This window comes from Ammodytes marinus (genome assembly GCF_949987685.1).
Source record: "Ammodytes marinus genome assembly, chromosome: 12".
Classification (NCBI taxonomy): Eukaryota; Metazoa; Chordata; class Actinopteri; order Uranoscopiformes; family Ammodytidae; genus Ammodytes; species Ammodytes marinus.
This window is the reverse complement of record NC_137216.1, coordinates 4,913,926-5,155,760: the sequence shown is the minus strand read 5'-3', so window position 1 is coordinate 5,155,760 and position 241,835 is coordinate 4,913,926. Positions and strand designations below refer to the sequence as shown.

The 241,835-nt window shown below is 41.0% G+C and overlaps 4 protein-coding genes across 5 annotated transcripts; 3 read left to right on the top strand and 1 right to left on the bottom strand.

Moving 5' to 3' along the window:
- Window positions 1-53,386: 53,386 nt before the first annotated feature.
- On the bottom strand, window positions 53,387-77,810 carry mrasa (muscle RAS oncogene homolog a). Its single transcript, XM_080038651.1, has 6 exons — window positions 77,671-77,810; window positions 62,356-62,630; window positions 60,860-61,013; window positions 60,319-60,418; window positions 58,413-58,492; window positions 53,387-57,577 (listed from the first exon to the last, which is right to left on the bottom strand). Exons 2-6 carry the CDS (start codon window positions 62,546-62,548, stop codon window positions 57,478-57,480), a joined length of 627 nt encoding a protein of 208 aa, XP_079894777.1. The 5' UTR covers window positions 62,549-62,630; window positions 77,671-77,810; the 3' UTR covers window positions 53,387-57,477.
- Window positions 77,811-91,635: 13,825 nt separating this feature from the next.
- Window positions 91,636-94,328, top strand: tmem177 (transmembrane protein 177). Its single transcript, XM_080038656.1, has 3 exons — window positions 91,636-91,711; window positions 92,420-92,689; window positions 93,113-94,328. The coding sequence occupies exons 2-3, from the start codon at window positions 92,489-92,491 to the stop codon at window positions 93,842-93,844; spliced, it is 933 nt and encodes a 310-aa protein (XP_079894782.1). The 5' UTR covers window positions 91,636-91,711; window positions 92,420-92,488; the 3' UTR covers window positions 93,845-94,328.
- A 3,443-nt stretch (window positions 94,329-97,771) lies between these two features.
- On the top strand, window positions 97,772-186,460 carry ptpn4a (protein tyrosine phosphatase non-receptor type 4a). Its single transcript, XM_080038221.1, has 27 exons — window positions 97,772-98,265; window positions 130,703-130,857; window positions 140,094-140,201; window positions 140,948-140,990; window positions 142,906-142,984; window positions 143,999-144,043; window positions 144,660-144,712; window positions 148,156-148,276; window positions 148,879-148,966; window positions 150,217-150,305; window positions 153,869-153,932; window positions 155,920-156,092; window positions 156,670-156,738; window positions 156,858-156,995; window positions 157,778-157,939; window positions 168,172-168,331; window positions 171,123-171,206; window positions 171,412-171,468; window positions 171,685-171,841; window positions 173,204-173,370; window positions 174,140-174,230; window positions 174,378-174,439; window positions 176,051-176,197; window positions 176,886-177,014; window positions 178,457-178,605; window positions 179,995-180,130; window positions 182,076-186,460. Exons 2-27 carry the CDS (start codon window positions 130,720-130,722, stop codon window positions 182,484-182,486), a joined length of 3,120 nt encoding a protein of 1,039 aa, XP_079894347.1. The 5' UTR covers window positions 97,772-98,265; window positions 130,703-130,719; the 3' UTR covers window positions 182,487-186,460.
- A 1,408-nt stretch (window positions 186,461-187,868) lies between these two features.
- On the top strand, window positions 187,869-233,186 carry epb41l5 (erythrocyte membrane protein band 4.1 like 5). 2 transcript variants are annotated; one of them, XM_080037673.1, is made up of 26 exons: window positions 187,869-187,998; window positions 189,567-189,788; window positions 201,548-201,652; window positions 202,705-202,747; window positions 204,692-204,770; window positions 205,090-205,134; window positions 205,730-205,782; window positions 207,973-208,093; window positions 208,407-208,494; window positions 208,661-208,749; window positions 208,892-208,961; window positions 210,548-210,732; window positions 212,875-212,981; window positions 213,171-213,189; window positions 214,075-214,117; window positions 214,315-214,433; window positions 225,343-225,494; window positions 225,774-225,871; window positions 225,984-226,118; window positions 226,386-226,453; window positions 227,011-227,133; window positions 228,574-228,655; window positions 228,766-228,846; window positions 230,301-230,363; window positions 230,465-230,586; window positions 231,339-233,186. In XM_080037673.1, the coding sequence occupies exons 2-26, from the start codon at window positions 189,609-189,611 to the stop codon at window positions 231,406-231,408; spliced, it is 2,340 nt and encodes a 779-aa protein (XP_079893799.1). In that variant the 5' UTR covers window positions 187,869-187,998; window positions 189,567-189,608; the 3' UTR covers window positions 231,409-233,186. The 2 variants fall into 2 exon arrangements, with proteins under 2 accessions (XP_079893799.1, XP_079893800.1); XM_080037674.1 differs by having other exon boundaries at window positions 187,920-187,998; window positions 189,582-189,788.
- The last annotated feature ends 8,649 nt before the right edge of the window (window positions 233,187-241,835 follow it).

Sequence of the window (241,835 nt, the reverse complement as noted above, 5' to 3'; positions counted from 1 at the left end):
ATACCAAAATGTAGTTTTTTTTACACATACATTAATCAGGCTTACCTAGAAGCCAGCCATCACACACAGCCCCCGCTTCAAGTCTCTGTCCAACACTGCTATGTCGCAGAATGAATGAATCATGGGTTGACCCAGGCCACCGAGCCACTACATTTGTAATCATCATGTCCGCATCACAAATGATTTGGACATTCATTGAATGAAAATGCTTTCTATTGACAAAAACATTTTCATCCACACTTGGCGCCCTTATAGCAACATGCGTGCAGTCAATAGCACCGATTACATTTGGGAAACCGGACATTGCTGCAAATTGCGCTTTTTTATTTGCCTGTTCACCCACCGTGTAAGGAAATTGAATATACAGATGTGTCAAACCTATAATTCCTCCTAACACGTCTGGCATAACACGGCTGAGGGTTGGCTGCGAAATACCCGACCTGTCGGCCAGTTCCCTCTGAAAAGTGCCGGTTGCCAGAAATCCTAAGGTCGAGAGCACTTGAAGCGGGACTGGCACGGCGTTGCTCCGGCGCGTGCTCCTCTGTAGAGCCGGGCCCAACGCCGCACAGAGGTTCAGGAGGACTGCTCTTGGCAGTCGGTAGCGGCTCATGAGCCATTGATCGTTTCTGGAAAACGGGTCGTCATGGTCGTGGAAGACCCTCTCCCTCCGGATCCTTCTTTGTGCCAGATCTTCCAGTAATGCTAAATAAGCCATTTCGCGTAATTGCGCATTGGAATTGCATGCCTTTATACCCATCCAGCTAATTGCATCAAAACAGATACAGGTGTGGACCTAATGATGGACTTAATTGTTGACAAATATTTCCGAGCAACACACGCGGCGATGATGATTATAACAAAAATAATACTTTGCGTTGTCAAAACATTTCATTTATTTATTTTTATTTCAGCAAGTACTTGCCACGCGTTGGACCTGCTTAAAAACAAAACCATTAAAAAACAGGCTTCGGCCGTAAAAAAGAAATGTGTAAAACATCATATTAAAACTCTGCGCTCCTATTTCAGAAGGAGTCAAAAACAGCATCACACATTGTTTGCCCTGTTCACGTTTTTTATTCATGAGAAAAACATCCATAAAGTGAAAATAGTTGAATGAACGAAAAATACAAATACATAGATTTTACACTATTTTACAATTTGGAAAATAATATTCTTCTGGGGATATGGCGACAGGAAAACGTTTAGTTTGGTGCCTCAGTTCGATCTTCAGAAACGCTAAAAGGCAGGTTATTCTTTAATTATTTCTGAATATAGGTTTTAAAGTAGATCTGTTTTAAATGTGCACTCATATATGTCCGTTTGTAGGCTATTAAATATTAGAATCAGTTTTTTTGTATCACTCCATGGAAAAATCGGTCGAGGCATATTAATTGTAAGAATGGCTTTATCCGTTTTGCAAAGGAACTCCCGATGTATGACATGCATGCATGGCTTAATACGATTAATTTTACACAGACACATTCGTTCTCGTACTTCATTCATCTGCCGACTGGAGTCGCCAGTTCTCCTTTCTCCACTTTTTGTCCGTACGCATGGGTTATATTGTGCGTGGAACACCGCACTTCTTCCCGTCAAGTATACTTTTGATAAATCGCAAATGTTGCTTAGTGAGCCACGTACGCACTCTATTGTGCGTACGCACCGTTGATAAATGAGGCCCCTGAGCTGTTGTGTGGTTTACTAAGTAAAAAACAAACAGCATGGTTTTATTCCTTCGCCATGCCCCCAAAAATTCCCCTAAATAAGGTCTGTATGACAGCAGGAAGCTCCCGGCTTCCCCTGTGCTATGCATCCAGTGGGAATTTGCAATCGTAAAGAGCCGTTAGGAACGTTGGTACAGTCTAGTCAAGGCATAGCGCTATAATATTAACAAGTACTAGGCCTACTCTACATTCCAGCCCTGAAGGTTACAGGGAAAGATGAGAAGGTGCTCTTTCCGTGTGGTTGCCCCAGGTCGTCTTCCTGGTGTATTTCCTTGGCAAGATGGCTTTTCTACAATGTGTATGACATTAAAATAAAACATATGTTATGCAATATTACATTAAAATATGTTTAAGACTAAACTTAACTTGTGCCTCATGGTGGGGGAAAGTGAGACAGTGGCTCACTTTCCCCCACATCATTTGGCTCACTTTCCCCCACCACCACAATTTGAGAAAAAACTACCTCTCTTATCAGCTATCAGCATCACATGGTTTCATATGTTGGTAGTTCATCAACACGTATGATAGAAGTTTTTCTACGTGAATACATTTGCTTTGGCACAACAGTTGATTAAGTTGACAGCAAGAAAATTTGGCAAAATACCTATTTTGGTGAAAAAAACATGCTTACCACAGCACCATGAGGTCCTCTCTTTCAGGGCCATGGGGAAATGAGAGGGGCTTGAAAACATATATCTCACATGACCACAAATGTTTTCCGTTGCCTAGATACAGAGGGTGGCTCACATTACCCGATGCCTCAGATTCCCACGTTCTCCCCTACTAGTATTTAATACTAGTATTTCCTAGACACACAAGTGCGAGTTGTTCAAAGTGGCGACAAAAGGGCAGAGAGCAGCAAACCCATAATACCTGCACTGGATTTGAGTCTGTTTGAATTCCAAGCCATACTTTTTGCACAATGTGATGAAATGACATGGAAAATAATAGAATAGAAATTCTATAGAAAAATTATAGAGTAGAAAGAAAATTAAACTGAATCGGTTTAGTTTTTACACACTTCCATATTGTGTTGAAATGCAAGCTGCATTGATTATTGCACTGTTCATAGAAAGTCATATTTGTGACAAGAAAAGCTTTTTCTCTAATACAATATTAGAGAAGGCAATTCATCTGTTGATTGTATTTAATGATCATCACAAAAGTAGGAAGTGATTAGCAAACTCTGAGTAGCAAACTCAGTAGTGTATATAAATATATTTTTGAAAATCACACATGGGTATGTACGTAAAAAAAAATCATCGGGATGCATTGAGAATCGATTTTGAATCGAATCGTTGACCTCTGATCGGAATCGAATCGAATCGTGAGGTGCCAAGAGATTCCCACCCCTAATATTAACCCTCCTGTTATGTTACCCGTTATAAAGCTTGAAGATCTAGGAAAAATAGTTAAAAACATTTTTTTCAGTATGAAACTTCTTCTGCTTGCCTTAATTAGTGTAATCAACATATAATATGAAAATTGTTCATCTCACATATTTGCAACCACCCCCTGCATGTTTATATCACATAGATACTGTTCGGGTAAATTTGACCCAGCAGTAAAACTGGAGGGAAAAGGGTGTCAGAAATGTCAGACTATAGGGCGCCCTTAGCTCAGTTGGTAGGGCGTGGGAAATTTATGACAATCCAGGAGGCTCTGGAAGTCATCATTGATCATGACAGTAAAATAGAGGAGGATGTATCTTGAGCTAAATTCTGATTCTAATGATTCTGATTTTGAACCAGATGAGGGAATTGCTATTCTTATTCCTCTAAGCAAGACATTTCATGTAAAAAATGTGTAAAAAAAAAATTTGTGAAATACAGTGGTCTTCATCCTCAAATATGCGTCAGAATATGTGACTGACATCAAGTTAGCTTTTGATGTGGCCATGCCAGATTCAATACAGAAAATAATTCTGTTAATAATTAATCCAGTGTTTTTGAGGAGAAGTAGAAGGAGCTAGACAAAACACATTTAGATGCGTATTTGGGGCTCCTCATCCTGGCTGGCCTGGATGAATCGACAGCCAGTCTGTGGGATGCAGAGACAGGCAGGGCTATATTTCGAGCCACAATGTCTCTGGAGACTTTTCACATTTTCTCCAGAGTAATCAGATTTGATAATCGAGAGACAAGGGCTGGTAGACGGGAGAGAGACAAGCTGGCAGCTGTTAGGACAGTGTGGGACAAGTGGGTAGAGCAATTCCACTACTCTATAACCCAGGCCCTAACATCACAGTGGATGAAAGGCTGGTGGCATTCAGAGGTCGCTGCCCATTTAGGCAATACATGCCTTCCAAACCAGCTAAATATGGAATAAAAAAAAAAGTTTGAACATGTATTGTTTTTAATGAAAAACGAGTGAATTAACCCAATTGAACCATTCCTTGTTAGAGGTAAGGAACACCATTGCACTAGATATTGATAGAATAGTTGGTGATGGAGTTAGTAATGAAATGTTCACACTGCTTGTTAGGATTTTTTGGGTTTCTGACATTTGGATAATTAAACATGCACCAGGTCAAATTGACCCGGGAACACCATTGCTGTTCCTGACAAATGAATAAGGTTAAGGTAACTTTATTTGTACCCGAGGGTAGATTTGGTTGCAGATAAAAATTATTTAACAACAATATAACAGGACATGCAGTGAACATTTGAATAATGACATAATTATGGTTTAATGCTGTCCCTGAACCTGTCAGTCTGTTAAGAAAAATGACATTTCATTCATAGCAACAGTTCTTTGCCCAGCGTAAAATTCTATTTCTGATGAGCTTTGAGCAAAACTGATCAGACATAATGAATGTTGTTTATAGACCATCTCAGGAACACGTACATGCTTAAAGGTGCTGTAAGCGGAATGGTTCTTTTAGCTAACTTCCTGTCAGTTACTGCAGTTAGCAGTCCCCTTGCTCGTCCCTACGTCACCACATTAATGCACTGCGGTCTTCAAGCAGCAAGTTATCTAGCATCATCTCAGATCCATAAGTGTGATAAGAACATGATAAAAACCATCAAAACAGACATTGGGAAGGATTGTTACCTGCTCCGCCATTGTAGGCACATAAACATTTACCCATCTGTCGCTAACACTTATATTAACTTAAATAAACCGCTACTTCCCCTTTAAGAGCATGTTGGCAGTAGACACAGTGGAAGAGGATGTTTACCCAAACCTCTTCCATTACCCAGAGTGTTTGTCCTTAGTGTGTATTAGCTGTTGTGGCAGGAAGCGATTCTGGAGAATGCATGTTGACAAAATCTCCTTTTGTCAAGATCAGTGAATATCTCCTCCTCACAATCTGATACTTGTCTGTACTGTGCTAAAACAACATCTGGTGTTAATACACAGCATGGACTTTGTAAACTAGTAATTAAAAAGGATATGTAAACAAAGGGAGCCCACCAAGTAACATGGCAGACTCACACAGTACATACAGGTAGCAGAATGTGAAGAGATATTCACTGATTTAGAGAAAAAAAAGTCTAACAACAAGCATTCTCCAGAAGCGCTGGCTCCAGTAACGTACCATTAACATTCAATACACAGTATGGTAAACATTATTAAAGAAGTTCCATTGACCAGTTCTAATGAAATGCTTAAAAAGTTTGGGAGAACGCTTGTGGTGTAGTGTTTAGAGCGTCCCCTAGAGGCTCAGTCCTCTTCACAGCATACCCAGTTTGAATCCGACCCAAGGTCAGTTCTCTGCATGTCATTCCCCAACACAGTCTCACTCCCTACTCGTCAAGACTGTGTTGCATTCCCCTCTCTGCCCCATTTCATCTCTGTCGCGCTATAAGTAAAGCATTGAAAATGAATGAATAAAAAATGCTGAAAAAGTCAACTTGGAAGACATAATTTCCTTCTTTACTCAATTAAAACAGATCTTAACAATCTTCAAACTAACCACATGCCACACATTGTGCACACCCCAGTGTCTGGAGCCAAAGTACTGGCTTTGTACACCCTTACTATCCACTCACAGCAGCTCCCTGTGGGCTTCTTGTGCAGCATGAGAAATCCAAGTTAACCTAATTAAGTGGAACATTTTTTTACTGGTGAATATATGCTGCAAATCCTCTGAAAATGTATAAAACCATAGAAACCAAACAGTTAGGAGACAGGGTTTTATAATGAGATAAGGAGCGAGCAGGGGAGTTGGTCGGACTAAGCTTTAATTACAGAGACAAACTATTGTTTCTAAGTAATCTTTGATGTGTAGAAAGAGACATCAATGGCGTGCATCTTTTTAAAGCAGCAATTCTCTTGTCTTGACCATAGACCATAGTGTATAACATCACCTCCTGGAAATATATTCTAAATCCTCCTTGATGATCAGTCTCTGTTTATCAAAGATGGTGAAAGGCAAAAAGCAGTAGTGCACAAAAAGTTTGAAAATGTCAATTTTACAACAAACAATATAAGGAACTAAGACAACTCTATTAAAGATACCAGGCAGATCAAAAAACATAAATCAAAAATACAATGGTACGAGTAATGCAATATGGATTTCTGTCACCAAAAATAATTTGACTGGAAAAAAATTTAAAAGCACGTTTCTTCTCCCATACCGAGGATTCAAGGATCTTTTCATGTGCATATATCAAGATGCTTGCAGGCAAACCCAAGATATAATTTCAGATAGATGGCAACTGTCACATGCATAGTGCATACATTACCCAGTAAGCCTTTGTATCAGTAAAGACATCCAAAGGGGAATGAGAGAGATACAGCCAAATATGTACAGTACAACACTATTTCAATTAGGTATGTAAATAAATGCACTGTCCAATTAAGCAGCCGGCTAAGAACAGTAGCAGCACATACGCTACAAAGCCACTTAGGATGTGAGTTGCATAAACAGCGGCTTGCACAGAGCATGCTTTTGCATTCACAGTCGTAGGATGAGCAGTTATCACAGTGCCATGCTTCCCAATCAGTTTGTTAGCAGTAGCTGCATGTGAAAAGCACAATGTTCCTCGGAAAAACACAAAAGTATTCAGCTCCGTTTTGTATCCTTAAAACGGTTAAATCAGTATTGTTACTCAAAAGGTGTCCCACTCTCCACTCCCCACTAGACAGCACCTGTCACTACACTGAAAAAGACAGCTTAACACAGACTGGCCTGTCACTGTCTGACTGGCCTCATCTGAAAAAAGGATCACAGTCTAACACATTGTACACTAGCGCCAACTCCGATTTATAATGACTAGGCTGGCTGACTTTCCTCAATTTAAAATAGAAAAATAGTAGCACATCATTTTTTCAGGTTCCACTCTGTACAAGTCTGGATCCGTTACAGACTTCTTCTGACTAATGACCCTGGTCTGGTGCCTCCTCTCTGTCACAATGTGTTGCTCAGCCAAGGCTCCTTTTCCCTTCAGCTCATCACTGCCCACATTCAACACAATAAATCATTCAGAGTTTAATGAATAAAGCCCTCTCATCATCTAGAGGAGAGCTGCTAGGTTTAACTCATTTAAGGCCAGGTATATCATCTCATGTATTCATTTCCATACAGGCTTCTACCATCAGATGCTGGGAAGATCAGATAAAAAGTTATCTGTATTTCACTAGCGAATGCTCAAATCAGGAGCAAACCTGATCCCAAAAAGTCAAACTGGCGATAAAGTCAAATGAAATGAAATAAGTTTTATTTCTATAGCCCAATATCACAAATAGACATTTGCCTCAGTGGGCTTTACATTCCATACAGTACGACACCCTGCCTTTAGACCCTCAGTCTAAAAACTCCCAGTAAAAAAAACCTTTATCGGGATTTTTTTTTTAAATTGAGAAACCTCAGGGAGAGTAAGGGGTCCCTCCCTAAAGCCAGACAGACAGCGGAGGAAAAGAGTATGTGAGGATGGACAAAAGGGTAAGAGGGAAAAAAATAGACATTTGGCCAGAAATCAACAGGTTAGGTGTAACAGAGTTGTAGACAAACTATAGTCTACACACTGTACAGACAGACAACAAACTGCAAAATACATGACTACTTTTGTTATTTTTCTCAGGTTATGGCCACCTCGCCTGTCTGTACTTTCTTCTCGTTACAAAGCTGTTCTATTAAAGAAAGAAACTCAGAAGATGAAAGACATGCAACCCCATGGCTGAAAGTGAGCAACATATGTTCATATGGGAATCAATGGCTACTCTAAGTAGTGTAATATATACATATATATATATATATATATATATATAATAATTTTTTAACAACGTTCAGATTGACAAAAAGAAGGAAAAAAATAACAACTTCAGCAGAAAACGATTAGCGACTGTTATCCTGTCAAAACGTCCCCCTGGCTCCCACAAACAAGAGGACACATTACATCTCGGTCCCTTACCTGTGCGTAAACCGAAGTCCAGTACAAGGAAAAGTTTAAGACAAAAATCCATACGAGCAGATTCCCAGTTGGTCGGTCAGCCCTCATCTCAAGCAGTGTAAAAAACAAATATATACACACTACACTATCATTTCAATAATAAAAAAAGCAGCGTACGCTCCAGTTTACCCCCCTCTGTAGAACTGTGCATCGCTGAGTAACACGTTCACATTATTAGAAAGTTTCACCGCATGTCCAAAAACCTGCAGCTGGCTGGCACACGCACTGGGGAGGAAGGATGCGGCAGTAGTGGACTCACACATCCTACCTGCCATTCAGGCACTGCTCCTCCTCACTGACTACAGGGAAAGGTTCGCGACGATAAGCCTTACTACACAGAGACGAGAAGCAATATCATCCCTGCCTCTGCGCAGCGGGAGTCCGGGACGCACGCTGGCATGGTCTGTTGGATTTAGAAAAGAAAATCCCATCAGTTTCAACAATCCTTCCTCAGCCACCTTCCTGACTGGTACTAGTCTGATCGTCACCATGGGATCTGTGATTAAGACATTGTTCCCTCTCGTTCATTCATGGCACGCGCTGGCCAGTGTAAGGGATTGGACACTTACTGATTCCCGTGCGACCCTGCTTCTGACAGCGTTGTTTTTGACGTACACTCAATGTGTTTTCTAAAATATAAGGTGGACTTGATGAACTATGGTATTAATGTACCTATTTAAATATTTAAATCAACCGAGCGACTTGTGACTGATATTTAAAGATTCACATCGCAGATAACCAGTGACAAACGGAGTATCAGACCAGTACCATGCATTTCATCCAACCCCTCCTCTGTGTGCTCATGCAAGTTAAGCCATCTATTATTTAAATCAGGAGAGAAAGATTTACAGATTTAAGAAATGAAATAATAATTCATTAAAACATGTGTGGACAAGATGAACATAAGCTGAAAAACAACAACACTGCCTTTATGAATTTGCACCTTGAACTTGTTGATTTGGTGAACATTAAAGACTTCACTGGTGGAAATATGAAGGTGTATTGAACTCTGAGATCCTATGTAGCATAAATGTGCAAACATTTTAGAAAGCAGTTCATCCTAGCCTGAGAAAAGGCAGAAAGAATGTTTTATGGTCTCACTGTCTCACCCTACATGTGTTTTCCCATGTGTGATGCCACACAAATGTAGGGTTAGGGTTAACAGACAGCTATAGGCCAAGGGATGACTGAGGGATGAAAAATTCTCAACCCATTTGAGTTTTTTTTTTAATTATTATTCTTCCGGACAATTACACATAATACATAATTTTCTCATTGCATATTCATACTTTGTGTTATCGTCCGAAGGGAAGCAGGAGAAGCCAAAGGCTTATCGGGTCCCGCCCCCACTGCCATAAGATTCAGATACACAGATACACAGGCGCAGTTTCCTGCCGCCGTCCACAAGTGATGCCTTTCCCTTACAGACTTATACTTTTTATAACTAAAATTGATTGTAAAACCTTATTCCATATACCTTGTAGAATACTATAGGGTCAATAATGATGTCCTTCGGCTCCGTCTTCTGATTGGTTAACATAGAAAATAGAACATGATCATAGAAAGGTTGTTCACTCTTGATAAATAAATATATCTCAGAGATCTATGTTGGTTCTCTTTCCCATTTGAGCAAGGTCACAGTGACAAGTATCCCTCCACACAGATATGAGATGTTCAATTCATTCTTGTTGAGTCTAATCCTTTGTACCTTGTTGCATTTTCCTTGTATGCCCACGGCAACTTTTTCCCCTCCCCTCCGAGCACAAAACCTTTTATATATCAACTTATTGTTCCTTCTTCCTCCTAGCCTTCAGTGTTTGGACCCAGGTTTGGTATTTTTTTGAAAGAGAAGGATTTTCTGTAAAAGATTGAAACGAAAAACCAAGCATTACAGAGTTCAATTGAAGGACATGGCTGGATGAAGCGACCGTTGTAGAATCAATACACTAATTTGCTTATTTTTTTTAAAGTATGCATACCGTCCCACTTGGCTTGCAATGTACCAGCATCACAATTGATATGTCAAGGAGCTGTCCATGGTGCTGGAGAGTTAGGACCCACACTGTTGTCCACTTACAAACCGTGCATGTGACATGGAGCATTTGGCCTCAATCAGGTTGTGATACAGGGACGCATGAGAGAGGATGGCACCTCATTCAATCAGCGTACAAATTATTCTTCTGCTTTACAATCAATTATGTGTGGAAACAATGTTCAGCATGAATCTCCTCATGTCACCCACACCCCAGCGCTGTGTGGGCAGAGCCGCCTCCATGACTCCAGTAATCAGACCAAAGCATTTGTGTACAGCATCCTGTTCGCTGTTGACCGCATGCAGCTGTCAATTTGAAACATATTGGACAGTATGAATCCAGCTTGTAATGGGTGTAAAATAAATCGCTCTCAGAACACCCTATGATGGTGCTGTAACAATGGAGAGGAGAGACAGAGAACAGGAGAAAAAAATTGTACATTCAAGAGAACTCAAACCCTGGGTGCATTTTGGCAGAAAAAGAAAATCGACCTTAACAGCATGCACTCTCTTTCCCTGAAAGCTGCAGTTTGAAAAGGCTGTAATGATGGTATTATTTTTATTCCCAAAGTGCTTATTTTTCAAAAAGGTCATCCATTTCATATTTTTAGAAATCCCACATTGGGCTTGTCAGTGTGCTGAAGCTATGGCCTGGGCAAGTCCCATCCATCCATCCTAGTGACACCTGAAGGGCTGATAGGAACACTACTATTCATTATATGTAACCCTCCTCTAGTCAAAATGTAAAGCTTCTCTGGAGTCCATTAAGTTTAGACTTTTTTGCTTCCACCAGGCAAATAGATATATGGAAGCGCTTGCTCAGAGTAAAAAAAAAATCCACTTTCTGCATGCAAAGCCAAAGAGAACTTTTATTGTAGTAATATAACTGTTGTGATAGCTCGAGGTTGGACCCAAAAGCAGAACAGATACCAGGTAGTCAGTTTAGAACAATGTTTATTAGGCAGGCAGGCAGGACACTGGACGGCTGAATGGCGTGGCGATCAGAGGCAAGTGGACATCCGGAAACCCGCAGGCAGGCGAGCAGGAAAGGTGAACAGCAGAGGCAACTGGCACGGAAGGAAAAAAGGAGCGGAGTTAGAACTCACTCCAACTGGAGACATGAAGAAAACAATAACCAAAGATATTCCTGATCTCAGGTAAGTTACCGCTCTGGTACATAGTAGACTCTGGCGCTGAATGACTGGAGTCCACAGGTTTAAATAGTGAGCCCTGATTAGCCCAACGATCCACACCTGGAAACAGCTTGCCCTGATTAGCCCAACGATCCACACCTGGAAACAGCCTGCCCTGGAGTGCCACCACGCCCACATGCCAACAGGGAGGCCGACACATGGAACAACAAAACAAAGGAGAGACAGACGAGGGAAAACACACATGAAGGAGAGACTGCCGAGCCGTGAGTCATGACAATAACACTGAAAACCACTCAAGCAATTTTAATGTTGTGGCATGCTAACATCATTTTAGCGCAGAGAAAAGAGGCAATTTTCACATCGCGCCTGTTTTCATACAAATTATAGCCCACGGGTTTTCTATTGCTCACCATCATTCTCAATCGACCATCAGCAGTTGAAACAACATGCCATTAACACAAATAAAAAGGCCTTTAATTTAGCAAAAAGCATTTGTAATCTTTTCCCTGTGACTCTCGTAATAATAATAATAATAATAATAATAATAATAATAATTATTATTATTATTATTATTATTATTATTATTTGTATTGCACTTTTCAAAATATGGTTACAAAGAGCTTTACCGAGCTGATGTTAAAACTGTCTAAATAAAATACAAAGTGAAAACAACAAGACATTAATTAAAAAGTTCTCATGACCAGAACAATACACAATATACACCTGCATGTATACATAATAATAATAATAATACATTTTATTTGGAGGCTCCTTTCAAGGCTCTCAAGGTCGCCGTACATTTAAAAACATATACAGTATAAAAGCAAGGCAAATAGAATTAAAAACTATTTAAAATAAGTAGACAATGGGTGATGTGGTGATGAGGAAGGGAAGATCAGGGGGGGGGGTATGCAGATTTGAAAAGGTGGGTCAGTGTTGCGGATGTCGGGGGTAGTGCATTCCAGAGCATAGGGGGGCAGAGCGGCTGAAGGCTCTTCTCCCCATCGTCTTGAGACAGGCAGAGGGGACAGTGAGGTGAACAGAGGAGGAGGAACGGAGCACACAGGAAGGAGTGGCAATTTGAATGAGGTCTGTTAGATATGTGGGTGCAAGGTTATGGATGCTTTTGAAGGTGTAAAGGAGGATTTTAAATTGAATACGGAAATGAACCGGGAGCCAATGAAACTGGTGAACGACAGGGGTGATGTGGTGAGAGGAGGAGGTTCTGGAGATGATCCTTGCTGCTGAGTTTTGGACCAGTTGTAGTTTGTGGAGGGTTTTTTGGGGGAGACCGAAGAGGAGGGAGTTGCAGTAGTATTGAGGAGTATGGTGTGGGAGATGGTGTCAAAGGCCGCAGTCAGGTCAAGCAGGATGAGGATGGTGAAGAGTCCGGAGTCAGCTGCCATGAGGTGATCTTGATGAGGGCCGTTACAGTACTGTGGAGGGGGTGGAAACCAGTCTGGAATTGTTCATACGGATTGTGTTGGGATAGGTGGGAATGGAGCTGAGAGGCGACTATTTTTTCAAATATTTTGGAAATGATTGGAAGGTTGGAAATGGGACGGAAATTGTTGAGGTCGTTGGGGTTGTAGTACATGTCTTTATGGTTGGTTAATCTGGTTTTATTGTAGAGTCGTTCCAACTGCCATGCTTTGGATTTAAATGTCCTCAGTTCTGGGGTGTACCAGGGTGCAGAGTGAATGAGACAGTTTTTGTTATTTGAGGTGCAACAGTATTGAGAATAGTATGAAGATCGAGGCTGTAGTGTGAGATCAGATCATCAGTGTGTGAGAAGGTGTGTCGGTACAGAAGGTTATTGATGTGCGGGTAAACAGTGTCAGGGTTGACATTCTTAACATTGCGACATATGATGGTGCGTGGATGCTATTAAAATCTCCAAGAGTAATGATGTTGGGTGAAAGAGCAGACAGATGTGAGAGGAAGGCAGCAAAGTCATTCATAAAATCAGGATTAGGCTTGGGGGGGGGGGGGGGTCCATAGATGGTGGCAATGATAGTGGGAATAGGTCCAGAAAGTTTACAGACAGTGGATTCAAATGAGCTGTAGACAGGGGCAGTCACAGGCTGAAGTCTCCAGCTCTCGCAATATATTAGCGCTAGACCACCCCCACGGCCAGTGTCACGTGGTTTCCGATTTGTAAACAAACCCGGGAGGAGTGGATACTATCATCTCATCATCTGCTTTTCATCTCAAAAGCAATGACATTACTCTCAGAACTGTAGACACATTACTCAGCATGTGAGTCAGTTGTAAACAGGGTGTGTGAGTCATGAACCCTGATTGTTTTAGGTCTGTGTTACATAAAGCTCTCATGGTTATCTTACCAGTATCCCTGCTGCATACACACTAATGGTTTCACAAAGGTGCAGCGGTGTTTGGTTATACCAAGGTGCCCATCATTTTCATTGATATTAAGTTATTACAGTTTTTCACAATTGTTTAAACACATTTTTTGGAACATCAGACACAATGTGCACAATCTGAAATTAATTTACCAACTGCTTAACCGATTCTGCTGAACCCTAAACACATTTCCTGCCTTAGACTCATATTCTCATTCCAAAACACACATTTTTCACAACATTACACACAATTCTCTATATCTTGCACACTGTTCCTGAATTCTCTCTCTTGGTCTCTCTCAGAACACACTGTCAATCACATTTCTAGACTCAAAAGGCTTTTGTGCAGTTAGCTATAACTAAGAGTCAGAGATGAGCTCCTGTTTGCTGTGATTTACAGTAGACTCCACATTTTGGTAAAAATACAGTTTTTGCCAAATACTGTAAACACTAAAAGTGACTGCTAAGACCACAGCATCACAACCTATAACTTTTGTAACTATACCCTAAACCAAAGCACCAACCCGTCACGATATATGCTTTGCACTGTGTTTGAAATTCTCCAACGCACTTCTTGAAAAATAATAATATTTTATAAAACTAAACTAAACTAATTGAATACCAATCAGTCTAAACCTTAGAACTACAAAACATTTTTTATTTTTATTTTTTCCTTTATTTAACCTCGAAAGATCAATTGAGGGGTGACCCTCTTATACAATGACGTCGAGTTTGTACAGATACACAATATACAATGAGAATACATAACAAGTTTACACACACACACACACACACACACACACACACACAGACAACAACAATTTAAAACATTCAGATCAATTGAATGAAAGAGACAATAGCCTAATTAAAACAGTTACAAGTGTAGAGGGGCTGATTCAAAATAATAATTTTAAATTGGTTAACAGTTATGAGTGTATTTATTTTAATTGTATGTTGTAGGCTGTTCCAGGAGTCAGGGGCACTATGGCTAAAAGCGGTTTTACCAAGCTCAGACCGGGCATAGGGGACATATAACATGAGCATGTCAGTTGAGCGGGTTTGATAAAGCCTATCTGAAATAAGCAGCATTTCTGTCAAATAGCAAATAGAGTGGTAGCTTTCCAGTCAGAGCTTTATATATAAAAATATTCATATAAAACACAATTTTGTGTATCATAAGCATCTCCTGTAATGAATCTCAAAGCAGAGTGAAATACAGAGTCTAGGAGTTTAAGGCATGAACGAGACGCATGCCGATAAACCACATCACCGTAATCAAGGACAGACATAAAAACTGCCTCAATAATCCTTTTCCTACTGAACAACGGGAAGGTGGCTTTATTCCTATAAAAATGTCCAATCTTTTGTCGCAGACGACAGACAAGATTTTTTATGTGAAATGTAAAAGAGAGTTTTTCATCTATCCAGATGCCAAGATATTTATATTCAGTGACTCTTTCAATATGAGATCCATTATTTGTGTGAATAATAAGATCATTAAAATGTGTAATTCTTGCTCTGGAAAAACACATATTTTTTCTGTATTAAGGACAAGCCTGAGATCCACTAGACAGTTCTGCAGGGTGTTAAAAGAGCTCTGTAGGTTCTGAACAGATTGTACAGTACAGTGTCGTCCGCATACAAATGGGCATGGCAGTTTTGTAGTGATGAAACAATGTTATTGATGTGAATTGTGAATAGGACTGGACCTAAAATTGAGCCCTGCGGAACACCATTTGTAACTGTTAAAAACTCAGTTTGGTAGCTTCCCAGTTTTACTGACTGCTGTCTATCAGAGAGATAGTCCCTAAACCAGCTACATGTAGAATAATCAAAACCAATTTCATGCAGCCTCTCTAAAAGCAAATGGTGATCTAAAGTATCAAAAGCTTTTGACAGATCAACAAAAAGTGCTGCACAGTGCATTTTTTTAACGATAGCTGTAACAATGTTGTCTAAGACCAAAGTGACAGCAGATACGGTACTGTGGCCTGCCCTAAAACCAGATTGAAATGGACTCAAAATGGAAGCACTGGATAAAAAGGTTTTCAACTGAGTATTAATGACTGATTCTAGAATGTTTGCCAGGCATGGGAGTTTGGAAATTGTCCTGTAATTATTGAGATCACTTTTGTCACCCCCTTTATGTAATGGAATGACGAGAGCTTTTTTCCAGACTTTAGGAACAATACCAGAGGAGATGGAAAGATAAAAAATATGGGTTATTTGTTTTAAATAGACCCCAGGTGAGCTCAGCTCCTTTCTGAGACAGTAAGAGTCAGGGGAAGAGGAGGGAGAGAGTGACAGGAGTACGAGGACAAAGAAGGCAGAAGACGGAGACACATGCATACAATAGGGACACTTATAGTAGACCATGTTATAGATCATTGCCTATCAATGGGGGAGCCTGGACAGAGAGTTCAGCCCAACCTGAGTCGCTCCATAAGTAGGAGATTTAGACTGGATTTCCCTGTTGCTTCTCAAAAGATGAGATTGAGTGTGATGTTGATGAGGCGATGTGGTCAGACGCAAACAGGAGGCGGTATCTATAAAAGGGTTCATAATCCAACCACCCAATTCCTTACAACGCTGTTTTTTTTACCATTGTTCCCTAATTTTACTGTAATTTTTTCTTGGTTTATATTGACACACTGAATTGCTTGAACTGCAGTCCTACCTATTCATTGTGTTAGTTTGGAATGGCAAAATAAACTATTCTGCAACATGTGTGTTTGGCAAAAACTGTTAAGTATTTGTTGTTACTGTAGGTGAAAGTGTATGAACATGCAAAGGCATATTGATAAAGCATTCATATAGTGTTTTGCATTTATACTATAGTGTTTTCCATTCTGCACACCAGTGTTCAATGAGTGCTAGAAATGTCTAGTCATATGATGTGTGTGTTTGTCATTTGAAAAGAAAACACCATTTAGTGAAGAGTTAACACTGTTTTGAGGGTAAAGTGTGCTTTTGCAAGAGAAGTGAAGGATTTTGCATTTTGTGTTTGAGTCTATCAGGAAATGTGTTTAAGCAATTGTGAAAAACTGTAATGTGTCATTGATCGCTTAAGCGAGCGATTTATTTCCACCACTAACCGGCACATTTCGACTTGTTTTTCCGATCTGTAGGTGGAGCAGGACGGTGGGCGCTCTCACAGCTGATCGTTGCCGGGTCGGCTTGTGCAGCTGACGGCCGGGCTGACCACTCGTGCCAAGCGCATGCTGTCATACAGTAAAACGCAAAATGTGTTATTTTTAGTTTTTAAAACCCTTTTGAGTAGTGCTATCTAAAAGGGCCAATACATTCTAATCATTCAAATCTCTGCAGACGTGTATTTCTTTCATGGGGACCATTATCGGACAGTTGGTGCATCTTTTTCTCCTCTACCACTTAAGGCCAGGACACACCGGTCCGACTACCCGAAAATGGAGACTGCCGATTCAGGCAGCTCCAGTCTTCCCGTCGCGGCCCAAAAAGTGCCAAGAACACACCGAGCCGACTGCTGACTTTCCGTACACTCTGCGCTTGCGCGGGACGTAATGTCTCCATAACAGCAGGCGGCGCTAATCTGTATTGCGGCCCAAAAAAATACGGAAGCCAGAAATGATGGGAAAGCTCTCTAGACCATAAACATAGATAGGAATACGTATTTATATTTATGGACCATAAAGAGCACCATTTTTAACAGAGAGTGTCGAGCATGGTGTCAAGCAGTCAACAAGGGTTGATGCATGTGAGTACTCACTGAACGAAACAAACAAACACATTAAAACAATGGCTAGCTGTTGTTAGCTGTTTGTGCTACCCGCCTCACTTCCGGGCTTCACTGATTCGCTAGCCCTCCACCAATCAAATTGCTCCCACTGAAAGACTGCCCGCCGAACGAAAAGAAGCCCGATGACATCTACGACGACCGATTTCACGGCACACACCAAACAGATTCGTGTCTCCGCCCCCTCCAGACTCTCCGACGGCGATTATCGGGCCGGTGTGTCCGGGCCTTTAGCCTATATTATGCCCACACCTCCAGTTGGTGTTGCATTTCAGAGCAGCAAAACACTTTTTTAGTGGCAATTTTTTAGTCAGACCACTTTTTCTTCATCTATGTAAAGAAATGGCGACATATAATTGTGTATGCTGTTTTATAGCGATGTAAACCTAAAATGCAAAATCCTCAGCTGGAGATCGTTTGTTGTCAACAACAACACTGTTGACCGCAGCAGTTATTTCCTCGCTAACTGCTGCCTTCTGTCGTTCTTGTAATGCTCCTGAATGAAACTCTTTTTATTTCTACTTTCGCTGTTATTCTGTCAATTTCTACTTCAGAGAAGTTCCTCTTCTTTGCCGTAATGCGCATATGTCGTAAAACCTCTGGGCGAGGCCTCGAAACTGAGAAAATATAGGGGCGTGATACGATCGTTTTCAGCCGCCGCATTTATCAATAATGGCCTGGCGTACACTGAGATTGGCGAGATACGACTGTTTGATAAATACTACGCGATACCTGGCGTAGGGAGGTATTTGCGCCAGAATCTGCACCAGTTTCCACGCAAGTTTGATAAATGAGGGCCAATGAGTCTAAATGAGTAACGTTATTTGATGAGAGAACTGTGTATAATTTGGTATCATCTGCATAATTGTGGTAGGCAATTTTGATCCTTTGCATAATAAGGCCTATAGGAGGATCATATAGAGCAGTGTTACTCGCCAAGCTTTAATTTGTGGCTTAGGCATGGCAGTAAATAATAGGATGAGATGGTCATGCAGTGAGTCAATACAGATATTTCATAAACAAACACTACTAACAAGCAGGGCATGACATACAATCCATTAAAACACACTGTGGCAGCTATATTACAATTAATAATAATAATAAAAAAGCAGTATTACAACATTGAAATATAGACTATAAGATATATTTAAACTGGGCTAGGCCCTATATACAATGCCTTGCACACCCTATATCAAAAGCATGCTTATGAATATGGAATATATTTGGGCCTTTGCTAGAAAAAGAACAATGTATCGCCAAATTGGAGCAATTAAATTGGAGGTCACTAACAACCTGGCACTTAATGCACACATCATAACAAAGCTACATTGGCTATGGTTATTTCAGCATTTCATGCATTTCAAGACAAATGAGGAAACTTAAGATTTAGAAATGCAAGCATGTCTCATCCCACTATTATGTCAATCCTGATTTTAATGAGTGTATTGGCTACATTGCATATTGTATGTTTAGGGATGACAGATGAATGAGCATACATGACGTTCATGACTGGAAGTAATACTTTGCGGTTTAAGTGGCTCTCCTATTGAGCTTGTCCTACTAGTGTGTAAAGAACTAGTGAAGACCACTGATGTAGAGGCTAAATAAAAGTGTTCCTAGGATTGAGCCTTGAGGTACACCACACTTGTTTTTCTATTTCACCTTTATCCATACAGGCTAGGGATGTCCATGGTTAACTGGTTAACCGTTAAGAAGATCTTTAACCGGTTAATACTAAAGGTTAAACGGTTAAAAAAATTAAATAATCTTAATTTCTCTGAAATCCGGACTCTTATTTTGATATCGCTAAACCGGATGTAAGAATGCCAACTGTCGGTAGAGAATGAAACGAGAAGTGTAGGCTACGCTCAACTTTATAATAGGTCCATATGGTACGCTCCCAGTCACGACTTATGGTCACATTACAACACTCCCGTGTCATATGTTTCTATAATTTAATTAACAGCGTGGGCTCCCGCTAGCTTAACATAGCGCTAGCATTAGCCTTCTTGAGGTGGATGCTGTCCTGCATCTATCACCGTCTCAGTGAGGGAGTGACAGACAGCCAGACAGTGAGTGTCCGCCCCCTGCACAAACATAGGTCTGCCATGACTTAATATACTATACATATAAAAAATGTATAGTATCTTAAGTTGTATGTAATTGGCAAATATAGTATCGCCAATAGTACAGAGAATATAGATAAGAGAAGCGAATATAATTGTTGTTTTTGTTTTATTTTATTTTATTTTTATTTTTATTTTATTTATTTTTTATTTAATAAATATTTTGATTTTTAATTTTTTTTTTAAGGAAAGGGGTAGGATTAAATAAGTGTATACTTCTTCCTGCTCCTTTTCAGGCATATTTATTGTATTTCCATGCTTTTCATTTTGTTTTGTATGTGGATGTCTGAAATAAACTAAATCAAATCAAATAAAAAAAAAAAAATCAATTGTGTGCCAGGATCAATAGCGAAAATCTGTCATAAACAAAAGCGTTAAGGATCATTATGCAGTACTGATAACATCGGAGCTTATCAATATTACGGTCTTTCAAAATGTTGCCCCGTGCTCAGCACTACTTAGCACCGGGTTTCGGTGGGCTACCCATCCCCTAAGCCTGTGTGTGTGTGTGTGTGTGTGTGTGTGTAAATGTCCCTTTCAGTCTCTTATTGCACTTTCTGCTCCTACATTCGCATACTAGACCTCTTCTCACAACAGACAAAGGTGCCGTGTGAATGTCAAAATGTAGGCATTTAAATTGGCTACTGGTGCCTGAATTGTTTTTAAATTAATATGCCGGTCCTTGGAACAAAAAAAGGTCGGGAGCACTGCTATAATGCTTCATGTATTTCACTATAAATAGGCTACATTAAATCTTAACGGTTAACCGGTTAATAACCGTTAATTCTGGTGGTTAACCGGTTAAAGAAAAAATTCTAAATGGCCATCCCTAATACAGGCAAATCATTACAACAAGTTATTATTTACAATGGAGGCCTGACACATCAAGTCTGACATTTACATCATTGTAGTTCATGCGGATGTGCAATTGCCTTTGGAAATAAAATAATCACTATCTTGTAGATAGGACCTGAACCAATCTAGGAACGTGCCAGAGTCCAATGAGTTCCAGCCTGTGTAGTATTGAGTGGTTGACCGTATCAAAAGCGGCACTGAGGTCCAGTTGTATAATGATATTAAATTTACCTGAGTCAGTGTCCCTACGAATGTCATTTAGGACCTAAGTGAGAGCAGTTTAGATAATGTATTGTGTCCTTAATGTGTCTCTGAAATGTTACTGCCAGTAACTGCATCTAACTGTGTTGCTTATGTTTCATACGTAGTCACTGCTTGAGCTCAACTAACCTCTCATCCAGGGAAAGTTGTGTCAAGCAACAACTTATTTTTGTAAAGTGAAATGTCATGCTCTACAATATTTGTTTTGTGATGAAATTCACATTAATATACTGTAAGTAAATACTTTGCTTGGGGAAATGACTTGGGCCCAATCTAGATCCACCCCCTACACCAGGGGTGTCCAAACTACGGCCCGCGGCCCGCTTTTTATTGGCCCGCGGCCGATTTTAAAAATATAATGCAATATGGCCCTTTGGAAAAAAAAAAAAAAAAAAAGTTTTTTTTTTTTTTTTTTTTTGCATTTCTTAGTTAACCCACTAGTGCCAAACTGATTGATTGGCCTTTGGCACATTTTAAAAATATAATGTAATATGGCCCTTTTAATTTTTAAATAATCTAAATGCACTCATTATATTACAGAGAAATATGTCCCATAAAAGAAAAAGAGCACCAAGGCCATCCCAGAGGACCCTGCATAACATTTTAATTTAAATTAACATTATTATGGAAAATCCATGTGTCCTTCTCCAATAGCTTCTAATTCATCTGACACAGTTTAAATTTTTTTTTATACAAAATTCTTCAGCTTTAGCCTCTTAGTTTTCCTCTCAAAGTGCACCAGATTCATGCATTTCACTTTAAAAACTTAAAAAAATCTCCCGGGGGGGCATACCCCCGGACCCCCCTTGGAGGGGCGGGATCTCAGCTGGCTACTATTTTCACCAAGCTGGACATTAGACGTAAAAGCAGAAAACACTGGGTGTATCAATGGCATTTAACAAGAGGGGGGATGTATCTTTTTAATGTGCAAGTAAAGTGTTGCCGTGAAGAAGGATTACAATTTACGAAGACACTATGACACTAAACATCAGAGCAGCTACATGTCCTGATAAATGTGTTATTTTTGCAAAGTGGCCCGGCCCTTCGTACATTTTTCTGTATGTGGCCCTCAGTGAAAAAAGTTTGGACACCCCTGCCCTACACCCTAACCCTATCCACTATCCCTCCGTTTGCGCGTTTGCGGGGAGGGCCCGCCATATTGAGTGTTGTCCCAAACCATCGAGCCTCGAGTGTAAGTGGGTGATAAAGCCCTCGATCATCGAGTCTGCATCGACGTTGGCTCAGCCCTACGTTTGACACAGGTGTCCGCCAATCAATTATGTCCGGAATGGAGGAGCTAACTTACAAATGAGAGTTCCAGGGAGTTTGTTTCCCGAATTATAAATGAAACGTAGCTACTCTTACCTCAAACAGACATTTGATTGATTATTTTTATGCATAGCCCTAAATGACGGAACCGGAGGGTAGCCTACAATATCGGAATGAACATGTTGTTTTACACTACAATATCGGAACGAACATGTTGTTTTACACTGGTTGATTTGATTATGCCACTTGTCTACCGTTAGTGTATTTTCAAGGTGTGGAAAAAGATAAAATGAAGCAGATGAAGAAAATGCCCACAAGTTAATAAGGGACAGTGATTATTATTTCCTTAAATTGTTAGTAAGATTTGTGTTTCTGTTACAGCCGATGAGGGGTAGTAATAGCGGCGGTGACGTCAGTCAGCTGGAGCGCATGACTTTTCTTATTTATGACCACCCTTGCAGTGCATTATAATTTATGCACGCTAATTAACTGCCGCGATTCGCCGGTCGTAATGGCAGATCATGACAAGTGGAATACATGATTTAGCAGACTATTGTTCTTTTCCCTGGTTTTGTATGCTGCTGTGCATGTAAACTAAAAGGATAATTAAACAGCGGATCAAACACCCACCCGTTTTCTCCACTACAGACTGAGCTGGTAAAATTAAGAATATGCAGTTAAAAAATGTTTAACAGGAAGAGAATATTCATTCTTTTCACATGATACACCACACTTACACCCGAATTGATTATTTTTTTGTTGATAATTCATTGATGTCAGACCTAAAGTCATGTAGTTACGAAAGTATTGTGATCTCTGATCACGCTCCTCTGCTCCTTCAACTGGCTTTCTCTGACGTTGAGTATACAAGAAGGCAGTGGAGACTGGATCCATTGTTGCTCACAGATGAGAGTTTTCTTTCACACATCTCTACACATATTAAAACTTTTTTGAGTATAAATAAAACACCTGATGTGTCCAATGCAACAATTTGGGAAGCTCTGAAAGCCTATTTGAGAGGTGAAATTATATCATTTGTAGCATACAAAAATAAATGTACAAAACAGAAACAAACTGAAATAGCTGATCAGATTCTGAACATAGACAGACAATACGCTAACTCACCTTCATCTGAACTTTACAAAGAACGTTTAAAACTTCAGACAGAATTCAACCTTCTTTCCTCTCGTCAGGTTGCAGACCAGTTGCTTAGGAGCAGAAGTACTTTTTACGAGCATGGTGACAAGATTGGTAAACTCCTGGCCAATCAATTGCGCGGATTTAGAGCGAAGCAACTCATCCCGGGAATACGGACAGACAGTGGGTGTACAACATCAGATCAGAAACTGATAAACGAAAAGTTTAAAACATTCTATTCAAATTTGTATAGTTCTGATTGTACAGTAGACGCAACGGTGATGGAAACCTTTTTCAGTGGCCTGAACATGCCTTCCCTCTCTCAGGACCTGAGACATAGCCTTGAGGCACCTATTACTCAGAAAGACATTTTTGCAGCAATAACATCTATGCAATCAGGCAAATCTCCTGGCCCAGACGGATTTCCATCTGACTTTTTTAAGAAATTTTCAGCCGAATTATCGCCTTTTTTATGTTCAGTACTCTCAGACTCATTTGACTCAGGTAAACTTCCGCCCTCGTTCTACCAGGCCTGTATTTCCTTGTTGTTAAAAAAGGATAAAGATCCTCTAGATTGTGCATCATACCGACCAATTTCATTATTAAATACGGATGTGAAGATACTTGCTAAAATTCTCGCCCATAGATTGGAGGGTGCTCTCCCCTCTATCATATCTCCTGACCAAACTGGGTTTATAAAGGGACGCCAATTATTTTATAATACCCGCAGGATAATGAACATTTTATATTCCCCCAGAAATACTGAATCAGAATGTCTTGCTTCTATGGATGCTGAAAAAGCATTTGATAGAGTAGAATGGAATTATTTGTTTTTCACCCTGGAAAAATTCGGTTTGGGTCCTGTTTTCACTTCTTGGGTTAAATTATTATATGCATGTCCTTCTGCCTCAGTATTAACAAACAGCCGTTACTCAAGTAGTTTTGATCTGCACCGTGGGACCCGGCAGGGTTGTCCTTTGAGCCCGCTCCTTTTTGCTATTGCAATCGAACCACTTGCTATTGCCATTCGTGGTAACAAACAGATTCAGGGGATATGGAGAGGAGGAATTGAACATAAGGTATCATTGTACGCCGATGACTTACTTTTGTTTGTCGCCAAGCCAGCCTCCTCTTTACCGGAGGCTCTTTCTGTGTTGGAGGTCTTTAGTCAGTTTTCTGGCTATAAACTTAACTTGAGTAAGAGCGAACTCTTTCCGATTAATAAAGAAGCTCTTAAACTTGATTATACAGCTCTCCCACTCAAAGTGGTGACAGACCATCTGAGTTACCTTGGGGTATGTTTTACCAGAAATTTTAAAAACCTACTTAAATATAACTTCCTCAAATTATTGGACCAGGCGAAGCAAATATTATCGAAGTGGTCTCCTCTGGCTTTCTCTCTTATAGGTAGAATAAATTCAATTAAAATGACATTACTCCCAAAATTCCTATATTTATTCCAATGTCTCCCCATCTTTCTTCCCAAATCCTTTTTTCAGGCCCTTGACTCTTTAATGATAAATTATATTTGGAATGGTAAACATCCTCGGTTACGGAAAGCTTTTCTTCAAAGACCCAAACAAACAGGTGGAATGGCTCTCCCTAATTTCCAATACTATTACTGGGCGGCTAATATCCGTTCTCTAATGTATTGGGTGCATTTTCACCTTGACGACTCAGCCCCAGTCTGGGTAACAATGGAGTCCAGCGCTATTAGCCCACTGTCTCTATCTGCCTTCTTAAGCGCCGCACTTCCACTCTCTTCTGCGATTCCCAACAGTAGTCCCGTGATTAAGCACTCCCTTCGAATTTGGACCCAATTTAGGAAGAATTTTGGAATGCAGAATTTTTCACTTTTTAGTCCAATTGCAGCTAATCATTTGTTTACTCCCTCGACTGTGGATGGTGCATTCAAGATCTGGCATAAAAAAGGCTTAAAATGCATCGGTGATTGATTTATTAATGATCTATTTGTTAGTTTTTCTCAATTGACAAAAAATGTTGGTATAGAAAAGACGCATTTTTTCCGATATCTGCAAATCAGGAATTTTACGCAAAAGTTAATTCCCCAATTCCCTCACAAACCCCCAGCCAATCATGCCGATTTGTTTTTATCTGTAAACCCCACATTAATAGGCTCAATTTCTGTGTTTTTCAACCTTATTTCGAAGTTGCATAACCCTTCTTTAGCAGCTATAAGAACCCTGTGGGAGCAGGACCTTGGTTCTGCCTTCACAGATCACATGTGGGATTCAGTCTTGGATCAGATACATTCTACCTCTATGTGCGCACAACATGCTCTAGTGCAATTTAAAGTAGTACATCGTATCCACATGTCTAAAACTAAATTAGCTCGTATGTTCCCCGATGTAGACCCGACCTGTGATAGCTGTAAGAACGCACCGGCATCACTCTTTCACATGTACTGGTTGTGTCCCACCTTGACTGAGTTCTGGACATCAGTTTTTCAAACAATCTCTGAAGTATTGCAGCATCAAATTGAGCCGAACCCTTTCACCGCAATTTTTGGCATTGCTCCAAATCCGGGCTTGCCTAAAGTGAAGCTGAAGGTTCTGGCCTTCACCTCGCTGCTTGCTCGCAGAGCTATTTTACTCAAATGGAAAGATCCTGCTCCTCCTTCCCACTCATACTGGATTAAGGACATTATGTCATGTATGAATTTAGAGAAGATACGTTATACGGCCCAGGGATCGGAGATTAAATTTGACGAGATTTGGCACCCCTTTATGAATTATTTTGATAGACGAACAACAATTTTACAGGATTAGCAACACCCTCCCCTCCTTTTTTTTTTTTTTTTTTTTTCATTGATTGTTTGTTTTTGTTTCTTGTAGTGTGTATTTTGTCTATGTAGTTTTCTAACATTGTGTATGTTTTTTTTTGTTTTTTTAATTATATATATATTTTTTTTTTTATGTGCTGCAGGATTGGTTGTGGGTGGGGGTGGGATGTGGGCGGGGTGTGTTGGGGGGGGAAAAAGGGGGAAAAAAATAATTAATCATTGTATTTGCTTTGCAAATTCTTTTGATGAATAAAAAAACCTTTGAAAGAAAATGTTTAACAACAAATAAATTATGCAGCCAAAAAAGCATGGGAGTGAGTTTGTTTTTATTCAATACTACATTTTACTCTTACATGCGTAGCCTATCTATGAATGTAAAGAGTGTTTCAGGTCAAATATAAATGTGGTGGAATTCTATTTTAGGGTGAGAAATAAAGACTTCAAACTAGTGTCTTCTTCCTGTTTCCGTCAGGCAAAGGCGAGGGCTTGCCAAAGCCGCACCGTTGTTATACCCTCGCCCTTAAAGCAGTTCGGATGGATGTGAGTTTGAGCATTTCAGCACAATCATAATATCCCGCCTTCCTCCAATGCAGCCCCACCCCCTCATTCCTATCCCCGTTTTTTTTGTTTTGTTTTTGAAGAAACTTAATTTAGGCTACACAAGCAGACTTACTTGCTTAATACTGTCTCCGTGCACAAAGTGAGTTATATTGTGGCTGAAGAAACTGGTGGCTGTAGTAGGCTACCGGTACCGCGCTGATCTGCTTGTATCACTGGTTTCACTTCAGATATGTCGGCCAGAACACCACTTATGCTTATAATGACACTAGGAGAGGAGGAGTAGGGTTTTATCCGCTCTTTATTTTCCTTCTTTCACAGGCACAGCCGCATATAGATCGCGGAAAAAGAACAAAGGCTTAAACTCCGCTCGTGAGGAGACGTTTGAACAGCTGTTGCGACTCGCGAATCGCAGCCGCTAATAACATGCACAAACTATAACTTATAACAGCGATCGGGACTACATGTACATACTCACACACGGGTGATTCACATTTACACTCAGATAAACACGAATGATGGCTTACTGTGGCAACTTGCTCACACACATCTCACCGAGGGAGAAGCGAAAGGAAACTTACTGAACTGGCTCTCTGGCCGACTGACGTCACGGCCCAACACTAAACAAAACACAGTTTAACACACTGTAAGAAATAACAAGAAATAACAACACTGTAACCTTTTCTACAATGGTCGCTACTCGCTAGGCTACTGTCTGCCGTGGAATCAAAACAAACCCTTTCGTTGAGGACGCGCGTGCACGAATGCGCGGTACACAAGCAGACGGCAAACAGACAGGTCTGTCGCCCAATTAAATCGTTCGGTCCGAACGATTTGATTGGTTGTAGTTTTCACCTAATATTATGAGACTGAAATAATTGTTTCTTTTTATTCCTGGTGGGTCTACCATGCATTTTAGAGTGTAAAAACCTTATTTATACCATTTTAAAGTCATTTAAAATAAGTGTAAAAACTCTACAAAGGTAAGAATAGCTTTAATGATCGAGTGGCACTTCACAGCCGCGAGTGTGACTCCACAGCGAGTAACACTCGCTCACGGAGTGGGAGTGCCTAGGGAGTCATTTGGGATTGGGCCTTGGTGTCTTTCTTCACCCACCAAAGACTACTGCAGCTGAAAATCAAAAGGGTGCATGTCCTATGGATGTTTTCTTACTGCAGTCATTTTAATGTCAACGCTGAACAGATTCATTTATTGCATTTTATTTGTAAATAATAACTTACAAAAATGGTTTCACAATTATTAGATGGAAAGAAAAGCTCTTGTGAAAATTCATGTTTTCCCTTGGTTGAATTGGTACTCATACTAAGGTGCAGACAGACAGGAAGACAGACAGACAGACAGACAGACAATGTGCCTGCTCTGCAGCTTTACTTCTAAGTGACTGAGATGAGAGAAGAGCTGATGGAGTAATTAGTCCTGTCAGCTTGGTTCCCAGTATGGAGATTGTGTTGTAATGCTGTAAATTAGCTTCTTGTCCATACTTCTTGAATACCCCTCTGTTGGTTCTTACAGTCGTGTGGATTGTCTACATTGTAAACCTCTTTGTCAACCAGCAGGCCATCAGAAGCTGGGAACCGCATTTATTTGGTTAAGAATAAAAGGAAAACGTAGGAAAGAAAACATGGCAGCTCACTATAAAAGGAACATATCAACCAAACACTCCTTTAAGATTACTTTGTATATTTCTGTTTATTCACAGGTGTGTCGCAATGAAAACATGTTGTTTCCCTTTAATTTGATCTGGCACATTACTCCATAATTATGTCGAGCTCTCAACCATATACTTTCCCTTATGATTATGATTTTTTATTTTTTATTTTCTGAAATGTCCAGTTTTCTTCAGTTTTGACCCTTACGTCGACTGCTTGGTATTGCAAACTGTACTTGTGTCATAGTTGAAATTCTGAGAGGGAAAGCAAAGCAAGATGCTGTGGTGTTTTTAACTACTGAGACAAGAACAAGTGACATAAAATAAAGTTACTAAAAACAGGGCTGTAGGCCTCCCTCTCCCATTTGCAGCTGGCTCATGTCTGTTAACTGCTACAAAGAGGCCAGAGTACATTACCCCTGTGCTAGCCTCCCTTCACTGGCTCCCTGTTTATTTTAGGATTGTTTTAAGATATAACTGTTAACCAAATATCTAAGGGGCACTTTACACAACAACACGTAATGGTGCAAACGCGGAAATATTCCCGCGGTTGCACTATATCATGTACATGAAAACAGCAAACACAAGCATGAAACCGCAAGTTTTTGAGATCACCTCCCAGGGAGGATTTTTTGGAAAACACGACAGTTTTGGTTTCTTGTAAACACCGAAACCATTTTCCCTGGTAACGCTGACGTCACGGCTCCACTTCACGTATGCATAGTCTATAACATTTGCTGTCAAAATACCCACACGCGAGTTATAAAGTTAGAAGACAACATAACATGCACGGTGTCTCCGCTGTGATCAGCGGAAAGTGTCGTGCAGGGCTTAAATAGGCCTATAACACTCGCCAATTTAGTCTGTAGTCTATTAGTAAGTTATTGATACAATGCACCCGCCACTTTGTCTGGGGAAAGATTTGTGCTCTGCCGCTTTTTCTAGCAAAATAAACTTGTGTAGCTTCTACATGACAGGGACACGGCTCTCTCTACATTAAAAAACACTATCCATAGTTCAGCGCGCAGCGGTTAAGTTACTGTTCATCAAAAGGAGCATTAAAGCTATTCTTACCTTTGTAGAGTTTTTACACTTATTTTAAATGACTTTAAAATGGTATAAATAAGGTTTTTACACTCTAATATGCATGGTAGACCCACCAGGAATAAAAAGAAACAATTATTTCAGTCTCATAATATTAGGTGAAAACTACAACCAATCAAATCGTTCGGACCGAACGATTTAATTGGCCGACAGACCTGTCTGTTTGCCGTCTGCTTGTGTACCGCGCATTCGTGCACGCGCGTCCTCAACGAAAGGGTTTGTTTTGATTCCACGGCAGACAGTAGCCTAGCGAGTAGCGACCATTGTAGAAAAGGTTACAGTGTTGTTATTTCTTGTTATTTCTTACAGTGTGTTAAGCTGTGTTTTGTTTAGTGTTGGGCCGTGACGTCAGTCGGCCAGAGAGCCAGTTCAGTAAGTTTCCTTTCGCTTCTCCCTCGGTGAGATGTGTGTGAGCAAGTTGCCACAGTAAGCCATCATTCGTGTTTATCTGAGTGTAAATGTGAATCACCCGTGTGTGAGTATGTACATGTAGTCCCGATCGCTGTTATAAGTTATAGTTTGTGCATGTTATTAGCGGCTGCGATTCGCGAGTCGCAACAGCTGTTCAAACGTCTCCTCACGAGCGGAGTTTAAGCCTTTGTTCTTTTTCCGCGATCTATATGCGGCTGTGCCTGTGAAAGAAGGAAAATAAAGAGCGGATAAAACCCTACTCCTCCTCTCCTAGTGTCATTATAAGCATAAGTGGTGTTCTGGCCGACATATCTGAAGTGAAACCAGTGATAGGCTACAAGCAGATCAGCGCGGTACCGGTAGCCTACTACAGCCACCAGTTTCTTCAGCCACAATATAACTCACTTTGTGCACGGAGACAGTATTAAGCAAGTAAGTCTGCTTGTGTAGCCTAAATTAAGTATCTTCAAAAACAAAACAAAAAAAACGGGGATAGGAATGAGGGGGTGGGGCTGCATTGGAGGAAGGCGGGATATTATGATTGTGCTGAAATGCTCAAACTCACATCCATCCGAACTGCTTTAAGGCTCCGGCTTCACAGTAAAAGCATTTCACTGGCTAAACATTAATAGCATTTCACTGGACAAACGTGAGTCGACTTTTATTTTGAAGTACGCCTAACAGGAAAGTAGCTGCTCACAAAGCCCCTTCACTATCAGCAAGTCTTCTGTTTTCACGAGTTCAATGCGGTGAAATAAGAGGACAGAAAGCTTGTCATTTACAATACTTGTAACCCCAAGCTTACACAAACCGCTTTATGAACGTTAGTGGCATTAATTTTCGGTTACAGTAAGGTTTTATGCATCAAATTGTACCGGAAAAGCTATCTACTACTACCTTGTACCGCCAACTGCTGGCCTGGCATGCTTACTACAGCGATTTCGTCCCGTTTCCTCTGAAAACATGTGTACGAGTGAAGATGTCAGATAAATTGTGTCTGAACGGGTTTTTCTTTTAAACCAAAAACCGGAAAACTGTCACGTTTTCACCGTGAGAACAGGGCCTAAATGTGCTAAAACCATAGCATCCACTCAGAAGTTCTGACCAGATGCTTCTCACTGTGCCCTGGTAAAAACTGAAGCAGAGGGGGGACCAAGCCCCCTCAGTGGTCGCCCCCAAACTGTGGAGCCTCTGAATGTAAGGCTGTGCCCCACACTGCCTGTTTTTAGGTTTAATTGTAAGTCTCAATGTCTCTTTTTTAATTATTGTCATATATTTATTTTCAAGAGATTAAGTTGTTGTTTTTTACAATTTTTTTTATTCTTGTTCATCAAATTTAGTTTTATCCTGTAATTATTTGATCATTATCACTTCTATCTTTCCATGTGAAGGATATATGTGTTGTGTTTTATGGTGTATTGTTTTGTATCTCATTGAATGTGTGCAAATGAATCAAATCAAATCAAACCCCAGTCCTGGATGAACACATATTTATATTCCCTGGATTTGAAGGTAGTAAGAGCTGTGTCTTCTCATCTGTTAATATTAACTTTGACTGTACAGCACTTTGGTCAACTGTTGTTGTTTAAAGCCGGGAACACACCGCACTGGCCGCGCGGCGAGTTAACATACAAAGTCAATGTACTAGTGCGTGGCTGCGCGTCCACCCAAGAATCGGCGTCCAGCGGCGGGCGCGCCGCGCCTCATCGAAGCGCGTGAATCGAAGGCGCTGCCATTTGCGGCGCGGCCAACATGTGCGGCGAACGCAGAAGATGAAATTATTTATCTTTTTGGCGTCGCCGCGATAGCCAATCAGCGTTGAGATTGCCCGGTGGTCTGCAAGACGAGGTGGGCGGGTGGAGTGAGGACATTGGGCTTCCAATACATTCTGCAAATATGTGTATTTTGCATCTGTTTAGCTGTTGGTTGTACTTTAGCCAAGGTAGCGCCGGTTAGCATAGTGAAACTCAAAGTTTCTGAATGAAAGAACAATGTTATTTTTAGCAGGAGATTTAATTCAGTCTTATTATGATTATGCGTGTGGCTCATGGTACAGTGGCGTCACGGTGCATTTGAAACATAGGCTTCAGACCTCGCAAAATAAGTTGGTTAGGCTTATTTTTTACCTCCCCATGAGAACTCATCTAGAATCTTCCCACTTTGAGAGGTTGGGTTGGTTGAAAGTAGATGATGGTGTATCTCAGATACAACTGTGTATGGAACATAGGATTGTAAATGGGGATGTTCCCAAATATTTTAGAAACTATTTTAATCGAGTAAGTGAAGTTCACACTCATTCCACTAGGGGTAGCACCTCTGATTTTGTACCACCCAGGGTGAAGACTAACATGGGAAAGTATTCCTTTTTTTATACTGGTGCTGCACTTTGGAACAGGTTACCGGGAGGCGCACTCAAGCTGGTCGGGAGTTTGGGCAATTTTAAAAAGGCCCTAAAAAAATGGCTGAGACGTAATAAGGCTTGTCTTAGTGGTGGTCATTGTTGTGTGTGTGTTTTTTATGTATGTGTACTTTTTGTGTATGTTTTGTGTATAGGGACCACAATGGAAATAAGCCTTCGGGCTTTTTTCCATTGGCTTTTTATGTATTTTAATGTAACAGAGTGCTGTTCTTGTTTTTACATATGAAATGGTTGAATAAACTCAATCAATCAACCAATCAATTGAAGTATATGTTGATGCTGACACTCCTATACATAGAATCTTTCTTAATTAACTGAATTAAAAATGTAAATGTTGCACTTTTTTGCTGGGAAGGAGCTCTGCCTTACTCTGGGTCCTGCTTGATTGTCAGATAGTTATTACATCTCCAGTGTTCAGTTTGATTAAAAATGAAATTAATACCTGCAGCCTTCCTCCTTGAAGCCTTATTTTAATACAAAACTCCAAAATATTCTGTATGGGTGCAGAGGTGAAAGCATGGTAATATCAGGTCAGACAATTAAACCTAGAGTAATGATTTATGATTCTGCAGGTATGATCCCTGGGGAGGTGATGACACCAAAGAAGACCAAAATACATAATGGACATGTTTTAGAAATGGTGTTCTGGTGTCTCAGTTTTCTTAAATAACATATCATCTCATCACTGTTGTTTTCAAACTCTTTTCAATGTACAGACAGACTGGCTTACTCTGGTCTCAGTCGGGGACTTATGAAAGTCTGCACTAATTGCCCTTGTGTGGGCACCGCTGTGGATGGCACAGACACCGTTTTATTTTTTATCATAAGACAGTTTTAAAAAATATGTAATGAAATGATTTTAGCTGCCAATCATTCCCTCTCCCGCCTTTTATATCCACACATCAATTACAAGTCGCCATGGCGTAAAGGGAGGAGAAGCATTTTAAAGAGCTCGGAGTGGACAAAATCACTGGGCATTTATATATTCAGAGATAATCAAAATGCAAAGGTCAGCCTGAAAGACCACAGATTTTTCCACTGACAAAGTCATGCACTTAATTGTATTTTTACCAAGCTCTTTGAATGACATGCTTAGCCTTTTACCCTAAACACATTGGTTAATGGTGTAGGGAATGTAATGGAACATATTGAATGGAAATAACCTTTGAAAAAGGTTTGTTTTTCTTTGTCACGTCAAGTCTGTGATTCTTACAAGCTATTTGATCCTACATTATAATTATACTGATTTACATTTCAAAATAGACATTTTTTGTCATAACTATCTGAAAACAAAAGTTTTAAGTTCCCTCAGCGATTAAGAGTTTGCATACAAAAGCAATTGATCACCTGATCTTAACATGAAAACACTTAGCTATTGTGTCTTTCCAGCGCAGGATTTTGTTAGGGATCTGAATAGAGTTGTTTTTCAGTAAGTCTGGCTCACTGAACATTTTACAAAATACAATTAAGCTTCCAAAATCATCAAAATGAATGCAGGGCAACGGCACTCACTGTTTCCGTGACTACTGGCGTTGTCCAGTCTGACGTATGCCCAACGCGGCCCATAGATATAATATACGTATATATGTCTATGAATGATTTAAGACAGAACGGACGAGACAAAAACAAGCAGGAGGTCATTGCATATGTTTACATTGTTGTTGACAGGCTGTGTGTGTGTGTGTGTGTGTGTGTGTGTGTGTGTGTGTGTGTGTGTGTGTGTGTGTGTGTGTGTGTGTGTGTGTGTTTGTGTGTGTGTGTGTGTATATATACATACATATAAACAACAACATAATAATAAAATAAAAGATAAATCAGTACTAAGAAATGAATAATCATCATAATAAGAATGTAATGATAAGAATGGCATTTTATTGTTTAAATAGTATTAGTTTCCATTATGGTATTTTAGACTTTTGATCCACAGTTTTGAATGTTGTCATAAGGTAATTAGATAATTGGGAGAGAGAAATCAATAAAAAGAAACAAAGAGAAATAAATAAAAAAAAATTGCAAAAACAAGCATAGTAAATGATATGAGCAGTTATAAGGGAGATTATACAGCAGTTGGTTCTGAGCGAGTGATTTGATTGGACGAGAGACCTTCTGAGCGTTCTGAAGGAGTGCTGATATTAGCGAACAACATCACTCGGGACTGTTCACCAAACTGTAGACCAACTGTCAAAATCACTCCGCGGCTCACTGATGAGCCGTAGCTTCACTTGTGTTATCTGTGTGTGTGACTCAGGTTGACTGTGGCTAGTCTCTCCCCTGTGAGAGGGCATCGCTGCCACACACAGACACACAGACAGAGACAGTGTGCGGTAGTCGCTCACACTCACGTTACTGAAGACAGCAATAGTGTGTGGAGGTAAACTCAGGCTGCTGAATAATACGAGCGCAGCATAGCTTTAGCCTAGCCTAGCTTTCCCACCTCATTGTATAACGTTACTTCCCCCGGGCCGAAATACACTCATAAACTCTGGGAAATGAAGCGTGGGGGTTTGGATTGGGCAGCGGACCTTATTACCAACTAGATTAAGATCTGCCGTTCCGTTTCTTTGGTGATTTTTACGGGACATCGGGCCGCCGTGGTTAATGTGACCAGAGTAAACAAAGCAAGACGAGCTCACTCGCGTAAAGTTGTTGCTTAGCAACGCGCTCCGCGCTGACTGCTGTTGTCGAACTATTTGTGTTGGCGGAAGCAAATACATTCTTAAATGATTAAAGATAACATTTTAAAGTTAACTTGTGAATTTCAGTTGTAAAACTGCTGTATAAAAGCAATAGCACACTCGAGGTCGCATGTTGTTGCTCTATATCAGCACTGCTGTGTTTCTCTTCGGCACTCGGCCTGCGGCCTCGTACCTACGTCCGAATCACAGCAGTGCTGATATAGAGCGACAACATGCTCCCTCTCGTGTGCTATTGCTTAACCGTGTTGACAATACTGATAAACAAAAATTATAGAAATAAGAGTCATAATAGATAAATAAGAGCAGAAAAACTAAAAATTAAAAGTTATCTTGTGTTGTTATTGTGTAAAGGGGAAAGGGAGAGAGAAAGGGAATGTTACTGGGTTGATATGTATTTTGTATTGAAGATGTTATTCGTGGTCGGGCGTGTGGTTAGTGAAGACAGAAGAGAAAATATCTAAATATATATGTATACATATAAATATATATATAAATAAAAAAGAAAATATTGAATAATTAATAATAGTAGAAATATTACTTGAGACAAAAATAAATAAATATAGAGTAAATAGTCGACTCTCTAGCCTTCAATTCAGTCCTGCAGAAGACGAGGAGGGCGACGAGATAGAGCGCAAACAACAATTATGTATTTTATTCAAAATTGGTATTATTACTACGGTGGCGCTGAGCATTCACCAAATAAAAAAAAGTTTCACAGCAGGATCTTGTTACGAGAAAAGATCTCGTAATTACGAGATGTTTATCTCGTGTGCGTGTGTGTGTGTGCAGACGAGGTGAACCTAGCCATAGGCATGAGTGTCCTAACATTAGCATTTGGTTAAAATATGCAGTTTGTTCACTATGAGCCACCGGAGCCACCATACTGTGTTGCCTCATCCAATCAGAATGCCCGGTGGGCTAGTTCACTTTTACCTCCTGTTTACTGTATCGAAGCGCAGTTTTATTGAAAGCTTGGATTAAATGCAGTCGTTTTACTCGGTGTGATCCTTGACTCATACAAACACATACGAACTTTCTACAAGGAGGGCATGACAACGAGTATTAGCCATGTCAACTTTGCGCAGATATGCAGTCACTGGGACTATTCAGGAGAAAAGCCCAGTCGGACCAGCAGCTGATCACGGGCGTAAAGCCGAAAGATGTCCCTCAGTACCCGATGCGATCGCTGATTAATGAATGAACAGTAAACAAATATTTAAAATAATTGTATTGATTATGGGGCCCATTGTAGTCCGGAAACCAAGGCTATTGCCTACGTTTTCCTATGGCTAGGTTCACCTCGTCTGCACTCTGCACACAACCACACACACACAGACATCGTTATTGATGAATGAGAGGGTGATCCTTATCTCGTAATTACGAGATATTATCTCGTAATTACGAGATCTTTTCTCGTAATTACGAGATCCTGCTGTGAAACTTTTTTTTATTTGGTGAATGCTCAGCGCCACCGTATATTACCATTATTATTTTCACAATTTTTTTCCTTTTTTTATTTTTTTATTCTTCTTTTTTTAAATCACAAAAAAATGTGTTTAAACAATTGTGAAAAACTGTAAAACCCTTTTGAGTAGTGCTATCTAAAAGGGCCAATACATTATAATCATTCAAATCTCTGCAGACGTGTATTTCTTTTATGGGGACCATTATCGGACACCACTTATATTATGCCCGCACCCCCGGTTGGTTGCATTTCAGAACAGCAACACACTTTGTTTAGTGGTGATTTTTGAGTCAGACCACTTTTTCTTCATCAATGTAAAGAAATGGCGACATGCTGTTATATAGCATTTGAGCGCTAGCCTACTGATGTAAACCTCGAATGCAAAATCCTCAACTGGAGATCGTTTGTTGTCAACACCAACGCTGTTGACCGCTGCAGTTATTTCCTTATGTCGTTCTTTGATGCCGCTTGTAATGCTCCGAAATTAAACTCTTTTTTTTTCTACTTTCGCTGTTATTCTGTCAATTTCTACTTTAGAGAAGTTCCTCTTCTGTGCCGTAATGCGCATATCCATGTCGTAAAACCTCTGGGCGAGGCCTCTAAACTGAGAAAATATAGGGGCGTGATACGATTGTTTTCAGCCGCCACATTTATCAATAATGGCCTGGCGTACGTTGAGATTGCCGAGATACAACTGTTTGATAAATCCCACGCGATACTTGGCGTAGGGAGGTATTTCCGCCAGAATCTGCACCAGTTTCCACGCAAGTTTGATAAATGAGGGCCAGTGTGTGAAGTCACGTTACTGTAGACAGAAATAAATTGTGGAAACACGCTCAGATTTAAGGATTATAATAGCGGCGGCGATTCGGTCGCAGCCTAGCTTAGCATAGCAATAGCTTTCCCACTTCATTGTACAACTTTCCCCGGGCAGAAATACACTCATAAACTCTGTAAAATGAAGCGTGGGGGTTTGGATTGAGCAGCGGACCTTATGACCACCTAGATTTGGTGATTTTTACGGGACATCAGGCTGCCGTGGTTAATGTTAAACACACGTCCTTCAACTGCTAACATGGTCGCATGTTTAGAACGTAGGCTATGGAACGTCAAACTTGCCCCTGTTCCACAACAACAAGCAGACGCATTTATACAGAGAGGCGGAACTGATTGTGTCGAGAATCTTACTACCCCCCGAGGTAGTAAAATTCCCGGAACAATCTGTTGCGCCTCTCGTCCCTCATTCCGCAACGTTAGCTTTTATACAGCAGGGCGGAGGGCTGAAAGGCCGGCATGTTCCCGGCTTTCACTGGCTGTGTAAAAGGGGCTTTAGAGATGGTCAACTCTAGGAAGAGTCCTGGTGGTTCCAAACTTCTTCCATTGACGGATGATGGAGGCCTCTGTGCTCATTGGGACATTTAAAGCAGCAGACATCTTTCTGTACCCTTCCCCAGTTCTGTGCCTCGAGACAATCCTGTCTCGGAGGTCCACATAGATTTCCTTAGACTTCATGGTTGTTTTGTGGTCTGACATGCACTGTTAACTGTGGGACCTTATATAGACAGGTGTGTGCCTTTCCAAATCATGTCCAAACTGAATTAACCACAGGTGGACTCCAATTAAGCTGTAGAAACATATCAAGGAAGATCAGTGGAAACAGAATGGACCTGAGCTCAATTTTGACTTTGACCGCAAAGGCTTTAAATGCTTATGTACAAGTCATTTCTTAGTTTTTTTTATTTTTAATACATTTGCAAAATCTTCAAACAAATTTTAAGTTGTCATTTTGGGGTATTATGTGTAGAATGAATTTTGAGGAAAATAAAAACATTTAATCCAGCTTTATTCCAGGCTGTAACATAACGAAATGTGGAAAAAGTGAAGCGCTGTGAGTACTTTCCGTATGCACTGTATTTCAGCGTAACAAGTGAGTGTTACATCAGCTTACTATTGTGTGTTTGTATGTGTGTGTTTGTGTGTGTGTGTGTGTGTGTGTGTGTGTGCGTCTGTGTAGGTAGGTGTGTGTGTGTGTGTGTGTTTGTATGTTTGTGTGTGTGTGTGTTTGTGTGTTTTTGCGCCCTGACAAATTGTCACGTGATGAAATTTGCCAAAGATACTGTCCTCCTGTCTCTGCTTTCAGGTCCCACAATGCATCCCAGCTCAGCCCATCATCAGGAGTTTGTGAGGTGGTGTGCAAACTCCTGTCTGGAGCTTAATGGGACTACATGTACATGGACTCATGTACTGCTCCTTTATTGAAAGTATAATGACCCTTTCCTTCACCTGCTGGTGTCAGTCAGGCGGACAGGAACCACCTGATGAACACAGCCGAAGTCTGCTCAGAAATCGTTGGACACCCTGTCAGATCTCTTCCCACGCGTTGTGAACAGCACACTGTGGACAGCAGACTCTTAAATCAGCCCGGAGGATTTTAACAGGATCCATCACACACACTGTTCCCTGAAGGAGTTAGGAGGAGGGCAACATTTGTCCCCTAGGGCTGTCCAGTCCTTTAAGCAGCACTAAAGCTCCTTTTCTGATGTTTTTTTAAAGACTTTTTACATTAACTTTTTTTTTAAGAACTTATAATGCACAGCAATAAGCATGCGTGGTTTCTAACATTGTCTTTTTTAATTTATGTCCATGTTTTTATTTTATACTACTCGACAAATAAAGTGATTTAAATTTCATTTAATTCACATCTCACTCACAATACATAAGACAGGAACAACATTTCCATAAGTTCTACATCAGAGAAGTCTGGTAAAAACAGTATTATAATGGATTACATCTTGAAATCGTTGTCATTATAATCAGCTTTTTTGTTTTTTCATCTGCCTGTTTTTTATGTAAATGAATAAAGGCAGATATGGTAACACTTTGCAATAAGGGTACTTTAATCAACTGTTCGTTAATACTAAGTTAATGCTATTAAGAGTAAGAGTAGTAAATGCCTATTACGCATTAAGTAAGTGTTAATGCTTAATTACTTACAGTTAGTTAAGCATAAACTAAGTGTAACAGCTAGTTAATGCTTACTTTATGTTTAATAAGCATTTACTAAGCCTTTATTAACAGTTAGGTAATGCTTAGTAAATGCTTATTAAGCTTTAATTAAGCATTAATTAACAGTTAATTAATGTACCCTTATTGTAAAGTGTTACCACAAATATGTACTGTATATGGATTTCTCACATTTGAATTATGTTCTAGATGGCTTCACACTCTAAAGGTTGACATGTCATATTTGAGGGCTGTTTTGGTTACTGTAATAACCAAAACTACTATCCAATTCAGAACCACTTTTCCAAGTCAAAGGGAATAATTGGTTTATCTCATACACTTGGTGGCCGAGTATGTTAAAACCAACAAATAAATTGGCTTGTGAAGGGTGACATAGACCAAGCAAGAACAAGTGTTTACTTTCATTAGCCTCCAGACTTGTAATTTGTCTGGCTTTAAACTTTCTTTAACCTCCCTATTGATCAAAATAACAATCTAATTCAAAGGAATCCCCCTCAAAGGTTTCCAACACATCCAGATTTGCTCTCATTTCTATTTTTCCTGTTTGCTTGGCCTTCTTTGGATCCGAATATAAAATCTGGGACCTCTGTGCCGTTGAGCTCACACAAGTCTTCAGGGGACAGAATTTCTCATTACACTGCCTGTCTGGTGTTTCTTGAGTCACCAAAAAAAAAAATATATACAGTATATATTTCAAAACATCCGCTATATGACAGACCTTTTTGCCTCATTTCAACTCGACTTTTTCAAAATAGAGCAGAATTCTTTACATGGCTACAGAAGACATTGAGTTACATTGAATGGAAAGCAGATCTGAGAGGCGTGATGTAAAAAGAAGGTTGTGCAGAGACTGGGACATTTCTCAATCCTAAATGAAACCTAACTGCAAAGTGCTATTTTTATTAACCTTCGCTACCCAGGTTTTTTAGCAAATCATGATGTAACTGTCCAAAAAGGAGTACAAATTATGTTCTACCGGCTACAAGGACAGGCTACATGTAACTCTGACAGGATTGTGTCTGAAACATTTATGGAGACATTTTGCATAATACGCTTACCTTGCTGGTACCTTGTTGGAACTCCTTTAGCTTTCTGAACTGCCTTCATTCTTTGTGTCATACTTTCAACAAGGTGGTGGAAACATTCCTCAGAGCTTTTAGTCCATATTGACATGATGGCATCATGAAGTTGCTGCAGATCTGGCAGCTGCACATCCATGATGTGAATCTCTGGTTCCACCACATCCCAAAGGGGCTCTATTGGGTTGAGATCTGGTGACTGTGCAGGCCATTGGAGTACAGTCAACTCATTATCCTCCTGGAAGTATCGATAAGAAGATGGGTACATTGTGGTCATAAAGGGATGGGCTTGGTCAGCAACAATACTCAGGTAGGATGTGGTGTTGAAACAATGCTCATTAATGCTTGCATGTCGTATGCCAAATTATGACCCCTTCCATCTGAATGTCGCAACTGCAAAGGAGACTCATCGGAACAGGAAAGATTTTTCCAATCTTCTATTGTACAATTTTTGTGAGCCTTTGCAAATTGTAGACTCAGTTCCAGTTCTTAGCTGACAGGAGTGGCATCCGGTGGGGTCTTCTGCTGCTGTAGCCCAACTGCTTCCAAACAGATTTGAAAAATGAGGACTGCAGTTGGGTGATGTTGCAAACTTCATCAAACTCCTTTTACTTCCATGTTTAGTGACGCAGAAACAAAGCACAACCTGAAAATGTTTTTGTGAATGATTGAAATCGGGTGGAATAAAGGGAAACAACAATGTCTCCATTTCTTGACATTTTGTTAAAATCAACAGGAGCCGGGGCTCCTGTTGATTTTTCAGATAGACTTGAGTTGTCAGCTGTTCCACCAACGGAACATTTCTATAAATGTAAACAGATATACATAGCAGTACTGTTTTCTTCTTCCCTTGACCATTAATAATCTCACAACCTCACATTTATCTTGTGACCTTTTGGAGCCGACCCCTACCTCCATTTTAAGAAGCTAGGACAGTAACATGCTGTTAGTGTCAGTGCTGGACAGGAGACAGAATACAGGGAACTGATGACTGCTTTGTGGCATGGTGTGGGAGCAACCACCTCCTCTTAAATAGAACCATGACAAGGCAGATGGTTGTTGATTTTTGGACCAGGAGGACTAATCTGGACACTGTTTCCATAATAGAGAAGAGGTTGAGGTGGTGGCATTCACCTGGAAATCAGACTGGACCGGAAATGCTCTATGAAGGATGTCTATATAAGGACAGAGCAGACTGTGTAGTACTTCTTAAGGAAGCTTAGATCCTTCAATCTTCTCCCTCTTGTGGAACGTGCACTTTTCTTTGCAGCCATCTTTTGGGGCAGCAACACCAGAGGCCCTTGAGTTGGTTGAGGAGGGAAGGATGTGTACAAGCTGCTGAAGATAATGGATAACACAACACACACCTAGGGGAGAACGGGGGAATCTGAGGCATCGGGTAATGTGAGCCACCCCCTGTATCTAGGCAACGGAAAACATTTTTGGTCATGTGAGATATATGTTTTCAAGCCCCTCTCATTTCCCCATGGCCCTGAAAGAGAGGACCTCATGGTGCTGTGGTAAGCATGTTTTTTTTTACCAAAATAGGTATTTTGCATGTAAAAGTAAATTTTCTTGCTGTCAACTTAATCAACTGTTGTGCCAAAGCAAATGTGTTAACGTAGAAAAACTTCTATCATACGTGTTGATGAACTATCAACATATAAAAACCATGTGATGATATTAGCTAAAAATTAGCCTGAAATGCTAAGAGAGGTCGTTTTTTCTCAAATTGTCGTGGTGGGGGAAAGTGAGCCAAATGCTGTGGGGGAAAGTGAGACACTGTCTCACTTTCCCCACCCATGAGGCACAAGTTAAGTTTAGTCTTAAACATATTTTAATGTAATATTACATAACATGTGTTTTATTTTAATGTCATACACATTGTAGAAAAGCCATCATGCCAAGGAAATACACCAGGAAGACGACCTGGGGCAACCACACGGAAAGAGCACCTTCTCATCTTTCCCTGTAACCTTCAGGGCTGGAATGTAGAGTAGGCCTAGTTGTAGAGTATGACAGGCTGATGTTATAATCCAGTTGGGTCTTCTCCTGTGTTCTGAGTCCCAGGCTGTTCTCGCTGGTTCTGATTTTCCTATGCTTTGACCCCCAGACACAAGCTGGCTCTAAGGGTCCTGTGTTCTGACCCCCAGACTGTGTTCTTATCTAACTGGTTCTATCTTTCATTTGAATCTTATTAAAACCTTTTGAATTATAATGTGTTGTATTTGATTTTGTTCAGAGTTACTTTCAAGTGTTTAGAAAATTTGCTTTGCTTAATTGACCAAACCCCAAGAAACCCCAAGAAATCATTCTTTTACGAGTCCAACATTAATTCTGGAATGTGTGGCTAGCTTTCAGGATTCTAACTGTTACAATATGTGTTGTTATGGTAGTTTCAGAGTGGAAAAAGTAAGTGGATCAGTTTACCCCCTTGATTTTTCTGGTCTGTCTCAGTTTACCCCACAGCTGGGGTAAAGTGAGCCACATGACAACTTTTTTTAAAACAATCATATTTTCACTGCAATTTGTCTTGAAAAAATTCTGCTAATGCCCATTTCTAGGAAACATCCAGAATTAAAGCGGCTACGAGTAACATTTAAATATCTTTTAAACAGCCTCATGTTTCCTCTGATAATCATAAATTACCTTTAACAGCAAACGAGACCATCAGTGCAAAGAAAGAAGTTTTTAAATAGTTTTTATTACTCCTTTTGGTCTGGTCGCACACCCAGTCCGATTTTCGGTTCGCTCGTGCAAGCTCTATGGTCACATTTCCGTATTGGTCGCAGATTTCAGTGTGGCGCTGCAACGTGAATTGAGAAGCCTATCCCTCCAGGTGAGGGAAGGGGAGCGGGAGCCTTGTTTGATACAGTTATTTGTCGTCATAATGACCGATAACGGGGCTGAACCATCAAAGAAAAAAAAGAGAATGCAATGAAGAAAAGCTAAAAGGGAGAGTGATATAGGCTACGGGGGACGAGGGCGTTGCCAAGCAACGTGTATACAATTTCACGAGAGCGAAACTAGACTGCAGTGTTTACTCCTAAATGAATGAGCGGTTGGTACTAACACAAAGTTTGCTTTGCTTCACCATCATCAGATAACCATTATCTGAAATAGTAATTATTTACAACAACATAAACACATTACCTCATCGTGATCCATACTAACTGCCGTCTATCGTTCATTCGCTTTCTGTGAGGAGTCGGACACGGTCGGACACGTAATCTTTCAGCTCCGTGAGAGAGAGTAGTTAGGTGACACTGCTCAACTCATTGCAATCAGGTGTGTGTGGCAGTGACTGGCATTAGTTGATGCTGTGTCAAAACCACTCTCACGGAGCCGAAAAGAGTCCTCACACTTTCAACACACGGACATGCACCATATTGCTCCCTTCTCAGTTCACACTCACGCGCCTGGCACGCGCTTTGCGACAGCGGGCGTCGTAAAAATACTACCGCTTTTGTCCAAAGGGGACGCCAACGTGCCATGTTACTCGTAGTGGCTTTAATGGGAAATGTGTAAATTTGAGTGATAAATCATTTTAGCTCGCTTAGAGGGGAGCAAATGTAAAAAGTGGCTCAGATTACCCCGTTCTCCCCTACTAGTCATACAGCAGAGTGTTTTTAGTATAAGGCTCGTTTAGTTTCGCTGTATCAAGGACCGGAGAGGGTAATTTCTACCAAAGGCAGTAACCAAGACTCATTTTTAATGAACATTTCATTTAGAATCTGTTATTTATTTATTTATTTTATTTTATTTTTTATTTATTATTATTCTTTCGGACAATTCCACACAATACACAATTATCTCTTTCACATCATACATCTTACTTTGTGTTGTCCGAAGAAGCCTAAGGCTTATCGAGTCCCGCCCCCATTTTCATCAGATTCAGATTCACAGATACACATTTACTGTTACAGAAAAGAAAAGTAAAAGTAAAAAAGAAAGAAAACACACAATGTTGTTGTTGTTTTTTTTGTTTTTTGTTTTTGATGATTTTGCTATTTTTTTTTTGTTAAGCAGCTGCAGTCCAATACACAGTCAATTTTCATTCTCATTATTCATTGACCTTGCACAACTGACATGCTTTCCATTTTCCCGACAAATTTTAATTACTCATCGTTATCCTCTCTTTCCACTGTAGCCATTTTTACGATGTCTCCTTTGATATCAGCGATATCTCCTTTGATGTCAGCAATTCCAGCGACTTCTCCTTTGATAGCTGTGATGTCTCCTTTGATAGATGCAATACCGGATACAATTTTTGCTATCCCCTCCCGAACAGCAGTAATAGCCTGTTTTGTTCCATCCATATCTTTCGACGCTGTACATCTTCCATCTCTCCCTTCCGCTTGTGCAACAATGAGTTTCTTCAGTTTGCGATACAGGACATACAAAGCAAATCCCAAAGCAAGCATCCCCACTGTCATGCCAGCGAAGATGTATACATCTTCAACATCCTCAATGTCCAATGCAGCCAGGCAAACCACTTTCCATTCTTTCCAGCTATCCTGTGCGTAACCGGACAGGAAGGTTATGTTTTGCTTCTACAACAATACAAACATCCCTTCAGGAATGATACAAATATGTATCTACCTATCTTAATTTTAGCAGATTGACATACTAAATTAAGCTGGTGAACCCACTTAGTATCAACATTTTAGAATAGTCATTCATTCGGCATGCTGACATTAGCTCTAAACACTGTGGTGCCTAGGTGCCGCCTCAGAGAGCCCGCCTGTACACGACTGATTAACAAGCACACAAAACACGTTTCATTTAACCCTGAGAAGACAGTTTTTTTTCGACAAACCACGGTTAAATGAACTACACACACCGAAAACAAAGAGAACACACTCGGGAAAGGGGAAGACTAATACAAAGAATGGCAGAGAAAAGGACTTTGATAAGATCTGTAAACATGATAAAATAACCTGAGAGGCAGTGAGGCAAATCACAGGCACTGCCACATATAGCTGAAGTTAGACATTACTGAGAACACCATGGGTTTATGCTCCTTTTTTTATTTGATCTTCTTACGCTACCGTTTTGCTTTGTTTTAACAATTTTCCTTCCGATATTTTGTGTGTTTTGTGAACAAAGATGATTCTATTCATCTGCAATTTAAACATGTCATGTGGTCATCTATCCTATAATCTTTTAACATCAACCAGCTCAAAGACAAGTTGGTCTCGGCATAGGTGGACTCCCTGTGGCATAAAACGTAACCCTCCAGTGATCAAGGAGAAATGATGCCACCTCCAGAAAGTCAGACCCCTTCTTCCATCTGTGCAGCCCTATCCATCTAAGAATACTTTTAAGTATGCACCATACTCAATAACAGCCGGATCTCGCCATATCTCAAAATAAGCAAAATATACTTCTTGCCCACACTGTCTTTACATGTCTGCCCTGCATTTACACCAGTGTTATTTCCCTCTCTCTCATTTCCTGCTTTACTCTTTAGATAGCAATTTTTAATTTAAAATTTCAAGATAAATTCAATGGGGTGCAAATTAAAAGCAATGCAAAAGAAAACTGCTTCATGTAGAACTTAATTAAATCAATCGCTCTGAGCACTGCGCCCCCATTCTATAGTACTTCTTATTTGTCTTCTAATAGGTGCCTTTCCTGTGGACATCCACTATATATAAAGAATGCGTAAGGTCGTTAAGTTTGTCCTTTCTGAGCTACCTATAGAAACATGGTGGTGCAACATTTTAGCACGCCCTGCTCCTATGTGGATATAAAAGGCTCATTCTGAGGTAAAGAAATAAGTAAATAATTTTAAAACATACTTATAAATATTACATTCCATTTCTACCAAGTATACTAGAAAAATGCCAATATATGTTTAGGGTAGTTGTCCTCCTTGAAGGTGAATCTCCACCCAGTCTCAAGTCTTTTGCAGACTCTAACAGGTTTTCTGTCCTGTATTCGGCTCCATCCATCATCGTATCAACTCTGACCAGATTCTCTGTCCCTGCTGAAGAAAAGCATCACCACAGCATGATGCTGCAACCGCCATGTTTCACGGTGGGGATGATACGTTCAGGGTGATGTGCAGTGTTAGTTTTCCGCCACACATAACATTTAGCATTTAAGCCAAAAACTTCAAGTTTGGTCTCATCTGAATATGCTGTCCACCCCCCTCCCCCCCCTTCAGTTTTTGAACGATGGAGGGTTCTTGCCTATTTGCTTAGTAAAATGTTGTCCGGGCAGTGTACATTTCATGTGATGGCATCATGTGAATGTCATATCACGTGGTATCTTTCTTCTGATGCTCTGATGCTTTGTATTTCACTGGTTTAACAATGTCTCTTTGATGATTTCAGATCCATTTTCCTGTCAAAAACTGGATTAATAAGATGTCTTGATTTCCTTCTTCCTGACCTTTCCTTTGTGGTGCCACTTTCTTCTTTTCTCTGCTCCTTATTAATATCTATATCTGTCATGTTCTGCCCTGCTTCCTTCTCTAATCTCTAGCGAAAATTTGAAAAAATTCAGTATTCAACAAGGTTTTTTTTTAAGTCCTATCCAAACACCTCCGCCCTGCCTGTCCCGTCTTGTCTTCCTACTTCCATTCATCCACTTCTGTTATTTTGTTCTTGCTTACAATGTCCTCACATGGCTGCCCTGCCTTTAAACCAGTGTTTTTCCTCTCTTTCTCGCTCTCATATCCTGTGTTACTCCTCAGAAAATGACTACAATCTGTTCCATCACTTGAAGTCCCGTGCTAAATTTACAATTACAAAGACGTTTTTTTTTTTTTTAATAATTGCTCATAAAAGCTTTAATTCAATGTGACTGAGTGCGCAGGCTAAAAGCAATGCAACAAACAGCTGCTTGTGAGAGAATGATGAATATTTGGATGCGAAAGCAGCTGCGACCATATTTTGCATGCTGATTCACAGGGCCTTATCGCACACTCACAAAGGATTTGAATAATTAGCTATTGAGTCGGATTTACCTTTTTTTTTTGCATCAATGCACCCTTATTATATAAAATCACATCTGGACACACACTTTAGCACAGAGGCCGATGAATAGGTTTACAGTTGTATCAACTGGCGAGGTTATGATCTGGGAAATGCTGCCAGGCGGCTTGAGAGAGATTGTGCAATGACAACCAAAATATGCACTGAAAGTAACCCAGTGGCTACATTATCAATAGCCTGGTCCTACCAGACCATCGTACTTCATCTCATTTGTACAGAAGGTCTGGAATCGCTCAATTGACAAACGCTCCCTCACTTGAAGACGGGTGTCTGTTGAAGTTTAAAACTATTGGATCTGCCCAGTGCCACTCTGGATCTGCCAACCAATCGCATAACGTTTGGTCGTGACGTATGTCATGCGCAGGCTTCTGAGCCACTCCTTCTGTTGGTGATTGGACTGGCAGAAATCCGGCTGGATAGAACCCACAAATATGCCGCACAGCCAGACTGACTACTAAAGGGAAAAGAAAATTGAGCGGAAGTATGTAGGCGGGCGGTGCCAGGCTACATTATCAAAGGGATGTCAGTGGTAACACGCAGTTCAGGGTATCAAATCAGGTTTAATAAGAAACCAGGTCTTGATTTGCTATGTAACAAGAAACAAGATCAAAAGGAGTCTACATGGGGTGGGAATTGAATAGAAAGCATGGTGTGAACCGTGTGTGAAATTCATCAAATGTATACACTACAGAACCATCTAAGTGAAATGCATAGCTGCTGTTATAGATTGTGAAAGCCACAATATGCTGGCGGCGGAGGACATACATTTTTCCAGCTATCATGTCACACATAGAGGTAAATGTGTTGTGTGGTGGCAGCGAGGTGGCCAAGCACGGTCAATGACAGCTGGGGAACACCTCTGCTCATATGCTACGTGAGCACCTCTGAGCTGTGTGACATATGTGTAAGTCTATCTGACAGTTTTCTCCCTCAAAAACAGCAGGTGCGTGTCCACTAGTCAACAATTTATTTAGTATTCTATATAGCTCCTTTTCAAATGTCAAAATCATAATCCGCGTTGTGTATTTCCATTTAAATTGGCAATTTGCATGATGATGAAACAGAACAATCACAGAAACACTTACCTTTTGCAATTCCTTTTTTGTTAAACATGGAAAATGATTGTCATTTCAGAATATTGATTCTTTTTTTTGCAGGTTCATGGGCTCTTGAAGTAATATTTGGCATATCTTTCAATCTGAATCAACTTTATTTGCTCTGTGCTCTCGTTACACACAATTCAAATCAAAAACATAGTTCTGATTTTTACACGTGAGGCCATAAAAGCAGTCCGCAGGGGTTCCACTGGGAGCTGACCCATCTTTACTTTTATGATAGACTTCTGAAAGCACTTTCATGTCAACTACAGCCCTTATCTATATAGAACTGGAAGGCAACATGGCCATCAGAGCAGTTTTCTTTTCTGTCAGTATGTTCCGGAGATAACACTTACACAAATTGGATTATGTGAACTGCTAGCGTGCAGGATTGCTTCCGTCACCTGTGGAGAAATAACACATTGATGCATGCCACAGGAACAGTCAGACAACATTTTTTTAATGAAGGATGTGTAGCTTACAGACAGGCGGATTGACAGGAACTGAAGAAAACATGTGAAATGATGGAAAGAACTAGGGACAAGCAGGGCCGACGGACTGGGGGGAAAAGTGATACAGTCGTGGGGGGGCCCAAGGCAGAGGGGGGCCCATAAAAAAATATATATATATTTTATTTGATGTCTTTTACTGTGACATCACAGTAATATTTACAAAGTACGTTTTTTTTTAACCCTATATTTCTCTTTCTGTGATGTCACGAGAAAGAGAAATATAGGGTTAAAAAAAACACTCTTTCTGCCTTTTCTCAGGCTAGGATGAACCGATTTGATTTTTTTTTGCACATTTATACTACATAGGATCTCAGAATTCAATACACCTTCATATTCAAACCGGTGAAGTAGGCCTTTAAGAAAGGGTATAGAAAGCTGACATTGAGCTCAAGTCCAGGGCTCATGGACATTTTTGGAACTTACTCACAGGGGGAAAGTACCCCAACATGAGGAAATGTGCTACCTCCTTGACTACATTTTTCCGGCTCCACTAATGTCTGTGAGTCAGCCTTTTCCCAAATGAAGTTCATTAAGTCCAATAACCGTTCCCATGGCTGATGCTCATTTGGAAGTGTGCTTGAGACTGGCTATCAGTAGCTACTGTCCGGACTATGCATCCCTGGCTGATTCCATTCAGTGCATCAGAGTGAGGTAATGACATAAAATGTACTGAGTTTTATTGTGCAATACTCATGCAGTTTTGCAAGGTACACCAACAATTGTACATACACTCAACAAAAATATAAACGCAACACTTTTGTTTTTGCTCCCATTTTTCATGAGATGGACTTAAAGATCTAAAATTCATTCCAGATAAACAATTGTACCATTTCTCTCAAATATTGTTCACAAATCTGTCTAAATGTGTGATAGTGAACACTTCTGCTTTGCTGAGATAATCCATCCCACCTCACAGGTGTGCCACATCAAGATGCTGATCTGACATCATGATTAGTCCACAGGTGTGCCTTAGACTGTCCACAATAAAAGGCCACCCTGAAATGTGCAGTTTTGTCTCACAGCAAAATGCCACAGATGCCACAAGCATTGAGGGAGCGTGCAATTGGCATGCTGACAGCAGGAATGTCAACCAGATCTGTTGCTCGTGCATTGAATGTTCATTTCTCCACCATAAGCCGTCTCCAGCAACTTCGCACAGCCATTGAAGAGGAGTGGACCAACATTCCACAGGCCACAATTGACAATCTGATAAACTCTATGCGAAGAAGATGTGTTGCACTGCATGAGGCAAATGGTGGTCACACCAGATACTGACTGGTTCTGAGTCCCCAGACCCCCAATAAAGCAAAAAAATGCACATTTCAGAGTGGCCTTTTATTGTGGACAGTCTAAGGCACACCTGTGCACTAATCATGATGTCAGATCAGCATCTTGATGTGGCACACCTGTGAGGTGGGATGGATTATCTCAGCAAAGTAGAAGTGCTCACTATCACACATTTAGACAGATTTGTGAACAATGTTTGAGAGAAATGGTACAATTGTGTATCTGGAATTAATTTTAGATTAAGTCCATCTCATGAAAAATGGGAGCAAAAACAAAAGTGTTGCGTTTATATTTTTGTTGAGTGTATAATGAATGATCAATATATGTATAAATAAATATATGTTTTGCATTTTTTATAGTAAGTAGACATTCTTGACTTGGTCATTTTAAAAGTAGCTCACAAGCTGAAAAAGTGTGGTCACCCCTGACGTACACAATCCATGCACGATCACTGAAGGCCTCATGTAGATGCACCATCAGTGTTGTTTTAATTACACAGAATGCCTCATTAGGGGCAACAGAAGTTACGCACTATAGCTTTAAATCAGGAAGAAATAAAAGTTTAACTGAATAAGAAGATACAGAGTTACTGTTTTCCTCTGTTCCTTATTGTAGTCACAGCCTGAGGAAAGAAGCTGCGGTGTTATGTGCTGATACATTAGTGAGTACTTCTGTATTGCTTTGGCTTTTGAAGGTACCTTACCTGGGTGATAGAAGTGATGCTGGGTTTATGGATGGGCTAACCAATGATGGCCGAGCACATTCCAGGCCAGTGAGTGATGCTTACAGTCAGTACGCGAGGAGGACACGATTGGGTAGAAGAAAGGGGAGAATAAAGGAAGCAACAATGAAAATCCATAAACTAGACAAGTGTATCTGTAAATTGTTAACTAGACGCATAATGCAAAGAGGTTAATGGGTGTCAACCTACAGTCTATGGTGTTAATACACACTATGTATTTATTTTAATTTCTTTTTTTCACTGGTGCTTTGTGTTCTGTGTTTTAACTTAGTGAGTCAGTTCTGTTTGTTCTGTGATGCCCTGTTTTGTCTGTAGGGTTCCGTCATGTTGTTGTTGTTGTTTTCTTTATCTTGTTTAATTGTATTTTCTTTTAACATCGATGTCAGGGGACTACAGATGAAAAATAGCCTCTTCACTAATTCTGGCATTTTTAACCCATGTATGATCATGTGTTTTATTAAATTGCACTGTTCCCTTTTTAAATAAACTGAATTTAATTGAACATTAGTGTTTGGAAGACAAAAAATACTACCAAAGTAATAACAGAGGATCGGTAAAGTGCTGACCCCCAGTGGTATCACTCTGGAATAGCACAGACGCATTTAAAAAAGGTACAGTCAAAATGTGTTGCCATTCTTCCTACATGTACGTTTTGATGGAAAATGGATGGATTTTGTGGAAAGGACTCTCAGATAAGCATCGGAAATATGACATTGTCATTGCTAATTCTACAAATGTTTACATTGAAGCACTGCCTATTCTTTCAAAGCGACTCAACTCCCTTGATTGACGGAGGTAGGGTATTAAATCCCTCTCTAAATAACCCTGAACACCATTTAGTAGCTCTCTCTTTCTTCCTTCTGGTCTCATGTGAGCACCTCTCCGTTCACTCTGAACAGAACATGAATGTAAACCCAAAGCATAGACGTAGCACCTGTTCAGTGTGCCAGCAGGCCTCACTGTCCCCACCAGCCCTAGGGCGTGAAATCAATGAGGCAAAATGACACCATCTGCACTCTTAGGGTTGAACTCAATGGACCTTGACGACGCTGACGATTAATGAGGTGTTTCTGCTGAACAAGAAGGTCCATTCACAAAACATGTGTAGCCATGTTCACCGTACACCACTCTGATCTCAGGTCATTCATCAGAGAGTAAGCGTGTGGCAGGGCATTTTACAATTTTTTCTCGATCGCTAAACCACAGTGGGCACAACTGTAGCTCAATGTGCAAAACTCTTAAGTACAGTCTGCACTACCAACAGTCACTGGAGCTGAACAGTTCACTTCACCTGCAAAATAGGTTGAGTGCAGCAAACACTATGAACCAGCCTCATTGAGATAACACACACTGTCACTCAACACAACACACACTGTCACTCAACACAGACTCAGAGTATAAACATCAAGCATCAAACCCCAATACACAAATTACAAACTTTTAATCTTTAACGTTTAAATAATCTGAGTTACTTCACACAAATTACGTAATGTTTTCTTGAGAAAGAGTGGATTTTTTTACATGAAATTGTTCATTTTGTAACATACCAGTTTTTTAGGTAAACAAAAATAAATTTAAATCAAAGGTTTCCTTCAATAGATAAATGTTGTATATTTTATTGATAACATTTTCAAATGTAGTATTTATCTGTATGTGTAAATATTCTATAATTGTAATACAGAAATCAATTCCTGTAATGTTGACATATACTGTAAGGATGCAACCCGCACCTGTTTGTTTGCTGGAAAATTCGAATTACAGATGCAACTTTAGATCTTTGCAGATTAGGTTGCACTCTCAACCCTGCCTCTCTCAATGAGAGACCAAGATTCACAACATGGTCTATCAGTGTAGCCCTTACTGTATTTCATCAGATATTACAGCTCTATATCTTCTAGGTCTCCACACATTCACACTCTCACTGCCACTCTTCTCCCTCAAACAACCTGTCTTCATTAAAAAAAAATGTTTTGAGCTTTCCCTATATACTGTATATATGTTTACTACCAAGTCTAAAACAAGACAACTTCTTAGTGTTTCAGTTGAAATTGCAATCCGCAGTGTTTGGAATGCAATAGGCTGAAATCCATGCTGTTGTGAATGTGTGGTTTACAGCTGACAGCAGTGTGTTAGCATTTGAACAAAGTGCTGGAAATCAACAATGTTGTGCAGGTTGTGGTTAAGCCATGAGATGAGTGTGCAGAGTTGCAGAAAATGTAGTTAAAGCAATGAAAAGCGATCTAGAGTTTGGTCCACATGAACTGCTGCTGTGCATGGTGTTGTTAGGTGATGTGGATGTCCAGTTGTGCCCACTGTGGTTTAGCGATCTAAAAAAATGTAATAACACAGATACCCACCTATCATCCCACTAAAAATGGTAAAAGAGGTAAAACATGCTAAGTCACAATACTTGTATTTCTTTATTGAAATAAAATGGACCCCTGAGGCTAGATTTAAAGGCCACAGCTTGTTTGTGCCTCGTCTAGCTCCTCAGTCTGACACAGCCAGTTAGAACACAACAGACCTGTCCAAAAAAACACATCACGTAACCAGAAATGTTGCTTTTTGTAACCCAAACTTAAAGTTTATACGTTCCTTTTTCAGGACATACAACACAACTCAATTCCAAAACTCAAAACTTAACAAATACTTGATGTCCATTTGAAAAAGAATGCTACCTCTCAAATTACTGAAAACAAAAGTGCTCAATATGGCTCACATATAATCCAGGGTCAGATAGGCCCACGTCATATTCACTTTTTTCACTTTCGGCATTTGTATTTGGTCTGCCTAAAAATGTGAAGGTAATAAAAACAGCAGGTTTCTTTGTACCAGCCATTAGGATTAATTCAAGAAAGGTAACTTTTTCTGATTTCAAACTGTATTCTGGACCCCAAACCAAAAAGTTATATTATCAAATAGAAGACACCTGGCTGGTACAAGAGTTCAGTCTGCTTAAAGGAATGGTGCACCATTTCTGGAAATATAGCCTACTGATTTGCCTTCTTGCAGGGAGATAGTACAGTACTCTCATGTCTGTACACTAAATATGAAGCTAGCCAGCATTCTGGTTAGCTTAGCCTAAAGACTGGAATCATGGGTAAAGAGCTACCCTGGTCCCCTCTAAAGACATTCTGGCACATAAACATAAACCCCCAAATTGTAAAGAAGCAAATATAACCTGCATTCCAAACCCCATACTTCCATACTGTTTAGTATGCCAGAAAAAGATTTAGGATGTCCCAAGACATGTACGTCAATTGTAGTATGCTGAAAATACATAAATGCCCCACTAACTCCAACAGCATTTTGGATTATTCATCTTCAATCTTGACATTTCTCAACATAATGAAAAAAAAATCTTTCTTATCTGATTTTATTTTCTCTCGTGTGGACCTAAACCTCTTCTGTACTTTAGTATGTAGTGTAGTAAAAAGAAAGAGTATGTGATTTGGAACACAGGGATAGTATGCAGCTGGGGAGCTTCAGAGGTGCTGGTTGGCGGATTGTGTCACCGTCGTACAGAGCCATGCTAGCAGTTTGCCTCTCTCTCTCTACACCAGTCTTTACGTTACGCTAAGCTAAGTTTCTATCACCGACTGCTGGCTGTAGCTAAATATTTACGGGGAAGACTTGAGTGTTAATACCCCCCAGGCCCAGACATAGCGTAGTCAGTGTATTTCCCAAATGTCAAACTACTCTTTTAAGAAATTTCACATTGAACAAAGAAACATTTAAAATGACAAATCGGACCTCAAACTGTCCTTGTTTTTGAACCTTGTGTGATTACATTTTCACTTGTGAGGCCATCCACATGAGCTTCAATAAAGCAGAGGTCCTCGTGCTTTTTTTCTAGTTCAGGACTGAATTTCTTCTTCTTGGTCCACAACGCGTTACAAGTCTGTTCATATGGGGGGCTGAAAGGCAAAAGGCCTGTGTCCCAAAGAAAAAAAAAGAGGTTGGGGGTGGAGGCGGGGTTAGCTTTTTGTCCAGGTCTGGGACACGCTGAGGTAACATAGACAGTAATAAATTATTCAGTTGCTGTTTTATAAAAACACTTAGCAAGAATCAAATCAATAATTCATATCAATAATATAAAAATGGTATCAAACATACATGATGCGACATTTTCATCAAACACATTCTCTTTTTTTTCTTCCTCCATGATCCAGAGTCTGTTGTTTCAGTTGGTCAATGATCACCACTTGAAAGTTTTATGTCATTGTGTTGGATCCCGAATCCCTTTGACAGCAGATGTAGATAACCACTGTATTCCTTCTTTTTGCTGAGGTTGGATTTTCCACTTTCATGCCGAGGTGAACTTGTATGCCATTCAATAAATGAGTGTTCTTCACACCCAACCGTCTTCATTAAATACAGAGAAATACAGACCCTGTTTTTTTTAATACCCTTCGAATGATTAAACTCCAACTCATTTATTCCGTTACAATCATTGCCAGGGCAACAGGCATACACAGGCACACAGGGCTACAACATTGATGGCCAAACAATTTGCTTTGTTATTTTATTCTACATTCAAATTGTTTTGACTGTGCCTTTTCATCTCACTAAACGATTTGAACAGAAAGCCCACATGCCAATAGGAAAGTCAGAAATTGTATTAAAAAGTGCAAAAATGTATTCCTTTAAAGACGGTATTCATTCATTCATTCATTCATCCATCCCAAAAAAAGTTGTCCACTGAAAGTTTAGTGCGTTAACAGTACAAGCCATTTCAAAAAGGTTATTAAATTGTACATTCCTATATCCACCCAACACGGCTACAAACATGAATATACTGAATGTCTTGTTGTTTTTCGAGTGTGTGGTTTTCCTACAACTGTTTGTAATCTGTAGCTATAGGTTCCCATTGCTTTAAGTCCTAGGAGCATCCACGTCCAGACAGGCTTTCCTTCTTAACGTATTCCCAGGGCTACAGTATGTATCCCCCCCCCAAACTTTAAGGAGTCTTTATCCTTCACTGAGCATGACTCTTTCTTGTGACATCGTCCTGAATTCGGCGGAGCGGTAAGAAAAAAAAGCCCCAAGATTGAAAAAATAAAGTGACATCACATTATTTTGGTTAGTGGTGAGTGCAAAACAGCTTCTCCAGCCCTGTTTAAGATCTGAAACACCAAACTCTCACTGTCCCTCATCCACTCTATATCTTCTTAAGAACTTCCAACATCTTTTGCAACACAACATTTCATTTGTTTACATTGCCACATATACTTAGATTTCAACTTTTTATATATATAATATAATATAATCACAAATAAGTGTAATTTTCTATTTTATTTTTGTTATAAAAACATGTAAAGTTAATTGTTTTGAAGAGAATCAGTTAAGACTACAAAGAAAAAAAACAGGGCTATTGGTCCTAGAGTACTGATGGAGACTGCACTCATCAGGCCATTGGCAATGGCAGAAGAGGCAACTTAAATTACCCATCTGTTTCTTCTGCATTCAAATAATTGATGTATAGAGGCTCTGATATACTGTATGTCTCTACGATGGGGACAATAATCAATTTTTAAACATGGTCGCTGGCACATCAGTGTTGGTATGAACCCTGTTATGTTTAGATTAAAGTCTAACCACATACGCCGACCCTCTCCATTACAATTACAATATTTAAACACTTATTCCACGAGCTGTCCACCGATGAGACACATCTTCAGCATCATGTCACGTATCTCTCCTTTGCTACAACACGTCCTCCCCATCTTCTCTCAACCGACATTTCAAAAACCAGAACAATCACATGACCACAAGGTACTGGCTGCACTCTCCAGGCTGGCTCACCGACAGCACCGCACAACATCTATTTTCACTACACAATTCACTGTCACCATACTCACATTCATACACCATGCCCTTATCATGTCCACTCTGCAAAAGAGAGAACACAGACAAACATATCAAAAGATCACGCAGGTGCTTTTTTTTCTTCCAGAAATTGTAGGTGTGACTCTGAGGATAGAAATGCCGATGATCAGCTGGTTTGTTGGATGAAGTCAATGAAAAAAGGAGGCGCCATTTTGGAGCCAGTTCCCTCCTGTTTCCTTCCCTTTCTCATGAAGACAAAAGTTCCAATATTAGAGTGATTCCGATCTCTGGCTTACCCCCCCCCCCCCCCACTAAAGTCTAACGTCTGGTGCCACGTTTGCTATCAAATTCAAAGGTCTACCTTGAATGAGAAACAGACACTGTGGTTCCTTGAATCCAGTTGGGAGGAGTCTAAAGAGCTTTGTGAAAGGCCCATACGTTGAGGAGAGAGGGCACAGCACTCATTCCATGGCACTGGGAATGTGAGGGGACATCGGTTCAACATTTCAGGGTTGATTTTCACTTTCCGTCCCTCTGGATCCATCCAGCCATTCATCGACCACCCACTCCATTTTGTGCTCCAGTAGTTAACCACTGCTAGGAAGTTTCCCTGACATCCAAAAAAGGTATGTGGGTGTGCGTGTGGGGTGTGTGTATGTTACAAATGATAAAGAGAACGAGGGAGGTCACAATATGGAGCAGTGGAACCTATGGGAACCCGCCGAACGTTCAGCTCTCCATTTCATCTTCTTCTTCTTCTTTAGGTTTCTCTCTGGGACCTGTTGTCTGTGGAGGAGAAAATACATTGAAGGAACAGTTGAAAAAATGTAATCTGATCTCAATAATCTGGCTAAAGGTATCATTTTAGCTTCGAGATTTTTTATCAATAATATTCTAGGATATTTTTGTACCAGTGTCATGTCTGTTCAGTAGGCTACAATAGGTTGTTAGCCTGGCCCTATCCAAAAGTCTCAACTCCACACTCCAAAAGCCTCCTTTTCTACATTCTGACCACAAGAGGGCAATGTTGATTCATCCATCAACTCTCCTCAGTCTCGCTACATTATGAAAAAAGAGAATTTTTAGTTACAGACCTGGCATGAACTCTCCCCAATCCAGATTTCTCCTTTACTTGTATTCAAAGAGGTAACCAGCTTTGTATTTGGATTGGGGGGGTATGGGGGGGTGGGTCCAAGCCCTAAAACACTGTGACCTGCCTACTTGTTGCTAGCAGTAATACGTGGACTTAAACAGACTATGGCAACACACAAAGCTGACACAGACCAAATTCTTCTGAAATTACACGTGTGTCAAGACAGGAAATAGCTCTGGGATTTTTGCTTGGCTTTTCCACTCTGCCTAAAACACTTTGACTGCCCTCACAATCCAGCAGAACACTATCAGAATAGTCAAGGTGCGAACACACTGCACACTGAAGCGCGTCAAGATCACATACAAAGTCAATGTACGTGTAAATCAAAGCGTGTGCTTTGAGTAGAGATTTAATGCCTGTTTGTAGTCCGTCTTAAGGGCCAATCAATATTGTCCGAATGCAGTTTAACAGTCTTTCCTAGAAAGTGAATCTGTCTCACAATAGTTTTCCAGTCAGGTCTGAAGTTACCTTATAACACGAACCAGCTCATGAAAGGCTTTGTCCACATTCATTGGAGGATCCTTGGCACTGGTTTCAATATAAGTTATCTGAAGAAACAAGCAGAGATAATCAAAATCCAAGAATACAGTATGTGGTATTAGAGTGGTGGGAGTTGCTAATGACACGTCACTGAAAAATCAAATAATGAATATGATAGACTAAATGTTAGTCTATCATATTCATTATTTAAAGGAGCTGTAAGCGGAATGGTTCTTTTAGCTAACTTCCTGTCAGTTACTGCAGTTAGCAGTCCCCTCCCTCGTCCCTACGTCACCACATTAATACACTGCGGTCTTCAAGCAGCAAGTTATCTAGCATCTCAGATCCATAAGTGTGATAAAACATGATAAAAACCATCAAAACAGACATTGTGAAGGATTTTTACCTGCTCCGCCATTGTAGGCGCATAAACATTCACCCATGTGTCGCTCTGGCGTGCACCGGCAGTGAGACCATGAGTGAGACGGGTGCGGACGGGTGTCGGTTTGTAGCGTTCTCTCTTCTGATTGGATAAAATTTCAGGATACTACATAAAGTTTAATTGCTTATTACATGCAGAGCAGCGGAATAAGGGATTGGCTTTATGAAACGCGCACATCGTGTAAGTGATTACTGTATGAATAAAGAGCGATTTAACACTTATATTAATATAAATAAACCGCTTACTTCACCTTTAATTTTTCAGTGAATAAGTATGTAGTGTTTGTTGTTTTAGTCACTAAAACAACAAACACTACATACTTATTGGACAATGTCATTAAAAAGCTTATTTGTCCACTTATTAATTCAATCTCAACACTGATGACATTGATGAATCCATTTTGTCTGATGTTGGTCACTGTAAAACAAACTCAAGTGGTGTACCTATCCCCAAGGCTGGGTCTAGAAAACATTAAATAGAGGCTCTTGGATCCAACAAACAAAAATAAAAATAAAAGTGTGACGTAAAAAGTTCCAATATGTCACATGCCTGGAATTAGAGGATACTGTATGTGTGTGTGTGGCAGAGTGGCCTGTCACTTCCTCTATACCAAAGTAAACTGAGACACTTAGAGAACCTTCTCTCTGCCTGTGAGTTGACTGTATTATTACATTAGTGTTCTATTTCTACTTATTAGCTTTTAAATGTTTTATTTCTATTCATTCGCTTTTCTAATGTGTATTATGTATTTTAATATTGCCCCTGTAAAGCACTTTATCTGAATTGTGCTATATAAATAAACTTGCCTTGCCTTACAGTAACCCTACAGACATAAAGTAAAGTCGCAGACACTTGAATTTTTTTACAAGCTCTCTCACTTTTTAAAAGTTGTGGTTGTTTGATGCTGGCCTTTTTAGAAGATTCAGATTGGTAGCGTTGTGTATGGAAGTGATGCTTTTGTATGGATTACAGTAAGAAGGGAGTTTTGGCTTTATTTGTCTGTTTCATTCATCATGCTTTGATCAAATTAAGCCTGTTCAATTCATAAAGTAACCATTCTTCGGCAATTCAGGCAACTATGCATACTAGAACAGGCTTTTTTCTATTAAAGCTTTACCAGAGCCTCCAGCGTGTACATAGTACGCACAGCAGCTTTAACATGCACTGTTTATAGGCCAACATTACTATTATTTCATCCTTGATCAATTATCTGACTGCAGAAACTAGAAACTATGTAAACAAGAGCAATTCTATGGTGAAGTTGGCTTTTATTAAACCAATTGTAGCTGATGACAGGGAGAAGGGGGAGACGGAATGGAGGGCTGTCACTCCCACTGCTGATCAATGTTGGCTATGATAACTTGTACTGAGTTCTGTTATTTGCCAACTGGAAAGAGGGTGAAGGAGAGATTGAACCGTTCTTTTATTTTGTTAAAGTGCTTCATTGCTTACATTATGTTTTGCAGCCATCTCCTGGCCCTGGTCAGAGGTGATCTTTCTCAGATGGACCAAGTCCACTTTGTTTGCCACCAACACCATGGGGAAGGCCTCCCTGAGTAAAAGAGGACACACACACACACACACACACACACACACACACACACACACACACACACACACACACACACACACACACACACACACACACACACACACACACACACACACACACACACACACACACACACACACACACACACACACACACACACACACACACACACACACACACAAACACAAACACACACACAATTTTAATTGTTCCAAAATTCCTCACCATTTGCAGTGGTTTCAAAGAGTGTTAGGTTATATTAAGATGAGAAAGAGCATCACATGCTTCACACAATTTTTAAGGAGGTTTCACATTTCTGCAACACTCAAATCTTGTAGACAAATGAGCAACAGTAAACACACCACTTTTGTGGTTGGTGCATTAGCAACAGCTGTTATGTATGCTATGTATTGCTGTGCTATAAGCTGTGACCTAATGTACCTGTCTTTGACGCGCAGTATGAGCTGGTGGAATCGGTCCACGTGTTCAAAGCTGGCCTTGTCCGTGACAGAGAAGACTATGAGGAAGCCGTCTCCCGTCCTCATGTACTGCTCCCTCATGGCACTGAACTCTTCCTGGCCAGCTGTGTCCAGCACTGAGACACATAGATGGAGGGACACAATGTTTTGCTTAAAGATTTACTTCACCGGTGGAAGTATGAAGGTGTATTGAACTCTGAGATCATTCGTAGTATAAATGTGCAAACATTTTAGAAATCGGTTCATCCTAGCCCGAGAAAAGGCAGAAAGAGTGTTTTATGGTCTCACTGTCTAACCCTGCATTTCCCCATGTGTGACATCACACATGGGAAAATGTAGGGTTAGGATTAACAGGACAGCTGGGCCAAGGGAAGACTAAGTAAAGACTGAGGGAAGAAAAACCTCATTCATTATATTATAATAGCAATATATAATGATATAGAATGCCTGTTCTGTATGGGTGAAGTATTTCTTTAACAGATATAGGGCTTTTCTTTTACAGACTTTGTACATTCAAAACGAATCCAAAACATGTATATCTGGCATGGGCTTTTAGAGTACAGAATGGTGCATCTCTTTTAAGTAAGCCGGTATTACAATTACTATTATAACAACTTTTTTCTATTATATTATACCGACTGACCCTGTATATTTAAAAAAAAAAAAATCAGTTGCAGTGGCTTGTTGAGAGTACATAACATTTAATTTTCATATTATTCCTTAATGCACCTCCAACACACCTGATTTAGCTTAACAATTAATCGGGTACACACAATAAAGAGCTATTCCCAAAATGTGTTGTTGAACCCCTCCAAACCAAAAGCATTGTTACATTGATCTACTAACAAATGTAATCTGACCCAATTTGTGGTTATTATTAGAAGACAATCAGATTGTGCAACCTTGTTTTTTTTTACCCGTTTCAATTTTTGAGAGTTTGTCACTTCCACCCCAGGCCTTTTCCATAATCCAGAGAGAAAGAAATTTAGAGATGTAGATTTGGGTGAGCCTATTGACCCAGTGATGTTTTTATGGGTTTTTGTCATTGGGCCTTGGCTCCCTTTACATAACAGCACTGTTTTCAAGCCTTGACAGAGGTCATTAGCTGCCCATTATAGTTCATACCAGTATGTTAAAAGTTTACACAACGAAGCATTACCTAAAACTTTGAAACTGCCTGCCATAATGTTGTTCTTTTCTAAATCATTAATACATACTTGATTCAGGGGAGGATAAAATCATGGAAGTATGCATCATTTCTCCCACATGCAACAATCGTAGCAGGGCCTTTTTTTCTGAATGTCATTCAACAGTTAGCTCAGTGTAGGAAACAGCTACCACAGGCATGCAGTTAAAATAACATAGAAACAACATTCATTGACATTGAACACATTGAAAACAGAACGTGAAATAAACATTAGCATGGGTATATAGGATCATTCATGCACTTCTACTCACCATCCAGTATGGCCCACTGTCCGTCTATCTCTGTGTGTTTAAGGTAGGAGTCCTCTATGGTTGGATCGTAGTCTGGCACAAAGATCTTCTGGAAGAATTGGATGGTGAGGGCGCTCTTCCCTACACCACCATCCCCCACCACCACCAGCTTGTACGTTGGCAGGTTGTCACTTGGCAAGGCGCTGGTCGCCATGGCTACCTCAACAGTGGTACAAAAAAGAAAAAAAAGAAGAAGTGGGAAGTAGGCTAGTAGGTGGTTGTCGATAAGCACCTGTCTGTGAGAGAGAGAGAGAGAGAGAGAGAGAGACAGAGAGACAGAGAGAGGGGGGGAGGGAACATAGGAAAGAGGAAGAGAAAACAAGGGAGAGAAGTGTTAAGGTTTTTTGTTGCAGATGACAAACAAGAGGCTTCACTTCAGCCCCCTTTCAGCCAGCTTGTAGATTGGCAACAGTAAATAAGATTCTAATCTGCATACACCAGAGTAAAACAGCTAGCCTACACACGGCTTTATTATATGGAAGAAGATTGGAAAAAGTTCATTTGAACCATTTTGGAACAGCGTACAGATGATTTTCGAGTTCTGTTAATACAGTCAGCTGCGTTGACTTGAGTATTTATGATAAATGGGCAGAAATGAAACCCCAGAACCCTGCAGAGTTCTGTGGTTGATAGAAACAGAGGGCTGCACCAAACAATTTGCCACAATTTTTCCATCGGCCACAGTAAGTCGAACCTTAGCCCAACAGCAGTGTACAAAGCTGTGATCATATGCTTTCCTGCAGAGGCCTCAAAGCAGAGCATATCCACACACTGACCTGCTAAGTAACTTTTTCATATGCATGCCGGTTGTAAACTCCCCGGTCAAAAAAATTAAAAAAGTCACACACTCAAATACTTTGTTTGCCATCTTTAGCTTTGATTACGGCACATAGCACACACATAACACATTTTGATAAGCTTTATTTGGCACAAAAGGTTGCTAAGAATCTAGAATCTAGATTCAACTGAAACAACCCTACTGTACACTGCCACACAGGCTTGTAGAGTAGGCACTAGGCATGATGGGAGCATCACTTCATCCACCTCTCTTCTTACCCTGATGCACCCATCACTCTGGAACAGGGTCAATCTGGTCTCATCAGACCACACAACCTTTTTCCATTGCTCCAGTCTACACTTGTCAGTCACTTTATTAGGTACACCTGTTCAATGGCTTATAAAAACAAAAAGCTAATCAGCCAATCACATGGCAGCAATTTAATGCATTTAGACGTGGTCAAGACAATGTGCTGAAGTCAAACCGAGCATCAGAATGGGGAAGAAAGGGGGTTTAGGTGACTTTGAACATGGCATGGTTGATGGTGCACGGCAGGATGGATCCATACTTTCATGTTGTTTACGCCAAATTCTGAACCTGCCATCTGAATGTCGCAACTGAAATCGAGACTTATCAGACCAGGCATGATTTTTCAATCTTCAATTGTCCAATATTGGTGATGCTGTGACAATTGTAGCCTAATTTCCCTGTTTTTATCTGACAGGAGTGGCACGCGGTGGGGTCTTCTGTTGCTGTACCCAATCTTCTTCAAGATTGGTCGTGTTTTGCGTTCAGATATGGTATTCTGCATACCCTGGTTGTAACGAGTGGTTATTTGAGTTACTGTTGCCTTTCTATCATCTCGAACCAGTCTGCCCATCCTCCACTGACCTCTGACTTCAACAAGGCATTTTACGTCCACACAAATGTCGCTCGCTGCCGGATATTTTTTCTTTTTCGGACCATTCTCTGTAAACCCTAGCGATGGTTTAGAGTGAAAATCCCAGTAGATCAACAGTTTCTGAAATACTCATACCAGCCCTCCTGGCACCCTCAACATTGCCATGTTCAAAGTCACTTAAACCCCCTTTCTTCCCCATTCTGTTGCTCGGTTTCAGCCTCAATAAGTTGTCCTGTCAAGGTCTACATGCCTAAATGCATTGAGTTGCTGACATGTGATTGGCTGGTTAGATATGTGTTCACAAGAAAATTAACCACTGTACCTAAGTGGCCGGTACCTGGCAACGGTAACTTGCTAGAGCCTAACGTTTAGTTATTTGGACGAGAAAGGAGCAGATGCACTGGAACACAGACAGGTCGGAACTCGGAACTACCAAGTCGGAAATCTCCGAGTTCCGAGTATAAAGGAACGCAGCATTCAACTGAAACTGCAGCGCGATTTCGACGTCATCGTTCTTAGCCACTCGCTCTGTTCGCTGATTGGACCTTCCAAAATTTTCCTGAGCTAAACTTGAGAAATTCACCGCAGCCCCAGAATGAAATTTGAGCGGAAGTAGGTAGGCGGGCGGAGCCAGGCTAGGTTTTCTTAAGGCTACACATGCAAATTCCATATCCCTTGTGTTCTTTTCACATTGTGCATGCAGGCCAATAATATATTTTCCAAAACCACAGCATATGTTTTTTGACATGGTTGTTTAAAGAGGACCTATGATGCTTTTTGACTTTTATGACCTATAAACGTTGTTATGATGATTCATAGTCATGCTTAACCATACTAAATGATCAAATAATGACTTACATGCATTTCGACGTATTCCCTGCTGACCGTCTGGGGTGTCTGTGCCGAGCACTAAACACTATTCTAGCCAGTCGAGAAGTCACGTGTTCAAAGCGGTCTACCCTTTGTAACTTTGTGACGTCGCATGTAACTTCGTGAAGTCACCACGCGGATGTTTCCATGTATGGTAATGCTGTCACTTCCCTGTTCGCGTCTGCCTCGCGCCCTTATAGGTCCATGCTCGCGCTTCCTGCCACTGAAAGTGTTCCGGAAGGAAGGTAACCAATCACAACGGAGTGGGGTTTGCAGGAGGGGGGAGGGGGGGAGGGTAGCGGAGATGGCCGATGCACAGGCGGAGGGAGCGGAGATTGCCGAAGCACACACACTCAAGTGTTGACAGGACATGCTGGATCGCCAAAATAAGAGAAAGAGCTTCCCGAAAATCTACATAGTTTTTTGTGATGTGATTCGTGTCAGGTTGCTCTATAGCAGTGTAAAACAAGAAATTAAGACCAGAAAAGTAGTATAATAGGTCCTCTTTAAGAAATAAGAAGCTATTCACTGCATCATTACGGGTTAATAACTCTGCCAACTGAAACATATTCATTACTGCAGTGTCTGACTGATGGAGGGCTCTTACCTATTTGCTTAGTAAACCCGGTGGTGACTTTTTTTTTGTATTGTGTGTATGTATTCAAGGTATCACCAAACAAGTTGACACAAAGTTGATTAAGCCTATAAGCTCAACAAAACTATAGATTTCTCAGTGTGGCAGCGTTTACAAACTGCCGTCGCCCCCTGACACTGGCGCAGGAGCACAGAAAAATCCCAAGAAGTTCCCAAGTAATGTTTCAGTTGTTGATTCTACTGCTAAGACAAAAACCTGGACAAACAGCAGAAGGTATCAAATCCATGTGTGATCACCGAAGGCTTTACCTGATGTAGCCGTGCTAACCGTGTTGTTGTATTTACTCAGAATTACCCATGGGGGGGTTACAGAAGTTATGCTATCCACAGATAAATTACACATTTTGTTGAGAGTAAAACTTTAACAAAACTTTAAGTATTCTTTTGTGTTTTTTTACCAGATACAGTGAGCAGTATATTATGGAACACAGTGAGGAGCAGGCACGCTGCAGACAGTGCCAGACTCAATAGAACTGTTTCTCACACTATGAACAAAAAAGAAGCCCACAGAGTTTCTCTTGTTGGAGTTTTGTTTCACTGCTATGTTCTTGTTGTTTCTTTCAAAATAAAAAGAGATGTGCCTCAGTGATTTCTGATCCATTCTCCTAGAGTTGTATTGGAGCAGAACTGTCTAAAAGGTTGTTTTTTTTACTTTCATAAAAGGTTCCCTGTAGGCAAAGCAGACGCATATGTCATCAAGTGTAGTGCTTCACAGCTATTGTGATCTGTGCAGCATTATCAATCTTTATTGCAGGTCAAACAACAAAAGAAGTAGGAGTGACTAATAAACGGGTAATGAAGTTCCTCTGATTGCCCCATTAGAACCATTTGTACTGTTCTAATGTCATTGGCTCAAGTCATATTCACACACAGCACATAAGTCACGTCTGTATTCCCAACGCCTGGTAGCACAAAGCAAGCTAATGATGTATATTCTAAGCAGCCCACTAGAACCACATAAGCAGTAGAGAATTATGATGGCTTCAACACAGACCTATAACTGTCTTTGTAATTATGGCTTTAAGAAAAACAAAAATAAACATCAATCTTGCTATGAGAGCTTTAACAGAAGAGCTGAGTATTTTTTCCCACACAAGTAAAGTAGAGCAGAGGCTTAATATACAGTGCATATGGAAAGTATCCACACAGCGCTTCACTTTTTCCAGCTTTTTAGTTATGTTACAGCCTGGAATAAATGATTTTTCCCCACAAAATTTTACACATAATACCCCATAATGACAACTTCAATTTTAGAAAAATCTTAGATTTTTTCAAATGCATTAAAAATAAAAAAATATGGTTCAAATCACTATTGACAATTACATAGGGCCTCTGCTATGTGTTATCATGTTGTTTCGTTCTATGACAAAAACAACAATCACACCACAATTTGACAAGTGTATTGAATATCTCTCAATGCCCTTGCAAAATAAACATAACAGCTAAGAGAGATGGCAACAAATCAGAACAAATACATGGTAATGGGTGGAACTGTAATATACACAAGTATGCAAAAAATAGTGCCTTATGTGTACTGTAAACTTATGTGTATATGTATGCATGTGTATATGTGCACCATTAACAACATACAGAAAAAGAGTACATTAGTGTTTTAAGTTGTAATCAACACAAATAGACAGAATAGAAAAATAAATGATGTATGGATATGGAGTGGGTGATTATGTATAAGCACTATGTCTATATTGTATTTAACATGCAGAATTTATACAGTATTGAAGGATGAGGGAAGCAAGAGATGGGGGGAGAAGAGGATGAAAGCAATGGGAAACAGAAGAGTCAAGAAGAAGAAACAATAGACAACATGGACAAAGTTGATAGAACTGTTAGAATATGATGTTGTTGAGCATTATAACTTCTGAAATTAAGTGTACCTTTAAATATTTACTGAAATGTATTTATTTATCCACTTCCTTGCTGTGAACCCTCAGATTTCGAGTTCTCATCAAACTGTAGCAACAGAAGACGAAAAAACACATCCACTCGCTATAGCAGAACAGTCACCCACCCACGCAGCCATTCCTCCTTCATCCACCAGGAAACAGCTGTCAGCTGGCCACAGTCCATCCTTTCCTGCCCAGCACAATGGAAGGAAGGAAGATGGTTCCTTCCTTGCCAAAGCCAGCCAGCCAACCAACCAACCAGTCAGCCAGCCAGGTTGGCCAAAGAATTTCCAGGCCAAATTCCTCATGTTAAAAAGCCAGTTTAGTCATTTGGCTGGCTGGTTGTCACTAAGTAAAGGTCTTTCCTGCTAAAGCATTTCACAGGACACTGCCTTAGACGGATTATCAGTGCTGTGCAGAAAAGCAAAAAAAAAAAAAAAAAAAAACAGCCTGAGAAGCACCAGGAAATCACAGTACCTGGTTTTCACACCCGTCATCATGCCTGGCCTGGCCAGCTCAAGCCACGTCAGACCACAAGCTTTCACAGTGTGTCAGCATTTCTCTCTGAGTGAGAATCTACTCAGTGGAACGCACACTTCTCTCAAACACCACTGAGAGACTTAAACAGTCCAACAAGATTAAACCAAGTTCCTATGGGATTGGAAGCTTGGTAAAGGAAATCTTAATATATGTTTGGTCATGGCATCTGACCATTTAGGCCAACCAAAGGATCCAGCGGACATATTGTGCATAACACTTAGGCTATGTTCACAATAATGCCCATGAATCTAACCCTTAAAGGGGTAGTTCAGGATTTTAGACATAGGGCCTTATTCCCAAGTTAGCCTTGGTGTTCTTTATCAGTGGAGACAGTTTTCAACACATTTAATTCAGTCCTTATAGTTGCAGAGTGCGCTCGTGCTAAGCTAGCGCACGGCATCGGGGGGATATCTAGCTTGCAACTAAAACAGTCTTACCCACTTCACAGTACACCCGAGGCCAATCAATTATAACGCCAGACTATCGATGTAAATGTCTGCGTTGATAGAATAATTTTAGAAATAAAACCAACCTCGCATATTGCATTTTGAGGGACTTTATCCCTTGTAGGCTGCGGCAGCGGCGGACTAATACCTAGGTTACAGGCTCTATAATAGTTTGTTTACCTGCTGCTGCCCGTACCTGTACGAGCCGGAATACACTGATGAAGAATTGAGAGGGATGCTCAAAGGGCAGAAAGAGAAAGAGCGTCTGTAGAGACAGCCCCCGCTGGAGCTGCAGCAGAGAACCGGGACAGAATGACGGTAGACTGGTGGCAGTGCAGTTTCAGTTTCTGTCCCACGCTGCTCTGTTTACTTTCTGCTGTAGTGATTCGGTTACACAGCAAAGTAAAAGTCCGCTGCTGCTAAGAAAGTAGTCCCTCAAAATGCGATAATTCATGCGATGCGAGGTTGGTTTTATTTCTAAAATTATTCTATCAACGCAGACATTTACATCGATAGTCTGGCGTTATAATTGATTGGCCTCGGGTGTACTGTGGAGTGGGTAAGACTGTTTTAGTAGCAGGCTAGGTATTCCCCCGATGCCGTGCGCTAGCTTAGCACGAGCGCACTCTGCAACTAGAAGGACTGAATTAAATGTGTTGAAAACTGTCTCCAATGATAAAGAACACCAAGGCTAACTTGGGAATAAGGCCCTATGTCTAAAATCCTGAACTACCCCTTTAACTCTTAGTTTTGGCCATTAGATGACATTTCTCACCCCTGAAAATAGAGGTTTGGTTTTTCTTCCATACTGTAAAGGAGAAATGGCGCTCATCCATCACAGCGATGGGTAGTGTCAACTTGTATTCAAGTACTTCTATGAAAAAGCAACATAACAAAGATAACTTTCAGACAGCTACATCTCTCTGTAATTCCCCACGTTGTATGTCCATATTAAGGCTGGGCGATATGACGATAACATATCGTGGACGATATGAAAGTGTCTACCGGGAGAGATTTGGCCATACCGTTTATACCGCGGAGAAAAAAAGTTCATGTGGCGGGAGCATAGATAGAGCGGGAGGCAGCTGTCCCTCCGAGTCCCTACAGTTACACTGCAGTTACACCGCCGCGCCACACGGGGGCTCTGCAGCAGAGTTCTGGCTGCAATACAGCTTCTCTACCCTCAACAGAAGAAGCCTCATCTGTTGCTCTAGCTGTCTAGCTCCGGTGCGCCATCACTACAGTTAACAAACCAACTCCGTTGCTGTGTCTGAAATCGCGCACTTCTGTACTTACACTTACTTTTTTGAGTGCACTTTGCGCAAAACCGGAGAGTGTGCCAAAATGCAGTGCACTGTAAGTTCCTCGGTTGTGCACTCAAAACGGTCTAAAACTTGAGTGTGGAGCGATGGACACTTTCCACACTCAACGGCCGCCATCTTGCCTACGTAGCGGAGAGAACGGGACATTAAAATCAAAATAGACGAGCTTGAAGCAACCATGGAGACAGACGCGCTCTACAAAAGTTAAATTACACATTGTTTTTGTTTTTCCGCGATTTATGTTCCTGTTTTGGCTATCGGTAACACAAGCAGAAAAAAATACCACCGAAGAAGAACCGTCAAAATGCAAAGTCATTTCCGGTAGGTGCGCGACGGCAGTTGGGACAGTGCACTGTAGAAATGAGAGCACTGCGTCTATAAGTAAGTGTACTGTAGGGATAATAAAGTGCACTCAATGTAAGTGCACTTACCTAAGTGTGCGATTTCAGACACAGCACGTGTCACGGTGGCAGAACAGCTGGTAATAACGGTCAAAAATGTCATCGGCAAAGGAAACTTGCTGCTGTGTGCGGTGCTTCACGTGCTGTTGCCGTGACGCAGAGTTGGCTTGTTTTAAGCCGCAAACTACATGGGTTAGCTCTCGTGAGCTAGCTGGCTAAAAATGACATCTTTAGCCTACTCGGGGCTTCACCCCCATGCTGTTATTGTTGGAGACAGCCAGCAAGGCTGGTTTTATGTAACTTTAAAACATGTCAAACTTGAAAATATTATTTGTGTTGAAGCTGGAGTTAAAGTATTACCAGACATTTGCTCACTAGTTAATTTTGACAGCTTTTTTAAATGAAGATGAGCAAATACTGCAGGAAAATTCAAGTCTTTCATTATTTTTATATAGGCTACTATCAATTGGAAAATGTTGTAGGCTATTTGGTTGATGTTGTCATTTTTATTTTGCACTGACTGACTAAAGCCAGACTGGTGTGGTATTTTGCACCAGTTTTTCTTTTGTATGGAAATTTAAGTTCCAAGCAAAAGATGAAAATAATCTAATGTGATTAAAGTTCAGTACGGTTATTGTAATCCATTGAATTTAAAGGAAAAATACTAAACCGTGATCCATATCGTGATATAAAATTACCTATATCGTGATATAAGATTTGGTCCATATCGCCCAGCCCTAATACAGACAAATTAAAGATAAGGTTTGGAATAGAGTCAGGTGTAATTATGCTTTCTTAAAGAGGTGAGTTTTGAGTTGACTTTTGAATGAGTTTATCTAGTCTGAGATGGAGATGTTTGGAGGGAGGGAGTTCCAGAGGGTTGGGTGCAGTTACATAAAATGCTTAATGTCTGAGTTAAAAAATGCGTCATGCCACTTTAGACATATTTGTAACACTTTTTTTTTTTTTTAGATAATGCATATTTCAATAAATAAAACGTTCCTGTACACCTATCGACAGTAACAAGTGTATATATATATATATATATATATATATAGGGGAAGGTGGGGTGATTTGTGCATTTTGGAAGTTGCAAAACCCCTTGTTTCTAGAAAACCGTGGAAGAAATTGGAAATGTGACCACATATTTAAGAAGAGCCATCCATTTGACTCATCCTGTAAAGAAGGGAGACACAAGGAATAAGATATAAGCACATTTAAGCTCAAAAAACTGTGTTTTGCCTTTCAAAGTAAAATTTCCATGATCAAGGTTTTTTGATTATTGTGTCTGAACAATTATAGACACGTTTGAAAACATTTGACACATGTTTTAGTGCTTTGGTATGCTATACTTTGAGTCTATATAGTTAGCACAATGTCAACCCTAAATTGCTGCATCATGCCTATTATCCAAAATTCTGGGGATGGGGTGATTTGTGCGCAAGGGCCTGGGTGAGTTATAAGTAAGTAAGTAAGTAAAATGTATTTATAAAAGCACATTTATGACAGTTTGCACTGTCCAAAGTGCTGTACATAGTGCATTCAGTAGGTAAACAATGAAGGTAAAATAACAATAACCAAAATAAAAGACGTAAAGCCCATACATCCACATAAACACAGATAGTAGTGCAGAGGTAAGTAAGTAGTGCAGAGGTTAATGGGGAGGAAACACCAGGGTGTACATATGGGTTTTGAGCCTTGATTTAAAGGCAGAAATGTAGGGGGAATCACATTTGTCAGGTGGCAGTTGGTTCCACAAGCACGGAGCAACTAGTGCAAAGTACATTTCTGAGAGTTGTGCCAGTGGCATGGCTGTATACGCTGGTCACCAAAAGAAAGTGATTGTCTACAGTAGCTCAGAAGAGGGTGACATCTCAATTCCACTTAACGACACCACTGATGAGAGTTCAGATGGCCAGAAAGATGATGATGGTGACTTTGTCATTGTGACACAATGACGCACAAATCACCCCACGTAGTGGGGTGATTTGTGCGACAAGACAACTTTTTTCCGAAAGCTATATTTCTTAAACAGTTTATTCCAGATCCAAAGTTTTTATTGCCAGGGATGCACAACATCCTGAAATATATGTACATATTTGAGTTGGAGACATAACTGTCAAGGCCTGACTTTAAAATCACTTTGAGTAAAAAGTTGCACAAATCACCCCACCTTCCCCTATATATATATATATATATATATATATATATATATATATATATATATTAGGGCTGTCAAATTAACGCGTTAATTTCGATTAATTAATCACAGAAAAATTAACGCGATTAAAAAAATTAACGCAGATTAATCGCACTTCTGTATTGCCCTTTGACCCGGTGCAAAAGAGGTGAGATGATAGCGGAGCTGCACCTGTATCTTGCGGACACGGCCCGCACGGGATTAAAGAGTAGGCCTAAAGAAAGAAGCAGGGGAAAGGGGCCGAGGGCAAATAAGCATGAAGGTAGGAATATGTTTTATGTTATTCTCGCAGTGTCTCGCATTATTGATTTAGTGGGTGCCTAATTAACAATGTAGGTTCAAAACAGTAGGCCTATCTCTCAATCTTCCTCATGTCTCACTTTTGTTTGCTACTTTGCGATCGTCTCAATGGAACACCCGCCCCCTCTCACTCTTCCTAGCATATGCCTGTCTTTTTTCCTCCTTTGTGTGTGTGTGTGTGCGTCATTTAGCCTGCTTGTTTTTTTGTGTTTTTTTTCTTTCGGCGCTAGTAGTTCCTTAATATATTTAATGTAGAAGCCTGGCTGAGGGGAGGAGACAGATGTTACGAGAGACGGAGAGAGAGAGAGAGAGAGAGAGAGAGAGAGAGATGAACGGTAGCCTATAGGCCTACAGTTGTTTATAAACAGGCATAAAAGTGTCATATAAGTGTGCGATTAATTTAGAGCCTGTAATTAATTAGATTAATTTTTTTAATCGCTTGACAGCCCTAATATATATATATTTAAGGGTTCAAAAAAGTTAATTTTTTCAATATACAGTATATTTTGGGGATTTAAAAATAATAATAATCCTCCGATTTAATCATTATCGTAATTTTTCTCTGAAAATAATCGGCATCGTCACTCAAAAATCCATATCGGTCCGACCCTACTAAGCATATTGGAAATCATAATAAAAAAAGCTTCTTTGTATGTTCTTTCACTTGATTCCTCATTGAAGACCCAATCCCCACAGCTGTGCCTAACCAGGATGACTTCTCCTCATCTTAAAAAATAATAAACCGGTGACATATTATGCCTATGTGAAATGTGTGGTTTTACATCTAGAGTTACAAAAGCAGCTAGGAATCTCACGAGAACCGATATTACCAATACCACAATTCTGGAAATTTTACGGTACTCATTTTTCCTACTGTACGAAAAAGTACCGAACTGAACTGACAGGGGCAGCATGTCTACTAGTGTTCTAATATGTTGTTAAATGCCAAACGAAGAAGAACGCAGGAAGTTATGTGTGGCCCACACCGGCACGGGACAACAACAACAACAACAGACAGACTTCCAGAGGGACAGAAAATACGACAAAACTCCAATGAAGCAAGGAGATTCCATAGGGCAGTTGGTTTTGTAATGTTTATATAGTTTATTTCTTATTTGTTACTTGAAGACTACATGCCACTGTTGTTTTCTTATAGGTTATTTTTTTTTAAATAAAAGGAGTGTTAAATGAAGTACATGGGAATTATTGCTTTGTTTTTTTAACATGATATCGAAGTTGGTACCGTGAATCGTGGAATTCCAATGGTATTGACCATTACATTTCTGGCATTGTGACGTACCTAAAAGCAGCAGTTGTTTTTTGGGCTTCTTATTTAGTCTTACCTGGGCTTCATAAAGCCCCTCTGGGATCTTGACAAGTGGCTAGTGGCTAGCTGCCTTGGGAAAAGGATAAAGAGAGACTTCCCTCTTCTCACGGGAACAAAGCAGCAATATGTCTTATAGAACAGGAATAAGGAGGAACACACCGGTGCACACCCAAGCCTTTACTGTAGCCTTCATATACTGATTAGCCATTGAGAGGAGGGGTTAATAACACAGAGTTAAAAATATATAAAAGCTCTCAGGCTTGAGTCAAGTGACAAACACTCATCAAGTAGTTTTTCTTAGATGGAGAGCAATTCTGATCTTTTCAACAACCTTTGACTTTGAAAGAAAGAAAGAGAAAAAATAATCTTAAATATTGCCTGAAACCCAGACATTTAGAGGAACTGGGTTCTCAACCTTGGAGAAGCAGTTTGTTGGTTGACAAAAAAAACATACTTTGTTTATTCTTGTCTGTGAGCTGAGGCACATACAACGTAATTCACATTTATTTACCAGCATCAATAGTGGCATTATTCTTTAATTATTAACGTGATCAAAATCACAGGGTTGTTTCCTTTGTGAGAGAGTTACAAACTGAGCCACTGGTAAGGTAATGTTACTCAGTACTAGTAGGCTTACGTATACTTGGATGGAAAAAAGGAGATCAGCTCAGCATCCCCATTAATTAAGATCTAGATCTTCATCTTGATAAAGGGTGAAGATTAGCAAGACCAGAGTGCCGGATCTCCTTTTTACTTTGTATTCAGATGTCTTTAACTCATTTTGCTTAGTAATCTTTTATGTACTGAATAAATTAAAAATATATGAATCAATAAAAGATGCTATTTATTGTAGTAGTTTATTTTTATTTATTTGACAAAATAAGGTCCTTTCTTATCATATTTTCCTCCATGACAGATTTCACATGAGAACCTTGTGCAACACTTTCCAAAGAGAGGAGCAAGTGCCAATAGCCTGACAGCAGTTACTGTACCAGCTGATCACATGATTGTGGATCATCACCAGTGACTCACTTGGCACAGTCTCCATTCTCAACGTATTGTTTCAACATTAGCCATTAAATAGACTGTTTTTTTTTTGTTTTGTTTTTTTTAAGGCTGCTATTCAAACACACAACTTAATATATCTTATGCATGTACTGTGACTTGGTGGGAGCATTTTTCTACTGTACTTTTTCTACTGACCATTCCATTTGTTGTATTCTGAGGATCTTTACATTTTCTCTGGCTATATGGGAATTTCAAGCAGGAAACAGGATGTTATGAGCGGACCACTAGTAGAAATCACTGTCACTGAATGAATGGTGGAGGGAAGGTCAGGAGCTGAGCCACTGTCAAGCATTAGAAGACTACTTTGTTTATGTCAACACATCTGAGAGAAGGATCAGTTGATGATCACATCAAACCTTCACAATAACAAAAACAAACCTCACAGTATGATACAATAGTAACCTTAATGCAGGGCACAGTACACTCTCACAGCTCCATACTGGCACTGCTACACATCACACCTGGGTGAATTACAGGACAAACATGTGTTCTCTCAGCATATAAATGAATAATAGCCATTCAGTCCGTGGACGGATTTGGACTGAGAAAGTTTGTCTTCATCTGATCTACGAGGTAAAGTCAGTGAAGTGTGTGTGTTTCTTTGATGGTGATGACAGCAATAGCATGCTGGGATCCTAATTAAAGTAAACTAATAATGATAACTAAACCAGAATTATCACACCATTTCTCACAGAGGAAGTTTGTTATGTAGAAACTTAACACACTTATATAAAGTCAAAATGCAATAAAGATTTCAACTCTTGCCTTAGCCAATATCTTGATTTTAGTTTTTTAAAGATATACAAATTTGTGCATAATTTGTGAAATATGCCAAATTTGCATATATATTCAAACATTTTTGAAAAAAATTCAATACAAAAAACCATTGTTTTAATGTCAGTAATCAACTGGCAAAGTTTCATGATGATATCTATAAGTTCAAAAAAAAATGTTTACCCTCGCATTAAACCATGGTTCTGATTTTCTATTGCGGCCCTCTGTAGCTTTCCAGCAGGTAGTTGACCAGGTTGTCCACCCAGGTTGTGATCCTTGAAGGTCCTAGATATCATTTCTGGTGAACAACCTTTTACAACAGCCCATGTCTAAAAAATCACTTTCCTCCTCGGTATTAACTACAGTCTTGCTGTAAATAGACTATCAATTAACATTCACACCAATTAGGACTGGAATAATATTAGGTTAATGTGTCTTTTAGTTAAATATCAAAATAAGGTTCAATCCATACATTAACACACGGAGGGGGAAATCAGTGTCTTATCTTTTTGCCATCTGGCAGTTGGGGGGGGGGGGGGACTTGCCTTGCGCAAGGGCAGATGATGAAGACGTCACTTCTGTCTGAAACCACACATTCACAGAATATCATCACTGCAGGCCAACTGTTTGCTACATGTTATAAATAGGCTGTCATGAGTGTCACCTGCTTAATATTCTATACACAGGAATTCACAGGAATCATCACCCTTAAGCAATATCAGGCTCGGTGAACATGTAGGCTAGGCTAATAATTCAAAGATGGATGCCACATTGGTGGACACCCCTAGTATCTAACCCTACCAGTCCATCATACAGAGGGAAGTTTCCCCTGGTCAAAGGTCACAATTAAAAAGATTGTGAACCATTACGCTCACATGCGAAGTCGTCAGCAGCAGCAGCAGCAGCAGCAGCAGTAGGGTTTGGCATTTCCATAAAGTTATGATGGAAGGATAAAGGGGGATCTGTCCCCAGCCAACCAAATTATCTGGTGATTTCACTAAGCTATTAATAGTTAGTAAAGTGTGTGTGTGTGTGTGTGTGTGTGTGTGTGTGTGTGTGTGTGTGTGTGTGTGTGTGTGTGTGTGTGTGTGTGTGTGTGTGTGTGTGTGTGTGTGTGTGTGTGTGTGTGTGTGTGTGTGTGCAGAGTAGACAGACTGGTGCTTCTGAATGATCTCATCCTATGATTTGATACATGAAGAATCTCTCTGTTCTCTCAGTCCAGCGGGCAAATGTGCACAACCATCTCTGTTTTAACTGAACTAGTAGTGGGGTTACACAGCTGGTAAAAACACCGTGGGGAAGCGAACATAGGCTAGCCTACAGTGGGCTGCTAGAAAGGCTTCGTGGCCATTTCTGACACAAATTAAAAGACGAGCACTGTTTTTGCTTCGTCCAACCCACGGTGAAATGCTTGACACAGACGCAAGGCCCGTCTGTGTGTGTTGTGTGTGGTGAGTAGCAGCAGTGGTATGGAAAACCGACAGTGGCCGCCCCTGAATAACGGATTTCGCGTGCTTCATCTTTCTCTTGAAGTTTGCAGCAAAAACGGAATTTCCGCACAAAGCTTTTCAGTCGTTCACTCAACCAACTTCCCTTGACCGTTTACCGCGCTGTCAAAGAGTCGAAATAATGTGCTGACAGTAAGCTAGGCTACAGTTAAGTTGTTGATATGCTGCTAGTAGTTGAATTAACATAAAATGCTAGGTGTTGCCCGCGCCGTCCGTCGTCCGTGAATACAGACGCCCGCATTCACGACCTCGTCTCTGTCAACGGTGGGGAACGAACGCCACTTACCGTTATGGAGTTTCGCTGTCGTGAAGAAGAAAAACACACAAAGAAAAATGTTCTCACGCCGACATATTCCTCCTCATCTCTCTCTCCTTCTCGCCTTCAAACCACCGCCGCCCTTCCGCCACAGACGAGAGTGTGCTCCCCACATCTGCGAAACAATACGTTGAGTAGCTAATCTTTGTATTGCAACAGCTGATGCTATAAATAGAAAAGCCCCAACAGGGGTGACCGCCGTGTTTGAGAAGACATTGAATCATTACACGTAGGTTTGAACATAATAAGGTGATAACAATGTTTGGGAGCTATAGGAAAGTATCATGATAGCTTTTCTTTCAAATATTTTTTTTGTGTTGATTGTTTCAAAAATCACGAAGCAGTGAGAGAGTCCCCCTTCATAGTGAAATGGACTGTCCCTTCGTGAAGCGGACCTCTTTAAAGGGATAGTCCTGTCAAATGAAGCTAATTTCAGTCAAAAGGATACATTAGGCTAATGAAAAAAATGTGTGTGTTTGGGCTGTATGTTGAAATTGAATCATAGCCTACTTTCTAATGTCTAAAGCTGCCACACATCTTTACATTTCTCTTAGTTTAATAACATAACTGGGCAACAGGTGATGGTTCGAAAAGATTTGAGGAAGTGAGGTTTCAGCTGTTCAGGTGTTCCAGGGTCTATAGCCTTGTTGTTGACTGACAGCTACATTTCAATCTGACATAGCCTATGCTTTGCTCAAATGTTTATATGCGGATTAAAAAAAAAATGTAAGCACTAAACAGACTAATGTTAGACAACAGCAGGCTTTTTCATTCTGACTTCTCATATTAGCAAAAGCTCAGGTGTTATAGCCTACTACTAATAACGAGGGCCCCCTTCTATTCAGGTTTCCCAGACAGCCAAGACAATGTACAGTGAGCCAGCAAGCACAACACCATGACCCTGAGAATGAAAATAAATGGCATTCAGCCATCCATCATTTAATTATTTACACTTGTGATTTTATTACTGTGCCATCCAAGAAAAAAATCCATATTCAATGCAAATGTTTCACAAGTAAATACGAGTGTAGCCTACACATTGCCAAATAGACCTAGCATTTATAATACACCTTTTCAACTGTGATAAATCCACATGCTTTGTTAATTCACATAGGCTACAGCCTATAGGCATGTGTATTTGTCTGGGCATGTTTACAACATAGGCATAAATGAGGCACATTCATTCACCAAAAAGGAAAAAGGTTGAAGTCCTTTTCACACTCATAATCATTCCTCGGAATGACACAATATGTATCTCATCACTATAAAAAAACAAAAGAGCTGCATGACATAGGGACACATGATTTTCTGGCACTGACATAGGCCTAACTGTAAGGTGTTTGTATGTGTGATAAAAGGCAATCTTTTTACATAAAGTTTACTAATAAGCAATTTTGTGCTCTTGCCTTTTCAGTGAACATGCTCGAGAAAAACGGATATGACATTGCCCCCTTGGTCCGTTTAGATAGGGGTCATAGAGACAGATATGGATCTGATCAAACAAGAGGAGAGGAGGTGTGTGTGTGTGTGTGTGTGTGTGTGTGTGCGTGTGTGTGTGTGTGTGTGTGTGTGTGTGTGTGTGTGTGTGTGTGTGTGTTTGTGTGTGTGTGTGTGTGTGTGTAATACAAAATGATAGATAGCAAAATGGTAAAAGAGAGAGAGAGAGGGGGAGAGAGAGAGAGGAGCTTGGTGATATTGAGAAAAGATTAGGCTAGAAGTACAGAACCAGTTAATCATTGTTGTAATTTACAGGTCATAACAACAATCTATGAATTTCTGAAAGGCAAACTCAAACAGAGGCTGCCTTTTGACTGACCTATGCATTTGTCACACTATAGCTACTGAGATCAGTGTTTTTGGAATACAACTGCCACAAAGGAAAGGGTGAAACATACTAAGGAATCCTGATACTTCAGGACATGTACATTTACTTATATATTATTGAAAGAGAGATATGACAGCGTGTAGGTCAATAAGCGTGCACACAAGTTTATGCTGGGAAAAACCAAACACGCATACATTTTCCACATTACTGGCAACAGTGGCAAGACTGTTTATGATGTAGCCGTCCATTACCAGCAACTGTCAGCGTATGTGTGTGTGTGTGTGTGCGTGTGTGTGTGTGTGTGTGCGTGTGTGTGTGTGTGTGTGTGTGTGTGTTTGAGTACATCTGAGAGTGTGATGTGGGAGAGAAAGATGTAAATAATTCAATTCAGATGAGGCAGAAGGAGCTTTATATGAGTTTCACCACTGTAAATTATTGAGGCATTAGGGCGTTTCAGAACTGATGTGTGAGTAACCAAGTGATAGGGCATAAAGTGATCCTCTCTCTCTCTCGCTCTCTCTCTCTCTCTCCTTCTCTCTCTCTCCCTCTCTCTCTCTCTCTCTCTGTTTGCCCAGCATTTCCAGGAAAAGCTGCTGCACTTAAGCACACACTCTGTAAGTCATTATGCGTATACGTATGGCTTTGTCCTTCGATCATCAGCATTTTATTCAACTGCCATACTACTCAGTTCTGTTAATTCTAGTCGAGCCATTGCATAGACGAGTGGAAATATTTCCAATGACAATTATGTTGTAGAGGAATACCTACATTTTCATATAGGCTATACATTGTATTTTTTTTTAAATGCATAATTTCTGGAGGAATTTATCTTTAGCCCCATAATACATAGACACAAGTATGATGTTCCTTTGTAAACATGCCACTCACAATAATAATCAACTGTGTCTATAGCCAGCAGTCATAGGAGAAACACATTGGAAATATGGTTTAGAAACTGTATAGAGGAATATCCTGCTTCATAACATGTTATGTCATATCATTTAATGAATGAAATAATATATTAAGTGAAGTGCACATAAATGAGGGTAGAAATGGAGATACTTATTCCACATAATAGTGTTAGTAGATTAGCACTAATTCTGGCTGAATTAAAAGTACAGTAGCATCCATGCAATTTGTATAGGAGTAGCTTTGCTTCTCTGTAATGATGATGATGAACACTCTATGATGAACTGTTTAAATGTGTGTTGCTTCCGCCAGCTAATAGCCAAACTGGGGGTTCTGTGAGGTTTGCACTTGAGCTCAATACTAATGTCAGCATACTAACACTGTCACAATGACAACACCAATATGGTTATTTCATTTGGAGGGTAATGTTTCACATAGTCACTATATTTAGGTCAGTGTATTAGTATGCAAATTGCCGATTAGCAAAATGATTATGACTACAATAGGATAATAACATCTGATGACTGGACAAGAGGTAAAAGGGGTCAGCACAGAGTTATCATGCTTTGCCCAGTGGGAAACTACTTGGCTGTCATTGTTTTCTTCACTCAACCCACAAATGTCAACTTGAAAAAACACAAGGATTAAATTGTTTGTTAATGATAAAGATCTCTACAAAATGTCTCGGTATTCCATAAGATAGTTTTTGAGATTTATAAGTCTGGACTAAAGTGGTGGCCATTCATTGAGCCATTCCTCTAACAGGGCCTACCATATGTTTAGATCACACTTCCAACTGTACTGTGCATCGTACAATAGAAAACACTACTTGTTCTATTAGCAAAATGTCCTGGCGTCAGTACACAGCAGGGCTGGACTGGCCATCTGGCATACCGGGCAAATGCCCGAGGGGCCGGCAGCCTTTTGGGCCGGTGAGGTTAAAAAAAAAAAAAAAAAAAAAAAAAATTAAAAATCTTTTTTTTTTTTTTTTTTTTTTTTTTTTTTGGACCCTCGGCTGTGTGACTCGGCCCGGCCCGGCCAAGTCACACAGCCGAGGGCCGAGGTCCCTTCCCTCTCGGGAGTGCCATGGACATATAAATGTGCGTGCAGGCTGTCAACTTCACCTGAAAGTTACCAGGCCATTACTCATTATGATTGGTTCTAGGTTAGGCCTGGCCCAATCACACACACAGCAGAGGGCCGCCCATTCAGAGGCTGCATTGAGTTGTATTATCACGCATTCAACTTGTACTCAGTAATTATGAGCATCTGACGATGGTCAGTTTTACGTTCAGGGCCGTCGGACTGCGGACAGGCTTGGGGGGGCCCAAGGCAGAGGGGGGCTGCACCCAAGAAAAAATAAATTATTTTTTTGATTTATATTAATTTTACTGGCTCAATATAGGCCCCTGATCTTTGAAGGCCCCGACATTTTTTATTTAGGGGCTATGAAGATCAGGGGCCTATATTGGGCCATTAAAAAATACAAACGAAGGGAAAAAATTCCCGAAGCTGACTGGATTTTTTAAACTTTCTTCTTTCTGCTTTTTGGTCATTCTGTGTCTTTGAATCATTCCAGAAAATAGTACTAAATAGCTTACATAGGAAACAGTTGATTTAGCCTTAGTTTTCTTCTCAAAGTGCACCAGATTGATGAATTTTACTTTAACATTTAAAAAAAAATCTTCCGGGGGAGCATTCCCCCGGACCCCCCTAGAAGGTCCAGGGTCCACGACACAGTCTCCCAAATTCCTGTGAGAAACACTGTGTGTGTGCATGTTTATTAAGAGTCATTAGACCAGGGGTTGTGTTCAAGTACGCGTAATAATCTGGTCATTCATCAATAGAAACATTGTGTTGTTATCTGGCTCAGAGAGGGACCAGTCACTCATACGTTTTGGACTATAGACAAACAAAGCTTTTACATGTTTGTATTGTAAGACCGCCTCTCAGAGGGCCCATCAGGACCTTCTGTATAGGGGCCCAGAATTTGGTGCAACACCCCTTCCTCCGCATATCGTATAAACGGTGGGCTGCCATGGCCAAAAATGCCAGGGCCGATTTTTTGTCCCAGTCCAGCCCTGGTACACAGAACAGGTAAAGTTAAAGACACAACATGTTATCCGTGTCTGGTTGCAGCATGATATATATATATATCTGAAGAAAAGTTCCCTGCAAAATACATTGATTTATCCAGTACATGGGAGTCATACGGCAGAGCAGGATCAGACAGGCAAACAAGATGTGTACAGTCGATTCTTGTTTGTTCCAGTATGTTCTTAAGGGAGTCAAAAGCTTGCTGTGTGTTGACGTAAGGATCTATTGATTTAAGCTTTGGAAGGACTTGTAGGAAGCAATCAGGAGGTGGTGAATTGATTGATCTGGTGTTATTCATTCATTGAGAGGTCACTCCACTGGATTGGACAGCAAGTTGATTGGAACTTAATTTGAGAATTGATTACTTTCCGTCCCTTGCATACACTTCCTTATTCTTCAGATGCAGCATGGCGTTTGGAGGGCAGGGTCAATAAAAGTCCATGGCCACAAACGTACAACAACAAATACGGGTCAAATGTTTTATAAGTAAACCCACAGGTTTATTTGGAGCATTTAATTAATAGTATTGTTTTTATCTTTAGGGTTCATCAAAAGACCACAGTGTTCACCGAATCCATGTTGAAAAGTGTAATTGACTCCAGGGTCATGGATCATTAAACACTAGTGACGTCTGTATGTGTCAGTATCAATGCACACATGCAGGGCTGCCTTTACCTGCCACTAGGCCCTGGGGCTGAGAGGTTTCGTCGGCCCCCCCGGGCGGTGGTCTTACAATACTATGCGTTAAAGCCATGTTTGTCTACATCACAATATCTCTATTGTTGAAATACAAAATCACTTAAGGTAACATGTAAATAACCCCCTCCTGGTCTAATGACTTTTAATAACCAAACACACATGGTTGCAGGGCTGTACAGTGCGACAGTTTTGATCGCATTTGCTACTGAAATTGATCACGTGCGATGATGAATACAATTCCACTCGCACGAGTGTGACAGCTTGCTAATGAGCAGATGCTGTCCGTCTGAGACACAGAGGAGTGCTGCACAACACTGCTTAGAGTGATCTACATTAACACTCCAAATTCGGGTAAATGTAGACTTAGGCAAGTAAGTTATTGAGTCCACCCTCCACTTTGGCTGGTGAAAGATGTGTGCTCGGGACCTGTGCTTGTGCGGCGATTAATACACTTCACCAACAGTAACAACCCGGAAGGAGACGGCACACAGTTAAGTTAGCACGTGTGCAAACAGAACATTTCCTGTGCGCCCTCACATTAAAAGCCTGTTACTAGCCAAACGTGAGTTGACTTTTATTTTGAAGCCGGTAAGAACAAGAAGTTAGCGCTTCACAGCCCTGCAGTGCGCTAGCTTGAAAATCAACTGCTTCAGCTGCAGAGAGCAGTCAACAGTAGTCTTTTTAAACAAAGTTTGAAATAACTGATAAGCCACTGAAGAACTACTCCCAACACATTCACAACAACCTATTTAACTTATTCCAAATTTTACCAATATGTATAGGCCTACTTATTTATTTAATAGGCTATGTTTAATGTTTTAAAGTTTGGTTTTAATTAACAGAAGGACATTTAACAAAAAAAAATATTATTATGAATATAATAATGATATGTATATATACAGAAAATATATAGATATTAATTTTATGGGGAGAAATAATTCTGGATCAGCAAAAAATTACAATTTGCAGGTTAGATTTTTTTGTCTAAATAGCAATCAGTGCACCCCTATTAATGTTTCTATAATTATTACTGCACACACTAGGATATGATATTAATTGAGAATTTCAAATGAGACCAAGATGACAGGCTAAAAGGTAATTAGAGCGAAATGCATGGGTTAAGGTTATGCAAGTTTTCGATCATACTTTGTGTGCTACTGAATTTATTTTTGTTCTACTGATTTTTTTTGCTTGCTAGCACCAGTGCAACCACCTAAAATAATAAGTGTACAGCCCTGGGTTGGTTACAGTGTTTTTCCAAGTTATTGAGGAGACAGCGGTGGGGACCTTCTAGGGGGGTCCGGGGCATGACCCCCGGAAGAAAAATGTTAACCTTTTAAAGTAAAATGCATCAATCTGGTGCACTTTGAGAAGAAAACTAAGGCTAAATCAACTGTGTCCTATGTGAGCTATTTTCTGGAATAATTTGGAGACACAGAAATACCAAAAAGCAGAAACAAAAATATACAGGTTTAAAAAATCCAGTCATTCAGCATTCCAATTTTTTTTAAATCATCCCTTATCCCAAAGCTACTTCTCTCTTTGAACTCTTCGTTTTGTTTTTAATGGCTCAACTCAATATAGGCCCTTGATCTGCCCCGAACAATGTTATTTAAACAAAAATAACTAAAATTCACTGGTGATCTTCATAGGCCAAAAATAATGTGATTTATTTTCCTTTTTCTTTACTGGTTCATGATAGGCCCCTGTTCTCCGTACGCCCGTCCCCCCTACGAAGATTAGGGGCCTATCATGAGCCAGTAAATAATGTATTGTTTTAAATGACAATGTTCGGGGCCTTCTTATATCAGGGGCCTATATTGAGACAAAAACATTTTTTTTTATTTTTTTTTTGAGAGGCCCCTGATCTTCGTAGGCCCTGGGGCTTCAGCCCAGGTAAGCCCGTGCATAAAGGCGGCCCTGCAAACATGATGCATAGAATGCATATGATGTGCACTGCAGGCAAAGGACAACATGTGCGTCAATGTTCATCAGATAGCTCTGTGACCTCTAAATAGAGGAAGCCACCTGACTTCAGTCATTAAAAAAGATAGGCTACATATCCCAGGTTCCTGCAAAGATCAGACATAATGCAGATTGTTTGGATTGAGTACTTATGACATAAAGGAAAAAAGGAACTGAAAAAGGTGGTCTGGCTGCTGTCTCCAACAGGAGTATAGTTCCTTGGCTTGTTTGGTTTAAAATGACAAGAGACCAGAGTGCCAGTGCAAGAGGTAACAATGTGCAAAGGTGCAATATAACTTTTTTTTTAAATGTTCATGCAATTGGGTTCCCATTCAATTATTTCTACAGTCAAAGGGATGGGGCATCTTCCAGCTTGCATTGTGTAGAGGTCAGAGAGAAACACCATGGACATACTTCCAGACCATCACAGGACTGACACATCTCTGTAGTTATATGATAATGACACATCAATGTCAAGAACAAACAAACTGACAATTATCCAGTGTATTTTTGCACTTATTTATTTGAGATGTCTAGCTCAGAGTAGAATAGAAAAGACTAGATAATAATATAATACAATAGGGGGTTATGTCTCTTTTTCCCTTAGACACACACACACACACACATGCACTTAGTCACACACTTCCATCACCTCTTGCCTGTTACCATGGAGACAGTAGTGAGCGGTTTCTCTCCACTAGGATCAGACCGTCTGTCTTGATCACAGAACATATGCACACAAACACACACACACACACACATACACTGCAAAGTGTTACAATTTTCAGTTTGACCAGATTGGACTGTATGATGGCTGTGTGATAATGTCCCACATAGGTCTCCTCTCTTCATGTACGTGATCACTCATACTCTACAGGTTTTATGTGCATGGCTGTAATAATGTATTTACCTTGGTGCAAGTGTCAAATTTGCTTAAAAAAAGTACAACATAATGTTAAAATCAGCACAGTACACTATATTATTCTAATCTACATTTTCACAATGTCTCATTCTTTGGGGCGGCATTATTCCCTTTCGGCTTGACTGCAATGGAAGAGACGACAGAAGATTTTTTAAATTGATAATTTTTTCATATTATCTATGTTTAGTTACAAATACATTCAGCATTATTTCCACATCGACCATTTCTTATGTGTGCTGAGGAATAAATGGGCTTAACCATGAAAAGGTTTAGACGAAACTCTAAAATACTGAAGGTTTTTCTCACTATTGTCTTTAAGCAACTGCACAACTTTCACTTCCTCTACTGGACACTGCTGACATGTGCACCCTGAGACCGCATGGACATCAGCTGCTGTGAAGGCTACCTGATTCCAGCTGAACGATTTGAATCCTGCCAGTTAGCACCAAGCTCAGCTACACCATCCAAACATAACTCCCATGGTCACATACAGACACGTCTCAAAGGTCCTGAAAAGAAAATCATTCCAGATCAGCAGCAGCCACACACATAGGCTATTCATCCCTTTTTCAGATACACATCGCGAGATTACATGCATTTTGTTATAAAGAATTGTGGAACATGTAACAAAATGCATGTGTAACAACACAGTAACTGCTGTGGTCTCTTGAAAAGAATGAAAATATGACAGAACCATTCCCATCATCACACACAAAGATGACAGCAGTTTGAAAAATGTGTGGGGATAGATCAACTTTTTTATTCTGGTTTTGAATGCTACCTCTTTTATGATTCATTATGTTTTTTCGAACATTGTTTGGATCCAGGCTACTACTAAGGATAAATATAGTGTTAAGTCATTGTAAACGCTTTGTCATCAGGACTCATTATTTGCTATAAAATGAGGTGAAAGGCTGTACTCCACCTCACCAGAAATAGCTACAGCTAAAGTATATTCAAATAATTGTTTGTATTTCAAAATGTTCTGCATACAATTGCAATGAAGTAGGCTACAACATTTAGTGATATTTTACACTCAGTTGAAGGAAGGGAACATGCCCAACCCTCCATCCAGATTCCCCCCAAAAAGCACAACAGTTGACTGACACAGTCTGGCCGGATCCAGTTGCCTTGCAGGTCACCTTTACTATTGACCTGAGAAAAAGAGAAGAGAAAAGTGTTCTGATGTCAGTCTTTTTAAGTTTTGTACACTATTTTTAAACCCTTTTACGGCTTTAAGACAGTTTATAGCCTATTGGTTGAAAGAAAGCGTGACCATATCGAGAGAAACATCAGTGACCCTATGGGCACTTAATGAAACATCATGTGACTGAATGTGTGTGTGTCATGATCCTGCCTGGGCCTCTTTTCCTCTGTTTTCTTTTTTGCCCTTGCCCGTGTGCTTGTCTGGTTTATTGCAGGGTTGGAGCAGGTGCGTGGGAGTCAGGTGAAGCGCTCACAGCTGCCAGCAATCACCAATCAACCGCTCTTCATATACCCGGCCCGACCTTCCAGATACCGCCAGATTGTAGTCTCAGTTCACGCAGTCAGTTGCTCTGTCTCTCGTTACCTACCTGTTTGCAGCTCCGTTTGCATTTCTGCCTTGTGCTCATTCTTGTTGTTTTTCTGCCACAGCTCTCCCGGCCTGACTCCCCCCACCGGCTCCAACCTGCACCAGCGAGCACTTCCTCCCGGACTCCTCTGCCCGCCTGCTCTGGTCTGCTTTCGCTCAAGCCCCTGGACATTCTCCGTTGCTCTCCCCCTGGACCACCCCCCCCCCCCCCCCCAGGACAGTTGATCTTCCCTGGATCCCGGCCCAAGCCCCCAGCTGATTCTTGTTAAATAAACCTTCTTAAACTGGTACTGTCTCCGCGCCTGTGTCCTCCCTGTCCAGAGACGAACCCCATCCACCAGGCGTTGGCTGCGCAAGGAGTGCTCGTGGGGCAACATGATCAGGCCCTCTGTGAAGTTTTTTCCACGTTAAGTGGGCTCTCCACCTGTGTGACTGCTATGGGGCAGCAACTCAACATTGTCTCGGCACACCTCGCCTCCACATCTCCTGCCCCCAACAAGACCCCGCCCCAGCACCGTCGCCTCCCCAAGGCCGTGAGCCCCGTGTCCCGGTGCTGCAGCGCTATTCTGGTGATTTTGGGGCATGTAGGTCCTTTTTGATTCAGTGCTCCTTAGTCTTTGAGCAACAGCCCTCCACCTATGTCACCGATAGAGCCAAGATGGGCCAAGATGAAGGCCTCTGCATCTACTGCGCTCAACCCGGCCACTTCTTGAGCTCATGTCCCCAGCGGCCAAAAGGGAGTGCTCCCCAGTAAAGGTGGGAATACTGGTGAGCAAGATCACTTCGGTGCCTTTCCCCCAAACTCGCATGCAACTGCAAGCTACACTCTCCTGTAACCAACAAACCCATTCGCTGTTCGCTCTGGTGGACTCTGGAGCTGACGAGAGCTTTCTGGATGCTGACTTCGTTGCTAAAGCAGGCATAGCCACTCGACCGCTTCCTACTCCCCTCAATGGCCAGGGACTAAATGGGAAGCTGCTGGCACGGGTTACCCATCGCACAGAGCCCCTTCGCCTTGTCCTGTCAGGTAATCACCATGAGGTAATCCAGTTCCACATTATCTCTTCCCCTCACACTCCCTTAGTTTTGGGTCAGCCTTGGTTAAGCTTGCACAATCCCCACATCAACTGGGCTACTAGTCGTGTTCAGATCTGGAGTGATTATTGTCTCTCGTCTTGCCTTGCTTGCCTAACTTCCAGCTCACATATCGACCGGGGTCCAAGAATGGGAAGCTGGACGCTCTGTCCCGACAGTTTGCCGCTGACCACGGCTCCTCCAGTCCAAACACCATCGTCTCCCCTGGCTGTGTGGTGGGGGCAGTCAGGTGGCAGATTGAGGCACGGATCCGAGAGGCGCTGAGGGAGGAACCGGATCCAGGAACTGGTCCACAGGGCCGTCTGTTCGTGCCAAGTGCTGTCCGCTCCAAGGTCCTCCAGTGGGTGCATAATTCACACTTTTCCTGCCACCCTGGTGTTAACCGCAGCCTGTCCCTGGCCAAGCGACACTTCTGGTGGCCCACCATCGAGGCTGACACACGTGTCTTCATTCTCGCCTGCACTGTCTGCGCCCGCAGTAAGTCCTCACATCAACCCTCCTCAGGTTTGCTCCGTCCCCTCCCTGTGCCTGGGCGCCCCTGGAGTCACATCGGTCTCGACTTTGTCACTGGTCTTCCGTTGTCCGAAAGTAATTCTACCATACTCACCATTGTTGACAGATTTTCCAAGGCTGTTAATTTTGTGCCACTACCCAAGCTTCCCACAGCGTCCGAAACCGCTGGTCTCCTGGTTCAGCATGTGGTCTGCCTCCACAGGATCCCGGCTGATGTGGTCTCCGATCGGGGTCCACAATTCGTGTCCCAGGTATGGAAAGCCTTTTGTCGTGAATTAGGGGCGTATGTCAGTCTCTCCTCAGGCTACCATTCCCAGACTAACGGGCAAACGGAGCGGGCCAATCAGGACCTAGAAGCGGCGTTGCGCTGTGTCACGGCAAGGAACCAGTCATCCTGGAGCACTCACCTTCCATGGGTTGAATACGCCCACAATTCCCTGACAAGTGCAGCGACTGGTATGTCCCCATTCGAATGTTCCCTTGGACATCAACCCCCTCTGTTCCCAGCGCAGGAGAGCGACATCGCGGTGCCATCCGTCCGGGCCCACCTTCGACGCTGTCGAAAGGTCTGGAAGGACGCTCGCGCTGCCCTGCTCCGTTCCATCGAGCGCAATCGGCGCATGGCAGATAGACACCGGGTCCCAGCACCACAGTTCACACCAGGTCAGAAGGTTTGGCTCTCTTCAAAAAACATCTCACTCAACACTGAGTCTAAGAAGCTGTCCCCACGTTACATTGGGCCTTTTGAAGTAGAAACTGTTATCAACCCATCCGCTGTCAAATTAAAACTGCCATTATCAATGAAGATTCACCCCACATTCCACGTTTCCCAGTTAAAGCCCGTCTCCACCGCTCTCCCCATCTGATCCCTGCTCAGTCCCCTTGCGGCTGAAGGAAAGGCCCAACAGCGTCAGGGTGCAACTAGACTGGGACGGAGGGAAGCTGACCTGGTTGGATCCAGACAGGAACACCATCATACACACCTTCACCCAGGCATTCACCAAGCAGCTGTTTCCCTACATCAACACCTGGAGTGACAGACCGCTGAAGATGTTACCGGTGGTACCTTCGGTGGCAGTACCACAACAGTTTCAGTAGCCTAATGATTCAGGGTTCCACCTGCAATAATTCCATCTGTTAAAAGAGAGAGAGAGAGTATATTCCTTAATTTCTTCCTTTGTTTTTCTTACCCCCCCCCCCCCCCCCCATATCATGGTTTATTTATTATTATTTTTTTGCATTTGAGAAGAAAAAAAAACTATTCAATAAGAACACTTTGGAAACTTAAATGAACATTCATTAAATAAATGTAGACACATAGAAATATTTGAAAATTTGGTTCTGTAAAATATTGTCAAAAGGGAATTCTGGATTTCTGTCGTGCCGTCTGTAATTGTTAAAATGGGAAAAAATACAAGACAAAAAAAAGCACTTACATTGCTTTATGGCAGCCCCACCGACATTATTATTGATTTATTTTTCAATTGTGAGCGCAGATATTGGCCAATGCCGGTTATCTCAAAATGCCATTTATCGGCCCAATTAATCGAGGTAACTCTCTAATTTCCACTTTTATTGGCCTTGCAAAACTGGTATCGCTGTATGGGTAGTTTTGAATTAAGGTATTTTATATGCCTTGTTCTCAGATGTCAATGTTTTGGGTTAGTTACGAACAGCACTTTAAGCATTTCATATATTTGTACTTTGCTGAGCCATAGTTGCCTTATTATGACTATTTCAACTTCAAGCCATATGCATACTGTAACTTTGAACGGTTTCTTCCAAAATTGTATAAAAGAATAAAGCACTTTTGTTCTGATAGAGTGAGGTCTAAAACATCAGGTTGTGTGATGGGTATAAACATGTGAATTATGTTATTGTTCTTTAACAACTTGCTGTACAAGTATTCACATGTTTATTAATCGTGTTATGTGGTTCATAATATGAATCATATTGCCATTTACTTTATTAAACTGAAATGTCTTACCCTAACCAAGTTCCATTCATCTTTTACTACTGAATCCCTGTTTGTTTTTAATGTTAATTATGGCATATACTTTTTTTTCTACACATGCCAGCATATGATTCCCACTTCAAGAAAAGCTTTTTTTTAACACCTTGGCCATATACTCTTAGCATTCTCAGCACACCTGCTTTATGGTTGTTAATTGTTTCATGCTCACCATTGTATAAATGGCATCAATAGATCAATAGAGGTTTAATTCCACCTAAACACTCTTGACAGAGAAATAATGCACTAGAACATAGTGTCGTAAAACTGTCGTGCAGCGCAGCTACACCGCTTTACGGGCAGGGTTTGTCTCATAACCTCTCACAGGTCTATGCATGCTATGTTACCGTAACAGTGCCCTACCGAGCAGTCTGGCCGTCCTTGTAAAGATGTGGAGAGCATGTGAGTGTAGAAAGATGTTTGTTTACTAGACCAAGACAGTGCGATACGTTTGTTTTCAGCTTGATTGTGTTTGTAGTGATACGCGGTGTCCCATAGGAGCGTTAGTCGGCCAATTAAGGTCACTACAATGTGTGCTTCATAATGTGTTTGTGGGTGAACTACAAGCACGGCTGTCAGTTTGCGGCGTTACTGTTGGTTAACGGTACTTTTTTGGGGCATTCTGGTATTAGCTTGTAGCGTTTTTTAACTAGCCTAATGAAACTTGAAATTCCCAGACCCAGTGATTGGCATCTGCTGCTATATGGCTGAATTGCATTTATTTTATGAAGCTAAAGCCTCTGTGGAGTGGATCATTCAGTAAGATGTTGCATTAGTAGTGTCAGCTAATTGGCCTATCTTCCTTCATCTGCTGTCATGTCTTCTTTGCTAACCTTGCTAACATAGTAACCATTGCTGTTGTGTACATAGACATATTATGTCTATGGTTGTGTACACCTGCAAACTGAATATGGTCTCAGTCTGGTATGAGGCCTATAGTTATTAAAGAGAATAATCCTTCAGTGGTGCACATCCAAGTGTCTCGTAGAAAGACACTTGAACTCTACCTAACCTATTTGAGAGGGAGGGAATTTTTCTATTGAATTCCTCCTCTGCATATAATAGCACACAGCTCTGTTGGTATACTCACACCTTATGCCTCCTTCACAGATGCCCCCTACTGAAGTCAACAGCACCTAACTGATCCAAAATCAGTGGAAAGAAGAAAACACAAACATCATGGCGTCTCAATTCCTCAAGTACTCTGTGCTTCTTCAGAAGTACCGCACGCCGCTGATCATTGCGAGCTGTGGCGGGGTCTTCGCTGCCAACATGTTCTACCACGTGTTCCCTGACATGTCCTACAGACAGCTCTACCAGGCCTGGCACAAAGGAGAGCCAGTGGAGCTCTCTGACAAGCTCCAGGACGTTTTCCAGCAGGTAGTCTGTGTGTGTGTGTGTGTGTGTGTGTGTGTGTGTGTGTGTGTGTGTGTGTGTGTGTGTGTGTGTGTGTGTGTGTGTGTGTGTGTGTGTGTGTGTGTGTGTGTGTGTGTGTGTGTGTGTGTGTGTGTGTGTGTGTGTGTGTGTGTGTGTGTGTGTGTGTGTGTGTGTGTGTGTGTGTGTGTGTGTATGTGTGTGTGTATCTTTTTTTTGCCATCTCTCTTAACTCTCTCCACTCAAAGTTACATTTGACCACCTCTCCAGTCAAAGAGAAAACATATCTCACTTCCAACCTGTAACTTTTTGTTTGCTTTTTGTTTTTAACCGCCTTTTAATGCAATTTCAACATATTCTTATGTCTTATTTTTAATGTATTTGTAAAATAAGTGACGTTTTCTAAATGTCATTGTTGTCATTTCATAGGTGATCAAGGACTATGGTATCAACTCATCCAAGAATTTCTTGTCCTTTGCCTCCTTTGGGTTCCATCCGGTGGGGGCTGGTGTCCCCTGGCTGCCTGCCGGGGCCCAGATCGGCATCCCTGCAAACTTCAACAGCACGGCCGACGACCAGAGCGGAATCGCCGACCGCACCATCTTCATCAACGGCAAAGCGGTGGACTGGAGCAGCGAGGCCGGAGCTGCTCTAAAGGAGGCCCTTGTCTTCTCCTCTTCGGCCCAGAGATTTGCCATAGCGCGAGAGGTGGCCCGGCTGCAGTCCGGAGGCCCTGTCATGAGTGCAGCGGTGGCCCCTTTCTGCCTGAGCGGGGTGTGGGTGTACAGCATCGTGTTGAAGCAGATGTTTGGGCTCCACGCCAGCCCGGCGCTGCTCCGCGGGGCTGTCAACGTGGTGGCCATGGGGCTGTGCGCAGTGTCCTACTTCCTCACGTCGGACGCTGTCAGCCAATGGGTGGACTATCGCTCAGACCGGCGGGCGGCGAGCCTGTCCCCGGACTATGCCAAAGGAGGGGTGGAGTTCTACGATAAGATTCTGTCCAGGAACAAGACACTGCGCGTGCTGATGGGACAGAAGGGACAGGATATGTATGCACCCAGCGGGAACCTGTTTCCTGCTAACCTGCTTCAGCTCAAACACACCCCGTACACATCCAGGAAGGAAGGGATCCTCACTCTGCTCAAGAAGCAGCAAGCTTGAGAAGGAACTGGAGATGGGGGCGGTTGTGAATTAAAGGTGGAGTCAGTGATTCTGGAGAATGCTTGTTGTCAAAATAAGCAAACTCAACACTGGATTTCTTTTCAGCCCACACAGTATGGACAGGTAGCGCATTGTGGAGAGATATTCAATGATTTTGACAAAATGGGATTTTGACAACAAGCATTCTCAAGAATCGCTGAATACATCTCTGAAATGGATGACACTGGGCCTGTCACCTCAAGCTGTAATAATCTACTGTACGTTCTGCTCATCCCTGAATAGACTGCTGAGGAGTAGCAGGGTGGAGGGCTTTTTGAGCAGCAAAAGAAAACTGTCCAAAATAAATGTTAACATGTCTTTCATAGAATTATCATGATCCCACATACGCTGAACGTTGTTTGCGGGCTGTCCATTTTTATTATTCTAACAAAGGTGAGATTTTGGTATTTATTCTGGACCTACTGTACTAATAAACAATTTTAAGAGCCTGTTTAAAGCGTTTGAACAAATGTTTAATTCCCGTGGTGAAGCAGTCATTGTCATACAAAATCATTGTTCTTTGATATTACATCAAAATATTACTCAAAAACCCACAGTTTAGCAGATATGTTCACTAAAGAAACATATTTCCCTACATTCATTTATTGGTATACCATGCATTGTTTAATTTTTTTAGTGCACTGAAAGGAGAACTTCTTTGCACAAACAATGTTATGATTACTTCTACTACACTTTCCCATGCACAGTTCTCATTGGAACTACGTTCTACCAAATAAGTAGTCCTCATGAAAAAAAAGAACGATGTGAGAGCGCAAAAAAAAAAAGTTACGGGCACAAAAACACAAAATGACTCGTTAAACACATTACATTTTGGGGGCGCCCTTAGCTCAGTTGGTAGGGCGTCCCCCCCCCCCCCCCCGGGCCGGGCCCAGCAGCAGACCCGGGTTCGATTCCCGCCCGCGGTCGTTCTCTGCATGTCGCTCCCCTCTCTGCCCCATTTCACCTCTGTCTCTCTGCACTATCAATAAAGCATAAAAATTCCCAAAAAATATCTTAAAAAAAAAAAAAACACATTAAATTTTTTTGCAAAGCAGAAACACTTAATTTCCTATTCACAGCAATATAGTATTACTGGATAATGACCATTTAACACCAGAGAGGTTTTCCTGTTGCAAAAAATTCAGCATGGACACCATTTTCCAAATACACTGAAGGCCTTGATTTTAAAGTGTTTTAGCCACTCAGCTCGATACCTCTTTGTAACTGCGTGCAGAGTAATATAATGCCAATGCGTTCTTAGTTACATCATCCTCATATACCCTATCTCCAAGTGTGTTACCAGAGAAAAAGAACATTTAAAATACCTGCAGCTTATGATTTGGAATGCAGTATTTTCTGAATACATACACTCACCGGCCACTTTAATAGGTACACCTGTTCAATGGCTTATAAAAACAAAAGCTAATCAGCCAATCACATGGCAGCAATTTAATGCATTTAGGCATTTAGACGTGGTCAAGACAATGTACTGAAGTCAAACCGAGCATCAGAATGGGGAAGAAAGGGGGTTTAAGTGACTTTGAACATTGCATGGTTGATGGTGCACGGCAGGATACATCCATACTTTCATGTTTACGCCAAATTCTGAACCTGCCATCTGAATGTCGCAACTGAAATCAAGACTAATCAGACCAGGCATGATTTTTCAATCTTCTATTGTCCAATATTGGGGATCCTGTGAGGATTGTAGCCTCATCCTGTTTTTAGCTAACAGGAGTGGCACCCGGTGGGGTCTTCTGTTGCTGTAGCCCATCTGCTTCAAGGTTGGTTGTGTTTTGTGTTCAAAGATGGTATTCTGCATACCCTGGTTGTAACAAGTGGTTATTTGAGTTACTGTTGCCTTTCTATCATCTCAAACCAGTATGCCCATCCTCCACTGACCTCTGACTTCAACAAGGCATTTTATGTCCACACAAATGCCACTCACTGGATATTTTTTCTTTTTCGGACCATTCTCTGTAAACCCTAGCGATGGTTTAGAGTGAAAATCCCAGTATATCAGCAGTTTCTGAAATACTCATACCAGCCCTCCTGACACCCTCAACATTGCCATGTTCAAAGTCACTTAAAACCCCTTTCTTCCCCATTCTCTTGCTCGGTTTCAACCTCAATAAGTTGTCCCGTCCAGGTCTACATGCCTAAATGCATTGAGTTGCTGACATGTGGTTGGCTGATTAGTTATATGTGTTAACAAGAAAATGAACCGCTATACCTATTAAAGTGGCCGGTGAGTGTATATTAAAACAATCTCCATCTTTCTGCCTTTTTTACTAGGGGTAACTGATCTGTGCTTGTTAATATAATAACATCTAACAGCGTTTGCTACAGTGAACAGAAGCATACTTTTTTTTCCCCAAATAGCCTTTAAGGAGAATTACACTACATGCCTCGACATCATTTGCGTGCCCCTAATTAATTAGTTGAGCGGTACAGTCTTAATAATATGCAGCCTATTGTGACTATACTCATCATATAGCACCCACGAACCCTTAGGTCTTCTGTCTGCATATTAACAAGATTCAGATATGGTGTTTTAATTACATTTGCAATGTTTCACCCTACGGACTAATCTAAATATAGAATCATTTAGTTATTAGAGTCGCAGATGCAAATACGTTGACATATTTTACATTCTTTTGTATTACAATTATTTTTATTTATTTTTTCTCCAATGGAATAAAATTACAAGGCATTTTTTAAAAATCAAGTCTTGACATAAAAATCATACAGACTGCAGAGACTGGTGGAGTAGACAGACTGTTGAGGACAGCATGGGTTCAGTTTTTATCTGAGAGCTAGTTCCTTCTTTATATTAGTGCCTTAGAACAAGATGCCAGTTTGTTTCAGATCCATGATTATGCATCGGTTTGTTTGTGTTCCTTGACACTCAATAAATGCTGTCTCCAATTTGTGAAAAAAATATTCTAGATTTGAAAACGGTTAGTGAAAAAAAAAACAATGAATACACAACTGATAAGTAGTGTTCCCGTCAAAGAGCCCAAGAGTAGAGCTTTGACTGTTTTCTTTTAGGTCTACTCCATGATTTCCCCGACTACAAAGTGGCTATTGGGATCCGCTCATCAACAACACTGGGCTTATTGTCTTTGTTCTCATCCCTCCACTTCATCTGCCTGCTTCATTGTATGCCAAACGCAGATTTCCTGTACAATGGCCCATTGTAAGCCTTAATGGTAGACTGCAGTGTCTATGTCGAGCCACTTGAGGTCAGTACAGCCCACAATAGCGCTCTCACAATGTGTTACTACTATATATCTTCCCTTGACAGTGTATGTGAATTGCAGGGCTACAGAAATAGACATGGTATGAATGGGAAGGCTTGGACCTGTATTGAAGGAGAACAAGAAAAGTCAATTTCATATATACAGTTATTTAAGTCACACAGTTATATTCCTTCTGAAATCCAGACTCCTGCAGGGACAGGTGATTTTTATTGTTTTTATTACAGTAGCCTATATGAAAGTATTGGTACATTCTGCAATATACACAAGACATATCCCACATCTCATCTGCTGTTACACTATTCATTAGGCTACATTTTGCATTGCATAGCCTATTAAAAACAAGGTAGGCTGGCTAACATGGATAGTCATCTCTTGATATCAGTGGCAGGTGTTGACAGCTGCATTTGAGTGACAGAATTTTTTTAAATTATGGTCCAATGCAGCTAATTTGAGTTAGTTTAAGATTATATTTTGGAGCGCTTGTACGCGGTGCGCTCAATAACAAACTGCGCGCCTCCCGCTCCGTGTCCCCGCCCCTGTTTGCGCCATTACGTCGCTATGCTGATCACTGCTGTGCTGCAAGGCAGGCGGGCAGGCAAGCAAAGCAGCTGCATAGACCCGGGGACGCTGACTACAACGGACAGTCTCACGTTGGGAAAGTGACAAACGCAACATTTGCCTATTCTGTGATTAGACGTCAGAACCATTTGACTTGTAAACTCTTCGCTGACTACATTTTCTTCATTTTTTTGACGCGCTGTGCAGTGGAATATACATTTTTCATGCTCTCGACCTGAAATGACTGCTGGTCGCCGCGTCTAGCCAATGGTTACTGCGGGGGCTTCTGTCTTGTGGATTATCCGTCGTCGCCGAGCCAGTTGCATGGTCGAGCCCGGAGGAGGCCCCGCTCTGCTGGATGGATATGTGTGAGGCAGCGGCGGACTCCCAGTGCTGATGAACACGGTGATAATGATGATGCTTGTTGGCTTTCATCGGCAGCGGGCGAACTGATCTTGGATGTTCGGGCTGTATCGCCCCCCACACACACAAACCATTTCCTCACACAGCAAAACAAATATATTCCTTAAAAACTGGACGCCCCTGGAGCAGTTTATGACGGTAAGAAAGACGCTCGTTCACAGGCCACCAGCTTTTTTTCTTTAGTTTTTTTTTTACAAGCCAGCTGACGGTAGCTAGCTTAGCTTAGCGCTGTCACTTTTACCTAAGTTGCTGCCCGAGCAGCTAAAACGGTTAATGTTGAGAAATAACATTGGAATAACGCTTCTACAATTGGTCGGTTTTGTTATTACACTCGTGTCTTGTTGAGGAGGGGTCTCACTTGAAATGAAAATAAAGCCACACAATATACATTTAATTATCTACGCTTAATAGCCAGTGGCTGTGTAGCTTGCTTGTTAGCTAGCTAGCTGTTTCTCAGCCCCATTCAATATCTCGTTGCTGCGAAACGGCAGCTAATTCAGAGTGCGCTGTATTGGTATGCGTTCATAGGTTTATTGACTTAATTCTTAAGAATGAAGCATAATTCAACTTTGTTCCTGACTCCCTCGAGTCGCAATTTATAATTCAGTTTAAATAGGCCGTGAAGCGAACTCAGCATAGTGTACAATGAGCACAGTCTAGTTGGCGTTCAGTCGAGCCCTTTTATACAGTGATTGAGTGGAGCTCGTGCGGCGTCGCTCATGTTATGATATAAAGGATAAAGGAATTTCATGTTTAAAGCCACATGCATATGCAGGTGGCTTTAAACATTAAATTTCTTTATCATAACAGCCATTAGGCCTAATTAGTGATGGTGTTTTGGGTCTAGTGAGCCAATTTTTTTTCTTTTACAGCAACGGTGGTAAACAAAATGTGTAGCTCAGTCTCTTCTAACAGAAGTGGTGTTTCGTCATCTATTGCTAAATGATTGGTGAAGCACCGGGTCATTGCAAAAGCTCCTCTCATCATGGACGTGTCACATTCCTCAAATGTCACAGAGAGGGCTCGTAAAGGATACGCTGCTTTTAGTTTCCCTGCGTCAATAATCATTCGTTTTCATGCGACGTAAAGGAGAGAAAGAAAAGGGGGCACGAGCACTCTGGTGTGCTGTTAACTGTGTGCTGCTAAGTAATGGATGTGAGGCTCTGCTGTGATGAGGCGTCCTCCTTCCTTCTCCCGATGACGTAATCCTCCTCCATCCGTGCCACATCTTTTGGGTCGCTGTCGGTTCCTGTGCTGCCTGCTGCTTGCCAGTCTGCTGCCGCTGCTGGGATCATATGGACCCTGCTCTGTCCAGTTAGTCTAGCCTCTCTCTCTCTCTCTCTCTCTCTCTCTCTCTCTCTCTCTCTCTCTCTCTCTCTCTCTCTCCCCCCCCCCCTGGCTCTGCTTCCTCTTTTTCTTTATCCAACCTGCTAAATGACTTTAGAGGCCCGCTTGTTTCTGAATGGGATCTCTCTCGTCAAGGAGGGAATTGTGAATGAAAGTTGTCCAGCAAACCCCATACAAACCCCTAATCCTTCCCCAATGCTCCACATCAATAGCATTTCATGACATACTAGGTCTGGGCGATATGACCAGCAATCAATATCACAATTAATTGAGAATTTTACCTCAATTGTGATTAATGAACAGTTATTAAAAAAAAAAATGTTTTGCCCTCAAAGTTCACTGACTAGGTTTTTACTGTAAATAATATGCCCAATATTAAGCTGAAATATTTAATATAATGAAACGAATGTCTTACAAATATTTTAAATAATGCTTTGTGGATTTTTTTTTTTTTTACACACAGCAGTATGTAAAAAAAGATATAACCGACATGGGCAATATTACGTTGGTAAGGGTTTCTGAAAATTCAGTTTGGATACAGGTTTGATCAACTGCCCAGCCCTTTGACATACTGTGTTTTTATTCATTATAAGATGGGACAGTAGCAGTTGTTTTGACGATAGCTTTTCTACAGTATGGATTTCTGGAAGGATCTATGAAAATATTTACAAATCAGCAGATGGGTCTCTTTGTCCTAATGAGTGTGTGGTTGGTCTTGACCTGAATAGTATTCGGAAATCCGGTTGCGGAAGCTGAACTTATTATCTTGGGAATTAGGCCTGCCATGTTGCACATTTTATTTATTTGGGCCACCGCATTTTGACGTAAAAGCCGTGATAATGAGGATTATTTTAAAACGGAAGTTGTTAAGCTCAGTCGGAGAGGAGATCCTAGGGTCAGACATCCAGGTTTCTCTAAAAAGACACTGTCCCATACGTCTTCAATTACTGAAAAATACAGAAAGATTAGAGCCTGTGCTTTGGCATCGTTGGCACATGAATATGATTTAGAAAAACTTTACAAAGATTATTTTCATGGAGTTTGATCCAAGTAGTCCAACCATTTTCTTTTTAATATGATTATAAGATGGTGTTCCGAGAAGAATCATGATTTGAAGTTGGAATTTCTTTGCTGTAGCTATATATCCCCCAACCAGAAGGAGTGTGAAGAGTGGATGGACTCAGCTGGTGAAGATTAAATTGCCTGTGGCAGTGACCCTGGTTTACTGGAGCAGTGCACCTGAACCTGCATCCCCAGTGTGTGTGTGTGTGTGTGTGTGTGTGTGTGTGTGTGTGTGTGTGTGTGTGTGTGTGTGTGTGTGTGTGTGTGTGTGTGTGTGTGTGTGTGTGTGTGTGTGTGTGTGTGTGTGTGTGTGTGTGTGTGTGTGTGTGTGTGTGTGTGTGTGTGTGTGTGTGTGTGTGTGTGTGTGTGTGTGTGTGTGTGTGTGTGTGTGTGTGTGTGTGTGTGTGTGTGAGACGGAGGGAGGGAACAGATAGTAAATAGTGTAAAGGGGATATGGATACTCTGAGAAGGAGGGGGCACACTGTTATGGCAGGGGGTAATGGGGATAAACTGCACCTGCTATCAGAGGGCAGGCAGGGGATCTGTGGGAGCAAGTTGGGAGTTAAGTAGTACCATCAGATCAAAAGGCATGCTTGTTTTTAAATGTGCATGTAGTGTGGAGGCACATTCTTATTTACCCACGTGTTTATTTTGTTAGGGCTGTGCTGTCCACTTTCAACAATTATACAAATAAGATAATCGACTCTGACAAGATAACATTTTTAAGTCGGGTCAAGACTATGAGCCTTGTCATGATTTTATTATACAGTTGAACTAAATTCAAGGAAATCCACTGGTAAAAAGACAGCTTTTCTGATAAATGCATGATGTTTCCAATGTGTCAGTGTAATTATTGTGGGAAATTGTCGTGCTCTACAATTCGTAGTCAACCTCATAATTGAATCGTGCCAGCTGGGTAACAATGGCAAAAACAATGACATCATTTCTGCCAACTGTCTTCACTTTAACTCAATTTATTCTCAGTTTCACTGCATCGCATGCAGGCTTCAAGTATTTGAACAACACTTTGAGAAACTGTTGGTCAACATTGCCTATAGATTGAAAGCGAGTGCCAACATTAGGAAACCACTAGAGTTTTGCAAGGAAGTTCTGCTTTAAGTGAGTATCATCACTTGATGATGAAATGGAACGGAGGGCACTCTTTAGTGAGGAACCGTGTTGAATCATTATTTCTACCTGTAGCACTATTGCTTTGATGATTTGGTAAATGGGCGCATGCTTTATGCCGTGGCATTATTGTCAACATGTTAAGCCATGAGGTGCAGATAATTCACGTCTACTTTTTTTGCCGTTTTTTCGCTTTATTAGATAGATTTCTAGAGACATAGTTGAAATGGGGCAAAGAGGGGAGGACATGCAGAGAACTGACCACGGGTCGGATTCGAACCCAGGCGCTCTTACCTCTACACCACCATCTACCATCAAGGTCGTCTACATTAACGACCTTCGCCACCTCACCAACAATCATCATTCTGATCTTGCAGATGTGTCCCAGCGTCTTCACACATTTTTAGCTAGTGCCTGTGGAGAAAGACGCACAGATGACAGCTTTTGTTGGTTAAACATCATAAACCAGCCCACATAGCTAAGAAGTCAAAGGTCAACTATTGTTCTTGGCGGGCTGAGAGGTGTATGGGATGGGCTATGAGCTCAGAACCCTTGGAGAATGGTTCAAACATTGTGTGCCCTAATGCCCCTCAATAAGTTAATGTTCAGTAGGAGATGTAGTACCTGATTGGACCAAGCCAATAGAGCAAATACAATATGTATGTAAGATGTTTTGGTTGTTTTTTTTATCTCATATTTGTCAGAACAGGAAGTGGTCATGGGTCCTTGAGTTTTACTGCTCATCCTCTTTCTCTCTATCTTAGTGTGACACCTTCTGTCTGCTGAGTCTCCACGTTGGTAAGACACACCCTACGGCTCAGCATGGGGCTCAGTGGTGCTGACAGCTTAGTATTGCTGTTAACTGACAGTGTTGGTTAGAACATTACAGGCTAGCTGCTGCAGGCAAGATACATAATCAGGCTTCAAATATGCTAGCATTTTGCGGATCTCCCATAGGCTTAGATTCATTGCCAGAAGAGCAATGGCAAAAAACTGTTGGTATTAAAGGTGCACTATACAGTTTCAAGGAAGGGAGATTAATCCTTTAAAGGTTAAATGAAAATAAGTCATTTGTTTACATTTGCAGTTAGTTTACAAAACACATTTATTCTACATGTTATTCTTCGTATTGAATAATTCTATTACCATAAATCAAGGCACCTGGAACCAAACCTATCACTAAGATGTGATTGTAAACAACAACAGTGAACCAGTAAATTCTCAAGTAGCCTTCTAACTTCAAACCAGGTTTCGACGGATCCAATATTCCAGTGAGGAAAGTATGTTTACTCAGTAAAGAGAATATACCTTTGAAATGTTTTACTTCTCTGTACCACCCCAAGTTACATAGTGACAACGATAACCGCTTTCGAAGGAATACCGCGGTTTGAAAAATTCAAGGTTTCAAAACAACTATTATTTTCTGTCATACCTTTCTAAGGTATCATTTATTTATGTTCAGAATATTCTATGTTGTTTAAAAAAAAAAAGAAAAAAAAAAGTTGTGTTCAGTTGGAAATATATATTCACAGTATATTTTTACCCAGACATTTCAAAATATCACATTTGAGAACTGTAAACACAGTACCGTAAAACTGTGGTCATTTTGCTTAAGGTTATCATACCGTCAGAATATCATACCGGCCCATGCCTAAGTGCACCTTTAACTCCACTTCTGTCACCATATGTCTATTCTCTGTCAATGTAGTGCTACACACTAGTACGGAGATGCTTTTTTTCCCCATACAAGCATACACAAATGATGACGCTGTTATTAAGAATCCCACTTGTGCACGTTTCACATTGAGTGGTACTACTTACCTTTTGAGATCCCACATTAACGGCACTCTTTATTTGAGCGAGAGCAGGCGTACTGCGACCTATGCTGACTCTTGGTGACAGCCCTGTCAAAGAGCAGCCTGTTCATGTTTAACCAAGAGGGCCAGCTGCCCTGCCCATTCTATTCTAACCCCTTTGGAAAAGGCTCACAGACCCTATTTACAGTTGGGTAGCGCTGTAAGCAGAGCCATTGATAGACAGCTCGGCCATTTTCAGCTACACACGGACCGACCCAACTGTTGCAGATTACTGATTTTTGTTTCCAGCTTATTCCTTGACTGTTGTGCGTCTTGCATCAGTAATGACATGAAGGGGAAATGACTGCAAACAAGTCATTCTGAAATTGGAGGCAAAGTGGTTGCCATACATTTTACAAATCTGCCTCATTTGGCACAGGCCGGCACAAATGCAATGTTGCTTAATGTCATGTCAACGGCTGGTAGCTCTCTAAGATCACCCATAATTGTCTTCAGCTATACAGCGCGTCAGTCCTCATTGGGATGCAGCCAAACAGCCATCCATTCAGATAAATATCCAGCCAGATAGTTAGTGGTCTGTTGCTGGGGTGGGATATGGCACAACTCTTGAGCGAGAATCATCTCGGAAGTCCCCAAACACAGCTGTGTTTATTCTGTGCAAGATACCACACCTAAGATCTCCACTCCCCAAATGGAAAGCAAGCAGTGCCATTTGAATGTTAACAACACACAGGTTTAGATCAGAAGTAAAGAATATTAGTATCATGTGGATGCACCTGTCACTATGTCACTCAGAAAATATGGAAGACTTGCACTCTAGATACTGCAGGGTTCGACATAACGTATAGCCCGATGGCCCGGGGCCAGTAAAATCATATGCAGGGCAAGTTGATTGGCCAGTCACTGGCCCGCCCGGGCCAGTGACTGGCCAATCACAGTTCAGTATCTTTTTGTAGACTACATCATGGTTCATTGAAATGCGCGTTGAGAGTCGGAATGAAAGCAGTGTTTATTTAAGACTCAATATAATAAACCTAATATAAAATATATTTTTTTAATGAAAGGCCAGTGGACAAACGATGCGTGGGTGTTTTTACAGGCGGAGCAACAAGCGGGCGCACTCTCGCTCCGTTGGCAGAGCTGCCTACCGTCCGCCTGCGAGTCGACAAATCAATCGACTTGCTTTGCCCCCTTTCTTTCTTCCCACAGCAGAGGTTGAGGTGCAGAAAATGATAACTGCGCTTTTCCTTTATCTGCCGCCGTAATGTTACAGTATTTACATCCAAGCCCCAATGGTAATACAAATGAGAGGCTTTATTTAAACGCTGTGAATGCGTCTCCGGTGATTGTGTCGGTTGTAGACAGAAACGAACGGAGGGACTCCGCTCACTGTACAGATCCTATAGTCGCGCAGTTTGGCACTGTGTTTTCAGGCTCGAGACATTCAATCAGATCGCGGAAGTCTTTCCCATTGAAATCGCTAACGGGGGGAATATCCCCGGTTATTATTTTAGCCACAAACCACAGTTCATCTGCCCGGCGGCTCACTCGCTGGCGAGATCACACGGTGAAACGCTGCTGTGATCGGACGAAGGCATTGTGTGTTTCTAAGGTGATTTAACGTCATAGTCTTAGACGAGCGTTTAACTTATGCTGCATATTTTGCACTGCATTGTTTTTTATCAATAGTTTGAAAAAATGGTCCCACACCGGACTCTTATGTGAAGCTGATACTTCATGGAGAAGTGACACTCCTGCAGCGCGCTCACGACCAGACGTGAACTCGTACACGGTGAAATCTCCCATTTAAAAAAACGGCATAACCCACTGATTTTCGGATTTCTATTCTATTTTTAAAGTCAACTTGAGCGCAAGTGGAAAACCCGTCATTCGGTCGACACATTCACATCCCTAATGCATATAGAGAAAGTAATAAAAACAGCCTACCACACCACAAAGAATGATCAGACCTTCATCTCTTATTTTTTTTTATGTTTGAACATGACTTCTGCAGGTGAACTATTCATTAAACTGCCCAAATTCAAGAATAAAAACACTCATCAAACAACTGGACTTTAAAATACTGGCCCACTCTTTCAACATACTTTCAGTTGTAGGCTTCAAATTCAATATGTTTGCCTGGTTTTATATTATGTGTATGAGCAATATCAACATTTCATATAATTAACTAAAAGAAAAATAACCAAATCTAAAGGGAATATATATACTGTTACAGTATAGATATTCCCTTTAGATATGGTTATTTTTCTAATACAGGTATTAAAATTATTGACACTAAATTATGAAGAAAAAAAAGTGTGTGCAGGGCCAGTGAAAATATACAAGGGGCCAGTAAAACTCGGATCCACTGGCCCGGCGGGCCAGTAGGAAAAAAAAGTTATGTTGAACCCTGGATAGCTTTAAGCCGACTTAAACATATTTATTTTTTGCTTCTAAACAGTGGGACAAAAATAAGCCTTGAATCGGTTATATAGGTTCCTTTAGCAGGGAGAAACATCAATTTATTTAGCAATAAACAACATTTATTCATAATTGGACTGTCGTAATTTTTTTTAAATCATTGAATCTCTCAGTGGTGCCTTTTCATGGACTGTGAGTTTCTAGTGGATTTAGCTCTCAAACGGTTCCATCTTTAAGATTTTATTTCAGATATATTGCAGTCAGATCAGGGTCTCCTTTTCTATCCCCTCCCTCCTCTCTCCCTCTGTCCAGCATTGGCGTATTTGTATCATGATAACTAATCATATGAAACTGTATATTATGGTAATGATGTTCTCAGTAAGTTGGCAGTCATAATGGTTTAATCAGTTGAAACAGCACGTTATCCAGCTAGAGAGATGAGCTAGAGACAGACCCCCTATTTCTAACACACACACACACACACACACACACACACACACACACACACACACACACACACACACACACACACACACACACACACACACACACACACACACACACACACACACACACACACACACACACACACACACACACACACACACACATACACCTATACACATACACACATATGCACAGACTAAACGGCTTCAGTTACCAGTTAACAATCAGGTAACCTGAAACAAATGACTTAGTAACTGGCAGTTGCAGGTGTTGTAAATGGCAAATCACATTCAAATGTCCCATACAGGGTCTTGGAGATCTCTCTAGCTGTTAATCCACTGTACCACATACCCCAGAGACTGCCTGTTTGCTCCACTAGCCCACAAGCCTGTAGGCATGGGCAACATAAAAGCTCCCGATATGTGTTGTAATTCATGTAATCATCAGTATATCTGCCCTATTCTGAGTCACTTGTGTGTTCTAACCCAGTTTGTAAAAAATGCACTGGCTGGATTATGCCAACAGAGCCAGGAGATAAAGCTAGCCTTTAATGTGGTTTAGGGACTGAGGGATAGCCATACTGTAGCTATAGCTTTGCAGAGGTTGGATTAAGACATTCCAGGATGATCAGTGATGAACTGGGTATGAGATGGACATGCGAGGGAGTGGTGGATGTTAATCATTGGTTAAACCGCCTACAAGGAACTTCTAAATGTTTATGAAACATTTTAATTTTTTCCTCTGATGATCATAAATGACCTTTAACAGCAAATGTGACCATCAGCGGAAACAAAGATGATTTGTGGCACATATGTTTTTGTATATGAGCATAAAAGCACCAGAGCCTTTTTTCATGTTTGAAGGTGAGGTATGGTCCTCCTGCCGCCCCACCCCCACCTTTACACTGCTCAGGTATGTGAGTACAGCTGGCTGCTGACTTTTTATTCAAGAGCTATGCTCCAGTGCGTGTTTTGGCTTGTCCTTTCCTTCACCATCCTCCTTCCCGCTATCCCCAAAAATGCACACACACACACACACACACACACAGGCAGCGACTCATGCCCCTCTCTGCACATTTGCACACCGCACACCATTTCATGCTTTGTGATTTGTTCAGCAAAGAGTTGTAAAAACCACGGCCGTGTGCCTATTATGACCTGCTTCTTTTGCAACCTTGTGTGTGTGTGTGTGTGTGTGTGTGCGCTATGCAAGCTCCAGATCCTCAGGTCTGCTTCTAAACAGCTGCTTGAAGACTCTTGAATACCTCAGGAGGTCAAAGGACGCAGTTGCTCAAGAGCAGTGGGTCAGAGCCAAACATGGAACAAAATGGATTGCGTTTCATATTGTGTTGTATCCCTCTCATGATGACAGTTATGAATCTTATTGGTTAAGGTGAAATGTGACAGGAAAAACATTCAGCTTTGTACACGTTTTTTCCAGAGTAGGCTAGATCAAATGACTTCTCATCATGTAGATAGAAAGTAGTGACATCAAGGGTTATGGAACCTCAGATCATCTCTCCCAGTAACAAATAGGCCTGCTTTGTGAATGAGTTGCATTCCAATTCCAGCATACTAAAAGACTAGCAGCAGATCATACCCTTACATATACCATGTTTCTTAGTTCCCTGCTCTCTTTATTATTGTGTTTTGGTGTGACACCTGCCAGTAATTCCTGGAGCCATCTGACAGTTTGCATGGTGAATCCTTGTTTGATCCGCTGTTTGTTTGGCTTGGTGTAAGCGCAAAGGGACTCCGTATCCTATTCAAACCATAACATTTAGGACTGCTGTTTGTATTGCATACTGCAGACTGCTTGTATTTTCTACACTGTTGTGAGCCTTGTTTATTTCATCCATCGCTGCGACCCATCCCCAGCAAGAGTTAGAGGATTGACAACACGCGTAGAGAGATATCTGGTTACAAAGGCTGGCAGGCATGCTTTTTTTTGGAGGGTGTGTCCAACCACGTGAGCTTAGATCACTGTGAACAGCACACACGTTCACATGTCCCTCCTCCCTGTGCTCCTTGGTTGACATCTGGGCCCTTTCAACTTTAACGTTAGCCTGAGGATAGGAACCATCCAATGCTAACATTTTCACCATAAATCAGATCCCCACCGAAGGACACTTTAGTTACATTGTGTACATGTTTAGAGATAGCAACTACACCCTGTGGTACTTATTGTTGGTCCCTATTCTGTAGTTGATTGGTTGAAATTATTATCACAAGCGCAGTCACTAGAAGGTGTTTGGGGGAGAAGTCGCTGTAGTGGAAGTTAGCCTTGTACTGTTGTAGAAGGGGCCACCAGATAAAACCAGTTTTAGCCGGTGTACGGTCACTTGTGCGCTATGGAGGATTTTTTTTTCAAGCATAATTCGGCCATTTAGCCGTGACACTGTGGAACTATGCATGTACATTCCTCATTCAACCTCACTTAAAAAAATACTGAACCATCGCTTTAATATCACAATATGACACCTGAATGATTAAAAATAACTATTAAAGAACAATCAATGTGACATGATAATATGATATATTTCCGTACCAAAAATCCATACATATAGATGTTGTTTTAATGTGTGTTGGTACTTGATAGTAATTGAATGAGCTATGTTGATCGTGTATGCTACAGATGAGTGGAATACAGATACATAATGGAACAGGATTTGGATAAAAAGGGGTTGACCCTAGCTTGTGCTTTCAGGAAACATTCCCTGCGTTCCAAATCGCATACTTTATACTATTTAGTATGGTAGAAAAAGATTTAGGATGTCCCGATTCTTATGGACGGATTTAGGAAGGTTAGAAGTATGTCCTACTACATCCGGAAAGATTTTTAGTCTTGAAAACAGCATCCTATTTGGGCGATTCTGACCCATAATCCAGTGCGCACGTGAAGTGACGTCACATCGACCGTACCTCCATATGAAAACAAACAGGGATGTGATGGATATAAAAGCAAGATCAAGGCGCGATGTTATGATGAAATAAGTAAGTAAAAGTATGTCCCAATTGTAGCATACTGCATCCTAACTAGATTATTTTTATTGTCAGATGTAGTATGTAGAATAGAAAAAAGAAAGAGTATGCGATTCGGGACGCAGGGTGTATCTCTTTGAAGTTATCCTGGAGCCTGTGTCCAGGTCTGTCCTTCCTTGGTGTAAGAGTAAGAGCAGTAGACAGTCAGCCTGCTCACAGACAGAACAAGCCCTCAGGACAGTTATCACCCCAAAGAGTTTTGTGAGGAGCTGCTGAGTCGGCCTTTTCTAACTCATAAATGTCTGAAGTGTACAGCAGTGTGCACTACACATGCAACTTTCTGCAGCTTCATTTGACACACGCATTTAATTTTCTTTTTGCTATGGGCTTTTTGTAAATCTTGAGTTCTATAAAGTTAGTAGGCCTATTAGCCATTGCCACTATATTTAATAACAGAACTTCAAAGTCGCGAAAAAAAATGTCGGCTTCGTCTTGTCTAACATTTCTTCTAGTTTTACCTGTGTTAGCGTTTCTGAAACAAAATAACCCAATTAGGACACATATTGTTAACTAACTAGTGGTTTTGACATTTATAATTGTCTATTGATCTTATTTCATTATTTTTTTTATTTTGATGGGTAAAGTCGTGTATTTTGGGCATAATTAATCGCTGATCGATCATTCATCGTTACGAATATTGTCGATCACGTGAAATTGTTATCGATCATATAGCCGTTGTGTTGCGCAGTGTGAGTCCCGCAGCACAGCAATGAATTTCACTATGTGGCAGCACCAAAGACTGTATGGGCAGCAATTAAACATCCTACCAGCAGGGTACTTAACTAGTAGTAGGAGACAACAGAACAGGCTCAGGCAGCAGCCTGCAAGCTAGATGTCAAAACATAAACAAAGAAGTCAAGGCGAAGTTTGGCATCGGACAGCAGAACCGAAAATAACTAAGTTCATTAAGCATTTTGAAACCTTGTATAAGTACAACACTTAAACAAACCGAATTATGTACCACTCCACTTGTACATTGAAGCCTACATCCGACCCTGTTTAACGTGCCACGTTAGCACTGCTAGCATTAGCGGCTAACTTTAGCGTCTATGCTTTCCTACTTTGCCTTCATCAGGGAACTAATTTGCACATTTTGTTTATTAGATGAAGTAACGTTAGGTCCTTTACCACTCAGAGAAACGTGACGTGCCCTTATGCAGTCTTTGGCAGCATCTTAGGAGGCGCATATATGTTCGTATCGCAGCATTGGCTCCTTGTTGGCTCATAGCCTCGGGCATTAACCAGCGCCGCATTTTATTATTATTTTATTTAAAAAAGTTGCCTTGTCTTAATAGATTGTTGTATGCCTAGAATATCTTTGAAAAAAGATTTAACTTAGTAAAAACGTCTCGGAAACAGTCTATGGTAAAAACGCTGTATTTTGGATGTTCTGTTGGCATTTTTTAATACGTAAAAAGATAACGATTAATCGGTAATCAATCGTTAATTTTCCCGATGATCGATCAATGAAATTTCTTAAAATGCCCATCCCTTATCTGTTTTACTGTGTGTCTGCCTGCCAGTTATACTGTATCAGCGAGTTAGATGTTTCTACGTGTCTGACAGCTCTGAATTTGCAGAAATCCTCAGTAGGAAAAAAAAATTGCAGTCTATGGGATTTTTCCCTGTCAGGTCCTCTGTGTATGTGTGTGTGTGAGCTTATTATCGTATCTGTGTGCAGAAAGAAAGCAAGCAAAATGGACAACCCTACCCCGAGAGAATTGGTGTAAATGTGTGTGTATGTGTGTCATAGATGAGAAAGAGAAGACGGGGAGAACATGAGAACAAGACTGTGTGTGTGTGTGTGTGTGTGTGTGTGTGTGTGTGTGTGTGTGTGTGTGTGTGTGTGTGTGTGTGTGTGTGTGTGTGTGTGTGTGTGTGTGTGTGTGTGTGTGTGTGTGTGTGTGTGTGTGTGTGTGTGTGTGTGTGTGTGTGTGTGTGTGTGTGTGTGTGTGTGTGTGTGTGTGTGTGTGTGTGTGTGTGTGTGTGTGTGTGTGTGTGTGTGTGTGTGAGAAACAGACTGCCTTGCCGCTATTTTCTGGGGCAGGCTATCAGGGAGCGAGGCTGCAGGGAGGGATAATAACAGAAGCTGTTACATTCTTGTGGTTTCTCTGATTTCAGCGTGAGTTAGGGGGCTGACTCACGGCTGCTCTCTGCCAACATGGAAGCTACTAGCAACGGGACAATAACGTGACATTTAACTTAAGACACCTTGATCTAAGACACCTTAATTACAGCACCGTGAATCTTTAGCACGCCTTGTACAAGCATAATAACGCAGCAACTGATTAACACCGGCTAAGCTATCGGCAATCATTTAGCTTGGTAGTTTTTTAAGGTTTGTTCCTGATTAATTAGCTATTAAATATCTTGCTAAATGAGTGTTTCGATGCAATTGCAGTGTACTGATTTTCTAAAGGGGCTTTGATAAACTGTCATAGCTACACGAACATCACAACATAACTCTTTCCTTGTTTAACTCCAACAAAAAAGATTCTAGAAAAAACGTAGCGCTGTACGCTGGTTGTGAATGGAATGCCATTGTGCTCGTGTTCAATAGGGGCAAGGTGACAAAACAAAAAGCATTTAGTGGTTTCAAAGAAAGAGCTTAGATTAATGCAAGCACAGGTGTTCATCTGGATACAGTAGCAAGTGACATTGGGGTCCAGACTAGGGCTGAACAATTGAAGGTATCGTAAATGTATCGTTATTGTGATATCAACATCTGACATACTGTACGATTCGCAAACACAGCTTGAACTGCAATACATGGCAGCCTATTCCATGTGCCATGCATGCACACACTCTGCATTTCAATATATTTGGCCAATCAGATGTTGCTTACCAGGAAATGCTTACATCAAAACACTGTAAAAAATCGATAATGATGAAGCCATGCCCAGTAGGGGAAGGTGGGGTGATTTGTGCAACTTTTTACTCAAAGTGATTTTAAAGTGAGGCCTTGACAGTTATGTCTCCAACTCAAATATGTACATATATTTCAGGATGTTGTGCATCCCTGGCAATAAAAACTTTGGATCTGGAATAAACTGTTTAAGAAATATAGCTTTCGGAAAAAAAGTTGTCTTGTCGCACAAATCACCCCACGTAGTGGGGTGATTTGTGCGTCATTGTGTCACAATGACAAAGTCACCATCATCATCTTTCTGGCCATTTGAACTCTCATCAGTGGTGTCGTTAAGTGGAATTGAGATGTCACTCTCTCCTGAGCTACTGTAGACTATCACTTTCTTTTGGTGACCAGCGTATACAGCCATGCCACTGGCACAACTCTCAGAAATGTACTTTGCACTAGTTGCTCCGTGCTTGTGGAACCAACTGCCACCTGACAAATGTGATTCCCCCTACATTTCTGCCTTTAAATCAAGGCTCAAAACCCATATGTACACCCTGGTGTTTCCTCCCCATTAACCTCTGCACTACTTACTTACCTCTGCACTACTATCTGTGTTTATGTGGATGTATGGGCTTTACGTCTTTTATTTTGGTTATTGTTATTTTACCTTCATTGTTTACCTACTGAATGCACTATGTACAGCACTTTGGACAGTGCAAACTGTCATAAATGTGCTTTTATAAATACATTTTACTTACTTACTTACTTATAACTCACCCAGGCCCTTGCGCACAAATCACCCCATCCCCAGAATTTTGGATAATAGGCATGATGCAGCAATTTAGGGTTGACATTGTGCTAACTATATAGACTCAAAGTGTAGCATACCAAAGCACTAAAACATGTGTCAAATGTTTTCAAACGTGTCTATAATTGTTCAGACACAATAATCAAAAAACCTTGATCATGGAAATTTTACTTTGAAAGGCAAAACACAGTTTTTTGAGCTTAAATGTGCTTATATCTTATTCCTTGTGTCTCCCTTCTTTACAGGATGAGTCAAATGGATGGCTCTTCTTAAATATGTGGTCACATTTCCAATTTCTTCCACGGTTTTCTAGAAACAAGGGGTTTTGCAACTTCCAAAATGCACAAATCACCCCACCTTCCCCTACATGGTTTTTTCCTCAATAAAATCAAAATGTCTATTTCTTCTATTCAAATTGCTATATAGTACTTGTATAGAGCAGCATTACTCAGAAGTTGCACTGTTGCATTGGGTCCTTTAAGCCCTCACTTAGTTGGGTTGCACTAATCTTCTTTTGCAAAATAAGATTAATGCAGAACGGACTGCATCATCCGGAACTGTTTAATCCATGTTTGTGAAACCCGGTTGGAGGAGGTTGCGGTATATCAGGCCAATGCTGCAGAGGAAATGTCATCCACTTATTAGGTAATACTGTACCACGACTACCCAACCTGCACTGTTCTATGTAACCTTCAAACCTTAGAAAGCTGCTGTAAGAACATATACGTTAAAGTCATTTTACAGGTAACACCAAATGCCACAGAGGTATGTCTGATCAACCAAACAGCAATAGACTAAAGCTTTTCCAAGGCTAATGTTTGATTATATATTTGTGACATGATATGATCGCCTCAACTGATCATATGACAGCACATGACAAAAGGCAGGCCGTTGATGTTTTGGTATGCAGTTAAGGCATTGGTAATATTAGCATGATAAACCACACCATTTGCAACAGCAATGACCCCGTCTTTATTAACACGAAGCCTGCAGCACTGTGCTCTGCTACTTTCAGCTAGGCTACTTTCATTGCAGTGTCTTGCTGTAGTCCATGTCACGTCTTAAACATGTTGTCGACTTTGCCGACATATTTGCCGACGTTTCGCCATAGCGATGAGCTGTTAAAGACCAGCGGCAAATCTAGCAACGGCTGGCGTATCGTCCACACTGCTTACAGCCCTCACTCATACGGCCAGTCTAGCTCCCCCCCGCCACCTGCAGCAGCAGCAGACAGACAGCACCGTGCCGGCAAGAGCTGCCAGTTGACGTTTGTACACGCAAATAGTTGTATAGGTCCATATTCAATTGGCCACTGCTTATCTATAATAAAGTTAACCTTATAGTTGTATGGCAACAAAGAACATGTGTAAAGTGAGCTTGTACATATGTGAATAGGCCTAGTTCATTTATAGTTAATGTGGTCAGCATTGCATTTTTTTATTAATGTTCCCTCTTTCAGAATAGCATTATGCAAATTAGCTGAATATGTCATCTAAATACTATAGTTACTTTTGGGCCAATAACTTTTTTCCTTAGAGAGTCAGCAGAGATAGAGGAGGAAAAATCGGTTAAAAAAAATCCCTTTTCCCAAAGGAATGTCTGAAGGATTTCACATGGTGATGCAAAATCAAAAACACAATGAACTGTATGATCTGTAAAATATGTTGTCAGTGTGGTCCAAAACATGCTGGTAATACAATATCAGTAGGCCTAATATAGTTAAAATTGGGAAAATGTGAATAGATTCGTTCATTTAATGTACCCCTTAACATTTTGAGTTAGGGGCGCCAGTGCAACTACTAAAACAAGTTTGTCTGGTGCCCTGGTATTGATCTTTGAAAGGGTGGACTTGCATTATTATGCCAGTATCATTATATTAGTTGAAAATGGTCTTAAAACGGCAATATTTATCTTATCGCAATAGTTTTTGGGGCAATTAATCGCCCAGCAAAATTTGTTATCGTGACAGGCCTATGTGAAAGCATTTTCTAGTAAATAAATAAATAAATTACAATTTTGAACCTAAAAACGAGGATAAATATGTGATCTTTAAAAAGCCTGATGGTGGGAGATTTGTATCAGCTGTTTGAGTTGTACACATGAGCGTGCACCTTGTGTGTTTTGTGTGAAGGGAACCCATGATGGCCTCGAAAGGAATTAAAACCAGTCACAACATCGCACCTCAGGACATGCAGGTGAGAGAGCAAGAGAGAGACGGGGAAAAAAAAAGAAAACAATTGCTGTCTCAGTATTTTTTTTCAGCAGCAGCTATCTTAATTTTTGACAGCGTGGAAACATTGTACGGGCGTTGAGGTGATTGTCGGGTGGGCCCACGCTTTCCTGTTATGGCCCTGTTTACCAACCGCAATGTGTTCCACCTCTTCATCTTCACCCCTCCATACAACCATCCCCTGACACCTCTCCCACTCACAGGCTTCTCGTTGTAGGAGCTAAATAATACATTTAAAGAAGCCGTTTAATCAGCTCTACGTTTCCATCACCTCTTCCTCTTGACTTGCCCGTATTGCTGCAGGGCCCGCGGCTTTCGCTCTGTCCGTATATAGTTGGCAGATAACTTCATATCCTTTAGGTGAATTCAATTGATTTTATATTTGTATGGTTGATAGCCCTTCTATCTTGAGCCTTCATATTACTGTAAAAAAATGACACCTGCCCCCCCCCCCCCCCCCCGCTTATGAAAACTTCGAGGACTCCCTTAACTGCAGCACTGGATGTTCAAAACCATCCTTCTGTCTGACAAGTAAATGTGTCATAGGAAGCATTCCTGCATACAATTTGATTGCAGTCTGCCAACACCTTTTTTCCCCCTGTATGTGTTTGTCGAAGATCAGCCCCACAGTTCAGGGGGACTTCATTTGTCGTTAACAACTGTCTGTAGGTTTAAGGTTAAGTAATATAAAATATTAAGTAAAACTTAATGCAGAGCTTCAAGCATCATGAATTTTGCATCAAGCAGAATCCCTCTCAGCAGCAAAATAGAGCAGACTTGATAAGCAATGTGCCACACACACACACACACACACACACACACACTGGCCACACCAGGTACAGATCTGTAAGAAAATCTGTGAGTGCTAGGGGCAAACAACTGTTTCTATCTGAAGATGTTTTAAAAGGCAGCAGGTGACCATGAGTGTGTGTGTGGCCACGTGTCAATGAGTCTCAGTGCGTTTGTTTAAATACCTTTTTTCTGGTCCTACTGAACTCTACCAGAGCTAGAAGATGTCACTCATTTTAGACTGCCTTTTCTGTCAAGAATAGGCCTTAGACTGTTGTAATGGGTAATGATGTGAAACTTGCATGTGCATGTTTTTGCATTCACATACCCGTGCTGTGTATTTCTGTCCAGAGAGCCTTCTCCATGCATCCAGGCAGGCAAGAAAAAGCTCTTTCCTTTCACTCTGCTTTAAATATATTTTTAGTTTACTCGTGTATCATGGCTATCTCTTCTCCTTTTCTTAGTGAAAGTCTACAAAAAAAATATATATTTAGGCCTGCAGATTTATAGGTCATAGTAGTAACTTCACATGGAGACCTGGACCTTGAACTCATTGTTAAATGAATCTGGGAAGGGAAGTGAGGCAGTGTCTTTTCAGTGCCGGAGCCAGTGACCTTTAGGGAGACAGTATAGCATGGATAAAGTAGACACATCTCAGTAAAAACCTCCATCAGCAGCAGAGTAGGTTCAGAGCTTCCAGGAAAAGGACTGTTGTCTAAAGGATTAGGCTGATGATAAAAGCCTTTTCCAAGTACTCTTTCCTCGATTACCTCCACTGCCTATCTCTCATTTTAAATGTCAACCTCAAGTCTGGCTCTATTTCTCAGCAAAAGACCCAGAATAGAACATCGAAGGATAAGCAAAAACAAATACAAATATTGTTTCCGAGTATAGTGTGAGTGGAGACGGGTAATTAACGAGATGGGTTGAAATTTGATGAGATGACCTGGGGCCTCATTTATAACGGTGTGCGTAGAAACCTTCCCAAAACATTGCGTTCGCACAAAGCCAAGAATGTGCTGCGCAAAAAAAAAGTTGAGATTTATAAAACTGTGCTGCGCACAGTTGCACGCAATCTTCCCTTTATAATTACCCACCTGCGGTGATTTGTGCGCGGACGATCTCCGCCCGGTGTCATCCCACTTCACCTCCCAGTTTCATCCCACAATCTACCATACATGGCGAATGCTAAATAGCTCCTGAATATGATGACGCACTTAATAAGCACGGAATTTTGACTGACATGAGGAAAAAAGGGAGGTAACCGGCCACAAAGAAAGCGACTGGGAAGGAAGAAAGCCCGTGCCATGCGTCGCTGTAACTGCCTCAAAAACACAAACACACACGCGCGCGCTGATCACATATCATGATTGGCACAGTCGTTATAGTCTTTGTTAAGATGTTTTGCCCAACTTTGTACTGTATGAAATATCACGTATTAGCGAAACTGTAGGACTAGCCTATATGTAGGACTATATAAAATGTGTTGTGAGAAGTGAAATAATGCATTAGCCTATAGTATATTCCAAAGCATTGTTTCCCTTCCATAGATCAACACATTTCCAACAACGTCAGATTATAGGCTAGTTTAAACTTCGAGGGTTAGTTGTTATGGGAAAGAGATGCATAAAATAATTTGCTAAATTCATAACATGATTTTATCTAACGAAATATATAGTTTTAATTAATATAGTTGGCCTTAACTTTGTACAAAACTACTTTTTACACACAGCCTAAAATATAGACTATTTGCTCTCCCGCTGGCCACTCAGGGACACACCTCCCGACGTATATGATATTATTATAGAGTAAAACTATAAGATTCAATTTCAAAATATAATCAAAATATGTATAGACCTACTTGATAAGTAAATCAACCTACATCATTACTGCATGCCATAGACAACAGTAGCCTATATTCGCAACAATAGGTACGCACATAATTGATGAAATAGATTGGGTGCCAAGGATATGTGTGTTTTTCCGATGACAGAGCTTTATTTTCGTGGTGTTGCCATTGAGTGTCGCTGATTCCCCGAGTCAGCAAAACCTTGCGTGAGCTCTACGCATGGTCAAAAGTTTGCGTGGGAATACGCACACTTCTACGCAAAGAATTCTTTTATAAATACCACCGTTTTGCCACCGCACATTTGACCGCACATTTCTGCCGTCTACGCAAGGTTTTTGTGCGTAGAAAGCTTTATAAATGAGGCCCCAGATGAGTTGTGATTGGTTTAGTGTTTGAGTGTAGCTTCTAAGAATAGGGAACACAGGCCTGTCCTGAAGGTACAGCCTGGGATAAAGGAAATCAAGTAGTCATCATGACTTTGTCTCTGAAATAATCAGGCCTTAATATGAGTATATTCATGTCTGCATTATCACGTGTGGCTACTATTATAAAAATTATTTATTCTCGTCTTGAAACTGCATCAATTTCCTCTTCAGGAGAATTTTTTCTCTTTGACCCCCAGTAATCTGTGACCCGACACACACCCCCCTCGCCATACTTCATGGCAGTTGGGTTTCTTTCACTAGAAAAGCCGTACCAGCGCCTGTGTGCGTTCAGGCAAAAGCTTGGGCTACTTTCACATGATTGGTTTGCTCAATGCTGCGTGATTCCATTCTTGTTTTTTCAAATGTTTGGATTGTTGTCGCCCAACTCAAAAACTGCTTAAGAAAATGGCTGCGCCCGGATGCACAGACTTTAAACTGTTTTGACTCATAGTTTATCATAGACTACCAAAGACGTGAGGGTACACTAGCTGGCTGAAAGCAGCATGAATGAGTGAATGAATAATATATCTTCCTGCTGGGTCATTTACATAACCCATCCCATCATGGAATTATTCAGACACATTAACAACAAAGCAAACATGCTGGACTGTTATCCCACCATCATCCAACAGCACCATACATGGACATCATTCAAGCATACTTGTAAACCCAACATATAGAACTACAACACATAATACTTCAGGATGGATCCTACTCTCAAAATATATAAACACAGTCAGCAAGTGGGTTTCAGAAGGACAGAAGGACAAAAAAGATCATAATCATATGCTACTTTTCCTCGTATTCCATGCTTCAGAGAAAAACACTGTTACAAAGCAGTATTCAATTAATTGTCTTTTCTCAGTACCCGTCTAATTAACAGGAACATGGACTTTGTAAAATAAATGTGTCGTAAATATGATATAAAGGATGGTATATTTCATTTTTGACCTTGTTTAGCCTTTTCCATATTTTTCACTTTTCACACAACATTTTGTATATGGAAAATAACATTCTCCACATTCTTCTAGTGAATCAAATATTGAAATAGTTTCTGATGTTGTAGAACAGTTGGGATCGTTCTAGTAAATATGGATAAGCATGTATAAAAATCTATGTATTAATATGTGCACAGTATGTGGTTATGTGTGACCACCGTGGTTATTATACTGCAGAAGTAAGCTTCAGCATTAGAAGTGCAAAGGAAGCCAGCACCAACTCTCTCACACAAGCGAATATGTGTTGGTTTGCTTGCACGTATTTGTGTGTTGTTTTGTTCTTTACACTGTGTGGTGTCAGGGGAGCTTTTCCACTCTGATGAAGAGAGGCTGATTAACTTACTGCTTATTGATCTTACACACTGTTAAACACACACTCGCTGAGAGTCGTGGTAAAGATATACACACCCAGAGAGATCTTTTATCAAAATCGGAACAAGGCCGCGTACCACCGTAACAAATGGTGCATTGGTTATAGTTTCTGTCAGGTAAATGTGTCTCAGTTGTTATGCTGCTAACCTAGCCTAGCAGCAGGGTGTAAGGTAGGGTGGGGTGTGTTTTGTTGCAGAACACCTGGCCTCCCTGCTGGTGGGGCAGAGGAATGTGCAGGGTTGAGGGGGGGGGATGCGGGTGGAAATGTGCAGCGTGCTCAGAACACGACCCCTGCTAACATTTAAAGGTGCCAGCGTCAGCAGAAAAGGCAAACAAAAAAAAATCAGGGGAATGTGCTGCTTTAATCAAACCTGCATCTCTGTGACTCTGCTCTCTCTCTGTGTTTCTGTGTGTGTCCACATTACTGGGTTAGTATCACTGGGACATATTAGATGAAGTATAGTCAAGTTGTTTAGTATCGTTTGTCGTAGCTATAACATATTCCAAACCCACACAAGATACACTTTAAATGCACAACCTTAACGTTGAATGACTTCATATTTTAAGGGTTATAGAGTAGGGTAAAGTATATGTAGAGTAGATGACTAACGAAAAGTAGATGTAGAGTAGAGTAGATGTAGAATAGAGTAGATGTAGAGTAAAAGTAGAGTAGAGTAGAGTAAATATGAATTAGGCAATTATGCTATGAGGCTAACGGTATGTTAAACTAGCACACTGCTTCTTACCTGGTGACACAAGGTTTTCAAAGATGATTCAGAGGATAAGAAACACACTGGTCTGTGTTATCAAATCAATAATTGAACCAGCTGTACGTCTCACAAGTTAAACTGTTGGTTGAATGTTCATGTTAAATGTCATAGCTGGGACTCGCAAGTCGCTACTCGCAGTCTTAGCTGATAGCAGGAAACCTAAACATTGTGGGTTTTCCGCACCACTGCTAGCCAGCAGCGCTGACATTTGTGCCACATGTAAATGTATCAAATGGAGTGACAGTCAAGTGGTCCTGTGTGTTTACATGCCCTGAGGGAAAACCTGTGTCTGCTGTGTACGTGCATGCTGCAGTCATGATCATATTGCTGTTGACATAATCAGACGAATGGTGTCATCATGAAAGTTTCCATAGTGGGACTGTGTAGAAACATATTTTTTGTCTAAAAAAGAGAATACAAAATACATACTTTCTTCCTCTGTTTTGGACAAATTCAAAGAATTATTATTTGGAACTTGAGTTTCCAACTTGCCACACAGCCTTTAACATTATCTTGTTTGTGAGCTTAGATCGTTGAGAACCACAAAACTGTAAATTCTGTATTTTTAACATGAAATGAAAAAAATTATCCAATGAAACGTACCTCAGCGATTCTCATTGCCAGGGGGCTTAGCGTTTTTGAAACCAGCATGTCTGTGGAAGTGGCACTGATTGGTGGAATGTGCTACTAGCCAGAGGGGGTTTCAGCACACGTTTTTATGGAGGGAGAGGAGGTGAGGGTGTTTCTCCTCCTGCATCCATTTGTGACCAATTTTCTGCGCAGTGTTAAATCATGTTTTGCCTGATGCAACTCTTTCCACTCATTTTTAAATATGAAGAAGATGGAATGGAGAACTATAGCTGGCAAGGATGCGCAAAGGTATCCTTGGATGTCCAGGAGTTCACATTGCAGTGGAGTGCAGATGAACCCAGAGAAGCTAATAAGGGCAAGGAGAGGTGGATGTGTACAGGCTGCAGGATATTATGATGGTGTTGTATGAGATGGCTCTAAAGGAGACGAGTGACATTACCTAGAATGAACTTTAAAAGAGCTGCTGCAGAAAAAAATGCCTGTCACTCCTGATTATCTGCCTCTTTGATTCAGTAGAAATCTCTGTGACAGGTGTGTGTGTGTGTGTGTGTGTGTGTGTGTGCGTGTGCGTGCACTGATGACTATAATTTGCATAATGGACTCTTGGGCCATACTCACAGTTGAAGACAGAAGGAGAGAAGAGGAGGAAGAAGGGTGAAATAATAGTTTCAAGGAAAGATCATGTACAAAAGTGTCTAGCTCGGGTTGTGCGGTCACTGTGACACCAGGGGAACCGATAGTACCTTTAATGTTTGGCACAAAAATTGTGTCACCTGTCTGGCAGAGAATGTGCTGTCACAGTTAAAAGACAGACATCCTTTATCATTTGTGTTTGCATCAATAATGCAATAATCGTGGGGCAGCAGGAGCCTATTAATGTGATATTAAGCAACACAATGTTCAGTGAGGATGAAAAAGTTATCAACATGGGTGAAACGGAAGTGAGTGAAGAGTACTTTTTTTTTGTTTTGCTCAATTCCCCAATGCTAACTCTTGTTTCCAATGCTAATAAAGCGCACTTGAATGTAGTTGAAAAGGAACATGCTGCTGCTTATACAATATTCTTGTCACTAATACTTTGTCACTGATACATTGACATGCTAGAAAAAGTTTCATCCATATTGCGTGCCTTCTAAATCCTTTAACTTTTTAAGCTTACTGATTGGCTCAGTTAGCTTGTCCCTGGGAGTTCAGATGCTGAATTACTTTTTCCAGCAAGACTTGACACCTGTCCACAGTGCCAAAACCACAAGTAACTGGTTGACTGACCATGGTATTACTGTGTTGATTGGCCAGACAACTCTCCTGACCTGAACCCAATAGAGAAATGGACTATTGTCAAGAGGAAGATGATACACACCAGACCCAACAATACAGACGAGCTGAAGGCCACTATCAAAGCAACCTGGGCTTCCATAACACCTCAGCAGTGCCACAGACTGATAGCATGCATGCCACACCGCATTTAGGCAATAATTTGTGCAAAAGGGGCCCAAACCAAGTACTTAGTACATATGCATGATTATGCTTTATAGAGGGCCGACATTTCTGTATTTAAAATCCTTTTTCTATTGATTTTATGTAATATTCTAATTTTCTGAGATTTTGAATTTGGGGTTTTCATAAGCTGTAAGCCATAATAATCACAATTATAACAAATAAAGGCTTGAGATATCTCACTTTGAATGTAACGAGTCTATATAATATATTAGTTTCACCATTTAGGTTGAATTACTGAAATAAATGAACTTTTGCACGATATTCTAATTTTTCGAGTTGCGCACACCACACAAGTGCGAGTTGTTAAAAGTGGCGACAAAAGGGCAGAGAGCAGCAAAGCCATATGACCTGCACTGGCTTTGTGTCTGTTTACGTTTTTGTATGAGAGCTGAATTCCAATACAGCACTTTTTTCACTTTTGTACACCTTATACTGGTATTGTGCTAATGTTTTATTTGTTACCAGAAATGAAGGCACCTGGTTCTTATTTGTTATTATTGTTCAAAGATGTCATGTGAGAAAGAAAGAAATACTATACATGATTTAAATACATTATGTAATACAGCACTGTCAATTGTGCTGATGTTATGTTACAATTTCCAAGAGGAGAGAGTTATACCTTGGCTGTTTGTTCACAAGGCATAAAATTAAATAGATAATTATTTAAATTAAATTTTTATTATTTTACTCTTTCTTGTGTATTTCTACTTGATACTGAATCGATTTTGAAGCATTTCAATCAATATCGAATCGAATCGATATCGAATTGTGACTTAATGAATCGAAATCGAATCGTGAGATTCTTGACAATACCCAGCCCTAGTAACTAATCTTCTTAACAATTGCAACACTAACAGTTTCCCACAGCCTAATGTGAAGCTGACGGCGATACATTAAGAAAGAAAAGGCACCGTGCTTCCTGCATTTAGGTCGGATTGAGTCTGGACAAATTCACACCACAAACGAACTGCAGCAGAGTTTGTCTGGAAGAGACCACCTCTTCAGCTGGGTCTCGGTGCGCTTGTTTGGTCCGCCCCCGAGTGCGATTGCTGTATTCACACTGAAAGATGTGCACTGAAGGGGGAAGCGCACCTGAGTTTGTTTTCAACCGAACTTAACACGGCAGGTGTGAATACTCCCTTAGTGTCCAATAGACCTTGTTTGCGGACAAGGAGAGCTGGAAGCTTATATAGGTTGTTGTGGTTTAAAGTCTCCAGCTTTTACACAGCATTTACCTATACTGGTTTAAATGCATAACGGCTGGATGCAGGAGAGTCAATCAGTGGACATTTCATGGGAATGGGCACAGACAAGAACACAACACAGGGAAAGTTTCTGTCCCATTCAAGGTACTGATTTACTTTCCTAAAAGAGCACATGACGCATACAAAGAAGCGTGCAATTCAATTTGTCTTGACTTTAAAAGCTGTGATCAGTAAAGCACGTCTCACTGGTAACATCTGGTGACAGCCGTGGCTTGTGACAAGAAGACCTTTTAAATGTGTTCCTTCTTTCACAACTCCAACTCCAATTGGCAAACACTCAGCATTAAAGGACTCCGGTTGCAATACTGCGCCCTCGTACCCCCGAGGGACTATTCCTATTTGCTGTTGTAGCACATTTTGATTGAGTTGAATTAAAACATAAAGGGCTTTGAGGAGCTTGAGAACGGGATTGGACTGTTATGTGTTTGTAATCAATGCAGGCTGACTCAGGCCTTTCATTCATGCACTCCAAGAGGCTTATTTCACAAGGGTTCAGGGAAGTTCAAGCAGAGGTCTTTGCAGACATGTGAAACTCTGGATCCCTTTATGAATTTGTGATGAATTTGAGATCAAAGATGGGAAATCCTTATTGGATATTTTCCTCTTGTAATAATCAGCACGGTTTATTTCCAATAGCTTTTGTTGTTTTTTAAAAACCTCACCTTTTTTAAATCCCTTTAAAATATTGTCACAATAGAAATGGGCCCATGTGCATTCCAACTTCCAACTGCAAGGAGATCCAATGGAAGAGTACAATGGAAGTGATTTGAGGTCATAACAGTTTGGTATATTGAGAAGGCTTAAACAGTGGCTTGGCTTGGAGCCCACTAAAAGATCAAAAGTTCAAGTCTTGGTTTTTAAATAAACTTTAACAATACATTGCACTGAAATAAAACTTCAAACTTATTTATTTTTAAAATGTTAGACCTCCTACGAGGAACTTTGAAATGTTTCTTAATGTTCCCTCCATCAGCAAGAGTAATGCCATTTCTATAAATGTCATGACTTTGCTTACAGGTAGAAATTGATTTACAGCAGACAGACCAGAAGATCATGTGTTTCCTTAACGATACTAAATCAAAGTTTACTTTGCGTTACCATTGTTGTATTATCATTGATGATCTGACATATCATGTCACATATCCTATACATTTTAACTCATGGCAGTGCATCCTGCTGTCTCTCTTTCACTTGATTCCTAAACAAATGCATGCGCCGCCAGCTAGGCTAGGCTTGTAATAACACTAATTTAGTCCAAAGGTAGCTAGAATCAACAAATAATCAAAGTTCCTTGTATCCACTTGAACCTGATTAGAATCTTAATCTTAATTGTACTATATAGATCCTCTCCTCCTCTTCTTCCTCCTCGAATGTAGCAACCAGATAACAACCTGCACTGTATCACTGTATGGCTTTACCATTAGCCAGGGCCACATATGGCTATCCCTAAAGGGGGCCAGAGGTCATTCACTGCCCACATTCCTTAAACTGCAACTTCCCTGGCACCCCACCTCCCACTCACACAGTCACATTTGAAATGTTTAAATCGGTCAATTACACACACACACACACACACACACACACACACACACACACACACACACACACACACACACACACACACACACACACACACACACACACACCGGCACCCTGTCTGCTGCTGTTGTCGTCCTACATAACATATGTAGAATTTAAGGGATCATGGCTGTGGTCAAATTTGGGAGACAGAAGAGGGGGATGTAGGGGTCTAATGAGGGATCGGCTAGAAAGAGAATGGGACACACTCTCTTTTTTTTTTTAAACTCACAGCAGTCACAATCTATAAACACACACACACATACACACTGGCACACATCTGTAATTGACCACCTGTTTGTCTGTGGCCTAGTTTCCGCTCTTCTACACTGTGTGGATTGCTGATGCACCGTTCCTTTGGGATGACTAACTAAACTACTAGCCTCTCAGTCCAATTGTTCCCAAGGAACACAATGCGACAGGAAAAGAAAACTTGTCTTTGGAGTTTTCTTTTGAACGTGGAAAACTGTGCGTAAAAAAATAGAAACGCAAGAGGCAAATGAAGTTCAGCAGTCGGCCCTTAGTTGAACCCTGAGAAAAGACTGTTGATTGTTGTGTAACTTTTCCCTTGAAGACTTCTGCTGTGTTGGTGTAAATGAGAAATAATAAGAGGGCGAAGCGAGCGCACTGTTACTTTGATCGTAGTGTTCCTGCATTTGTGTGTGCATCCTGATTCGCTGGAGCAACACACACACACACACACACACTGATTGTGATGTCAGATAAAGTTCATGTCTCTGTATGTGTCCATGTGAATGCCATGTGTCGTCGGTGTTTATATGAAGGGTGTGTGTGTATTCCTGTATGCAGACAGGAAGGCTCCAGGACCGCCTGTGTTTGCAATAAGCTGAGGGAGCGAGAGGAGCCCACCACTGAGGGAAGCTTTAGGGTCAAGACACGCACACACACACACACACACACACACACACACACACACACACACACACACACACACACACACACACACACACACACACACACACACACACACACACACACACACACACACACACACACACACACACACACACACACACACACACACACACACACACACACACACACACACACACACACTCACACTCATGCCTGTTTGTAAGCTCTGCTGACTGCAGGAAGCAATAATGGTAGCGTGCTTCCGGAGTTCCGGAGGCTTCTCTCAGGGGAGTGTGTGGCTGCCCTGTCCAGCTCAGCAGAGCACCACTGAAAAAGGACACAGCGGAGCAGAAAATGATTGAACAGGAGAAAATATGTACAATAGGAAATGGTACAAATACAAAAGAATAGGGTGGTGGTCAAGAATGCAGTATAGAGCAGGACAGAGACTGAAAAAAAAAGAAACCTAAGAATTAAAGCAAAATGAGCTACATTTAAGTGGAACACAGTACAAATGAGAGAACCATGCAATTAAGATGCAGAACAGCAGAGCAGATAACACTGCAGTCCCCTCTAGTAGACTAAACAAGGGGAATGAACATACATTGCTGGCGTGAAAGTCCATCTGAGAACAACTGAGAAATGATTGTCTCAGTGTAATGTAGAAACAGTTCAGTATTCACTTGTAGATGCTTCATCCAGTTTGCTGCTGGATTTACAGAGCCTGGGCTATTTCTAAACACACAAATATTAGAATACATTTGAGGCCAAACCTAAATACAAATATTTGGTGGCTTTTATAAACGGTAGTATGGATTTTCTTTTTTTTTCTACGTTTCAATTTAATTTAGGTCACAACCAGATGTGTTGGGGGAGGGAGTGTGTGTGTGTGTGTGTGTGTGTGTGTGTGTGTGTGTGTGTGTGTGTGTGTGTGTGTGTGTGTGTGTGTGTGTGTGTGTGTGTGTGTGTGTGTGTGTGTGTGTGTGTGTGTGTGTGTGTGTGTGTGTGTGTGTGTGTGTGTGTGTGTGTGTGTGTGTGTGTGTGTGTGTGTGTGTGTGTGTGTGTGTGTGTGTGTGTCATAAATAGCTGCACACTACAGAGATGGTATCCAAGACAATTTGAAGACCAAGCACCGTCCGCTGTCTTCAGATTGTCTTCAGAAAAAATATTATGACAGGAAGAGAGCTGAGGATGGGCAGCCTGTGGTGAAGGTGTCAGGCTGGATCATCTCCGTATCCCTATAGCTCTTGTGTTCCAGTGTGAGCCAGTGATAGGAGAGAGAGCCTTCCCACCTTCCTCCCTTCTGCATGGCTTCATCTCTGCCTGCGTGCCTCTTGTTTGTTCTCCCTTTCCAAAGCATTCGCTCCGTTTCCCAAACTGATGGAATGGTCATGTTTGCCCTGTGTGCGCTTGCATGCATTTGTTGCTGCTGTGTGGCCTGTTTCCACTCTTTTCTGCTTAAATCACCTGTAAACCATAATCCACAACATCCTTTGATGTCATTTGGGGAGTTAGTTGCATGAAAGTAAAGCATCTGAAAAGTGTAAGACATATTCATCAATTGAAATGCAAGATAGTGTCATTTAAGTTTGATAAACTTTACAGAAATTCTGTTTTGGCTGAGGCGGGCTATGCTCTGGTTCTAATGACGCAATAGATCTCTGGAACCAATCATGACAGTTCCTTGCCTGAACGTTCTCTAAAAACAATGACCGTTGCCATGGAGATTGTTTTGATATGGTCATTGGCCACTCCCACACAGTCCTGTCAAATGGTGTAGACATAAAAAAATAAATAAAGCATCTTTTAACTAAGTTTTATAAAATTCATCACATAAATCATATTTTTGTCTAAGCTTATTGGGACACCAACCTTTGATATCAAGTGTTACTATTTTAGACCAGGTTTCCGGAGGCTTTAACTTACCAATGCTTCTATAGTTCTAAGCTTCTGTTCCTTATTTCTCCCATGTTCTTCTTGAATTCCCATCCCCATTGGCATTGGTTTGAGGTATGCATCCGTCTAACACTTGATCCATAGATTTGACTAGAAATGATTGGTGCTCGCAGATGGGACAAAAAAATGCTAAAACATGCGTCCCATATTTAGGAATGATAAATATCAATGATACATATATTTCAAACTAAAGGATACATAATTATCCAAAATACTAGATGTACCAATGTTCCAATGAGATCCCCTATTCTTACATTGTTGAAATAGAGTAAGATAATAATTAAGATGAAATCACACAACTTAAACCACCTGTTAAAGACGTAATATTACTCATGATTTTGTGTGTAGCTTGAATGTGTGGAAGCAGAAGGCAGGCTGTGAAGTGTGTGTGTGTGTGTGTGTGTGTGTGTGCTGTGTACCATCTGCCATGGTCATGGAGGTCTGTGCTGATGTGTAGTGACAAGCAGCTCAGGCACGCAGAGAGCACTCCATATACCATACACACACCAAAACGCTCACACAGAGCCATCGTTGCAAATGCAGCAGCCCTTGATGACAGGGCCATGGCCCTTGTAGGGTTGTTATGTCTCCTGTCAAGATGGATCACCAAGGAATACAACAACAACAACAAAATGCAGGAGATGGACGTGGAGGGCACAAATATACCCATGCATTGGCATATGTTACACAAGAAAATATTAAGAAATACTGAAAACTGCTACAAACACCGTCACACACGCACACACACACACACACACACACGCACACACACACACACACACACACACAGGTCTGTTGTTGTGTATGACTCTCAGTGTGTATGTGCTCACTTTTCCTCACCTCTAGTTTTGTTCAGTATAGCGAAATAGCATGAATATAGCATTTTAGCTGGATAATTTATACCTGAGTAATTCACTTAATTATCAAATATATGCAAGATTTGGGCAAGTTTTGATTACTTATACATGCTGAACTATTTTAAAGGAACAGTCTTATTGATAAGAGTTAGAAGGTTGATACAACTCATGTCTGTACGCTTGATGTAAAGCAAGCACACTAAGCAAACCTCCGCTTAGCTTAGCTTAGCATAACTACTGAAACAGGTGTTAAAACAGCTAGCTTAGTTTTGTCCACAGGTAACTGCCATCACCTCCTAAAGCACACACATTACCAGCTTTCATCTCATTTGTTTAATGTAAATATTCTAACCTGTAAAAACAACACAATGTGGTTATGTACCAGACTATTTTATGTGCCAGGTGCAGTAACATCCTGGAGTTAAGTCATTATTATTATGAGGCTGACAGGCAACCATGGTAGATTCACTGCTGCAGGAAAGGGATACATCCTTTAAGAAAAATGAATAGAATATCTTATGAGTTAATACAATGACATCATGTTAAAATAAGTGTCATTATCAAATGTAACAAAAAATATATCCCCCCTTAAAATGTAAATACACAGCATTCCAATGTCAATATATCTGTGATAAACTCATTTCAAGAAATAATTAGGCTTTAATGATAGTTCATTAATGTTTCTGTAATTGAGACATTATTCTTGGTAATTCACTACTCCCCCGGAGAGAAAAGATATAGTGCAAAGTTTAGGTCCATTTTTCCTTTTCTTTGTACACTTGGATTCAAGCCACGTGGGAATGTGTAATCTGCAATCAATGGAGATATAGAAAGCAGTCGGATGATCGTTAACGAGAGCTTTTGGTTTTGGTTATTCAGTAACTGTAAACTGATGATTTACAACCAATCATCCAGCCTGGCACATTGACCATACACTGAGAAAACCAAACAAACAAAAAAAAGTATTGAAGATGAATTGTGAATCGGTGATGATCACATGAGTGAAGTTACTACAATGCTGTGAAGATTGAAAGAGTTGAAATGTCATAAATGCCTATACATGTCCAACCAGGCAGCTTTAACATCTCCTGCTTGTTGCTTTAACTCACTTTTCCCTCTCAGTATTATCTCAGCTATCTGTTATCAGACATACACTTATAGAAACCTGGAGGGCCTCACATGTTGAAGCTCTTTTGCTAAGGTATTTTCTCTCACTTTCCTTCATTTTATAGTAGCTTGTTGGTACTACTTTTAGTGCTGGGTTTCCACATCCCCCTGGTATAGTGAGTGTGTTGCTTGCCTACTCATTGACATTCTTTTCTAATGAAGCAGTCAGTGTTTGCTCCTTGGCCGTGCTTGTACAGGCTTGCCTTGATGTGTGGCTGCCTTCACTGAGGCGGTGAGGGGGAGAACATGGCGTATATGGTGTCATTCTCTACATTGACTTATTGCCTTCTTTGTAGATGGACCAAAGGGACGTTTTGCTTCCCTAACAATCCTGAATTGTCAGATAGTATGTGTGTACATTACTAGCACTGATATAATAAGATAACTCAATCTCTTTTTTCTTTTTTCTTGTGGTTGTTTGCAGACCCTGGGAGGAGCGTGATGAGCGCGCGCTTCCGCTTGCCCGCTGGCAGATCCTACAATGTCCGGGCGACGGAGCTGGAGCGAGACAGGCAGCACACACAGGTTGTGTGCAACGTACTGCTGCTGGACAACACAGTCCAGGCCTTCAAAGTCAGCGTAAGTACTCCACACACATCCCACTATGAAGTCCAAGGAACTGAAATGGAGAAGACAAAACGCAGAATCCAATGAATGAAATTGGTGCTTCTTAAAAACACCTTGACCTGAAGCAAAGCATTCCATCAATTGAAACACACTAGTTACCTGCTTTTGGATGCCTGTAAAGCTTTATTCTTCTTGTTATACAGTTTTCTTATTGAGTTTACACGTTAGAATATGACCAAGCTAAAGGCCTTTTTTCACACCGCCGCCCTCTCAACCGCCCTCTCAACCCGCCTCTTTGCCACCAGTGAGCCAGGCGTGTGTTTGAAATGAGAAATTCAGTCCATGGAGTTTGTGCTCCCTCCCTCCCCTTCTCCCATGACTGTATAGATCTCCCTTTAACCACTTGACACTGACTCCATGTTGTCCATTGCTGGCCCTGAGGGTTGACTTGATCAGGCGGAGTTGGTCTTTATCTTGCTTTACCAGTGTGCATGCTTGTGTGCGGTTGGCCAAATGTTTTGCCCCAAATCGGGGTCGGAAGTGGACTGACGTTACCGCCCTCCACACATTTCCTTTTCTCTCTCTTTCTTTCTATCTATCTATCTCTCTCTGCCTCTGTCCCTTTCTCTCTCTCTCTCTCTCTCTCTCTCTTCTATCTCTCTCTGCCTCTGTCCCCATGTGTTTGATCAGAGATATGACAGTGCTTGAAGGGAAGTCCCCTTTGTGAGTCAGGAAATACAACTCCTCTAATTACATCCCATGTGACAGATCACACATCCTGTTGGCGTTGGAGTGTGTGCTTGTGTGAGTGAGTGCAGAAGGGTGCATGCAGGTGAGCTTGCATGTGTAAGCGTGTACGTATATCAAATAGAACACAATACACACATTAGAAGAAGGGAACATTTGTATAGATTTGTGCATTGTAAATTATGTTCTGCTTAGATGTGATCATACATTTCAAACCAGATTAAAAAAAACTGAGTATGGATGGATAAATCTGCCGTCCCATTAGTGGGTCAATCCCTAGCTTCCCTCCCGATAAATGGCATTTTGAGATAATCGGTAATTGAAAAATCCTAAATCTGTCAACCACAAAAAAAAGTATAAATAAAAAATAAATGAGTTTGAATCTGCTTAAAGCCTTGTGCCTTTGTGTTTGTTTCTGTCTGAAGCATGATAATAATGATTTAACATCAATGAGCACAGTAGCATAAATAATCTGGATTATGGGCGTACCTATCTCCTTTCTTAAACCTCTCCTCTCCATATTCTTACTTTACATTCCTCCCTGCACATGTCTCACCCTCTCTGCTCCCCCCCCCCCCTCCTTCCATCTTACTGAATGAATGACTGGCTCTCTGTCAGTCTCTCTGTCAGTGTCATTGATCAGGCCCCTTGCAGCAGCAGCAGCCGCCGCGACTTCCTGGAAAGTCAAGCCATCCCTTCAGAGCAACAATCCTTCTATTGATCCTCTGGCTGGCCCACTGGCCTTCACTCCAGCCCACAGTCAAAACCCAGAAGCAGTCACTTACTGTCATGGGAACCAGAGAGCACATGAGGGCTTGTATTGATGATCGTATAGATGGGAAACGGAACCAGCATAGAGCAGAATCTGCTGTGACAAATGACAAGAAATGAGAGAAAGGCCCAGCTCAATACTGACCCACCTCCATAGACACACACAAGCAAGGTCAGAAGCAGGAGTAAAGGGACATGCAGCCGTAGCCATAGCATGCACTATACACCACATAAACACTCAGCTGTCTGAAAGAGCTATTGGTTAATCAAGTAGCTCTTTAACAATGAGCAAGAAAGAGCAGCAAAGGACTAGAACATTGTGCAAACAGCTGAAGGAGAACTCTGAAACCCAGTTCTGTGGAATTAGCATTTTGGAAATGATTAAGACTAGGATATATTCTCTGAACAATTTTAATTTTGCTTTGATTTTGAGATCAGGGTTTGGGTCCTGTTCCAAACTTTCAGTGGCATGATTGCGCCAGTGTTTAGAGAAAAAAAAAACATATACCAAACTATACCAATATCTAGTTTACTATTCCTCGACCCTTCAGTTGACTAATGACTCCATCATCCAGTCAACCAATCCTAGAGACACCTTATCCAACAGTGAGTGAGCCAACTCTGTGACTAGGCCAGCCAATATGGAGACTAGGGCTGCTCTGTTTTTGTTAAGTAATTTCATTTTAATTATGCGTTAAGAGTAAGACAAACTTGAAAATGGGGAGAGCGGCTCAGCGTATTTGTGTTTGTGTAGTGGGATGGGCGTGGCCGGTCGTGGGAGCATTTTAAAGGCTTAGCTCCTTCTCTATCCAGAAGTGGGGAGATATGCAGGGGGGGCGGTGGGGAGAGAAACACTGCAGGTGTGCTTTTTAGTCTATTCACTCTATATGTTTTCCTGTTAGCCTGGTCCTACCAGACCATCGTACTTCATTTCTCCAGAAGGTCTGGAATCGCTCAATTGAAAAATGTAAACTCACTTGGAGGCGGGTGTCTGTTGAAGTTTAAAACTATTGGATCTGCCCAGTGCCACTCTGGATCTGCCAACCAATCGCATAATGTTTGGTCGTGACTCGTGACGTATTACATACGCCGGCTCCTGACTTCAACTGAAACTGGCACACAACCTCAACATTGTTCTCAGCCACTTGCTGTAACAACATTTGTTTCGAACCGAGAATCGTGATACACAGAGCCACGATCCCACATCGCGGTGTGAGAAGGCAACATCGCGATTTATTTAAATGTTTTATTACGTTTTGGATAAAAGGTTTGGCGAAGGAAGCTGTAGCTCTTAAGTGTCTATTTGTTTTCCCAGTTGATTTTTGGTTTACAGCATGTATTTATATGGCAATGTATCGTGATATTCCACATAGTCACCATCACATCTAGCCTGGTCCAACCAGACCATCGTACTTCATTTCATTTGTACAGAAGGTCTGGAAGTGCTGTAATTGGCAAGCTTTCACTCACTTGGAGGCGGGTGTCTGTTGAAGTTTAAAACTATTGGATCTGCCCAGTGCCACTCTGGATTAGCCAACCAATCGCATAATGTTTGGTCGTCACGTGTGTCAAGAGCCGGCTTCTGACGGTGCGTTCCAGTTGAACAGGGAACTCGGAAATGTAAGACTTCACTACATATTGTAGTCTATGGATCTACCAGTACCTGGCAACGGTAACTTGCTAGAGCCTAACGTTTAGGTATTTGGACGAGAAAGGTTGTAGGCGTACATACTATCGTGAGCAGATGCACTGGAACTCGGTCAGAACTCGGAACTACCAAGTCGGAAATCTCCGAGCTCCGAGTATGAAGGAACGCAGCAAGCAAGACTATTCAGCTCCATCATAGCTAACATTTAACCTGGCTGTAAGCCATGTACAACCTCATTTAACGTTTGAACACTGTCTATTTGACTGCAGTTAACAGATTCATATAAGGCATTTAAGTGTGTGTGTGTGTGTGTGTGTGTGTGTGTGTGTGTGTGTGTGTGTGTGTGTGTGTGTGTGTGTGTGTGTGTGTGTGTGTGTGTGTGTGTGTGTGTGTGTGTGTGTGTGTGTGTGTGTGTGTGTGTGTGTGTGTGTGTGTGTGTGTGTGTGTGTGTGTGTGTGTGTGTGTGTGTGTGTGTGTGTGTGTGTGCGCCCATTGGACAAAGAGAGAGAGAGACAGAGGTGAATGTAAATGACTCCTCCTTACGTAGTTCTCTTCCTGCCTGGACAAGCTGCCTCTCGCATTCCTGAATTTCCATCATTCTTTAACAAAAACACACACGCACTCAGCAGCTTCCCGTGGAGGGAAATGTATAAGGACGTTAGTACTAATAAATGTGTCACATTTTGATTATTAGATGTATTTATTTATTCATGTATTGTCAACCTGGCTGCACTAAAAACACTTAAAGTTAAAATGAATGTTTTGGGATCTTTTCCCCTGCAACACTTTATCTAACCCTCAAACTGAAAAACTTCTCAGAGCATCTCCCTCTCCTTCTCTATCTTTCTCGCTCTCTCTCTCTCTCTCTCTCTCTCTCTCTCTCTCTCTCTCTCTCTCTCACAGCCAGTCTCTTGTGATGTCTCTCTACCACAGCGTCTCCCTCTTCATCTCCTCTCTCACGCACACAGACACTATTTCACTGGACTGATGAAGATCCACACAATGAGCGCTTGTCTCCCACTGCCGCATCGTTAATCACTCTTCTTTTCTCCTCTCTCTCTCTCTCTCTCCATCTGTGTGTCTCTATGACTCTCTGTCTTCCTCTCACTTTCTCTGTCGTCTGTGGTTCCCCCCATCCCTCTTTTTCTTCTTTTCTCACTGTTGGCATATCCTTAGTATGTGTTGGTAACTCTTTTTAACATTTCTCTGGCTCTATGCAGCCCATAGGCTAAACACAGCAAGTGGCGTTTGCTGCTGCTGCTGTGTGTGTGTGTGTGTGTGTGTGTGTGTGTGTGTGTGTGTGTGTGTGTGTGTGTGTGTGTGTGTGTGTGTGTGTGTGTGTGTGTGTGTGTGTGTGTGTGTGTGTGTGTGTGTGTGTGTGTGTGTGTGTGTGTGTGTGTGTGTGTGTGTGTGTGTGTGTGTGTGTGTGTGTGTGTGTGTGTGTGTGGACATGTGTGTCTGTATGCATGTTCCCGTCTCAGTTCTAACAATGTATGGCTGTTTGCTGCTTGACTCGCATGCATTTAGAATACCAGAAGAGGCTAACACACACACACACACACACACACACACACACACACACAAACACACAGTGGCGATGGGTTTCCTGGGAGCACAGTATAAAAAGTGCACAGAGGGCTCCCACATCCAGCTTGAAAAGCCACTTCATACAAAGGGGAAGCAGTGGACACACACACACACACACACACACCCACACACACACACACACACACACACACACACACACACACACAGTCTCTCAGACATGTCCATGAATAGCTTCACATGGGGAAATATCATATGAGAGGCTGCATGTTTCTTCACTTCCACATTGTGTCTGTTTGACCCCTGTCTTTGACTGTGTAGATCACAGATCTATGTGTTGTATCTATACACCACATAGATAGTATATCAGTGATTCTTTAGAAGTGGGACAAAACAGGGTGCAATGTTGAAAAAATACAAACCCTATGTTTAGGCAAATGAAATGACATGTACTGTATGTATCCAACATATACTAAGCTACTGAGCTAAGGTTTGACACAACCTCCCAGCTTTTGTCCTTTTTATCAAAATGGGCTTTTTAGCTTGTCATTCCTTATTTCGTGTCAACACCGTCAGACACCAAAAAACACAAATAAATGTTCCCTCATTTTATGTTAGACCCATGAGATGTATATTGATCACAAATATTCACCAAAACTGATAGAGGCCACACAAAATATTTTCAAAATGTATTAGAGCTGCAACGATTAATCGACGAATCGATAACTAATTGATTATTAAAATAATCGCCAATTATTTTGATAATCGATTAATCGTTTCGAGTAATTTTTTAATAAAAAATGTCCAAATTCTCTGATTTCAGCTTCTCAAATGTGAATATTTTCTGCTTTCTTTAATCCTATTATGACAGTAAACTGATGTGTTTTGGACATAACAATACATTTGAGGACGTCAACATGGGCTTTGGAAAATGTATCAACATTTTTCACCATTTTCTGACATTTCACGGACTAAAACACTAATTGATTAATAATCGATTAATCGAGAAAATAATCGACAGATTAATCGATTATCAAAATAATCGTTAGTTGCAGCCCTAAAATGTATATGAATATACTGTACATGTTTTTGATATCTGACGGTGTTGACATTTAACGTTTCTTAAACAGAACAAATAGAGTTTTTCTATTAGTAGTTTGGTTTTTCTGTTGATGATAGGTGCTAGTATGAACTACTTCAGGAAAATAAAATATCAAAACATTTTAAATAACTTCTTCAGAAATTGTAAGTCGGTGTTGACATATCATGGTTGTGACACAGGACTTTCAAGATTTGGAATGTAAAATATTCTAAAACTACAACACTTATCAGAGCCTGTCTGACTCTCATGTACTCTGCAGAGGTAGAATGTGACAAGAGGTCCTTCATAGTGACAGCTGCCCCCTTATTTTGGCTGATTTTATTACATTTTAATGGATTGTCTGACGGTGGTGACAAAAAGTGTCCCCCCACTTTGAAACCATATAAAACATGAATGTGTTGAAGAATTTTCTTTTATTGATATGAGAGATTATTTAGTGTTGCTTTTGATGAACAAAGCACTTTTAAATAATTAAAGTACATTTTTATCAGGTTTTATTGCATATGAAAGATTGAAACCCTCTCTGTGGACACACTGTTTTGGACGTTGTGAGAAGATAACAAGTGTCATATATTTGACATAAAAATGATTAAACTAAATTTAAGGGGATAATTGTGCTCCAGACATTCTATTCTTAATCCCTAATAACATCTACAATTTTAAATATTTTTATTTCTGGAGATAACAGCAGTTACATATGGAAGACGGCCTTTTGTCCTGCTTCTCAAGAATCACTGATATAGATACAACAGCCTTTTCATGTTTTATTCAGTTATATTATTAGTGTGTGAGTCATCATGTGGTCTGCATTCAACCAGTCACAGAGTGTATGGACAGCATGTCAGACATTTTCTCTAGCATTTTGTCTTTCATCATTTTCAGGCGGGGATTGTTGGACCCAGAATGATACAACAATTTTCAGATTATTATTATTATTATTATTATTATTATTATTATTATTATTATTATTATTATTATTATTATTATTATTATTATTATTATTATTATTATTATTATTATTATTATTATTATTATTATTATTATTCCTTCACCAACACTTTAAATAAACAGTAGTGTGAGACTCTTTTTAAAGTGCATGCTTTGAGCAGTTATACTCATTTTCTCATCCTTTAAACACAATAGTTCAGCTTCAGGGAAGTGAGTGAGAATGGAAGGAAGCAGCACAGAGGCAATCCGAGTTGACTCACACTTAACAAGGCACACACATACACACACGCACACACACACGCACAGATCACTAAATAGACTGCCTGTGATTCTAGAGGGCTGCCATGTCAACATGTCAGTTGTCAACTATCATTCTGTTCAGTGTTCCCCCCCCCCCCCCCCCCCACACACACACTAGCACAGACTATTAAATTCAGTATACTCGGCTAAAAGTGTGTCACCAGGGTAAAGGGTAAAGGGAGACGAGAGCACTGTGTGTGTGTGTGTGTGTGTGTGTGTGTGTGTGTGTGTGTGTGTGTGTGTGTGTGTGTGTGTGTGTGTGTGTGTGTGTGTGTGTGTGTGTGTGTGTGTGTGTGTGTGTGTGTGTGTGTGTGTGTGTGTGTGTGTGTGTGTGTGTGTGTGTGTGTGTGTGTGTGTGTGTGTGTGTGTGTGTGTGTGTGTGTGTGTGTGTGTGTGTGTGCGCGCGCGGGGGTGGGGAGGGGGGCAGTGTGTTCCTGCTGTCCCATGGGAGCTCTGATGGAGTTACACACTCACATACTCTCTTTCTCCCTCTCTCTGTCTCTCTCTCTCCCTCTCTCTGTCTCTCTCTAAGTTGAATCAGGATCAGGTGTGAACTTCTGCTCCACTTGCGGTCCCACAGTTTGTCCACTTGCCTTTCCCGCACTCTCTCTCTCTCTCTCTCTCACACGAAGCAATGTGATATTAATGATGTGTTTAATAAATGATTCCTCAGCCCATCTCCTCCTCACATTCTCTCTCTCTCCCTCTCTCCTGTCTTTTTCAGGACCTCTGGGTGACAGGGAAATCCATGTCTCTCTTTTCTTTAGCCACTGTTCCTCTCACATTGGGACATTTGAACCATTTGCCCCATTACAAGGAAGCAACAACACCTAAAATGTACATTATACAGTATAGCAGTGTTCGAATGCTTGCACACCTAAAGTTGGTCCAGTTTCACTTCCATCTTTAATTCGTCTTGTATTTGCAAAAGTGTCTCCAGCGCTGAGCACGTCCTGTTCCAAACCATCATAGCAAGATCTGACGTTTCTTAATCTGGTTAAAGCACACGCCCACTGATGATTTCCTGCAATTAAATGACCTTCTGCTATTCTCAGCGTCTTTCTCTGAATGTTCCTGTTTCCATTTCTCCGACCCAGACAGACAGACAGACAGACAGACAGACAGACAGACAGACAGACAGACAGACAGACAGACAGACGGTGCTTTCAGTGTCGTACAGTGTCTGTTCTTTCTTCATTCCTTTACCACAGTGCATTGCTTTAGTTTTTTTTCTGTGCCAAGTGTTCCTCAGAAGTACACTTCTTACTCATGGCAGTTTGCATCAAATAACTACAACACTAGTTCTCTGGTTCCATTATTCAGTTTTTCGGTTTGGCCAAAGGCAACAAAAAAAACTATAAATCGGATTTTCTTTTCTTTTTTTTCTTTTTTTTTCATTATTTAGAAATATGAATACTACAGCTCCCATACTTCTCTTTGCTAATGATTGCAACCACAGCATCTCAATTGCAAGACACTATGTGATGATTGTATCTCTGGTGTTATATATGTGAGTAACACATACTGCTACCCTTTTTATTTTTAACTAGCTATTTTTCTGTATGAATCAGATGCTTGCCCCGAAAAACAAGCCAAGTCACCAAATGACAGTTTTTCTTTAAGACAGCTGGTGAATGTGGGAACCAACTGACAGCACATAACGTTGACGTTTAATTAAAAAAAAAAATGTAAGCATCATCTCCGCACAATTAATAACTGCAGCTCCGAGGGAGGAATTGAATTTACATATGTGTCACGTTCTTGGGACTGTTCCCATTGCTAGAAAGATGTCAGGTGTGGTTACACGGCCACTGAGCAAAAGCATGTAGCGAAATGGATGATTACAATAGCCCACAGGCTGGCTTCAGCTTAACCCCTCTCACTGTACATGTTCTACCCTGTATTGTTGGAAAGGTATTTGATAAGCCCCATCATCGCCAATGTAGCACACTCTTAACTTGGCAAAGTGTTTGAAATGTGTAGACGTTATGTGGAGGTGAAAAAGGGACTACTTTGTGTAAGAAGTCCCTGTCTGCTCTACCAGTATGGGACAGGATACGGTCAAATCACTCCTCCAGGACGTGATTCACACTTCTCTTTCCATCTGACCCTTCCTTCCTCTTTTTTTCTTCTCCTCCCGCGGTGACTCATTCTTATCCCTGGTGTGTCTTCTGTCCCTCTCTGTAGAAATCGGATCCTGGCCAGGTGTTGCTGGACGTTGTCTTTAAGCACCTGGAGCTGACCGAGAGAGACTACTTTGGCCTGCACTTGGCTGAGGACTCCTTAGATGCGCCAGTCAGTACAATGTTTTTAATCTAAATGATAGTGTGTGTGTGTGTGTGTGTGTGTGTGTGTGTGTGTGTGTGTGTGTGTGTGTGTGTGTGTGTGTGTGTGTGTGTGTGTGTGTGTGTGTGTGTGTGTGTGTGTGTGTGTGTGTGTGTGTGTGTGTGTGTGTGTGTGTGTGTGTGTGTGTGTGTGTGTGTGTGTGTGTGTGTGTGTGTGTGTGTGTGTGTGTGTGTGTGTGTGTGTGCGTGCCTACAAGAGGACTTAACGGTGTAGTCAGCCATTCTGGAGATCGCTTTTTGTCAAAATAACTTTTTGTCAAAATCTGTGAATATCTCCTCACAATCTTCCACCAGTCAGTACTGTGTGTGCGCTGAAAAAAAATCCAGTGTTAATACACATCCTGTCCAGGGTATGTAAACAAATGGGGCCCACCAAAGCTAGCAACATACAAGTTTACAGAGTCAAGGCTGTGTATTAACATTGGATTTTTGCATTTTGAACCCTGAATTTGACCACATTTTGTTTTGTTCTCCAGAATCAGTGACTCTTAAGACATACTTTGTGTTTGGATCAGTCTCATAAAATCAGATACATCATGACTGTGTGTGAATAACTTTCTAGAACGTACATTTACTGCATCTAAGTCTGTAGTGTGTGTGTGTGTGGGGCCAGTGGTGAATAATTGAGTATGTGTATGCATGGCGTGGAAGCGTTTTCTGGTGTCTCTTAAGTGTCTCTCAATCAATATTTTACAGCGCTGGCTGGATCCCAACAAGCCCATCAGGAAACAGTTGAAAAGTAGGTGAAATCCACCGCGCACCACCACCTCAGACCACCTCAACAAGCCAGTCCCAGTCATTTTAAAGGAACTCTCAACAGAGAGCTGTAAAAAGCCAACACAGTTCACTCAAGTCCGACTTGATTGCCCCACTGTCATACATTTTAAGCAGCTGTTTGGAGTGGTAGTCAAAAAATCCACACTCCTCCTTGAGCGATAGTCTCCGGTACACACACACACACACACACACACACACACACACACACACACACACACACACACACACACACACACACGCACACACACACACACACACACACGCACACACACACACACACACACACACACACACACACACACACACACACAGAGTGATTTAGAAATTCAGAATCGGCCCTGAGCAATTGAATAAACTTCATTTCAACTCTGTCCTTTATTTGATAATGAGTAATAGAATTTGTAACACGCAGAACAATTTACAAAAGTCGCTCTTGTGAGAAACGCAGGCCTCCTCGAGCAATGATTGAACTGCGTTTCAACCCTGTGTTAATGCCCACTGACTGATTCATTGAGGAACGACCGCGGGATTTTTCTATTATGCACACTTCATTGAGTAAGACCGAATGTGTTTGTGTACATGCGGGCATGCTAATTTTACACTTTGAGTCATTTATTCCACCGGTTTAATCATGGAGTAGTTATTTAAAAAAGAAAAGGGGAAATAGGTGTGGAACCTTCAGAAATAAGGGCAGAAAATCAGTCAGCCACAACTACTGTATTTGCCTCTCACACTTCCTGAATAGTTTTCCAGTAAGACACTCTTTATGGCCCTGTGGACATACAGGATCTACTTTATCATAGCATGAATGAATATTTCACACACTTTTAAGATACACCTTCAAGTCCTTTTGATTGATACATAGTGCATCTTTTAATGGAGCAGTCACAATAGCTGCCTGTTGGCTCAATAAGGCATTAGAGCAGGGGTGTCCAAACTTTTTTCACTGAGGGCCACATACAGAAAAATCTACGAAGGGCCGGGCCACTTCGCAAAAATAACACATTTATGAGGACATGTAGCTGCTCTGATGTTTATTTTCATAGTGTCTTCGTAAGTTGTAATCCTTCTTCACGGCAACACTTTCCTTGTACATTAAACAGACACATTCCCCCTCTTGTTTATATGCCAATGATACACCCAGTGTTTTCTGCCTTTGCGTCCAATGTCCAGCAGGGTGAAAATAGTATCCAACCGAGGTCCCGGCCCTCCTAGGGGGGTCCGGGGGTATGCCCCCCCGGGAGATTTTTTAAAGTTTTTAAAGTGAAATGCATGAATCTGGTGCACTTTGAGAGGGAAATTAAGAGGCTAAATCTGAAGAATTTTGTATGAAAAAAAAAATGGAGACACTGTGTCAGATGAATTAGAAGCTATTGGAGAAGGACACATAGATTTTCCATAATAATATTCATTTAAAATAAAATATTATGCAGGGTCCTCTGGGATGGGCTTGTTGCTCTTTTTCTTTTATGGGACATATTCCTCTGTAATATAATGAGTGCACTTAAATTATTTAAAAATTAAAAGCGCCATATTACGTTATATTTTTAAAATGTGCCACGGGCCAATCAATCAGTGTTTGACACCCCTGCACTAGTGGGTTAACTGAGAAATGCAAAAAAAAAATATATATATATATATTTTTTTTCTTCAAAGGGCCATATTACATTATATTTTTAAAATCGGCCGCGGGCCAATAAAAAGCGGGCCACGGGCCGCAGTTGGCCCGCGGGCCGTAGTTTGGACACCGCTGCATTAGAGTGTCAGAAATGAAATGAAGTCCCCCAGCCTAAATGATTTCAATGCACTTAAAGTCTGTCAGATCTGGCCATGTTGTGTGCTCCCCTCTAACTCTTCCTCCTCTTTTTCCCCCCCAGGAGGGTCTCCTCATAAGTTGAGCTTCAGAGTCAAATTCTTTGTGACAGACCCCAATAAACTTCAGGAAGAATACACACGGTGAGAGCTATGGTTTGACAGAGAAGTATACTGATTATCACCCAAGGAAATGCTCATTCATTCATTTTTTTTTATTATTTTTTTAATTTTTTTTAAGGTGTTTTAGGCAATTTTATGCTTATTGATAGTTTAGAGACAGAGTTGAAAAATGGGGCAGAGAGGGGAGTGACATGCAGAGAACGACCGCAGGCTGGAATCGAACCCGGGTCTGCTGCTGGCCGAGGCCCATGGGGGGACGCCCTACCAACTGAGCTAATGGCGCCCCTTAAATGCTCATTCTTTTCTGACGCAAGCTGATTTTTGTTAGCTGATAAAGTTGTTTTTTACGATTTTTTTTTTTTTTTAATGTAATCTTGTGGGGCAAAACGGATTCCCAGGACCAGATATTCATTCTTTTAGATGATGCATGCTCATGAAAGGAAACAAGGAAAAGCTGTACTTTGTAATACAAAGGCCAACAAATCAGACTTGCATACCCAAAAACATAAGGTCTACTACTGTGCATCTACAGAAGCAGCATGCAGACAAAGGTTGCACTGGTGTCTTATCAACACTTTGTTGACAACTTGTAACAGGGAATAGTGAGCCTTGGATCTGACATGCTGATGTGTTGCATTGTTCTTTCCAGTCACGGCCAAAGCACACTCCTGATAAGAGTGTGTGGGCTTCTACTAATATGGATTCAGCTATCTGTGTACAGTCTTCTGAAATTATTATAAGTTATGAAAGACCATGAAGAGGATAACCCCCTTTTTAGTTTTTGAAAGTAGAATAATCTACATCATTTCAGTCATAGCCAATGGGTTTGACTGTGCTACTCATTAAACGAAGGCCTCTGCTGAAGGGTGTCCATTCATTTTACAGGCCATCACAAGTCTCGCCATTATAATCTGACCGGCAGGCATGGCATGGCTGCTTTGCCTTTTACGTCCAATTTCTATTGAGTTTAAACAGAGCGGATGGTGGTTGACTGGGTTTCATCCTAACGCAGTGTGTTGTCCTCTCCCCCCTCAGGTACCAATACTTTCTACAGATCAAGCAGGATATATTTACTGGAAGGTGAGTGTGTTATGAGATGCTGCTGTATGGACAGACTGGACAGTTTTGCCTCATAAAGAGCTGCTAGAATATAGATATATTATGGTTGCATTGCATTAGCACTGGTTGCAGTGCAGAGTGTTGGCTGGTCTTAACTCTGGCAATACAGTAAATATGAGTAAATATGTCAATATGCACAAGCTCATTGAGCTAATGTACAAAGGGATACAACAAGCTAGTTTTACTTTGAGGGATAAAAAGATTTGCTGATTTTTCTTATGTTTCTCTTTTGTTTGTCAAATTAAAAATACCTTTTTTTCTTTTCTGCAGTATATTACCGTGATTTAAAAAAATAATAATAATCTCTTCTCTCTGGAAAAAAAACTAATATATTGAGTTCTGAAACTTTTGATCCAAGGCTGAATATCTATATCTCTCTTTTGTGTGTGTGTGTGTGTGTGTGTGTGTGTGTGTGTGTGTGTGTGTGTGTGTGTGTGTGTGTGTGTGTGTGTGTGTGTGTGTGTGTGTGTGTGTGTGTGTGTGTGTGTGTGTGTGTGTGTGTGTGTGTGTGTGTGTGTGTGTGTGTGTGTGTGTGTGTGTGTGTGTGTGTTCCTGTGTGTGTTCCTGTGTCTTTCAGATTGCCCTGTCCACACAACACAGCCGCGCTGCTGGCATCCTATGCTGTTCAATGTAAGTACTGCTCCCTCCGGATAGGTCCGCTTGACATTGGAATGGCAATTCATTAGGGCAGCTCTTTAGCTGCACACACTGTTAAATGGAATGGCTGTGGTTGCTCCAGAGCCTTTGAAAGCTGGTGCTCTGAAGCCATTATGATTCAATTAAGCTGTGTGGGGCGATACTTGATATTATCTGCAGTCATATGAATATCCAGCGTGATTGTGCTCAGGTTTTCGACTAATCCAAAAGCTCCTTCGTTGGCCAAATGTGTTAGGGTGGTAAATTGGGGAAAAGTCACCTATCCATTTTGGTTATTTCATTTGTTCAACACACACTTGCTTCATTGCTGGGCTAGAGCGCTGAAAGGACAAATACATATATATTTTTATATTTAATTGCATTACCAAGATCTAGATGACATTGTATGTCACATTATCAACACTCTCTTTATATATAAAAACACGGAAGACCAGCAGTCCAGTGTGTGCCAGTGGAAGTTCAGCCTGGGTGCCAATCTCATGTACTGTTGTGATGTAGTGTTTGTGTTAAATGCTGACTGGGCCCCTCTGTCATCGGAATAATGCCTCCTGACACACTGCTCTGTCTGTCTGTCTGTCTGTCTGTCTGTCTGTCTGTCTGTCTGTCTGTCTCTCTGGCTCTTTCTCTTTTACTGCTGCTCATTGTTTTCATGCAGCTTGTTTTGCCCTACGTCTGCCACTGTCTTTTATCTCTGTGTAGTCTTTACACACACACACAGACACACACAGACAGACAGACAGACAGACAGACAGACAGACAGACAGACAGACAGACAGACAGACAGACAGACAGACAGACAGACAGACAGACAGACAGACAGACACATACAGACCCTCCTCTCTCTTGTCCCCCCTCCTCCTCTGGGCTCCATCCATCTTTCTCTCCTACACTTCTGCAGCATATTTTCTGGGGGAATTTGCACTGCTGCAGAATATAGGTCAGATTAGAGATTTGGCCTAGACTACCATCATCATGACACTACTGCTTTGGGGAAAAAAGCAGCTTGAAGCAGCTCCTATGCTGCTAATTCAGTTAGCTTTGCCCAAGTGCCACCGCTGATCACTTTAAAGCCCACACTTAAAGCGGCAACGAGTAACTTTTAAATATCTTTTAAACAGCCTCATGTTTCGTCTCATAATCATAAATTACCTTTAACAGCAAACGAGACCATCAGTGCAAAGAAAGACGTTTTTATATAGTTTTTATTACTGCATTTGATCTGGTCGTACACCCAGTCCGATTTTCGGTTCACGCGTGCATGCTCTATGGTCACATATCCGTATTGGTCACAGATTTCAGTGAGGCGCAGGAACGCGATTTGAGAAGCCTATCCCTCCTGGTGAGGGAAGGGGAGCGGGAGCCTTGTTTGAGACAGACTCGTCATAATGACCGATAACGGGGCTGAACCATAAAAGAAAAAAAAAAGAAAATGCAATGAAGAAAAGCTAAAAGGGAGAGTGATAGTCGGGCGGGAGGGCGTTGCCAAGCAACGTATACACAATTTCACGCAGCGAAACTAGACTGCAGTGTTTACTCCTAAATGAATGAGCGGAAGCCTACTAAAACAAAGTTTACTTTGCCTCACCAGCATCATCAGATGACCATTATTCATCGGAAATAGTCATTATTTACAACATAAACACATTACCTCATCGTGATCCATACTAACTGCCATCTCTCGTTCATTCGCGTTGTGTGAGGACACGGGGACTCGTTCAGCTCCGTGAGAGGTGACAATGCATCAACTCATTGCAATCAGGTGTGTTTAGCACTTACTGGCATTAGTTGATGCTGTGTCACCCATAGACTCACGGAGCCGAAAAGAGTCCGGTGCCCTCACACTTTCAACACACGGACACGCACCATATTGCTTCCTGATTATTTGAATCTTGCACGCCTGCACGAGCTACAAAACAGCTTCACGACAGCTGGCGTCGTAATAATACTACCGCTTTTGTTCAAAGGTGTCGCCAACGTGCCGACTTACTCGTAGTAGCTTTAAGCTGGCATGCTCAAAACAACACAAATCCCACGAAGTAGGCCTGCATTTTTTGTTTAAAACGGACCAAATAACTGTATGACAGCAGCAATAGCGTTCACCTTCCCTCGCAAATGATACATTACAAAACACTTTTACATCAATTCAGCTGTTTGAAATGCCTATTGTTGCTTTTGTTCATATTTTCATATTAACAGTGGTGGATGCTGGGGACTAGTTCCCTTAAAAGGTTATGTGTTAATGAAGGTAGAGTACACAAGTACTCGCGATGCATGGAAATCCTTCATCAAAAATAGAGCGTTGAGTATATTTTTTATGGCCTTTTTATTATAGCATATCATTATTAGGAGCTTGGGCTCAAGCTAGTCTTTCATGCTTTGAGCCAGTTTACCAGAGTATGGGCTTCACATCAAAAGGGGAACATATAAAGAGACAGCGGGTTGTCGGCTTCAGATTTGATTGGCCTCAACACTTACACCCTGTTAAAGTAATAACAGCAGCATACAATAAAACCAACATTAGCCTACTGTTCTAAGATGTAAGCTATTATTGACCGTACATAAATCTCCCCCTAGAGCTTTGAGCACATCAATAACCTGAGGTGAGCTCACAATTGATTGGTTGGTCAATATGCTTAGGCTAGCGGCTGGTGGGCTTAGTCCAGGGACTACTTGAATGAATTGATGCTTTTGAGCTTCAACCGCCGTATCAAGTCAGCTAATGGCTTTTGGCTGTGTGTGAGTCCTCTGGAAGCTCCCACAGACCTGAGAATCATTTCACGCTTAATGTTTCTGCTTATTATCCATCAGAAAATTGCAAACCACAGTTGTTAATTCCTTTTATTGACCTATACTTTCCATTTGGTTTACTTTAGTCCTCTATTTGGCCTGTGGCGAGAATGACATGCATTGGACCAGATCCCTAAATCTTCTCCCATTCAGGGATATTTGCTGGTCTGATAATATAATTATAACATGGCTGTGTTGCCATTAGCCAATTAGTTACAACAACAAATAGCTGTATGTAGCATCGAAAATAATCTGGAGGTATTGCATTACAATTATTTTAATGGCACAATTATAGGCCACAATTGTCTGATATGATCATTTTTCACTACGGGTAACAGTTTTCAGCCAACCCCCTCCAGTAATATATCAATTCACTCCAGTAAAGGATACACTGTACCTGTCCTACATGATCCATTCATTACCAGCCTGTGTCACAATAATTTTTCTAAAGGGGTAATTATGCGGAATACCTGTGCACAGGCAGTGTACACTTCTCTGTCATCCTTGTTGTCGCTGTCATATTATCTTATTACTTTCCACCCCTCTGCCTGTTAAATTGAGACAGCAATGATGCATTGACTCTCTCTTTCTCTGTGTGTGTGTGTGTGTGTGTGTGTGTGTGTGTGTAGCCGAGTTGGGGGACTACAGTGAAACGGAGCATACGGCAGGCTATCTGTTGGAATACTGCTTCATCTCCAACCCTCCGCAAGACTTCCACAAAGAGGTCTCCAAACATCACCAGCAGCACAGGTATAATACCCAGACACACACATATCCCACACACACATTCAAAAACATGCAAAAAGAAAAACTGACTGAGTTTTGACTGTCATCACAGCTATTGTTATAATGTCACCATTGGTTGGTCGCAGTGACAAAAGTGTACATCACTGTCAAAGTAGTTTTTATTTTTTTTAATTGAGAAATATATACAGCTCCGGAAAAAAATAAGAGACCAGTCTGGATTTTTCTTAAATCTTCATCTCTACATTACTAAATGGAAATGCTCTTTATGACAGAAAATGTGTTGGAATTTGGTAGAAATGTTGCCATTAGTTTATATTATAAAACCAAAATGTTCATTCTACTCAAACATATGCATATAAATAGTAAAACGAGGGACACTGACTATTTGAAGTGGTCTCTTAATTTTTTCCAGAGTCGTATATAAATTTACTGTATATAAATATATTTTAAAAAAACAATACCCTACATGAATAGAAACGCAGTCCATTCTATAAGGGGTACACATAAATGACTTCCAGTATATCACACACAGTTTATTTTTGTGTCCTTTTCTGTCCTTCTCTGTGTTTCTTTCTAACACATTCTCCCCCCTCTCTCTCACTCAGTGGTCTATCTCCTGCCCAGTCAGAGTTTAATTATCTGAACACAGCACGGACGCTGGAGCTCTACGGGGTAGAGCTACACTATGCAAGGGTAAGTAAGCTTTTATTCTGTGGCAGTTAACACCTGCCTGTGTGTGTGTGTGTGTGTGTGTGTGTGTGTGTGTGTGTGTGTGTGTGTGTGTGTGTGCGTGTGCGTGCGACTGCTGCGTATACAGTTTGTGTCTGTGTGTGTTGCTATATTATTTTGACGGTGGCCAGTCCCCAACAGAAACTCTCGAGATGTATAAAATAATTAAGTTCATAATCATATTCTACTCCAACCAGTGATAATGGGATTCCTATCATACATTGCACCCCGCTGTCACACCACGGTTGATGCGACACCTGTTTTCATTCCCTGAGCAGCTGAGGTGAAATGGAGACAGGTGCCGCAGTTGATATTATTACCTGCATCCTGCAGAAATGCCACGTACTAGCGTTCAGTAGCAGAATGTGCAAGGCATCATTTACATTCATTTGTTTCATATATTCCTTGGAAAATGAAAGCATCATTTGACACTCAGTATTTGCCTCATCAAATCTTTTCTGGCTACTATTACTACTGTTTGGTTTCTACCTTAAAATGCACCTTAAGAACATTTGTTATCAAATGTACACTGACTGTTAGCCTGCTAACATGTTATAAGGTGTGTCAGAAAGTCAATAATACAGATTTATTTTTTCAAATAAGCTTTGCCTCATACTTTTGTTGGGGAGTAATCCTCTCTATATGAGTAAAAAGGTTAAACTTAGGCTATATTATATATTTATGAGCCATAGTATGATATAACAATTTCAAAGTATGCACCAATAAAATAATAAAGTGCAAAACTTGAAGGTAATATCTTAAATTGGGTCACCAGCAGGAAAGCATGAACAGGCTCGGTTTTCATTTCAGGCTATTTGTGCTTATGGATTAGAGACATACATAACATCCAAACATAAAGGAAATCAATGTAGTTGTCTTTATAGAGCAGCACAAGGAACAATATGCTTCAGCACTCTGTCATCATTAGGATCACATTGCACATGCAGGATGTCCTGTGCTTACTGTGCAAAATGGAATATCTGGATAAGATCATCGCATAGGACCAAAACAAAGGAAAATAAAAAGTTTTAGGCAGGTTCCTGTTTTCAGCAACGTAAACTTGTTTTGTAGCCTGAAGGAAGCTGAAGATGCCTTGCTGGACTCTGTTCACCTGCCTCAATCTCCACCACACACACACTCCTTCACATGCTCCCCTGCCTCAATCTCCACCACACACACACTCCTTCACACGCTGTGTTTCCCTCCCTCCTCAGGACCAGAGCAACACAGAGATTCTTCTCGGGGTGATGTCTGCAGGCATTGTGATTTACAAGAACAGGGTACGGATCAACTATTTCCCATGGTAAGTGACACATTGACACACGCATAACAAAAGAAAAACACATTGTCATTAAAGTGTGCAATTCTAATACCTGAGTGTTTCAACAAGATTTATCCACAGCTATTTTTAATCTAGGAAAGTCAGGGTAAAGTCGGAACCAGAAAAGTGTAAAAACAGAAGCAACACTTTGGGAAAAAGGGTCAGGTTTCTGTAATGAGCTTTAAATGGTGTTTTGATGAGAGGGTGAAAATGTGTGGGGAGGGAGACAGCGATACGTGTTTTGGTAGTGACAGAGAGTGTATGGTTTCGTTGAGGACTTTGGGACCAGTGGTGGTAACATCAGATTTGTCCTAGCTACACATACACTTTTAGAACGTTGGCTTACACCCATGATTTAATTTGAGTGAGCTGAGGCAGTTGGTCAGGGTGGGTTGTGTTGCAGTGGCAGCGGAGTTAGTTGATATGTCATCATTGGCCCAGCAGTGGAGAGAGCAGAACAAAGGGGGGAATGCATTTAGAGGAGGAACAGGAAAGGACCAAGTACAGAACCCTGTGGAACACCCAAGACTTGAAGGGGCAGTGGAAGAGGTACTGTTATTAATACTGTCAGACTTTTACCACAATGTGTTCATCCATAGTTTCAGTTAAGTAGCAAGTGGTCAAATTCCTCAGAAACAAACTGCTTCTTCATAGCCTGGAAATCCAGACCTGCCGCTAGGAGCTGGCAAATTTGCTGCGCCTGTTGGTCTGGTAACTCTCCATTGAAGCTCATTAGATATGTCAAGAAATCCTGAGCTACCAATCAAATCGTTCTTTCAGATATGGGCAGGCCAGAGCCCTATGTATGGTGCTCAGGGGCGGACGTAACCGGATGACGACCGTCGAAGACTTGATAGTAAATATCAAAGATGGCTGCGTATATGTTGTTCGAGTTTGAGACGGCTTAGGGTTCTGCCCTTTACGATTTGGAAGACAGCACTCAAATCTTTCATTAGCAAGTAAGAGGACCACGGCAAAAGTTTAATTTAACAATGAATCCCGCTGTTCGCTAAACGAACGGGGCTTAATATGTCACCTTGTTCATCGCTCTGATTGGTTGTAGTGCTATCCAACTGCGTGCAGTGGTATTTGAAATGCACGAGTAAGAGCCACCCCTTGAGTTGGGAATTACTATTGATCGTGGCCAGACCCTCTATCGTGATAGATATGGGTCTGGATTTCCAGGCTAGCTTCTTCAGGAACTTGTGTTTTGGTGAAGCAACTCTGTGGCTAAAAACAGAACCCCTGGCAGGGACAGTGGATGTAAAAATGCCTTTTGGATCATTCTGTCACATTTTTTACGTATTTCTTTTTGTTTTTATTAGTGTGCATATGTTAAATAAACCTGAAATAAACAAAGCAGCTCTACTGGAACTTGGTTGCACTGAATGGTGCTTCTGTGGTTTAACCAAACAAACTGGATGTTCTTGTCACAAACCCCAATCTGCTGCCTGCCAGCGCCACTTGAACCCTCTCAAGGGACCCTTGTGCTGAGTAATATTTTGGTAATCTGTCACATGGTGATAATGGACGTGGCATATTTAAGTTTAAGCATGAGTTGATAATTTATTTTATTTTTTTGGAGTTATGAAGACGATTCCACCAGCTTTCTTTTAAGGGGGAGGAGGGCTTTTTGTTTAACAAGTTTTCCTTGAAATATTAAAGGCTTCAAATCTGCTAGCTCTCCTCTTTCCGTCCTCTTTTCACCTCTCTCCATCAAATTCACCCACTCACACACCCCATGCATCCATTCTTGGAAATCTCCCATACTCTCTGCTGCTACACTTTTGTAGGGTAAATGTTAATGGGTGCCGTGGGTTGGATAGTAACTACTCAAATCCCCATAACTCTGGAAGATAATTCACTCGTGTGGTGGCTTAACACACACATACACACAAGCACACACACCCTGAACAAATGCCCGTAGCAGCTGGTGTGTATGTGTGTGCATTACGTGAACATGAGTATAATTAGTTTGACTGCGTGCTCACGTAGATTGAAGGGTGTTCTATTACTGACATTATGGTGACCGAGTTCATAAATCTGGGGACTGGCCTCCCACGTGGGGACACACAGCCAAACCAAGACCTGGTTTTGGGTTTGGGTGGTTAGGAGGTTTGGATAAGTCTCCATGGTATGAACGTAAATCAGTGCAAAGTCCTACTAAATGGAAGAAAAACTGCTTAAGCCAGTGTGTGTGTGTGTATTTGTGTGTGTGTGTTTGTGTGCATATCCATTCAGTTGGGCTAAATTTAGAGACCAATAGTGGTGTCCCCAACAGCTGCCCCCCTCGCCATGTGTGAGAAATAGAGGGACGCATAATAGTCAACATACTCTGCCCTACGCTCACTGATTTTCTTCTGTCTAGAACACTGGTTCACAGTTTCTACATGTGCCTTGAACCCTGTCAATTCTCAAGGTGTCACCCTGTTCTTCCCTTCTCTCTTTCGTGTTACAATTGAATGATAAGATACAGCAAGGACGGGTCAAGATATAGACAGAGTGAGAGAGACATTTAGATGTTTTCCTCTTTCCTATTTCTGCTCACAGCAGCCTGACAAATGAGCCACACTTAGATGGGGCATGACTCACTCTGCCTAAGCGCGTGTGTGTGTGTGTGTGTGTGCGTGTGTGTGTGTGTGTGTGCGTGTTTGTGTGTGTGTGTGTGTTGACCGAGCAAGTGTGTGCGAGTAAGCATGTAAAATATTTTTTAGCAGGGAGCGATGAGTCAGAGCAGCAACAGGGCTCTAGGAAAGGGGATTATGTTACTCTACTGCTCATGGACAGACCTAGTACTGCAGCCGGGCCTGTGCACCAACATTACGTTATACTGTTTCTGACTTAAGATGCAAGGCTAGATAACAAACAGTTTGATGAGAAAGGGCTGCGGTGGTTGAGCCACTAGGATATTCCAATGCAGTGGTACTCTGGTAACCCAAACCCCCCCCAGCTATGGAAGGAGAAACAGGTCGGAGGTTGAACTAACAGCCGGGATGTGACGCATGGGTCGCCCTTACTTGAAGAACAGGCAATTCATTGAGAAGTCTGCATTTAAATTGCATTTATTGATTCCTTAAATGTCATTGTTTGCCAGAGATACCAAGTATAGACATAGCCCGGTTCCAGCTTTTTTAATAGTTCCGGTGTTGTGATCATGGACGGCTGTCTCTGCATGTTGGAGAAACAGTCAACAGTTAGAACTTTGTATAAAGAATGTGAACGTCATCGTCCGCTATAGCCAGCTAGCTACTAGTTACATTCAAGAAAAAAGAGCGACAGACATAACATTTTCTACCCATACATTGATCATTTTGTTCAAGAATGTTACACTGTTATGTATGCGACCTGCCTACTACTGATATTTTCAGGTACAATCACTGACCTTTAACCTTTAACCTTACAATAGTATATATATATATATATATATATATATATATATATTGATATATATTGAACGTGGTGTCTCAATCCAGGCAAAAGATGTGTTAACTGTGGTGTCACTAACTTTTTTTGTTTTGTTTTGTTCTGTCTTTTCCCGCCTCCAGGTTGAAAATAGTGAAAATCTCTTTCAAGTGCAAGCAGTTCTTTGTCCAGCTCAGAAGAGAGCCGGTAGGTGCACACACACGCACACACACTTACACACACACAATCTCGCCACCCCCCTCCCACAATGGTGGATACGTTGTGAACAGATGGAGTGCATCCAATGTGTGTGTTTGTCTGTAGGGGAGAACGGGGTAATTTGTCACACGGGTTGGTTGTCACAATCGTTATATCTCGGAACCAGAAGGCGCTGTCTGTGAAATTTTGGTATGTAAATATCCAGAATTGGGATCAGAGGTCACCTACATAGTCTTCCTTGGAGTTAGACTGCTGAATTTGAGGTGAGACGACTGTTTGTGTTTTTCATGTCAAATTGAAAATATTTAGCTCCTCAGTATTTTTCTTCTAAGCTTTTACACAATAGGTTTATAACAAAACACTTGTTACCACAAAGTGTTATACAAAGTATGAAGGGTAAACTATAGTTTAGATTGTTGTTAGCAAGCTAATTAGTTGTCAGATGGTTGTTGGCCTTGATGCTAGCAAGACATTCAAGTTGGGGTTGGTCATTTTTTGGGGGGTTGGTTGTCACATGTTATCTCAAGGCTGCAGCCAGAAAAGGAACCCAATAACGAAATAAATTGTCAAGCTGTATCCTCACTGACACCCCAGAGAAGGAAAGAATAGAGCAGGAAAAGGCAGCTAGCATGCAAAAGAAAAAAGGGCAACAAAGGCAAAACAACCCAGTGCATCCCAAACTAGACCAGCTGCCAAGGCTACAGTAAGTTATGTAGGCCTATTTGTCAACTTCACAATGCAATTAAACTTTCAAATTTAGTTCTACTTAATTTCTTCTTTATTACAATAAGAAAGAAAAGGTGAGTGGTACAAATATCAAGCCAACACCTTAAGCTTCAATGTAATGTAGGAATGACTATTGAAAGATGTTTAGGTGATAAGCAATTCTCACTAGAGTAAAAAGTGTGCCTACTTACCCCGTTCTCCCCTACATACCGCCTGGATAAATGTGTGTGTATAGTGTAGGTGTTTTCGCTGAGCTGTGTCTGCATATGTGTGTGTGTCACCAGTGTCAGATTAACCCCCTTATGTCTGCGTCCTGGTTGGCTCTGCTTTAATCCCCCACTGTGTCCTGCATCCCTTATGTGAATCTCTTTAGCCATCTCAATGCTATAAAAATGTATAGCGTCAACTGGATATTTATTTCCACCACAAATAGTTGCATAGTCACCATTCATCCCCCTTAAAGTACTATATAAAATAATTAGTTATTGATTAGATTTAACGTATACATTATATTTTATTTTCATTGTATCTCTTTTGTTATCTCAACCTCCCCAGCTGCCATGGCATTGAACTCAGCAAATATTTCAATTAACTGATAAATTAATTTTGTGTAATTCAATGCTGAGATTTCCATTCTTGACCTGCTACTGTCTGCGGTTCTATTCTGTACACAACATTCTTTTGCCAGTTACACAGACCTTCTATGGACATACAGTAAGTGGGATACATGTCATCCAAGCAGTTTACGATTTCTGTGATTCCCAACCAGGGTGCCCCAAAGGTTAAGTTGAAATATTTCAGAGTAGTTCAATGGATTTTAATGCTAAAAAAACAGAGCACCATGTGTATAAAGGATTAGAGTCAAAGTCTAGATAGTTAGCTGAAAGTAATAATTGTGTCATAAAGAGTTAGCTAAAAGTTATGTATAAACTGTTTAAACAAAGAGTAAGCTAAAAGTAATGGATGAACACTTACATGTATTAGCTAAAAGTAAAGGATTAAGTGTTGCAATAGTTAGCATAAAAAAACAAAAATAAAACATTGTGAACCACTGGTTTAAAACACTGTCTTTATAACATGTGATTTGCATCTCTACTTATTTGCACACTATCTTCTCTGTATGTATTTTACTGGCATTACTATTGAATTGGCTGAATACTGGTCACACATTGTCACCCCACATACTGACTGCCACAGTGTTATTCTGTGTCTCACTCACTGCTGTCTGTCTTCTCCTCTGTGCACACAGACTGAGAGCAGGGAGACACTGCTGGGTTTCAACATGGTGAACTATCGGGCCTGTAAAAACATGTGGAAGGCCTGTGTGGAGCATCACACCTTCTTCAGACTGGAGAGGCCCATCCCACCACAGAAGAACTTCTTTGCTCACTACTTCACCCTGGGCTCAAAGTTCAGATACTGGTAAGAAAACCAGTACACACGTACGTTGACTCCCACAGAGGAGACACACACGTATACACACTGACTCCCATAGGAGAATGGTCACTAACAACAAAGAATCTGTGAAAACTATTCACTTTATTGCTAGCTTTTTTTTGTATTTCCCTTTTTCTATGGAATGTGAGTGAGAGATGAACTGAGAGGTGGAGGTCTTATGATGAATTATTGAGTACCAGTAATGCAACGTGAGCCATCCTTGCTCTGTGGCTTGTGTGCATGCATGCGTCTGCCTGTGTGTCTTTGCCTGTGTGTATATTTTTTGAAGATATTGGCTGACTATCCGGTTAAGATATACTTTTTAATTGTGAATTTCTGCTGGTAACATGTTACTTAAAGTGTGAAACGTAATAGGAATTGAATTTTTTATTTTTTTTTTTCCTACTGGCTGGCAGACTGACTCTAAATGCTGTGTGATTTTGACTGCTATATTTATTTTAAGGCAGTTTTTTAAAGAGAAGATATGGATGCCTGATGCCAGCTGCTATTATGGATGAAAGACACACCACCGACTGTTGTTTTGTGTTGTTTCTGTCTCTAGCGGGCGGACAGAGGTGCAGTCCGTGCAGTATGGCAAGGAGAAAGGCATCAAGGACAGAGTGTTTGCCAGGTAATCCACATGAATGACTTGGTATAGCTATGGGGTATATAAACAGCAGGAGAACTTAATTTATTATACCTAATGTTTTATTTTGGCCACAACTGAATTTGTGTCTCGGTTCTGCGCAGATCTCCCAGCAAGCCGTTGGCCAGGAAGCTGCTGGGCGGAGGGAGTGACTGGGAGTCTGTCAGCAGGAACAGCCTATCAGACGAGAGACTGGAGACCCAGAGCCTGCCCACTCGCTCACCGCCTGGGACGCCCAACCAGTGAGTCCCAATTTACAGGGTTCACACCAAGTTGACATTCACTTTAGCTTCCCTTTTTTAGGCATTCGTGGCAGTGGAAAATTTAATTATGTTAAATTATTTAATGTCTAAAAATTACAGCTCTGAACAGAAGATGAATTACACCAATTAAGTGCTCATTTTATTCAGTTAAAGAGTAAAGCCAAATATAGTTGCAAGGCGAACATTCAAGATTTATGAAATTACAATGTGTGATTCTAGAAAAAATACAAATATTGCCATGGTAAGTCACTGTAGTCTGCTGTCTGTTATTAAGAAATCTGTTTTGAAACGATAACTTCTTGTTTTTAATGGGCAGCCAGTTTATAGCCAGCTGCGAAAGTGATATATTTTGCAGCTGGCAGACCAGGCTTTAAGGTAGTTGCTCACATCTGGGCTGTACCAACATCTATGCAGCATGACCTCTGACGTGATTGTCTCTCTCAACAATCAAGAAAACATTGCACATGTCAAGTCTCTCTTCCTGAAGTTTCCATGTATGGGATATTGTTCAAAATGCTTTTATAAAACGTTAACATAAGGCATCAATATAGGGGACAACACTTAATATACAATTGGTAAAATTGTGTTTTAAGTCAGAAGGATTCTGATTTAAGAATCAATTATTAAGAGTTATGCTTCTGAGGATGCATTGGACGCTAGCTTTTTGATACCCAAATCAACAGACACACTCACAAATAAATAAGTTGAGGCTGTATTCCATTTAGTTTAATGTTAAATCTGTTCGCTTGTGTGTTCGTCAGGAACTCAATGTTCGTACAAGAGGGCACGCGATTACGCCCGTCGTCAGTTGGCCACCTGGTGGATCACGTGATCCACACGTCACCCAGCCTGCCTGTCTTCTCCTCCAATCACAAGTCGGCTTCGTCCACACAGGCCAATAGCATCAGCTTAGACTCCACACCGTAAGTACCAGCACTGCTGTATGTTGTCATTCTCCCATGTATTTCTTGTTCTTTCACTGTATTGTTGTTTTTTATGCATATCCCGACCCACTTTCTCTAAAGCTGTTTCTCTTTGGCCAGAAAAAACATCAACGTACGACTTGGTGCCAGGGAATTGTATTTTTACTGTAAATGAACTACCTCATAAATAAATCACAGAACAGCCCTTTAATTTAGAAGTAGACTTTTACTCATCAGTGTTAGTGCCACTCTGTCTGACTGTGCTGCTGAGTTGACTGCTTTTTTAATGTCTGTCTGTGTCTGTGGCTTCTCCCAACAGTTCACACCCTCTCCCTGTGTCACTTAGCGGGCCCCATTGGAAAGACGAACCCTTTGAAAAACAGCTTGTAAAATGTCTTTTAGTGGGTAGCAGGGCGGAGAGGTTGTACAAAAGGGCTGAACTAGAAGTAGGAATTAGTGTGTGTGTGTGTGTGTTTGTGCACGCCTTTTCTTATTGTGCACACACACTATAAAAATATCTGGTGAATTCCATAAACTAGTATAGTTCCACAAGTCTTGTTCCAAAGCCTGAAAGCATTTGAGTAAGATTAAAGTGAGGTGTGAGAGAGTTTTAAAACTCTTCTGTCAGATACAAGGTGGAAAGAAGTGACATGTTTCTACTATAGTGCATCTGATGCATCATTGCTAATGAAAACAGAATACAGTGATATTTTGAATTGGTCTTCTGGTTGGACTTCAGTACTTGCATTACCTCACCACATTGCACAATATTGTTAGCTTAATTGATCAGAAACCATGTGGAATGTAAGGTGGAAAAGCAGGGCAAAAACTTGTTTTGAACTGCAAACAAATTATAAGTCATTTGAATTCTCGAAGCTGTATGATTAAAACCTTGAATCCACTAAATAAATTGCTAAAAATATCAGGTTATTACGTGTGATTGTCTGGCTGGACCCTATTACTATATTTGAGCTAGAAATGAGCAGAAGATGCTTGATTCTTTGTGGTTTGATTGAGATGCGGTGTAGATAGGGGCATGCCTTTGCTGCTGTTGACACAGTGGGAGTGTGTGAATAGAGATGGAAAGGCTGGAACATTTCTCAGTTGGAAATCGGAGTGCTTAAGTAGCATTACAGTGGTAGTTCCGCTGCCTACAAAGCTAAACACACAGGCCAAGCTGTTTGCTCATCGCTCTGTTAGTCAGCCAAAAGATGACATAATCACCTGCTCTCTCTCTTCCTTAGACAGCACACACATTGTCCATGCATATTATACTATTGGCTTAATGTGGTGAGGTGGTCATGTTGGTCATCATTACTGTTTTCAATATCCACTAAGTTTACATCGTTAAGGTGCGAACACACTGCACTCCGCGTGAATGTGCGGCTGGATGCGGGCATAGAGCGGTTCGCGCGGCGCGGCCAGGGCGGCGTGGCGCGGCTAGTTTGTGTTCATTCTTGCACCCCCTTTGGACAAAGGCGGAAGTGTTGTTACTATAGTCCAGGCAAAATAGCGTTTTTCGACAGACAAATTGTAAAAGAATTTTTTTCAGCTCAGATAATTTCTATGAGGTGTCCAGAACAACATACTAAAAGTCCTAAGAAATCCTAGTTGAGGAAATATGTTTAATCCTCATCAATCCGAGATGTGTGCCAATAAGGCGAGACACCAATAAATCCCAATAGGGCTATGTTTTTCCTTTAGTCCTATCAAAATGAAACTTTACACAATGAAAGTATCCATGATAATTAACATTTTTTGTATTGCAAGTTTCTTTGAAAATTAATTGTAATATGCAAATGAGCTATACACTAATCGTACACGCCCAAAATAAACCCAAATAGGCTTAATTTTTTCCTTTACTCCTACCACAATAAAACTTTACATAGTAAAAGTATACTAGAAAAGTCACTTTTTTTGTATTACAAGTTGCTTTTTAAATGCATTTGAATATGCACATGAGCTCCACACTTATTGAATATCCAATCATCCTACTGCCAATGGGTGATGGCGATGCTGTTTTTAGACTGGCCTCTAACCTGAAAAACTGCCTGGCTTACCTGCCAGGGGTATAACAGGTGCCTCTCATGAATTAGATTAACCCCTCCCTTAGCTAGTGTAATTTTTTACTTTTTTCAGTGCCATTCCCTTTCCTATGCCAAATAGACGAGACTGAAATGGCATGGATAGAGGAGATTGTCACACACCTTGGGACCAAGTAACTCCTTTGTCTACTTTATGCACCATACAGTGCTGCTTGAAAGTATGTGAACCCCTTGAGCCTTTATGAATTTTATTTATCAATACCAGTATTTTTTATATGAAATAACAGATTTTTGTTTATCAATTAAACATTTTTCTTTTACAGAAATCAATTGTTAAAACAGATTTAAAAAAATTATTTGCCAACTTTTGTATGTGAAAAAGTTTGTGAACCCTGAGCTGCATTGGTAATCAGGTGGGCCAAATTTGTGATGAAATGGACCAATGTAATAAAGAAATTGGGTGGCACTAGATAAAACAGAGATCAAACCAGGTCAGTGTAGGCCCACCAAAGTGAACCCATACAGATCAGACTTGCCAAAAGGGAAAGACAATCTCAGAGGATCTCAGGAAGAGAGATGTGATGTTGCACATTTGTCTGGGGACAGCTATCAATTAATTTATTTGGTTATTGTGCCATAAACAGCTTGTGTGCATTAAGATCAGCATGATGAAACAAGAGTACTAGCAAGTCTGTGTCATCACCTACTGAGACTGTGTCTTTTGTTCTGGCAGAGGCAATGGCAGTTTGGACAATGAGCACATCTGCATCGTGCTTTGTATGGTTTGTGAAACACCATTTTTTGTCTTACAAGTTTCTTTGAAAATGAATTTTAATATGCAAATGAGCTATACACTTATCAAATATAGGCTACCCAAATTGTATCCGCATAGGCTTAATTTGAACCTTTACTCCTACCACATTAAAACTTTACACAATGAAAGTCTACATGAAAAGTAAAACATTTGTATTAGAAGTTAACTTATAATGGTCAAGGCTTTCCAGAAGGGGTTGGTCGAACGTCAGAACAGGGGTCACATCATACTGCAGAGCTTGAGTTGCCACAAACCTCAATGTTGAGTATATGCAGGATTAATCACTGGGATCAAGATCAATCATTGGAAGGAATGTTACTGAAGCTCTCCCAGGGTGTTCATCTAGAAGATGCAGGATCTGCATCATACCAGACCATGATGGCCTTTGAGAGTGAAGGAGTAGGGATGTCTTCCACAAAACATCCAGCTGTGATGTTTTGTTATCTGCTGGCAACAGAGCCAGTGGCTGATACACAATAGGTTCACGTATAGGAGGAATCATAAAGTACTGAATGTGTATGCGACCAACTGCAGCAATATCTGCAGCAGTCACTTGGATCTTTAAAAGAAAAAATGAAGCCTATGCGAATATATTTTGGGTAGCCTATATTTGATTAGAGTATAGCTCATTTGCATATTAAAATACATTTTCAAAGATAAAAATGGAATATCACAAACCATGCAAAGCACGATGCAGATGTGCTCATTGTCCAAACTGCTATTGCCTCTGCCAGAACAAAAGACACAGTCTCAGTAGGTGATGACACAGACTTGTCAGAACTCTTGTTGCATCATGCTGATCTGAATGCACACGAGCCGTTTATGGCACAAGAACCAAAGAAAGCAACAAAAACAAGACGGATATGGTGCATAAAGTAGACAAAGGAGTTACTTGGTCCCAAGGTGTGTGACAATCTCTTCTTTCTCCATGCCATTTCAGGCTGTGATTCTACGTCTCGTCTATTTGGCATAGGAAAGGGAATGGCACTAGCCTGGAAATCCAGACCTGCCACTAGGCGCTGGCAAGTTAAATGTGCTGCGCCTGTTGGTCTGGGCACTCTCCATTGAAGCTCATTAAATATGTCAAGAAATCCTGAGCTACATTTCAATTGGTTCTATCTGATATGGGCGGGCCAGAGCCCTATGTATGGTGCTCTGGGGCGGACGTAAACGGATGACGACAGTGCGCCGTCGAAGCCGTGATAGTAAACATCAAAGATAGCTGCGGATATGTTGTTTGAGTTTGAGACGGCTTTGGCCTCAACCCTTTACAATTTGGAAGACGGCACTCAATCTTTCATTAGCAAGTAAGAGGAATATTCTGTTTTGCAGACGACCACGGCAAAAGTTAAATTTAACAGTTAATCCCGCTGTTCGCTAAATGAACGGGGCTTAATACGGCACATTGTTCATTGCTCTGATTGGTTGTAGTGCTATCAAATTGCGTGCAGTGGCATTTGAAGAGACAAATCTAATTCATGAGAGGCACCCCTGGCAGGTAAGCCAGGCAGTTTTTCAGGTTTGAGGCCAGTCTAAAAGCAGCATTGCCATCACCCATTGGCAGTAGGATGATTGGATATTCAATAAGTGTGGAGCTCATGTGCATATTCAAATTCATTTAAAAAGAAACTTGTAATACAAAAAAAGTGACTTTTCAAGTATACTTTTACTATGTAAAGTTTTATTGTGGTAGGAGTAAAGGAAACAATTAAGCCTATTTGGGTTTATTTTGGGCATGTACGATTAGTGTATAGCTCATTTGCATATTAAAATCCATTTTCAAAGAAACTTGTAATACAATTTTTTTTTATTTTCATGGATACTTTCATTGTGTAAAGTTTCATTTTGATAGGACTAAGGGAAAAAAATAGCCCTATTGGGATTTATTGGTGTTTCGCCTTATTGGCACACATCTCGGATTGATGAGAATTAAACATATTTCCTCAACTAGGATTTCTTAGGACTTTTAGTATGTTGTTCTGGACACCTCATAGAAATGATCTGAGCTGAAAAAAATTCTTTTACAATTTGTCTGTTTTTTGGCCCAAAAATGGGTTACTTTGCCTGGCCTACTACCCCAGCTCACTACTTCCTGGGTGAGCGTAACCATGACAAAGGCATTAAGAAAAACTATATAAAAATAGCATTCTTTGAACTGATGGTCTTATTTGCCGTTACATGTAATTTATGATCATCAGAGGAAAAATTAGACTGTTTCAGAAATATTTAAAAGTTCCTTGTAGCACCTTTTATTCCATAATCAACATATACTGCTAAAATTGGGCTGGTCTTCACCCTTATCATCATCCAAATAGCACCTGTCGTCATGAGAGATGTAACAGAATTACTCTCTGACTGTATGGGAGTGTTTTTCCAAATACAGATAACCCTTTGGTTTTGTGGAGCTATGGGATCTTAATTTAGTAAAAACCAAATCGATTGGCTTCTGCCATTTTTTCTTTCGGTGAGAATATCAGGCATCTTAACGATGCATATACAAATAACTGTTGTAGTCTGAACAGATATGACTTAAACCTTTTTATGGAAGAGGTAAACTCTCATGGTAAATGAGTGTCATCGGATTTTGAAAATAAAAAGCCATTGAATTTTAAGCACTGAATATTTATGCATTGAAATAATGTATCTGAATGTTTTGCCTCTGAATTTTAAACAACTAATTTTCACCTTTATTTTACAATGTTCTCAAATTCAAAATCAAATATTCAACGTTAAAAAATTCAACGTGCCAAATTCAACTGCAAAATCCCATGTATGAAATTCAGAGTAAAACTTTGGGGACCCAAGGAAGAGCAATCGATCATAGATGCTAGATCGCGTTCAACAAAGAGAGCAAGTGGGAATATTAGCTCGTTGCCTTGGATATCCCTGACTGATGCAGGAAGGCAAATCAGGTTTTAGCCATGTCAAACGGCAACGCAAGTAACGATGGTGCTTCGGTGAGTACAAACATGTTTCTATATATATGCTAGCCATTATATTCTACCCTATATAAAAACATGTTTGTACTCACCCAAGCACCATCCTGGATTCTGGAGTTTTCTGGAGTTATTTCCCTGACAATAACGTACAAATATAAATGAACCCAACATTTCTACAATCAGTTCTATTTTTCAGACTGATGCAGAGCAAAGGATCGCGTCAGAAAATGATTTATAAATCAAAAATGCATGCCAAAAGTATAAGGACCCATGGTGACACCCACGTAACACACACTTTGAATGTCTTACAATCTTCCTTATACAGCTTTTTTGTTGACTTTTACTCATCAAGTCCCTAAGTGACATATACTCAACGTCCTGGTGTGGTGGTAATGTGACAGTCATGTGACTATGTCAGGAAGTGACTTCCCACAAATTGCATTGTGACATGTGCACACAAGTGAAGGACACAGCTCATTTTAAAAAAAATTTTTTTTGTTACTAAAGGTGAGTTTAAACCCATTTAACAATTATAATGCGTTAATAAGGTGTCCTTTATTACATTTAACTTAGTCTGACCATATTTCATGAACAAATTAATGTAGAACAAGTTAGGAAAATATCGCTGTGACGTATACGTCACATCGGGTTTTAGCCTTAAAATATTCTTGGAAATTCTGATGTGACATATTTGTCACAATAACAAGAATGGTAATAAGCCGCTCAATTAGCTACGCTGTTTCAATTATTTTTAATTAATAGATGTTCTTTTGTGCAATTCAAATTACATTTGAACATATATAATAAAAAAATAATTATAAATTATTATGTTATTGATCAAATATATTACAAAACTATTTTTGCATATCTGTAAATAAAACAAACACAATTCACTGTCCTATGCTGGTCCCATTTGAATGTAGTAGGCTAATGGTTTTATTTTTTCTTATGTATGACTGAGAATAAGCACTACACTGTTGAGAATGCACTTGAGATCATCATGGGAGATGAAAGTGAATTTGAAGGCTGCGACGACGATAGCTCGGATGAAGACTCAGATTACACTCCCAACAAAAAAGAAATGGAGAGGGAGTGGTGTGGCGATTCAGACTCTAGTGAATCAAGTGATGCAGATAGATGAAGTGCCACAACCAAACAACGGTTGAAGGAAAAAAACTATTTTCTTGGAGAAAAGCAGGCCTCCCCTGGCAGGCCTAGAGGGCGGGTCCCCTCAAGAAAGTATGTAGTGGGCTCAGGAACTGGACAGTGTTCGTGTGGTTGCTTGAGCGCCTTCAGGAGCTGGTAGCTAGCATGCTGGTTGCTGGAGGCCAGGGACTGGAGCTTGCTGCTGGAGGCAGAGGTCGACTCGGAAGCTGGAGAGCATTGTGGTAATGGAAGGCAATCCAAACTTGCCGGGGGCAGAGGCTTGTAGCTGGGGACCGGGGGCAGAGGCTTGTAGCTGGGGACCGGGGGCAGAGGCTTGTAGCCGGGGACCGGGGGCAGAGGCTTGTAGCCGGGGACCGGGGGCAGAGGCTTGTAGCCGGGGACCGGGGGCAGAGGCTTGTAGCCGGGGACCGGGGGCAGAGGCTTGAAGCCGGGGACCGGGGGCAGAGGCTTGAAGCCGGGGACCGGGGGCAGAGGCTTGTAGCTGGGGACCGGGGGCAGAGGCTTGTAGCTGGGGACCGGGGGCAGAGGCTTGTAGCTGGGGACCGGGGGCAGAGGCTTGTAGCTGGGGACCGGGGGCAAAGGCTTGGGCTTGTGCTGGCAGCTGGGAGACAAACTCAGGAGGGTATAAAAAGCTCTTTGCCCACTCTGGCAGGGACTCCCCAAGCCAAGGCTGTAGCTCCACAGCTTGGCGTGCCAGCGTCAAGGCTGCCTCTCGGTGGTCGAGTGTGGGGCCCTTCTCCCGGGCTTTCTTGAGGCAAGAAATGGTAAATGTTACCTCCTCAAGCTCGACCTCAAAAGATTTGTCTGCTGGGTCCATACTTGGTCTGAGTATTCTGTTACGGTGAGTGGCAGACAGGCAGGCAAGGAGGACTCAGATGCTGACAGTTTCACTAGAAGACTATTTATTCCTTCCAAAAACTCCAAGAGGCGCAAAAAGGCTAGGCACATGAAACACAGGGACAGACTCACCAACAGGTACAATACTCAGACAGGGAACAAAGACACACAGGGAGTTATATACACACACAAGACAGGGCAGACAACGAGGGACAGGTGCAACACATTAGGGGAGGGGGCAGCAATCAAACAAGAGGGAAACTTGACAGGACATGGGGAGGAACAAGACAGACATACCAAAATAAAACAGGAAACACAGGGAACACCAAAACAAGACAAGACAAAGACAGACCATGACAACAGTATCCAATGAGGCAATGTTATGTGATTCTATTCAGTTTGCGCATTTTGTGACGTAAACCAAATCTTCAAAATAATTTGTTAAACAGAACTGTTAAAGTCACAATATTGATATATGTTGTGGAAATGCAAATACAAATGCAAATGTGTGTTACTAAGCAGAAAATCTGTCATGTTGATTCATTTTAAAATAAGGAATACATTTACCATAAATGCCCAATGTGACATATTTGTCACATCACAGATCTTTGACATTATGGGGTAGTATTTGAAAAAAACTTCAGAAATGTGTTCTTTGTGGTCCACTTGGTCTGTGTTATATCCCCCATATTTTTCCTTTAAGGGGAAATGGGTCTGGGTTCTTATGGGTTAACTATCGTTTGGTGGTTTTGAGCGGACATTGTGCTTTATAGCAGCTTTGGTCTTCTCATGTACTTGTGTGAATGATTATCTTTCACTATGTACACTTGTTTGTTTCTGTCTGTGGTCAAGTGTTCAACATTTTCTTTCAGCGATAACAAGACATTTAGAAGAATTGGAAACTTAAGGCAGGGCTAACATGGTCACATTCTGTAAGGACAAGGTTCTATCTTCTTATCCAAGAACCTTGGCTGAGTGGTAGCTTGTATATAGTTGACACTTGCATATCATTTTCACTCATCTGTGTGGGGCTGAGGAAACACTGTAATGCGGGAGGGTGTGTGCGCTGCAGTTGACTTAATCCCGCTGTGCACTGCCCTCCTTCTGACTGCCTGACCCCGTTTTGACCCATAATAAATGCTAGGGTTCCGTGTGTGTACTGAAGACACACAAGTGGAACCCGTAGCAGCAGCCAAAACAAAGGCGATGCTCTTTGACTGGTGCTCGTCCCCCTGAGGAGTGCCTGCACTCAACCTCTCACACACACACACACACACACACACACACACACACACACACACACACACAGTGACACAGAGTAAAATGAGCGGCCCTGAGAGCCTTACCTGACTGGCCGTGTTGTTTCATCATACGCACACTGCCTGCCTTTATTGTCTGGATGATGGAGGAGAGGGGGGCTACCTCTGGCAGCCTTTTATTGAGGTTAATGCATTGTGACTAACACAGTGCTATTAAGCCTCTTGCAATCTCTTTCTCTCTCTCACTCCCCTTTATCTGTTATTCTCCATTTGTTTCTTCTTCTAGCAAAGCAAAGCCCGCCTCTTTCACAAACAGGGCAATCTTCAGCCAGACCATTACTGGTGTGTCTTTTGCTGTGCCTGTTTGTTTGTGTCTTTGGTTTACCACCATATTTAAAGGCCAGGCTGTTTACCCTTGTTCCATCAGCAGGTTCAAAGCCTCTGGAAACTGCTCTAACATAGTAAACATCTGTGTTGGATGTAAAAGTTGGGTGTCTTAAACAGCTTTTACAAAATTCTGATAAAAAAATATCTGTTCATAAATATTATAAATCTAGTTTAAGATCAAGGGCCTATTATGCGTCAGGATTTAAAAAAAAATAATTGTAATAACATTGTTCAGGGCTACGGAGATCAGGCCTATATTGAGTTAAAATGAGAAATAAAACCTAAGGCTTCAAAGAGAGAAGGATTTTTGTTTCTGCTTTTTGGTAATTCTGTGTCTCCAAATTATTCCAGAGAATAGAACTAAATGCTCACATAGGTCACAATTGATGTAGCCTCAGTTTTCTTCTCTAAGTGCACCAGATTGATGAATCATACTTTAAAGGTTCAAATTTTTCTTCTAGGGTGCTCCCCTGGACCCCATTAAAAAGGTCCAGGGTCCCCACCCCAATTTCCCAAATTCCTTTGAGAAAAAACTGTTAAGGGTGTCTGGTCATTAGAAGTCATTAGACCAGGGGTTGTGTCTATGTACAATTAACCTTAAAATCCATCAAAATAAATATTGTGTTATTTGGCGCAGAGAGTCCCAATTGCCTGCAGAAAAAGTAGCCTTGTGCCTTGTTGTTATGCTGCACAAAGTGCCCTTATTTTGCACTGAGCACCTGCCCCCCAAAATGTCTGTGCACGCCATTCATTCCCTCTCTCTCTGTCTGTTTGCCTCTGTCAGGTCTCCAGAGGGGCTAGACGGCCTGCCCCCAGCTCTGCCCCCCAAACAGTTGAGCAGGAAGACCCTGAGCGAGATCATCGCTGCCCACTCCCAGCAGAGCCTCCTGGACAACCACCTCAACGAGATGTATGATGTCCCCGTCAACGCTGAGAAGACCACGGTCAGTATGCCAACACCACACATCAACCCCCGTTAGGTTCTCAAACACTTAGTACCATCCCAATTGCCAAGTTGCATAAAAAATAAATAAAGGTGCATATTTATACACACGTCCTCAGGAGATATCCCTAAATATGTCGTTTGGTACTTGTGTGAATTTGGGTGTAAGGATGTTGTTAATTAATTATATTTTTCATTAACAGACATCCTTATGAAATTATATGTAAACGTATGGTGCCTCCAATGTCTACTTCTCACAATTACAAGTTCTTGTATTTTGTTGAACTAGAGTTTTACCTTAGCAATGTGTCGTAGCGCCGGGAGGGAAAACCTCATCCTAATTTCACAGTAATCAATCCTTCTTGTGTTAACATTTGAAAAAGCCTCCTTTCCCTTTAAAAAATAAAAAGACAAACAATATTCAGTCTCTGCAGCTGTCATCTAGTCTTATAGGCAACCCATTTCCAGCAAAAAGACCAACTCCCACTTATCATTTACCTGGCGAGCATCAAACATACAACAGACAATGTTAGCAATGGGCTGGTGAACATATTTGAACAACATGGCTAAAAGGAGAGTCAATATTGGCCTTTGATTTGTTCGATTACAAACGAATGCTTTTGTTGCTCTGTGTCTGCTGCATTTGAAGTAGGGGATTTTATTTCCTCCCTTTGTTTCTTTTTAGGTTGGCTTGTTTTGATGTTTTCTCTGACCCCTAGTGGCCACTCGTTGATGCTTTGAAGCTCTAAATCCCACGTGTGTAGCTCATAGCCATCGGCGTCGGCAGACCCTTTTCACCGGGGCACGTGCCCCGTTGTGGATCTGCGGTGCCTGGGTATACCTGGGGCACTGATTTTTTAATTAATTAATTTATTTATACCTTTAATTTTTTTTTATTTAAGTCTGACTCATCTGGCAATCTACAGAATGCATGCTTGCATTTTTTTTCTTAAAATAGGCCTATATGCATGGTGCCCCCCTCATTGGCCGGCCGCTGCAATGAAATGTACGTGACGAATGCACACACTGAGGAGAGAATCATTCTCCTTGATATCGACTTTTTGAACCTGTCCAGCACAGCGTCAGCGACCATTCACTCCGGCCGGCGTGAAGTGAAGTAAACAGTAACGGCCTCCACACACATCCTGCGTCTACCTCTGGAGCGCGTCGCGTTACCTTACTGCTGCCTCTCTCGGACTTTTCTGGGACACACATGCAACGTCTCAGCAGCTGCTGCTGCTGCGCTGCTTCTAAAAGCCCTATCTTTCTACATAGAGTTTTCATAGATAATTCCCATTAAAAATGAAGTTATTTCATGTCATCTATGATGCATATGATTTATATTGAGTCTGGACAGTAATCCGTTCGCCCCATTGCCATTTAAAAACATTTTTTTGCCATATTTTCGCTTGTTGGAAGTTTTATTTTGAAGGGGACACACCAGGAAATGGTGAAACTACAGCGAAAGCTGCCAGTATGAAGTCAATATGACTCTCAGCAGAGTATTTCAAAAATCACTTTACTGATTTATACGGGAGAGAGAGAGGGGGGTGTGGTCGGGGAAGAAGAAGGCCGTAGACACAGATAGAGCAACGGAAAACTGTTGCGCTCATCATGATCTTTTTTATTTCTTCACTATATTGGATCTCTATATGTGTCATTTATCCAAAAATGAAATGCCAGAACTAATTGAAAATTAGGTTTTAAATCCCTCAGATTTTGATTGCACAATTAAATCGTGAAATAAAGGGATTATTCGCGTATACGACTGAGGGATGTTTTATTTTGAAATAAACACACCGGGTAAACGTGTAAGTGAATGCTGCTGGTATGACTGTCAGCAGAGTATTTCTCTATCAGTTAAAGCACAGAGACGCGAGAGAGACGCGCTGCTCTCAGAAAATAAATAGGCGAGCCTCCTGAGGTGAAGGGGAGCGTCGCTGCAGACGTGCCTCCGACGCGCCTGCAGTGCGCAGTGCGTCTGAGGTTGGATGTGTGCTCGCTCTACGTTGATTTCTGTGACAAAAAGTCAGACGCAGACGCGAGGTAGACGCGCAGTAGAGGTAGGATGTGTGTGGGGGCCGTAAGCGTTACATTTTTATCCTCTGGAAGCATAGAATGTCTAACAGCTGCAGTTGTGAAAGGACATTCAGCGTACTGAGACGCCTTCACACTTGGTTGAGGAGCACAATGGGGCAAGATAGGCTTCATCATCTTGCCATCATGTCGGTTGAGCGAGGAGAACTCTCCAAATTAAGCCAGTCACAATTGATCGACAGCTTCGCAAAAATGAAGCAGAGGCGCTACCGTTTACTGTTAAAAAAATGAACAGCTCCCCTATCTTTCTGGCCATGATATACACACCTCATAGGATCATCACCATCACACCATCATAGGATGGTCTGAAATAGAAATGATCAACACAGACATGTATGTATGTAGAGGTGTTTTTTTGTTTTTCCTTTTACAGTTGCACATTTCAAGTTTTCAGTTTTCAAGTTCATGTTTGCTGACAGATATTTAATGAAGATACGCTTTATGATAATAAATAAGTGCTATAAAATATTTGCTCGCGTGCTTGCATTAATTATCTGTGCCCATGCTTTTTTTAAATAAATAATTGCCCAAAATTTTTTTAGCTCGCGCGCTTCGCGCGCGAGCATTTCTTTTGGTGCCCTATTGTGCCCCTGTATGGTATTGGGTGAGCTGACGCCCCTGCTCATAGCCTGTATGTAGAAAGCAAAAGCAGTGTATTCATTTGATGCATTTCATGACCCCCTTTGCTCTTGCAGCTGAATGGAGTGGTTCCTCATGATAACCTGGTCCTGATCAAGATGAGACCTGACGAACACGGACGCTTTGGCTTCAATGTCAAGGTGAGAGCCGCCATTGGTCTGGGTCACAGTAGGAAAGAGTCTGTTTAATGGTCAAAAGCCCTGACACACGTTGTCGCTATGCATTAACCACAAGTTCCATTATCCTTGCATAAAATGTTATCTCTTCCCTTAAAAGAAAGGAATTGTGTGCCAGGCTCAGCGCTGTTAACTGATCTGGCCTACACGTGTGTCTGTGTGTCTCCAGGGTGGAGCCGACCAGAAGATGCCCATCATTGTGTCTCGAGTAGCTCCGGGAACATCTGTAAGTCAACATCCATTCTGAATAGTTAATAGATAATGGACAACCACTATATTTACTTTCACCTGTGCTGAGGTTATGGATATACCAAATACAGCTTCCAAAAATGTCCAATATTTTAGCATTTTCAGCATGTGACAACATTTTCTTAATCTAAAGCTGTTGCTAAAGTCTCATAGTGACCATTGTCCGTTGGTGTGTTCCCTGTCCCTCCCTCAGGCTGACCTGTGTGTGCCTCGCCTTAACGAGGGCGACCAGGTGGTCTTAATTAACGGGCGGGACATCTCTGACCACACCCACGATCAGGTGGTCATGTTCATCAAGGCCAGCTGTGAGAGCCACTCCGGGGAGCTCATCCTATTGGTCAGACCAAATGGTGAGTTCTTGCCATTGGTTGGATATTGGATTGAATATATATATTCCCGTTATTTAGTCCACCTCCTGTGTACTTCAGCCTGTGAGGAAAACTGCAGAACAAAACACAAGCAACCCGGGGCGCCCTTAGCTCAGTTAGTAGGGCGTCTGCCCCCCCACCCCCATGTCACTCCCCTCTCTGCACCATTTCACCTCTGTCTCTTCAAAACTATCAATAAAGCATGAAAAATTACAAAAAATATATAAAAATCAAAACAAAAAACACAAGCAACACAAGCGTGCTTTGTTTCAGTAACTCTCCAGGTTTGTGTGTAAAGTTCTTCCTCATTTCCAAACAAGTAACGACTAGCTGCTCTCAAGCTAGGGATGTACAAACTCAGGTTTGGCTCAGGAATGTAAATCGGTTGCTATAGAAACATCTCTAAGGCCCATTACTACAGATGAGCCGCGCACACCCTCGCTTTGTGTTGAGATCCTCCAAGAGAATGACCCAAATGTCCCTGTGTGTTCCTCACAGATAGTTTGCTCTCTTATCATTTGACCTTATAGTATTAAACTTTGTCATATTTCACATTATACTCTATGTTTTTCATTTGGTTCAGGCAGCTACATTACATCTGGCAGTTACACGGTGTACATACGTAGGTCCATCTAATCTCTATGTAACAACTACTTCATGTGTGTCTGATATAGTGATGTGCAAATTTCCAATTGAGTGATAACGAAGTAAAGTGTAACACATGGACAGCCTGTGCAGCCCACTATGGAATATTACCAGCTTCACACCTGGCCGCTGCTTTTGATTCTTCCTCTGGTCTTTTCTGCACTGCACTGCTCAGTCTCAATTTGTCACTTTAAAGTAGGAGGATGTACAGTATAGATTTGCTTTCTGTTCATCTCAGCTAAATGTATTCCCCATGTAGAAAGCTTGCATAGCATATTCCTTATATCAGCATTGGTGAGGTGGGAGGGGATCTTTTTAAAATATGACGAAACATGGAAATTCTTGGTATCCTAACTGGGTCAAAGAGGGATTTATTCTCTGCATTCTATCCTCTCTTACATCACAGAAGATCATGTCAATTCACATAACTTGATTTTGCTTTGTTTTTATGACATTTCTCCACATGATTTCTTCCACACATATATTCCTATAGTGGAGAGCATTGGTTGTGATGTTGAGCATTTCTTAATCCTGGATGGTTTTTTCTTCATTATAAGATAAATCAAGTCCCCCGGGCCCGAGCCTACTTAAACAGCTGTGTGTGTGTCTGTGTGTGTCTGTGTGTGTGTGTGTGTGTGTGTGTCTGTGTACGTTTGTGTGTACATAAACCATGACATATTTCCTCTCTGTCCCTTTCAGCCATCTATGACGTGGTGGAGGAGAAGGTGGACTCTGAGCCTGACTTCCAGTACATCCCTGAGAAGTCTCCCCAGGACCCTGCCCAGCTAGACCAGCATGCTCTGAGGGACTCCATGGTCACACTGAAGGAAGGCCTGAACAGTGGATTCATACTGGCACAGTTTGATGTAAGGGGGCAAGAGACATAGAAACTGTGAATGCATATTCGACCATTTTATTTATTTTTTTGCAAGTGTAGTTTACCTATTTGCACTGGTGCGAGTGCATGAACATGTTAATTTGCCGCGCGTCAGCACCACACCGGCAACTGAGGAACACACATATTGTTTGCTCCCGTGAGCAGATGAGACGCGAGCCTCTCCAGAGCGGGTGAGACAGCTGCATGTTAAATGAAAACCTCAAGCGTCTTTGAGTGCCTTGAAAAGCGCTATATAAATCCAATCCATTATTATTATTATTTCTGTCGCTGGTGCACCAGTAAAAACTCATCATGTGAGGGTGCGACAAGTAGGTAGCACAAGTGCTACTAGTTAAAAAATTTAGTCTAGAGCCCTGGCATTTAAAGCTCACATAGAGATGCACACACACTGTTCACGTTGTAGGTGAATGAGGTATTTTTGATTTGATTTGTTGGTTTAATCTTGTTGAGCACTTGTCACACATTTCCTTCCTTCTTCACATTCCGACATGTTTGTCCTTTTAACATAATCACTTTGCAGCTTCCTGTTTAAGCTCTGTATTGGGCTTTAAGTGAAGAAGAATGTTGGATTGGACACACACACACACACACACACACACACACACACACACACACACACATACTAATGCAAACAGTGGTTTTGAGTGTGTTTTGTAAACTTGAGTTCATAGTTTGTAGGACACATATTCTTCATGCTATCACAACTTTAATACACTCTTGTGTTTCTTATTTTCCAGCAACTGTACAGGAAGAGGCCGGGGATGACCATGTTGTGTGCCAAATTACCTCAGAACGTTTCCAAAAACCGCTACAGAGACATCTCCCCTTGTACGTGACTGCACACTGTTTCTTTTGGCTCGTGTGTTGTAAACGTGTACCGACATAAACCTTTTTGTTCTTTCCGTTACACCATCTCTCTTTCTTGATGTGTAATCTTAACCCCATCTTCTGGCCTCTCTTTCTCTCCCTTTACAGACGATGCCACGCGGGTTATCCTGAAAAGCACAGAGGACTACATCAATGCAAACTACATCAATGTGAGTTTGTTTCTCTCCTCCTATTTTCCCCCTTTCATCTTCCCTGTGTGTTTTTGACTTGTTTGAGGCGCGGTGGGTGGTCTGTTATGCTAACTATCCAAACACATGTCGAAACAATATGGCGGCCGTACTGGTGAACACATTAACCACCATTGGCTTTACAAGGGAATGAACAGTTTAAGTTAATAGCAAAGCATATGGACGTTTAGACCGTAATTTTCTCTTATTCATTTTAGCCCTTTTTTGAAACCTATAACGTAACAGGCTGTTTAAGTAATGCTAGTTTGGAATTCAGTTTCCTTTTCTTTTTTTTTATACCCTGTAAATGCCGTACTGAATATGGTTTAAGTAGTCAGTATTTAAAAATACTCCTGATTTTAAGGACTAAAAATAGTTTTGTAGTTGTAGGATTTTTATTTCTCTGACTTTATGTATGATCATTGTTAGGGTCCAGGACATCCGCCCTGTGTCTCACTTGTATAGCAGTGATTCTTGAGAAGTGGGACAAAACAGGGTGCAATGTTGAAAAAATAGAAACCCTAGGTTTAGGCAAATTAAATGACAAATTTAAATGTGTGTTCATAGTAACAGCTGCCCCTTACTTTGCCTGATTTTATTACATTTTAATGCATTATCTGATGGTGTTGACAAAAAATGGGGACACCACTTAGAAACCTTATAAAACATAAATGTGTTGTAGAAAGACAGTTTTTATTTATATGAGAGATTATTGTTATACGTGTTGCTTTTGATGAGAAAAGCTTATTTTGTTCATTAAAGTTCATTTTTAATAGCTTTAAAAGCTATCAACTGAGCTATGGGCGCCCCCCAAATATTTTTATTTTTAAACATAACTGCAGTGACTATTGCAAGACGGTCTTTTGTCCCGCTTCTCAAGAATCACTGATAGTCAACCCTTAAAATCCACCAATGCATTTTGTCATCATTTACATGGTATATTATCCCTGCTGCTTATTGACAGTCTGATGGTGCCCAGGCATAGTTAACAATGGCAAGACGTGAAGTTTTCCTCACGTTTAACTTCTGCGTTCTCTGTGTGTGAAGTGTTTTGGTATTCATACTGTAACCTGTGATTATTTTTGCTCTGAGGGTAGTAGTTTTCAGAGGTGATCAAAAGAATGTCTCCTCGACAATCTGGGTTTATTAATGTCAAGGAGAAGTCATAAATTAATGAGATATTCACAGCAGTGCTCTTAAGTCGTCGTTAAAATATGTGCAATAATTATACTTCTGTCAATATAAGGTTGTCGGCTTTTTGTGTTATTCAATTTAGAGTTGAATGTTAGAATGATATTACTTCACCCGACCTTGTGAGTGACTCATGGGCTTATTCAGAAAGGAGACCCACCGCTGTTAACTGGAAAGCATGTTTAAGTATTGAGCAGCACGGCTGAAGTGTTTAGACCTTTTGTCTGAGAACTGTAAATATTTAGCTCTACTCTGCACTTCTGAAAAACACACATAAAGCAAATCCATTCAATTGAAAACAATGGGTAAGAGCTGTAAAATGAGATCATTGCAACCTAATATCTCTGTCTGTCTGTCTGTCTGTCTGTCTGTCTGTCTGTCTGTCTGTCTGTCTGTCTGTAGATGGAGATTCCAGCCTCCAGTCTGATAAACCGCTACATAGCATGCCAGGGACCACTGCCCAACACCTGCCCTGATTTCTGGCAAATGACATGGGAGCAGGGCTCATCCATGGTGGTCATGCTGACGACGCAGGTCGAGAGGGGACGGGTATGTTGAAAAAAATCAATAAAGACGACGACTGTAAACTGAAGCATGTTCAAACAATATATGTGGTATCGCTGACAAAGTATTACAAGCAAACATAAACAAAGGGCTGCATTGCGTTGAATGTAGCTCGCCTGATAAAACCCAGGTTTTCATCCATAGAACATTCCTTGTTCTTATACTGACAACAAAATTGCTGTCTATCCTGAAACGCATGTCTATGTGATATCATTTCACTTTTAGAAGGTTTCATTATTTGAAACACACTGCAAAAATGAGTTTCCTGTAACTTGTGTCTGTTCATGCGTTGCCTTAAGCTAGTAAAAGCCGTGTTACTGTGAAAACAATAGAACTAAGATTGCATAATCATCAACGCAGCTGTGAGAAACGCGCATAGTTTGCCAATAGTGTTTATGTGTCAAAGGACAGGCCATTGACAGGACATTGTAAGAATCATAACACAAACCGCAGATTTTCTTGACTGCAGATGGACTGAGCGTTTTGCATATGCTTTACATTTTTGAGAATGAAACACAATAGGAAGGAACAGGTGGCTAAATGAAGAGTTAAGAGGATCTATTCCAGTGCACAGCCTGACCCTGTAACCCCTGAGCTTAGAACAGCAATAGTGAGCGGGTTAAGTCAATCAACTGCTGAGTAGTAAACAGAGCGCTCTTGTCTGTGTTACTAGGTAAAGTGTCACCAGTACTGGCCCAATCCAGACATCAGCACCACCTATGGAGACTTCACTGTAACGTGCCACAACGAAGAGGGTAACTCTGCCTTCCTGGTCCGGGAGATGACCCTCACCAACACACAGGTACCCACTCATGCACACACAAACACAGGCATACACACACACACACACACTCACACACGTAAACACACACACACACACAGGTAATCACACGCGAACACAAACACAGGCGCACACACACAAAGACAAACACACACACACACACACAATTTGAACAGAGAGGGACATGCATACAAAAAGTCTGAGGGTGTGTGTTGAAGGCGGGATAGATGGACCCAGAGGAGGTGTGTTGCCATAGTGACCAGTGTGGGCTGTTCTTTTTCTGGCTGCTGCATGCGGGCCACGGATTGGGATCTGGTAACCATGGCAACCCAACCGCCCCAGTCAAGTCACATTGCTTAAAAAAGAGAGAGAAAGAGAAAGAGGGAGAGAGAGAGAGAGAGGGAGAGGAGGAAGAGTGGGCCGAAGAGTGTCATTTCTGTCTTTTATTTGATGTCCAAACCTTTTGATGCTTTCAGTCGCCCTCCGAAACGTTTGGACTCTATTTGTACTTGGCATTCCTCTAAACCCAGGTTTGTTTTTGGGTGCACAACAGCTTGACATTATTTATTCTGAGCTGTTCCATCTAATCCATGTAACATGGCCGCCATACATGCTGGTTTTGAGGACAGAAAGGCTCATTTAAATGTAACTGTTACTGGAGGATCAGCAGTTTTTTATCTGACTGTCTGTGTTTTCCTGATTACTTGTGTGTGTTGCCCATGCACCATGACCTTTTACATATATGGCTGTAGGAGGAGGCATTAGCATTCTCCTCTGCCTGTCATTGTTGCTATGGAGATATATGTGTTACCATGGTGACGCAGCGAGGCAATATTTAAGACCAACCCAGGGGCTCTGACACATGACACGACGGCCAGCAGTTAGGTGTGTGTGTGTGTGTGTGTGTGTGTCTGCGCGCGCGCGTGTGTGTGTGTGTGTGTGTGTGTCACGTGTGTTATTTTCTGATCACTGAAGGGACATTATATACATGCTACAGCATCCAGTGCGTCTGCTTTTTTCTTCCCCTTTTTGAATGAACAAAAGATAAAGTGTGACATCATTTATTTATTGTGGGATCATGGCGGCAACATAGAATGTGCGTTTTTGGAGTAAGACCACAACAAATATTTCCAAATAACATTTGGTGTTTCATAAAAAGGAAAGGAACAGTGTGAATCACCGAATGCAAAAAAATGCGACCACTGTTTTGTTATTCACACTGCCTGTTTCATAACATGTTAAAAGGCCATTATTACACAATGAAAGATGCTAGGAGGTCGCCCACGTGAAATACAATAACCGCTGTTGGGTTCTGAGTGATAGCTTGACTGGTGAGAGTGAATGAGTGTTTGTTTACAAGGGCTCAAGTGAAGAAGCCATTGTATTCTAAAAGACAGTACATGATAATATCAAATGAAGACATGTTTTATTTGCTCCCCCTTTGTGTGTGTGTGTGTGTTTAGAGTGAGGAGCAGAGAGAGCTGACCCAGATTCAGTACGTGGCTTGGCCAGACCACGGCGTCCCTGACGACTCCACTGACTTCCTGGACTTTGTGTCTCTGGTGCGGACCAAACGGGCCGGACAGGACCAGCCTATGGTGGTACACTGCAGGTATACAGTCGGTCTCTATTGAACTATTTGAAGTAGTGAACCCATACTAGACTGTTTAGTGTGTTGAAGTAGTCAACCCATACTAGACTGTTTAGTGTGTGGTTTGATGTCCATAGACTTGGCATAGTCTGACCCGCAACTATAGGGTCGATGGTTCGATCCCCAGTCTCCCCGCCACATGTCTAAGGGTGTATTCACACATGCTGTGTTTAGTTCGGTTGAAACGAACTCAGGTGCACTTCCACCTTCGGTGCGCATCTTTCAGACAGGTGTGAATACAGCAATCGCACTCGGGGGCGGACCAAACAAACGCTCCGAGACCCAGCTGAAGAGGTAGTCTCGATGCGCTTCAAAACGCACTCTGCTGCAGTTCGTTTGTGGTGTGAATTTGGCCGGACTCGATCCGACCCAATTGCAGGAAGCACTGCGCCTTTTCTTTCTTTTCTTTTTTAATAAATCGCCATCAGCTTCACATTATGGGAAAGTGTTGTTGTCGCCATTGTTAGGAAGATTAGTTGTGGTTTGACCGGGAGCCCCGAGCGAAAATATTACATTTGATAATGATGCGTGCGGATCAGCGATCAGATGGAGAGGAGCGTCTCCCGTAGCCTACAGTGCCAACAGGTTCACGCTGCGCTTTGCATGAAGTGTGTGTTTTTATTGTTCTTCCCAACGGGACCGTCAATACTGTCCCCGTGTCAGTTTGGTGCTGAACTGCGCCGAACTGACACCCAGCTGATACACAGCTTAATCAGCTGTGTTTCAGTTTGAGCCTATTCTTCACGCGAGTCGCGCGTCCAGCAGCAAAAATACAGTAAAAATGATGTTTCACATCGTAGGCTAGAAGCCACATAACGTGGCATTGTCATAGGGCTACATATTATAAACATATGAAACAACAATAATTAGATTTTTTTCTTCTTTATTTATAGGCTAGATGTAGGCATTTTTATTATTTTTAACTCCATATTATATCAATGATAAATTCGCAGTTTTTACTTCGTTCTTCCTGCTTCTCTCCACCCCAGAATGTCTGTCCAATGAATGAATGACCTTAGATCACGTGTGGTTTTGCTTCGTAATGCTGGTTCACTTGCAAAAGGGGCAATATGAAAGTGGACCACACCAAACAAAAAAATCCAAATTCTATTTGGTCTGGACCAAAGCAAGTGAACTAACGGACTTTCCATGTGTGAATACACCCTAAGTGTCCCTGAGCAAGACACTGAACCCTAAAATGTCTCCTGATAGTTAGCCAGCACCCTGCCTGGTAGCTGCTGCTATCGGTGTATGAATGTATACTCCAGTTGTAAGTCGCTTTGGATAAAAGTGTCTGCTAAATGACATGTAATGATGTAATGTCTGCTATCCGTTGTTTTCTTTCTCCAGTGCGGGTATCGGTCGGACGGGGGTTCTGATCACCATGGAGACGGCGTTGTGTCTAATGGAGTGCGGTCAGCCGGTGTATCCTCTGGATATCGTGCGCACCATGAGAGACCAGAGGGCCATGATGATACAAACACCTGTATGTACTAAGGCTGCTAGAACATGTACATGATGATACAAACACCTGTATGTACTAGAACATATACATGATGATACAAACACCTGTATGTACTAGAACATATACATGATGATACAAACACCTGTATGTACTAGAACATATACATGATGATACAAACACCTGTATGTACTAGAACATATACATGATGATACAAACACCTGTATGTACTAGAACATATACATGATGATACAAACACCTGTATGTACTAGAACATATACATGATGATACAAACACCTGTATGTACTAGAACATATACATGATGATACAAACACCTGTATGTACTAGAACATATACATGATGATACAAACACCTGTATGTACTAGAACATATACATGATGATACAAACACCTGTATGTACTAGAACATATACATGATGATACAAACACCTGTATGTACTAAGGCTGCTAGAACATGTACATGATGATACAAACACCTGTATGTACTAAGACTGCTAGAACATATGATGATACAAACACACCGATAAAGAACACCACCAATTCCTGTGAAATAGTTAGGTAGTACACCTTTAAAGAAGTACGGGAGACCGGGGTAAGTAGGCACACTTTTTACTCTAGTGAGAATTGCTCATCACCTAAACATCTTTCAATAGTCATTCCTACATTAAATTGAAGCTTAAGGTGTTGGCTTGAAATGTGACCCCCTCACTTTTTCTAACTTATTGTAATAAAGAAGAAATTTACCATCAAAGACACTCTAACACATTGTGACAACCAACCCTATCAAGGGGTCGGTTGTCACACACTATGGGGTTGTGTGTCACAATGTTATCTTAATGGGAAAAATCTTAAAAAGAAGGCAAGAAAGCAGAACTAAATTTGAAAGTTTAATTTCATTGTCAAGTTGAAAAATAGGCCTACATAACTGTATGCATCTTAACACAAAAATGAGCAAGGAATAAACAAAAAGGAAATCCATATTAAGACCAACCTACTGTAACAACATAAAGAACAAAACAAAAAGGTCTAACAATAATAGCCTACTCAACAACGATACATACATTCACTATCTGAGTTACAGTGATGGCAAATGTAGGGTCTGCTCACTCTAACTAAGCAGAGATTGTGTGCCCACTGGTTGCACATACAACACTTCTCCCATACCTCCCCTGAACGGGTGCTGGAGAACGTTCCCATACAAACCAAACACAAACTATCATCTTCATCTGATGAAGATTCCTCCTCCTGTCTCTTTCTCTTCTGTTTCTTCTTCCCCAGCTGGGGTGGAGTGCACTGGGGTGCAGTAGTCTTGGTAACTGGTCTAGTTTGGGATGCACTGGGTCGTTTTGATTTTTTTTGCCCTTTCTCTCTTTTGCATGCTAGCTGCCTTTCCTGCTTTATTCTGTCCTTCTCTGGGGTGTCAGTGAGGATACAGCTTGACATTTTCTTTTGTTATTGGGTTCCTTTCCTGGCTGCACCCTTTGGATAACATGTGACAACCAACCCCCCACAAAATGTGACTACCAACCCCAACTGGAATTTCTTGCTAGCATCAAGGCCAACAACCATCTGACAACTAATTAGCTTGCTAAAAACAATCTAAACTATAGCTTACTCTTCACACTTTTTTAGGGTAACAAGTGTTTTGTTATAAACCCATTGTGTAAAAGCCTAGAAGAAAAATACTGAGGAGCTAAATATTTTCAATTTGACATGAAAACCACTAACAGTCCTCTCACCTCACATTTAGCAGTCTAACTCCAAGGAAGACTATGTAGGTGACCTCTGATCCCAGTTGTGGATATTTACATACCAAAATTTAACAGACAGCACCTTCTGGTTTCAAGATATAACGATTGTGACAACCTACCCGTGTGACATATTACCTGTTCTCCCCTAATCAATCAATCAATGAAATTCTCTCTCTCTCTTTCTTCTGTCTCTCTCAGAGCCAGTACCGCTTTGTGTGCGAGGCCATCCTGAAGGTGTACGAGGAGGACCTGGTCAGACCCCTCCTGACCGCTGTCTACCAGCAGAGGGAGAAAGCAGAGGAGGAGGCGGAGGAGGAGAGGAAAGAACAACAGAACGCCAGAGAAGAGGAAGAGATGGCGGCGGAGGACGGGGAGTCTCTAGCTGCTGTAGCTGTGGTGGAGGATGATAGAGAGATGATGGAGCTGCTGGATGGAGGTCTGGAGGAAGAAGAGGAGGATGATGATGTGGAGGTGCTGGATGTGGGGGAAGTGACAGAAGAGGAGGAAGAGGAAGTAGAGGAGCCCAGCCTGGCCAGCGTCAACAGCTTGACCAGTGAGACCAGCGCCAACCCCGACCCAGACCCCCACCCCGAGCCCTCTAACCCGTGACATTTCACCCCCGTCTCCCCCACCCCTTCCGCGTGGGTTCTGGAGAGAACAAAAAGCACTGTTGCACTTTACGCTGAGAAAAAAATGGAGAAAATGAGAGAAAAAAAAATAAAGACACAAATGAACAAAGGTGAAAAGTCGTGGACAAGCTAGAATAAAAAAATAAAAACAGGATCCAGCTGTTTTGAATAGGTACCATTAGGGAATATTGTGTTGTTCAGGGTAACAGGGGGAGGGGGGGATGAAAATTTACCAGAGGACAACAATGTGGATGGGTAAAAATTGCTGTAGTGCCATAAGTATGAAGGGGAAGGGCTGCCCCCCCACCCCCCCTTGGATGGAAAGCTTTTTAACCCCCCTTTCCCCCCCCCATTTTATTTCCCCTAAAGGGTTGCCCTATCCCCTTCCGAGCGAGTCTGCCAGACGGACCTGCCTCTCTCTCTCTCTTCTTTTTTAGTGTCCTTTTTAGCTGATAAACAGATATACCTTATCTTTTGTTCCTCAGAAAGAGTATTTATTGTGTTTTTAGTTTGTGTCAAACCCTGTCCACTGAACAAAAAACCGTGTATGTTTGTTTGTATGAATCTAGAGCTTCATGCTTTTCCTGAATTAAATCTTTAGGTAGTAAAGTAATGCGATTCCTCTTCTTCTAACTTTACTTCTTTATTTCTTTTTTGCTTTTCGTGGAGAGATAAAAAAAATGATTTAATTTATTGTACTTTTGTTTTTTTTATCTTACTCGGCTCTCACTGCTTGTGAGTTTTTCTGGACGGCACTGACAGATGGACAGCTGAACGCACTCTGTCTCACCTCATCTTGACTAGCGGTGGCTCCTTGTATATTCTTTCTCCTGCTCTGTGCTGTGCTTTTTTCAGCTTCCAGGCATTTTGAAGTGTGCGACGTGATGTCGGCCATGGTTTGGTGTGGTGAAGAACATAAGCGCTTTACAATATACAGGGCCTGTGTTTACTGGGCAACCTCTCTTTCACTTCTGTAATAGACCACAAACCATTTGATGTAAGAAAAATACCATTTTCAGCATTGATGGATTACTCAATACAAGTACTCCACACGTTGCATAATGCTTAGCAGCTTAACATATGGAAAATGAAGACAATGTCATTAAGAGAGAGCCCAGTAGACACAAGGCCACACTAACTTACAACCTAAGCTAGTTCCCAGGCTGATAAAGCTAAGAAACAAGGCTAAAGCCAGTTCATTACTGTCTTTTAATTCAAATGCAGTTGACTTTTTATAATTGAATTCAAACCTGCCATAATGGATGAAGTGAGCAGCACTCCCTGCTGAAGTGTCCTTGAGCCAGACACTGACAACAGTGTGTGTGTGTGTGTGTGTGTGTGTGTGTGTGTGTGTGTGTGTGTGTGTGTGTGTGTGTGTGTGTGTGTGTGTGTGTGTGTGTGACTCTCCAGCAGCTTGCCTCTGATTGTTTTTTAACTTTTAGCAAATTTCGATCAACTTGCATCTGGAGTTTGTCTTGCTTGCTTTGCACAGGTCGGGATGTTGTCATAGCACCTAAAAATAATAATAATCTAACTAGTGTGTGTCATAGTAGCAAGTGGTTAAAAAGGTGCTGGCATTTATTTATTCAATCAGTATTTGTTTTTTCTCGCCGAAGATTTCACACACACGCTGCCCGCTGAATTGACAGTGGGCTAATCTCAATTTTTGTGTGAAAGCTAAAAAAAGAAGAAAGATTATTTTTGAGCGTTTTTCTCTTTATTTTGACTTGTTTTGGTGAGACAGAGCTGAAATGGGGCAAAGAGGGGCCACGAGGACCCAGCCTCTAAGGGGACGCTCTAACCACTACATGAGCAGCCCCAAAACAGAACTTTAAAAGCTCCCTCCACTGACCTCCCCACATTTTGGATTGCACCCAGAGGGTCGTGACATTGCAACCAAGATCTCTGCTCACACATTTCAAATTAAATGTACTTGTTCAATACTTTTTTCTTACTGCATTTAAGTGGGGCTCAGAGGGCACTGGAGTAACCAACTTATGCAGGTTATTATTTTATTTTTTACATTTTGATTTTATGCCCGAGAACAGTTGCCAGTTCAAAGAAGCAGCACAAACAGAATATTCAACCAATCATTTTCCTATTTTTATTGAATTTTTCCCAATGGTACTTCAATTGTAAGGCAGATGTTTGTGTTTGGTTTTGAAGGCCAACATGATGTGTAAATGAGTGACACAAGACTAAGTGATGATATGTGTTTTTAAATTCACAAAACCCAGCATCAAGGTTCTCGTTGAGTCTTTTCTTATTTACATTTTGTTGTCAAAGTACAGGTTAAGCTGCCGTTGTTCTGTACATAGCGGTGTGGATGAAGTGTAGCCTCTTCATGATTACCAGATGTGTTTTATTATCAACTGCTTTCGGTACCTGCATGCTGTCATTGGCTCCTTCCATGGATTCTGCTGGAGAAACCTACTGCTGTGAGTGTGTGTGACAGAGTGTGTGTGTGTGGTTCCTCATATCTCAGTCTTTTATATCTCTCTTCTCCATCTCTAACATAGTCAGTTAGCTGTCTGGTTGAACGCCTGCTTGTCTGTTAACTGGAATGAAAGGTTGTGTGTCATGACGCCACAAACCTACATTTTACCCCATCTCAAGTTGTTGTAGTCTGTCCTAAGAACTAGGCGTCTGCCTGGGAAACATTTCAAAACCAAACCATACCTCCTTTTTTTTATTAAAGCAGACACTTTTTTTTGGAGAGGTGCGATCAAGAAAAGCCTATACACTGCTTTCCTCTCTACTCTTCTCTATTTTTTTTAAATCTCTCCTGCGTTGCGGCCCTCTCTCAGAAAACTGCCTAAATCCTTCTCTCAGGCAACATCAGTCATTTCATCAGAGCCCAGGCAACAGCCACACTCCATCCTCCCCATTGATTCTTCTCAAGATGACTTTCTTTATCTGGATACATGGTTCTCACTCTCTGCATCAAATGAAACATCTGAGTGGAACACTGTGTTTATAGCAGAGCCGTACCCAGTTTGTTTCCCACAGAATGATGGCCCGAGGCTAGCTCGTGATTGACTTACTGAAAAACTGGTTTAAAATTCATTTTACATTTTTTCTATTGTGCGGTAAAACAAAATGATACATTTGACAGATCCTGCGTGGCTTAAGCTCAATTTAATAATCAAATGTATAGAAAGACATCATTCAACCCCCAGTGGATTCCTTATCAGTTTTTGTATTCAAAGGGCCAACCAAATCAGAATGAACTTTACGCTGAAAGCTTCCTGATAAAGTGGCATCAGTAACAAGTTTCACAAAACTTGACAATTCCTATGGAGAAAATGAAATACCAGGCCCCATGCAGGAGAAGTTAATAATTGATGAATTAGGGCTGCCAGGGTTTTCCACCGGCACAAAAGGTCCAGCAATGAGCTGTCTGTGTTCAAAGTGTTTTGTTGACAAAAAATGTGGTACCGTCTGTGCGTTTAGGGTACTGATCAAAGGTAGTTTTGAGGGGTGTTGGACATAGGGAGGGGTGGGATGGGGTAAGTTGTATTTTTCTAAATATTAAAACAGCTCTAGTCTGGTAGGGAAAAGGACAGCACTTTGCAGGAGGCTGAGTGGCAGGCAGTGCTACTGAAAAAAAAGTTGGAGACTTTTGATTTGTCATTTTGATTTTTGTTTCAAAATAAGACCTGTAGGGAACAAGACAGTATCACTCCTAACTACACAGTGCCACTTGTTCATTTTTGTGTAAATAATACTAAACCATGTAAATAAAATGTTGTATATGAAAAAAAAATCTTTAAAATAAAAGGGAAAATCATTTGTGAGCAGAAAGATTTTGTTTTTATTTTAATTTTTTAATTTTCTTTCCTCTCCATTTGGATGATTCAAATGTGACACAAATGGTGTGTATTTTCAAGACTGCTATTTTCCAAACTTTTGTTTTATTTTGAAGCATAATCTATAATGGCGAGTGTATATATAATGAAACACAAAATAATGAGAAAATGTCTTACCGTATTATACCTTTGGTTAACTCATACCTGTGTCATAAAAACCTTTGTTCTCAGTTGCTTGTTTCTTTCTGGTAGTATGATAATACGTTGCTTCGGACATGTCTTTAAGCTTGATTGTGAACAATTAAAGCTTGTCTGTCAAAGCATGGACACTTGGCTTCGGATCACCTTGCTTTCCTACACTGTAAAAGTGAGGTTGGGCAATGTTGGGGTGAGCAGTGAGCTGGTGAAACAAAAGATGGCTGACCTCAACCAGAGTGACACATGAGGTCGCCAAATTGCTAAATCTCTGTATTGCAAGGCCCCAGATAACAAATGCACTGAAACTAGATGGGAACCAAGAAGAACATAGGTTTTGACTTGAGGAATATTCTGCTGAAGTATATGTTTTCCACGGAAACAAACTGCTGGACAAACAAATTCCCCACTGTCTTCAAACAAGCCAACCTTAAAGATGTATGCTAATGTTAGATGGTTTGATAGAATAAGGTACTTTCGATCTTTCATTTCCTTATGTAATGTATATAATGCCGTTACAGAGCCAAAGGAAAATATGCATCTGTGATGATTATGAGAGTAATGGGTCAAATTTGACTGAACTAACTTACTGACTAGACCCATTGATGACAGGGAGAAAATTAGTATTGTGTGGGAGAGCAATTGGCAATTTTGAGGCTGGTCAACTAGACATCTTGCAGTGTGAAAGGCTAAACATACCACAACATTCATTTGAGTCATCGTGCCATTATTGCTGTGAATAGTTATTTTCAATTTACAAAAAAATATGGTTTATCTATTTATTCTCTGGGATTGATAAACACCTTTACATTCCACATAGCTCTTCTTAACCCTAGTAGCACCACAGGTCAAACAGATCTGTTTATTTCTCTGGCTACTTGTATAAAGCAATATTCCCAAACTATACAGCAGGGGGTGCTGCTGTCAAATGATGATGCACTACACTGGATGGTTTAAATCTAAATCCAGAAAATGTATGAGGAGGCCAATCCTCTAACACAGGAAGTTTTAAATAGCATGAACATAATTCAACCAAGCAGGTATTGTTAAATATATGTTACTTTTTATGCTATATTTATAACGGTTTAGCAGTCTTATTTCTCTTGATCTTGCATCAACAAATGCCACCATGACTTAAAATATAAAATATGAACAATCGATGCAAACACAATCAGGTGTAGCTTTGTGAGCAAAACTACAAAAGAGCATAGTTTAACTACAAGCCAAAAAAAAGGTCTGTCGCTTTAAAAATGCTAATCAAGTTTTTGTTAGGGATTTATCGTGACGTCACATCCTGAGGAGAGCTTTGCCTCCTACTTTTTGTTGGGACCTGGGAGAGAAAATCATCCCGCAGAGGTGGCGAAGTGAAGAAATAGAAGAAAGAGAAACAAGTTATAAACCATGGAAATGTACGGAGTTGCTGTTTAGTCGTCTACAATGCAAGCGGACGTGTTTTCACCGTGAATTGAGCCGAGGAGGTTTTTCTTTGTAAGTATCCCTTCATCCAGACGTCCATCGGAGCCACAAGTGGCTGCGGAGCAAGTGTATGTCGGAGCTATCAGAGCTGAAGGAGGCGTTTGTTATGTTGTGCGGGACACTCTTGTACGGTCGGAGTCGTATGTATTTGCTGCGAAAGCTGCTAAAGACTAGCCCGTGTTTTAAAACAAACGCACACCTGTTGCTCTTGCTTACTCCAGGTACCTCAGGCCTGAACTGGACACAAATGTGAAGCTAATGGTTAAATATTTGTTGGTTTTATTCATTTTATTTCAGAAAATGTTTTAGACATTGTACATCCTATTTAAATATCACATTCGGTGTCTGGGTTTTGGGATAGTGGGGAGCCTCTTAGCGGTTTATTTATTAAGTCGACTAATGTTAGTTAGCTTTTTTATTAACCTGCTGAGATATCTTCTTTTTACCTTACTTTTGTATTAGTCGAATGACGTTAAAGCACTAAAAGTATACATTAAACAGTAAGGGGGGGTGGGGGTGGGTGTTACCCTTGTTGGTTTGACGTAGGGTTAGCTCTTTTATAGAAGCGTGACAAATATAACTTGCTTTATATCCTACCGCTTACCGTTACTGTTGGTATATTATAATATGGTAGCATTGGGATTTGAAAAAAATTAAAGAAGTAACAGGTGCTCATAATTGGATTAAACTAAATTGATCATGGACATCCCTCACAGTGATGTTACCCCGTACCAGATGTTCTACCTTTTTCATGATGGAAGCCATAGTGTCACCTGTAACGTCGGCTGTACGTTTATACATCTTAGCCAGACAAAAATATAAACAAATTAAATATTACATATTCAAATGTTGTAAAGCCAAATAAAAATAGCCTTTAGCCAAACTATTAGATGTCACGCTAACTAAAGTGTTGGTCCCATAACGTGGTGCACCTCAGTTGAAGTCAGGTATGTGTGCGGTGGATAACTTGCTGCCTGCCAGCTCACATTCCACCAGTCCACACAGAAAACAATGTAACAAACCTGCTATTGCTAACACAGAAGCACACTCAAGATCTGCTCTTTCTGTGCTCCTGGTACAGCTGTTAGACAATTGTTTAACAACTCTACAGGCCTGTCTAGTTTCCCCAAAGGAAGTTAAGGGTGGAGGCAGCGATACTGGAGAATGCGTGTTGTCAAAATCCCTTTTTGTCTGAATCAGTGAATATCTTGTCACGATCCACTACCTCTCTGTACTGTGTGTGCACTGGAAGAAACAAAATACAGTGTTATTATTCAGCCTGGGTCCCTTTTTAAAAGATAAGTAAACCAAGGGTATGTAAACAAAGGGGACCCAGTAGCTAGCAACATACCCGGCGTTTACAGAGCCTAGGCTGTGTATCTACACTTGATTTTCGTTCAGCGAACACACAGTATGAACAGGAAGTGGATCGTGAGGGCATATTTGTGCATTTAAACAAAAGGTATTTTGGATTACAATGACATGAGTATGCCTTCAATCTTTTACGTGTGTTTATGTGTGTGTGTGTGTGTGTGTCTGTCTGTGTGTGTCTGTGGGTCTGTGTGTGTGTTAAATTCCAGCGTCTTGTGTCCCAGGTGTGGTAGTGTGAGCCTCCCTCCATCATGCTGAGTTTCCTGCGCAGGACTCTGGGCCGGCGCTCCATCAGGAAGCATGCAGAGAAGAGCCGGCTCAGAGAGGCCCAGCGTGCCGTCACACACATCCCCGCTGCCGGGGACGCAAAGTCTATCATCACCTGCAGAGTCTCACTACTGGACGGGACAGACGTCAGCGTTGACCTGCCGGTATGTACACTAGTACTGAAGGGCTGCAGCATACTAGCAGCATACTAGCATACTACAGCCATTCAGGTTGTGTATGCCTGTTGATCTCTAGCCAATGTTTCAAGTGCATTTTTCAGTACCTGACTGTAGTGAGCAGTAGGTGTCACTATGTTTTGGAGGGACAGTTTAACTAATAGTACACTTGAGAGTTAGGGCGGCTGTGGCGAAGCAGGTAGGGAGGTCGTCCACGGGAGTGAAGGGTCGGTGGTTTGATTCCCCGCCTTCCCACCACATGTCGTAGTGTCCCTGGGCAAAGAGACACTGAAACCTAAATTGCCCCCGATAGTTAGCATGCACCCTGTGTGGTAGCTGCTGCTACCGATGTATGAATCTGTGTGTGATTGGGTGAATGTGTACAAAACAATGTAAAGCGCTTTGAGTCTGAAAAACCAGGGAAAAAGCGCTATATAAGTGGAGTCCATTCACCATTTAGTGCATAAGAGTTCCTGTAGAACTGTAAGTCTAGGCCTAGGGGACGATAGAGTGAATTTACAGTTTAAAAGTAGTGGAGCCAGGTTCCGTCGTTAGTGGTCTTACAGAAGGGAACATTTGTTGTATGAAAAAACATAGTCTTTCAGTTTGTAGTGAAGCCATATCAGATCCTATACCGATATTCAATGGGATTGGTCCCATCTAGGGCTGGCCCGAATTATTCGAATATTCGAATACTTGTTCGGAAAATTAGTATTCGGAGCTTAAATTAGTATTCGGAGCTTAGTTTTTTTTTTTATAATTTTTTTTTTTTATCAATTTTTTTTTTGCAAGAAGCTAGTACTGCAATATAATGTCATCAAATAATTTTATATTTGGATATAAAAGTTAGTAATATTGTAGTAGTAGTAGTAGTATTGCTCATTTAGGAGGATATTACATCACTAAGTGTCATAGCGCATCCATTACTTCACCTCCGAGCGTGTAAATCTTCAACAAAATATGCAGATACTGTCAAAATCGGTTCCAGGGAGTATATAGGGATTATTAACGTTTAAAAAAAAAAAATAATAATAATTTATTTTTTTTATTTTTTATTATTATTTTTTTTTATGTTGTTTTTGATGGTGTGTTTTTCTGGAACAAATATTCGAATATTCACTCGGAAAAACCAACGAATATTCGAAGCCTGAAAAATGCCATTCGGGCCAGCCCTAGCCCATCCCTATTTCTTTGTACAATTAATGATGCTTGAACAGGTAAAGTAGATGGTAAACCCATAGATTGTGTCTCATAATGAATGTGGCTCTGTTTACTAGGGGTGGGAATCTCTTGGCACCTCATGATTCGATTCAGAGGTCAACGATTCAATTCAAAATCGATTCTCGATGCAAACAGTTTTTTACGTACATACCCATGTGTGATTTTCAAAAATATATTTATATACACTACTGAGTTTGCTAATCACTTCCTACTTGTGTAATGATCATTAAATACAATCAACAGATGAATTACCTTCTCTAATATTGTATTAAATTAAAGCTTTTCTTGTCAGAAATGTGACTTTTTATGAACAGTGCAATAATCAATGCAGCTTGCATTTCAACACAATATGGAAGTTTGTAAAGAGTAAACCGATTCAGTTTTATTTTATTTCTAATCTTGTAAATCATGTTTCTATAGGATTCCTATTCTATTATTTTCTATGTCATTTGAACACGTGCAAAAAGTATGGCTTGGAATTCAGCTCTCATACAAAAACGTAAACAGAAATAAAGCCAGTGCTGGTCATATGGGTTTGCTGCTCTCAGCACTTTTGTCGTCACTTTTGTTAAAAACTAGCACGTGTGTGTGCATGCGCAGTGGCTCAGGAAGTAGTAGAATTTACGAATCGAATTTCAATTTTTTCTTTTTTCTTTTATTTCGATTATTAATTTATCTGAATCGATTCGGAATCGTTCGAGAGAGAATTGCGATGCATCAGAGAATGGGTTATTTTTCCCACCCCTACTGTTTACTGTAGTGGTGTTGTTAGGAGGACAGTAAATGCTCAGCGTATGGATATCACTTTCCTTCAAATCCCAATACCTGTCAGCGGTTGTTAAACAAAAGGAATGGTATGTGGTTATGAGACAGCTGGAGAGTGACAGCATCGCGCAAGAAATGTAGTAGTGACCATGCCTATGTCAGTGGAGAAGTCTGTTTAAGCGTGTGTGTGTGTGTGTGTGTGGTATTGTCGCTGATCACCTGTAAGTCCATGATCCTCTCTGTAGAAAACACTTAATCACATGACAGCGTCACATGACACGTTGGGCTCATCACCACGTGCCCACAGAGCAGAATATCATTTTCCAAGCCTCTCTCTCTCTCTATCTCTCTCTCTCTTTATCTCTTTCCTGTCTTCCATCTCTTGTCTCTCACCTCCTTTTCTTCTTATGTTCTATGTGTTCTCCGCATCGTCTTGACTAAGACAAGCTTCTGCTGGGTCAAATCTAGCCTTAAAGGAATACTTCACCCATACGGAACCGGCGTTCTATAAATATAAAATCACTATTATAATATAACGAATGAGGTTTTTCTTCCCTCAGTCTTCCCTTGGCACAGCTGTCCTGTCTATCCTAACCCTACATTTTACCATGTGTGATGTCACACATGGGAAAATGTAGGGTTAGACAGTGAGACCATAAAACACTCTTTCTGCTTTTTCTCAGGCTAGGATGAACCGATTTATAAAAAAATTGCACATTTATACTACATAGGATCTCAGAGTTCAATACACCATCATATTACCACCGGTGTAGTAGATATTTCAGTCATGTAACAATTTAGTGACGATCATTTTAATGCTGAGGACATATGTGTTTTTCCCTCTCATGTGATCTTTATTTTTTCTCTTCTCTCAGACTTTTTCTACTTTGTGTTTCCACTGGCATTCCATGTGTGGAATTTGCAGCATTCCAGTCTGGTATCCACCTGTCCAGTATGAGTCAAATCTGCTCGTCTGGCAAAAAAAAGTCTTCTGCCTTTTTATTTCGCCTTGTAATGTTCTCTTAAATTTGGAGTCAGCAATTCTTGAGAATACTTGTTGTCAAAATCTGCTCCTCACAATCCTGTGTGTGTGTGTGTGTGTGTGTGTGTGTGTGTGTGTGTGTGTGTGTGTGTGTGTGTGTGTGTGTGTGTGTGTGTGTGTGTGTGTGTGTGTGTGTGTGTGTGTGTGTGTGTGTGTGTGTGTGTGTGTGTGTGTGTGTGTGTGTGTGTGTGTGTGTGTGTGTGTGTGTGTGTGTGTGGAGTCGGGACAGGTATCTTGAGGAGATACACTAATTTTGACTAAAGTTATATTGTCAACAAGCATTTTAAAGGTCAAATAAGTCAATTCTTTATTGACTTTTATACTCTAAATAGAAACCAACCAACCAACATTTCAGAATACCATACCGGCTTAATGAGCAAGAATGCATGAACGTGTTTTAATTCTGCATTTCTCACAAGTGATGTCACAATTTTTTTTGAGTCGGAGTGTAAGAGCTGGTCAATCATTAACATGTAATCCTTTCTATGGGCTCAGCATGGTGTGCACACAGAGAGAGGCACTAGAATGTTCCAGTAGACGGTTACTCGCCTTGACTGTCCATCTTTGTTTTGTCTTTCAGATTTTTTGGACAGATATTATGACCGGATTTTTTTTAACTAAACTTGTTCACAATCTTAAGTTGTTAGTTTAGATGTTTTTCATAACTTATTGTTTTTTTATTTAAATCATTGGCATTTGCTGTTTCCGTCTGAAGGAAGTTAGAAAATTCAGTAGGATTTCTGAATGCATTCCAGTCGGGACCTGGCCTTGTGTAAGGTTTCAAAGTGAGCTTTTTTTAGGGTGCTTCCCCTCCCCCAGATAAAGGTAGCTTATCATCAGGCTATCTCTAAGTGATTACACTATGACAACAACACACACCCGTTTGGGGCATTACTCTCAAATTTAGAGCAATTTGTCTAAAGGGTTTGTGTTTTTGTAATTTATTTACAGTCTAAATGAATGCTTTGTCTCCTAGATAGAATTATATTGCACTAATGTGTATGAGTGTGTGTATGAATGGGTGAATGTGGTAAGATATGTAAAGCGCTTTGGGGCTGAGAAAATCGGCTAGAAAGCGCTATATAAGTCAAGTCCATTTACCATTACAAAATGTAGAAAAGAATACATGAGGGAAAGATAATAAAGAATATTTTATTAAATAAACAGACAACAGAGATGCAAAACATGAGACAGTCCCACTTGCATGTTGGCAGTCTGGTTGAAATGAGTTTCTCATTCAAAGTGAATCAGATATCATTTCAAAAGTGTCTCCTCTGTGTGTGTGTGTGTGTTGAACGAAACTTAAGGGCCGGCTAAAACTAGAGCCACCCACTAAAACATTGTAATTCTCAATGTTTTGGATATGCTGAGGTTGCAGGGGAGGTTCTGACACATTTGCGAGAAGCAGTTCAGATAAATGATGGCAGAGGACAATTAAAAAAATCTAGGACTGTAGATATAAATGAGTGTTTTGTCATCGAGGCCTATACGATGGAGTTTCCCATTAAGACCCAGTGTTAGGGCTGTTTTACACCTGATAGTCCACTTATAGTTTGCGTCCTTAGTTCACACCAGATGGGAAAATGACAACAAGTTGTGTTCTCTTTCACACCTATCCTTTCCTTTGGTCCAAATCAGTCGGTGAGTTGGTGAAGCGAAGCCAAATGTAGCGGCAAACGTCACTCTTCACTCATTGGTCAGATGTGTCTGGGGCGGGAGCACTAACGTGGACCTGAACGACTCTACTAAAAAGTAGCTTGTTTTATTATCCCATAATAGTGCATAGCGCTTGTTACGCTGTGATTCCTGCAGTTGGGTGGGACTCAGTTCACCCAAGCCCTCACCACAAACGGACCGCATCACTGTTTGTTTGGAAGCGCACAGAGACCTCTTCAACAAGGTCTCGGTACGCTTGTTTGTTCAGCTTTTGATGTGCAACCGACCCTAGTGTGAATGCAGTGTTCTCACCTGTACAAACGAACCGTAGCAAAGCTGGAAGCCAACCACACTTAGCTCCTATCCAACCGGCAGGTCTTAAAGCGCCCCTAGCTAGACCAACGCTGTTGTGTCTAACTCTAATTAGTGAAGAGAAACCCACTCTGTATATCCATCCTTTGGGACAGTGATAGATTTGAGTTGTTGCTGTGTTTTTTTTAATTTTCTTTTCTTTTTGTGTTGGTCACATGGGGCTCTGAACTCTCATTGTGTGAAACATTGCTACCCTAACCCAACTATCTGTGTTTCAGCCACACTTATCTTATAGTTAAACACACTGTTAAGAAAAGGTAAACCAAGCTCATAGCTACCCTTTGCTGGCAATCTTTCTTTGCTTTAAGTACTGTATATAATGTTATGTAGGAGCACCCAGGGACAATGGAGCACTCGCATATCATTAGCCTCATAGCATAATTGCCTAAATCATATTTACTGTACTCTTTTACTCTACATCTACTGTATTCTATCTACTCTACATCTACTTTTCGTTAGCCTAATAGCATAATTGCCTAAGTCATATTTTAAGGGTTATAGAGTAGGGTAAAGTAGATGTAGAGTAGATGTAGATTTAGAGTAAATGCTATGAGGCTAACGATCTATAAAACTGGACAGTTTGGTTGTCAATTTAAAAGACTAAAGCTTCCCTCGTTGTAGTTTGAATTCATGTTGTGTGCAGAATATGCAGTTAACTGTTGTGTTGACAAGACCCGTGTTACAAAAGCATAACAGTTGGCACCATCAAAGTGTTCACAGGCTGCGAGGTGACGGCTACATAGCTAACAGTTCAACTCCAACTGGCAGAACCTTTGTGGACCCCGTGCTACATGGTGCAGTTTGTTTTTCCCTTTTTAGATGTTCAGGTGGTTGTAAATTGACAGCCCCCATGTAGAAGTGAATAGGGCTCATTCATATGCTTTACTGGACTTCCAGCTGTGTGTGTGTATGTCGCTAGATGGTAAGGCTTCCAAAGCTGTCTCCCAGGGATACCTCTTGTTTGTTAGCATCCATGTCCATACACACTTCCACACAGCCTTATGATTCACATTCCTTCCTTTCCATTTATTTACTTCCCCTGTCTTTTCTCTTTATCTCTCCACCCCACACAGCCACCCACACTGTCGCCTCCTACCACTTCCTTTTGTCTCATACAAGATTTGTAGTCGAGAGAAAAAGTTAAGTGCACACACAGTTGTTTACCTTTAGTTCTCATCTCATCGTTAGAAATAAAGTAGTGGCTTGAAAGACACAACATTTAGAGGAACCAACCCTAACTGGACACTGCTAGTTAACTTCAGTGTTTATATTTAATGTTTTGTCTATGCTAATATTAATATAGATGTAGAATCTGTGTGTATGTGTGTGATACTATAGGTAGAAAATGTCTACGGTCAGACGGTCGACATATTCAAGGAAAAACCTGTATAAATAAGTGTTGAATCTAGGGCTGCAACTAACGATTCTTTTTATAATCGATTAATCTGTCGATTATTTTCTCGTTTAATCGATTAGTGGTTTGGCCCATTAAATGTCATAAAATGTTGATCAGTTTTCCAAAGCCCATGTTGACGTCCTAAAATGTATTTTTATGTCCAAAACACACAGATATTTCGGTCTACTGTCATAAAAGGATTAAAGAAACCAGAAAATATTCACATTTGAGAAGCTGAAAACAGAGAATTTGGATTTTTTTTATTAAAAAATCACTTGAAACTATTAATCGATTATCAAAATAGTTGCCAATTATTTTAATAAACGATTATTTGATTAATCGTTGCAGCTCTAGTTGAATTAAGATGGCAAGAGGAAAATATGCGATTGACTTTGAAAGAGGGTTCAGTGTTGGTGCTCGGGATGGAGCTTCAGTCACTAAGACTGCTCATCTGGCAAGTGTTTCAGTAGACACAGTGATTGAAGTCATGCATTTCCACGGGAAAGACCTCAGTAAATAGGGTCAGAGTCGACAGCACACAACTAATTGATTGAGTGTGATGCTCGTGCATTAGAACGATATGTGAGGAGAAACAGAAGGACAAGTCTTCCACAGGGGACTGAGAATGTCTAAGCAGAAGAACCTGATCTGACTGTGGACTTTCTGACAGAATGTTCATGTCTTGCTGACCCAGTGACTGATATTATAGTAATGCTGCGGTCCATAAACCCCTCATTGCTAACATAAATGCAAAAAAGAGTTGCAAAAAACCATAGGCAATGGTCTACGAAGATGTGGAAAGCCAAGTTATGAGTGCTTTCTTTTTAGAAAACAGTCAATAATGTTAAAGAACCCACAAGGACCGTCCATTTGGTTTGATCCTGTTTCATTGTAATGCACACAAGAATCTACGTGGAGTGCAATGCTTCTGACTGATGATTGGACAGATTGACTTTCAGGAAGTGGAATCCAGTCCACCATAATGCATGCTTTTCCTTCCCTAGCCACTAGTCTTCACCTGTCCTACACATCTTCTTTTAAAATGGATGCATTACTACAGTGGATGGTTTAATCAACTTGTACATTGGCACCTGATTTGTAAATTGTGACAGGGTTTCTTAGAGACAGAGCTGTATGCTCACAGGCAGGCAGAAAGACTGCAAACAGCCCAACAATACTGCAGGCCGTATAACAAGGCTTGGATGCAACACACACACACACACACACACACACACACACACACACACACACACACACACACATACACACACACACACATCACAATGAGTCCTTTGTACTCTCTCTCTCTCGCTCTCTCTCTCTGTCCCTGTGTACTGTAGGGGTGCGGTATGCCTGGTCAACTATGCCAGCTAGCATGTGGCCAGCCCCTCTGAGCTACCCAGGAGCTATCTCTGTGTGTGTGTGTGTGTGTGTGTGTGTGTGCAAGTGCGTGCGTCCGTTGGAGAGTGTGTTTAAGGAGACACAGGGTAACCTCCTACAGTACTCATGTCCCTGTCCTTACCTCACCAATTTAGTTCATTTTCTTCTAACCACTGTTGATTTGTCCCTGATTTCTGTGGCTACTGGATTGTACGTAGATTGTAAAATGTTACTTAAACTTTTCAGACTAGACTAACGGATGGACTGAGTGCTGCAAAGGAATAGGATGAGCAGCGCCATGAGTGCATCAAAGCTCAGTGAAAGCACATTGAGCTGGCTGCATTCCCATTGCCTTAGTTAGAGTGGTTTGGTTGCTGCGATGGTTAGTGAGTGCATCATTAAACACTCGTACAATTAAAGCGGCAACGAGTAACATTTAAATATCTTTTAAACAGCCTCATGTTTCCTCTCATAATCATAAATTACCTTTAACAGCAAACGAGACCATCAGTGCAAAGAAAGACGTTTTTATATAGTTTTTATTACTGCATTTGATCTGGTCGTACACCCAGTCCGATTTTCGGTTCGCTCGTGCAGGCTCTATGGTCACATATCCGTATTGGTCACAGATTTCAGTGTGGCGCAGGAACGTGATTTGAGAAGCCTATCACTCCGGTGAGGGAAGGGGATAGGGAGACCAGATCCCAATTCACCAGATGTGGGACAAAGACTACGTTTGTGCGGGACAATGCGGGACAAAGTGCCGTTTTTTTAGCAAAATAAACTCGTGTCACCACCGGTAATGCCAGAGACACGGCTTTCTATATTAAAAAAACACTATCTTTAGATCAGCGCGCAGCAGTTAAGTTAGCTACTGTTAAACAAATATAGCATTAAGGCTGCGGCTTCACATTAAAAGCATTTCACTGGCTTCACATTAGCATTTCACTTGACAAACGTGAGTTGGCTTTTAGTTTGAAGTAACAGAAAGACAAACGCTGAAGCACTGCAGGCAGCACCTTCACAGAGCCACTGAGCCCAGCAGCCCGATACACACACAGACAACCACACACACAGACAAACGGAGACTACTGTCTCCTCACAGCTATCGGATAAATGCCAGATTATAAAACACGCATTTAAAAAGGGGGGCTCACTTTCAATAACAATGCTTCTAACTTCTAGGGTGACCAGATCGCATTTCCATTACTTTTCACACGTCCCGCAAATTGAGACGTTGTCCCGCGGGACCCTTGTTTGAGACAGTTATTTGTCGTCATAATGACTAACGGGGCTGCTGAACCATCAAAGAAAAAAAAGAAAATGCAATGAAGAAAAGCTAAAATGGAGAGTGATAGGCGGGCGGGAGGGCGTTGCCAAGCAACGTATACACAATTTCACGGAGTGAACCTAGACTGCAGTGTTTACTCCTAAATGAATGAGCGGTAGCCTACTAAAACAAAGTTTACTTTGCCTCACCAGCATCATCAGATGACCATTATTCATCTGAAATAGTCATTATTTACAACAACATAAACACATTACCTCATCGTGATCCATAACTAACTGCCGTCTCTGGTTCATTCGCTTTGTGTGGGGACACATACTCGTTCAGCTCCGTGAGAGGTGACAATGGATCAACTCATTGCAATCAGGTGTAGTTGATGCTGTGTCACTAACCACTCTCACCGAGCCGAAAAGAGTCCGGTGCCCTCACACTTTCAACACACGGACACGCACTATATTGCTTCCTGATTATTTGAATCTTGCACCCCCTGCACGAGCTTCACGACAGCTGGCGTCGTAAAAATACTACCGCTTTTGTTCAAAGGTGTCGCCAACGTGCCGACTTACTCGTTGTAGCTTTAAGATTCTTTACACCCCAGTAATTTACTGAAGGGATACCTTTTGGACTTGACTACTAACAGTATGAATGCCTTGATGAGTTGCACTGTGGGAAATGCTGTATGTTTCACTCAAAGAGGCGATACATTATGAATGCTGTGGCTCTCTATCATGCTTTTATAACTCATGAAAAAAATGTAAGACTGGTGAAAATGTTTTATTAAATGTACTATATTTTGCAACTGTAACTAGAGCAGAGATGGGAAAGAGTAGAAAATCAGTCATGTGTGAGAACACTGATACCTTTTGGATTAAAGAGAAAAAGCTGGAAGGGGGAAAAAAATCCAGATGAAGAAAGTAGCAAAATATAAATCAAAAATGTCACTTCAGACTGATCTTGGCCGGTGTGAAGGGCCCACAGAGCCAGATGATCACATGGTGTATGCAGCCCACCCCACTTCCCTCTGTCTGGGGCACTTCAGCCCCCGTTACCATGGCCACCCTGTCGCTGTGTGTGTGTGTGTGTGTGTGTGTGTGTGTGTGTGTGTGTGTGTGTGTGTGTGTGTGTGTGTGTGTGTGTGTGTGTGTGTGTGTGTGTGTGTGTGTGTGTGTGTGTGTGTGTGTGTGTGTGTGTGTGTGTGTGTGTGTGTGTGTGTGTGTGTGTGTGTGTGTGTGTGTGTGTGTGTGTGTGTGTGTGTGTGTGTGTGTGTGTGTGTGTGTGTGTGTGTGTGTGCGTGTGCATGTGAGGGAGAGATCTCCCAGTCACAGGCAGTAACTGGTACGGCCTTGTCAGAAAGGTAAACGCCTATTCAAGCTTATAGTACTTCATGTTTAATATTTTCTCATATTTCCATTCAAGTCCATAAAACACACATTTTGGACATGCACACTTAAACCAATCAAAGCAACATATTTTTTTGCCAAATGGGGAAAAGTATCTACTTACTCTTCTGTAGACGAATCAGATGCATAATTGCTAATCATTGAAAAAAAGTTGACAATAGAGCTGCAATGATTAGTCAACTAAACGATTCAATCATTGATAGAAAAGTGTATCAGCCAAATAGTTTGAATTATCTAACCAACCATGTGTATTTGTCATTTTAAAAGCACAAAAAAAAAAAAAGTGGTAGTGTTTTTTACTGAGCCAGCTGGTGTTCCTGGGTGAGCTTATACCCATGACAAAGGCATTAAGAAAAACTGTATACAAATAGCATTGATTTGATTGATTTAATTTTATTCCAGACACAGAGAAAAACGGTCCATAATACAATACAAAAACAGTAAAAAGACAAACAACAATAAAAAAGACTAAAACAGACTCCAGCTGTCAGTTCCACACTACACAAAGAGTGTTCAGATATTAGCATATAGGCTAAAGCGCCAATGGTTCCATAATGTGGAAGTGAACCTAACCGCACTCATTGTAGGGTTCACTAGAGTTGTGATTATGCCGTTACATGACTCCGATAGTCTACACATACATCTGCACATACATCATTATTTGCACTGATGGTCTCATTTGCTGTTACATGTCATGTATGATCATCAAAGGAAAAAAGGGGATTGTTTCAGAAATAAGGTTCCTCTTAGCACCTTTTAACTAAATATATTTAGTTGTGGACAGTTGGTTGAGACCAATCAAGACCTTCTGAATATACCTTACCAAACCTTTGGCTGTGGGAAATGGTTAAGGGCAGCTTTTCACTATATCTTCATTGTCTTGCCAGTTTAAAGACAAATTCATTTATCAAGAACATTTAACAGAATTAGTAAGTAACCCTGCAGTGTTACTTGCTAGCTTAAATACCAGAACTGGTTTGATCATTTGAAATGTCTGTAAAACCCTAACCTGTGTTGTTCTAATGACTGTGTGCTTCTTAAACTAAGACTGCATTTTTTGACCTAATTCTTAACTCTCAGCAGGCCTCATTTGGAGTAGAGAAAACCCTTCTGGAAGTATAGCATCAGAATGATTAACATGACAGATTCCTGTGTCCTTTGAAATTCTTTTTCAAATTGTGGTTTGTCACCTATCTCCTCTGTTTGTCTGTGTGTCTCCCTGTTCAGAAAAAAGCCAAAGGTGAGGAGCTGTTTGACCAGATCATGTACCATCTGGACATCATAGAGAAAGACTACTTTGGACTGCGCTTCATGGACTCGGCACAAGTTCCCGTAAGAATAGAGCCACACTCAGTCTCTTGTTTTTCTTTCTTTGTTTTCCTTGCCTAAACGAGGCTTTCCCAATGTGTTGGCAACAGTTTATAATCATGTCTTAACATTGACTTAACAATGTTGAAACATTTGGACAGATAATTATGATCAAAAATAATTGGCAATTTAAAAAGATGATTGAATTGTGTCCACACATTTGGAAGCGTTTTGATATTTTCACCAATAGTCACAAACTAGTCTTCTCAGCTCCGCTCACAGCCAGACTTCACCTGCTTCTCAGTCCAAAGCACCATTCAGCCTCCCCTCTTTAGAGAGGGACTTTCCCCTCTCAAGTGAATGGGCTAAAGGGATTGGTTCTGGGACTCTTGTTCGGCCGTGGGAGTCAGGCTGTACCCTGAGACACAGCGTTTTAAGTCACTGGTCTGCCAGTGACCCTGGGCCTTCACTCTGATACTATGTGAAGGCCATGGAAAGAGGGAGGTAGGCTAAAAGAGGGAGGGACTGAGGACAGAGAGAGAGAGAGCTGAGACATGGAGGGAGAGGGAGGCTGGACTAAGGAATGTGGGGGAGAGGAGACTACACAGTGCTGCCAGTTCCTCTGTTATCTCTCTCTCTTGCACTAACGTACACATGAACACACACACGCACAGGCACACACACACACACACACACACACACACACACACACACACACACACACACACAGGCACACCACCTCTCCTTGACATTTTTTATGCATCATAGAGCCTGAATTTCCAAGAACGGTTACAGAACAGGGCACTGACTATAATGGTTTGGGTGAGGCTGGGTGTGCCTCCCAGCATTAACTAAACGCTCCACAATCATTTAGTTGCAAATACACTGCAGATATTTAATGTTTGTAACTGGCACAATGGCAGGTCTAGTAGTTGTGTCAGAAAAGACTACACTTATGAGATCAAATGTGAAATCCATTTTGCTGTTTAGCTTGTTTTTTTGTGCAAGTTTACTTTGTTTCAGTTGCTGTGCTTTTTTTAAAAAGTTGTTTAAATGTAATTTCTTTTTTGTTTCAGCACTGGCTTGACATTACAAAAAGTATCAAAAAACAAGTGAAAAGTAAGTATACAGATCTCCCCTCCCCATCTTCTATATTTTGTTTGATATAGATGTAGAATCTGTGTGTATGTGTGCGATACTATAGGTAGAAAATGTCTACGGTCAGACGGTCGACAAATTCAAGGAAAACCTTGAATAAATGAGAAGAGAAACATAACGAATGTAGATGTTGAATTAAGCTGGCGAGAGGAAAATATGTGATTGACTTTGAAAGAGGGTTCAGTGTTGGTGCTCGGGATGGAGCTTCAGTCACTAAGACTGCTCATCTGGCAAGTGTTTCAGTAGACAGAGTGATTGAAGTCATGCATTTCCACGGGAAAGACCTCAGTAAATAGGGTCAGAGATTGTGGTCGACAGCACACGATTGATGGAGTGTGATGCTCGTGCATTAGTACGATATGTGAGGAGAAACAGAAGGACATCTCTTCCTCAGGGGACTGAGAATGTCTAAGCAAAATAATCTGATCTGTAGGGCTGTCGCGATAACCGCACAGATGAAATACTGCAATATTTTCAAGCCAATCGCAGAGCATGGGCGGTCACCGCAACAACCCCATGGACCTGTTATAAAAGGTGACGAACCCCCGTTTTTCAAAACTCATATTTGGAAAAAAGATTTGAAGGCCAGATCTTGTTTTTAAAAGGAAATTAATTTTATTTATTTCATATATGAAAATAAAAACGCATTGAATAAAACACTTTCCTTCATTGCAAATGAACAGTAGTGCAAATAGACTATGTGTTCACCACAGACTTTTTTCCTCTGCCCAGCTGTGACCGCTCTCGAGGTCATCTCTCTATGCTCTGGTTCGGTCATCGTCGCTGCTGTCCTCGGCGCAACATTTATTTAATGCTCATAGTTAATCACATAGCCTAGTGCTGGAACGAAAGCTATCAACGCAGTGGTTTAAGGCTGAAATGATAACCGGGGCACGTTACAGTTGTCGTTTGGAAGGCTTCCGCGACCTCCGTTAGTTTCAGTTTACAGCCGATAAAGTTACAATCACAACGACCGCATGTACAGCGTTTAAATAAAGCCTCTTATTCTTATTATTATCATTAGGGCTTTGATGCAAATGATGAAATCTAAACATTACGGCGGCTGTGGTGTGCGTAAAAGGAAAATAGCAGTTGGAAAGCCGATTCCTGCCTCTGACACGTTGACTCGCAACATAATGAGTCAAGGCTTTCTTTGGTGATTTCCCGTGCCTCTTGTTTTCTCTCCACACAAAGCGTTCTCTCTCCCATTGCACACACACATGCCCCGGAGAGCACTGTCCGAGAGCACAGACAGTGTTGGTTCCAACCGATTAAAAAAATAAAAATAAACACAACTGAAGCTATGTAAAGCGCTTTGAGTGCGATGAATGCGCTGTAGGCTATATATTAAATATAGCCTATTATTATTATTATTATTATTATTATTATTATTATTATTATTGTTAAGCTGAATGGTCGCTCTGGTAACGGGACGACGAATACTAGACCCCGAATATAAGACGACCCGACTTTTTACGACCTATTTACAGGGGAAAAAACCCCGTCTTATATTCGGACCAATACGGTACAAACAAGTTGGCTTAATAAATATATAATTAGGCCTAAAAAAGGGGTGGAGCAATTATATTGCATACCGCACTGTTTAGCCACCCTGACTCACCGCACGGGGTATTCCTTCACCACGACAGCCCTACTGATCTGACTGTCATTTGTGAAAGAATGCTTTCTTCACAGTCAACATATCCTCTGAAAAACACCTCTGTTTACAGTGCTGTAGTAATGCACACAGAACACTGATTTATCACTATTGTGTATATGTGAGTGTGGTGCATCTGGTCCATAGGACAAGTTTAGTGCCATTTTCTACACTTACTGTGTTCAGATATATGACTGATGCGCTTGTTAACATTTATTAAGCTTCCATTTTGACTTATTTCCTTTCAGTTGGTCCACCATACTGCCTTCACTTGAGAGTTAAGTTTTACTCCTCAGAACCCAACAACCTGCACGAGGAGCTCACCAGGTGAGTTGAGCCTGATTATTTGACCTACTCCTGGAGGAATGGGGCTCATGAGGTTGTTTATTGTGTCATTCTGTACATGGCATAATGCCTCAAAGAAAGGCAGCCATTGGTCTAATGCTCACAGGGTTACTTTAGTTTGTTTAAGCATCATAGCAATTACCCCTTTTCTGGATATTCACCCACTATTTCAAAAAGTAAATGTAATTTGCTTTGGTGTTCCATGTTGGCATGGATGATTGTGTCTATCATGTTCCATAAAACTGTCAGAATGACTCCCATTTCATCACCACATCTAAACCCTATTCCTTTTGTTTTTCAGATACTTATTTGTGTTACAGTTAAAGCAAGATGTCCTCAGTGGCAAGTAAGTCATGTCCACCATCTTAATTTACACCAATTATTTACACCTTTTGATGTGAAGTATTTTGAAAGTGTCATATTACTCAGACAGACAGACAGGCAGAGATGTACCGTAGTTAACTTGTCATAACATTAAAGAGAACTGTCAGGGGTTTCTTATTTTGGCAGTTTACAGCTTAGGTGATGGAGTAGTTATTTGCAACCAAGCTTGATGAATGCTATGAGGGAAAAAGAAAAGCTTCTTTTTCATACACAACTCTGCTGTCCTGTTTATTTAACCAATTATTATTTCACACAAGTCACTTTTGACCCAGGACTACTGTATAGTCTCTCTCAGTCGGTTGTTATCCCTTAAAGCAGGAATCCAGTTGTTGTGTTGGTGGTCATGTTACTGTAAGAGGTTTACAGGATTACATGTTGGTGAGCAGAGAAGTATTAATAACCCAGTCAGTAAGTGGACTGGGGAATACAACATGTAAGCTGCTATCACAAAGGAACACGTTTTAGTTTGATTTGCATTGTTTTGCATACTCATCATAGAAAGTGGTAGGTCTCATTGATTTGGCTGTGACTCTTACCATGTCTGTTTTTTTTCCCAGGCTAGAATGTCCATTTGAAACAGCGGTGGAGTTGGCTGCCTTCTCGCTCCAGGGTAAGCAGTCCCACTTCATCCTTTCCAACTCTGTTATGGGTAATTGGGATCAGCACTGCTTGAGGAGCGATTGTTTGTGTGATGTGTGTGTAATATTTAGTTCTGTGAGTGTGCACACAGCTTTGCACTGTTGAGATGTAAATAGTGTTGACGAGATGGAGTCTCCAAAGGCCTGTGTAAAAACCTCCACCTTTTCGGCACCCTTTCAGAAGGAGTACCGAAAATGGGATCGGCTTAGAGCGGTTAGGCTCGCTTATATCCGTTCCCTACCCAACTTTTGGCAAATGAAAAGCCAAAATAACCAGACCGAACCGCTCTGACCCGACCCGCTCTACTCGGTGGAAACGTGGCATTTGTGGGGTTTGAGTCAGACCAGCATTTTTTCAGTTTTAGGGTTTGAGCATTGTACACTCACATACCAAGAAGCCAGGTCATTCTTCATGTGCAGGGACTTAGTTCCAAATAGCTTGAATATGTAACAGTCCTTCAACATGCCCCCAACCCATACACTCACTTTGTAACTGGTAAACCATTAAACAATGTCCCCGAGCTGTGTCTCAACAAGGCACTCACTACACAGAGCCATGTACTACTCACAAGCCCAGGAGTAAACCTTTGTGGCCCCTTTTCCACAAGATGTTTCCTTCATCTTTCAAATCAGTTATGGGTGTCTTTATGAATCACAATCTTGGTCAGGCTCCTTGCAACATTGCAGCTATATGGCCACAGAGGGACACAAACCCCCCCTCCACCACAATAGATCTTCAAAACAAGGAGTGGAGTAGCTTTGGGTGATAACAGAAAGAATGAGATTTCACACTCATCGCTAACTTTAAATAGGATGTAACTTCCAACTCTACAAACCTTTACACTCTTGTTTTTTACAAACATTCCTATACCCTCGATCAGGACACAGATTTGGTCACAGGAATGTTTTTGCAAAAATATTATTATCATCCCGAATCCATCTGACATACATCTTTTGTCAAAAACATAATGGAAAAATAACTTTGTATAGCTTATAAATGTAATTTCTGTTACTACTACTATACCTCTAACAATTCCGTTGTTGGCAAGCAATGTTTCCATCACTACATGTTTACATTTTTGCACTAAAAGAAGGTTTCATGGAGCACATATTGATTGGACTTTTTCTTCTACCAATGAATAGCAAACAGCCAATATCTTTTCAGCTTTACACAGTAGTAGTAGTAGTTAAAATGCCAGCATGTGCTGTACTGTACCTGAGAGAGCAATGGACAGAGGGCTGGAACAAAGATTGGGTCATTAGAGAGACGTTTATGGAATGGGATTGCGTGCACAAACCCTTGGACACACACACACACACACACACACACACACACACACACACACACACACACACAGTCACACACACACACACAGTCACACACACACACACACACACAGTCACACACACACACACACACACACACAGTCACCGCAGGGTAAATGCCAGCTCATTAGTGTTCCATCCTCTCCAGAGGCCCCCTAATCCAGCACCCTTTCTGTCTTCTCTCTCTCCTTCAGCTGAGCTCTCTCTCCCTCCATTGCTCTGTTTTCAGAATGAGCTTGGCGGTCCACTGACATTTACTGGCATAGAGACCATAGGATAAGATTGTCTATTCTCCCCTCTGCATCCTGAGGCTTTACTCACAGCTGGACTAACTAAAAGGCATTACATCATAACACTGTACACTGGGATCACAGCCTACACTTTTCAGGCTTTGTGCTACTGCTATACACCACAGTAGAAGTTTAACCTTTTCCCCCAAACACTATTCTATTCATCTTGTGAATATTTATTTTCTAGATACCTTTCTTCCCTGCCTTGAATTTAAAATTTTTGTGTTTTTCATATATTTAAATCTATGTCCTTCAGAGGGGGGTGGGGGGGGGGGGTCAGATATCCATTAGTCCTTAATGCTATGTCTTTCCTGTGCTGTGACTTAGGGAGGGAGTTTTTGTTATTTTGTCTAGAATGATTCCTTCCACTTCTCTCCTGGGGTCCTCCATTGGGGGCTGGAGATCATGGTCTTAGGAAAACACTAAGTTTTATTTTAAGAATAGTGTTACTCTTCAGTTGAATGGTACACTGTATTTTCACTTTAATATATACACTCGCATCGAGTCTCAGTAGAAACTAATGAGTGTGTGTCTGTTGGTGCTCAGCTGAGCTAGGTGACTGTGACCCATTAGACCACCATCTGGACCTGGTGTCAGAGTTTCGCTTCATCCCCAACCAGACAGAGGACGTGGAGCTGGCAATATACAACACCTGGAAGGAGTGCAGGTAAGCCTTTCTCTAGAACGAGACCATTGTGCATATGGCCAGTCATTTAAGCTGAATATCAATAAGAGGCCATGCATTTCAAAAAAATAGCCTCAGATTGCTGATATCCTGTCAAAGTAAATGGATGTGCTTCATTCTGGAGTGTCATGTGGGCTAGGGCGGGGACAGTTACTTACAAACCAGCATAATTACACCTTTCTCCTACACAAATACATCTATTTTCTTCTTCTTTATCTGCTCGGCTTGGTGGTGCAGTTACTGTATGTGTTTTTCTTTGTTTCTCCTTCTCCCTTCTTTCCCTCCTCTCTTTCAGAGGTCAGATGCCAGCCCAGGCAGAAATCAACTACCTGAATAAAGCAAAGTGGCTTGAGATGTACGGGGTGGACATGCATATGGTCAAGGTAAGTGAGTGACACAGTTGTTCTCACTAGCATGTGGAACCTGGATTTGGCGGCTCTTTCACTAGAGCCAGGAGGCAGGAAGAGGTGTATTTGTGAGTATGAAAATAAAGATGTGAAAGGGTCATAACGTTTGTATCTTCTTGTTCTCTCCATATCTGCCCGGCAGGCAAGAGATGGTAATGAGTACAGTCTGGGCCTGACACCCACTGGAGTCCTGGTGTTTGAAGGACAAACCAAGATCGGCCTCTTCTTCTGGTATATTTGCTTATATCTTTAGTCAAGTATATACTTGCATACCTTTTTTTTTATAGAAACACCTTTTGATTTCATTATGGCTTCCTCTGCATGTGTGTGTGTTGTGTGTAAGTCATACTATGTATACTGTTTTGTGTTGTAGGCCCAAGATCACTTGTCTGGATTTCAAGAAGAGCAAACTGACGCTTATTGTAGTTGAAGATGATGAACAGGTGAGAATGAGCGCACACACTCAGTGCAGTGGAATGTTAACAACGCAGAACATTCTTTTCTCAGGAATCCTCCTTCATAACAATATATCATAAACACTACTCAATGCTCTTTACATACAGTACGCAATAATTATAATGGACATACTGTATTTGACACACTTGTTTCAAACAAGTCTATATGAATGCCACACTTTAGTGTTTTGTCAAATGATTACAGATATCATAAGCTCTGATCATTTCTATGCAGGCAGGTGTGGGCTTGAGAATGAGCATTCACCATAATATGTGGCTATCTCAACTTTTAAAATAACCTGTCTGCCTTTAAAACATCATTCTTGCACTACATCTCAACATTTTCCCCACATTTAAATAGATTATAATGTATCCATGTGTTTTCTAACACATCGCTTAAAATAAATTGTACATTAAAGGACCATTCCTCTTAATAACTTTGTTTGAAGCACAGTGCCTGAGCTTGAAATGAAAACAACACTATCCACAGGCTAGTGTATATGAGAGTCTGTGTATGTCCATCCTGGAGCTCTGTTTTTTTTAAGTTAATAAAGAAGCCCACCCCCTCTGGTATTTGTGGTATGCAACAGTCTCCTACACACACACACACACACACACACACACACACACACACACACACACACACACACACACACACACACACACACACACACACACACACACAGACAGACACACACACACACAAACAGAGCTCTAATCTCCCAACTCTGCCTTAAACAGTTATATTCTGTATTCTACTCACCACAGGAATTTACTGTAAATACCTGGAATTTTGTTTCTCTATCCACATGCTTGCTTTCACACACACACACACACACACACACACACACACACACACACACACACACACACACACACACACACACACACACAGAGCAAGAGCATTAGATAAGATCCTGTGCTCACTGGATAGAGGAAGTGGAACAGGCTCATCCTATAGTCTAACTAGGAACAGGTGGCTGTGGAATGTAATATTGAACAGTGTGTCTGTCAGCTCCCTGTTTGGTATTAAATATGTCTATTGTCATTACTATTAGTACCTCTTAGGAGCCAAACCCCATTGGATCGGTCAGCCTTACCTATAATATATACTGTATATATAATAATAAAAGCAGGGTTTGAGTGTCGTTATGTGCGTCACTCACTGCCATATAAAGATCAACCGGCGCAAGTTTTGGTGTATATGTGGAATACATATGAAAAGCACACCTGGAAACCAGTCATATTAAGTGAAAAAGTATATCTAATTTCAAGTGCAAGCTTTGTAACTGGCTGTGCTGCCAGGTGGGCTTTCATCTAGTTACCATCCACAAATGGGATTAATAAGGCAGCATCTACACACCATTCAATCATCACATAATATTCTCCTTCCACAAGCAAGCGCTAGCACATGAGCTTTGTTTGACTGAACATATGTTGGCTGGAGTCTACTGTACTGGTCTTTTTAATATGATCTTGGTGATAACTGGTGGAGGTGGGGCCCATTCTGAAAAAAACTGTAATGAGACCTTGTCTTGTCCTCTCCTCTGTGTCACCCCCGAATCTGACGCTAGTCCGATCCTCCCCAGGGTAAAGAACAGGAGCACACCTTTGTCTTCAGGATGGACCATCCCAAAGCCTGTAAGCACCTGTGGAAGTGTGCAGTGGAACACCATGCCTTCTTTAGGCTGAGAGGGCCCGTACAGAAGAACTCTGCCCGCTCTGGGTTCATACGCATGGGATCACGCTTCAGATACAGGTAACACATCTACAGGTGCATGATAAGGGTTGACCAGGCTTTTGAATGATTTTTTTCTCAGCTGAGTGGGTTGGTATATAAGTTGTTGCAATATCCTTTGGTACCAACTTTGCTGGGCTTAAAGATCTTTAAAATAACACTGTATGCAGAGTCCGTGGCCGTACAACAAAAATCTATGTAATGTAATGTAACTTTATTTAAACCGGGACAATGTACAAAAGAAACATTAACCTTGTTTAGAGCAAGGAGAGATGCATTGTACCAGGTTTTAGCAATCTGCTATGTTCCACATGTAGTCTGGGCAGGTAAGAACAATAAATACTACACAACTAAACAAGACACAATAATATCTAAACATGGGATTAAACATTTTTTATAAAAAATATACCCCTATCCTACTAGCACAGTACCACTACAACATTCTAGAAGTGTGTGCAGGTCTGTTGCGTGAGCAGTCAAACCTTTGTCAGACGGGAGAAAGCTTGAAAATCATTATTGGTTATTATTACATCTGTTGGGAGACTGTTCACATTTTTTATCTTTTGCCATTTACATAAATGTCAGAATAATCTTTACATTTGCACCTATTTGAAAAGTACATTGTAACAGTCTTCCCAACATTAAGTGTAAGATTTGAGTCAATAAGCCATTTAGCAACATTTTCCATTTCCTTAGTCAATTTAGAAGCAACTTCTGAGGCAATCATTTCTTGATGAAGTTCTATTTACAAATACATCTGTTGTCAAATGTAATGTTTTTTAATTGTATTGTATTTGCATGGATGTCTGCCTGTGACAAAACATAATGTTTATATCTTTAGATTTATGTTTGGATATGAAACAGATCATTTAAATTACCGCCATTTAGTTAACTCCTATAATTCTCAATTTTTAATATTCCCAAAATTGGAAACTTTCCACCCCTTTGCAACCCTAGTAGTGAATAACAACACAGATTTTAGTTGGGAATGAGTTTAACTTAATAACGGTTAGCCTTGAAGCAGATTATTTCACCATGTCCAGTGCTGTACAAGTAGGAGTGGTGATGTCAGTGGCACACATTCAGAGAGCCATGTGTTTGAATGTACCATCACAGATCGTCCTGGTCAGGAGTACAGTATCATTCTCTGTGCACACACAAACAACACATGTGTACACAGCCATAAGTGCAGTGGTACTGGACACGCACTCAGTGTCCACATACCACGGCAGCCAGCTAGTTCCCTTCAGTGTGAGTTTAAACATTACCCAGTTGGATAAGCATAGCCAGTAATGTTGGTTTAACATTGAGGTTACAGGGTTTGTTGTTAATGGAAGACAATCACTTGGATGGCTCTATAGTTCAGCAGGGGTCATCACTGCTGCATCTTTTAGATTGTTTTTGGAACAATGAGATTTATCCAAAGAATCATTAAGGAAAGTTCTCTTTTGTATTAAAGGAAAACTTCACCGATACGGAACTGGCGTTTTCTCATTATAAAATCGCTATTATAATATAATGAATGAGGTTTTTCTTCCCTTAGTCTTTCCTCAGTCTTCCCATGGCCCAGCTGTCCTGTTAATCCTAACCCTACATTTTACCATGTCACTACTAAAAAAACGTGTTATACATCTCATTCTGAACCCAGCCTTCGGAAAATTTGCATCGATGCTTGAAAATCTCTCTTTTCAAATGGTAACCAGACACCATCCTTAACGGCCTACTTCACCAGTGTTAGACAGTGAGACCATAAAACACTCTTTCTGCCTTTTGTCTCAGGCTAGGAAAAGCCGATTTCTAAAATGTTTGCACATTTATACTACATAGGATCTCAGAGTTCAATAAACCTTCATATTTCCACCGGTGAACTATATCTTTATTAGTGGTTAGATATGGCTTTTACATTGGTCAAGGTTACCATTACTTAGAGTCTGGGAATCAAACAGCAGTCAGAAGTGTAACTGTGTGTAACTGTGTGTGTGTGTGTGTGTGTGTGTGTGTGTGTGTGTGTGTGTGTGTGTGTGTGTGTGTGTGTGTGTGTGTGTGTGTGTGTGTGTGTGTGTGTGTGTGTGTGTGTGTGTGTGTGTGTGTGTGTGTGTGTGTGTGTGTGTGTGTGTGTGTGTGTGTGTGTGTGTGTGTGTGTGTGTGTGTGTGTGTGACCAGTGGAAACACAGAGTATCAGACCACCAAGGCCAATAAAGCAAGGCGCTCAGCGTCCTTTGAGAGAAGGCCCAGTCGACGCTACTCCAGAAGAACCATGCTGAACAGAGGTGACCACCACACTCACACACAAAAAACAATGTTAACTTTAAATACACCATTTCAATCATACCAAATATACAAATGCAAGCACCCTTATAGTTTAGTTATGTGAATTTGTAATACATTCCATGATGTAAACACACCCAAGCTTTCTTTGAAGTCTGTTTTACTCTGTGTTCTCTGTGTTTTTTTTACAGGACATTACCATCCCCAAGAGTGAGTACACTGCTATTTAAACACTGGGATTGTGCTATTGCTGAATCAATCCTCTCCGTGTCGTATAGCTTTAATCTAAGGGTCATGGTCATTGTTCACATTGCTGCCGTGTAGTTCTGTTGACATAATCATGTTGTCTTGTGTGATAAATAACAGCAGTAGAGAAAAAAAATTGCTTAATCATATATCTGACAAAGTGTATCCTAAGTTATCAAAGACTACTGCTTAAAGCGCTGTGACTCACAGACTCTCTCTCTCTCTCTCTCTCTCTCTCTCTCTCTCTCTCTCTCTCTCTCTCTCTCTCTCTCTCTCTCTCTCTCTCTCTCTCTCTCTCTCTCTCTCTCTCTCTCTCTCTCTCTCTCTCTCTCTCTCTCTCTCTCTCTCTCTCTCTCTCCTCTCTCTCTCTCTCTCTCTCTCTCTCTCTCTCTCCTCTCTCTCTCTCTCTCTCTCTCTCTCTCTCTCTCTCTCTCTCTCTCTCTCTCTCTCTCTCTCTCTCTCATATCATCCAGTGGCCGTAAGCCTTGACTATAATCGGGTTACAGAGGTAGCCTTTTGTTATACAGTTATATGTGTAGAGTAAGGACATGATGTCAGTGGAAGCTTTAATCCGTCATGGGACCACTGTGTGACTTCTCATCACACCTGATTAGACAGACCTACACTCTTGACAATGCAGGTCCTTTTGATGAAATATTTAAAGCTGGGACAAAACAAAGGATGTAATATTGGCGTATCAAATAAAGATGGTGATATGCAACATTGTGTGTTCAGTTGACAAAGACGAGCAGTCCAGGTACTAACAGGATACATCCATGTTAAGTACCGATCATCATTTTAAATAGTTTACTTTCGTTTTGAATCAAATCTTTTTCTTTCTTTGCCCAGGATTCTTTCGTCTGGCAATGGAGTCGGCATCAGCAAAGACAAGGTGAGAAGCAATACAGCTGTGAATTTGAATTCCTCTTTCATTACACAGGGGAAAGAACTGATAGCAAGTAAGATGAAGGTACAACACCAGCATCTTCTACATATTGTATTGGCTTGCATAAAACGGCTTAGAATATGACCAAACTGTTTAATAATGGAAATTTAAATGTTTCAACTCAAAGTGATATTTTCTGTCAGGTGTCGGGGGGTAGAGGCCCCCGGTCCGGCCAGCCTGTGGTCAGCCCGGTAGCTGCCTCTGCGTGTGGAGCCATGGAGATCGAGGCTCTGCCCAGGAGTCCTGGAGGAGACAAGAGGAGGTTGGTACCCGCATCATTTGAGTCTTCCACCTTGTTTAGAGTCAGTTCTTATGGATATCTTACTATATAATTTTATTTTTATTTTCTAAATCTGCAGCCCACCTTTCATCCAATACTTGTTGGCACATGCTCCTCCCCCTACAGTTCTGAAGCACTTCAGACAATGGATAGAAGGTTGTTTTTAAGTGAAATGCCAAACCATTTCTTACAGTGCATGACAGCAGCAGCTAATACACCTGCCCAGTGAGCAGTGATGATAAGGGAAACAGGACTGTGTTATGAAAGGTTGGGGCGGGTTGACTTATCCCGGTTGGGTGCTGAAAGAAGTGAGAGGATGGGTTTGTTTTTCATGGTCTAATGCCATGAGAGTGGCTTAATGTGGCTTAACCACTGACCCTGTCTTACTGGGACCTGGGACGACGGGGAAGAAGAAAGATGTCAGAGAGAGTATTTTAGTCCACATGTTTTTCTGTTTGTACCTGCATCTCTCTTTAAAGGTACAGTCAGCGATTCTGGAGAATGCTTGTTGGCAAAATTACTTTGTCAATTTTATTTTGTTGCCAAAACCTATAAATATCTCCTCACGATCCGCTAAAAATACACCAGTGTTAATTCACGGCCTAGGCTCTGTAAACGGGCCTGCTGGTAGCTACCATGGGCCCCTTTGTTTAAATACACTTTGTTTACATACCAGTTTACAGAGCCTAGGCTGTGTATTAACCAGTGTTGGGTAACGCCGTTATTTTTTCAGTAACGGGGTAATCTAACTAATTAATGTGTCCGTCGTTACAACGCCGTTATCGTTACTGAACGTTAAATGCGGTGCGTTACTATGAATTGATTGAATAAACTGTGTAATCCGAGCGCACCCCTGGCTCCATACTACACAAACTGCTAGTAAGGAGACCGGTGGGTTAACAACGAGATAAGCGATTGTTATTTCTTATAGTGTTTTAAGATGTGTTTTATTCAGTGTGGATGACATTATAACTGTCAGTTACCGCCGTCAAGTCAGTCAGCCGGAGCGCCAGTTTAGTGAAGTTTCTTTTTCTTTCTCTCTCTGTTGTGTGAGCGTGCACGTTCCCGCTGTAACCACCTATCAATCCACGGTTGAAACGTGCTTTCCCTGAGTTTGTTTGCATCGCCCTTGTGAGTAGGCTAAGTGCATGGAGTTTCCCGATCCCTATAAATTATAATTTATGCACGTTATTAAACGGCCGCGATTCGCCAGTTGCAACAGCTGTTTAGCGTGTCATCACGAGCCGAATATTGCTATTGTTCTTTTCCTGGGATCTGTATGCTGCTGTGCATGTTAAAGAAGGAAATAAACATAGGATAAATCCTTACTCCTCCTCTCATCGTCTCATGCTTCATAGTCTGACGTTTTTGGCCTTAAGTGGTGTTTTAGCCGACACCCCTGAAGTGAATCCAGTGATAGCAGATCAGCACGGTACATTCAGCAGTTTCCTCTACTACTTTTGTTGAGAACAAAATACTGGAAGTGCAGGATAAAAAAATACTTGAAGTGCAGGATAAACCTCTGTCTGTTGATGCAATAAATATTGAAGGTTATGTAGCCTACAAGTAGGCCTACCTGTCTGGTCTACTCATTTCAACTGACTTGTGAAAACTGCTCAGAAAAATAATTTTTTTGACATATAGCAACTTTATTTTTACAGTAGGCTAATGCAAATAGTTACTTTCCCTGGTAACTAGTTACTTCTATTATAAAATAATTCAGTTACTAACTCAGTTACTTTTTGGAACAAGTAGTGAGCAACTATAACTAATTACTTTTTTAAAGTAACGTTCCCAACACTGGTATTAACACCAGATTTGTTCTTCAGTGCACACAGTATGGAAAAGGTATTTGATCGTGAGGTGACATTCACTGATTTTGACAAAAAAAGTGATTTCGACAACAAACGTTCTCCAGAATCAGATTTGTGAGTGTCAGTGAAATGCAGGATATACAGTATATACTTATAATGTGTATTTGGAAATGTTGTCAGGAATATTTTGGTTGGCCTAGCCTGGCCATGTGTGGCTGCATGCATGTGTGTGTCTTGGAATAGTGCAGCACATACCACCAGAACAATGCAGTGTAGCAGTGAAATGTTCAGGCAGGGGGGAGAAAAACCCTCCTGAAAGATGGACTACAGTTGGACAAGTATCAGACTGATAGTGGGTAACCAGCAGAGAGCAGTCAATAGATGCTTTATGTTAAACCATATGTAAGGATTTATCCTGCCTTTTTAATGAGATTTGCAAACTCTGTGAAAGCCCTCAGAAGACTTCTTCTCAGTACCACTAATATAGCCTTTATATTACCTTATCATTTTAATTATTTTTACTTTTGTGTCTCATGGCTCATTGTTTGTTGCTTTGCTCTGTTAGGGTGTATTCTATGCCTCTCATTACTCAGTGCTGTCTCCAAGCAGTTGTGTATACAATTTTTTTTTGTCAAGGACAAATCTGTTATTGTGGATGCATTTCCATTGTGTTATGTATGCACCCTCCTCCTTTACAAACAATGCAATGTTCCCCTGTGTGTTCCAGTATTAAAATGTACTGAGGTCTTGTCTGGAGGCTGGCCAGGTAGGTAACCATCAAACGCTGAACTACCACCATCGCTCAATCAATCGCTTTGCAGTGGTGGGCTTTCTGATGTTTGGCTTTGGAAAAGGTTGTTGCCTCTGTGATTAGCTGTCTGTCTACTTTTGATCAGCATGATGATGCTAACCTAATCAGGGGGCAGGGAATGAGGTGGTGATTTGGGATACTGCGTGGGGGGATCTTGTCTTCTTGGCATAATGATTCAGTTAATGGATATCCTGTATGATTCCACCTTTTGGATCTGTTCTGTTCAAGACTTTTGGCGCATTCTAAAAGTGTAGGTGTCTTTTTACTTTCAGTCATCCCATGTCATGCTGTGCATCCTGTGCAACACCTGCTGAGTGTTTTCAGATCAGCTTATGGTCCAGAGTAATTGGTGTTTCTATCAACTCAACCAATAAAAAAAACTTTATTTTTATTTTTAAATAGAGACGGTAAGAAAACGTATTAAAAATATAAATAATTCCCAGCATAAAGTAGGTACTTTTTATTTCCTGACTGGACTTCTGTGCCTGGGGAACAAAGCCGATTCAGATTCACAGTAGAGCTTAGGGCTAATCCTGTTTCTTGTAAAGTCAAATTTCTGTTTCAGTTGTAGTAAGAGGATTGCCTCATATTGCTGCAGATCAGACCCTCTTTTTCTTCCCTCATTTATCAACACAGAAAAAGGCGGATGCACAGCCATGACCTTGGATAGGGCCAGTGCAGGACACAGTGAAGACTTATCAGCACACTAATTATGCCGCATCCTCCTCTTTCACACTGGTGTTTGAAGGGTAAAAAAAAGATACGGCAAGTTCTTGTGTGTGATATCAGGACAAGCTGTTGCACTGAGTTGACCTTTTTGAAATTCTTGTTTATGCCGTTATTCCACGGCAACAGTATACAACTGACCTGCTGGACCGGGAGAGGAGGATGCTGTAAAAGAGACATTGCTAAATCACTCATACTTCAGACTAATCCCTGGTGCTGGTTCTCTTCCTCCTCCCACTCCTCTTCCCTTTGCTTTTGCTGATATCATGAGAAATTCATCCTCCTCCGTCTGCTATTCTCCAACTTCACAAAGCACGAAAGACTATAAATAAGTGATTTGCTTAGGCTTATTGCTGATACATGTATGATGAGGCGCCAATGCTGATAATACAATCCAAATGCATATTTATACACTGCCCGGACCAAAAAAAGTCAGTCAAATATTCAGTTGGACCATCTTTTGCTTTGATTACAGCACCCATTCACTGTGGCACATTCTGATAAGCTTTAGTTAAGGTTGCTTAGAACCTAGACCTGACCAACTGAAGCAACCCCAGATCCTACTGTGCACTGCCACACAGGCTTGTACAGTAGGCACTAGGCATGATGGGAGCATCACTTCATCCACCTCTCTGGAACAGGGTCAATCTGGTCTCATCAGACCACACAACCTTTTTCCATTGCCCCAGAGTCCAGTCTGTATGTTCCCTGGCAAATTGAAGCATTGTATCCTGATAAGCCCAACTGATAAGTGTTTTATCAAGGCTACAAAGCTGTACAGTCCATATCCCTTATGTTCCCTTCGCATTGTGCTTGTGGAAATGCTCTTACTTTCACTATTACACATAGCATTCACTACTGTCCATATTTTACATTTTGATTCCACCAAATGTTTGAAGTGCTCTCCCATCATGATCATTAAATATTTGTTCCGACCACATTTCTTCCTCAAAGATGACGGTTCACCACTATCTATCCAGGTTTTAATAATGCATTGGACAGTTCTTAACACGATTTTAGTAGTTTCATCTTCTCCTGAGTAGTTTTCTTTGTTTGATGCAGGCCAATAATTTCACCCCTCTGAAAGCTATTGCTATTCACTGCATCAGTTAGGGTTAAATAACTTGTTACCAACTGAAACATATTAATCACTGCAGTTTTTGACCGATGTAGGGCTCTTGCCTATTTGGTTAGTAAAATCCAGGTAGTGAATTATTTTGGCCGGGCAGTGTATTATATGTGTATAATATATAACTCACTGACATTAATGTTGGATAATTCACAAATATAGTCCAAATCACTGATATGAGCCTTCTGAGACTGCACTATAGGGGTGGGAAAAATAATCTATTCTCCGATGCATCGCGATTCTCTCTCGAACGATTCAGAAAAGTTAATAATCGATTTATAATTTTTATTTTTTTTACTAGTATTCAATACTAGTATTTCCTGCGCCACTGCACATGCACAACACACAAGTGCGAGTTGTTAAAAGTGGCGACAAAAGGGCAGAGAGCAGCAAACCCATAATACCTGCACTGGATTTATTTCTGTTAACGTTTTTGTATGAGAGCTGAATTCCAAGCCATACTTTTTGCACAATGTGTTGAAATGACATAGAAAATAATAGAATAGAAATCCTATAGAAACATGATTTACAAGAGTAGAAAGAAAATTTAAAGTGAATCGGTTTAATTTTTACACACTTCCATATTGTGTTGAAATGCAAGCTGCATTGATTATTGCACTGTTCATAGAAAGTCATATTTGTGACAAGAAAAGCTTTTTCTCTAATACAATATTAGAGAAGGCAATTCATCTGTTGATTGTATTTAATGATCATCACAAAAGTAGGAAGTGATTAGCAAACTCTGAGTAGCAAACTCAGTAGTGTATATAAATATATTTTTGAAAATCACACAAGGGTATGTATACGTAAAAAAAAATGCATCGGGATGCATTGAGAATCGATTTTGAATCGAATCGTTGACCTCTGATCGGAATCGAATCGTGAGGTGCCAAGAGATTCCCACCCCTACTGCACTAACCTTCTTTTTTTTTTTTTTTTTTAAGTATAAACAATTGCTTTCCACAATATAATATCAAAGCACTTTCTAACCAAAATATATCAATACGAATATTCATTGACCAATTCTAATTATTTTAATGTTAATTAAACATACTGGTAATATACTTTTGGGAATTAAAAATGCTATGTTAATTGTAATGTATCTGTACTTATTACATTGGTGTTACTCAGCCTTCCAGCTGTATTCAGATGTCCTGTGGGCGCTGTGTCTATCCTTTGTCCTCTTTCTGACCTTTTGCCTCTCGTCCCTATAAGCTAACCCACTGCTTTACAACATTAACACACGTTACAGTAGATAACCCTTAGATCAGCCCCTCTGGGGTTCATCCATCAGATTAAATGGTGATTCCCTAACAAGAGAGCCTATGTAAAAGGTCAGTGGAAGTTCATCTGCTTCCAAGTTTAGTCAAAGATGATCCAGTCAGTCAGTGTGTCCCAGTGGTAAGGGGAGACTGTGCGCTGCCTGGCCTGCTCTACACTCCCAGTGGAGTTGTCGTCATGAATAAAAGCTTGTGGGACAGTGAATATATAAAGACACATTTGACATAAGGCCATCAGACCCTCTGCAGACTAGAGGTGCAAAGCCGGGTCACGGATGCTCCAGAGACACACTGTCTGCTCCACTTAGCTCAAGTGTTTGTGTCACAACACTTTGTCACAGCACTCTAGTGTGCACAAGTGTAGTACAGTGTAGCTGAAGCCATATGCTAGAAGTTGCATGGCTTATTTAGTAACCTGACCACTGCCAGGCTTATCACGCCATCAAACACCTTGTTTATTTATTATGTGGTTTAATGTTCACTAAAATAACACATTTGTAATTTTTTATCAGCATGAGCTCTCTTGTCCGGCTGTAGTTTTAAAAGGAACAAATGATACCGTCCTCCAAAATAAAACCAAACTCCTAGCGCGACTGTAGAAAACCTTATTTCTCATACAAGACAGGCTACAATGTTAGCTTAGATTAAAGATCACATTTCAAAGAATTAAAGCTATAGTGAGTAACTTTTCATATGAATGCCTTTCGGTGACCTTCAGGCCATCGCCAAATGAGTAGACATAAAGTTGATTAAGCCTATCGGCTCCACAAAACTCTCTGTATTTCTCAGTATGGCAGCCTTTACTTACTGGTGTCGCCCCCCCCTACACTGGCTCAGGAGCTCAGGAAAATCCCAAGACGCGCCCACAAAATCTTTCACTAGTTGATTCTGATACTAAGAAAAAAAACCTGGGCGTACAGCAGAAGGTATAACATCCATCTGTGATCACCGAAGGCTAACCTCATGTGGCTGCAGCCGACAGTGTTGTTGTAATCACTCATGGGGGTGACAGAAGTTACGCACTATTGCTTTTTCTCTTTCACACTTGTGTTATTCTCCTTTTGCCGCCTTCTGCACCTCCCCTCTTTCCCAATTTTCTTTACAACTGCTTAAAACAGTTTTTTTTCCTATTAAGTATCCCTCCCTCCCTCAATCATATGCATACAATCTCTCTCTTTGCTGTTCTCATTCAATGCTTCCTTCCCTCTCCAGTCTTGCTGTTTGTTTACCTCCACTGTCTGTCTCACCCACTCCCCATCTCTTTACAACCCCCCACATCTTCCATGTCCTCCCCAGGTCTCCTCTTCCCTCCATCCTCCCCCCACTCATGTCTTATCCAAGTTACCCTGCGAAGAGTCTGGACACATCTGAGCAGCGGACATCGGTCTCACCCCTCTGTACTGACTATGAATGGGACAGCACACTAACACATGGGGACTGGCCGAGCAGTGAAAAACCTCTGGTGTTTTGTGGAAGTGACTGTACCACACACGGAAGGACACATTTAGTGTGAATGCAAACCGTATTAACTGAAAAACGTTCCTCCAACACAATCCGCTTTCAAAGTGTCACATATTCAGCGTGGTAACACCCCACACAGTCTGACACCCCGCACAGTCTATGCCATGGCACTTGCTACTTACTGCTCTTTTCATCTGTGTTTCAGTCATTCCCTGCATTTCCTCAAACTTTTACCTTCACCCTTTCTACAGTGACCATTCTGAAAAGTCAACCCTCCATTTTCTACTTCCACCTCTTTCATCTACCATTTTGTTTTACCTTCTCTCTCTCTCTCTCTCTCTCTCTCTCTCTCTCTCTCTCTCTCTCTCTCTCTCTCTCTCTCTCTCCTCTGTCTGTCCTTCACTCTTAACCTCATGGTGAAACTGTCCGTCCGGGCTCTGATGGTATCATTACGAGGCTTAGGAATTCCCCTTCACTCTGGATTCTTGGCGGGGAACAATAGGTCCCATAGTTCCTGGAGGGTTTCACCCATCGTCAGTCTCTAAAATGTTTTTTTTTTTTAAACACTGTTGCTGCATTAACTTTAATTCCATCAAGTGATTTTTCTATGAGTAAATCAGAGTCTCTCTATTTTGTATTTAATCTGCCCTGTACATTTTCTGGATGTGCTGCTTTTGTTTTTAAAAGGTAGTTGGATGAGAAGGTCAATATTTTTCTCTTGACTTGTCAAAGAGGTGCTTAGCCTAGCTTAGCATAAACAAACGGTAGCAGGAGAAAAGAATCACTCTGTCACAGGAGCCTTCCCAAAAAAAATTATATTTCATATAATATATATTTGATTAAAGTGTTATATTTGCACATTGTCTCTCCTTCCTTAAACTATTTAGAAGATACATGTAGGGAGAGGTTGGCTGTAGGGTTGCTGGACGGGTCCCGGGATTTCGGGATTCCCGCGAAATGAGTCAGTCCGGGAGTACCGGAAATTGGCCACGGGACCCGTCCTCCCGTTTTTTTTATTTTTTTTATTCTTTTAATTCATTAATAGTGGCCTTTACTAATCAAATATACTCTCGCCATCATGGCCTTTTCCTAAGGGAGGCTTTTGACGTGTCTGGTAATACATTTTCATTGACATGCGAGTGGAGAGAGACGCACTACCGTTCTACAGACGTGGCGACAAGCGGCCGCACTAAACTGTTGTTACGTCTGTAACGCAGCTATTGACATGCGAGTGGAGAGAGAGAGAGAGTCCGCAGTTCTACAGACGGAGCGACAAGCGGCCGCACAGCTAAACTGTCACGTCTGTGCTCCTCTCTCTCTCACACACACACAGGCGCCTGCAGCCTGGCACAGCTGAACAGTGTTTTACTTTTCTCTCCTCAATGAGATGGTGATATATATTCACCATTCTTCTGTATTCAAGTCAAGATTGTATGATGAACATAAAGCAGCCTGTTTCTTTTGCTGCTTTCTCTTGTAGCGACATGAATCTAATGAGATGAAACAGCTGGAGCATCGCTGTTCGCCCCGTTCCTTCCACCAAACACTAAAGTGAAACCTAGACCTAATCCACAAAGTAGACATTTAAACCAACTCAAACTGAATAACTAATCCACTTATTAACTAAACAAATGTTAACAATATGAGTAAATATTTAACAGCAGCGACACAGGGTTGTAAACAAAAGTTGTTTCCATGGTTACCGCACAGCGTTTCCTCGCGGAGCCTCCTATCTCCACCGGTCGAGTGCACAGACAGTCTCCTCCCGTCTGAAAACGCCTTTAGATGACTTAACTTTTAATGCCCTTAGTTCATTCTAGAGCTAGCATCCAGTCTGCCCTGGGCTTATGAGGCTATAACGTGCCCAATAAACCACTCGGCCGAGTACGTGGGTACAAAATAAAGTATTAAAAAGGCACTTCCGGTTTAACGGGAATTCCCGGGATCTCCCGGGAGGAGGCTCTTTTTTCCCGGGAATTGAAAAGGGTCAATTCCGGGAATTTTCAGCAACCCTAGTTGGCTGTCCATGCTTCCGGTGTTGAGCTACACATCCCTACACATGCATTCTATTGATAGTGACCTTCTTATTCAACTGTTTGCAGCAACAACAACAAAAAATCAAAGAAGCATTGATATGTTAAATGAACAAAAATGAAAGGAAATAGTTTTTAGTAGTAGTACTATTTGTTTTGTGGTGTAGGCCCGGTGGGGAAGGCTTCTCATGAAGGTTACAGTGTCTTTGGCTTTATTATCTAAAGAGCATTGTGTAGAAGTACCTACACCACTGTACAGCTATATCTTGCACAGCTCAACCAATGAAGATGATCTATTAATGATATTGCTTAGTTAAACGTTTACAACATATCTGACCAAAGGATGTTTATCTTTCTGAATTGTATGTTGAAGATCATTTCAGAGAATAAAGAAAGGTTAAGCCTTGGCTAAAGACTTTGTAGTTCAATGTGTCTTTGATCATGTTGTTACTTTTTATCATAGACATATTTCACCGTCTTATTTGGCTCTTGTTATAATAAATAAGACTTGCCACAAGCTAGCGGTCAGGTAAATTGTTGCTAATTTAGTAACTAACAAATCTGGTTTTAGGATTGAACATGATTTACAACTAGCTTTAAAAAAAAGAAGTTGTTCTCGTAGATTGAACAGTACAGACTGAAGATCAGAGGACAGAGTAGCTAATGTCTATTTTAGTTTTTAAGTTGGCAAGAGACCATACATCTTTGCTGTTTATTTGTGCTTTCCCACCCCCCCTTTTACAATATGTCTTCTTTGTGTTTTATTGGCCACACAAGGGTTGGATACGGCCTCCATTGTTTTCTGCATGGATCATTTAACATGTGGGAGTGTTTTATATGGGTTTTGTTTGTGAGTCCTCACGCAAAGCATTGTTCTTCTCTTTACATCATTGTGTGTGTGTAGTGGGCTTCTGTTTCTGTCCTGGCAGTGCTTTACAGTAATATATAGTCCTCATGTTTCACTGTGTCTTCAGGCTACAGAAATATGAGGTATTTACCAGGCTGCTGGAAGAGCTTCCACCAAGATCCATGTATCAAGTGTGTTTAGCTTCAGGTCTCTTCTTCACATTCTCAGGATATTACGCCACCATCATTTCCCAGAAAAAAGTTATTGCTCGCTTTGAAGAATTATGTCCATGAGCGGAATCTTGGAGAAGACTTTTTGTTATTTTCTTTCCAGGACTCCCATAGATTTTTTTTTTTTTAAAGAAAGTTTAGCAACTGTCTTTTTACTCTCTTAACTTTTATTTCACTTTATTATAAATAGTCTTGACTATGCATGCCCAAAGCACTGGAGCTGAACCTACTTGGTTTGCTTTTGCCAAAGGCTTTATTAATGGGTTATAAAAAAATATATATATAATTAGTTTTTTTTATCTTCTAAACATTTTCTGAATTTGTTTTATTCGTTGTTCATGGGATGTTATTCTGCAATGTCTTTGGTCATATCTTCATTCGTTTGCCATGGTTACACAGTCCATTCATATCTTATGGATGCTGCAGGTAAGCTGTACAGCTGTTCAATCCTGAGTTATGTTATGTCAACACAATATTTCCTCCATTGTTTCTCTTGTATGTAATTGTAATCATTTTGAGCTTGCTCCAATGCTGCCTCTTTCTTTCTCCTTTTCTCCCAGCATGCCCCTGGTCACTGACCTGATGGAGACGTGCATCGACGATGTCATCAGGGCTCCTGTCGTTTCCACGGCGACGGCTACAGAGGAGGCGGGACCGAGCAATGCCTACGCTGCCCCTAGTGTCACCGGGGAAGATCCCCTCAGCCTGGCTGGTGAGGATCATAGATAGTATACAGCTAACATAGCTAACCTAGCACAGAGACAATGACATATCTCGGTCACTATACTGTAGCACCACACACAACCACTCACTCCTGGCATATTCACATCGCCAGTTATTCGTCGACCATAGAAATACACTGAAAATGGAAAAGACTGAAAGCACTTGTCGTTTCATTCTAATTATAGTTTAAAGGTGTGTGTGTTTAATTGCTCATGCGCTGCAGTCGTGCCGGGCTGTGTATTTAAGTGTAACGTTTGTCTCTCTCCAGAAGCATCCGCTCGTCTGAAGCAGCTGGCGTTGGAGAACAACACACTACCTGCCACTCCGAAAAATAACATCAACGTTAACATTGTCATGAACAACCAGGTGAGTGTGTCTGTTTTTTCTATGTCTCATTTTCTAGGTTTTAGCCCTACAGTTAGTTTGTTGACAGGTATATTGACCGCCTGTGTCTTTGTCTTGTGTTTGACCCAAACAGGAGGATGTGGTGAAGCTGACAGAGAAGTGTGGTCTGAGCAGCACAGGCAGCAGTCCACTCATCACTCCACTGAAAGTCCCTGAGGACCTGAAGAGTAACATCCTCAAAGCACAAGTGGAGGCTGCTGCCATCAAGGTGAGGAGTAGGCAGAGGAGAGAGATACCTTATATTAAACCAATTCATACTCTTCACGTGATACTTAGTTGCATAGCTGTAGAAGCCACCTTACCCTGTGCCTGCCTGTTTACACATCCACTTATCTGTCTGTCTGTCTGTCTGTCTGTCTGTCTGTCTGTCTGTCTGTCTGTCTGTCTGTCTGTCTGTCTGTCTGTCTGTCTGTCTGTCTGTCTGTCTGTCTGTCTGTCTGTCTGTCTGTCCGTCTGTCTGTTGTTCTCTGTGCAGGGATCTTTGGAGGAACACGTCGTATTAGTTGGAGACAAAAACTGCAACTTACATGAGGCTACTGCCAGGTATGACCACACACTATAATACCTAATGTTTCAAATAACACTCTATAGATACAGAATTGATTGACACATTAATATTTGAAGCATTAATTTTTAAATGGTTACAGTTGTAACACACATAAACAGTAAAAATAATCCATTGTCTCTCATGGACCATTGTCTTGTAATCAGGCCTTTTCCCTCCTCCTCCTTCTGTATCTCTGAGTCATGCCAACTGTCAACACATTGTCTCAGCCAATCCCAGCGCTCCCTGCTGCTAGAGCGGCTTAAACATTTGAATATTCATGAGGATCATTAGCATAGTTCACAACATGACATCACCTGCAGCTCATCCTCCCAAGCAAGGCTCTACATTGTCTCGTATCAGAGGAAGTCAGTGGCACAGAATGAGACATATTAGCTTTGATAAACGCTGTTTGTCACAGTACATGTTATACAAATATTAATATTATATTCATCTTTTTATTTTTTCAAATCTATTTTAATGGTTACCTTTTCCCCTGCCTTCCTTTCTTGTACCCTATTCAAATCTTCATTCACAATGTACTGTGTGTTTTCAGGTTGAAGGTGCGTTCGGGGCGACTGGGCAGTAACTCGTCTCTGTCCGTCAGCAGCCGCCCTGACGTCCCAGACTCCTGGGACCTGCTGAAGCCAGCCTCAGTGGTGTCAGCGGCAGACCCCAGGTCAGTAAAAGTAAAGTAAAGACTGTGGGCAAAATGTTCAGCGCACACAAAGTAAAAAAAACTTTTTATTCAGATTCAGATTTCAGTAATGAACTCCGTCACATAGTATAGTGTGATTATAAGTGATTAATGGCAATACTGTCCAGATTTGGATGCTTTAAATGACTTATAGTTCACTGTGACTTTTTACCTAAAACTTACTTTATATCATCACATTTTCTTTAATTTCATTTATTGTTTATTTAGCAGGGACAGTGCACAATATACAATTGAGCCAGATTATAGCCACATGGCTAATTTTCGTCTGTAGTCCCTGGACAGGAATTGGTGTTAAGCTAAAAACAAAAAGGATTAAAATGAATAATAATACAAGAATTTGATAATACAATTAAAAGGTGCCCAATGTGCAAATATAGGCTCACAATATTGCATGACCAAGAAGGCATATCTAGTTAAAAGAATACACCAAAACAAGATGTATAATAAAGTAAACATAAAACACCAAACATGAGATTAATGACTAAAAATGTTCTTAAATAACATCAACTGAAAGAACAGGCTATGACATTCATATCCTCAGAAGAACATCCATAATGTAAGATGGAAGACAAAGTAAGCGTGTATACAATTGTATTTAGAGAGTAGAAAACCAGGCCACTCTGAAACCTCACTCCTTAAAGGCATCTTTTATTTATTTTTGAGACTCAGCGAGAAAACAACACCTAGTTTACAGTGCATACCTGCTTTTCAGTCAGTGGCATCAACCTTACTGGCAGAGTAATGTTTCCTCTGTCTGTGTCATTTTGTCTCAAAATAAGTGATGAACCTGGGCTCCCCCAAACAGAACATAAACTACATTTAAGAAACATTTCACAAGGATCCGCTGGGAAACAAACGGGTTGCTATTTCTTTGTGGTCTTTGCTGACATCTGCTGGTGTGTTTAAGCTGTGTGTGTGTGTGTGTGTGTGTCTGTTTGTTTGTATATGTATGAGTCCCATGACTTGACTTCTGCCTGGATACCGCTCACTAAGTGTTTACAGTAGGATGATGACACAAAAATACAGACGCTTGCCTAGGCTGCTCACAAAGGCTGAATGGCCCCCAGGCTCTTTGATGTCATGCTCCCACAATTCACCATGATTTTCATCTGGACAATGTAAAACCCAATGTGTGATGAAACAATACATTGATTATTCACTTGGTTAGTCAACTTTACTCAACACATTTTATTATCATTTGACAATCGGACCTATTTACGTATCAAACGTCAAGCTTTTCAATGCATTACCATTGACAGTATGATAGGCCCAGATAATATGAATGGGAACATGTGTTTTATACCACTTTTTTCTGTTTGTTTGTTCCAAGATTTCCTGAAACAGAGTTCTCAAATCATCTATCCTTTTACTCATGTTTTTTTCTCTTGCTCCGTTCATCAGCGCTGAAAGGTTGGCTGAAGATTCAAGCTCCTCGGTTCCCAAGATGCCCTGTGAGTGTGTGGGCGAAGGCATGGCCCCAAAGGTACCGTGTTTGCTCATATTTGAATTGCTTTATTGTTTCCATTTGTTTTCCATGGAGTTTGTTTTGTGTGTATGTTGTGGTAAAGTGTGTGTGTGTGTGTCATTGTGCAGGTGCAAGCGGAGGAGGTTGACCTGCAAAACACCATCCCACCGTCTGACAACTTGATCGACTTCACCGATGTAACTCCTGTGGTAAGTCCCAGCCTCTGCAACCATTTGTAGTCCAACCAGGTCCAGAAAAAAATACATTGAGATAGCACCTTTTGCAAAAGGACATGCTTTATTGATTTGCTCAAGAAAACTAGCACAGAAATACTGGCCATTGCAGTGAGAAAACCAGTGACCCTTGGATACAACACTATACTACTAACACTCAATCTAACCACACAACTTGACTGCAACAATACATCACTCATTCACATGCATTCAGACCGGCTGAGTGTGAACATGTTTGCAACAGTTAACTTTAGTTTATTGGGCCTGTCTATTGGAGTGCATGAACAATTGAATAGTTGATTTTCATGTCTGGTTATTTACATACTGTAAGCCCATGGCTTTATTCAGTCACATAACAAGCCCTACCTAATGTAAGAGCTAGGGGTGTGAACGTTTACAAAAATGTCTAACCGTGTACACGACGGATTTTTTTTCGTGTACACGGTTAACCGTGACGTCATTGTCCTCGTGCGCCCGCCGTCTTGTAGGCGCGCGTGCACACACACATACGCGTTCGTTCGCCTGTAAACACACAGTTGACATGAACCACGCTCGTTTTTATATACTTTCTATGGTTTACAAACCTCTTATAATAGGTCCATGGCACACACTCACACACATACACACGTTCGCCTGACATGTGCGCCGTCATTATCGCGCTTCATTAATTTCCTGATTAGCCTATCGCACATTTCTACGATTTCTACATGTCCACGTGTATGCAGGTTGAACAGGTGTTATAAAGTTCGGGCTACTTACGAGCGTAGTTCACGTCAACCGGGTAACTTTAATATTTAGGTTATCTTTCATCTCTCTTCCGTGGCTGTGAGACGAGCCCCAGCACGGCGACTCCCCCCGTATGTGTGTGTGTGCGCCGATACACACTCATTCACACACTCACACACACACTCGCCGAGGGACAGACAGATTCGGCAGACTAGCTTTTATCATCCCCAATGACTTTATTAGTGAGGTAAAATCAATAAATGCGGGTCTCCAGAACATAATTAAAAACTTTGAAAAAAAGAAAATTTGAAATTTGAGAAAAAAAAAAAAGAACGGTTTTCGTTTATTGATTTTTCCTAAACGGTTATGATTTACAAACGGTTACACGTGTACACGTGCACACCCCTAGTAAGAGCACAATATTTCACATCAATCAACCATACATAATGTAACATTGACCAAACACAAAGAAAAGACAGTTCCACAAATGGAAATAGGGCATAGACTGAAGCTTAAAAATTAAACTTGATTTGATAGTTTTAATATTAAATGGCGGTATAGCAGTGATGTGTTTGGAACTAGACTGTCTATGATGTACTGAAGTGGATCACATCAGCAATATGTGAACAAAGCATGGCTAAATACATGACATCCCTGTAAATGAGTGTGCTCTCACTGTGACGTTATCCCTGCTGTTCTCCCAGCTCCCACCAGTGCAGCCGCCCAAACCTCTCATCACACCTCGCTGGATCATCCCTGCAGCTGCTGTGAGTATCAACCCATCTCACTGGTCTCCTTCACCTGCATAGTGGCTGTAGACACTGAGCTCCCTCCCTCTCCCCCCCCTCTCTCTCTCTCTCTAACACAGCCTCCCAGTGTCTTTACTAACGGCCTGCTGGACCATGACCTCCCCGCTAAGGCCGACGGGGGAGCAGCCCTCACCACAGCCCTCCCCCACCTCGCTCACACACGTAACACCATCTCCGCCAGGTAAAATACCTTCAGGTTTTGAAGCCAAAGCACTTATTAAACGTTGTGCAGCATACTACCAAGCAGGCCTGGTAGTATGCTGCCCCCTGCTTGACGTGGGCTGAATGTCACTCTTTGCTGGCCTTGCTACTTTTAGAAATCACAAGCTTGCTTTTAACATGTAAATAGACATAATAGTGTCAGTTATGCACCTGAACTGTAAATCATCGCTGTTCTTTAAAGTAGAATATTTAGGAAAACAAAATGAATTCTTTTTAAAGCAGGATCTGCTCATAACCTCTCAGTCAACATAAAGGTGATTTTCAGGTTCAAAATTGTAAATGGAGTTTCTACTATAAACGTCTTTTTATGGTGTATTGTCCCAAAAGAAACTGCCTCATTAAGCCCTACCGTCCAAAAAGCCCAGTCTGTTCTGATTGGCCCTGAATCTAACTGCCGGTTTGAATCTACCCTCGAGTTGTATCAAGTGGTATCTGGACATAGTGCTAACTTAGGTTGGTAATGAGGGGGTATGATGTCATAAGGGGATATCAATCTGACTGGGGTTTTTGAACACAGGGTTTTCAGAAAGGTAGAGGTGGAGGGATACAGAGAGGGTTGTCTTTTCTCATACTTTGGGAATGGGACTAATATTAATGTTGAAAAAAACATGAAAAATTTCCTTTTTTTGTATAATAGGTGACTTTTAATGCTTTTGCCCTGAATGTAATGTCTATCTTTGATGATACTGATGTGACTCCCATGTCCCGCAGCCCTGTGGCTCAGAAGCCGGCCTCGGAGGATGGAGCCAAACCCAGAAGTCTCCTGACCACTGAGCTTTGAGGGAGGGAGCTGCTATGCCACCTCACCCCTTCACCTCCTCCTCACCCATACACACAAGCTGAACTCTAAGGACTAAGAGGAAAGTCAAACAAGGAAGGAGGCGGCTAACACGCTCCACAAACACTATCCACACTGACTAACAGATTGAACAATGTCAACTAGGTACACAGGATAGTATTAGGACTATGATACAGTGTTTCAGAACACTAAACCTAGTTTATTTGTATTTGATATATAAATTGTTCAGAGACACATTTAGCTCCAGTATTAACATCTTAAGAACAACCTTTGAGTTCACTGTCAAGTCACCTGCCATTTGCTCAATCCATCCAGTCAACCAAACCTCGCTCTCTGAGAAGCAGCACCAAGACCAACTGACAATGTTCAGCTTGTTTGCTACAGAGGTCAACCTGGGCGCTCACACACTCTCACACACTAATCACATGACACTGTTAAAGTACCCACCACTGGCTTGTGACTTAAAGGGTAAATTGTCTCTTTTAGCGCTGATTCCCAAACCCTCTTTTTTTTATTTCATGCTGAGTCATGCTTTTTGATGGTCATTCACCAAACACTGGATCCCTGCTTCTCTGAACTATTCTGTTGACTCAGATGACTAAGCATGTATGGCTGCTGAAGTACACTGGATGAAAGACTGCAATGGAAGTCTAAAAAAAGACAGAGACAAAAAGTCCTCTCTGGACTGTGAACATGATGACACGTGGATATGATGCTTTTTAAAAACCAGTCAATACTACATGTGTAGTCTGATGGAAGCCACTGGATATGAAGTATATACTGGATTATCATTTTAGCAACACTGGACCTTGAAGAATTCTTTTTCCTTTTTTTTTTCCTGCAATGGATGACAACAGAGATGATATTTTTTATTATCTTGCTCTTGACTTTTATTTAGTCTGTTTTAATTTGTCCATCACGATACATTTAAAATTCACCAGCATCATGATGTAGTGTACACCACTGATGAAAGTTAGCTCTGTTTTCTCTTTTTATGTTGGGCTCCTCTGTAAACTTCATGTACAATGTGATGCTTAACTTTTTGTTGAAAGCATTGCATTGCGCCTGTGTTGCATTTTTAGACAGTGATTTGCCTCTGCGATAGAAGACTTTGGTATTAACACGTCGTAGCTACTACCCTGCCTTATGGAAATGAATGTATTCAAATAGGCTCATCTGAAAAAAAGCTGGAGATGGCGTTTGGAAATATCCCTGAGTTTAAGACTTTTTAAAATCCTCGATTGCTGATTTCTCAACTGGAACTAAACCTGTGAAATATCTTAAAAGGCTGATTTTGTACATGTGGGATCGAGGCCTCATTCTACATTAGCTCAGTTATTAATGAAGTAAATGACCATAAGTTTTAAACAATAGATTTTTTAAAAATCTCATAACTCTATACATTGTGATCAAAAAGTCAGGACCCTCATTCAAGTTTTTTTTTTTGTTCATGTTGCTGTTGATTTTATTGTCTGTGAACAAGGGAAGCTGACCGTTTTACAATGTCTTGTTAGCTGTGACACTCATTAATGCTACCACTCAGTGTAATGTTGTCCAAAAGTGTTGTAGCATACAGTTCTAATGTATTGTCAGTATAATGGCATCGGCTGGCTGTAGATATGAAGTAGATTTATATATATTTTTTGAAAATGATGTTGGCAGTATTGTTACTACGTACTATGAGAAGATTACAGCAGTGTGGTGTTTTCTTACTACAAGAGAAAGTAGGAAAACATGTGACTGATCAAACTGACCGCAAACCTCTCAAATGCAATTTTATATAAAGTTATTTCTTTCTGGAATATCTGATGATGATTCAGTAAAGCTTTGCTACAGTAGGAGTCAATCAATTTCTCATTTATTTGTATTGCTTGGCTACTGTTGAAATGATGTTCCTGCTAAGGTAGTTAGTTATCTATGATAACAGTTTGAGATGTATGCTAGCTTCAGGGCTGGACTGGGACAAAAAATCGGCCCTGGCATTTTTGGCCATGGCAGCCCACCATGATTATTTACAGTCATATGAAAAAGTTTGGGAACCCCTCTCAGCCGGCGTTATAATTGACTCTGCTTTCACAAAAAAAAATATAAAAGTGGTATGTCTTTAATTTACCAGGAACAGCTAACTACTGGGATGTTTTCCAAACAAAGATTTTTTGAAAAGCAGTATTTGGTTGTATGAAATAAAATAAAATGTGAAAAACTGACTGTGCAAAAATATAGGAACCCTTGTGGTTTTGTTGATTTTAATGCCTGTAACAGCATGTAAAACTGATGACTTTAAACACAAAGTTGGTTGGATTATGTTGTTAAGCCTTGAACCTCATAGAAATGTCTGTTTAATCATGAGAAAATGTATTTTAGGTGCCTAAATGCAAGTTGCACTTCTCTTTGACTCTGCTGAAGTGAGACAGAATGGGATCATCAAAACAGCTCCCAAAAGATCTGAAAAACAAAGATTGTTCATTGTCATGGTTTAGGGGAAGGCTACAAGAAGCTTTCCCAAAGGTTTCAATTGTCAATTTCGACTGTAGGGAACGTTGTCAGGAAATGGAAGGACACAGGCATAGTGGCAGTTAAACCCAGGCATGGCAGACCAAGAAAAAAACAGGAGCGGCATAGGTGGAGGATTGTGAGAATGGTTACACACAACCCACAGATCACCTCCAAAGACCTGCAAGAACATCTGGCTGCAGATTGTGTATCTGTACATCGTTCAACAATTCAGTGCAATTTGCACCAAAACATCTGCTTTTTATAAAGACCAAATAACTTAATTTTTGTCTCATCAGTCCAAAGCATTTTCTTCCAATATGAAGCTGGCTTGTCTAAATGAGCTTTTGCATACTCCATGCAACTGTATCTGTGGCGTGGGCGCAGAAAGGGCTTCCTTCTCATCACCCGGCCATGCAGATGTTTTGGTGCAAATTGCACTGAATTGTAGAACCATGTACAGATACACAATCTGCAGCCAGATGTTCTTGCAGGTCTTTGGAGGTGATCTGTGGGTTGTGTGCAACCATTCTCACAATCCGCCGCATATGCCGCTCTTGTACTTTTCTTGGTCTGCTAGACCTGGGTTTAACTGCAACTGTGCCTGTGTCCTTCCATTCCCTGACAACGTTCCTTACAGTAGAAATTGACAATTGAAACCTTTGGGAAAGCTTCTTGTAGCCTTCCCCTAAACCATGACAATGAATAATCTTTGTTTTTAAGATCTTTTGGGAGCTGTTTTGATGATCGCATTCTGTCTCACTTCTGCAGAGAGTCAAAGAGAAGTGGAACTTGCATTTAGGCACCTAAAATACCTTTTATCATGATTAAACAGACCTTTATATGAGATTTAAGGCTTAACAACATAATCCAACCAATTTTGTGATTAAAGTCATCAGTTTTACATGCTGTTACATGCATTAAAATCAGCAACACCACAAGGGTTCCCATATTTTTGCACAGCCAGTTTTTCACATTTTATTTAATTTCATACACTTAAATACTGCTTTTCAAAAAATCTTTGTTTGGAAAATATCCCAGTAGTTAGCTGTTCCTGGTAAATTAAAGACATACCACTTTTATCTTTTTTGTGTGAAAGCAGAGTCAATTATAATGCCGGCTGAGAGGGGTTCCCAAACTTTTTCATATGACTGTATACGATATGCGGAGGCAGGGGCGTTGCACCAAATTCTGGGCCCCTATACAGGAAGTCCTGATGGGCCCTCTGAGAGGCGGTCTTACAATACAAACATGTAAAAGCTATGTTTGTATAGTCCAAAACGTATGAGTGACTGGTCCCTCTCTGAGCCAGATAACAACACAATGTTTCTATTGATGAATGACCAAATCATTACGCGTACTTGAACACAACCCCTGGTCTAATGGCTCTTAATAAACATGCACACACAGTGTTTCTCACAGGAATTTGGGAGACTGTGTCGTGGACCCTGGACCTTCTAGGGTGGTCTGGGGGAGCAGATTTTTTTTAAATGTTAAAGTAAAATTCATCAATCTGGTGCACTTTGAGGAGAAAACTAAGGCTAAATCAACTGTTTCCTATGTAAGCTATTTAGTACTATTTTCTGGAATCATTTATAGACACAGAATGACCAAAAAGCAGAAAGAAGAAATGTACATGTTTAAAAAATACAGTCAGCTTCGGGAATTTTTTCCATTTGTTTGTATTTTTTAATGGCCCAATATCGGCCCCTGGTCTTCGTAGCCCCGAACAATGTTATTTTTAAAAAAAAATGTTTCCCCTAAATAAAAATGTTCTGGGCCTTCAAAGATCAGGGGCCTATATTGAGCCAGTAAAAAAAGATGTTTTTAATTTTTTGGGTGCAGTCCCCCTCTGCCTTGGGCCCCCCAAGCCTGTCCGCAGTCCGACGGCCCTGAACGTAACTGACCATCGTCAGATGCTCATAATTACCGAGTAGAAGTTGAATGCGATATAATACAATTCAATGCAGCCTCTGAATGGGCGGCCCTCTGCTGTGTGTGTGATTGGGCCAGGCCCAGCCTAGAACCCATCATTATGAGTAATGGCCTGGGACAAAGTTTTATTTAACTTTCAGGTGAAGTTGACAGCCTGCACGCACATTTATATGTCCATGGCACTCCCGAGAGGGAAGGGCCGGGCCGAGTCACACAGCCGAGAGTCCATTTAAAAAAAAAATATATATATATATATGTTTTTGTGAAAAATGATTAAGTAATTTTCAATATCGAGACAAAACTCTTAACTAATGTATGCTGTATGCTAGGCTAATGTTAGCCTTCTGCTGTAGGCTAACCCTCACGTATACTCCATCCTCGCCAGGTCGGACGGGAAAAAACACCTCAATATTGAAAATTACTCAATCATTTTTCACAAAAACAGCTCGTATGGACAGACAAGAGTCGTGGCTTTAAAGAAAGTAACGCTTTTTTGTTAAATGGATGTTTGAATAAGTTTTAATTAAGTTTGTTTGCAGAAGACGGGTCTCCTTCAATACAAAGTGAATGGAACACTGTTCAGCGGTTTCCCCCACGATGGGTCCGACCGGACAAAAACACCTCAATATTGAAAATTACTCAATTATGTTTCACAAAAACAGCTCATATAGACAGACAAGAGTCGTGGCTTTCAAGAAAATTACGTTGTTTTGTTAAATGGATGTTTGATTAAGTTTTAATTAAGTTTGTTTGCAGGAGACAGGTCTCCTTCAATACAAAGTGAATGGAACGCTGTTCAATGTTTTCCCCCACGATGGGCGTGGCCTATATCATGCACCGTCTCTATAGATAGCCATGTATTTTTTTTCCCCCTGATGTGTGTATTCTAGAACACTCACTTACATACATCATGCGCCTAAATTAGAATACTACTGTTCTAAAATGACATAATATGCATAAATTAGAACACTGACGGTCTAATAGAACTGTGTGATGTCATAATTTTGAGGGAACAAAGAAGGAAAAAGATTCATTTCAGTCCTGGACCTTCAACTGGTAAGAAGCAAGACAAACACAAGCTCCTCAAACTCATCCAGAAATCAGCAGAAAACTGAAGAGGAACAAACATGTCTCTACTACCAAGACGGACCAGAATGAGCCCTAACATGATTAGGAGAACTACACTCACTACAGAGGTAATGTATTAACCAACCAACTTAACACATTTTAAGCGCTTTGAGTGCAAGAAAAGTGCTATATAAATTAAATATATTATTATTATTATTATTATTATTATAACATTTAGTTTTACATATAAAAAAGGGCTGAATTTGGGTAACATTTTTGACTTTTTTAGGGTTTTTCAAGTGTTGTTTCCATTTTAAAACTACTTTAAACTCCTACTAGACTAAATATAAAAGGGGAATATAGTAGTTTTTATGACATTACATTGATTTTAGATAAGTTATTGCCCAGACATTGAGTTTACATAGCCGAAAATTTAGATTTTATTGTATTTTTTAAGTATTTTTACTATTTACTTTTTTTTAGACTACTTCATACTTTTTTTATTGCGTTACATAGATTTTACATCTACAATTATTAGTTATTGCTCAGAAATTGAGGTTACATACATAAAACAAATGAGCAGTATAGTCAAAATGAATGTTTGTTCGATCATATCAAGTTGTATAAAGTACATCTTGTGGTTTTCAGTTGTTCTTCCAGCAGCCTCCCAGTCTCACTCTGCCTCAAATAAATCCATCAAAACTGGAAAATGACGAAGAAAAGATTAGAAGAACATCTAGTCAGGTCAAGACACCCAAGAAGACAGAACTGAAGATGTCTGAACTGATAGAGGTACAGTATCAATCTACTAACTAGATAGATAGATAGATAGATAGATAGATAGATAGATAGATAGATAGATAGATAGATAGACAGATCATATCAAGTGTGTCAACTACATCTTACATCGTTCAATTTATTTCCATACAGAATCAAAGGCGCTCTCTTCCTCATCTGTATCCAGAATTGGACATTGAGGCAAAATTAACAACAAGGACTTCAATAAACAAGACATCAAGGAAGATGTCCGAACTGACAGAGGTAAAGTAATAATCAACAAACTAACTAAGATAGATAGATAGATAGATGGACGGACGGACGGACGGACGGACGGACGGACGGACGGACAGACAGACAGACAGACAGAAGTGTGATAACTACATCTGACAGTTTTCAACTTTTCCCCAACAGAGGCCCAGACTCATTCTTCCTCCGATATTTCCTGCTAAAGTGGAAGTGGAGGCAGAAGTCACTGAGAAAAAAACAAGAAAAGTAAAGGATGAAACAGCTGAGAGTATTAACCTGCCTTCACCCCAGTCTCTGCCCCCCATCAACTCTAGAGGGGAGGCCACCAAGCCCGACATTCTGGTAATTTATACTTTTACTTAAAGTAAAGTATGTTCATTTAGTTTGTAGTAAAACTAGTGGTGGCTGGTATTACATCTACGGTGCCCACCATCTCTACCATTGTGTCCTTGAGCAAGACACTTAACCCCAAACTGCTCCAGGGGCGCTGTACTATGGCTGACCCTGCGCTCTGACCCCCTCTGGAGTGTGATAACTTGAGAGGGGAGATGCAAAAAAAGACACATTTCCATGTAGCCTTGTGTAAATTGACTTAAAAAGGTAACCTTAACTTAACCTAAATAACTTAACAATATTACACTTTCTTTCCATCAGAATGAGGACAGAACTGAGCTGGACCTTGAGGCAGAGATGAGGGGGATCACTGAGCTGATTGGTGGGGATCCCTGTGATGTCACTATGGAGGAAAAGGCCTCCACTGTGTCCCCTCCCTCACCGGCCCCTCAGAGCCCGACCTTACAGGAGAAGTAAGTGATTTGGTCCTTTCATTTTAATATAATATGATAAAAATTGATTGATGGATGGATGGATGGAGGGAGGGAGGGAGGGAGGGAGGGAGGGAGGGAGGGAGGGAGGGAGGGAGGGAGGGAGGGAGGGATGGATGGATGGATGGATTGATTGATTGATGAAATGTATTTCAGACATATCAAAAACATAAAACAAAATGAAAAGCATGAAAATACAATAAACAAAAAATTATGTTTAAATTATTTCACACAAAAAATTTAAACAAACAACTGACGTGTATTGAATTGATCGTTTGAATTGAATTGAAGATAACTTAACCTAACATTATTACATTTTTTCTGCCCTTCTTCCCTCAAAGCCCCATGCAGCCAGAGGAAATAGAAGAGCTCTTCCAATATTACATGGAGACTCAATCAGACTCTACACCACCAGCAACCTGTGTGGCCAAGAAGTCTGAGACCATCTGTGGAGAAGAGAATTCGTTAATCTCTGAAACTATTACGCCAACGGTGAAAATTGAGCCTCAGACAGAGAGAGTCGATGCAACTCTGTCACTCAACGGCTCTTCACATCAAACAGAGGAGGATCATAAAGTGAGTAGTAATAGTAATTGTTTATTTAAGTCTGTTTAAATAGTTTTACATTGATAGAATACACATAGGTAGGGTGGTAGGATGGCCTAGAGGAAAGAGGGGCCGACCAGTAACCACAAGGTCTCTGGTTCCTCCTCCCAGTAACCATGAGGTCTCTGGTTCCTCCTCCCAGTAACCATGAGGTCTCTGGTTCCTCCTCCGAGTAACCATGAGGTCTTTGATCCCCTCTGGAGTGTGGGAACTTGAGAGGGGATTTGCGAAAAGACAAATTTCAATGTAGCCTTATGTAAAATTGACTAAAAATAAATATAACTTAACTTAACTTGAAATAAAACCTGTTTACTTCCAGGGTTCAAAAACAGCGGGGGAACTTGATTTTGAGGAGGAACTCGCCCTATACAATGAGGAGAACGAAATGTCCTCTAAGCTGCCAGCAAGCAGAGGAACCACCGAGATCTCTGTCTGTGCAACAACGAATCTGGTCCCCGATTCTACTTCAACCCAGAACAACGACTCAAAGGCCCGTGTGATCTGCGTGATGCCCAGGGTCGCAAACACAAGCCCGACCCGGGCCCCTGTCACACACAAGGAACAGGTAGGTCACGATGTGGTCAAGAGTGTGTCGATATGTGTCTCTGCATGTGTTTCAGAGATCACTCCAGGTGTCTCAGTGAGGACGATTAAGGCTCCAACCACAAAGGCCAAAGTGGAGCCGTTTGAGAGCGTCTACAGCACGGTGGTCAGGAACAATCCCCAAAAAGTCGTCGCAAGAATATCCCTCACCGACTTGTCCATTAAACGGGAGGCGGAGTATAAAGTGAGTATAGAAATAGAATAGTCTTTCATTTCAAGTCTGTATGAATAGATCTTCTTTACTCAGGAATACACACACATGTGAAAATAAACTGTTTACTTCCACAGAGTCTTAAACTTGATTTCGAGGAGGAACTCTCCAAATATAATCAAGCCAGTCGACACATGTCCACAGCTGCAATCTGTGGAATCCCCGAGTCGGAAATCACCCCATCCGGTTGCGATTCTAAAGTTGACGCAACCCTGTCCCCTGATGGCTCTTCTATTCGTCCAGAGGAGGATTGTAACGTGAGTATAATACTAACAGTCATTTAGTTCAGTCCGTATGAACAGTTTACCCATGAGAAAGGCATTGAGAAAAACTATATGAAAATAGCATTCTTTGCACTGATGGTCTCGTTTGCTGTTACATGTAATTTATGATCATCAGAGGGAAAAATTAGACTGTTTCAGAAATATTTAAAAGTTCCTCGTAGCACCTTTAAGTCTGTATAAAAAGATTTTACATCAGGAATACACATGGAAAATAGATTGTTTACTTCCAGGGAATCTGTGGAACGGAGGAGGTGGTCCTCACTCCATCAGGGTGGGATTCTGATGAGTCTGAATCGGAATCAGAAACGGTTCCTGCATCTTTGTTCCCTGAGGAGAATTGTAACGTGAGTATTAATAGTCATTTATTTCCGTCAGTTTTAACAGATTTTAACATCAGGAATACACATAGAAAATGGGGGGGGGGGGATGTAGCTCAGTGGGTAGGGTGGTCGACCCACAACTACAGGGTCGGTGGTTCGATCCCCCGTCTCCCCACCACCTTCCCAAGTGTCCCTGGGCAAAGAGGCACTGAACCCTAAATGTCTCCTGATAGTTAGCTTGCACCCTGCGTGGTAGCTGCTGCTGCTATCGGTGTATGAATGTGTGCTCCAGTTGTAAGTCGCTTTGGATAAAAATGACATGTAATGTAATGTAAAAAAAATAAACCGTTTACTTCCAGGAAATCTGTGGAACCAAGGAGGCTTCAGGATGGGACTCTGATTCGGACTCAGATTGTGATGTTGTGGAGTTCTTTGGTTGCGGGGAAAACAACAAAATTGAACCAGAGACCGAAAAAGTTCCCGCGACTCTTTCCCTCAATGTCTCATCCCAACAACCAGAGGAGGATTGTAAAGTGAGTATAGTAATTTACAAAACATATTTTCTCAACATGTAATTCTTAGTATTGAATAATTATATCATCTTAAATCAAAACTAAATTATTTTGAGGAACCTGTTAACTTCAAACAGTGTTCCAGGGATCCAATGTTTGTTTATTTTGTTATGAGAAAATACCTAAATAAATGTTCACACACCTCTGACACACCCAAAGTTACATAGTGCACCTTTAATGTCTCTGCCCTTTCAATAAAGCATGAAAAATTCAAAATTCAAACATTTCTTAATCGTTGTTTAATTCTCTTTTTCAGACGCTGTTCGAAGCTGTCACCGGACCAAAACCGATCCGTGTTACCCAACCTCTTGAAATAAGGGTAAACAGCCCAGACAGCCAAGAAGATGAACCAGAAACTTCCGAGATCCAAATGGAGGCCGAACAAAATCTGGGCGCCATTTTGGAGAAATCCTGTGAAGAGAAGATCAGGTCTCCAACTCCTATTGACTGGTATGAGGACGAAGCAG

Coding starts and splice junctions, on each gene's coding strand:
- ptpn4a (XM_080038221.1), top strand. CDS start 130,720: ATGAGCGCGCGCTTCCGCTTGCCCGCTGGCAGATCCTACAATGTCCGG. Junction 153,933..155,919: donor TCCAGCTCAGAAGAGAGCCG/GTAGGTGCACAC, acceptor CTGTGCACACAG/ACTGAGAGCAGGGAGACACT. Junction 156,093..156,669: donor GGCTCAAAGTTCAGATACTG/GTAAGAAAACCA, acceptor TTCTGTCTCTAG/CGGGCGGACAGAGGTGCAGT.
- epb41l5 (XM_080037673.1), top strand. CDS start 189,609: ATGCTGAGTTTCCTGCGCAGGACTCTGGGCCGGCGCTCCATCAGGAAG. Junction 205,783..207,972: donor GGCTGCCTTCTCGCTCCAGG/GTAAGCAGTCCC, acceptor GTTGGTGCTCAG/CTGAGCTAGGTGACTGTGAC. Junction 210,733..212,874: donor GGATCACGCTTCAGATACAG/GTAACACATCTA, acceptor GTGTGTGACCAG/TGGAAACACAGAGTATCAGA.
- tmem177 (XM_080038656.1), top strand. CDS start 92,489: ATGGCGTCTCAATTCCTCAAGTACTCTGTGCTTCTTCAGAAGTACCGC. Junction 92,690..93,112: donor TCCAGGACGTTTTCCAGCAG/GTAGTCTGTGTG, acceptor GTCATTTCATAG/GTGATCAAGGACTATGGTAT.
- mrasa (XM_080038651.1), bottom strand. CDS start 62,548: ATGGCGACCAGCGCCTTGCCAAGTGACAACCTGCCAACGTACAAGCTG. Junction 61,014..62,355: donor ACAGTGGGCCATACTGGATG/GTGAGTAGAAGT, acceptor TATGTGTCTCAG/TGCTGGACACAGCTGGCCAG. Junction 60,419..60,859: donor ATACTGCGCGTCAAAGACAG/GTACATTAGGTC, acceptor TCTTTTACTCAG/GGAGGCCTTCCCCATGGTGT.